Genomic DNA, 207,263 nt, shown 5'->3' with positions numbered 1-207,263 from the left:
TTAAAGCAAAAGGTGGTTCAACAAAATATTGACATTAGGGGGGTGATCCTTTTTCAATCTCAGTAATTCTTCTGACACTTTTTCTGGACTGTAATTGTGATGTTTTTCAGTTGGATGTTATAGGTTGCATTGGATAGGTACAGCTGGTGAAGGGAATTTTCTTTGTGTTTTCATTTCAGGATGTAAGGGAACCAGAATTTAAGGACTATCAAAGGGGGTGATTCTTTCCTATACCCACTGTATAGGGACACATAGGGATGACTCAAGGGCATAGTTTGTAATGATGCCATCCACCCTGAGTCAAGATGGCAGACACATGAATGTTTGGGGCACAACTTGATTTGGACCAAATTCAGTCTAGTTGTACAGATAGTGAAAGGAAGTAGGCAGATTAGTTCTTACTAGCACAACATGTTTCTCAATTAAAATCAGGGGCAACACTTCACTCTCAAGAATTGTCCCCTGCAGCAGCCAGGGCTGCTGAGAGTGGCTTTGGGCCCCGGTGAAAAAAAATTTTCAGGCCCCCACCATGAGGCAGTCTCCATCACTGCCCCGAGCCCCCCACCCCCGCCCCTGCCCCCACCACCATAAACCCGAACTGTCGATCTTCAAAATAATTATAGCCATGTGCGCAGCCGGGGGGTAGGCCACCACCGCCACAAGGTGGTGGTGCTTGGCTCACCTCCCCCACCCCCCCAGGTGCACACATGGTGGCTAGAATTATTTTAAAGCTTGGTGGTTCAGCCTCAGGGCGGGCACAGGGTGGTGGCAAGAGGCAAGATAAAAACATATGCAACATAGTTGGGCCCCGGGCCCCCTTCCAGACTGCTGGGCCCCAGTAATTTGTACCAGCTCCCCCTCCCCCAGAAGCTTATTCGGTGTGTTTCTGTACAAGTGATCGACCCCTTTGTTCCCCTTCCTAATATTCCCCATTAATAACTTGGTGGATTCTGTGCACATTTTCCTAGGAGTAAGTCCCACTGAACAGAATGTGATCTTACAAGTTCCCCTGCCCAAGTCTCTACATGAGTAACTGACCCATGCAAGTCTCATGACTGAAATGAGGAAAGCCATTCTCAGAGCAGTGGCTTAGGCAGCCTCTTCTAACCATGGGAAATTCTCCTGGACCTTTGTAGTGGGAGCAACTGACCAATTCAACTGCTTCCAGACCAGACCAGAAATACAGAAGAATCACCTGCTTTTGGCTTGACCAATGTAACAGCAACCGCCTCTTCAAAGGGTGGGTGCTTTTGTCACAAGAGAGGGCTAACAAGTGTCCAGGTTTTCGTGTGGCACACAGATTGGGAACTCTTATTCTCAATTTGAGGGGATTTCGTGTCATATGAACTTAAATGGATTTTTTTCCACCTATGAAACAAAAGTTTTACAAAAACAAAAAACTAATATTTACATTCCTATCTGTTCCTTTCTTAGCTCATTATCTTTAACCCCACCCCGTTAATCCCTTCAAAGGCCTCCTCCAGACAGTCCACGGGTTCTCAATCATGGGTCTGAAGATGTTGGATGACAACTTCCATAGTCCCCAGCCAGTTTTTATTGGACAAAAAATCCCCTCATCCCCAATCATAATTGGATGATGGGAGTTGCAGGCTAGCATCTGCAGGAGGGCTGTCATTTTAGACCCCTGAATTAGAGGCTTTGACTAGGTATCTGCATTCATTTTCAGCATGACTGAAAAATGTGTACCTATTTGCTGCTGTTCCAAAAAAGGGCAAAAGGCAACATAAAAATGTAGGAAATAAATAATAGATAAGAGATAAATACATGAATAAAATAGTATTGGAGTAGAAAACAACAGAGCTGGAACATGGCAGCCCCATTTCACCTTCTCTCCCCTCCCCCTGTAACATAATCTTCTGGTGGTTATGCCATGTGTTTTCCCACTCCATCTCCACTAGTGCTCTGGGCAGCGTTCAGCATAATGCTGACATAAAATAAAGTAAGCTGCAGTGTATGAACCTATGTCAGGACTGAACCACTTTAGAGTGGGGATGGGGGCTCACATAACTGAATAGTCCTCCACGTGTTCCCTCCACATAGAAAAGTAGCATGTTAAGGAAGAGATTTCTGGCCTAGCCTTCTCCCTAACATGTTCGCTTTCTTTGTGCAGGTTCCCCCACCACTGGCAACCTGAAACACATGGGCCAGACACAGGTTTGCTACCTCAGTGGGAAACTAGGCCTAAGAATGATGCCAATTTTACCACCTCTCTCTGTCACTCTAACCTGCACATTAATGTTTAACGACTGCATTTTATGTGCTTGTAAAAGTCTGCCTCCAGCTATTTCACTGGAGAGAAACTGTACCAAGACAGAATTTCAAGCATAGTAAAAACACACTACTATTATGACTGAACAGAAACTCCCCACTGCCCTTCCAGCTCCATATGTATAGCCTAAGAAACACAACCTGACACGCAGAGATTAATGCAAAAAAAAAAAAAAAAGTTTTAATGTAAAATCTACAAGTAATGCATATGCATAAATTAAAATTTAAGATAGTTTTAAATGCATTTACAACTACAGATTCACAAACAATCATAGGAAGGAAGCGGTGTTAATCTCTCTCCGTGCCTCTTCATGTGAGCAGACATGCATACACGTAGAGGGATACAAACAGTTGTGAAAAGGTGGACTTTAGTATACGTGAAGAGGCCAACGAAGGCTGGAAGAAGGCAGTGGGCAATTTTAAAAGATATACGGAGGCTCAGTACTGTCTGGAAGCACAGACAGATTCCAAACATAGCCACCCCTACACATGAGAGAGGCAGCCATTTTGTGATGCCTGCAGCTTCTTGTAGAAGTGTGCGGTGGCCTAATGACATGTTGAAATCCTGGCATGAGGGGAGCCTCACACCCTTCCAGGCACTCTCTTGTCACAGCACTGCAAAGCAAGCGTTAGGGATGGGGGAGACATGGGTTCGAATCTCCTCAGACCCACATGACTGAAGCCCTAGTCACACATTCTATTAAACACATTCAATATGCACAGAGTGTATGTACTTACAGATCTGTACACACAGTTATTCACACGCTATGTTCAACACATGTACAGTAGTACATTGCCTATCTGTACTCGGGTTCACTCTTCAAATTAAAGCATGCACAGTCATTCATACAAAAAACCAGGACCTTGTGTACAGATACCTGTATGCACGTACAATGCAATGTCTGAATAGGGCTTGAGAACAAAAGATGTGGTGAAGCAGCCATGTGTATCTACTCTGCTCACTTATGAAACAGAGATCAGTTGGGGCCTACCAGGGAAAAAACCACAGAGGAAAGCTAAACCCAACCTTCCCACCTTATCTCACTGTGCTCCTTTGCTTCAAGCAATTTTTTCATCTGGTATTGGAGCGAGTTTGGGAGAAAAATGCATCAAGAAACAGAGCATGGTGAGGGAAGGCACGGAAGAGGGGACAGGTTTCATACTCCTCCCCCCTTCCTTTTCATATAAAGAGTGGATCCCCTCCCCCACTTTATATATCAAAGAGGGCAGATGTGGATTTTTAAAATAAAACTGCTTATACCAAGCATGGCCCCGAGTGGCCACTCTCGGACTAGCCATCCCTCAGTCTAGCTTACCTTCACAGGGTTGTTGAGAGGAAAAAATGGGAACACCGCCCATTTTGTATGTTGCTCTGAGCTTTTTGGAGGAAGAAGGGGACGGAAATGGGATGAATATTGTAAATAGAGTGTGTGCGTGTGTGTATACATGCATCTCCTCTCTTTCACACTTAGCTTTGCACTTTCCAATTAGCGTTTTGAGTGCCCCACACCACTTGAACCTAGGTATGTGGATTGGGGGGAAAGGGATATATGCCAGGGGCATAGCTAGGGGAGAGGGGGGAGCCTGTGTTCACCCCTATCCCCGGTGGCCCCCCAGAGTGAGGGAGATAATGAAGAAAATAGGGAGGGGTGGATCTGGGGGGCCCTCAGGAACTTGGGGGTCCGGGTTCCTTGAACCCATCTGCTCAGTTATAGCTACACCCCTGGTCTCTGCCTTCTCAACTGCCACTCAGAGGCCCCACATACACGAGGGAAGCTTAAAACAGTCCCATTAGAGTTTATGGGGGTGGGATAAAGAGGGCCATTGTTGCCTCCAATCACCTGAATTCTGTGGCAGCAAGGTGTGTGTGTGTCTGTGCGCATGCACGCACACCCAGAACAGATTTCTTTCTTTTTTTAAGCTTCTAAATCTTCACTCCCATATATACCCAGTTGCCCTGGGCCTTTCCCTTTTGACTTTGTAAGAAGACTTGTCTGTCTTTGGGCACGAGGAAAAAGATTGAAGAGGGAAAATAAATGAATTCCCCCCTCCCCCAGCGCGCACACACACACACACACACACACACACACACACACACACACACACACACACACACACCTTCCTCCCCTCCCACCAAGTTTTAAAAAAAAGATTCCACCATGTTACCTACAAGCTCCCTTAAGAACAGCCCTGCTTGGTCAGGCCCAAGACTCATCTAGTCCAGCATCCTGTTTCACACAGTGGCCAACCAGGTGCCACTGGAAGTCTACAGAAAAGGAGTTGAGGACATGCCCTCTCTCCTGCCATTACTCCCCTGCAACTGGTACTCAGAGGCATCCTGCCTTTGAGGCTGGAGGTGGCCTATAGCCCTCCGAATAGTAGCCATTGATAGACCTCTCCTCCATGAAGTTATCCAAGCCCCTCTTAAAGCCATCCAGGTTGCTGGATGTCACCACACCTTGTGGCAGAGAATTCCACAAGCTGATTATGCACGGTGTGAAAAAGTACTTCCATATGTTGGTCCTAGATTTCCCGGCAATCCATTTCATGGGATGACCCCTGGCTCTAGTGTTATGTGAGAGGGAGAAGAATTTCTCTCTCTCCACTTTCTCCACTCCATGCATGATTTCATAGACCTCTATCATGTCTCCCCGCAGTTGTCTTTTTTCTAACCTAAATAGCCCCAGGTGTCGTAGCCTTGCCTCTTAAGGAAGGTGCTCTAGGCCCCTGATCATCTTGGTTGCCTACCCTGAACGCTGACAACAGAGCTCTTCCCTTTCCATGTCTCAACCTTTTCCCCTTGGGTGTGCCATGTTTTGTAGGACACACAAAACACACCCTTTCCTGCCCCTCTTTTTTGAGCAGCTCACAAATATGTGTCCGTCACTTAATACTTGCACAGGTGGATGGACCTAGCACAGCTCTACCTTTTGCATTTCCTCCTATCATTTCAAGGACCTTTGCAAAGGTCCTGATTCACATTCCATTGCCAGTCACCAAGGAGATGAAATAGGCATGCCTGAATCAGGTCTTAGTGTTTCCATTTCTCATCAGTATACACAACTAACCAAATTCTGTAATTCGTTCTCCTTCTGGCTTACACAAATTATTTGTTGCAGTTTGTTCTCTGATACACTCACTCACTAGCCATTATTCTCCACTAGATATTCTCTCTCTCTCTCTCTCTCTCTCTCTCTCTCTCTCTCTCTCACACACACACACACACACACACACACACACACACACACACACACACACACACAGGAATTTAAGATTCCTGTTGGATCAGATGCAGGGTCCATGTAGCTCAGCATCCTGCTTCCTACCATGACCAGTAAGATGCTTCTGGGAAGCTCACAAGCAAGGCATGAAGCCCCAGCTCTCCCAGCAACTGGTATTCCAAGATACCCTGCTTCTGAACATGGAGGTTCTATGGAACCGTCAGTGTGACCAGACCTATGAATACATTTAATCCCCTTTCAAATCAATTTAAGTTAGAGTCCACCACATCTTGTGCTAGCAAGTTAAAATAAAATATCTGTGTTGTGTGAAGTACTTTTTTTGTCTGTCCTGAATCCACCACCCAACACCTTAACTGGAGAACTCAAGTTCTAGTGTTATGACAGAAGGTGAAAATGTTTTCTCTGTCAACTGTCTCTGCACCATGCATTTATCAGCACAAGACACAAGTTTTGCTTAGGCCTGGTAAGTTTGGCCTATCAGTGGCTTGGTATTGTTGGCAATAGTGAAAAATGGACCATCCATATTCGGAGGCAGTATGCTTCTAGACACATCTACACTATAGCATTAAACTGTGTTCAAAACCAGTTTAGTAAATCATAATTTTGCCCCATGAACCTTGCAAACTGCAGTTTTATAAGGGTGCCAAGAATTAGTTTCCCTTAGCTGTTTGCAAATAACTACAACTCCCAGCCGAGAGCCACATTAGTCCAACAGCTCTGAAAGTGGCTTTAATCAGTAGTGCCCATTTTCAGAGGGGAAGCCCTGCTGGTCTATCGCAGCAAACGCACCACAGAGTCTTGTGGCACCTTAGAGACTAACCAGTTAATAGCAGCAGAAGCTTTCCGAGCTCATCTCATCAGCTGCATGAAGTGTTATTATCCTTGGTTGGCAGGTCTAGTCCGCAAAAGCGTATGCTACAATACGTGGAATTGTTCTGGTTCCATAAGACTCTTACTATTTTTAAACCAGTAATTTTTATACCATGCAGATTTGCCCTCTGATGACCAGATGCTGGCAAAAAACAGGCTGTTGGGCAGGACCCAGCATGGCAAGGCTAAGCAGCCTGGGGTGCGTACATAAGAAGCTGCCTTCTACTGAGTTAGACTATTGGTTCACCCAGCTGAGTACTGTCTACACTGGCTGGCAGCAACTCCAGGGTTTTAGGCAGGACTCTTTCCCTAGTCCACCTGGAGATGCCAGGGACCGAACCTGGGACCTTCTGCATGCAAAGAAGATGCTCTGTCACTGAGCTACAGTCCCATCTCTGATGTGTGAGCAACAGGAGCTCAACACTGCCATTGACTGGGACTAGCCAAGTTTTGGAGGTTGTTATCTAGCAGGTACCTCTCAGCTTGGGTCTTGCAAGGGGTTTGAGGATGATTATTTTGGTCTCTGGTTACTTGGAGGTGGGGGTAGGGAAAGAAAGTCACTTGCAGTTCCTCACTTGCAACATATGGGTGTCTTTCGGCCATCATCTGGGTACGGTTAGCCCTGGCATCACAGGAAGCATGCGAAGACACACAGGCACAGCTACTGTCTGAGCAGGAAAGGGAAGGATGGAGGTGAGCCCAACGCTTATGCATTCAACAAATTAGGATGCAGGAATATGGCCATCCTTCATGGGTGGGGTGGCAATGGAAGAGGAACTAGCTAACCAGTTCTCAGCCAGCTACAGGATTGCTTGCCTCTGTGAGTCTTTTGTGTTGGAGGCAGGGGGGTTATAACTATACAGGTCCGCCACCATTCCAAAAATACTTATTTCCTGCAAATCTACAGCCTGCCAGCTTTCCAGCAGGGCCTAATTTCAGCTGGAGAACCCCAGCAGTTTTCAAAACAGAGTCCCAGGGAACCTTGGGGTTCCTTGAGGAAAAGGTCAGTAATGTAGGAAGGGTGTCTCTGGAAGGCAGCTGGTGCACTGCTGCTGGCCTCCCACAACTCTTGAAATGCACGGCCATGTGTGAGAGTGCACACATTTTGTTTCTGTGAGGATACAGTGAAGCCTAGCTTGTGTAAAAAGTTCATGTGCCATCAAACGTGTCCCAGAATCCTCTGCAACATGCTGTGGCAGTTGCTCAGGGCTTCTTCGCTAGTGAGGCCTAACAGGCTCAGGACATCTCATACAGTGAGGCCCCATAGGCCCAGCCAGTGTGCCATGCAAACTATTGGTATGCCACAGATTTCCCAGAATCTTTTGCAACGGGCTGAAGTTCTGTGGCAGTTATTCAGGGCCTCCTCAGCCAATGTGGAATAGCTTCCCTGAAAGTAGGGGCTTTGAAAAACACTACCCTATTAAGAGCCCCAACAGTAGAAGGACTCATCTCCATGTCAAGTTCCCCTTGGCTATTTATGTACTGTATAAGGATTCTCACATCTTGGGGTTGGTTCATGGGTTCGCCAGCTGGGAAGTGTATACATGCAGCGGTCACAGAAGAACACAGGAAGCTGCCTCAAAATGAGTCAGCTCATTGGTTGTGCTAGCGCGCATACCTCCTTGCTATGGATTTGATAGGTGGTGCAGGTGTGGTAATCACATACACCCAATTTGTACTATCTCTCCTCCTGCCTTTTGGGGAAAGTGGGAGGAAATAAGATCACACAAATCAGGCTCATGCTCCCATGGATGTTGTCATGCTTGGCCTGCATCACACTGTATGCGCCATGGCAAGGGCACGTGCCCACTGGTGTACAATTCATATAGCCAGGATCAGCAACCTGCGGCCTGATCTGGCCCTCGGGGGAACTCTACCTGGCCTGGTCAAAAATGCTTTTGAAGTGTAAGAGCAATTCTAGTTATTAAAGTTACATCTGGAGAATGAAGTGGCCCTCGACATCACAGAAGCTGGTTATCCCTGCTATTCAGGATTCCCGGCCAGGGTATTCATGGGCCGGCCCTCAGAAGGGCAGCGGCAGGATAGAACTGTCTCCCAGCCTATGAGCACTTATAGGGCTCCTCTCCTGTGTGCACTCTTTTATGACTCAGAAGGTGGGAGCTGGAAATAAAGCATTTCCCACACTCTAAGCACTCGTAGGGCTTCTCTCCTGTGTGCACCCGTTTATGGCTGACGAGGCGGGAACTAGAAATGAAGCTTTTCCCGCACTCGGTGCACTCAAATGGTTTCTCTCCTGTGTGGGTTCTCTTGTGTGTAATGAGGGATGCTTTCTGCCTGAAGCTTTTACCACAACCTGAGCATATATATGGCTTCTCTCCTGTGTGGATCCTGCTATGTGCTGTGAGGTTGGAACTTCGACTAAAGTTCTTCCCGCAGTCAGGGCACTTGTACGGCTTTTCTCCCGTGTGGGTTCTTTTGTGATCTGTCAGGTGGGAGCTGCTCCCGAAGCGCTTCCCACACTCTAAGCATTCATAGGGTTTCTCCCCTGTGTGGACCCTGATATGATTGATAATCTGAGAGCAGGCGCTAAAACTTTTCCCGCACAGCGTGCACTCATAGGGCTTCTCCCCCGTGTGGGTTCTCTTGTGTGTGATCAGGGATGCTTTCTGGTTGAAGTTTTTGCCACAGTATGAGCAACTATACGGTTTCTCACCTGTGTGGACCCTCTTGTGTGTAATGAGCTGGGAGCTCGTACTGAAGCTCTTTCCACACTCAGAGCATTCGTATGGTTTCTCTCCTGTGTGGGTTCTCTCGTGGGTAATGAGGGATGCTTTCTGGTTGAAGCTTTTGCCACAGACTGCACACTTATGGGGTTTCTCAGGCATGTGGGTCTCCTCATGTCGCATAAGCTCAGAGGGGTGAGAGAACCATGTCTCACACACCGAGCATTTATATGGTTTCTCGCCTGTGTGGATTCTCTCATGGATGATCAAGTGTGTTCGCTCATAGAAGCTGGCCTCGCAAAAGGAGCATTTATGGGGTTTTTCAGGTGCTTGCACTTCCTGGTGGCCAAAGCTATGGCAGGAGCTTTCGCCTGAGTCAGCAGGCCTGTGGACTCCCTCTTGAAAGGTACTTTCGAGCAAGCCCCTCTCGCCCTCCTCAGAAAGCTTTGTTGACTTTCCAGGATGGTTTTCCTGGTGTCCTTCTGGTCCCTGACGACTTTCAGAAATCTCTATCTCAGGGCCTTGGGAACATTTCCCTTTGGATCTGTCCAACGACATCCCACCAATACCCACTTGCTCAGACCGGTCAGCCTGAAACGTCTCATCCTCCTCATCATCTTGCACTTGCTCATTGCCTGGGGGAACAAAAGCAGAACATCATAAGAAGAGCCCTCCTGGATCAGACGAAGAGTCCAGCTACTTGCAGTGGCTCACCGCATGCTTCTGAGAAACCATAGTCTCCTTCCACTATGTGCTCTTGATGCTCAAAGGAGTGTAGCCTTTGAAGATGCAAGTTGCACTTACCGTATTTTTGCACATAGTTCCCGCACCTGCCTAGTAGAGCCCACACCTCTAGGAACTGGACAGCCTGCACCCAGCTGCTCTCCGTGAGGATTTAGGGCTGCAGGGGACCATGCTGCTGGCTGGCATGGGCCCTCCTCTGCCTCCTGCTTGGGACAAGGCTCCTCAGCAGAGCCAGGCAGCAGCAGTGGCAAGAGGCACGGGAACCGCTGTTCGTGTCCAAGCCCCGGCGTCTCTCTCCCACAACCACCTGCCAGGCCAGCAACCAGGGAGGCAGGCTGGAGGGCGGTGGCCGCAGTGGTGGTGCACAGTTTCTTTTAAAAGCGCCCGTCTTCGCCCTTTCAGGCACCTGGCGTCAGCCTCTGTGAACCAGTGGAGGCTCAGGGCAGGCTTCATAGAGGCTGACGCCGGGTGCCTGAAAAGGCAAAAAGCAGTGCTTTAAAAAGAAACCACCTGCCACCACGCACGCCCCCCCCCCCCCCCGGGCTGTCTTTCTGGCAGCTGGCCTGGCGGGTGGTTGGGCGAAGAGAGACAGCGGGGCCAGGCCACGAACAATGTCTTCTGCGTCTCTCGCCCCTGCTGCTGCCTGGCTCCGCTATGGAGACTCCATTGCCCCCCTCCAAGCCTGCCTCACTGGCCACATGGTTGGCGGAGAGGGAGCGGGGCCTGGAGGAACACAGGGAGCAATGGAAGGCAGCGGGTGGGGAGAGAAATGCAGGCTTATGTTTAGGTAAACAGCCTGCACCCTTTTAAGTCCCACCCCCCATCCCCATTTGTAAAAAACCAATATTACCCGTGGGTTCTTGGTGCAAAAATACGGTAGCCAGCTTGTCTAATAGTTACTGATAGACATATGAACTTCTGAAGCTGCCTTATACCGTCAGACCATTGGCCCATTTGAGTCTTGTATACACTGACTGGCAGCAGCTCTCCAGAGTTTCATACTGGCTTTTACCAGCCCTACATGGAGATGCTGCCAGGGACTGAACCTGGAACCTTCAGCATGCAAAGCAGGTGCCCCACCACTGAGCTGCAGCTCATCCTGTACTTGTGCATTCATTCAATACATCTGTATACCGCCCACTACCGAAGTCCCACAGACCTCTTCTCCCACATGAAGATGTCTAACCCCCCTTATACAGCCATCTAAACATATCTTGAATGTTTTAAAACTGTAGTGGTTAGAGTGCTGGACTAGGACCGGGGAGATGCGAGTTCAAATCCCCATTCAGCCATGATACCAGCTGGGTGACTCTGGGCCAGTCACTTCTCTCTCAGCCTAACCTATTTCACAGGGTTGTTGTGAGGAACAACTTATGTATGTAGTACACCGCTCTGGGCTCCTTGGAGGAAGAGCAGGATATAAAATGTAAATAATAATAATAATAACAACAATAATAACAACAACAACTTTGTGAGCCACCCAGAGAACAACCACTACGGGCAGTCAACTAATAAAGTTGTTACTATTATTAATAATTCTCAGCTTTCAAATCTGGTTTTAACTGGGTACTGTGTTTTGTTATGTTACTTAGTTTATCAATGTTATATTGTTGTTTACTATCATTTTTGTCAGCCGCCCTAAGCAGTAATGCACTGGAGGAGCAAATTATAAATATTTTAAATAATATATTATGGCGGCCAATTCCATCCATTAAGTGCACACTGTAAGAAATGGGACTCCTTTTTGAATGTCCTGAATCTACTGAGGATCCGTGATTTTGCCTGTTCCTCTATACAAAAACGTTTCCTACAAACAGAAAACAAGCATGTCAGGGAGGAAGGTTCTAACCTAGTGTTCTCCTTGACATGCTTGTTTTCTGCATGTGTTCTACGTGCAGGAAATGTTTTGGCTTCCATAATGGAGAAGCTGCCAGTCATGTGAAGTGGCACATGCAGCCCAGAGAAAGTCTGATACTTCATTGAGAATAAGGCCCGGGAGAGAGAATCCAATCGAACTACCCTAGAAAGTATCAGACATCGAAGAATCCAAGTGTGTGAATAATGCTCACCAGACAAGGTGGCCTCCCAGTCAGCTTCCTGCTTATCATCCAAGGGGAGCTGCATCTTCAGGACAACTGGTGAAGAGTGATCTGACTTGGGGGAATTGAACACCTTCTCCAAGGATCCAGACATCTAAACAGAAAGAGGAATTGTTCAGGTACTTGACAAGCTCAGAAGACGGTTACTCTTGCAGCGACTATAAAATCCTCGAGCCACAGGCCTGTCCCCTGGTCCAACCAGCAGCCCCACTACTATCAGTCAGACAAGACTGTCTGTCTCTGGCATTTGGAAGTGAGATATACTGCCTCTGTACAGGAATGTTCCATTCTTGGCTCTGATGGCTGATAACTGCTGTCAGATGTGTGCGTGACATCAGCTTATCTAAACTTTTATGAAGGCTCTGCCTTGCTGGATCAGAGCAAAGGCTCAGCATTCAGTTTCCAACAGTGGTCAGTCAAATGCGTGCACTGCTTGCAGGTTTGCAAGCGACAACGACCCTTCCCTTCTGTTTATCCCCCAGATACTGGTATATTACCCTTTGAAGGTGGAGATTCCATTTAACAAAAGTCACTGCTACCTCTCATCCTCCCATGAATTTGTCATATTTCCTCTTAAAGCTATCCAAAACAGTGGGCATTAGTCCGAATCCTGGCTTGTTCAAAGTTTCTAACACTAATTAAACTGCAGTTTCCCAAATTCATATGTAACATGGAGCTGTAGGTTATTCTTAAAATGAAAGCAAAAGCTTTCACTCTCTACTACTATGAATATTTATATACTGCTTTTCAACCAAAGTTCTCAAAGCGGTTTACCCAGACAAATAAATAATACATAAATAAGTTAGTCCTCTGTTCCCAAAGGGCCCACAATCTAAAAGAAACATAAGGCAGACACCAGCAACAGCCACTAGAGGATGCTGTGCTGGGGATGGATAGGGGCAGTTGTTTCCCCCCTGCTAAATATAAGAGAAACCACTTTAAAAGATGTCTTTTTGCTCAGTTAGCAGGAATTAACTCCGTTAGCACTCTCCTCCTCTCATGTGTGGAGGAGGAGGGGGGACATGAAAGTCTGTGTATCTCTGAGGATAATTCCAGGAGTGGGAGACAATGGCTTCCTGTTAGGTTTAAACCCAGCCAGTATGCAACTTTTTCCGTAATGTCCCCAGTCCCATATATTTAAGAGAGAAATTTCTGGTCTCTTCAATTTAAAGCAGTTTCCCTAAGTGAGCAATACTCATTTTCACCAAGATTAATGCCTATTGTATAAAGCCCTACTCTTTCCTAGATATAAACTGCTGAATCTAGAAACATAGGAAGCTGCCTTATACCGAGTCAAAGCATTAGCCCATCTAGCTCATTACTGTCTACACCAGGGATTCTCAATGTTGGGTCCTCTGATGTTATTGGACTTCAGCTCCCATGATCCCCAACCAAAGGTCACTGGGGCTGGGGATTATGGGAGTTGAAGTCCAATAACATCTGGGGACCCAACGTTGAGAATCCCTGGTCTACACTGCCTGGCGGCTCTCTGGGGTTTCAGATGGGATTTCCCCAGCCCTCCTCGGAGATGCCAGGGATCGGACCCAGGGCCTTCTGCATGCAAAGCAGATGTCCTTCCACTGAACCAGGGCCCCATCTTCAAGCACCAGCCGCTTGCCTTTTGTTCCGGTTCCTCCGACTCTTGCAGGAAGCGCTCCGCCAGGGCTACAGCCCGAGTGCAGGTCTCTGGGTCCTGCTCCCTGACCCAGCTTTGCATTTCTGAGGGCAGGACAGTCAGGAACTGCTCCAGGATCAAAAACTCCAGGATCTGCTCTTTGGTGTGTGTCTCTGGCCTCAGCCACTGATGACAGAGTTCCCAGAGCTTGTTGCAAACCTCTCGGGGGCCCTCCGCCTCCTCATAGCAGAAGAGCCTGAAACGCTGCCGCCGCATCTCCAGGTTGACCGGATCCTCATCCAGAACCTCTTCCTTCACTTTCACAGGTGAGTCCTGGCTGCTGTCATAGGCCTCACTGCCCTCTCCGCCAAGGCCTGGCGTCGTATCGTCCATGCGCTCGACTTTCGGCCAGTGGCTGCCGTCGATACCTTTCCTGAAGGAGGCTTGGAAATACTTGGTGTCTTCCCCTGACATATAGTGGGGCGGGGGCGGATTTCTCCACCCTGACCGAGGCGGCTGCATGGTCTTCAAGAAGTCTTGCAACTGGCTTTCCCAACAGTGTTCTTCTGGCTCCTGTTTAAACTGCTGAGGTGGAGTCCCTTCCAGCAGCTCCCCGGTGGCCCCAATTTGGACAACACGAAGGTCTCTCGCGCCTCCCTCCAGACTCTTCTGCGGTTCAGGTCCAGCGGGCTCCTGTTCCTCCATTTTGCTTTCTGACTCTAGTTCCTGGGTCGGAAACAGAAAGTCAATTTTGCTTAAATAGGCAAGAGGCTTAAAAATGAGAGCACCCGTCATATTCAGGAGAGAGCTACTGGATGAGACTAATGGCCCACCCCGTTCAGCATCCCGTTTCCCACAACGGCCATGCAGATAATGACAGGAAGCCCACAAGCAGGGCATGAAGCTAACCGCTTTCCTTTGCTGTTTGTCTCGGCAATTAGAATCCAGAGGTACATTGCCTCTGAGCATGGAAGTTCCACTTGGCCATAATAGACCTATCTTCCTCCATGATTCTTTTTTTAAAATTTCCCATAATTCAGGGTTGCTTTGCTTACTTAGGAACATAGGAGGAACATAGGAAGCTGCCATATACCAAGTCAGACCATTGGTCTATCTAGCTTAGTATTGTCTTCACAGACTGGCAGCGGCTTCTCCAACGTTGCAGGCAGGAATCTCTCTCAGCCCTATCTTGGAGAAGCCAGGGAGGGAACTTGAAACCTTCTGCTCTTCCCAGAGCGGGTTCATCCCCTGAAGGGAATATCACAGTGCTCACACATCAAGTCTCCCATTCATATGCAACCAGGGTAGACCCTGCTTAACTAAGGGGACAAGTCATGCTTGCTACCACAAGATCAGCTCTCCTCTCTTAACTTGGGCTTAACTTGGGCTTCTGCCTGCCCTCCCCCTCTGTGATATTGTAGTAGCTTAGCCAATAGCTGCTGGAGAATTCACTAGCATCAAACCCATAGCCCCATTACAACACAAGCCTAGTTCCCAGGGAGGTGGCCAACATGTACCTGAGCTGTACCACTTCAGCCTGCAGGTGGGAGGCTCATGTGAAAGAATGTTCCTGCATAAAAAACGACAACAGTCTTACACATTGAAAATTAGCCTTTCAGGGGAGAGGGTTCTAACCTGGCCTAGCTGTGTAACAGTGACATGCTAGTTTCCTATGTGGAATTTTCACCAGCACAGGGTCTTGCTTCCTCAAAAGCATCATGCATTTGCTTGGCTCTTATGTAGCATTTGTTCCATATAGTACAGACTGAGCAAAATTGTGGGCCTGGAAAGGTGCCAGCTGGGTGAAAAAGGACCCACACAATCTACTGAAGCTGCTGCCAGTCTGTGTAGGCAATACTGAGCAAGATGGACCAATGGTCTGACTCGGGATAAAGCCACTTCCCATGTTCCTAACCTGGGTCCCTAGATGTTGCTGGACTACAACTCCCATCACCAACACAGAAGCCATGGTGTCTGGGGATGATAGGAGTTGTAGTCCAACATCTGGGGAACTAATTTTGAGAACCCTTAGTATACTCTATTGTGAAGAACCCTTGTTTAAAATCAAAAGGCAGGGGAAAGAAAATTATGACATGCACAAATCTAGGATTAACTCACTAGCCAGCCATTTTTTGTGGTTGCCACCAATTCTCTCTCTTCTCTCAGATCCTTTTCTGGCATACAGGCAGAGGTGTCTCTACCTTAGGAGACAGGCAGTGTTCTCTCTAATTTTTTTCATCTGTGTGCGGAATGAGTTTTGGTTCTGAGTGGCAGTATCAAGGCAATGTGTGCGCATGTGCATTCAGAGTGTAACCTTCCTGATTCTACCTGAGTGGGATCTAAAACTAGCTGAGCAGATATCAAAAACCATGTGAGCGCACGTACATGCGCACGCCTTAGAGGGAACACTGGAGACAGGTGGGTCTTCCATCTTTTGCACTGGGTTATGCAGATGGTAAGAAACAATGGGAGCCCTTTCCTACTCAGAAAGGATCCCTGCTGTTTTTTATCTTCCCAAAAATGGCAGTGGTAATGAGACTTCTGGGGAGGAGCTCTATTTATTAATTATTAATTATTAATATTATTTATAATAATATTTATATACCACCCCAAACTCGTATCTCTTGGTGGTTTACAAAAAAAACTACATAAATTAGAACAAGAATTAGAATATTAAACATTAAAACAAGAGATTCTATAAACCTTATTAAAAGCCTGGATAAATAAATGTGTCTTCACAGCCTTTTTAAAAGCTGTCAGAGATGGTGGGGCTCTTGTTTCTGCAGGTAGTACATTTCAAAGCCTCAGGGCAGCAACAGAGAAGGCCTGTGCCTGAGTAGCCACAAGACAAGCTGGTGGCAACTTCTGGCAGACCTCTCTGGATAATCTCAATAGGTGGTGGGGCTCGTAATGGAAAAGGTGTTCTCTTAAATATTCTGAGCCTAAGCTGTTTAGAGCTTTATAGATTATAACCAGCACTTTGTATTTTGCCCAGGAACATATTGGTAGCCAGTATCATTCTTTTAATATAGGTGTAATATGGTCTCTTTGAGATGACCTGGAGATCAACCTGGCTGCAGCATTTTGCGCCAGGTGCAGTTTCTGGGCTATATACAAAGGCAGCCCCACACAGAGCACATTGCAGTAGTCAAGTCTGGAAGTTACCAACATCTGCACTACTGTTCTGGGGTTATTTATGAGCTGCTGGATATCCAACTCCCTAGGGATGTGCCGAAACGCGATTTGGCATCCGATTCGCGGGTGCATCCCTTTTTAAAACGAAGGCTTACATAGCCCCTTTAAAGTAGAGGAGAGCAAGTCCATACCTGCTCCTCCTCCAGTCGCCACCAGTGCTGTAATGCCAGCACTCCCCCTAGTTTTGCCTGCACACCGGCAGGCCGCCTCCCAGCTGCCCCTGTGCGACACTGGCACACACATGGCCTCCACAGCAACCATTTGGTGTGCACACACGGAGGCCATGTGTGTGCCAGCGTTGCGCAGGGGCAGCTGGGAGATGCCCCGCCGGTGTGCAGGGAAAGTCGGGGGAGCGTTGGGATTATAACAGTGGGGGTGACCAGAGGAGGAGCAGGTATGGGGCTGTGTAAGCCCTCATCGTTAGGGATGCGCCTGCTATTTGGATGCTGAATTGCGTTTTGGCACATCCCTACTGCTCGCCAAAGGGCTGGGGCACTGCCATTGGCGAGTGGATTTGTGATGCCCAGTTCTCACACATTCACTCCCCTGCAGCCCCTTTGCATATTGTTTTTGTTATTTATTGCTTTGCTGCTTTATTGCTTTGCGATTTTCTTAACTGCCTTGAGGCACATTTATTTATTTAGTACATTTAACAACTGTCCTTGGGCACCAGATCTCTGCATAAAAACAACATAAGAACATCACCACAAATGGTAAAAGTATCACAATATCCAAGCCGCACCCATCAAGAGACAATAAAATCCAGCAGATCCATAAAATACTGTAATAATTATAACCAGCTATTTAACATGCTGGAAGGCCAGGTCAACGTTTTGGGGGGGGGGGGGTTGGCTTAATTGTTATTTTAATTGATTGATGATTTTATTGCAAACCACCTAGAGCTACCTTAATGGTGTGATGTTAACGACATACATAAACAAACAAACATAAAATAAATATAAAATTAAAATAAATATAAAAATAAAATAAAATAAAATAAAATAAATAAATTCAGAAGTGGCTCCCACACTGTTACCGGTGCTTGAGAGCCAGTTTATACCTACCACCTGGGCAAAGAGGCACCATTTAAGTGGCTCTCTTACATTTAGCAGGGAGAGCAACTGACCCTATTCAACCCAGCATAGCATCCTTCCAGCGGCTGCTGCTGGCATCTGCCTTGTGTTTCTCTTTAGGTTGTGAGCCCTTTGGCTATGGGGAACCATCTTCTCACTCCTTTTGCTAAGTAAACTACTGAGAATTTTAGTTATTGTTGAAAAGCAGTATAAAAATAATTATAATAATAAATTACATGTTCCAAGGCACAGATTATATACAGGGTAGAGAACTGTGGCTAATCCTGGCTTCTGAGCAGATGCAAATGTATTATTCATGCCTTATTCTCGGGGGAAACACAGCAAGATCTTGACGCCAAGTCAGACCATTGTCTTCCCAGCTCTATCAGCTGAGTACACACACAGAATTGAGTTTATTAAGAGCAGGTAGGGAGCGGCAACCAAATGTTGCAGCAGATTTCTGGTGTGGGAGGAAAAAGGTGAATGCTGTGAGTTTATTATGTGACTGTTTGTGCACACATACAACTATCAGCAGATTAACAGATTCAGTGCACAACTTTCCCCCCTGTTCCTCAGGAGAATTCACACACATACAATTGTTTTTATGTCATTTGAGGGTGGTTAACCCACCCACCCCCCATCCCCCACAGCAAGAGCTTAAATGTGTCAAACCTCATGTTCTTTCCTCCAAAACTCAAAGCTGTGAAATGGCTGGTGAGACAACAAGAGTTTTATGCATCTTTTCATGCTAGGAAACAGTAGGGATTGTGGAAGTCCTGAGGGAATAATCTTCAAACTGAGAAATTGTCCATTCTTTTTGTTCAAGCCTTCCTTCCCCCGCATTCCTTGCCACAGAGTTCCATTAGCTCAGGCCACCTGGTTGTCTGCTAACTGCACTCTGAGCCCATGAATATTCTGTCCCATTGACTACCATGGTGCCTGGGGGGGGGGGCTCCTGAGGTTGTTTTTCTACCCCTTCAGATTTTTATTTTTATTTATTTTTTAACACTGATGTCTCTGCGGGTCACTCTGAGCCTGATGGTACCTCCCAGTCACCTATAGGTGCTCCAGTTATTCATCCATAACGACCACAATGCTTCCAGTTTTTTTTCAGAAATAGATGTAAGATATTATATACTCTGTTTCATCATCAACAACACAAAGCAGTTTACATAGCAAAAGAAATGAGAAGATGGTTCCCTTTCCCCAAAGGGGCTCTAAATCTAAAAAATAAAATGGAAGGGAGACACCTGCAACAGCCACTGGGAGGGATGCTTTGCTGGGATGCTGAAGAGGGCCTGCCCTGCCAAATATGGGAGAGCCACGTCTTTCGAAGGTGCCCCTTTGCCTAGTTAGCAGGGATTATACAAAATTATAGAAACCCATAACTGCATTGCGGATGTAGCTATAGTCATTAGAGAGCAATAAACGGATACAATGGCTGACATCCTGACTAAATGTACTAGAGGAAGTCTTATTGAAATCGACTAGTCTTTTAGATTGCTCCCCAAGTCATACTATTCTGTAAGTTATTTATTATTTATTTATTCGATTTGATTTGTTAGTTAGTCTGGATGTCAGTCACCAATTTCTCCCCTTCCACTTTTCACGCCAGTGTGCCACTGTATACTTAAAACAACATCCATGAGTAATGAAATCCAGCCACAGAAGCAGTAAGCTGTGCAAGAGGAACCCTGCTGGATGAGACCAAAGATCCATCCAGGACAGCATCGTGTTTCACGCAACGGCCAGACAGAGGCCTCTGGGAGGCTCACAAGGGGGCCTGAAGGAAACAGCTCCTCTCCTGCTATTGTACCCCCAGCAACTGGCATTCAGAGGTAGGTAGACTGCTGCTGGATATGGAGGTTCCATATAGCCGTAAATGGCTAATATCAGTTGACAGACTTCTCCTGTGAATTTGTCTCATCCCTTCCAAAGCCATCTAAGCTAGTGCCCATCATAACATCTTGCGGCAGCAAATTAAATTATGTTGCAAAAAGAAGTCAGAAAAGAGCAGTCAGAATATCCCTCAAGATTAACAGGAAAGAGGTTGCCTTGGAGGCAGAAAGAACCACTAGGGGTAAATTAGGTTTGGTGGGGTTCCCAACAACGGGTACTAGTCACTGTTCCCGCTAAGGTGTGCGCATGTGCGCGCACTCAACACATTTTCTGATGTCCACTCAATTAATTTTAGATTCCACTCAAGTTGAATCAGGAAGGCCCCATTCTGAATGCACGTGCGCTCACACTGCCTTGATACTGCCACCCAGAACAAAACTCATTCCGCACACAGATGAAAAAAAAATTAGAGAGAACACTGGTACTAGTACCTCTAGGGGTATTTGGAGGGCTTCCAGGTGGTACTCAGACTGCCATGTCTCCCCACGCTGCAGTATTATCTGTTGTTGCCCTCTGGTTCTGGAATGCTCTCCTGTTGGGTTTCTGTTCTCTAGTGTCTGTGGCTGCTCTTAAAAAAACACGTTTCATTTGTTCAGGCTTTTAGGAGATCCTGTTCTCCTTCTGGCTGCTCTATTTTGTTTTTATTGATGTAGAGTTTTGTTTTGTTTTTTAGTCTTTTTATGGTTTTAATTGATTTTAATATTTGAATGTGATTTTATGGAATGTTATGGTATTAATTCTTGTAACCTGCCTTGGGATTAGTTTTATGAAAGGCGGTACATAAATCAAACAATGAATGAATGAATGAACTTGTTTCCCATCAGAGGCTCAAATGAATAAATGAACAACAAACATAACTCCAGGCCAGTCTCCAAACATCCATGGTTGGGTAAGATGATTGAGATGGTGTTGGCTGCCCAGCTGCAAGCGGTCTTGAAGGAAACTGATTATTTAGACCCATTTCAAATTTCAGGGTGGGCTATGGGGTTGAGACAGCCTTGGTCGGCCTGATAGATGACCTTTGACAGGGAACTGACAAAGGGAGTGTGACTCTGCTGGTTCTTTTGGATCTCTCAGCGGCTTTTGATACCATTGACCTGAGGGATTTGGGGGTAGGGGGCACTGTTTTACAGGTTCCACTCCTAAGTCTTGGGTAGATTTCAGATGGTGGCGCTTGATGACAGTTGCTCTTCTAAATGGGAGCTACTATATGAAGTCCCTCAAGGCTCCATTCTCTCACCAATGCTTTTTAACATCTACATGAAACCGCTGGGTGAGGTCATCGGGGGGGATTTGGTGCTGGGTGTTATCAACATGCTGATGACACCCAAATCTATTTTAGTGTTTTTATGGTTTTAACTGATTTTAATATGAGAATGTGATTTTATGGAATTTTATTGTATTAATTTTTGTAAGCTGTCTTGGGATTAGTTCAAGGTTGACTCAGCCTTCCATCCTTGAGAGGTCAGTAAAATGAGTACCCAGAATGTTGGGGGCAATATGCTAAAAACATTGTAAACCGCTTAGAGAGCTCTGGCTATAGAGCGGTATATAAATGTAAGTGCTATTGCTAAGTGCTAGTTTTATGCAAGGTAGCAGATAAATCAAACAATGAATGAATGAATTTGTTTCCCATCAGAGGCTCGCTGGCTAGTAACCGACACATCCTCAGCGATGTGTCCACCTCAGAAGGTGAGGGAGGAGGATGAAAACCTTCCTCTTCTGCTCCTGATTGGCTGGCTATGTGCTGAAACTCAATGTACCCCTCCCCTCAGCTTGACAGGCACCAGAAAATTAGCACTGAGTACTCTCATTGAAAGCAATGCAATAAGTAAACCTGCAAGTAAATTAACGCAACAAGTAAATTTCAGTGGGAGTACTCCAAGCCAGAGGTTGCCAGTTCGAATCCCTGCTGGTATGTTTCCCAGACTATGAGATACACCTATATTGGGCAGTAGCGATATAGGAAGATGCTGAAAGGCCACATCTCATAGTGCGCGGGAGGAGGCAATGGCAAACCCCTCCTGTATTCTACCAAAGACAACCACAGGGCTCTGTGGTCGCCAGGAGTCAATGGCACACTTTACCTTTACTCATGAGTAACTTCATTTAAACCATTTAAGCCCTGGATATCTGAAGGACCTGGATATCTGAAGGACCGTCTGCTCCCAAGGGTTTCTTCTTGCTTGACAAGATAACCGGAGGGGGCTCTGCTCCAAGTGCCAACGGTGAGAGGGGCTCGGCTGTCAAGCATGAGGGACAGGGTCCTCTCAGTCATTGCCCCCAGGCTTTGGAATGCTCTCCCGGCTGGCATCCGCTCCTCAGCCTCCATCACAGTTTTTAGAAAACAAGTAAAGACATGGCTCTTCACCCAGGCTTTTATATGAGACTTACGTTTTTACTACTGCTGCTTTGTGTTTTGTGTTACTGTTTTATATAGGTTTTAAAACTTTTAAATATATATATTTATATTTAATATCTGTATTTTTGTTTTTTTAATTATAGAAGCTCTTCTCATGATCAGTGAGAAGAGCTTTGGGGCTAACTGCGGGGAAGGAGGGTTAACCTTACCCGGACAATCCTCCATTGGTCTCTAGGCCAGCAGATCTCCTGCCCAGACGGGTAGAGTCTTCCCTGCAGTGCACCTGCACCTCGCTCAAGCGCTCCGGGGGTTGGGCGCAGGGAAGCGCTGCTATGCAGTGCCCCGCCCCTGGAGCCCCACGGTGCATTACTGGGAGCCCCCCCCCCCCCACCGAGTGTGCCCACTGTGGCTGCAAGTAGCCGCAGCAGACACATGATCAAAAAAAGAGGGTAAGGGAGTGCTTGCTCCCTTAACCTCATTTAACGAGGTGGCTACATAGCCGGGTTTGCCGCCATGTAGCTGCCGAGATCGGGCACGATCCCAGTGGTTCACACGAGCAAGCAAAACCAGGCTGGGCTCCCTTTACCCGGTTTTGCTTGCTCATGTGAATAGACTCATTTTGAAAACCACTTTGAGATTATTTTAATGATAAGTGGTATATAAATTGAATTTTTAAAAATTAGGAAATGGTTTTAGCCCCTGAAATGCCTGCCTACAGGCAGTAATGGGCTGAATGTTGGATAATAAACTGAAGCTGAATCCAAGCAAGATGGAGGTGCTCATTATTGGGGGTTGTAATCTGCAAGACAGGATAAAACTTCCTGCTCTGGATGAGATTACACTCCCCCAGAATGCACAGGTTCATAATTTGGGAGTTCTCTTGGACCCGGATCTTACCCTGGTGCCTCAGGCTGAGGCTGTGGCCAGGAACAGTTTTTACCAACTGCGATTGAGTCGACAACTCCGACTGTTCCTTGACGCGACTGTCCTGAAAACAGTGGTAGAACCAACTGGTAACCTCCAAGAACTGCAATGCGTTCTATGTAGGGTTGCCTTTGTACATAGTTTGGAAACTTCAGTTAGTTCAAAATGTGGCAGCCAGATTGTTCTTTGGGGTATCCCAGAGAGACCGCATTATGCCTGTTCTTAAGCAGTTGCACTGGTTACCAATATGTTTCCAGGCAAAGTAATAATTATTATTTGTAAAGCCCTGAATGGCTTAGGTCCGGGTTACCTGAGAGAGTGCCTTCCTCTACAAGATCCCCACCACTCATTTAGATCATCAGGAAGGGTCCATCTTCGGGTGTCACCGGTTTATCTGGTGGCAACCTGGGATCGGGCCTTCTCAGTTGCTGCCCCTAAGTTGTGGAACATGCTCCCTGTAGATATAAGAGGACTACCTTCCTTGGAGGCCTTCAGGAGAGCCTTAAATACCTGGCTTTTAATGGTATCTAGTTATAATTTTAATCTGGTTTAAACATTTTCTGATTTTAACTGTTTTATTATGTGTTTTTTATTTTAATGTAAACTGCCCTGGGTCACTTTAGGAAGGGCAGTACATAAATCAAATGAATGAATGAATGTGTAGAGAAGGCTCAAATGTCTCATAGTTTTCTGCCTCTAAGTTACGTTGCAACTCTGCCACCTCAGTTTCCTGAATGTGTAGATCAGGTAGATCAAGGCATTAGTCTGCCTCCCAATCCTCAACCAGAGGATAAGCAACAAGGGGAAACTTCGTCTACCTCCACTCCCCAAAAGAACTCTGCTTTGTGTTTAAACGCATGTTCATAACACACTTTTCACTAGGATGATGTCAAACCAATCACCTTTCTAATCTTTCCCCTCGGCTGTCTGGCACTTTTCAACCTTTATACCTTCCCACATTTCATTTATTACTTATATCCTACTTTGCATTCCGGAAAGAAGCTGCAAGCAGCCAGCACACAGAATACAGTAAAAATACATTAATAATAATAATAATAATAATAATAATAATAATAATAATAATAAAAAAAAAAACAGCAATGAACATCAACACAACATTTCACATTCTCTTTTCTACTGTGGAACCCCTTGCATGTATTCTGGGCAACATTCAAAGTAACACTGCATACTTTGACTTAAGCTATTCCTGGATAGTTTCCCAATATTTTTGCACAATCTCATGCCATAAAAATCTCCAGGATTGCTTTCAGTAGCCACCTGGGGGAACAATGCCAATCCCCAGAGATGCCAGGCCAATTCTGCAGGGTTGGCAACCCTATTTCTAGGAGGAGGAAGAGGCCCTGTACTCAGTTCATGCACAATACTGACCAGGCCTGTATGGGCACCTCTCTCCCCCTACCTCCTCCTCACCACAACACACACACACACACACACACACACACACACACACACACACACACACACACAGACCTGAGAGCGAGCCCTTGAGAACACACCCAACATCTTCAGGGAGCAGACTGGCGGCAATAGGTAGCTGTTTTTCAGGGAAGCTCATCCGCCATTACTGAGCGTCTCCCTGAGCAGGCTTCAGAGCAACTCCAAGATTCCCTGGAACACAATCAGACAAGCACCGACTTTCAGCCCTCAAAGCAGGGCCTGGGGCCTTGGCTGCACACACAGCTCTTGGTTATGTAGGCATTCTAGGAATAAATCATAACAAAACCTGCTCACCAGTGCATCAGTACCACTTGGCGTCTGGGAATACAACCGCCTGCAACCGACTAAATCTCCCATCAAATTGCACACTAAGTTTCCCCTCGGACCCTACTCCCTCCCCTCTAGCACTGGGTTCCCCCCTGCAGCTCTCCTGCTTTCCCCCAGACTTTTTACTCTGCATCCGGGTCCCTTCTTTCCTTGCTTTAACTCACCCGCTCCATGCAGCCTTTGTGTCTGCCGCAGCCCTCCAATTGCTCCCAGGCTAGGAAACAAAATGCAAGAGGCCGTTTCTCATGTCAGACCAGAGGCAGGAGGCGGGACGGGAAGGAGCCTTTCCTCCGTTGCAGCTCAGGAGTCAAGTTGCCAAGGCCGTTCTAGGAAGCCTGCGCTTTGTACGTTTAACTCCTTGGGCCTCTCGTTGGAAGGAGAGGAGGAGAAAAAGATTCCGGCGGGGTAGGAGCCACACTGGAGTCTGTTGCCGTAAACATCACAAAGAGTCTTGTGGCATCTTAAAGACTAACAAATTCATTGTGGCCAAAGTTTATGCGAAATACAGCCTGCTCTGTCAGGGGAGAGACTGAAGCTTAAAGCATATGCTTTGCATGCTTTCTTCTTCTTATCCATTCAGTTGTGTCCGACTCTCGGTCACTCTATGGATCAATGCACTCCATGCCAACCTATCTCATACAGCTTCTTTTAATCCCACCATGGTCATTCCGGTGTCATTCTTAATAATATCCAGCCACCAAGTACAAGGCCGTCCCAGTCTCTTTCTTCCACTGATCATTCCCAACATAACTGTCTTTTCAAGTGAATCGGCTCGCATGACATGACCAAAAGAGGAGAGGAGAGCTGGTCTTGTGGTAGCAAGCTGCTCTGGGAAGAGCATCTAGGTTTCAAGTTCCCTCCCTGGCATCTCCAAGATAGAGCTGAGAGAGATTCCTGCCTGCAACCTGGGAGAAGCCGCTGCCAGTCTGTGAAGACAATACTGAGCTAGATGGACCAATGGTCTGACTCAGTATATGGCAGCTTCCTGTATTCCTATGTTCTTAAAACATGTCAGTCTTTGCTTAGTAATCTTGGCTTCTAGTGATATTATTGGTTTAACCTGATCTAAAACTTTCTTATTCGTGATCCTCGTGAATCACACAGTCCCAAGTTCAATCCTTGGCATCTCCAGGTAGGGCTGCCAAAAAACCCGGACAGCTGCTGCCAACCACTGTAGGGCTGCACAACTTCAGCCCTCCAGGTGTTTTTGGACTACAGCTCCCATAATCCCCAGCCACAGTGGCTAATAGTCAAGTATGATGGGAGCTGCAGTAAACATCTGCAGGAGGGCCAAAGCTGTGTAGCTCCACTGTAGCCAATACTGAACTAGATGGGCCAGTGGTCTGACTTGGTATACTGCAGCTCACTATGTAACAAAATTCAGACACAGGAAGGGTTCCACTGTTGTCAGAAGATTTTTCTGTCAACATTCCATTTATCTTCTATGTAAAGTGTGCCGTCAACTCGGTGTCGACTCCTGGCGACCACAGAGCCCTGTGGTTGTCTTTGGTAGAATACAGGAGGGGTTTACCATGGCCATCTCCCGCGCAGAATGAGCTGATGCCTTTCAGCATCTTCCTGTATCGCTGCTGCCTGATATAGGTGTTTCCCATAGTCTGGGAAACATACCAGCAGGGATTCGAACCGGCAACCTCTGGCTTGCTGATCTAGTCACTTCCCCGCTGCACCATTGTAAGACTGCTTTATTTTTAGTGCTGGCTCCATGAAAAAGCCAATCAGACAAATTGATGGAAGAGAAGTCTGTCAATGGCTACTTCTCTTGATGGCTATAGGCTGCCACCAGGTTCAGAGACAGGATGCCCCTGGGCATTTCGAGATGTGGCTTTTCACTCACTTCTCCAGAATGGAGGGTGTGTACTCCCATATTGGCCAGATTTACCCCCAAAGTCCCTGCAAGCTATCTGGGAGCACTCCAGACAGGATTCAGGTTTTTCATTGCACATTAAAGCACAGCCTGATTTATATCCAAGTTTTAAAAATCCACTTTTTGCATCAGTTTTTTGGAGCAAATTCGAACTCACAGTATAGCCTCGCAATAAACCTGTGGTAAAACCAGCTGTCTGGAAATGCTCCTGCTTGAGTTGCAGGGAAGCAACAGCAGGAGAGGGGCCTGCCTTCATCTCCTGCTTGTGGGCTTCCCAGAGGCATCCAATGGACAGCTGTGGGAAACAGGATGTTGGACTAGATAGGCCTTGGGCCTGAGCCAGCAGGGCACTTTTTATATTCCAGCTTTTAATGCCTGCTTGCGCTCGCTCTCGCTCACTCTCCCTCTCTCTCTGTGCTGTTATTTAAAATATTTACATTCTTCAGAACATAGAAGAGTTGCAGCTGGGGATGATGGGAGTTGTAGTTCAACAGCAGCTGGAGAACTAAAGCTTGCTTCCCCCTGCTTTAGAACAAGTCCTCCCTCCCAGGGCAACTCACAAGAGTCTGATAAAAAGAAGAGCATACAGAAGCAAACAATCACAATATAGTTTGATCTTATATGCATTTGATTTTAGTGAATTTGTAAGCTGCCATGAACAGCAGAAAGGTAGGATTAGGTGAACCTGCCCAGCCCTTAAGAGCTGTTGCAGAGACCCTGCTCTTCCATTAACCAGCTGCTCTTCCATTAACCAGCTGCTGGAGACAGGGCCTTTTCAGTGGTGGCACCTCAAATGTTGAACTCGCTTCTTAGGTAGTTCAGGCTGAGTCCTCTCTTCATTTTTTAATGGATGCTGAAGACTTTCCTATTTCAAAAGTCTTTTAATATTGTGAAAAACTGAATTTATACTGGTTCTTATTTGTTCTCTGCTGCTTTTTTGCTTTTATTGTTTGAGTGGATGTATTTTATTTTATTTTTGTTTTGTAATTGCAAGCCACCTGCTTATTTTTGAAATGCAAAGCAAGATATAAATACAAAAATAAAGTGTATCTTTACAAACAAAACAAATGCATGTACATAGACAAGCAAGCCTATTTAAAAGAATATTTAAATATAGATAGATACAAGTACCTTATAAAAATTGGAGATGGCAAGGATCCTCCACTTTCATTTTTCATGGAGATGAGGATAAGTCTGGGGGAAAAGAGGACATATGATCGTCCTGGAAAGTGGGGCATGATTTGGCTAAAATTGGGGCAGGGAGTCAGAGGTAGAGTTTGTGGACTTCTTTAATGTCCTCCTAACCCCATAATTCAAGCAGTGACTTTACCCCACAGACATTTAACTCCATTTTATGCGCATTTGGGCCAGAGAATGTGTGACATACATACCTTATTTTCAGTACATTGGAGTTAAGGAGCGAGTTCCTCCAAGCATGTGCAGAATGTCCACCCCTCCAGTTCTTCAAGAACAAATATTCAAAGTACGGGATTACTTCTCCTAAACTCTGTTTATTATTGTACTGCAGTTTCTCTCTCTTTTTTGCAAGTTGGCTGCTTTTTAGGGATCTTGCTTTATTGCTTATTTTGTCTGTCTGGTTTGTGGGTTTTTTTTAAGTTTTGCTGTAATGTTTTTTATGCACTCTTCTTATTTTATAGTTGCTTTTGCTTTATTTGTATTAAATTTTTTTAAAAATTCGATTGATTAGGGTAATCTTAATCAGATTTTTAAACCGTGAGCTGCTCTGAAATCTTGGCAATGGAAAAGCAGTCTACAACAACTTTAAGTAATACATAAATAAGACTGAATCAGGGGGAGAAAATCAACACGTTCAGCTTCCTTCGCCCCACTCTGCATCACACCTACCAAATTTCTGCCCATTTCAAGCCCGATACAAGTACACAACCTTAGCCAGAATGACAGAGGACAAACCTAAGAACACTGTTACTGTTATTTGAATAATCTATAGCATTTATGTGGCTCTTCAGAGTGTCCAGAGAATTTCATAGATTTTCTCTCAGTAATTCGCATAACAATCCTGAAAGGGAGGTTAGTATTATGATCCAGAAATATGGGGTTAAAGGTTTTCTGTGCAACTTCCCCCCAAAACAGAAAACATTCTGAAAAAAATTCCCATACTTTATTTTTCTGTGGAAATTTCCCCATTACTAAAAATTCATTGTTCGCTAAAGTTAATTAGTAACAATAAATGGATGCCAATAAAATATGAAGCAAGCCTGGCAATTTCAAAGTTGTAATAAATGTTTTTCAAGAGAATACCCCCAGGAAGTGTGTGAGAGAGTACATTTATATTTTATTATTCCTACCACAATCAATATTTATACCACATTTCAACAAAAAATGTTCTCAAATGTAACCAATGGGCGGATAATCAATGTTAGATCCGCCTTCACCCACTAGAGCCACAGCTGAAGGGAGGACAGCTAGTCTTGTAGTAGCAAGCATGATTTGTCGCCTTAGCTAAGCAGGGTCCATCCTGGTTGCATAGGAAAGGGAGACTAAAAGAGTGAGCACTGTAAGATATTCCCCTTAGGGCAGGGATGGGGAACCTTGGCACTCCTGCAGATGTTGGCCTACAATTCCCATAATCCCTAGCTGTTGGCCTCTGTGGCTGGGGATTATGGGAGTTGTAGTCCAAAAACAGCTGGAGTGCCAAGGTTCCCCATCCCTGCCTTAGGGGATGGAGCCACTCTGAGAAGAGCATCTAGGTTCCAAATTCCATCCCTGGCAGCATCTCCAAGATAGGGCTGAGAGAGATTCCTGCCGGCAACCTTGTAGAAGCCACTGCCAGTCTGTGTAGACAATACCGAGCTAGATGGACCAATGGTCTGACTCGGTAAAAGGCAGCTTCCTCTGTTCCTATGAAGCACCTAGCTGAATCCGATAAAAACCACTCCTGGCTTCTACTGCTATGTATATACTACTTTCAACAAAAGAAAAGCTCTCAAAGCAGTTTACATAGAAAAAGAATAATAAAGAGAAGACGGCTGTCTGTTCCCAAAGGGCCCATAGTGTAAATAAAACAATTTTTAAAAAGAATTGTGGCTGGGGATGATGGGAGCGATAGCTCAACAACCAACTGGAGAGCCCAGGTTGCCTAGCCCTGCTGTAGAGGCTTGCCCCAGGATGTTCTCCTGCAGGCCAGTTTCAGTCATGCACCAGTCCTGCCATACCCGTGTGCAGGGCTGAAGAAATGCTGGCTCAGTTTATCAGCCAGACAAAATATTTTACTTGTCAAGCTATGTTGGTACATTGCTCATCAGGACTTTTTTCACTCGCCAGGCACCATTTTTCACTCGTCACAGACTAGCAGACTAGTAGGTTCCTGCAGCCCTACCTGTTTGTGTCTCACTCTTCTTGCACCCCCTCCCCCCCCATACTGAGCTTCTCTTTTTTATAGATCTGGAATCCGGGGCGGGGGGGGGGAGAGATTATTTTTCCCCAATGCCCTTCCCTTCCTGTTTCCTGCTTCTCTTCCCAACCTCTACTATCAGTGACATGCAAAGAGACTTGGAGAAAGCAGCTCAGCTGCTTTGCCTCCGACACTCTTTTTAAAAAATTGCTTTATTATTTTGCAATAACAACAACTGATGTGCGTTGGCAAGAAAGGCAGGGTACAAATGTTCCTCCTGAGGGCAGGACTAGAACCAGTGGGTTTAGGCTAGACATAAGGAGGCATTTCATAACTATAAGAGCTGTTTGACAGTGGAGCAGCCTGCCTTGTTGCAGAGGCGGAAATTTCCTTCCGTGGAGGTTTACAAACAGAGGCTGCATAGCCATCTCTCAAGGGTGCTGTCACAGATTCCTGCACTGAGTGGAGGGTTGGACTAGAAGACCTCCAAGGCCCCTTTCAGTTCTAAAATTCCATGAATGTTTTTGAATGAATGCATGAATAAAAATGCAGTGGCATCTGCAACACTTTTCTGTTCTGCATCCTTCCTCTATGGAGCAGACTGTAGTGTGTGTGTGTGGGGGGGGGGAGATGTGCTGCAGCTCAGTGCAGAGGCCGCCCAGGGTAGCATCTTCCAAAAGCATCTTCCATTCAATGTGAACTTGAACAGATGGAAGCAGGAGTCACAGATGAAGAGCTCCGTGTAAGCAGAAAGCTCGCTGCTAGAGTAACACAGTTGGGTCACAGTGAAACCTTAGGTATGTCTTCCAGGAAGCAAGTCCTATTAAGTTCCATGGGCTTTATTCCCAGGAAAGTGTGTATGGAACTGCAGCTCAAGTCTTATCTGAATCACTCTGCCACTTCCATAAAGGTAAAGTGTGCCATCAAGTCAATTTCGACTCCTGGCACCCACAGGACTCTGTGGTTGTCTTTGGTAGAATACAGGAGGAGTTTACCATGGCCTCTGCCCACACAGTATGAGATGATGTTTTCCAGCATCTTCCTATATCGCTGCTGCCCGATAAAAGAGTACCAGCGGGCTTCCATAGCTCCCTTAAAATACACTACTGTCTGAACTTCTTGTAAGAGGTTATCTTTGGGGTAGGGGGCCATAGCTCAGTGGCCAAACACCTGATTTGCATTCAGAAGGTCCCAGGTACTGTCCCTGGCATCAACAGGTAGGGCTGGGAAAGACCCTGGCCTGAAACCCTGGAGAGCCACTGCCCATCATTGTAGACAATACTGAGCAAAAGGGACCATGACCAGTGGTACAATGCAGTATAAGGCAGCTTTATCAGTGTCCCCTGCAATGGGGATTCCCAGATTTGTTGACTACAACTCCCATCATCCCCAGCTGCAACAGCCTTTGGCTGAGGATGACGGGAGCTGAATAGGGATTCCTGAACAACATCCAGGAATCTCTATTACAGGGCACACTCATTTTCAATACACTGAACTTCAAGATAACGTATCTCTGAAGATGTGTAGGGTGCCTAAGCTGTAGAACACCCTTCCCAGAAAGGTGTTTCCTAGAAACTGACCACCCACTTGCCATGCACATTTTAATCAGTAGCAAAAACATGGCTTCTCAAGAGTTTACTTGCATGTTTTTTATTGATCTTTTAGGAACATAGGAAGCTGCCATATACTGAGTCAGACCATTGGTCTATCTAGCTCCGTATTGTCTTCACAGACTGGCAGCGGCTTTTCCAAGGTTGCAGGCAGGAGTCTCTCTCAGGCCTAACTTGGAGATGCCAGAGAAGGAACTTGAAACCTTCTGCTCTTCCCAGAGCAGCTCCATCCCCTGAGGGGAATATCTTACAGTGCTCACACTTCGAGTCTCCCATTCCTATGCAACCAGGGTGGACCCTGCTTAGCTAAGGGGACAAGTCATGCTTGCTACCACAAGACCAGCTCTCCTCTTTTCTTAGCTACACCTGAATTTTCATTACGCTTTAAACCATTTCCTTTAGAAAAGTTTTCATCATTTACTTAACGTTGTCAGCTGATGAGGATAAACTGGGAGAAAGGCAGATAAACCAAATGGTTTAACAAAAATGGGGAGTTGCCATCAGTCATAATTAATCTTTATGGTTGCAGAGTGGCAATACTCTATCCTTTGACATCTCTATGGTGGACAACCTCTATAAAATTTGCAATGGGAGTTAGACTGGAAAACCAGATCGATTCCAGATCGGACGTGCTGACAAAGACTGCGACAGCATGCAGTTCTCCCTTGTTTCTATTCTCTCTACGTTTTTCTCCGGGAGGCTATAACTTAAGAGGAGCTCTGTGCATTGTCACCCTGGAGGCTGCTGTGTTGAAGCCAGCTCTCCTCCCCTGGCACTTATAAACCTTGACTAGGATTATATTTCTACACTGGCATCCAGGTCATTAAAAGCAGCCTCAGATTAAAACCAGATTCCATTCATATCTGTGTGTGCCTCAGAAGTGGGCTGGGGTGGGGTGGGGGTCTGTCTACCCAGCCGGTCCAAGCAGAGGCCCTTCCCATTTGGACCAGGGAGGCAAGAGGAAGGATTCTGCATTATTCTCGGCTCGCACAAAGCAACACGATGCTTTGCATTATGCGCCTGCCATTCTGGTTCTTTATTGGTGCGCTTAACCCCAGGCGGGAGACTGTTCTGCTTCTGTTCATATCATAAAAAGGATTTACAGAGCAGGTTTATGAAGCAAAGTGTGCTCCGCTCTTTTATGTTGCTCACCCCCACTGAAGCCCTACGAGTCAGAAACAGAGAAGAGATTTGCTGGCGTAGGAACCTAGCAACACAGGGAGCTGCCTTGTACAGCGTCAAAGCATGTGTTCATCGCGCTTGGTATTGTCAGGGCTGTGCAACTTTGGCAGCCCTCCTACAGCTCCCATCATCCCCACTCACAGTGGTCAAATAGTCAGGTATTATGGGAGCTGTAGTTCAACATCCACAGGCGGGCCAAAGTTGTGCAGCCATAGTCTACGCTGGCTGGCAGCGGCTTCTCCAAGGTTTTGGGCAGGAATCTCTCTCAGCCCTACCGGGAGAGGCCAGAGAGGGAACCTGGGACCTTCTGCATGCAAAGCAAGTGCTCTGCCACTGAGCTCTCGCCCCAACCCCTAAGGCAGCCCCACGCAACATGCCTGGGGGCCAGATCCGGCCCACGGGGACATTTTTGAGGGCCCAGGTAGCCATCAAAAGCAGGAGCCCCCAAATTTGGCACTTGTCGGGACCTGGAACAGTCAGGTGCTTTCTGAATGAGCAAAGACAGGGTTTATTTTCTGTCTACTACCCTTGGTTAAAATTGTGCTGGACAATTTTAGGAGACAACTAATTAGTAATTGCTTTCATATTTATCTTTATTATTAATTTGACTGCAATAATCAACGCACTGAAAATGGACTTCGGCTCCCCCATACATCGTCATAGTTGTTTCTGGCCCAATGGGACATTTCAGTTGTGCCCACCTGCCCGAAGGGGCACAGCAGACAGTGCTCCCATGTAGTCACCCATACAAATGCAAGCTAGGGCAGACCCACCGAGGGCAGACCTCACCTTCCAGGCACCTGGTACACGCTCTTCTGGGGCCGGTGCACTGTTGCCTGCTCTATTAGGCAGGCAGTGTGCATTTATCCAGGTCTACAGGCCCTGCTTCTCCCTTCCAGCACTGGGATTATGCCTGCCTAATTATGCCTACCTAATGCAGTGGCTGCCTCGGCCCCTGGCAGGGGCATAGTGTCGATTGGACAAGAGGGACAAATGTCCCTGGGCCCAATGGGTCAGGGAACCCCCAAGAAGACCACCCCGCCACCTCCCTTGTCCTGTCCTGCCCCAACGCCACTTCCTATCTTGGCCCCTGGCTCCAGGTGGTGGTGGTGATCGAACAGGGTCAATCGGCTCCGGGGTGTGTATGATCGAGCAGGAGAGGCGGAGGGCGCCACAGCAACAGGCCTCTCCACTCTGGCTGAACCGCACACCTGCACAGTTCGATTATGGACGTCGCATGACCGATACGTCCACATCCATAGTCCACAGGCATGCACCGTCCATATCCCTAGTTGAACTATGCAGGCATGCCGTTCGGCCAGAAAGGAGAGGACCGCCGCACCCACCGCCTGTCCCGCTCAGATCACCCCACCCTCAGAGCTGAAGGCCAAGGTATGTAGCAGTGGCAGGCTAGGAGCAGCGGCAGCGCGGCAGGGCAGGGGCGGCAGCGGGGAGATGTTGGTTGCCCTGCCCCTTGCGTCTGGCATCTGACACAAGCGGCGTGGCTGGGGGCACGCATGCCTTTGCGCGTGGAATGGGGACCCCGGATCAGGGTCCCCTGGCCCCTGGGGTCTTGCTATGCCCCGGGCAAGTGTGTGGGCCACCCAGAAGGTGAGTGGAAAGCTGGGTGGCGTTAGAGCTGGGTGTGGCCAGTTAAAGTGTGGCCATTCTGTGCCCCCTGACAAGGAGGCTGGGCTGAGGGAAGGTGGGAAATTGCTCCCTGCCTCCGGACTTTACTGGAGTCACCTCTGACTGGTGCCGATGGTAGAGCAGACAGAGGAGGGCTGTCGCCTTCACGTTGTGCTTGTGGGCTTCTCTGGCCATTATTGGAAACAGGATGCTGGACTTGTTTAAAAATAAAAATGAAAACATAAACAAGACTTTTATATCCTGCCTTTTACCACAGGCAACCCTAGGCAGTCGGGGCTGGCAACTCTCCAGGACTGTCCTGGAGCGGAGCTGTACAATTTTGGCTCTCCTGAAGATATGCGAATACAAAGACGATGACTACAACCCCCATAATCCCTGACTATTGGCCACCGTGGCTGGGAATGATGCGAGCTGTAGTCCAACAGCAGCTGGCGGATCAAAGTTGTGCAGCCCTGTCCTGGAGTCTACAGGAATAAGCATCATTCTCCAGGTCAGTATTAAAAACAATTCTGGTGATTTTTCTGGCTTGTTATTGTGAAAAATATTGCAGGGACGGGAAATGGGGAAACAACTTCAGGAATTGCTTCAGAAACAGCTGATAGCCCTAAAGGCAGCTAACAAGAAGAATAAAAACATAACCAATAATAATAATAAAATATATATCATTATAACCACACAGCAATAGGACCAAAACACAGCAACCAACAACCCCAAAACCCAGCAGCAACATTATCATAACATTATCACTTTCAGCCCCCTTAAAGTGCACAACACAAAAGCTATCTTTTAAACTTGCTAGCTAAAAGAGCATAGAGGGGAAACTTGTGCCTCCAGTGGGAGGCATTCTACAAAATCGGTGCCACCACGGAAAAGGCCCTGCTCCTAGTGAATGCCTTTGTAGCTCAGATAGCTTAAAGCAGAGGTTCCCAACCTTTTAAAACAAACGTACCTCTTCTGTCATAAACCTTCAGCTTACAGTAGGTACCGCATAGAGATTTGTATGTGTAAAAAAAAATCACAATACAGTCATCCCTTGCCAACCATGGTTTTACCAACCACAGTTTTGAGTCTATGCAAATGGGAAATTGTGACAGGTCTTGCCAACCGCAACCCGAGTATCCGTGGTTGGCGAGGTTTTTAAGTGATTTGGGGAGGGTTTCAGCTATTTGGGGGGGGGTTCAGAGGTTCGATCTGCTCATTCCTCTTGGTGACCCTTGCTTAGCCTTGCCAATTTAAAATGCCTTTGAGTGATTTTGGGAGGTTCAAAAAAATTCTAGAGGTTCGATCTGCTCATTTTTCTTGATGAGTCTTGGCGATATTACAGGATTTTAAAAGCAATTTGGGGGGTATTTTTATTTTTTAGGTCTTTTTGTGGTCGTGGTTCCCCTAACCTGTTTCCCATAGACTTTAATGCCTCGCCAACTGCAAATTTGCCAATGTTGAGGTTTTGCCAGAACAGAACCCTAGCAGTTGGCGAGGGATGACTGTTAATGTTTGTGTACACACACTCACACACACACTTACTTACATGTTACAGTTATGAGACTTCAGCCATCGACTTACATCCAGACTAAGTTTTGCTGGTCAATGACCGAATAAACTTATCTCTCTGGACCCAAGTACTCCTATTGAAATTAATGGGACAAGTTTACGTGGCCCATTAATTTCAATGGGAGTATGCAGTGCTAATTTTCTGAAGCCTGTCAGTCAGGCTGAGAGGAGGGAGACATTGAGCTTCAGCACACAGACAGCCAATCAGCAGCAGAGGAGGATGTTTTTACCCCCTCCCTCCCCCTCTGCTGCAGACACATCACTGAAGACATGTTGGCTTCAAGTTGATGATCCTCAGCTGGGGAACAAACAGTGCGGCTGCAACAAGGGGAAGCAGAAGGGTACCTGCTGGGAGCCTTTTAAGTACCCCTAGGGTTAACAATGCCTTTTGTTGTGAACCCCCAGCTTAAAGGCCCTTTGGTCTGATCCAGCAAGACTATTATATTCATAACACTGGTGGAAACAGAACCCAAGCAAGCTTTGTGTCCACTGGAACACACCAATTCCACTGGAATGGGGATGTGTAATCCCTCTGTGTTAAAGGGATGTGCTGCAATTCAATGTGCAAATCGCGTTCCATGCACATCTCTAATGTTTAGGGCAAACCAACCAACTTCATACCTTGGGTTTGAAGCTACTGCCACACTCAGCCATGAAGATCACAGGACGACCTTGGGCCAGCTATGCCCTCTCAACCTCACAGAGCTGTTGCTAGGATAAAGGGAAGAATCATGTACATTATCTGAATTCCTTGAAGGAATGGTAGAATAAGAGTGTAACAAACAAAATATTTTTAATACAGGTACCTAACAAAATTACAGATAGCAAACAACATCATGGAAGAAACATTCCCTCCTGCGACTCAGAGATGGACATTATAGGGGAAGGGCAAAGGGGTTTTTCTTTATCCCCCTTTGCAAGTAACTCACTTAGAACAGAAACAGAACTGCCTGTGACAAATAAAGATTTATTCAATAATTCTGCCTCTGAATATCCTAGTCTAGGTACCACAGTTAAATTTCTAGGTGCCATGGCTCCCAGAAATTTGTCACGCCCTATCTAAACTGATTGACTGTATGCATCTTTGCCAATTAATTGGATGGTTTAAGTCAAGTCTCCACAAATTTTCTTGAAGCCAGCCCAGAAATTTAGGAGCCAGACACACCTTTTGAGCCTTCAAGCTTTCAGATGTCTAGATAACCTCCTCCATAGTTCTTCTGTGTGTTTGCATTATGTTTCCATTAATTCTATGGGCATGGCCATACACACAGAGATAAAGCTGGATGATCTCATAACAATAGTTCTGAAATCAAAAGCATAATTCCTTGGAGATTGTTTTAGCCTACTTTCCAGTAGGCCTATGAGATCACCCAACAGTGTGTGTGTGTGTGTGTGTGTGTGTGTGTGTGTGTGTGCACGCATATGTGAGTGTGCATGCATGTATCCCCCATCAACTTCACAATGCCTGGACCAATATGAACCAAATTGGGTACAGTTGTAGGGATACATAGGGACACCTCAACAGCATAGTTTGTGATGATGTCATCCACCCCAATTCATGATGGCGGACGCATAAACTATTGAGGCACAAGTGGGCTAACTTGTGAACCACCTAACCAATTTGAACCAAATCTGGTAGTTGTAGTGAGGGACAAACAGGGACATCTCAACGGTATAGTTTGTGATTATGTCATACACACCAATTCAAGTTGGTAGATGAATGAATATTTGAGGTGCAAGTGGGAACTTGTCTGGACCAAATTTGGTATGGTTGTAGGGACACCTCAAACGCATAGTTTGTGTTGATGTCATCCACCCCAGTTCAAGATGGTGGATGCATGAATGTTTGAGGCACAAGTGGGCTAATTTGTGACCTGCTTAACCGATTTGGACCAAATTTAGTCCAGTTGTAGGGATAATGAGAGGAAAATAGGCAGATTAGTTCTTACTAGAACAACTTGTTTAGGTAATGCAGAGCTTGACAAATCCCAGGTGCCTAGAAATTTAACTATAGACTAGGATATTCAGCAGAGTTACTGAACAGAATTTTTATTTGACCCAGGCAGCCCGGTTTCTGTCCTACAGGTGAAACTCGGAAAATTAGAATATCGTGCAAAAGTCCATTAATTTCAGTAATGCAAATTAAAAGGTGAAACTGATATATGAGACAGACGCATTACATGCAAAGCGAGATAAGTCAAGCCTTAATTTGTTATAATTGTGAAGATCATGGCGTACAGCTCATGAAAACCCCAAATCCACAATCCCCAAAAATTAGAATATTACATGGAACCAAGAAGACAAGGATTGTAGAATAGAACAATATTGGACCTCTGAAAAGTATACAGTGTACTGTGCTTGACTGGCCAGCAAACTCGCCTGACCTGACCCCATAGAGAATCTATGGGGCATTGCCAAGAGAAGGTTGAGAGACATGAGACCAAACAATGCAGAAGAGCTGAAGGCCGCTAATGAAGCATCCTGGTCTTCCATAACACCTCATCAGTGCCACAGGCTGATAGCATCCATGCCACGCCGCACTGAGGCAGTAATTGCTGCAAAAGGGGCCCAAACCAAGAACTGAATACATATGCATGCTTATACTTTTCAGAGGTCCGATATTGTTCTATTCTACAATCCTTGTCTTCTTTGTTCCATGTAATATTCTAATTTTCTGGGATTGTGTGTTTTGGGTTTCCATGAGCTGTACGCCATGATCATCACAATTATAACAAATTAAGGCTTGACTTATCTCGCTTGTGTGTGTGCACGCATATGTGAGTGTGCATGCATGTATCCCCCATCAACTTCACAATGCCTGGACCAATATGAACCAAATTGGGTACAGTTGTAGGGATACACAGGGACACCTCAACAGCATAGTTTGTGATGATGTCATCCACCCCAATTCATGATGGCGGACGCATAAACTATTGAGGCACAAGTGGGCTAACTTGTGAACCACCTAACCAATTTGAACCAAATCTGGTAGTTGTAGTGAGGGACAAACAGGGACATCTCAACGGTATAGTTTGTGATTATGTCATACACACCAATTCAAGTTGGTAGATGAATGAATATTTGAGGTGCAAGTGGGAACTTGTCTGGACCAAATTTGGTATGGTTGTAGGGACACCTCAAACGCATAGTTTGTGTTGATGTCATCCACCCCAGTTCAAGATGGTGGATGCATGAATGTTTGAGGCACAAGTGGGCTAATTTGTGACCTGCTTAACCGATTTGGACCAAATTTAGTCCAGTTGTAGGGATAATGAGAGGAAAATAGGCAGATTAGTTCTTACTAGAACAACTTGTTTAGGTAATGCAGAGCTTGACAAATCCCAGGTGCCTAGAAATTTAACTATAGACTAGGATATTCAGCAGAGTTACTGAACAGAATTTTTATTTGACCCAGGCAGCCCGGTTTCTGTCCTACAGGTGAAACTCGGAAAATTAGAATATCGTGCAAAAGTCCATTAATTTCAGTAATGCAAATTAAAAGGTGAAACTGATATATGAGACAGACGCATTACATGCAAAGCGAGATAAGTCAAGCCTTAATTTGTTATAATTGTGAAGATCATGGCGTACAGCTCATGAAAACCCCAAATCCACAATCCCCAAAAATTAGAATATTACATGGAACCAAGAAGACAAGGATTGTAGAATAGAACAATATTGGACCTCTGAAAAGTATACAGTGTACTGTGCTTGACTGGCCAGCAAACTCGCCTGACCTGACCCCATAGAGAATCTATGGGGCATTGCCAAGAGAAGGTTGAGAGACATGAGACCAAACAATGCAGAAGAGCTGAAGGCCGCTAATGAAGCATCCTGGTCTTCCATAACACCTCATCAGTGCCACAGGCTGATAGCATCCATGCCACGCCGCACTGAGGCAGTAATTGCTGCAAAAGGGGCCCAAACCAAGAACTGAATACATATGCATGCTTATACTTTTCAGAGGTCCGATATTGTTCTATTCTACAATCCTTGTCTTCTTTGTTCCATGTAATATTCTAATTTTCTGGGATTGTGTGTTTTGGGTTTCCATGAGCTGTACGCCATGATCATCACAATTATAACAAATTAAGGCTTGACTTATCTCGCTTTGCATGTAATGCGTCTGTCTCATATATCAGTTTCACCTTTTAATTTGCATTACTGAAATTAATGGACTTTTGCACGATATTCTAATTTTCCGAGTTTCACCTGTATGCATATTACTTGTAAAGGGACTTAAGAACATAAGAACAACCCTGCTGGATCAGGCCCAAGGCCCATCTAGTCCAGCATCCTGTTTCACACAGTGGCCCACCAGATACCGCTGGGAGCCTACAGGCAGGAATTGAAAGGGGCATGCCCTCTCTCCTGCTGTTACTCCCCTGCAACTGGTATTCAGAGGCATCATGCCTCTGAGGCCGGAGGTGGCCTCTAGCCCATTTACCCTCCCTCTCCACAATGTCAGTCACTAAGTCTGGTAATTTTATCAAGAGTCCATTATCTGGCTCCAAAATGCAAAGAAAATTTATCAAGGTCTGGATTAAGCTTTCCTTAATCAGGAGACAAGCCTCACAGAACAACGAAAAGCCAGGACAACCAAGCCACAGTCCCAGAGCTGTTTGTCACTGTTGACAAAAGAGACCACACAGAGAGATAGATAGATCTGCAAATAACTATACCAGGAGAGAAGAGACAGAGGAGCTGCCACCATCCAGCTCCCAGTTCCAGTGGAGGTGGCCTCTCCTTGCCCCAACTGCCACCTCAGAACTACCTAAGAGCCACTGTGCTTTGAGGAGAGGAAAGACAAAACCTAAAGAGCACGACGTGGTGTAGTAGTTAGAGTGCTGGACTAGGACTGGGGAGACCCGAGTTCAAATCCCCATTCAGCCATGATCCTTGCTGGGTGACTCTGGGCCAGTCACTTCTCTCTCAGCCTAACCTACTTCACAAGGTTGTTGTGAGGAGGAACTTAAGTATGTAGTACACCGCTCTGGGCTCCTTGGAGGAAGAGCGGGATACAAAAAAAAGGTTAAACAAACAAACAAACAAACAAACAAACAAATATCTAGCTCTTAAAAGTCCTCTTGTTGGTTACTGTAGAGTTGTTTTTTAACAGATGCTTGCCCTTTCAGTGCAAACCACTTTGGGAGGTTTGGCTGAAAAGCAAGATATAAATCCCAATAAATAAATAAGTAAATTTGCCACATAATCTTCCTAGATCTTGATGCAAGGAGGGACTGGTTGCCAAGAGAAACACACGCAGTGTCCCCAGACAGCAATTTCCTGCCTCCTCTAGTCTCTTAGTTATTTATAGAATTTCTATGCTGCTTCACAACTTGCAGTCCCAAAGCAACCATCTTTGCCCTCCTCCCCCAAATCCTAGTATCCCCCCCCCCGCCCGCCTTGATCCCCAACACACCTTTAACCCACTCATCGCTGGGCATCAGCCTCCAGCATCTCCCAAAGGCAATTCAAAATCCCAGTTTGCAGAGGGGCTGGACAGGAAGTGGCTTCGCTCATGAGAGCCTATTAGCTCTCCCATCCCCCAACACACACACACGGCTTCCTTCCTCTCCAGCAATACCAGCTTTGTTGATTTAACCATTTTAAGGCCACACAGTTCCACCTCTGTCTGGATTATGAAAAGTGTCAGCACCAACGTATCACTAGGAAATTATCTCATATAAGCCTGTTGTGCTGGCTATTTACAGTATTTGGTTTTAATGTTTTAGATTTTGTTTTTTACTTCTACTTTTTTTTGGTAGAAGTTAAGTGTGCAGTTGAGTCAGTGTCGACTCAGCCCTGTGGTAGTCTTTGGTAGAACATAAAAGGTGTTTACCACTACCATTTCCCACAAAGTATGAGATTATGCCTTTCAGCATCTTTCCTATACTGCTGCTGCCCAATATAGGTGTTTCCCATAGTCTGGGAAACATACCAGCAGGGATTCGAACTGGCAATTTTTTTGGAAAATGGTACTAAATAAAATATAAATATACATACATACATACATACATACATACATAAAATAAAATAAGTGCTAGACCCCTGACCAACACAGGAAAGATCCTTTGGGATCCGTCCAAGGGCCCATCTAATCTAGCACCCTGTTGGAAAACCAACCAGATGTCTCTAGGAAGCCCAGATGTAAGGCTTGAAAACAGCTGCTCTTGCCCACTGTTTACCCTCACTCTAGGAGCAGTTGTTGAGAGGTACACTGCTCCTGGATATGGAGGTCCCATTCAGCTGTCACAGCCAATAAGAGTAGATCGACCAAATCCTCCTTAAACTTGTCTCATCCTTTTCAAGAGATCTAAACTAGCAGTAACCACTACATTTAAGCATTCCAAAAGTTAATTACCTCTGCCAACTGGGTCCCTTTTAAAGAGGTGGCTCTCATATTTAGCAGAGGGAGAGCAACAGTCCCTATTCAGCCCACCAGAGCATCCATCCCAATGGCTTTTGCTGGCATTTCCTTCCTGTTTCTTTTTAGATTGTGAGCCACTCTGACAGAATATCATCTTGTTTTCATCCCTTTTGCTGAGTAAACCACTTAGTGAACTTTGTTGTTGAAAAGCAGTACCTCAATATTATTATTAATATTAATATAATAATTACATGGTTGTGAAAAAGCTACTTCCTTTTGCCTGTCCCAAATCTAATGCTCATCAGTTTTGTTGAATGGCCCCACATTCTACTAGAGGGGGGGGGAAACAGTTATTTCTCCATTACTTTATCCTCTTTCTTTATGCATGAGTTTGTAATTGAAAACACATCTTTTTAAAGAGGCTTTTAAATGTTTCATCTCTGTTTATATCTGGTAGGTTCTTCAGTTTTTATAGTTCTGTTTCTAGCTTTCAAAATAACTTTTAATTAAAAACTCTATAAAAATGGAATTTTAAATGTCGTTTTAGCTTGGTCTTTTAACTTGTTTAACTTACATTTGGTGAACTAATAGTCTTATTTTACATCGTATCTTTTTATTAATGTTGTGAGCCGCCCCAAGTAGTAGTGTACTGGAGAGGCAGGGTATAAATATTTTAAATAAATAAATAAATTTTAATACTGTACATACTATCATGTCTTCACCCGTAATCATTTATTTCCTAAACTAAAAAGCCCCAAACATTCAGCCTGCTTTCAAAAGAAAGGACATTCAGCCCCTTGGTAGTTTCTGATATCAGAATACAATCACAGAACCAACTTTGCTTTCAGCTACAACTTTCTGTTCTCCAAGCACGTCCTTGCCTTCTTCCTGAAGTCCAAACGACGCCCAAATATCCCAGAGCAAGAGAGAGTTTTGTGGACATGGATTAGTGGTGCATGTGTGTATCTCTGTCTGAATGAATGTATAATATTGCACACTATTTCCTTGTGTGTATCAGTGCATGCTAAATTACCCTCTTTGATATTTCTGATGAGTTTCTTGTAGATAAAATCTCTTGTATTTGGGCCAACTTACACTCTGCAATAATTGTGGGGTCTAATGTGGAGGTGTCCAGCAACTCCTCTTTTCTGGTGAGGTTGGATCAGTTTCAGTTTGTGACTCATTATGATGTGGACAAGCTGCTTGAAACGGAGCGGCCTAGCACCTGTTCTCTTGACCCTTTTCTGACATGGCTTATACTATCGGGCAGCGGGGTTGTTGTAGAAGCCTGGTAAAGATTATGAACGCCTCTCTGAGGGAGGGCAGGATGCCTCCTTGTCTTAAGGAGGCATTATTAGACCACTTTTGAAGAAGCATGTATTGGCTACCTCAGAGTTAGCTAATTACAGACCTGTATCTAATCTTCTATGGTTGGGCAAAATAATTGAGAGGGTGGTGGCCTCCCAGCTCCAGGAAGTCTTGGAGGAAACTGATTATCTAGACCCATTTGATTTATTTATTATTATTATTATTATTATTATTATTATTATTATTAATTGTTTACACAGTCAGACAGGTGTTATTGACTGGTTTGTTTTATCCAGACATCGAGTCCTTCCCAAGAACCTTGGATGGCTGAATTTTATTATCAATGTTGTTGCTGTTAATATTATAGATATCGTCACAGAATATAGGCTGTTCCCAGTAATGTTACTTTTTATATCATATCATATCATAATATTATATATTATTATTAAAAATATTTATACCCCACCGTTCCAGTGCACTACTGCTCGGGGCGGCTCACAACAATAAGATAGACACAAGATACAATAAAAGTAATAAAATTAACTAAATTAAACAAGAAAAGAGATGAAAAAAGTTGTCAGATTAAAAACCACAATCATTAGGTTCAAATTAAAACTGAAAATTATAAAAAGCTAAAGAACCTACCAGATATAACAAAAAAGTAATAATGGAGCATTTAAAAGCCTCCTTAAAAAGGTGCGTTATAAGATACTTTTAAAAAAACACTGAGGGAGGGAGCATGGCAAAGCTCTTCAGGGAGGGCGTTCCAAAGCTGAGGGGCTACAACCGAAAAGGCCCTGTCTCTAGTCCCCGCCAACCAGATCTCTGTTAGTGGCGGGGTCATGAGCAGGCCTGAGATGATGAACAGAGGACCCTGGCAGATTCATATGGGCAAATGCGGTCCAACAAGATTATGGGAGTTGTAGTCCAAAAACAGCTGAGGGGCCTAAGTTTAGCAGGCCTGATCTAGACCCATTATCTACCACAAGAGTTGCTCTTGTGGTAGCAAGCATGACTTGTCCCCTTAGCTAAGCAGAGTCAGTCCTGGTTGCATATGAATGGGAGACTACATGCGTGAGCACTGTAAAATATTCCCCTTAAGGGGTGGAGCCGCTCTGGGAAGAGCATCTAGGTTCCAAGTACCCTCCCTGGCGTCTCCAAGATAGGGCTGAGAGAGATTCCTGCCTGCAACCCTTGGAGAAGCCACTGCCAGTCTGTATAGACAATACTGAGCTAGATAGACCAATGGTCTCAGTGTATGGCAGCTTCCTATATTCCATTTCAAACTGGTTTTTGAGAGGGCTATGGGGTGGAGACTGCTTTGGTCAGCCTGAAGGATGATCTCCAGTGGGGAATTGATGGAGAAAGTGTGACTCTGTTGGCTCTTTTGGATCTCTTGGAGACTTTTGATAGTATATATGCTAATAACCTTTAGACTTTACTACCGGAACATGCTCTACAGGGGGCTACCTTTGTATGTAGTCCGGAAAATGCAGTTGCTTGCAGAACGTGGCAGCCAGGTTTGTCTTTGGGTCATCTCAAGAAGACCATATTACTCCTGTATTGAAGGAGTTACACAGCCTACCAACACGTTTCTGGGAGAGGTGCTGGTTATAACCGGAAAAGCCCTAAACAGCTTAGACCCTGGGTATTTAATAGAACATCTTCTTCACCATGAGCCCCACTGCCCATTGAGATCATCCTGGGAGGTCTGTCTGCAGTTGTCACCAGCTCATCTGGTGGCTACACAGGGACAGGCCTTCTCCATTGCCACCCCGAGACCCTGGAATGTGCTCCCTGCTGAAATAAGAGTCTCACCATCTCTGACTATTTTTAAAAAGTCTTTATATACACATTTATCACCCAAACTTTTAAACTAGACTTGTGGTTTTTAATCATTTTAATTTGTTCTAGTCAGAATGGCTGGGATGGCTAAATGGAACATCCAGGTTCAGAGGCAGTGTGTACCTCTGACTATCAGTTGTATGGAGGGAGCAATCAAGAGGAAAGGGTTGTTGCCTTCATCTCCTGCTTAGGAACATAGGAAGCTGCCATATACGGAACTAGACCATTGGTCGTCTAGCTCAGCATTGTCTTCACAGACTAGGAGCAGCTTCTCCAAGATTACAGGCAGGAGTCTCTCTTAGCCCCATCTGGAGATGCCAGGGAGGGAGTTTTGTACCTTCCGCAAGCTTGTGAGATTCCCAGAGGTACCTGGCTGCCCATTGTTAGGAGAAGGATATTTGGCAAGATTTGTTACCCAGCAAAGGCAATTTTTACGTTCTTAAAAAGGACGTTATTGCATCCTTCAGTCCTCCTCCCCTCTCCCCGCGCACATATATAGACCTCTATTTTTAACTCACGGGCTTCAAGCATCAGCTTCTTCTTACAAAGGCAATTCAAAACTCCACTTTCGCAGCAAAGGCGAGCCAACTCCTAATGCACCTTCCTTCCTTCTGGACACTTCCAGGAAAAAAGTTTGCTACTTGCTCCCATGTAAGGTATAGAGCACTATCACCATCGAGGCGCCAGTGGATAGAGCGGCGCCCCCTTTCTGTTGGCCTATGGAGTATCCCTAGTGAGCACCCGCCCACCCAAGCCTTTGCACGGAAATTGGCTTATAAAAAACGCTGTTCAGTCCGGAAGCACAACTGCAACTGTCCGTACTACACCCACACTTCCGGTTTTTCGTTTTCCATTCTTCCCAATGAAGGATAACGGGCCGGGGTTACCACGGAGGAAATGAAGCCTAGAGCGACAGACAACACGCTACCAGAGATCTGAGAATCCTAGATCAGCGATTCCTTTGTCTGCAGATCAAAGGGCCTAGTTATGTTTAGGTTTATCCGTGAGCGGCTCACAACAGGAAACTGTAGCAGGTGGGATAGCAAGTGGCTTTATTGTTGCAATGGTATTTTCCAGTAGTATTTCCTTTTCCCCCCTTCCCACACACACCCAGAACAACAAAAGGAGCAAAGGCAGGAGGAGTTTGTGCTCTTTCAAAACCAAGCTTCCTGTTCTACAATTTTTTTTGAAACAAGTTGTTACCCCATTTTTAACATTGCAGATGCAAATGTAACCTATAGTTATTGCAGGTGGAACTGCAGAGTCGCTTACGACAAGGCTGAAATGGTAGAATACAGAATTTTATCTGTATAATAATATCTGTAATATTATTATATCCTTACCCATAAAAGCCTTGGGCGTGCGTCCGTGCCGCCCGTGTCTTTTTCGCCCGATCTGGGCATGCGCGGAGCGCATGCCCAGATCGGGCGAAAAAGATACGGCCGCCCAGAGACGGGCGGCCATGTTGGACCAGGCGGTGGCCGCGGCGGAGCGACTGGCTCCGATGGCGGCCGCCGCCGTTACGGCGAGAGGGCCGGGAGGAGCAGAAGCGGCGGGCCAAGGAGAAGCGGCCGCCGCCAACGGCAGGAGGAGAGTGTGGCCGAGGCGGCGACGGAGCCGCGGCCTCGGCCAAAGGTAGTTGTGGCCGCGGTGGGGCGACTGGCCCCGTTGGCGGCGGCTGCGACGCCACCGAGAGTGCGGGTGAGGCGGTGGCGGGGCGACTAGCCCCGATGGCGGCCGCGGCCTCAGCAAGAGGTGGCAGTAGCTCCCCTTAAGGCTAGCGCCCGTTATTACAACGGGCTAAAAATTACTAGTCTGTAATATTATACTGCTTTTCATCAGAAGAGTTCTCAAAGCAATTTACAAAGGAAAGAAATTTACAAAGGAAAGAAATGGACAAGTATTTTTCAGCTGTCTCGTTGCTTTTAGGAAGGCAGTACTCCTCAAACTTTGCCACCAGGGGCGTAACAAGGCTGGAGTGGGCCCAGAGACAAAATTTTAAAATGGGCCCCTCGCGGTTGCACACACACACGTCACAATATATAGTCATGTGACTTGCCTCTGGGGGGCCCCTCAAGGCGTGGGGGACCCCAGGCAGCCACCTCCCCTTGCCTAATGGTAGTTACGCCCCTGTTTGCCACTATAATCTCATAACTATCTCTTCTGCTGACCTCTCAAATGAATTTAAATTCAGAGCATCAAACCCTACCACATTCAGAAAAAATGCTATTTTCTGCAATTCTGGCTTATCTGCTGACTGAGTGGCTACTAGAAATGTGCAGTTCCTGATTAAATCTTTGCCAGTTCTTCACAGTCTCATGAGAGAAAGCAAGTGTGTGCATAATTCATAAGTGAATTTGATATTGCAGCCCTACTGAAGAATTTTGAATGCAGCATTATGCAGTTTTCTCACCTGGGTGATACTCTTAATTGTCTTTAATAGTGCCAATACGCTGATTTTTGATCATATGTTCTGACAGAATATTTTAAAAGTTCAATTTTTTTTAAACTTCATTTTTATTTAATTTTTTAATTTTTTGTTTTACAGTAGCCTTAATTAGGCTTTAACAAAATATACAGGAAGAAAAATAAATAAGAAAACAGATATATGTAAAGGGAGAAGTAAATAAGAGGCACAGCACAAATATTGTTATTTCTCCTCCTGACTTGCCTCAAAATCCTAATCTACCTCTGCCGTAATGAAGGATTTTGATAGTGTTCATATTCCTTTTGAATATTGATAAAAATTCTACTGCAGTTAGATTCATTAGGATTTTACTTCCCAAGTTCCCATCAGTGATGTATAATAATAAACCAACCAGATTTTAATATTAAACCCTGGAGACATTTGGAGTTGCCATTTGAGGATAACCTCAAAGAGCACTTCTGATTCAACAGCTCTGCCCTGCTGTTGTTCCTTCTCTCCCCGGCAACAGTATTAAGAGTAATCCTGCCTTAGAAGATGCAGCTTCCACTGAGCTAGCATGGCTATTAGTAGCCCTCTCCTCCATGCATTTGTTTAATTTGTTTAATTTGAAAGCCATCTAAGCTTGTGGACATGGTCATCACCACCTGGTGTCGGTGAGTTCCATCAGTTACACACTGTGTAAAAAAGTTATATCTTTTGTCCATCCTGAATTCTCTCCTCACCAGTTGCACTGCATGGCCCCAAATTCTAATGTTATGGTGAGTGTGTGGGCAAGGCGGGGGGAGTATCCACCTTCTCCACACCATGCATCATTTTAAAAACCTCTACCCCTCTTTATATTTTCTTCTAAGCTAAAAAGCCCCAAAGCATTAGCCAATTTTCAAAGAGAAGATGTGCCAATCTTCTTCAATATCCCATTAAAGATTTGCACACTTTTGTGGTTTACTTGCATGTTACCTTTTCTATGAATATCTTAGAAAGGTGAACATTTTTTAAAATTAACATTTCAAGCAAACTCCTTCTGCCTCTGGGCAGGGCAAGCTGTGGTCAGTACCAGTGGTGCGGCCTCTCTCATCTTAGCATCCTGATGGATTCACTGCTGCATGGATTTTCTCATGTCTACGAAGATCACTTCGATTCAGAAACCTTTGCTCACATGAGGAGCACTTATACGGTCTCTCTCCTGTATGAATCCTCCTGTGTATAAGGAGGTATCCTTTCTGAATGAAGCTTTTCCCACAATCTGCACATGTGTTTGGTTTCTCTCCCGTGTGAATTCTCTCATGTGTCAGGAGGGAGGAGCGCCGTGTGAAACATTTCCCACACTGAGCGCATCGGTATGGGGTCTCTCCCGTATGGGTCCTCCTGTGAATGACGAGCTGCAGCCTCCGACTGAAGCTCTGCCCGCAGTCAGAGCAAGTGTAGGGCTTTTCACCTGTGTGTATCCTTTCGTGATTGATAAGGTTGCACCGAATGCTGAAACGCCTTCCGCACTGGGCACACTCGTATGGTTTCTCTCCCGTGTGCATTCTCTTGTGCCTGACGAGGGTCGACTTCCGGTTGAAGCTTTTGCCACAGTCTAGGCACGCATATGGTTTCTCCCCAGTGTGAGTTCGCTCATGCACCACCAGGTTTGCTTTGCAATTAGAGGTCTTCCCACAGTACAAACATTTGTATGGCTTCTCAGCCATTTGCATGGCCTGACTGCTGCTAAGCAGCTCAAAGCCTATGTCATTGGTCTGCTCCTCCTTGATCTTAAACGTAATTATTCCCTTCTGAAAAGTGCTGTCGTGCAAGTCTGTTTCGTCTTCCTCATAAAGGAAGGCCTGTTTGGTTGCCTTCCCTGGATGGTTCCCCCAGTGGCCTCCTGGTGCCTGGGGACTCCCTGGCATCAGTCCCATATCATACTCCTGGAAAAATTCCCCTTTGGCTTGTTCCAGTGATAGTTCACAGATGCCCACTTGCTCAGGTCTTTCCCGCTGAAAGGTCTCCTCTTCGTTCTCTTGCACTTGCCCATCGCCTTCTAGAAACAGACAACCAAACAGAACATGAGAGAAGACATGAGAGAAGCTGCCTTTATCAGGCCAAAAGAAGCCATGGCTCTGAGAGGCCTGCTCTACACACCCAGCAGAACAAGGTGGTAGAATGAACTGAACCACTTTAAACTGTGCGGTGCTCCATTTTAAAATGTTCCCTGATGTTGAGAGAGAGAGAGAGAGAGAGTGAGTGTGTGTTCTGCAAGTAGAAAGCCAACAGAGAGAAAGGTTCTTCTTGGCCAGTGCCACTCCCTGCTATGCTACTTTTCTGTTTGTAGAAAGCTGAGGTAGGCGAGCATTCAAAAGCGTTATTTCCCACCAACAGTGGGAAATGATGTGGTTCATTATTACTTTTTAAAGCTTATATCCCACCTCTCCTAACAAGTATCTCATACTGATTTCAAGAAAAAAATGTCAAAGCAATAAATGCATCCCTTCCCAACAAGATAATAGTTATAGCCTTGTGGAGAAAAGCCTCCTTTTGACCTATTGCCAGAATCTTTTTTCAATCACAATCATGGTTTTAAAATTCCATTTTCTGTAAGCCTCCCATTCATGTAAAATGCTGCTCTGGATTTTTCACACTTGACCATTTGGGGGTAATGAATGATTGCCTGCTTGACAGACACTAGGAGTTATGGATGCAGATGGAGGAATGCTTATCATCCCTTTGTTTTCCTATTGCTTAATGATTTTATAATGGTTGAGGCTCTCTTAAGGATCTCAAGAGGACTTGCCACCCGCCACTTAGACAAATTCATGGGAGGACAAGTCTATCACTGGCTACTAGTCTGGAGGTTATAGGCTACCTTCAGCCTCAGAGGCAAGATGCCTCCAAATATCAGTTGCCAGGGAGTAACAACAAGAGAGGTGGCATGCCCTCACCTCTTGTCTGCGAGATTTTCAGAGGCATCTGGTAGGCCACTGTGTGAAACAAGATGCTGAACAAGATAGGCCTTGGGCCTGATCCAACAGGGCTGTTCCTTGTTCTTAATCCTCTTAGCTAGGGAAGGATTTCCCTATGTCTCCAAGGTGGTAGACAGCCATATAAACCAAATTCCTGTTTAATGTTTACTCTCCACGTAAGGGGGAAATGGAATAACCAGGAGTTCATTCCTTTTTTTCTAGTCCGCTGCTTGGGAGAAGGGATGGGGAAGCCTTGCTGGTCCTGACAATAGAACAGCTCCCTTTTTTCGTGGCAAGGGGCCCCCATCATGCTTCTAGGCTTGAGAGTCTGAATTCATCTTTTTTGCAACTAAGGAAATAGCCTCCTAGTCCCCTAACACCAGAAGTAGGTATGTATAATTTATGCTTTTTGCACATTTTATTTGACCTTCGTCTGTAAACTTTTATCGTAATTTAATAAACTAAACGTAAATTTTCTTTTTAACAATAGTATTGGACTGTGCTGGGTTTTATACCATGTTTGCCCTACTTGAGCACCACTCTGGCTACGCACTATGCAAAGGCTCTTGGATTTGGGGGGTTTCCCTTAGGCTTCAGGGAATATCCATATTTGTACTCCTGAACATTCCCATGAGTGTTTTGGAGGTTCAGGGTGGCCCAGATGGCCAACCTGCCTGTAAACAGTTGGAGGTGGCAGCCAAGAAGTCTTTTGCAAGTAATTGTGGGGTGTAGAAGCTTTAACAACCAGGGTCTTGCACCCTAGATTCTCCACAAGACAACAGTCTCAAAAAACAAGCCAGAAGAGAAGAAAAACACGCACACAGCAGCAAAAACAAATCTTGTGCATCATAAAGTCGTACGTTTGGGGCAGTATAAAAATAAATAAATAAATAGCAACAGGAAAGGAATCAATCCAATAAAGTTTCTCTAAATTAACCAAATCAAGCAGAAAGCAAAGCCCACTCTTTAAAAACCCAGCTCTTGGCCAGGCACCCAAAGCTGTAAAGATAGTCTGCTTCTAAACATGGAAGTTCTATTAAAAACACACAAAATATATAAATGTGAGAAACTGTCTTTCACAGAGTCAGGCCCTTGATACATCTAGTTCAGTAGTGACCAAAATCACTGACCGGTAACAGCTCTCCAGGGTTTCAGGCAAGGGTTTCCAATCCTTCCTGGAGATGCCACGGATTGAACATGCAACATTTTGCAGGCAAACCACTGAGCTAGGATTCCTCCCTATCTTTTTGTTTTCAAAAGGTAAAGCCTCTTTTCCCCACATTAAAAGATTTGTGTAGGTACACGTAGTTGTCCTCAAAGCAGCTGAGAGAAGCAATCTGTGCTGGAATCATCCTTGGATTTTCTATCACTCAAGAAATGTGTCATCTGTGACTATTTACCAAAGAAACTGGACTCCCCATCACCCTTCTGCTTGGCTTCCAAGGAAAGTTGCATCTTCACAGTGTCCAATGGATCCTGCTCTGAGCTGGAGGTATTCACCAATGACTCCACAAGCAGTCCCGGCTCCTGGAAAAAAGATGCAGACATACTGTAAGAGCATAATCAACGACTTGGGTCCAGGGTACTTAAGAGAGCACCTGCTCTGTCATGAACCCTGTCACCTATTAAGATCATCTGGAGAGGTCCGGTTGTGGCTGCCGCTGGCTCGTTTAGTGGCGACTCAGGACCACGCCTTCTCTGTGGCTGCCCTGGGGCTTTGGAATACACTCCCTGCTGAAATAAGAGTATCTCCTTCTTGGTTTGCTTTTAGGAGGATCCTGAAAACTTACCTGTTTCCCCAGGCTTTTAACTGAAATCTAAATTTTAATGTGTTTTTATTTATTGAGATTTTATCTGTTTTATGAATTTTTAAATATTGTTTTATATTATGTTTTAATTTGTACACCGCCTGGCGAATTCTATATTAAAATAAAATAAAGGAGTCTGAGGTTTGGAAAGCAGCACATAAAGAGTCCAAGGAGTGCCCTGCTCCTCCAAATCCAGCAGTGAGCAGCAGTGTTCTTTGCCTGGCTTTCCAGGGTTTTTAAATTCTAACCTGATTTTGGGGCTTTTAATTACTGTAACTGTTTAATTGTTGTTTTAAAATGTTTTAAAATTGTTAATTGTTGATATATTGTTTTTAATTTGTTTTAGCTTTTCATTGTCTTAGTGGCTTGTTTTAATTGTAAACCGCCCTGAGCCATTTTGGAAGGGTGGTATAGAAATCAAATAAATAAATAAATAAATAAATAAATAATAAATAAAGATTCCCAGACTACAACTCCCATCATTCCCAAGCTGCAATGGCCTTTGGTTGAGGATGGTTGTTGTAGTCAAGAACATCTGGAAATCCCTGTTACAGGGAACACTGGTGATCAGCCAGATACTTCTAGGAAGCTCCCAAGCAGGTGAGAAGACAAACCCTCTCTGCCATTTCTAATCCAACTCCTCTGCTCCGTTGCAGAAGATAGTATGTTATTTATTTACTTTTCCCACTTATAAACTGTTCTTCATTCTAAGACCCGAAGGAGGTATACAGAAGTCTAAAGACACCCAAATATAAAAAGTATACAGTACATGCAATACCAGTAAAAATAGCATAATTAACCCACCACTTTTCAAACGTTTGTTCTGGTGAATGCCAGTCAATCTTTGGTATGATCCCCATCACTCATTGAGGTCATCTGGAGGTCTGTCTCCAGTTACCACCAGTACTTCTGGTGGCGGCTCGGAACTGGGCCTTTTCTGTAGCTCCTCTTGACCTATGGGATGCGCTCCCGGCAGATATCCACAGTTTAGGCTCGCTGTTGGCCTTTAAGAAAGCCCTAAAAACTGACTTGTTTGGCCTGGCCTTCCAAGGTTTTTAAATTTTTTAAAAAGTATTTTAATTAGTTTTAAATAGTTTTTATTGTTTTTAGCACTGTGTCTTAAATGGTGCATGTTTTTATGTCTTTTTAAATTTGTTGTACACCGCCCAGAGCCTTTGGATGGGGCAGTTTATAAATGTAATAAAATAAATAAATAATCACAGAAAGTAAGATTTGGCCAGCAGGTGGGTGGCACTGTAGAAATCACGCTAGGAGCCTGTTTCCCGTGGTGGGACCTCCCCATCAGATTGTGTAGGGAAAGACAATGAGAATCTGCAGGAGTGTCTGGTTGCTCTGTAAGCTCTTGCCTTATACTTATTCACAAGCCCTTTTCAGAGTACTTTTTACTGCTATCTGGAAAAGCCCCAGATCTGCTTTTTCCAGTCCAGAAAGGGCCAGCACTCTGGCCATCATCTCTAGGGATTCAGGGTTACTTCAACACCAATACTCTCACCTTTCCTTTCCACTTTTCAGGCTCTTGTAGCCTCAGGAGAAAATCTTCAGCCAGGGCCACCGCCTGGGCACAAGACTCTGGGCCACTTTCCCTGACCCAACACTGCATTTCCCAGGGCAGGACAGCCAGGAACTGCTCCAGGATCAACAGCTCCACAATCTGATCCTTGGTATGTCTGTCTGGTTTCAACCACTGGTGGCAAAGTTTCCACAGCTGCTTGCAAACGTCTCGGGGCCCCTCAGCTTCCTGGTAACAAAAGTGCCTGAAGCGCTGGCGCTGTACCTCTAAGTTGACTGCATCCTCACCCACGGTCTCTTCCTTAACTTTCATGGAAGAATCTAGGCCCCTGTTGGGCTTATGGGCTCCCTTGAGGCCTGGCACGGTCTGAGTCACCCAATCTCCTCTAGGCCACTGGCTGGCACCAGCTATTTCCTTGAAAGGGGCCTGAAATTCCTTTGTATCTTCTTCAGACATTGGCTCAGGTAACTTTAGGTGCTTCCATCCCGACTGAGGAGACTCCACAGTCTTTAGGAAATCCTGCCACTGCGTTTCCCAGCACTGCTGCAGCTCCTCCTCTGGTTCCTGCTTAATCTGCGATGGGGACACCTCATTCAGGAACTCATTGATGGTCCCAACTTGGACAACATGAAGGTCTTTTTCTCCTTCCTCCAGTTTCTGTCTGGATTCAGATTTTGTTGCATTCTGCTCCTCCATTTTGATTTCTGGCAGCAGCTTCTGGGCTGAAAAGGAAATTTAGTTGTGATACATCATGCAAAGTGTTCGTGGCTGCAACATTTAGTCTTGACCAATCAAAGATAAATCCTTTTAATCAATTAAAAAGATGTTCTTTATTTTATATCTATATATTTAATTCTCTTAGCCGGCATGCATGTCCTCCTGGATTTGGTGGCAGAACTCTGGCGATACATTGTGAGAGTTTGGACCTTGGGCGAAAAAATGGAGGCAGTGGTGGCAGCAAGCTGCAAAATGGCCAGAGGAGGTGATGGTGGGATGGCCTGGCCTCGACTGGGCGCTGGAAGGCACTGGAGGCGGACAGCCTGGCCTTGCCAGGCCATCCCAAGTAAGGAGGCGGCAGCCTTGGCTGGGCGCTAGAAGTCCCCGGGGGTGGGACGGCCTGTCCTGGCCGTCCGGGGAGAGGAGGTGGTGGCGGCCTTGGCTGGGCGCTGGAAGGCACCGGGGGCAGGACGGCCTGACCCGTCCTGGGTGAGGAGGCGGCAGCGGCACGGCCTGGCCGCCAGGAGCAGGAGGCAGCGACGGGACGGTCAGGCGAGGGGAGAGAAGGAGAGCTGGCGGGAGAGCAAGGGGGCAGGGAAGCGAGTGGGGCAGCTGCCCTGTGGCGAGCATGGGGAAAGGGGGAGGGGAGGGAAGAGGGAAAGAGAGTGGGGCAGTGGGAGGGGAGGGGAGAGGGAAAGAGAGTGGGGCAGTGGGAGGGGAGGGGAGAGGGAAAGGGAGGGGGAAAGAGGGGAGCAGGGGGAGGGGGAATGAGAGAGGGAGGGGCAGGAGGGAGGGGGCAAGAGAGAGTGGGACAGGATGGCGGGGGAACAGCCAGCCCCAATGAGCGCACAGATGCTCTGTGAGGGTCTGCTAGTTTTATATTAACATATGAAGGAATAAACAAAACTGCTGAAGGGAAAAATAAACTTGTCTTAGAAAAGGTATTCTATATTTACCTAACACAGGAGGAAAGGCCTTTTCTAAGACAACACCTGCTGTGACTCCTAGGCCTGGAGTTGGTGTAGTGAGCCTCCACCACCCATCCCCAAGGCATGCAGGGTGCACTGTGCACCAGTTTCTTCTGCCTCACACCCAGTCTCTCCAGCTTCATCTGAGCTGTGCAGAGCATGTTGCACATCAATTCCTCTCACAATCAGATTCACCGCCCACCGCCACCAAACTTCTCTTCCCTGGCTGCGGCTGCTACCCTTCCTCCTGCTCATCCCCACTCCCTAGCTTTTCAAAACAGAGAGTGGAAGATAGAGCAGAAGGAAGTGTAAAGGAGTAGAGTAGTGACCTGCCAACCCCTCTACTCTTTCACACTTCTTTTGTCTCAGTTTCCTGTCCTCTGTCTTTTGAAAAGGAACAGCAGTGAAGATGGTACTACTGGAAGGCTAATGGAGCGGCAGGACCATTGTTTCCTTCAGTCCACTGCCTGAGGCAGCCACCTCACCACACTGGCTTAGTGGGCTCACACCTGGTTAGTGGCCTCAATGCTGTTGTTTTAGTCATTTGCAAAATATATGCAGACTTAATCAATTAAGGCTGCAAATTTATGCACATTTACTGACCGTGGGACTCACTTCCAAATAAACCTGCATAAATCTGGGCTGCATATTTAAATTAATTTGATTAACTACCTAATATTTCTTTAAATCGGGCTACAGCCCTATGTGACATACAAACACTGAACCCACAAACAAGGGATGTGCTCCTTTTCTTCAACACTGTTGTTTTAGTCACTGAAGATCAGCAAGTCCACTAGTCATCTAGCGCTGAAGGTCATTTAGTCCACTGTGCTGCTCAGTGCCTGATAGCCACAGGTAAAGCATTTTAAAGCATCTTGCATTTTTGCTAATTAAGAGGAAAAAATGGACAGGACACAGATTTGCGTTAGTACCCGAGTGATGTTGTGCATGGAGGTGGTGTGATATGGCACACAGCTGTGCTCTCCAAATTTGCACTGTGGTGATTACACATCCTCAGTGTTTTGCACAAAACTCAAGTCTTCCACAAGATGCTTGATCTTGCAGAAGTGAAGTTCTTCTCCTCTGCACCCCTGAATAACATTGTGATGAAGATCAGGATCACAATGAGAATTAGGCTAAAATGGGATGATTAATGGCATGTTTAATAAAAACTACAAACATCTAACACGACTACTACAGCAAAGTACAAACTTCACATCCCCACTGGCCTCGCACAGAAAAATGTTTTCCTAAAGACACAGTACAAATAAAGAAATGGTCCAGCCCCACTAAAGTTTGTCAAAGAGAAAAAGGACAGATCTGCCAAACTGCTGGCATCATTTGTCAAACTTTAAACTCCTATACATAAGCAATTTCTTCTCTTTTCTGCTACAAAACAGCATGGATCATCCTCAGGCTCACCTCTCCTGCACTGCCAAGTTTCAAAAGCCAGCCAGCCACTGAACCATTTTCTAACTATAAGCTGTAACACCCAGAGGCGTAACTAGGGAAAACAGCGCCTAGGGCAAGCACTGAAATTGCGCCCCTGTCCAAACAGGAATGATGGGACTTGTAGTCAACAATATCTGGAAATCCTTGTTAAAAGGAACACTGTACCATCTAGACATGGTTGTTGATCAAAACCTGAAAACATGAGCCATCTCTGTAAAAGACTTAGAACAACAGTCAGGAGTTATGCGAGGATTCCAAGTGTCATTTTCTCTGTCTCATCTCATTCTTTTTTTTAAAAATGACTTTGTCCTAGAGGATCACCTGCCCAAATAGCCACTAGCAAAATAGGGGAAGAAGGTGGTGGTGGTGGGGTCTATAAACCAGTGAATGATTCCTGCCAGGCTTTGTCTTATGATGACTGTTGGCTCATGATGGGGTATATGTGCATTCACCACACCAGTGCTTACTTTGACATCAAGAGGTAGGAGGATACATTAGTTTGCCACACTAGACAGAGGCATTTGCAACAGGAGCAGACAGCCAAGTTCTGCCAGGGCCAAAACCAGCCCCTGCCAGACTAAGAAATCATTGTAATTTGCCCCTTCCTGTCACAAGCCATGTGCTGTTCTTTTATTATTGACTCTAACTCTCAAATATCCCAGTCATGGATGGAAAATTCAGGGTCAATTTACAAGAGACACATTTTCTACATGGAAGTTTCTTCTGTGCAGGTGTTGTGCAGAAACCCATGTGTAGTGACCACCAGGGGCATAGCAAGGTTGGAATGGGCCAAGATGAGATTTTAAAATGGGCCCCCAGCCCCTCAAAGTCCAGGGCCTCCACACATCCCAGGCCCCCAAGGATTTAAGTCTGATATTTCAACATAAGTATGCTGCCTGGAAATACATTTCACTGAATACACACATGCACACTTCACAGTATATAGTGATATACATTGAGTACTATATATTTGTGCTACTTTTAATGCCTAGAACACACTAGCAACGCTAATCATTAAAATGGCCCCCTCGCTACAGATTAGCAAAGGAGACTTTCAACCATGCAGGGTGAGCGTATGTTTGTTTTCTCAGAATTCTGAACAAATTCAGTAAAGTTTGATTCCAGGAGATTTTTCACAGGTGGCTTTTAAAGCCCTTTAACACACATCTCCTCTGGAATGGAGGTGCTGCATTCACATGTTGGCCAGATTTACACTGAAGTCCCTGCAAGTTATTGGAGAGCAGTTCACACATAAGAAAAATAAAATAAAATAAAAGCACAACACATGCTTCACAGTTCTCACTCAGACCTTCTGGGTTGAAAAACAACTTGAACATAAGTGCATTTATAAATGAATGAATGAATGAATGAATAAATATTTGTTCCAGAAGTTTTTTTAATTTTCTGACATGAAACAAGCCACTTATAGGCCTTAGATAGTTTTTGTTTTTAAAGCCAGCACATTTTTCAGTCTGTTTTAAATTAAATATTCAGAGACTTCTCAGTCTCGCCCCGCCACCCATATCAAAGCCCTATGGCAAGCAGATCCCTATATAGGGGGGTAACCACAAAAAGGAATTCACAGCCTACCTTGCAAAAGCTGTGCTGGATGGTCTAGTCTGCTGCAGGGAGCTCGGGCAGCCTCCTTCCTGCCTCCCTTCAGGCCTGCCGAGTTCAGACTTCAGGGAGGTCTACTCGGAGGCCTCTCTGGAGGCCCCGCCCACCCGCCAATCAGCTGAGAGGCGGGGAGAGAAGAGCTCTGCAGTTTGCAGGCTGCTCCGATCTAGGCCTCGCAGATCCTAGGCTGGAGCTGGAGGCAAGTGGCTGAGGGGCCCTGGGGCTGGGCAGGTGGGCAATGGGGTGGGGGTGGCAGGAACTGGTGTGGCGCCCCCACCTCAATGGCGCCCGGGGCATGTGCCCTGCCTGCCCCCCCCCAGTTCCGCTTATGGTAACACCTACTGCTCCCTTGGTTTCTGGTTATGATAGGAGACTGTTATTTGTCTGACTAGTCCTTAACACAGGAATGCAGGTCCCCATCTATCATGCTACCAATCACCCCCAGTAAGAGTACAGAAGTTCTCTTCATCGACTGTAGCACAATCCACGTCCTAGTTAATACTTGCTCATTCAAACCTCTTCTGGAAGTCCTTCACAGAATGCCTCACCCTTGCCTTCAACAGCTTTTGCAAGTACAAATTTATTTGCAGCAACGCAAGTCGGATTGAGAACTTCATTTATGTTTGTTTTGCAAAGCTGAATGACACAGACATAATTGTCTTGACTGTGTGTGATACAAACAGCTTGAAGCATCCTTTTGCTTCCAGAAATATCTTGATTTAGTATTTCTCTTTGGAACGGTTCTCTTTGTTTTTGGAGTTTTCACATTTCTTATGGTCTTGTTCTTTGTAGGACAATTTTATCTGTGTGCTGTTCATTTTCCTTCCACTACTCTTGGAAACCTTAGGGGAAGGGGCCATAGCTCAGTGGTAGAGTATCTGCTTAGCCTGGAAAAACCCTGCTTGAATCACTGGAGAACTGCTGCCAGTCAGGGTAGACAACACTGATCTAGATGGATCAATGGTCTGACTTGGCAGACGTCAGCTTTCTATGTTCCTTTTCCTTGCATTTTCCCGAATATGAGTAGGAGATGTGCACTGTGTAGCATGTGCTTCTACAACCTTACCTTTTTTCTTCTGATACTGTAGGCGTCTTGCCTTACGTTGCTGTTGTGCACGTGTAGGCATAATTACAAACCCATTCTTTCTTCTCTACAAAGCAGAAATAAAAACATAAGAAACCACATCAAAGAGTTCAGTGCTGGCACCACATAAATAAATATGTATAGATTGCTGAAAACTGATTTGTTTTGAAGGAACAGTAAGGATATCACATTGGTACTAACTTTATAGCCAAGATATTATTTATTTTATTTTATTTATATGCCACCCCCCCAAAAAATGTCTCAGGGCAGTCTACATCAAAACAAAAACAAAACAATTAAAATCATTTAAAACCAACATTAAAAATCTAAAACCATAAATCTAGTTAAAAGCCTGTGTGAATAAATGTGTCTTCAGTGCCTTTTTAAAAATTGCCAGTGATGGGGAGACTCTTATTTCAACAAGGAGCACATTCCAAAGTCCAGGAGCAGCAACGGAGAAGGCCCGTCCCTGAGTAAGTCGCCAAACAAGTTGGTGGAACAGCAGACGAACCTCTCCAGATAATCTTAACAGGCGGTGGGGCTCATGGTGAAGAAAACATTTTCTTAAATACCCAGGGCCTAAGCAGTTTAGGGCTTTATAGGTTATAACCAGCACCTTGTATTTTGCCCGGAATCTTATCAGCAGCCTGTGTAGTTCTTTCAACACAGGAGTAATATGGTCTCTCCTAGATGACCCACAGACCAACCTGTCCAAAAATAATATTAGTCACCCTAAATCAAATGGAATTTTCCAGACCTAAAAAAATGAATTTCTTTGACCACTTTGGAAACTGAATGTTCAATACCAAATTTTTTAGTGCCACTTAGAAGTTGGTTACAGATTTTCAACAGCAAAAGAAGCACTGCATTTTGAGTCCATGCATAAGCCATTCCATAACAAGTGGAAGGAAAGTCAATTCAGTTCTTTTTAAAAGCATGCTATATCGTTCCATGCAAGCTCATAAAGCAGGTGAAATAGATTACTATAGTAAAAAAAAAAAAAATCAATGAATTTAAAAACCAAAATACAAACAAGTTTACATATGGGGCCAGTTCAGACGAACGGCAAATGACACAGATTCCCTACACTGAGCAAGGGTTGAACTAGAAGACCCTGAAGGCCCCTTCAAACTCTGAAATTCTATGTTTGTATAAATTTCCTTCCCTAAGAAGATGCTATTTTAATGCTCCACCCCCACCCCCTGCAAGTGAAAAACTATAGGGATAAATGTCACTTTTGAGCATTTAAAGCACTTCACACACACAATTTTGTAAATGTTAAAACAACTTTGTAGGGTAGGCAAGTATTACCAACATATAAGTGATGTGGCACGCCACATTTGCAACTGTTGCATGTTTAAAATAAATACATAAATTGCTCTGCCCAGACTGTTACTAAATTTACAACTGTTCAATAAGTAAAAGTATTCTCATGAAATTTACATGACTGAACTCACCACCAAGTCAGTTGGCAATATTTGAAATACAGTATTAAAAATTTATACGCATGCACACATGCGCGCACACACACTTTCCATAAGTTTCTGTTTCTCCCTCAATCTCACTTGAATTCTATAGAATACAATATGGTATGAGATTTAACACCGTTCTGTATCTATCTATCTATATAATTCTCTAAGGCATGCCCAAGGCTAATTCTGTGCATGGATCTCTCGAGAGTTTGAGAGCAGAAGCACCGTGGTGATTGGGCAGTGGAGATTCCGTATGCAGATATGGAGGAGGAGCCTCTAATGGTTAAGGTCAGTTGGAATGCAACTGTTACTGGTCAGAAGATGTACTTGATTGTAGAGGAGAGGAGAATCTCTCTATATAAAAGGATAGTGGGCAGGGGTCTGCGAAGAGAGAGGTTGTGAGGGAGGGAGCAAGGAGCCCTTTCAGGAGAAGGGAACTGCTGTTGTGTGAATTCGATGAGGAAACAAAATGAACAAGGTCTGTTAACTCAGGAAGGGGGAGGGGGACAGCAAGTGGAAGAGAGAGAAGGGAGGAGAAGAGAGAAAGAAGGAAGGGCGAGGAATGGGCCCAAGCCTGTCAGTGGCCTGAGGGGAGCGAGCAGCCATGGTGGTGGTGGCAGCAAGGAAGGGCCCGTCAACTGCTGCTGTTCCTGTGGGGAGGAGCAGGAGCGGGGTGAGGGTGGGGAGGTCTCTAGGGATAGGGGGTTTCAGCTTGGCCAATAGGCACCAGTAACACTGCAGCCGCGACCAAGAGGGGTGAGGGGAATGGAGTAAAGAGATGGAGGACTGACCAAGAGGAGTGAGTGGAAGCAACGGGATGGAGGAGGAGGAGTACGGCTCAGGTGAAGGTGGAGAGATCACTAAGGTGAGGGAGGCTGTGGCAGGGGGTGAGGGGAGCAATCAAATACTAGCGCGCAGATGCTCTGTGTGGGTTTTGCTAGTTATTACTTCAAAATCAGCATGGATTGGTGCTACATAAAAAGGCAGCCCCACGTAGAGCGCATTACAGTAGTCAAGCCTGGAGGTTACCAGCTGGTGCACCCCTGTTCTGAGGTCATCCTCCTCTAGGAATGGACGCAGCTGTCGAATCAGCCTAAGCTGATAAAAAACACTCCTGGCCACAGCCTCTACCTGAGATACCAGAGTGAGGCCTGCATCCAGGAGTACCCCCAAGCTGCGTACCTGCTCTTTCCGGGGGAGTGTAACCCCATCCAGCACAGGGAGATCTAACTCATCCCTCACATTCTGAGACCCTACAATGAGCACCTCCGTCTTGCTTGGATTCAGCTTCAATTTGTTATCCCTCATCCAGCCCATTACTGCCTGTAGGCAGGTATTTAGGGAATGAATGCCATTTCCTGATGAAGCAGATGAAAGAGAGAAGTAGATTTGGGTGTCATCAGCATACTGATAACACCCAGCACCAAATCTCCTGATGACCTCACCCAGCGGTTTCATGTAAATCAATGACATTATTATTTCATTATTCAATGAAATTGAATAATAATGATAATAATAATAAATAAATAAATATTGAAAAGCATTGGTGACAGAATGGAGCCCTGAGGGACTCCATATAACAGCTCTCGTTGAGAAGAGCAACTGTCAGCAAACTTCATCATCTGGGATCTGCAGAGCAGTGCCTCCTATCCCCAACTCCGCCAGGCGACCCAGAAGGATATCATGGTCGATGGTATTGAACACCACCAAGAAATCCAAGAGAACCAACAGTCACACTCCCTCTGTCGATTCCCCGGTATAGGTCATCCATCAGGCCGACCAAGGCTATCTCAACCCCATAGCCCTCTCTAAAGCCAGTTTGAAATGGGTCACTGGATAATCAGTTTCCTCCAAAACCGCCTGGAGCTGGTCGGCCACCACCCTCTGGATCACCTTGCCCAACCAAGGGAGATTAGAGATCTAATAGCAATAGCACTTACATTTATATACCGCACTATAGCCGGAGCTCTCTAAGCGGTTTACAATGATTTAGCATATTGCCCCCAACATTTCTGGGTACTCATTTTCCCGACCTCGGAAGGATGGAAGGCTGAGTCAACCTTGAGCCCCTGGTCAGGATCGAACTTGTAACCTTCTGGTGTTACAGGGCGGCAGTTTTACCACTGCGCCACCAGGGGCTCCTTGCGCCACCAGGGGCTCCTGGTGGCGCAATGCCAATTTACATGCTTTGAAAAGCTCCCCCAGCTGATTTCAATGGATGGAGCTGCTTTTCAAGGCAGAGTAGCAAAATCTGGCAACTCTGACTACACTACATCCTACCAATTAGCCCTTCTGAACTAGAAGGATACTACAGTTACTAACTGATCTGCTTGGTGAGGAAACCAACTATCTTTTTAGAGAGACATTTTAAATTTATCTGCCACTTAGCTGATGGGTTTTTAAAAAACTTTTTAGATCGGATTTTAATGGGTATCTGGTTTTAGTAATGTTACTAATTCTTTTTTATTATTATTATTTTATGAGCTTCCCAAGCAGTATTGCACTGGAGGGGTAGGGTATACACATTCCAAACAAACTATTTGCGATGCCCCCTTGAATTCCAGGTTTCACCCAGATTTTAAGCATCTCACTTGGATTGCTTAGCCCACCCTGATTTGCCCAGATTTCAAACTTTCATTTTAAAAAAGTGGTGGTGGGGAAGCTAAGCTTTAGCTCTTGTAGAAGTGGAGTTATGGAGCAAAACGTGCAGTCACTATTCTGCTCAACCACTGAACTTGGATTAAGAGAGGTAGCACAGGAGGCTTACTGAGAGGATTTCACTTTCACAAATTCAGTAATCCCCTGAGGAATGATGCCTTTGGTTTTTTTATCAGTAGAGGAACTCTTTCGGGCAGTTGAGAGGATAGTTTGCTCTTGATGTAAATCACTGCCAGGCAGTGTGTATTGTAATGTTCTAAGGACTTGGTTTCAATCAGATCTTCTCTCAAATAAGTGTGTACAGAATTGTAGCCTTAATTAAGGAGCTGTGCAATTTTTTGGTTCTATTGCTGTTACTATGTTGAAGAAAATGGTCAGGCAAAGACATCTTCCCCAACTGTTGTTGGTAGCTATCCAGAGCAAATACAAGTCACCTAGAAAGTGTAGGTGCTAATTTACATATGCAAAATTTTTGAAAAAATTTACATAATATGCAGATTAGGCACCCAGATTTGGAAAGCCAGAATATGGCAACCCTACAAGCAAACAAACAAAATCCTGACCAGCTCCTGTGTCTTTAACAAGTTCCTTCAATAGTAAACATTAACAAGTGAAGCTTTTCATGACATGAAGCTAAACATGACCACCTGCAGATGTCTGCATATTAAGCTGCCTTTCCAAACACAGATTCAGAAGGCAGATGAAATACTGGCAGCCCTAAATGGACCTGTCTGGTCGTCTCCCCCTACCTAGAATAATTGATTTCTGTCACCTCCTTTTTATTTGTTTCTCCTTTCCATCAATGACTTCTCTGTGGTTTAACTCACCTACTTCTTGCACTGCAACCTCTGGGAAGGATTCTGCAACCCCCAATGGCTCCATCTAAAAAGCAGCAGCACCCCCCTGAAGGAAGGAGGAAGGGGGTGGACCAGGAAGATGGCTTTGCTTAAGTCATTAATTTGCAGGCTTCTCTAGGCACTAGAGCTCTGTGTATTTAACCCCTTCAGGGCAAAGGCAGATTGACATTCTAGTGTGGTAGAAGTGAAGTTGCCAACTTCTTAAGCAGGTCCCATCATTGTCCCTTTAAACAGCAGTTTGATCTATAGTAATGAGCAATTGATCATGTTTATCTCTGAGCTCTGAAAAGCTTCACCTGCCAATTTCTGCACATCAGATGTTGTTAATAAAAGCACAGGAGCAGGACCTAGCTAGGTTTATTTCCCCAGCCACTTGGCAATCCTAATCTCCACACATCTGGGAGAAGACTTCTGGGAGAGTTTTGCTTTAGTTTACTATTCCCTATCCCTGAAAAATTGCTGAGTTTGATTTTTGCCATTGGTGAAAACTTCCCCAGAAAATATCTCCTGCTCCATTTCGGCTCAGCCCTAGAGCTTAGTTTCTCAAAAGAGATGTTCAGTGCCAGGCACTCAGGTAAAGTACCACACATTCAGGATTGACCTAGAAAGTCTAGGAAATGGACAGTCTCAAGATGTAGGGAAAAGTGTTGAACTCGATACAAAATGTCCAGGAATTTGAGTATAAAGATTGCTTTAATGATTGATTGATTGATTGATTGATTGATTAAGTGCCATCAAGTCAGTGTTGACTCTTAGCGACCACATAGATAGATTCTCTCCAGGATGATCTGTATTCAACTTGGCCTTTAAGGTCTCCCAGTGGTGCATTCATTGCTAATGTAATCGAGTCCATCCATCTTGCTGCTGGTCATCCTCTTCTTCTCTTTCCTTCAACTTTTCCCAGCATTATGGACTTCTCAAGGGAGCTGGATCTTCGCATAATGTGTCCGAAGTTGATAGTTTGAGCCCGGTTGTTTGTGCCTCGAGTGAAAATTCTGGATTGATTTGTTCTAGGGTCCATTTGTTTGTTTTAATGACTACCCCCCCCCCCGCCTTTTTTTTTTTTTTTGCTGCTTCTCTCCAAGTGTTTGAGACCACAAGGCAAAAAAACTGCTGTTAAACAAATCAACACAATACAATTTTCTTTCATTTCTCACATGCACTTGTGTTACTGTCATATTTATTTGGCACATTTAATTTCATTATTGAGGTGAAATGCTCTTAACCCTCTCCTATACAAATAACACCATATGGGGAAAATGTGTGTAACAGCCACCAGGCTTCACTGTCCAGCACTCTTTCCAAATCTTGGTCTAAAGCCACCAAGATTTAAATAAATCAATAAAATAAAATAAATAGTAGGATTTTAAAATTTGCACTTCCCTCCCCTTTTGACAGTAGTGTCCAGGAATTATCTCAGATGAAAGTGGCAATCCCCTCAGGCCTGCCTGGATGTCCATGTCCTTATCTGGAAGACCATCTCAAGGTGTGCGTGGAGGGCTAGGGTTGCCAATTTTTTGGATCTACTCCTATAGCTGTTTCTTTAATAGCCATTTGATCTGCAGCAATGAGTCAGTTATTATGGTTAGCTGCATCATACTAAAAGTTTCACCTGCCAATTTCTGCATGTCATATCCTATCTATCTATCTAAAAGCAGCTCAGGTCACTCTTCAAAATGGGAACAAAACAAATCTAAATATCAAAAGGTAAATGCATTGCACTAACCTCATCCCAGTTTAAATACCTGGCATCTTCGGGTAGGGCTGGGAAATACTTCTGCCTGAAGCCTTGGGGAGCTGCTGCCAATGTTGCAGACAATACTGAGCTAGATAGACCAATGACTATTTGTCTGACTCTGTATAATGCAGCCCTATGTTCCTAAGCTACCACAAACCAACCTGTGGGCTACAGGATAAATAATTAGATATTATAGGTACTTACTGGAAGACTGTGCAACTCAGTGTCACCATGTAGGGAAACGCCAGATTTCTGGCACACATCACACGTTGACACCTGTAAGGGTGAATACAAAGTCAGATTCCTTCTTCCACTGTGTTTCTTCTCCTCACGGACAATTTAATGTAGGAGTTGAACCAAATCTTCCCCCTGACTGCATGTCAGGTTATCATCAGCTATAGGTGCAATGGCATAGCGATGTTGGTGGCAGCCTTTGGCTAGATTTTTTGGCGGCCCCCTGCCGCTGGCCTCCTTAGCCTTTCCGTTCACCACCTTTATTTATTTATTTAACAAATCTGTATACTGCCCACTGCCAAAGTCTCTAGGCAGTTTACAACATAAACCAATAATTTAACAGTTTTTAAATGCCTATAAACACACACCAACTTATTGTTGCTGCCGGCTTCCCTCCCTTTGCCAGTCGCAACATGGTACAATGATGTCACCGCCCCTGCATGAGCCCATCCCCGAGATAATAGGTGCTGGGGCAGTGATATCATTATACCGGGTTGCAGCAAAGGGAGGGAAGTTGGCGACAGTGAGCAGGGGCCAGAGGCAGGTGTGCAGGGAACTGCTGAGGCCAACGGTAAACGGGCGGGGAACTGTGGAGACCAATGGCAGGTGAGCACAGTGGCTCTCCCTCCCCAGCAACCTCCATGCAGAGCGCACCGTCAATTAGGGATCCACCCCTGTATCGATGACTTCTTCACATGCTGCAGAAGTGTTAAATGCTGTGTTCTGTAGATAGTTACAGTACATACGATAATAGACTTGAATACAACGCATGTCAAAGATTGTTAGGAGTGCACACTCTGTGTTTTTTTTGTCCCTGTCAAGGGGGCATAAGGACACTCTTGATGAAGAAGGTTCTTCTTGCTAACTTGGAGAATACAGTGGAAATCTCACAGATCACATACCCATTGCAAAACATCCTTTGACATTCCTGGCCAGTAAAATCGTGCCCCAATGGCTGTCCGAGTTTTGCCAATGCCGCAGTGTCCTCCAGTGCAGCTCTTGTGAAATTGATTAAATATTTCCAATGCCTTCTTTAAGGTTAGGATAACTTCAAGCTTTTTATTTTTTTTTACATAGTAAAGTGTTCCATCTGTAGGATTAGAGAGTATGGAGAAGTTATAGCTATTGTCTCTGGGATACACAGCCTGTTTGTGCTCAGTTACTGAGACCCAACCAGTACATAGACTTTGTATAGAGAGGGCACAAGATAAGGGAAGGGAGCCATCCCTGGTCATGACACATTATAATGAGAAAGTGTGATTGGAGAAGCAGTCCAACATCTGCAGGAGCAAGCAGGTAGATGTTCCATTCCTTAGATTAATCCTATTCTGAGCTGCTTGGAACATATAAATATCAGCTGTTAGAAAGATGTTTGACAATTTTGCACTGCTACTATCAGTACATATTACAGATTCATTTAAAAATTATGTTCTGCCACAGTTTTAATATTATTGTTGTAGCTGTGCTGTGTATGATATGCTAAACTACTGCTCTTTTATTTAAAATCTAATTTTATTTCATTTAGCAAACTTACTTTCGAGACCATAGTTTTCTGCCACTTTCCGAAAACTTTGTCTTTGGGATTTCCTCATACTTTTGGGATATACTCGGGAGGTCTTATATGCCAGAATGCGTGAAACTTTGTCTTCAAAGGTTGAGGAAGGTGATATTACAGTTGAATCTGTATATATTTGTTTTATATGAAAACAAAACAGTATCAGTGGCTGAAAGTAGAGGTTATATATTCTAGAAGTGGAAATTACATTCATAGTAAGACCCTGGAAAGGTAGTTTGATACTTCTGGCAATGCTACATTGAGACATTTTCAAATTTGGGATGCTTTTCATCCGACTGTTAAGACACATTAATAGCAATGGGGTATGTAACACAACATAAGCCCAATTCAGATATTATGCTGTACGAGTGTACAGATGTCTGTACACCCATACATGCGTTTGTGTGAATGACTGTACCTGTGTTCATTTTAAAAGTGAGCTGGGATACAGAACCTTTAAATGCATGATACAGCTAGGATAGAAAGCGTACTTCTGTACCTGCATTCAACGTAACATGTGAAAGACTGTACACTCATTTTACGAGCGTTAAACGTAATGTGTGAATGGGCCTATAGAAAATTATTATCTCCAAGGAATACATGATTGTGACCACAGACAAAAAGGCCAGTTCCATGCTAGGGATCATTAGGAAGGGGATTGATAATAAAACTGCTAATATTATAATGCCCTTGCATTAAACTATGGTGCAGCCACACTTGGAGTACTGCGTACAATTCTGGTCACCACATCTAAAGGAGGACATTGTAGAACTAGAAAAGGTGCAGAAGAGGGCAACCAAGATGATCAGGGACCTAGAGCACCTTCCTTATGAGGCAAGACTACAACATTTGGGGCTTTTTAGTTTAGAAAAAAGACAACTGTGGGGAGACTTGATAGAGTCTATAAAATCTTGCATGGTGTGGAGAAAGTAGATAGAGAGAATTTTTTCTCCCTTTCACATCACACTAGAACTTGGGGTCATCTCATGAAATTGATTGCCAGGAAATTTAGGACCAACAAACGAAAGTACTTTTTCACACAATGCGTAATCAGCTTGTGGGATTCTCTGCCACAAGATGTAGTGACAGCCAACAACCTGGATGGCTTTAAGAGGAGTTTGGATAACTTCATGGAGGAGAGATCTATCAATAGCTACTAGTCTGAGGGCTATAGGCCACCTCTAGCCTCAGAGGCAGGATGCATCTGAATATCTGTTGCAGGGGAGTAACAGCAAAAGAGAGGGCTTGCCCTCAACTCCTGCCTGTAGACTCCCAGTGGCATCTGGTGAGTCACTGTGTGAAACAGGATGCTGGACTAGATGGGCCTTGGGTCTGACCCAGCAGGGCTGTTTTTATGAGAAAAAATAATTATCATCGACCTTTTATCATACCAGGGCTCCATTCTGTCACCAATGCTTTTCAATATCTACATGAAACCGCTGGGTGAGGTCATAAAGAGATTTGGTGCTGGGTGTTATCAGTATGCTGATGACACCCAAATCTACTTCTCCCTTTCATCTTCAGGAAATGGCACTCATTCTCTAAATGCCTGCCTACAGGCAGTAATGTGCTGGATGCGGGATAACAAATTGAAGCTGAATCCAAGCAAGACAGAGGTGCTCATTGTGGGGGCTCAGAATCTGATGGTTGAGTTAGATCTTCCTGTGCTGGATGGGGTTACACGCCCCCAGAAGGAGCAGGTGTGCAGCTTGAGCGTACTCCTGGACCCAGGCCTCATCCTGGTATTTCAGGTGGAGGGCATGGCCAGGAGTGCTTTCTATCAGCTTAGGCTGATTCGACAGCTGCGCCCATTCCTTGAAGAGGATGACCTCAGAACAGTGGTGCAGCAGCTGGTAACCTCCCGGCTCAACTACTGCAATGCGCTCTATGTGGGGCTGCCTTTGTACATAGTTCAGAAACTTCAATTAGTTCAGAATGCAGCAGCCAGATTGGTCTCTGGGGTAACCTGGAGAGACCATATTACACCTGTTTTGAAACAATTGCACTGGCTGCCGATATGTTTCCAGGCAAAATACAAAGTGCTGATTATTACCTTTAAAGTCCTGAACGGCTTAGGCCCGAGTTACCTCAGAGAGCGCCTTCTTCAGTGTGATCCCCACCGCACATTAAGGTCATCCGAGGAGGTTCGTCTCCAGTTACCACCAGCTTGTCTGGTGGCGACTCAGAGGCAAGCCTTCTCTACAGCTGCTCCAGGGCTGTGGAATGCGCTCCCTGCGGAAATCCGTAATTTGAATTCTCTATTAGCCTTCAGAAGAGCCCTTAAAACGTATCTGTTTGGCCTGGCTTTCCAGGGTTTTTAAATCGGTTTTAATATATTAACCCGGTTTCAGGGTTTTTAATTACTGCGACTGTTTAATTGTTGTTTTAAAATGTTTTTAGATTGTTAATTGCTGTTATTTTGTTTTTTAATTTTTGTTTTAGCTCTTTACTATTTTAATGGTTTGTTTTAATTGTAAGCTACCCTGAGCCATTTTGGAAGGGCGGTATAAAAATACAATAAATAAATAATAATAAAATAATACTATGACTGAGGTAAGAAACAGTGCCTTAACCAAACGGGCAGAGATTAACTAAGGCAAGTTACTGGGTACTAGAACTATGCATTCATCTACAATTTCATAGTTCCATACATTTTGTCAGTCTTTCCTTCTGTCCTCACAAAGGAGATTAATACCCAAAGCAGAGAAAGCAGAAAACGTTTACCAGACATATTTGAAAATCCACAGTCAGGCGATGACAGTTTTTATAGTTATGTGACCAATGCACCTGAAATATATAGAAAACAATTTGAACAATATTACTCATGTAGGGGGCAAATTTTATCAAAAAAATTTATCATTTATTTTATTAATGGAAGGGGGGAAATGGGATGCACAACATTCCTTCATTTAAAAACTGGCCTGAAAGCTGCATATTGGCTCACCATAACACACCCCTAAATAGTTACTTGACAAACAGGTGTGTATTGTAGGCTAGAGAACAGAACACCAAGGAAAGCATATAGTTACGTTATAATTAGGAGCATTCAAATGTAAGTAAATAAAATAATATTAAGGTTTCACTGTGGACAATGTGTCAGCGCATGACCTCTTTAGATATGTGTCAGAGCATTCAGTCACACACACTCTGAGGACTCATGCTATTGTTTGTGCTGCAACAGACCAACCTGCTCTAAAAGCTTTTAGCGAGCTTCTTAGGAGACTGAATGGGTTAAACACACTAAGCTGCCTTGCCTAGAGAGGCCTAGAAATGCAAATAAAGTGGTGTTTTTTTTAAACCCAGCATTGAGTTGCATTGAATTCCTTTTCCTGTCTCACCCTTTAATTAACCGGCCTTGGGGGCTGCCTTAACTTTGGGTTGTTTAATAATTCTGTAGAGGCTGCAACTGAGCCAGCAGTTTGGAGAGGTGAGTTAAAGAGGGATTTGGGAGAAGAAGATGGAGGTCAGAAGGAAGGAGAGGGAAGGAGAATAAGAAAAACCACAAACAACCCCCTTTTTGTTTTTCAAGTGAACGGAAATCAATTTCAGGGAAAGGAACCGAGTAGGGACATGGTCCAAGAACTCACCCTTCCCCAGTTTACCTGTACAGCTAAAACGCCAGCTGTGACTCCCCTTGTTCCTGTAGTGCTGTCTGTTTCGCCACAGCAAGCGATCACTGAAACCGGAAGCCCCAGTCTTAGAGGTTTTCCAGACAGCGATTTACAGCAGCTTGCTTGACTATGGTCACAGTTGGGTGTTCAGCTGGTGAAGGGCCCTTCAAATGCGTGGAATTACTATCTTAAAAGAGCAATACTTTTAAACTGTCCCCCAAACAGCGCTGTCTAATATGATAGGAGTAGAAACATAAGAAAAGCCCCAAAGGAGCAAGCCAAAAAGGCCCATCTAGTCCAGCACCTTGCTTGCATGCAGAAGGTTCCAAGTTCCCTCCCTGGTATCTCCAAGGTAGGACGGAGAGGGACTCCTGCCTGCAGCCTTGGAGAAGCCGCAGCCAGTCTGTGTAGGCAATACTGAGCTAGATAGACCAATGGCCTGACTTGGTAAATGGCAGCTTCCTATCTATAGGCAGTGGCCAACCAGGTGCATCTGAAAAGCCCACAAACAGGTACAAGAGGGCAACCATCCCCTCCTATTAACATTCCCTAACACCTGGTGCTTGGGGGCATGCACCACCGCCCCCATCCTGATGGAGATATGTAGCTATCAAGACTAATAGCCACTGAGAGCCCCATCCTCCATGAATTTGTCTAATCCCTTTTTAAAGCTGTTTGGATTGGTGGCCTTCACTACATCTGGCAGCAGCGAATTCCATAGTTTAAATACATGTTGTGTAAAGAGGTACATCCTTTTGTCTGTCAATCACCCAGCATTTAACTTCAACATATGACCCTGGGTTCTACTGTTATGAGAGAGGGAGAAAAACCTCTCTCTCTCTCTCTCTCTCTCTCTCTCTGGGGGGAGTATTCTTAATGTATAGCCACCTTAAATGGCGCAGCGGTGAAATGCTTGACTAACAAGCAGAAGGTTGCCAGTTCGAATCTGCGCTGGTATGTTTCCCAGACTATGGGAAACACCTATATCGGGCAGCAGCGATACAAGAAAATGCTGAAAGGCATCATCTCATACTGCGTGGGAGGAGGCAATGGTAAACCACTCCTGTATTCTACCAAAGACAACCACAGGGCTCTGTGGTCACCAGGAGTCGAGTACCTTTTATTCTTAATGTCTAGCATACATTGGCTTCCTTGTAATTGCTTGTAATTGATTAGGCTAGACATTAGGAATAATTTCCCAACTGGAAGAGATGTTGCATAGTAGACAACAACCTCACATGTGTCACCTCCAGATTCTTCCCCAAGCACATGTGCCTTGTATCTCCTCTCCCCCTTTAAAATATACAGTATTTTCCTCTGATTTGCATGGATGAACATTTGCAGAAGCTGGCAAACACACTTCACTTGCTGGGTATTCCAGCTTCTGTAGCCATAACATTTGTGGCCTTTACCTTTCTCTGGGAATCCTTTCCTCGGTTTTACTCTTACTGCCCACAAAATGGCGGGCAGAAGCAGGGGACGTCACCTGGTGCAGGAGACCTCAAAATAGCAATGTAGTACCTGTCCTCATGCCATGTTGAGAACCCCTTCCAGATATTAATGGTCTTCAAGCAAAAAGACCTGGGGGTGGGGTGGAAGGGTTGAAGCAAAAAGCAAGATCCCAAAACTGAGATGTTACTGCCACTGTGTGCTTTCCTGGAAAGGCAAAAAAGGAATGCACACATATTCCTTACATAAATAAATACAATCAAGAGACAGAAGCAGTAAAACAGATGAAGCACAGTCAGAAAGATGAAGCACAGTCAAAATCCTGAAAACAACTTTTACTGCTGCCATATGCTTTCCCAGGAAGGCAAAAGGGTGAATATGCACCGATATGAACTTCCAATCTTGACTACTGCAATGCACTCTATGTGGGGCTGCCTTTGTACATAGTTCGGAAACTTCAGTTAGTTCAAAATGCAGCAGCCAGATTGGTCTCTGGGGCAACCCGTAGAGACTATATTCTGTTTTGAAACAGTTGCACTGGCTGCCAGTATGTTTCTGGGCAAAATACAAAGTGCTGGTTATTACCTTTAAAGCCCTGAACAGCTTAGGTCCGAGTTACCTTAGAGAGCGCCTTCTTCTACATGATCCTCACTGCACGTTAAGGTCCTCTAAGGAGGTCCATCTTCACGTCTGGTGGTGGGCTCAGAGGCGGGCCTTCTCTGTAGCTGCTCCTGGGCTGTGGAATGAACTCCTGGCAGAAATCCGTAGTCTGAGTTCATTATTGGCCTTCAGGAGATCCCTTAAGACCTATCTGTTTGGCCTGCCCTTCCAGGGTTTTTTAATTGTTTTTAAACCATAAAGGTCTGGCCTAGTTTTCCAGGGTTTTAAAAACTGTTTTAATTGTTTTAATAATGGTTTTATGTTTGTACATTTTTCAGTTTTAACAGTTAATTGGTTTTAGTGGTTTTTTAATGTAAACCGCCCTGAGCCATTTTTGGAAGGGCGGTATAGAAATCAAATAAATAAATAAATAATGATACTTATAATGACAATAATATGCCTAAATAAAATAAAATAAAACCCCAAACCCCAAAAAGGACCTTCCCTCACCTCAAACACATTACACTATTTTATTTTAAATTATAGTTGCTTATGAAATATTTGTTTGCTTTAGAATCTGATTTCCAGCTAATTAATTTGTTAATTTTATCCTCACTGTATATAATGTGATGACTTTAGTTTTAAGCAACGAAATGATAATGTCAGAAAAACTTTTGCAGTGGCTTTGATGCCACAATAAAACTTATAAATAAAAGTGTGTGTAAAGTTTTTAAAAAGAGTATGCATGTGTGTTGTGGGGCAAAAGGGTTTGTGTGTCTTTAGCTGGGGAACAATATGCCTCAAACCTTTCCCTTTTCCTAAAAGTGTGCCTCAGGCTAAAAAAAGGCTGGGAAACAGGATATCCTATGGCATGGTTAGTTCCAGCTTCATTACTGCTTTGGAGCTGAACGACTGTCAGTGGCAGAGCGGTGGACCCAAGTCCCAGATTTGTCCATTCAGTGAAATAGGCAGGTGAAGTCTATGCAACTGAAGTTACCATTCCATGTTACAAGTACCCAACTGGCAACCAATACAGTCCACATAGAATGCCAGAGTTGAGAGGAACCTTTAAGGTCATCTAGTCCAACCCCCTACTCAGTGCAGGATGGCCACAGTGAACAGACACTCTGGACCTTACTTCCACCCCACTGCCACCGACAGTCATCCACCTCCATGGCAGTGGTGAAACTGGAATTAGCCGCCACATAGGATACAATACCATATCCACATTGCCCAAACACAATGTCTAGCCCTTAGCAGCTGCCGTTTCCTGGCATTTTGAAGCTTGAGTGAACATGGAAAGCCCTTAACACAACATATTAAACTGAAACTTTTTTGTTAATTGAATATTGTAATTGTTTGTGTTTGGTTGCTGAGTAGGCTAGAGGTTTGGACTTAGCAACAGTTGCTAAAGGAGGGAAGAATGTTCATGGTTTCAGTTCCTTCATAACAAATTAGTCTTCAGCTCTCCATACACATTCATTTCTGTAGTGGCAGCATTTAACTCTTTGATGCAGTTTCCTTTATATCTGCTTTTAGGAGGGCAATTATTTCACCCACCCACCCCGCACTGGCATTCTATGGTTTCTACAAATTAAGAAGATCACTCTCATTATTAGGTTCTAGATGCATTACATTCACACATTACAGTCAGCCAAGGGTATTCTATGAAATGTTTGTGGGATGAGATAAAGAGGGAGGGGAAACCTCATGGCTTAGCACAGAGTGGAGGAGAGGCAGAGGCATGCATTTTAATGTGTGTGCGTGCAGAGATAGAAGTTTCTGACCTTTGGACAGATAAATAGAGGCAATAATTTAAGATATTTATTTAAGAAAACATATTTAGGAGAATATGTTCTTTGTCATGAGCTCCACCGCCCATTGAGATCATCTGAAGAGGTTTGTCTGCAGTTGCCACCTTCTTGTCTGATGGCTGCGCAGGGACGGGCCTTCTCTGTTGCTGCCCCAAGACTCTGGAATGCGCTCCCTGCTGAAATAAGAGCCTCCCCATCTCTGGCAACTTTTTAAAAGTCCCTAAAGACTTTTTCCTCCACCCAAGCTTTTTAACTGGACTGTAGTTTTAAATTGTTTCTAGGACTTAATTTTTAATCTGTTTTATGTTGTTGTAAACTGCCCAGAGACATAAGTTTGGGGCAGTTTACAAATCTGAAAAATAAATAAATAATAGGTACGAGTGTGGATGAGGAAAATGATCGCTAGATCCAATAGAGAAGGAACCACTGCCATGGGGGAGACAGAAACCATTGTATCTGAGTGGTGGAGAATGGCTGACGAATCTCTTGGCTTAGCTGTGTAAAGAGCTACGTAAGCTACCTCACAGGGTTGTTGCTGGGGTTAAGCAGGGAGTCATTTTTGTTGCTTTTTTTTTTTTAATAGGCCGAGTGCATGCAAGCAGTTACACGTTCTGTTATTGGCCTACAGTCCTTATAGTGTTATCACAGTTATTTTGACTGATTTGTGTGTTTAGTTGTAAACTGCCCAGGGCTATAAATTTAGACTGGGCAGTATAGATAACAAAAGTATTTATTAGAAGAAACGCAACCAGAACACAGCCATCATACAATGTGGAATGGACATTATCCATCAATAAGAAAAAAATATATAAGCATATACCACAAGGTAAGGAAGCACAGAACAATCGTTAATGTACTCTTGGACCATATTTTCACAAATGTGTAGGTACTGAAACATTTCCTCCTTCCTTCCACCAAGCCCTCTCATACAATGATTTTACACACGGAGGTTTACCTTTAACAAATGTACAATGAACTTATGTATTTTTCTCTTCACAACCGTAAAGTTATAATCCTGCACCAGAGAATGGGACAACTACAGTACATTGTAAACTTTTTACAATATTTACCTGAATCCAAGACTAGGTTTTTGCCAATTTGGTATTAGAAATCAGGAGGGTCATCTTAAATTCAGAGTCCTTTTCAATTTGGATAAATACACATGTAACTTGTATTTAACCTGTATTTCTAAGGGGGTATTCTTACATTCCAAGTTGTATTTTATTTGGGTAAATATGGTCTTTGTTTAACTAGAGACAAACAGTGATTGGTCAGCATTATGCATCACTAATATGGCTGTATGCCTGGAGGAATTGAATAATATGGAATGTCACAATTTTTTAAAAAAATGCTTTGGTACAGCCTAAAACTTGGTTGGTTTAAGACTTGAGTTTATAGATTCTGGTAGTGTGGGTCTGTATACAGAGTACATTTGATTAGGTTTGTATTTCAAATTCCCCAAGAAAGCAGAATGTTTTTATTTTAAACACACACACACACCCCTCTATTGGAAATTAAAGGACAGCAGATAGCTGTCCATCAAATCATGTTGGTATTTTATTGGACAAACACTACAAGACCACTATATATATCTATATCTCTATATATGTATGAGCTACAGTTTACCTTTATACTGCCAGAAAAGCCTCCTCCCACCCAACCCCCACCCCTGAAAAGATTAGCCAATTGATGTGAGTATATGAAGGTTAATGGAAGATTCATTTTTTAGGACAATTGTCAGTTACTAGGTTACTATGTTAAACACTGCCTTGTGTACAGTGCTATCCTAATGAGGCAGTATTTTTTCTGAGAGGTACAGTGAAGCAGTGGGGAAATGACTTGCCTAGCAAGCCAGAGGTTGCCGGTTCGAATCCCTGCTGGTATGTTTCCCAGACTATGGGAAGCACCTATATCCGGCAGCAGCGATATAGGAAGGTGCTGAAAGGCATCATCATCTCATACTGCACAAGAGGAGGCAATGGTAAATCCTTCTGTATTCTACCAAAAGACAACCACAGAGCTCTGTAAGCACCAAGAGTCTACATTGACTCGAGGGCAAAACTTTTAAAGGTGAAAGGTGAAAGCTAGAGAAGCAAATTTCTTTTTAGTCACATAAAAAAGCCTTGATGTGCTCTAGCCCGCCTTGTAGAGACAAGCAGAGTGGGGGTGGGGGTGGGGAGCAATTTTGCTGAAGCTCTTCTTTAAAAAAAACACAAAATCAAGAATAGCAGACCATCTTTTGTCTTCCCCCATTGTCTCATAATATTGTCTAGTAGCCAAACCTTGCAAGGCTGCGATAGGGATTACATCCACATACTTTATTTGCATCATAGCAAGCTTTATGGTGCAAGTCCCTCTTTATTCCTGTGCTGTTGTATAGTCATATGAACTGCCACCTACTTGCATGGCTGTTAGAATCTACACCCACAAATTTCATAGTAAGAACTTCGATCAGGTTACATAGCATGTAAATGCTATGTAGCAACTGTTTAGATAATATGCAGCTCAACACTTCAAAAGAGGGGGAAATACCTTTCATGTTTTTAAGCAGTTTGAAACCTGTAAAGCTCTTAGGGGAAAGATCCTTAAATTAATTTTAAAAACCTACTACTGGTGACAGATACTAGTGCTGCAAGAGCAGAGAAAAAGTTGGGATGCCTAATGTTATTACTATTTCTGGATTTTTTACCTGCATAAAATGATTATTCCATTCTATTCTATTATACACAACTACAAATATTTATAGACTGATCTTCAACCAAAGTTCTCAAAGCGGTTAACATAGAAAAATAAATAATACATAAATAAGATGGTTCTCTGTTCCCAAAGGGCTCACAAACTAAAAAGAAACATAAGGCAGATACCAGCAACAGCCACTGGAGGGGTGCTGTGCTGGGGTTGGATAGGGTCAGTTGCTCTCCTCCTGCTAAATATAAGAGTTCTTTTTATTTTAAAAAAGATGTGTTACCCCCAAATCATCCATATTGTATGGTTGTATGTCACACACACATACACCTACCTACACCTACCTAGTGGGGTTATGTGAAATAATATTGTTAACTATTGCTTAATAGTCAATCATTTGGACAATTATTATTTTTATTGTCAGAGACAATAGAAACATTCTATAACATGCAGTAGATACTTTCCATAACCTATCCTTTTGCACAGGGCCAGCTCTATGATTTTGGAGCCCTTTGCAAAATTTGATTTCCCCCACCCTGCAAAGTGAGGAGCCCTGACTTTAAATTGAGCCATGTGGGCTTCTCATTCACCTGTTCGAATAACCAGCATGCACAGATAACCAGCAAATAACTAGACTGCACTGAACATAAGAACATAAGAACAGCCCTGCTGGATCAGGCCCAAGGAGACCCATCTAGTCCAGCATCCTGTTTCGCACAGTGGCCCACCAGATGCCGCTGGAAGCCACAGGCAGGAGTTGAGGGCATGCCCTCTCTTCTGCCGTTACTCCCCTGCAACTGGTACTCAGAGGCATCCTGCCTTTGAGGCTGGAGGTGGCCCACAGCCCTCCGACTGGTAGCCATTGACAGATCTCTCCTCCATGAAGTCATCCAAACCCCTCTTAAAGCCATCCAGGCTGTTGGCTATCACCACATCCTGTGGCAGAGAGTTTCACAGGTGGATCACGCGTTGTGAGAAAAAGTACTTCCATTTGTTGGTCCTAGACCTCCTGGCAACTAATTTCATGGAGTGACCCCTGGTTCTAGTGTTGTGTGAGAGGGAAAAGAATTTCTCTCTATCCACTTTCTCCACACCATGCATGATTTTATAGACCTCTATCATGTCTTCCCGCAGTCGTCTTTTTTTCTAAACTAAAAAGCCCCAGGTGTAGTCTTGCCAGGTGCTCCAGGCCCCTGATCATCTTGGTTGCCCTCTTCTGTACCTTTTCCAGTTCGACAATGTCCTTTTTTAGATGTGGTGACCAGAATTGTACGCAGTACTCCAAGTGTGGTCGCACCATAGTTTTATATAAGGGCATTATAATATTAGCCGTTTTATTTTCAATCCCCTTCCTAATGATCCCTAGCATGGAATTGGCCTTTTTCACAGCTGCCGCACATTGAGTTGACACTTTCAACGAGCTGTCCACCACCACCCCAAGATCCCTCTCCTGGTCAGTCACTGACAGCTCAGATCCCATCAGCATATACTTGAAGTTGGGGTTTTTCATCCCAATGTGCATCACCTAACACTTGCTAACATTGAACCGCATTTGCCACTTTGTCACCCACTCCCCCAGTCTGGAGAAATCCTTTTGGAGCTCCTCACAATCCATTTTGGATTTCAATACCCGAAAGAGTTTGGTATCATCTACAAATTTGGCCACCTCACTGCTTACCCCTGCTTCTAGTTCATTTATGAATAAATTAAAAAGCACCGGTCCCAGTGCAGATCCCTGGGGGACCTCACTTCTTACTTCCCTCCATTGTGAAAACTCTCCATTTATACCTACCCTCTGTTTCCTGTCTTTCAACCAGTTAGCAATCCACACATGTACTTGTCCCCTTATCCCATGACTGCTAAGTTTCCTCAGGAGTCTTTGACGAGGAACTTTGTCAAAAGCTTTTTGGAAGTCCAGGTATACTATGTCAACTGGATCACCTTGATCCACACACTTGTTGACACTCTCAAAGAACTCCAAAGGGTTTGTGAGGCAAGATTTACCTTTGCGGAAGCCATGCTGGTTCACTCCCAGCAGGGCCTGTTCTTCTAGGTGCTTTACAATTTTATCCTTGAGGATGCTTTCCATCAATTTGCCCAGAACGGACGTTAAGCAAACTGGCCTGTAATTTCCCAGATCGCCCCTGGATCCCTTTTTGAAACTCGGTGTTACATTTGCTACTCTCCAGTCTTCTGGTACAGAGCCCGATTTCAGGGATAAGTGATATATTTTGGCAAAGAGGTCGGCAATTTGACATTTGAGTTCTTTGAGGACTCTTAAAGCCTGGTTCAGGAACAGGTATATACTCAGTATCCTCTGCCATGAAGACAGATGCAAAGAACTCATTCAGCTTCTCTGCAACCTCTATATCCTCCTTAATCCCTTTCACTCCCTCATTGTCTAATGGTCCAACCGCCTCCCTGGCAGGTTTCCTGCTTCTGATGTATTTAAAGAAGTTTTTGTTATTCCCCTTGATACTTTTGGCTAAATGTTCCTCAAACTCTTTTTTTGCCTCCCTTATTGTCACCTTGCATTTCTTTTGCCAGAGTTTGTGTTCCTTTCTGTTCTCTTCATTTGGACAGGTCTTCCAATTTCAGAAGGAAGTCTTCTTCCCTTTTATGGCTTCCTTGACGGTACCCGTTAGCCAGGCTGGCATCCTCCTGGACATAGTGGTACCTTTCCTCCTTTTGGGTATACAATCTAACTGGGCTTCTAGTATTGTGGTTTTGAGTAAACTCCATGCATTCTGAAGCGAAGTAACTCTCCTGATTTTCCCTTTCAGCTTTCTTTTCACCATACTCCTCATTTTAAAGAAGTTTCCTCTTCTGAAATTCAAAATGTCCATGTTAGACGTCCTTGGTGATTCTCTCCCCGCATGTATGCTGAATTTGATGGCACTATGGTCACTGTTTCGCTGCAGCCCCCCCAAAATTAGTTAAATAAATAAATAAATAAATAAATATGTAGCCCAGAATTCTGCATGTTGATTTTGAAGTAAGACCCACTGAGAACAATGTCAATAAGGGTGCATAGAACTGCAACCTTAATTCACTAAGTCTACACACATTTTGCATATTTTATTTTATTTATTTATAGTATTTATAGATGGCTTGATGTTTAAAATACAACCTAGGTTTAAAAATACAACCATAAACCACATGGTTTAAAAATACAACCATAAACCCAGAACACAATGGAAACAAATTTACAGAATAAAAACAATTAAAACGGTTTAAAAATATTTTAACAATAAACCTCAGAAAATGGGTGTGTCTTAAGAGTCTTTCTGAAGGCAGCCAGAGATGGTCAAGCTTTTATTTTGACATGGAGCACATTCCAAAGCCCTGGGGCAAGTGTAGAGAAGGCCCAGTCCCAAGTCATCACCAAATGAGCCAGCGGCAACCATATCTGGACCTTGTTTATGACTGAACAACAGTGTTGAAGAAAAAGAGCACTTCCCTTTTTTGTAGGTCCAGTGCTAATGCACCACACCAGGCTGGCCCACCGACCAGGTGTGGTGTTGTAGCTGCCTCAGGCAGTGGACTGGTGGAAGCAATGGTCTCATGGCTCCATTAGCCATCCATCTTGCCTTTACCCTACTCATCAGGGGTGGGGCCACTACCACTGTTCCTTGTCCTGCTCGCCCGCTCTCTGCCTTCTCATAGTGCAAAGGGTGGGGGACAGTTCCAAAGGAAGGAGAGTGCAGAGTGGACAGTAGTCCATTGCTTCACTCCTCCACACTTGCTTCTGCTCCATCTCCCACTTCCAGCCGAAAAGCCAGGTAGTCAGATCAGCAGGATAAGGGGCAGGAGCAGCAGTGGTAGCCAGGGAAGGGGAGATAGGATGGGGGAGATCTGGTTGTGGTGGGATCTGTATGCAACATGCTCTCCAGGTCACTGGTGAGGCTGGGAGTATTGGATGTTTAGGATAAAAACACAGGGATGGGTAGTGGCAGCTTGCAAAATGAAAAGTGCTGGTTATTAAAAGCCCTTCAAAGCCATGAACTGATTATGTCTGGGTTACCTTCAACAGTGCCTTCTTCTGCATGTTCCCCATTGCACAGTAAAGCGCATTAAGATCCTTTGGGGAGGTCCATCTCCAGCTACCACAGGTTTGTCAGGTGGCAACTCTGGATCGGGCCTTCTCTGCAGCTGCTCCTAGGCTGTGGAATGTACTCCCTGCAGAAATCCAAGGCTTAACAGCATTACTGGCCTTTGAGAGAACTGACCCTTGCAAGGCTGCTAGGACTGCCTCTTTTCACACTCCTTGCAAAGATTGCAAGAAGCAGGACGAAGAGAGAAGAGGAGGCTGCTGGAGGCTTTCAGAGCTTTCAAGGGTTGGCTATGATAGGTGGCTGGCCCTCCCTGGGGCATGGGGCAAGGTAGCATTTGGCCCCTTGCTTCAGGCCTTGCAAGACCTTCACATTTTTGAATGCTCCCCTTCGAGAACCTTTCTTTCTGCTAATGTTTCTACTTGTGTCTGCCTTTATCTAACATCAGAGACCAGTTAAAAAAAGAACCCCCCCAGTCTGAAGTGGTTCATTCCATTCTACCACCTTGTTCCGTTGTGGGTGTAGAGCAGGGCTCAGAGCTGTGGCTTCTTTTTCATTTATTCATTTATCATATTTCTGTGCCACCTGATATGTACATCTCTAGGCGGTGTACAAAATTTAAAATATTTAGAAGTTACAAATTAAAATACATGACAGTAAATAGAATAAAATCGATATTAAAACGAGGTTTTAAAATTATTAAAATTAATTCTAAATTAAAGCCTGCAAAAACAGGAGAGTCTTGCGGTTCGTCCTGAAAACAAACAGAAAAGGAGATGCTCTTATTTCAGAAGGAAGCGTATTCCGAAGCTCTGGGGAAGCCGCAGAGAAAACCCGCTCATGGGTCGCCACCAAACAAGCTGGAGGCATCCATAAGTGGATGCCACCTGATACACAGCCCCTCCCCTCCCCATGTCACAATTCTCTGCTTGTTTATTTCTAGAAGGCACTGGGCAAGTGCAGGAGAACAAAGAGGAGACCTTTCAGCTGGAAAGACCCGAGCAAGTGGTCATCTGTAAACTATCACTGGAACGAGCCAAAGGGGGATTTTTCCAGTGCTATGAGATGGGACTGACGTCAGGGGGTCTCCAAACACCAGGAGGCCATTGTGAAAACCAGCCAGGAAAGGCAAGCAAACAGGCCTTCCTTTATGAGGAAGGCAACACTGACTTACATAACAGCACCTTTCAGAATGACTTCACCACATTTAAGATGAATGAGGAGCAGACAAAGAATGGGGGCTTTGAACAGCTTAACAACAGTCATGCCATGCAAATAGCTATTAAGCCATACAGATGCTTGTACTGCGGGAAGACTTCCAATTGCAAAGCTAACTTCATCAAGCATGAGCAGCGCCATACTGGGAAGAAACCCCATGCGTGCCTAGACTGTGGCAAAAGCTTCAGCCGGAAGTCGGCCCTCATCAGGCACAGGAGGATGCACACGGGAGAGAAACCATACGAGTGTGGTCAGTGTGGGAGGCGCTTCAGCCTCCGGTTCAACTTTAACACTCACAAAAGAATACACACAGGGGAAAAGCCCTACAATTGCTCTGACTGTGGGAAGAGCTTCACCCGGAGGCAGCAGCTCAATGTTCTCAGGAGGACCCATACGGGAGTGACCCCATACCAATGCTCCCAGTGCAGGAAATACTTCACACGGTGCTCTTCCCTCCGGATACACGAGAGAATCCACACAGGAGAGAAAACACACAGGTGTACTGATTGCGGGAAAAGCTTCACTTATCAAGGATCCCTTCGTGTACACAAAAGGATTCATACAGGAGAGGGAAATTATAAGTGCTTGTCATGTGAGCAAAGGTTTCTTAATTGGAGTGATCTTCATAGACATGAGAAAATCCATGCAGGGGTGAATCCATCAGAATACTAAGATGATGAGAGAGCCCGCACCTTTGGTACCGATTGCAGCTCTCCTGCCCAGAGGTAGAGGGAGGTTGCTCGAAAAGCTAATATTTTGTTTAAATGTTCGCTTTTCTAAAATATTCATAGAAAGGTTAACATGCAAGTAAACCACAGATGTGAAACCACAAAAATGTGTAAAATTGTTATGAGATATTGAAGATGGTTGGTGCACCTCCTCTCTGAAGATATGCTAAAGCTTTGGGCTAGGCTAAAAAAAGGCAACTTAAGGAGGGCAACATGGCAGAGATTTTTAAGTGATGCATGGTATGGAAAAGTTTAATAAAGAGGTGGTTTATTCTTCATCTCCCTCTCTCATAATATTAGAACTGGGCCATCCAGTGAAATTGAGAGAAAACTTTTTCTCACAGTCTAACTGATGGAACTCACTGCTACAAGGTGGTGTTGGCCATGCTCACTAGCTTAGATGGCTAGTGAGCATGGCCATCACCACCTTGTAGCTGAAATTCATAGAGAAGAGGTCTACCAACAGCCATCCTAGCTCAATGGAAGCTCCATTGCCAGGGACAAGAGGAGGAGCAGAAGGGAAGAGCTGTTGCTTTCGTGCCCTGCTTATGGCTTCCCGGAAGCATCTTGCTGATCACTGTTAGAAACAGGATGGTCCAGCAGGGCTCTTTTTCCATCCTCCTGATGCATTTTAAATCAAAAGTGCTTTTCTTTGAGGTTATACTAAAATGGCAACTCCAAATGAATCTATACTATTGATGGAAGTAAAATCCACATACATTTGTGTTAAAAAAAAAAATATCTAAGTTTGGCAATGTCCCAAAACTGCCCCCATGAAAGTCAATGAGATAGAATGTTCATATGCTCAGACTGAAGACAAGCAGGTGGGCAGAGTCAGGGGCATAGCTATAATTGAGCAGATGGGTTCAAAGAACCCCAGGCCCCTCAGCTCCTGTGGGCCCCCCAGATCCACCCCTCTCTATTTTCTTCATTATCTCCCTCACTCTGAGGGGCTGCTGGGGAGAGGGACAAACACAGGACCCCTCTCCCCTAGCTATGCCCCCGGGTGGAGTTTATGGAGAGGAAGGCTTGAGCAAGAAAAGCAGGAAATGTTCATCTTGAAGAATACTCCCTTAAGACAGTCACAACCCCTTCTGCTTCTGAGGTGGAAAGGCATCCAATACTATCTACAGCAGAAAAAGCTGAAACACTGTGGCTTCCTTGCCAATCAGGCAACCCTGTTTGTGATGGGAAAGAAGGAGCTTTACACAGTTTATCTCTTGGTGTTAAGTTCTGCCCGCCCAGATGCTGCTGGGCAAGCTTTGAGGAAACTTCTTTCATCTTGGTTGGCCACAGGCTCAGGTAATACATTCACACTAAGTAAATAGTGCAACATTTTGTTGCAGGTCCATATTTGGACATTTTGGAAAACAAATATACCCATTTTACAGATGGGAAACACTAAGGCCAAGAGTTTCTACTCCAAAAATAATTGGAGAATGCATGAGAACACAAAACCCATGCAAAACAGTACTAGCAAAAGTATAAATCTGGGCCCATGTTTTTAAAAGTGCAAATAATACATGTTAAAAGTTTTTCCTAAAACTTACAAGATGGATAACTTACATAAAATGATCCGACTCAGTATAAGGCTGCTTCATTTATATCTTTACACAGTCCATGATCTACACATCTTAAGACTCTCCTACTAAAATTTTACTCCAAATTAAATGTACCTTTACAGGCTCCTCAGGTGTGACTCTTGCATGGGATCTCTTTTATTAATTATTTTTATTAATTTTAATACTTTTATTAAATTAAATTAAATTAAAATTAAAACATTCAGAGAGTACTAAAAACCTGGCTGAAAGAAGTGTGTCTTAAGGGCTCTTTTGAAGGCTGGCAAAGATGTTAAACCCCAGATGTCTATAGGGAGTTGTAGTGATCAGGCTCACCTCCCTCCAAAGAGTTAACCAGAAGTGAACTCTGTTTTGACTGACAGGCTGGTGAACTCTAGGGCTCAGCCAATCAGCACACCAGGTGGGTGGGACCTAGAGAGCTGTTGCCAGGATGAAGTGAGTTCTTTGTTAGAAGAAGCTAGCCTGGAGATGCACAGGAGGACATGTGGCCATGGAAGTTGGCTGCAGAAGGAGAATAACACTGCAGATCCTTGAAAGACAGGAAGCTTGAATTCTCATCAGACGTTTGGTGAGTTCAAGGCAAGGAGCCAGGGCTTATGGCTTCGGGAAGTTTAGTCTAAGGAAAAGTTTGTTCAGTCAGACTTTGCATGAGGGATGTTTTATTTGTTTGGTGTGTGTGCATTTGCACATTCCTGATACGGTTCTATTATTGTTTACCTGTAACGTAATTAAAATAAGAAACACTAGCCTATGCCCACCATACCTAGGGCATTGCAAAAGACTCTATAAACATTTAAGCATGCATTAAGACAACCTATTTTTGTAACCCTACTAAGTATTATTAACTGTATTTAAAGCTGAGAAAGCCTCAGACAGAAGCAATCTATAGTAACTGCATAGAGTGTTTTTTTTAGTTTTTTTCTTTTTACAGGCCTATCTGAGTTGGTTTTTAACTCAGAAAAGTGGGGGCCGAAGGGGGCGTTTCTCTGGTACAGACCTGTCCTCAAATGGTCAGAAGCTATCAGTTTTCTCACCATGTGTAGGCTTGCATGTGGAAGATTTTTGTATTTCTAAGAGTCAAATTAAAAGAGTTTTTTCCTGGGTTATCTCACCCCAAGCCCAGAGAGTTGCTGTAGACAAAAGGGGTGCTAGTGGCAGCATTTTTAACCTACCGATAATACCGAATAGTTTTAGGAGAAGCCTAACCAGGCAGCTCAACAGGGATGATTCAGCATTTATTTCCCTCATGAGCTTGCTCTGAAACAAAGGCTTTAACCCGCTACAGAAGTGCATACCACAGCCCAGGAGTGGCCCGTTCCCGAGAGAAGGCCTGCTCCCGAGACACTGCCAGACAAGCCAGAGATGGACCTCTCTTGGTGATCTCAATATGTGGTGGGGATCATGCAAAAGAAGGTGCTCTCCTAGGTAACTTGGTCCTAAGCCATGTAGGACTTTAAAAAGGTAATCAACAACACTATATATTTTGCCCAGAAACCTATTGGTAGCCAATGCAATTGCTTCCAAACAGGCATAATATGGTCTCTCCGATACATCCCGGAGACCAATCTAGCCGCTGCATTTTGAACCAGCTGAAATTTCCAAACTACTTACAAAGGCAGCCCCACATAGAATTCATTGCAGAAGTCAAGCCTAGCAGTTACCAGAGAGTGCACCACAGTTCCAAGATCACAATCTTAAAGGAACGGACGCAGCTGTCATATCAACCAAAGTTGATAGAAAGCACTCCTGGCCATAGCCTCAGCCTGAGAAACCAGAGTGAGGCCTGGGTCCAGAAGCACTCTCAAGCTACATACGTGTTCCTTCAGGGGGAGTGCAACCCCATCCAGAACTGGAAGATCTGTTGTGTCCCTCGAAGTATGACCCCATCTTGCTTGGATTCAGCTTCAATTTGTTATTCCTCATCCAGTCCATTACTGCCTGTAGGCAGGCATTGGGCGGGGGGTATGCCATTTCTTGATGATGATGTCATGGAGAAATAGATTTGGGTGTCATCAGCATATTGATAACACCCTGCTCCAAATCTCCTGATGATCTCACCCAGGGTTTCATGTAGATGTTAAAAAGCATCAGAGATAGGATGGAGCCCTGAGAGATACTATACAATAGCTCTCATTTCAGAAAGCAGCTATCTCCGAGAGACACCATCTGAAATCCACTGGAGAGATAGGAACGGAACCACTGCAAAGCAGTGCCACCTATTTCCAAATCTCCCAAACAATCCAGGATACCATGGTTGATAGTACTGAATGCCACAGAAAAGTCCAAAAGAACCAACAAAGTAACATTCCCCCTGTCCATTCCCCGGTAGAGATCATCAGGTTGACCAAGACTGTCTCCACCCCATTGTAAAATAAAGTTCTGCCTTAGAGTCAGTTTCAACTCCTGGCAACCACAGAGCCATGTGGTTTTCTTTGGTAGGAATACAGGTGGATTGTACCATTGCCATCTCCTGCACAGTATGAGATGATGCCTTTCAGCTAAAGCCTGCAGTGGAGATCCACCTGTAACGACATATTTCACCAATAAAGGCTGCATCTGTGACAGCTTTTAAAAGTGTCTAGCCTTTATCAGTTTCAGCCTTCATCTGAAATGCAAAGCTCCTAATTCAGGGTTGTTGTCAGCCTCTGTCTCAGATTTATATCCCCACCTTCTGTCAAGCTGTTATATGGGGATATTAATCATGATTTAAAATCTAAAAAACAACGTTTTGCCACACACAAGAAAATACAAGTTTGAAAGAGCATGAATTTCTCTTGTCTTTGCTTTTTACTATCTCTTAGGTGTCGGAAGGAGAGAAAAGGAAATACTACTGCCAAGTACTATTGCAACAATAGAGTCAGGGTTCTCCCCCCGGCCCCAATTAGTCTCCTATGAGCCACTGTTCCTTTTCACGGCTGCAACCGAACCTGAAAATTACTAGGCTTGCAGAGAAAGCAATCGCTAGTCTAGGATTGTTGGGTCTATAGCAGAGTTTTGTCGCTCTAGGCTTTGGTAACGCCATGGTAAACCCACCTTATCCTTTGCATTGAGAAGATAGAGTGGAAAACCGAAGATCGGAAGTGCCGAGAACTGCCGTAGCGATAGAATAAGAGTACCGCTGCAATTGCTCTCACGGTCGGAGCAGGGCTTTCCCCCACCCAGCGTCCTTTGAAAAACTTATGGGGGACTGCAACATAGATTTGCTGAGAGACAGAGAGATGCGACTCAACGTCTAGGGTTTCTATTTCTACCGGAAGTTCAAGCCTGTGTGTCACTCTAGGTTTTTTTAATCTCTCTGGAGACTGGAACCGGATTGAAGATTTTCCAGGCCAATAGAAACGGGTGCCACTTTATTCACTGGTACCTCAATGGTGAAAGTCTTCGGTGTATTACATTTTCTTGCATGGGAGCATGTAGCAAACTTTTATCCTGGAAGTTCCAAAAAGGAAGGCGTGAAGATGTGTTAGGACTGGACTCCCCTTCGCTTCAAGACAGTGGTTTTGAATTACCTTTGCGAGAAACTGATGTTTGAAATCGGTGAGTTAAAAGTAGGAGTAGATATGTGTGCGGGGACAGGGGTGGAAGACTAGAGAAGGGTGGAAATAACCTCTTTCTAGGAACATAGAAATTTCCTTTGCTGGATGAGACGTTTGCCCAAGTATCCTGCTTCCATTAGTGGCCAGCCAGATGCCTCTGGGAATCCTACAGTCGGGAAATGAAGACAACAACCCTGTCCTGCTGATTGGTCCTTTTAAGCAAGCAACTGATGTTTGGGGGTACAGTGCACTGCCACTGAACATGGAGGTTCCAATTAGCCATTCTGGCCATTAACTGTTGATAACTCTCTCCTCCGTGAACTCTTCCATAACTCCCTTTTAAGAACATAAGTAGAGTCTTGCTGAATCAGGCCAAAGATCCAGCATGCTGTTTCTAGCATAGGCCAGCCATATGCTTTTGGGAAGCCCACAAGCAGCATTGTAGCTCCTCCCGCCAGCCCCTGGTATACTACTTCTGAAACTGGAGGTGCCACATAGCTGGCATTCATATGTTTGTCTAATCCCCCTTTTAAGCCATCCAACTTGACTACTAACATTAGTGTCAAGAAAGAACATTAACTGCTTAATATAAAATCCAAGTAGCTGGTAGGGTGCCTCCCTCTTTGATTTATAACTCTTCAAAGAACATTTGTGGGTGCTCTCTCTGTAATCGGTTGAAAATGTGTTACTGGGCAGAATTGATCTATATGTCTTTACTTCTGGATGTCTGAAGAAAGTCTGGTTTAACAAAAACCAAGCCTCTTAATAATAATGCTGTGATTTCTGAATGGATCTGTTGCTGCTGTTTTGCCTAAAGCTACTCTAGATGGGAGTGGGAGATTGTACCAGTGGGAGTGGGGTCACTCCCATGAGGTACCAGTGGGAGTGGAGAAGCTACTCCTGTGGGAGGAGAGCTGGTCTTGTAGTAGCAAGCATGACTTGTCCCCTTAGCTAAGCAGGGTCTGCCTTGGTTGCATATGAAAGGGAGACTAGAAGTGTGAGCCCTGTAAGATATTCCCTTCAGGGGATGGTGCCGCTCTGGGAAGAGCAAAAGGTTCCAAGTTCCCTCCCTGGCAGCATCTCCAAGATAGGGCTGAGAGAGATTCCTGCCTGCAACCTTGGAGAAGGTGCTGCCAGTCTGTGAAGACAATACTGACTCAGGTTTGACTCAGTATATGACAGCTTCCTATGTTCCTATTTGATACAAAAGAGACATAATGGTCATTTAGTGGCTATGGCTGTTTCCCCAAATAGGCAATTCTCCTGCAAGGCCCCAGGGTTCCAAAATGAGTGTTTGGCATATTGTAGATGGAAGACAGTCATTTGGAGTCTTGAATAGAGGCTGGGAAAGAACCGAGAGTTTATTGTAAATTTTTCGTTGTAACCACAAGTCATAACACACATTAAAGCATAATAAAAAATAAAACAAAAGCTAATGCATCATGCTTAAAGAAAATCAGATGATAAATAAGACAGTGAAAAACATAACTAGCTGAACAACATGCATGAAAATAAAAAGAGATATAATCCTAAATACTTAACTGTAGTTACAACTCTGATGAGTACAACTTGCATAAGAGCTTGTCCTGGAACTACAACTTAGCCAGATGTACAGCAGGGCTAGTAGATACAGTTCTCTTCCTAATTTTAAAAGACAATAAAGCAAAAGTGGCCACTTGATAACTAACATAAGGAAACATATCCACCAGCAAGTAATTAGCACATTCTATTTCGGAACCCGTGAATTTATCAATAATCTGACCCAGTGGGTTAGACAGTCTTGGAGGAAACTGATTATTTAGACCCATTTCAAACTGGCTTTCGGGCAGGCTATGGGGTGGAGACTGCCTTGGTCAGCCTGATGGATGATCTCCAATTGGGAATTGACAGAGGAAGTGTGACTCTTCTAAGAGGGGTTTGGATAACTTCAGGGAGGAGAGGTCTATCAACGGCTACTAGTTGGAAGGCTATAGGCCACCTCCAGCCTCAGAGGCAGGATGCCTCTGAGTACCAGTTGCAGGGGAGTAATAGCAGGAGAGAGGGCATGTCCTCAACTCCTGCTGTAGGCTTCCAGTGGCATCTGGGGGGCCACACTCAGTCTGGATCCCCCCAGACTATCTGGAGCTGGGAGGCCACCACCCTCTCAGTTAACTTGCCCAGCCACAGAAGTTTGGAAACAGGTCTGCAGTTGCTCAGCTCTGAGGGTTCCAAGGTAGGCTTCTTCAAAAGTGGTCTAATAATTGCCTCCTTAAGACAAGGAGGCATCCTGCCTTCCCTCAGAGATGTATTTATAATCTAGGAACATAGGAAACTGCCATATACTGAGTCAGACCATAGGTCCATCTAGCTCTGTACTGTCTACACAGACTGGCAGCAGCTTCTCCAAGGTTGCAGGCAGGAATCTCTCTCAGCCCTGTCTTGGAGATGCTGCCAGGGAGGGAACTTGGAACCTTCTGCTCTTCCCAGAGTGGCTCCATCCCCTAAGGGAATATCTTACAGTGCTCACACATCAAGTCTCCCATTCATATGCATCCAGGGCAGACTCTGCTTAGCTTAGGGGACAAGTCATGCTTGCTACCACAAGACCAGCTCTCCTCTCCCACCCATAAGAACATAAGAAAGCCCTGCTGGATCAGGCCCAAGGATGCCCATCTAGTCCAGCATCCTGTTTCACACAGAGGCCCACCAGATGCCGCTGGAAGCCTACAGGCAGGAGTTGAGGGTATGCCCTCTCCTGCTGTTATTCCCCTGCAACTAGTATTCAGAGGCATCCTGCCTTTGAGGCTAGAGGTAGCCTATAGCCCTCGGACTAGTAGCAGTTGATAGACTTCTCCTCCATGAAGTTATGCAAACCCCTCTTAAAGCCATGCGGGTTGTTGGCTGTCACCACATCTTGTGGCAGAGAATTCCACAAGTGGATTATGCGTTGTGTGAAAAAATACTTCCATTTGCTGGTCCTAAATTTTGTGGCAAACAATTTCATGGGATGATCCCTGGTTCTAGTGCTATGTGAGGAGGAGAATTTATTTCTGTCCACTTTCTCCACACCATGCATAATTTTATAGACCTCTATCATGTCTCCCCGCAGTCGTCTTTTTTCTAAACTAAGTAGCCCCAGGTGTTGTAGCTTTGCCTCATAAGAAAGGTGCTCTAGGCCCCTGATCATCTTGGTGGCCCTCTTCTGCACCTTTTCCAGCTCTACAATGTCCTTATTTAGATGTGGTGACCAGAATTGTATGCAGTACTCCAGTACGCAGTACTCCACAGTACACCCAGCAGTAAGAAGCCATCATTCTGGTGTAGACTGCTCTTGAATATGGAGGTTATAAATCAGAACCAAACTGCCTGTGAATATGGAAGTTTCACTTGACCATTGGAGCTTTCTGGAAGCATGTACCTGAGCAGTGTAAGAAAGAGGATGCTGGGTTGGAGTACACATGACTTTTCCAGCAGTATTTTGATAGCGGAACCTGCAATTCTATGTGCACACCTAGAAGGAAGTAAACTCCATTAAACGCAGTGGGACTTGCACTCATATAATGAGGGAACAGTTAAACAATCCCTGAGAAATTGTGTTGGGAGAAGGGAGAATAATTGAAAAGTCCCTTTTAAAATGTGAGTGGAAAACAGTGTAAAAATCCTGTGAGCTAAATCCATCACCACTCCACCCAGCACAAAGATTGTTCGCAGAGAATCTGACATTAGCCACAGCATTCCAAAGGGCATGAGATCTGTTAGTATATTTAAAACAAAAATGCCTATAATGCCTCCTCTTCTACTTTGTAGAGAATACAGCGAGAGAGAGAGAGCAACTGACAAAATGAGGAACATTATTCAAAATCCTACTGAAATTAAAAGCACATGTTAAGGAATGCCTAATGTACTTTTAATTTCAATGATACTGCTTTGAGTAAGTCATTATCCTGTTGGGCATTAAGTGGAGGCCTGAGGCTTAAAGCGGGGATATCTATCCCCCTTTAGATATTCCCATAGATGGGAATATCTATCCCATCTGTGCTCAGAGGCTACATCACTTGTGTACAACTTTTAAAATGTACTACAGGAGAACCTTGCTATCCGCGGATTCACCACCTGTAGATTTGTGTATCTGCGGTTGAGTGATAGACATCTGACCACTGCATACGGGGGGGGGGGGAAGGGGGGGGTTAAACTTGCAAATATATGTGGGTCAGGGGTGAGTGGCTGGAAATGATCTTGGAGGTCATTTCCAGCTGTCTTTTTATGGAGAAGAGCCATTTTGTGGCTCTGTTAAACACAAAACCCCGCAATTTTTCATGGAATGTTGAGACTTTGGGACTTGGGTGGGGAGAATCGCTAGACTGCAGAAGGCCTGCAGAGCACTTTATTTGGCCCGTTTTTGTGGGGTTTTGAAACTTTAAAGTGCTATTTTCAAAGTCTGGGAACCTAACCCCCCGCCCCCGGTGGTCTCATTGACAGCAATGATGAACCCCTGCAGATAATGAGGCCCACCTGTACTTTCTAGACAGAAGGGAAAGTGACAGAGACTAATAAGTATCATTAAAACATGCCAGACCTTTATTAAAAGAAGTAGAGCCAAGGCCAGAGAAGCTCATATCAGTGCCTCAGGACCAAGTATATTATTTCTTGTTTACACAGTCAGACAGGTGTTATTGACTGGTTTGTTTTATCCAGACATCGAGTCCTTCCCAAGGACCTGGGATGCCAGAATTTTATCATCAATACTGTTGGTTATTATAGATATCGTCGCAAAATATAGGCTGTTCCCAGTAAAGCTGCTTTTTGTAATTGGCTGATGGTGATTTCTGTGGCCCCTATGGTGTTGAGGAGCTCTTCAAGGTCTTTTGGGACTGCACCCAGGGCGCCAATTACCACTGGGATTATTTGGGTCTTTTTCTGCCACAGCCTTTCAATTTCAATTTGTAGATCTTTGTATTTGTTGATTTTTTCTATTTCTTTTTCTTCTATTCTGCTATCCCCTGGTATTGCTATGTCGATTATTTTGACTTGTTTTTCTTTCTTCTCGACTACAAGTTATATCTGGTGTATTGTGTGGCAGATGTTTGTCTGTTTGTAGTCGGAAGTCCCATAATATTTTTTTACATCTTCATTTTCTTCAACTTTTTCAATTTTATGGTCCCACCAATTCTTGGCTACAGGTAGCTTGTATTTTTTGCAGATGTTCCAGTGTATCATCCCTGCTACCTTGTCTTGCCTTTGTTTGTAGTCAGTCTGTGCGATCTTCTTACAACAGCTGATCAGGTGGTCCACTGTTTCATCTGCTTCTTTACAAAGGTGGCACTTGCTGTTTGTTGTGGATTTTTTGACTTTTGCTCTTATTGCATTTGTTCTTAGTGCCTGTTCTTGTGCAGCCAGTATTAAACCCTCTGTTTCTTTCTTCAAGTTGCCATTCTTAAGCCATTGCCAGGTCTTGGTGATGTCTGATTTTCCACTTATATTGTGCAAATATTGACCATACAGGGGCTTATTTCTCCATTTTTCTGCTCGGTTCTTGACTTGTTCTTTCTTGTAGGCCTGCTTTGTTTCATTGGTGTTGAATAGTTTCTCGTTCTTGACCATTTGAAGTGCACCTTCTTAACTGTCCTTGATATATTCTTCAAGGCCTCTTTTCTCCTCCTCTACTGTTTGATGGACTTACAGCATTCCTCTTCCACCTGAGCTGTGAGGGAGGTATAGCCTATCGACATCACTGCGGGGGTGCAGAGCATGATTGATGGTCATGATTTTCCTGGCCTTACGATCCAGCGTCTCTAGCTCTGCCTGGGTCCAGTCTATTATTCCTGCAGTGTATCTGATAACAGGTATAGCCCAGGTGTTTATGGCTTGTATGGTGTTCCCGCCATTGAGTTTGGACTTGAGGATTTTTCTAACTCTCCTGATATATTCACTTCCATTTTTTCTTTTAACTTCAGTGTGTGTGATGTTATCAGCCTGGAGAATGCCCAAGTATTTGTAACGTTCTTTCTCTTCCAGGTTCTTGATGTTGCTTCCATTGGGCAGTTCTATTCCTTCTGTTTTTCTTATTTTCCCTCTGTTCATTATTAATGCAGCACACTTGTCTAGTCCAAACTCCATTGCTATATCGCTACTGAATATACGGACAGTGTTTAGCAGTGATTCGATTTCTGACTGGGACTTTCCATACAACTTCAGATCTTCCATGTACAGCAGATGGTTGATTTTACTTGATGTTTTAGATGTTTGGTACCCGAGGCCGGTTTTGTTTAGTATTTGTGAAAGTGGGGTCATGGCGATTACAAACAGAGGGGATAGTGAGTCCCCTTGGAAAATGCCTCTTCTAATGCTAACCTGTCCAAGTGTCTTGCCATTGATTGTTAACTGTGTACTCCACATGCTCATTGCTTTTTAAATAAATATCTGAATGTTTTTGCTGACACCAGTTGTTTCTAAACATTTTAGTATCCATGTGTGAGGCAATGAATCGAAGGCTTTCTTGTAGTCAATCCATGCAACACTTAGATTGGTTTTTCTTCTCTTGCAGTTTTCTAAAATCATTTTGTCAATCAGCAGCTGGTCTTTTGTGCCTCTGGTGTTCGGGCAATTTCCTTTCTGTTCAACTGGAAGCTGTTTGTTAGTTAATAATTGTTGCATGACTTCATCTGCTATTATTCCAGTTAATAATTTGAACATGGTTGGCAGGCAGGTTATCGGTCTATAATTACTTGGAACTGCACCTTTTGCTGGGTCTTTCATGATGAGATGAGTTTTCCCAGTTGTTAGCCATTGTTCAATATCACCTCCTTGCAAAGTGTGATTGAACTGTTTTGATAGTTGTTTATGAAGGCTTGTTAGGTGTTTAAGCCAAAAGCCATGCAGTTCATCGTTGCCTGGAGCAGTCCAATTTTTAATTTTCTTTGCTCTTTCACTTATTAATTCTGGTGTTATTATTAGATCTTGCATTTGCTGGTTACATTTTTTGACCTCTTTCATCCAGCCTGCTTTTTTATTATAATCTATTGGATTGTCCCATAATTTCCCCCAGAATTGCACTGTTTCTTCTTTATTTGGTGTTTCTACGTTTCTTGCAGTTTCTCCTTCTATGCTTTGGTAGAAACATCTCTGATTCGACTGGAATTGGAGATTCTGCCTGTGTTGTGTAGTTCTGGCTTCATATCTGCTAATCTTCTTTGACACTGCTGTTATTTGCTGCTTTATTATTTCCAGGACTTCTCTAATTTTCCTTGAATCTAGGTGGTATTTTTGGTGTTTTCATTCTTCAGCTTCTTGTCTTTCATATCTTTCAATTTACTAGCATCTGATCTAAGCCTGGAGATTTTATTTTCTAATATAATCTTCCATTTAGGTGATGTACTGCTTTCTTTTTTTACAGGTTCACTGATCTTATATCCGAGCTCTTGTGTTGTTATTGTTGCTGCACTGTACATTAGTTGGTTTGTTTCTTGCAAATTATTGGTTGTTATTTCTGCAAGTGCAGCATTGACATCTTTTAATGCCTGAGGAAGTTGTTTTTTGGCAACTGTTTTTAGAGCTAGAAGTCGAACCCTGGTGGTTGTTTGGTTCATGTGCTCAGTTATTTTGTGCTTTAGTTCTTGTTGCTTTTTTGTTAAACGGCATTTGGGTTTTTGAGGTGAAGGCAAAGGGGAGGTTGCCTGGTTTTGATTTTGAAACAGTTCAGCAACAGTGGCATCCTCGATTTCCAACACCTCCTCCACCTGCGCCTGAGCAACTTCTTCAATTGGTGATAATTCTTCTTCCATATCTTGAGCCTGTGTTGCTCTTTGCAGTTCTTCCAGCTCAACTCCTGTGAATACTTTATTTCTTATTATGAATCTTCTCTGGTCTGCTAGCCTTTGTTCTGTTATTTCTGTGTCTGGATGCTTCTCTTTCCAAATTTGGTACATTCTTTTTAAATAACCTCTTCTAGTTGGACTAGACTTGTAATAGCAGATCATTATTTCCTTGTTGGCATTTTTCGTATATTTTTTTCGGTTAAGCGACGTTTCTTCCAGTAACTTTGCTGTCTCCAGCCCTGGTTGCTCAACTGAAGATCCTGAGTCCTGTTGCCCACTTGCCACCAGATGTCGAGGGACTATAGCATCTGGCATGGTCCTTGTTGACCCGGGCGACGACCGATCCGGTATAGATTTATTAAAGTTACGTCTCACCATTATTATTATTATTAGTTTACATAGTCAGACAGGTGCTATTGACTGGTTTGTTTTATCCAGACATCGAGTCCTTCCCAAGGACCTGGGATGGCTGAATTTTAGTATCAATATTATTGTTGTTGTTGTTATAGAAATCATCGCAGAATATAGGCTGTTCCCAGTAAAGTTGCTTTTTATAACTGGCTGATTGTGATTTCTGTGGCCCCTGTGGTGTTAAGGTGCTCTTCAAGATGTTTTGGAATTGCACCTAGGGTGCCAATTACTATTGGGATTATTTTGGTCTTCTTCTGCCACAGCCTTTCAATTTCAATTTGTAGATCTTTGTATTTTGTTATTTTTTTCTATTTCTTTTTCTTCTATTCTGCTATCCCCTGGTATTGCTATGTCAATATTTTGACTTGTTTTTCTTTCTTCTCAAGTAATATCTGGTGTATTGTGTGGCAGATGTTGTTTGTAGTTTATTTATTTACTTACTTACTTACTTACTTACTTTTTATATCCCGCTCTTCCTCCAAGGAACCCAGAGCGGTGTACTACATACTTAGGTTTCTCCTCACAACAATCCTGTGAAGTAGGTTAGGCGGAGAGAGACGTATCACCAAAGAACAGGCCCTGGAAAGGTGGGGGAAGGGCCGCCTGTGTGTCCTGAGTGAAAGGAGGAGAAAAAGAAGATATAGGGCACATATAGGTTTCCATCCCTTAAGAGTTGGGGTTTTAAGGAGGGGGGGAGCTTTTGTTCTCTCGGGGGCTCATAAAGCCGATTACGAGTCACTATGTGCAAATCAGAGGGTTGAGGCCCACTATTTTCGTCAGATTGGCCTAAGGCAGGCCTGCACAACATAAGGCCCCGGGGGCCAGATCTGGCCTGCAGAGACCTTTTCGCTGGCATGTAGGGATATCGTGCAGCAAGAGCCATGAAGAACTCTTGGCCTGTCCCTCTCACAAGCAGCAGCATGCAATGCAGTTGGCCACTTGAGAACCGATGCCCCCTGTCCACCTTGCTGTCCCCCCCACCCCCGCCGGTCTGAAGGCGAACTAAGACCACCCCCATCCCTCTTCCCCCCCCTCTGTTACCCTCGGGGGGGGCATCTGTTCTCAGGTGGCCCTCTGCCCCTCCCTGTGCTCTGCCCACTTGCTACTGCTGTGGCTGTAGCAGCGACTCCCTCACCCACCCCTCCTCGCAGCAACCCACCACCGCAGCTTTCTTCCAGGAACACATTTGTCCGACTTAATCGCCATCCACACCACCCACCAGGCCTTTTCTGAGGGGTGCTTGGATAGAAGAGACTAAGCCCGAAAGGTGCACTGCTGGGGAGGCAGCAAAAGTATCTGCCACAGAGCAGAGCTTGGCAAAGCCTTGGTCGGAGGCCAGCATGTACTTCAGGTACCTCACTGGGTCTATTTTCTAATCCGTTATCCTTGGTTAAAATTGTGAGTCCCTTGACAGGGGGGGAGAGATCCACCAGTATCTGGTAATTGCATTCATTAATATTTTAAAGAGTTAATTGTAATGTAGTAGGCTTAAAATTGACTTTGACCCATGAATATCAAGTCATGATTGGTTCTGGCCCACCGGAGCATTTCAGTCTGCACCCTTGGCTCAAGGCCTGCCACTGTTTCAGGAGACGGCATTGCTGATCACACCACACTGAAGGGGATTAAATCAAGCAGAACTGTGAGGTTTGTGGGAAGTTTCTGGGAAGAAAACCTGTAGTTTAAGATGTGGAGTCTGAAGCAGTTTTTATTTGTGTGTGTGTGTGTGTTTTGAGAAGAAAAAAGTAGTGCAGATTTAAAGTGAACACAAATTACCTGCTGCTTGTTGTCATTCACTACTAAATAACGAGGTGGGATCATGCTGCTATTACTGAGTCCACTAAATTCATTTAATTGTGTTTTTCCAGGGGGGCAGGTGGTGGGGAGGAGTGTGACTTTGTCTTAGCTGCAGGTGTTACAACATTTTTGGTGTTCAACATCAGGAAGTTCTACCTTGTGATTTGAACTCACATGATTTTATTATCTGGTAGATAATTTATAGAACTTCATTTCAGAAAAGAACTTTGAAAGCTTTACAATTTGAATCCTGATCACCCTGCTGGGTTGAGTGGAGTGTTGCCAAGTGTACAGACTTAATATCTCTCTTAATAACGATGTATTGTCAAAAAAAAAAAGAAAGAGACATGGGTGCTGCCAAAGTGGGGGTGGTATTCTGTGAATCTGAAGATCAGTTCAGTGCCCAGCCCAATTATTGAGGCTTACATTGCTATTAGTCTGGAGAGGCATGGGTAGTAATTTCTGTCAAACAAGGCTTAAGATACTACAAGGACTTTCAAAGACTACTGATCAAAATCGTGAGTTTTTCAATAGAAAGGAAATTTTATCCTCCAATTGCAGCAGGAGCTTCTATGGTGAAGAAAACTTCTACCAAAGAACATTCCTTATGCTACAGTTCTGCTGATATAATTAAGATGGGAGAGTTGTTTCAGCAATCTAACATCATAAGCCCTGAATATTTTCTTGGTGATAAAATCTAAATTGTCTTCCCATTCTGCCTCAAAGTTTGCATACATCAACTAGGGGACACCAACCCTTCAGATCTGGTACAGAAGGTGACTAAGACGCAGCAAGTGTTGGCTGCTATGGCTGTTCGTTGGGCGTTGCAGTCTCAATGAGTCTATAGCATCCCCCTGATGCCGTTTCCACTGTGGCCATCAGTTCATTATATTCCTGGTTCTGGGAGGGCCTCTTCTGCAGGAAGCAGAGCCCATGGGGCTGAGAATTCTCCCAGGGACACTGGGAAAGCACATGAGGACATCTGGAAAGTGTACTTCCTCCCAGCACTACCTCCATGGTTGTGGCGGAGTGTTGTATGAACTTGTGAGAGAATGCAAAGAGGTAGCAATGTGTTGGGAAGAGAATTCAAGATAAGGTGAATGCATATGAGGAAGCACAAGCTGGTGGCAAGGTAACAGGGGTCCGTACAAGCTATATGGGAGCAAGGTGGTGAATAGACTTGTGAAGGCATGTATGGCAGCAATGAGGTGGCAATTGTACTTACCAGGGAATGCAAGGCAGAAGTGAGATGATTGGGGCCTTGTGGCAGCATTTAAGGTGGTGGCAGGCTGCCTTTGAACACAGAGGTTCTACATCGGAAGTATACTGCATAAGAATGGGAAGATTCTGCTTAACCAGCATGGGTAAACTCTTCCCCATATTGGCTAATCAGATTTTCCTTTTTAAAACACCTGGGAATTCAATAATCTGAAAACCTTCAGCTTAAGATGCGAGTTAAGATGCTCTACATTTTCAGTTGTGTTCTAAAAAGAATGGAAAGAACCTCCTAGGAAAGAAGGTTGTAGGAGTGGAATTGTGGCTGTGTAGGCCCGCCCTGCTCTGAGGGGTATAGAGTGGTGGATGCATCTGATGTGGTGACTTAATTCTTCAAGGCAACTTGGGAAATACCTCTTCTTTAGGTTCACTCTGATTTCTCTCTCTCTTACAGGGAGAACTCTCTTTCACTGTCCCAAACTGCTCCTTCAGCCTTGAAGTTTAGGCATAACACTGAACAGGGTTTAAAAATGGGCAAGCAAAACCCAACAGGCCCCAAGGTCCAGAACAGAGCAGGGAAAGGTGGTTGTGGATTCCAAGTGGAGTGGAGCAGAAAATTCTGGGAAAGAACTTGGCAACTCCTGGAAGAAGACACTCGCTGCTCAGACGCGTTGTGCCAGCGCTTCAGACAGTTCTCCTACCAAGAGGCCGACGGCCCCCAAGAGGCTTACTGTCAACTCCGGGAGCTTTGCCACCAGTGGCTAAAACCAGAGAGACGCACTAAGGAGCAGATCCTGGAAATGCTAATCCTGGAGCAGTTCCTGAGCATCCTGCCCCATGAAATGCAGAGCTGGGTCAGGGAATGTAACCCAGACACCTGTGCCCAAGTGGTGGCCCTGGCAGAAGGTTTCACAGTGAGCCATTCAAAGGATGAGAAGCAGCAAGATCAGGTGGAAATATTTTTTGTTCTTGATGGTTACAAGGAGTTATGAATGTTGGTGAGATTATCCTGGTTTCCCACCCCCCACCCCCGAAACAATCTGGATTAGAATTCTTGATTACTATTGGGCAGTTTTACCTGCTTTCTAGTCCTGAGGTTGCTGATTCAGATCCTGATGGGAACAGAGCCTGTAGTCCAGGGGTTGTTAACCCTGGGTCCCCAAATGGAGCTGGACTACAACTATCATCCCCCACCCACAATGACCAAAGGTTGTGGGAGGTCTACTAGCAGCGCTGCGGCCTCTCTCCATTCACCAACTTCTTTCATTCTGTTTCTTTCCCTGTGCAGTTTTAGGGAGGGCTCATAGCTCTGTAGAAGAGCACCTGCTTTGCAAGCAGATGTCTCAAGCTCAATCTCTGATATTGCCAGAGAAAGTAAGGAAAGCGCCCCTTCCAGCCCCCACATAAAATCCTGGAGAGCTGCTTTCAATGAGTGTAGACCAGGGGTGCACAACCCAAATGCCTTTATGGGCCAGAATCAACAATGACTTGGTGTGTTGGGGCCGAAGTTAATCTTCAGCACACTGATTATCACACTAAACTTAATTATTAAAAATATCAATGAAAGTGAAAGGGCAGAGGGTTGGAGTCAGGGCTAAAAGTGAGGGGAAAGAGGGTGGTTTCAATAGTAGGCTCCAGTCCAGAGGTGGAGGACATTTGTTCTCAAGTGGCCAATTGCTTGGAGCTGCTGCTGCTCATCAGCAGGACAGACCAAGAGTTCTTCATAGCTCCTGCTGTTACTATAGGATATTCCTACCTGGGGGCAGCCAAAAGGTCCCTGCAGGGCAGATCCGGTCCCCAGGCTTTATGTTGTACAGGCCTGATGCTGGAGATCAAACCATGTAGGAGGTTTGCTGCCTCCGTCCTATGTGCCTTACTTATAGACATTCCAAAGCATCCAGGTGGCCCCTCTTGCAAACAGGAAGCTGAACCCTTGGTCTGATCTACTAGGGCTCTTGAATGTCATAAGGTTCTGGTTCAGTTCTTTGAATGGCTAATTAACAGGATCTCGAGCAGGAAAGCACATCTCTCAGATACCCTGGAGAGCTGCTGCCAGTCAAAGTAGACAGTATATAGCTTAAGCCCTGCTGAGCAAAGAGACCTCTTTTAAAAGTGGTGATTGTCTTATATTTAGCAGGGGGAGAGCAACTGGCCCTGTCCAACACCTGCACAACATCCCTCCAGTGGTTGCTGCTGGTATCTCTACCTTATGTTCCTTTGTAGATTGTGAGCCCTTTGGGGACAGGGGACCATCTTATTTATGTATTATTTATTTTTCTATGTGAGCCAGCGTGGTGTAGTAGTTAGAGTGCTAGACTTGAACCAGGGAGACCCGAGTTCAAATCCCCATTCAGCCACGATACTTGCTGGGTGACTCTGGGCCAGTCACTTCTCTCTCAGCCTAACCTACTTTACAGGGTGGTTGTGAGGAGAAATTTAAGTATGTAGTACACCGGATATAAAATGTAAACATTTTAAATGTAAATTAAACCGCTTTGAGAACTTTGTTGAAGAGTGGTATAACAGTATTTGTTGTAGTAGTAGTAATGGAGCAATGACAGGAGTCTGTTGGTAGAAGTCAGGTTCATAGGAATGTTTTCTTCTTTAACAGGGGCCTGTGACATTTGACGAGGTGGCTGTGTATTTCACTGAGGAGGAATGGGCTTTGCTGAACCCAAGCCAGAGAACTCTTTACAGAGAAGTCATGGCAGAGAACTGTAGGACTGTAGCCTCTCTATGTAAGAATCTCTTTGCTCTGTGTTGAGGTGGTGCTAAAAGGCCTGATCCATTCCACACACACACACCCCAGCTGCCCCGGGTGGCATTTACTGTATATGTTGCTTGCTGCCTAGGGCATCATCTGGTTGGAAGGATGGTGTATAAAACAATACCCGATAACGATAGAAGCCAATAAATTCAGCTTCCATCTACAAGAGGGTCTTATTGCCATGTGGTGCTCTCCAGAGGGAGCAGATCTCCCACATCCCAGCATTCTGCTCCAGGTGCAGAACCCTGCAAAATCCAGAAAACAAAATGGAAGAACGGCAGGTTCCTAATGCAAGAGGGCTGCTCTGCCAACAAGACAATGAACTCACTTCGGTGGTTTTACTAGGCAAGCCACTCCCTCTCAGCCTCCCCATCTATATTATTATTATCATCACCTCAGGGTAATAATAGTTGCCTTAAAGCAAACATTCTCAAATTTGGGTCCCCAGATATTGTTGGATACAGCTCCCATTATCCCCAGCCACAGAGGCCAAATACCGTTGTAACTGGGGATGGTGGAAGATGTAGTCCAACAGCACCTGGAGACCCAAATGTGAGAATCCCTACCTTACAGGGTTGTTGTAAGGATTACAAGATAATGCAAATGAAGCACTTCGAACATTCAGAAAGACCATTTGAAAAGTCCTTATGCAAATATTTATCATCACCATCATCAATAACAATATTACCACCAGCTCCAGGTAATCAGAACTTTAAAAACTAAATAGAAAATCAGGTGGTGAGAATTTTGCAAATCTGAGTATTTTGCACATAGGAAGGGACACCAGAGAGCAAAAAGCATCATCTGAAGTGGCCCTAAGACTTGATCTTTTTCTCTCAGTAGTGTCTGTCTCAGAACTAGTTCACACATACAGCAAATGAGATGGCATAATTATTCTTAGGCTGTGCTACTTGGGATTGCTGGAGAGAGGATCATATGACTGATTGCCCCCCTATATACAAAAAGCGTCCTGCAGGTGGAAAACTAGCAGGTTAAGGAGAAGAGTGCTAGCCTAGCTTACTTCCCAAAATGATTGTTTTCTATGTGCAGGGTTTTTCCCTGCACTGGGGGAAAAATACAACTGATTCCTGCAATTTCCCCCACCCACAGTCTGAAACAGTACAAGTTGTCCCCTGCTAACTGAGCAAAGAAACACCTTTCTAAAGTGGTGATTCTCTTTATTTAGCAGAGGGAGAGCAAGTGGCCCTATCCATCAGCATAGCATGCCTTCAGTGGCTGTTACTGGAGTCTATCTTATATTTCTTTTTTAGATTGTGTGCCCTTTTGAAGACAGGGAGGCATTTTCTTTATTTATATCTATGTAAACTGCTGTGGGAACTTTTGTTGAAAAGCAGTTTATAAATTATTCATCATATTTGTATTAACCCAGGCACAGGTTTTCCATCTTGTCTACTGTTTTGTGCAAACTAGGTCTCGAGATTCCTACAGTAGCTTGTACTCCTCAGTAGCATTGTGATTGTTTTGGTGATACTGCTGTTCAACTTGGCATTGCTTTCCTTTCCAGCTGAGGTGGTGCAGCCAGGAATAAAGATGGAGGAACAGGACCCAGCTGCTCACAAACCCAGGGAGAGACCAGAGACTCCTGTTGTCCAAGTTGGAACCAGCAAGAAGCTTCTGACTGGAGTGGCTCTGCAACAGGTTGACCAAGATCCAGCTGCTGGGTCACAACGGGAATGGGAGGATCAATTCCTGAACTTCCTGAAAACAGTGGAGTCCCCTCTCTCAGGATGGACAGTCCCTCAGTCCTCATTGGAATATGATGTGATGGAATTCCAGGCCACTTTGAAGGGTATAGCTAATGTCAGCCAGTGGCCTATCAGTAAGGGTGTGAACCACACTCTACCAGGCCTTAGTGGTGAAGCCCACAGATGCCTGGATTCTGTTGTGAAAGTGAAAGAAGATATTTTTGATGAGGAGACCATCAGCATGGAGATGCAAGAGACACCAGAAGCGAAAGTGAGATTATCTGAACCTAGTTTATTTGAAAAGACCCAGAACTCTGATTTTTTTCAGCATGGAAAAACAGAGTGGGCCATCAGGGGATGTCCATGAGGGCTACTTCCTGCCTCTCCTGTATAATAGATGAGATCAACAGGAAGTCCAGCCCATATTCCTAGTACTTTGGCGCCAGTGGCCATTTGCAGGGTGTATGAAGGCAACTTAGGGGAGGGCGGCAGAGAGTAGTCCTGTCAAACCCTTTCCTAGTTATGCCCTGAACTGAGTTCTCACTTCTGTTTCAGGTATCAGAGCCTTTGGAAGCCATGGCTGCAAATTTCCTCATGTCAAACTCCATGAAGATACAGGTGTCCACAAAGACCACGCCAGAGGATAATGGGAAGGCCAGGCTTCTGGGTGAGGGTTATTGGGCATGAGTTCCAAGAAGACAGAACATTTGATACTACCTTCTGTTGAGTCAGATCCTTGGTCCATTTGTTCAGTACTGTCTTCACTGACTGGCAGCAGCTCTCCAGGGTTTCAGGCAGAGGGCTTTCATAGCCCTACCTAGAGATGCCAGGGAATGAACTTGGATCTTTCACATGCACATACATACGTGTGTGTGTGTGTGTGTGTGTGTGTGTGTGTGTGTGTGTGAGTGCTTTGGAAAAGCAGCCCAGAAATGTTTCAGTATTGCTCTTGCCCAGTTAGAGAGATCTTAGTTGATGGTTCATATCAATTTTGATTGATTAAATCATTCAACACTGGTGTGCAAATAAACATAGTTTTGGAGAAAAATATGTTTTCTTTTCTTTTTTTTTAAATGATGCATGTACATGTCATAACAGATGGCTATCCAACCTTTTTTTGAATATCTCTAGAGAAGGAAAGCTCATCACTGCATGAGGCAGACTAGCCTGAACCTGCTCCCTTAGACTTTCAACCCATGAATTCTAGTCCTGCCCACAGAACAACAGAAAACAATTCTGCTTGTTCTTCTGTGTGAAGAAGTACTGCATTTACCCGAATTGAAGATGCCTCTGAATTTAAGACAAATCTCTTAACAAGTAGAGGTTAACTACAAGTTATACCTGCATTTACTCAAAAGGAACAGGACTCTGAATTTAAAACGACCTCCTGATTTCTAATATCAAAAAACTTGGGGAAAAGCCTGGTCTTGGATTCAGGTAAATACAGTACTTTTATAAGTAGATGTGTAAAAAGTAGCTACTTTAAAAGAAACAAACTGCTGCCTGATTAATTTGGGGAAATACATTTTTAATAGTTCAAAGGGACTTTCAGCAATTAAACTGTAAAAATTGCAGCCCTGGATCTGAGCAAATGGAGAGAAAGGCATCCATTTAAAGCTCCTTCCTAATATGACAGTATAAGTCCTGACATGATTTTTTCATTTCAGGAACCAGGAATCTGTTGCCAGAACCTAAGGGGTCCTTCCAGCTGCAAAGAACTGAGCAAAGGGGATCCAGTGGGATGTGGCTGAAAAAAGCTGGAAGACGGTGTTTCCAGGACCCTGAAGAGACTTCTGGAATGCAGCAGGAGGCAGACAGCTTCCAGAACAATCCAGAGTGTCAACCCAACCTAGAATTGCTTTGTAGGGATGGTGCTGATTGTTTCCAGGCAGAGACTTTCAACAAGGGTCTCTTGAGGCATGGAAGAAAGACAGGGCAGGACTGTGAAAGAAGCCTCCCTGACCTTGTTAAGAATAAAACAGAAGGGGGGAAAACATACAACTGTTCATATTGTGGGGAGAGTTTTGGAGAGAGTTCAGACTTGGTTACCCATGAGAGAACCCATATTGGAGAGAAATTATATAAATGCTCGCAGTGTGAGAAACAGTTCTCTCACCATGATGACCTCTTCATGCACAAGAAGAGCCACCATGAAAAGGCACCACATCAATGTGATTTGGACTCTAGTAAGTGCCTCCAACAGAGGACCACTTCAGACAAGAGGGGGGTTCAGTAAAATGAGGGGGGAAATCCTCATTTTAGGGGGATATGTACTCCTGATTCTACTCATTCTTCTGTGTGAAGATGTATTTTTATAAGTATTTGTGTGAAAAGTAGCTACTTTAAAAAAATCTACTGCCCAATTTGGGGAAACACATTTTAGCAATAGCAATAGCACTTCCATTTAAATACTGCTTTATAGCCAGAGCTCTCTAAGCGGTTTACAATGATTTAGCATATTGCCCCCAACATTCTGGGTACTCATTTTACCAACCTCGGAAGGATGGAAGGCTGAGTCAACCTTGAGCCCCTGGTCAGGATTGAACTTGTAACCTTCTGGTTACAGGGCAGCAGTTTTACCACTACACCACCAGGGGCTCTTATTTTAGCCTCCTTTCCTTAAGGAAAATAAGCTTATGTGATTGCCCAGCTTTCTGTGTGTGGGTGTTTGTGTTTATACAAACTTCACAATGCCTGGACCAATTTGAACCAAATTTGGTACAGCTGTAGGGACACCTCAGCAGCATATTTGTGATGATATCATCCATCCCAATTCAAGATGGTGGATGCATTATAATGAAAGGAAAAGTGGGCAGACTAGTTCTTGCCATAACTTCTTTAAAATTTCTGTTCTTTCTATTCTTTAAATTTTTAATGTTTTAATTCATGGCTGATTTTTAAATTGTTTTAAGTTTTTGTATATATTTTTAACTTGTTTTATACTATTGTAAACCGCCCAGAGACGAAAGTTTGGGGCAGTGTACAAATGTAATAAATAAATAAAATAAATAATAAACTTCATGTTAATAGTTCAAAAGGACTTTAAGCAATTAAACAGTAAAAACTACAGCCCAAGTTTTAAACAAATAGCAAAGAAATAAATGTATTTGGCAGCTCCTTCCTGATATAATATGTCACAATTTCTCTGTTTCAGGAAAGAGGAATCAGTTGCCAGAATTGAAGGAGACCTTTTGGAAGGAAAGATCTGAGCAAAGAAAAATAAGCCAGGACTGTGAAAGAAGCCTCCCTCAGAGTTTTGACCTTGTTGAGAACCAAACAGGAGGAGAAAAAACATACAAATGCTCATATTGTGGGGAGGGTTTTGGTGAGAGTTCAGACTTGGTTACCCATGAGAGATCCCACATTGGAGAGAGCATATACAAATGCTCACAGTGTGAGAAACGGTTCTCTCACCACACTAACTTATTGGCACACAAGAAAAGCCACCAGGGTGAGATGGCACATCCATGGGATTTGGGTCCTGGCAAATGCCTCCCACAGAGAAGTTCTTCAGTTACACATCAGAAAGCCTGCTCCAGAGAGAAAATGTTCCAGTGTTCCGAGTGCGGGGAAAGCTTCAATGCCAGATTGCATCTTGCTAAGCACAAAACAACCCACAGGGGTAAGAAACCCTATCAGTGCTCTGAATGTGGCAAAAGATACACACGGATGTTGAACTTCATCAAACACAAGAGAATCCATGTGGTAGAGGAACTTTCCACCAGCTTTCCACCAACAAGCACAAGCTCTTGTGTGGAATCTTGAAGTAGAAGGACCAAACTGGACATGATGTGAGAGGTTCATGAAGGGAAGATCTTTGCCTTTTGCTCAAAGCAGCTGTGTGTGTGCATGTGCATGATATCATTTGGGGATGAGGGAGGTGGTTAAACCTTTCCCAATTGACCCCCTGGAGCGGCTGTTAGCTGGAGAGAGGAAAACATGCTGGCACATGTTAGTGCCTAGGTTTCTTCATGTGATTACTAGAATAGGAGGCACCTTCTACCCTAATTTGGGAACTATGCACACTCCCAATATTGAATAATCTGTGAGGGGAAAATGAGGTTGGAGACTCATTCCATGATCGTGTGGTAAGAAGTAGGTGGGTTAGAGGGCTCCCTCCTACCCAGCTACTGAATGAGGTAGGAGGAAAAGCTTCTGACCCAGCTGCTGCTTACCACACATAGAAGGAGCATCTGGCCTTGGATTTCCCCTTACAGATGATCAGATATCAGGAGTGCGCACAGCTCCTGGATTAGGGTAAGTGATGTTTCCTACCCTAGTAATCATTGTGCCTTGATATGTGTTTTGCTTTCCTGGCTAATAGCAGCTTAGGAAGTGTGATTTGCCTCAGGGAATGTGCACAGGGGGAGGGTTGAGGATTAACCCTCTCTCCCTTCCCATACTGTGGCTCTGATCCAAATGGCACTCAGGTATTCCATGGGCCCACAGCTTTGACCCATGGGCACAATGGAAAGAAAACAGTGTTAGTTTTGTCAAGGTCTTTACTTTTTTCATATGTACTAGGCAAAACCTCATGTAGAAATCTGATAGGCAATACCAATCAATTTTTAAAATATTGATTCCATTCTTGTGCCAGGTGAATGGCCAATAATTTGTAGCTGGTTTAGAAATTGCTGATGTAGAAGTTTGAAATACTTGTTTCTAGTAATACATGCAATAAACTGCATTGCACTGGTGTTAGGGTATCTCACAGTATTCAGACTTAGGACAATTCCATTTTTCCACAGGAGTGGAATATTTGAGCAATTGTCAGGTATTGCTGGTGGATTTTTAAAAAATTACTTTGCATTTAAATCTATTTTCAACTGTTGTTAAACTACCAAGAGTTGAAGGGTAAAATTTAGATAAAGTTTTACATGAAGAATAAATTTGAATATAAATTATCTATATCTGGTGCTTGTAAACTATGTATATACAAATTTGCAATGGCGGCGAGTGGAGGAGCAGAGATGGACCTGCTCTCCTCCATGTTAAAGGGGCTATGGAAGTCCTCTGTTTTAAAGGGATTGTACTGTGATTTGAAAGCCTAATCGTGTTTGGGCACAGCCTTAGTCTGGATGTCAGCCACTGGCTGGAATTGAAGGAGATGTCTACTAGTCAGTACACAACAGTAAAAATTCAGTTACAGTGTGTGTCTGACTTGAGTACCACAAGGATCTTCCCATAAGAGATTTTTATACTTGGCGGTATATAAATTCAATTTAATAACAACAACAACAACAACAAACAACAATCATCTAATCAATCTGACTGGGAGAAGACTCGGGACAAATGAGAGAGAACAAGAAAGATAACTTCTGTAAACTGTGCATCATTAACTTCTGCTAACTGGGCAAAGAGGCACCTTTTAAAGCGGTGGCACTCAATTTTAAGCAGGCAACTGTCACTCTTCAATCCAGAATAGTGTCCTTCGTAGTGGCTGTTGCCGATGTCTAACTTGTCTTTGATTTTTAGATTGTGAGCCCTTTTGGGGACAGAATAATCTGATTCCTCTTGCTATGTAAACTACTTCGGGAACTTTCTTGTTGAATAGAAGTTTCTTAATAATAATAATAATAATAATAATAATAATAATAATAATAATGGCTGACATGAGGAAATTTATTCAAAGTAATCTCATTGAAATTAAAGAACAACTTCTTTTAATTTCAATGGGACTACTTTGAGTAATTGCTCATATCAGCCAAAAATCCTAGTAATATTGAGGTTCCTGCCACAAAATGTGGTAACTGCCAAAGCCTTAGAAGTCTTGAAAAAGGTTTCCCCTCTTCACTCTGTTGAGAACCTGATGAGAGTGCAGGTCCCTCACTACAAGACCAGGAGGCACAAAGCAGAAAAGGCAGCTTCTGCCACCTAGTTTCCCACAGAAAATCTGCAGGGTGCAGCACAGGTGGGGCCTCTCTCTTCTCACCACCGCTTGCCTGGGCCTTCTTGCATTGGAAATGGAAAGCATATTCCTGAATCAACAATTCTCTTCTAGGGAAAACTGCACATCTGCCCTGCTTGACAGAATGCAGGCCTGAGTCACCCTGACACTGGAGGTGGAGACTAAAAAGCAGAGATTTGAATTCAGGAGCTTCAGATTATAAGACTGACACAGTGGACCGGGTCTCACGATCCGTGAGACCCGGTTTGGGGCAGTGAGCGGGAAGAGTGGGCTAAGCCCACTCTCTCTGCTCACAAGCGGGGAGGGAGCCCTGGGCAGCCAGATTGGCTGCCCACATGATTGCCGGCTCCGAGATGGAGCTGGCGGGGGCTGGGGAGCTTGGGGGCCGTGCGGCGCCCGCAAGCCTCAGTATTGCCTGCGCGAGCGCTCAGGGCATACTGGGGAGACCCCCGGAGCCAGGAGGCAGCTTTTCGCCTCCCCTCTGGGGGTCTACTCATGAGTAGGTGCAACATGAAGCCACACCACGGCTACTCACAATACAAAAATCCAGGTTTGCGGAGCGCTTGCTCTGCAAACCTGGTTTTTGACCAGGGGTTCTTGAGCAGTTTACCCGCTCTAGAGCCACTGGGCTTGCAGCCGAGCCGGGTGGTTCTTACGATTAACAAAAATCGGGCTAGGCTCTACTAGCCTGATTTTTGTTAAGTGTGAGAATCAGAGGCGTAGCTATAATTGAGCGAAAGGGTTCAAAGAACATGGGCCCCCAGCTCCTGAGGACCCTCCAGCTCCATCCCTCCTTATTTTCTTCATTGTCTCCCTCATTCTGGGGGGCTGCCAGAGAGAGGGATGAACACAAGCCCCCTCTCCCCTAGCTACACCCCTCGTGAGAATAGCCCCAGTGCCTACAACAGCAAGAAGGGTAGTTCCAGGAAAGGCATGGGTATCTTTTCCATGACGATCCTTTCAATGCCCTGACAGAAGGAGGAACCTAAGTGAGATTTGTGTGTGTTCATGTTGGCATGCATAGAATGAATGAGCAGAAACCTTCCCTGGCCAGGAATTGAACCGGGCTGCAGTATTGAGAGCTCGGAATACTGCCACTAGACAACCAGGGACAGAGGTGGTGAAATAGCCTCTGCCACCTAGCTTCTTAGTGAATCACTTGAAGCTAGAAAGCACAGGAAAATCAGGGGTGACACCCCACACTTCCTTGACAGGTTTCCCTGACTGGGAATTGAATGTGGGCCATGAGGCTGACCCTTTCAAGATGAACAATTGGACAGGCCTGAAAGTTATACTCCAAGAAACTATTTAGAAAAACAAAGTTAAGATCTGACAAGTGATGAACCAACAAATGTCAGAAGTAACCAAGTCAGCCAAAACAGGCACCATCAGAGAAGGACTCAGGAGGCCTCTGGGGCATCACAGCCATGTTTCTAGAAGTTCTTACACTGTGGTGGAGCAAGAATCCCCCCCCCAAAAAAGGTGCAGCCCCCTTTTTCCAAGGAATTTTCTGAGATGTCAACCAGGGTCCTTGTTTCCTTGGTCCTGTCTCCGGAGCCTGGTCAAAACAGGGCCAAAACCACTGTTCTCTGGGGCTCACACTCGGTCAGGTTCTTCAAATTATGAGCCCACATGGTGCCTTCTCCTTCTGCAGAAGATTGCCCTCCCGATGCCAAAGGAGGAGAAGCTTTTGTCTGGGCTCCATCTTCTGTCAGGGTGTCAGGGATTGCCATGGGAAATTAATCTGACTCTGGAAGATTAAAAATGTCTTTTTGTCTTTCTTGAGGGCTGTCTTTCTGCCTCTCAGAAGACTCCCTTTTGGGTTGGCCGGCCTCTGCTTCCCAAAGGGGGAGGAAAAGCCATGTTTCTGCCTGGTTTCTATCCAGGGACCTTTTGCATGTTAGGTTAACGTGATAACCACTACACTACAGAAACTACTATAGCCATCTGTAGAGGGCTGCCCAAACCAACTCATTTTTAGCACTGTGAGTCAGAGTGATGCCCTCACCCAGCTCAGAGGAGGATCCAGTGTCTCCTTTGATAGCCCGATTGGTGGAACAGAGGACTGTAAGATATTCTGGAAGGCATCCTTAGGCTGCCAGTTCAACTCTGGCTGGAAGGAGCTGCTCATTGTGTCCAAGGCTTCCACAATGAACTGCCCCCTTCTTATTCGAGCCCCCAAAAGGCAGCCAGTTTGACAAAAAGTGCTCCCCAAAAAATCCCCCTCCCAGTACTTTGCCAAAGCCCAGTATTAAACCAAAGATCTTTAGCTCTTCAGTCGAACAATCTCCCAGCTGAGCTGCTGCCAGTCTGTGTGAAAACAATACTGAGCAAGATAGACCAATGGTCTGACTCAGTATATAGCAGCTTCCTATGCTTGGACTAGAAAGGAGTCCCCCTTTGCCCCCAATCCATCTGAGTAACAGGGAGCAAACTGGACAAAGCCAGACTCTGTAAAAGGAGTGTTTCTGCCGGGTTTCAAACCAGGGACCTTTCACGTGTGAGGTGAATGTGATAATCACTATACTACAGAGAATAGATCTGCTCCTTGGCCTCTTTGTCCTGGCTGACCTGGCCCGGCCGTCTGCTGGGAGGAGGTAGCTGGCTGTCTTTCCTGCCCACCTGCAAGCCATAAAGCGTGGGGTGGGGGGAAGATGAAGTGAGCCGGCCAGCCAGCCTGTCAGAAAGCATGGGGAGGTGGGGTGAGAAGCGGGCATGGCAGGGGAGCAGCCAGCCAGAAAGCTAGGAATGCCACCGTGGAGGAGGAAAACTGGTGGTGGCTGGATCGGCCGGAGGCGCAGATGCTCTGCGCCCAGCCATGCTAGTATCTATATACTTATTTCTCCAAGATGTGCTGGTTCTAATCTACTGCAAGGCAGAAATTTTGCGAGAGTTTGCGAGCAGGACAGAAAATAGCAATGGCAGCTGGTGGAGCTGCACCAGCAGGAGGAGGCGGCCGGCGGGAGGAGGAGGCTGGCGGTGGAGCCACACCAGCGGGAGGAGGTGGCCAACTAGTGGAGCCGAGCCAGCGGGAGCAGGCGGCCAGCTGGTGGAGCCTCACCAGTCAACTGCAGGAGGAGGTAGGCAAGCAGGAGAAAATGGGCCGGTGGGAGGAGGCAGCCGGCCAGCAGAGCCTAGCCGGCGGGAGGAGGCAGCAGGCGAGCAGGAGAAAATGGGCTGGCAGGAGGAGGTGGCCGGCCAGCAGAGCCGAGCCAGCGGGAGGAGGCAGCGGGCGGCCGGGGAGCAGCTGACAGCTAGGCAAGAGGGAGAAAACAGCTGGGCCGAACTAGGGGCACAGATGCCCTGTGCCCAGGCTCATTAGGGTGTGTGTGTGTGTGTGTGTGTGTGTGTGTGTGTATGGCTCAGGTGGTCCATGGCAAAAGGTGTGTGGCAAGCCCCACCCACACAGTGCTTTACCAATCCGTGGTAACACACCACGAGCACCGTGGTGATTGGGCTGTGGAAATTCCATATGCAGGTAGGGAAGAGGAGCCTGTGATGGTTAAGATCAGTTGGAATGCAGCTGTTAGTGGTGGGGAGATTGTAGAGGAGAGAAGAATCTATCTATATATAAAAGAACTAGCTGGGCTAGGCACAGTGCTTCTGTCCCTCCGGCCAGCCCACCTACTACCACTGCCCTTTTCTCCCCGGCCCCCTGCCGGCCGGCCTGACTTTCTGGCCAGCCAGCCGGCCTGCCTCTCTTCCCGCCCCGCGGTTTCTGGCCGACAAGCTGGCCCGCCACTTCCTTCTGCTCCACCTGCCAACTCCCAGCAGCAGCCACCTCCTCCCGCCAGCTGGGCCAGCCCATGGGCGCCTCCTGCTCCCACCAGCCAGGCCAGCCCGCCACCACCACCTGCTCCTGCCAGCCAGGCCAGCCCGCTGCCTCCTGCTCCTGCCGGCTGGGCCGCCGGCTGGCATCCCTATTTTCTCCCGCGTCCCCCTTGCTATCCTATCTGCAGCTGCTTGCAAACTCTTGTGAGAGCTGCCACGCATGGGATTAGCGACAGGTACGTCTAGGAGAATTAAATATATAGATAGTGGGCAAGGGTCTGCAAAGAGAGGGGTTGTGAGGGAGGAAAGAGCCACCTCAGGAGAAGGAGTCTGCCTGCCACTGTGCAAATTAGATCAAGAAACAGGATGAACAAGATCTGTTAACTCAGGAAGGAACACAGAGAGCGAAATAAGGGTAGGGAAGAAAGAGGGGAAGAGCGAGCGGAGGAGAGAGAGAAAGAAAGGAGGCAAAAAGTGAAAGAAGGGAGGGCGAGAGGCGGTCTTGGGCCTGTCAGTGGTCTGAGGGGAACAAGTGGCCACGGTGGCAGCGAGAAAGGGCCCAGTCCAGGGCCGTGACGAGGCTGGAGTGGGCCCAGAGACAAAATTTTAAAATGGGCCCCTCGCTGATACACACACACTCACTTCACATGTGACTTGCCTCTGGGGGGCCCCTCAAGGCGTGGGGGCCCCCAGGCAGCCGCCTCCCCTTGCCTAATAGTAGTTACGCCCCTGGCCCAGTCAACTGTTGCCGCTGCTCAGAGCTACAGAGGCCATTGGCGGAGGCAGGCAGGCAAGGGATGGGCCTGAGCCTGTCAGCGCCTTGAGGGGAATGAACAGCCATGAACAGCCATGGTGGCAGTGGCACTGAGGAAGGGCTTGGTCAACTGCTGCTGCTACTCCTGTGGGGAGGAGCAGGAGCGGGGCTCGGATGAGGAGGTCTCTGGGGTTAAGGGGCTGTGGCATGGCCAATCGGTGCCGGCTACACTGCAGCTGTGACCAAGAGGGTGAGAGGGATGGAGGAGCAACCAAGAAGGGTGAGGGGATGAGGGGGATGGAAGCAATGGGATGGAGAAGGAGGAGCACAGCTCAGGTGAGGGTGGAGAGATCTCTGAGGTGAGGGGGATGTGGAGGGGGGTGAGGGCAGCAATCAAGTAGTAGCATGCAGATGCTCTGCGTGGGTTGAACTAGTTATTGATTTTGCTATGGAAACCACTTAGAGAATACTCGTAAATAAGTGGTATATAAATATGTACAGTAGCAGTTTATTATTCATTCATTCATTCGGTTTCTATACTGCCCTTCCCCCGCTCCCTGCCCCCCAAAAGGCTCAGGGAGGTTTACATTAAAAGAAAACAATTAAAATCAATTAACAATTAAAAACAGAAACTATAAAACACCATAAAACAATTAACAGTTAAAACATTCAAAAAAGTTTGGGGGAAACCATTTTACAATAAGTTAAAAACATTTACAATAAATTAAAAACCCTGGAAGGCCAGGCCAAACAGATAGGTTTTGAGGGCTCTCCCGAACACCAATAAGAATTCAAATTACAGATTTCTGCCGGGAGTGCATTCCACAGCCCAGGAACAGCTACAGAGAAGGCCCACCTCTGAGTCGCTACTACATGTACCAGTGGTAACTGGAGACAGGTCTCCTCAGTTGACCTTAAGGTGCAATGGGGATCATGCAGAAGGCTCTCTCTATGCTAACCTCAGCAGCCATTTTAATTTTTTTTTTTAAATTTTAGAAAAATGGCACCCCCCTTCAAGTGGCGCCCGGGGCACGTGCCCTGCCTGCCCTACCCTAGATACGCCCCAGGTATCGGAAGGATAAGAGGATGGGGCTTAGGAGACGGGTCTGCTTTGGGAAGAGCACCTGCATGCTTGGCTCAGTATTTCAGCTTCCAAGCCTGAGAAACTCAGTTCCGGAGTGGGGATATGGGCAGTATCCTTTGCCATGAAGATAGATGCAAAAAACTCATTCAGCTTCTCTGCAATCTCCTTAGCCTCCTTAATAATCCCTTTCAAGCCATCATCATCTGGGCCTCCCTGGAAGGTTTTTTATTTTGATATATTTAAAGATGTTTTTGTTATTTTCCCCTTGAAGAGCATAGCTATATGCTCCCCAAACTCTCTTTTTGCATCCCTTATTGTCTGCTTGCAATTCTCCCCCCCCCCCCGAGTTTATGTTCCTTTCCTCTTCCTCAAACATTTCCAGGGGCATGGCTAAAGGAAAGCTGGGCTTGACCAAGCCCTTTGGTGGGGCAGATAGGAAACTGCATGGTGGAAACAGCAGTCTCAGTTAGAGGCCAGGCCAAAGAGCAGATCTAGTTTCTGTAGTGTAGTGGTTATCACGTTCGCCTCACACGCGAAAGGTCCCTGGTTCGAAACCAGGCAGAAACATTCCTTTTGCAGAGTCTGGCTTTGTCCAATTTGCTCCCTGTTACTCAGATGGATTGGGGGCAAAGGGGGGCTCCTTTCTAGTCCAAGCATAGAAAGCTGCCATCTACTGAGTCAGACCATTGGTCTATCTAGCTCAGTATTGTCTTCACACAGACTGGCAGACTGGCTCAGCTGGGAGATTGTTTGACTGAAGAGCTAAAGGTCTTTGGTTCAATACTGGGCTTTGGCAAAGTATTGGGAGGGGGATTGTTTTGGGGAGCACTTTTTGTCAAAACTGGCTGCCTTTTAGGGGCTTGAATAAGAAGGGACGGTTCATTGTGGAAGCCTTGGACAGAATGAGCAGCTCCTTCCAGCCAGAGTTGAACTGGCAGCCTAAGGATGCCTTCCAGAATATCCTACAGTCCTCTGCTCCACCAATCGGGCTATCAAAGGAGACACTGGATCCTCCTCTGAGCTGGGTGAGGGCATCACTCTGACTCACAGTGCTAAAAATGAGTTGGTTTGGGCGGCCCTCTACAGACGGCTATAGTAGTTTCTGTAGTGTAATGGTTATCACATTTACCTAACATGCAAAAGGTCCCTCGATAGCAACCAGGCAGAAACATGGCTTTTCCTCCCCCTTTGGGAAGCAGAGGCCGGCCAACCCAAAAGGGAGTCTTCTGAGAGGCAGAAAGACAGCCCTCAAGAAAGACAAAAAGACATTTTTAATCTTCCAGACTTACTTACTTACTTGATTACTTTTGTTTTCATTACAATCATGTTGCATCTCCAAAGAGAGCACCTTTCCCATGGCAATCCCTATAACATGGGAGCCCAGAAGAAAGCTTCTCCTCTCTTAGCATCAGGAGGGACATGCGACAGGTGGGGGGGTGGGGTCTTCTGCAAAATGGAAAGAGCAGGCACCATGTAGGTCTCATAATTTGAAGAACCTGTGTTTGTGATTCTAAATATTTCCTTGGAATATAAATTTTAGGCCTGTCCAGTTGTTCAGCTTGAAAGAGTCAGCCCCATGGCCCACATTCAGTTTCCAGTAAGGGAAGTGTGGGGTGTGTCAACTCTTGGTTTCCAATGCTTTCTAGCTTCAAGTGATTCACAAAGAATTTAGGTGGTAGGGGCTTTTTCAGCTCCTCTGTCCCTGGTAGTCTAGTGGCAGGATTCGGTGCTCTCACCTCCGTGGCCCAAGTTCAATTCCCGGCCAGGGAGGCAGAGGGTGGCTGACATTTTTAATCAACCCAAGAAGTCTTGAATTTTTGCTTTCATGAAAATTATTTTGCTGCTCCCATGGAAAATATAGCACCTTTCCTATAGCAATCCTCTCAACATGCTGACAGAAGACAGAGACCAAGTTAAGGCTTCTGTTCCCTCAGTATGGGGAGGATTGAGGAAGCAAAAGGTTTCCACTGTTGGGAATTGAACCCGATCCTTGGCAGTGAAGGTCCAAGGTTAGGGGTTCAATTCCCAGCCATTAATTGAAGGACAACTAGATCAGCAGGGACAGAGCTGAGCCTTTTCCACCTGGCTTCCCAATGAATCCACTGAATCTGCCAAGTACATACAGCACAGCTGAGTCTGCAGTCCCACCTCCCCTCTGGCTAAAAGATTCCCTGGCCAGAATTCTTCACCACCTCTGTCCGTGGTGGCCTAGTGGCAGGATCTGGTGTTCTCACTAATGGTGTGCATGGACCGGTCCGGGGCCATTCAAAAAGGCCTCCGGACCGGTCCGGAATTCGGCTGGTCCGACCCTGGGGGGGGGGAGTGTCGCTTTAGCACTCCCCCCCCGCCACTCTTCCCCCTCCAGTGCTGGACTTTGTTAAAACATTTTTGGGGTGGCAGAGTTCCTCCCTGCCGCCCCTGCCCCTGTCGTTGCCTGAAGAGCTTCCCAAAGTTCCAAGGAGTAGAAGCCGGCGACGGGCTCCGCATACGTCACAATGATGTATGCGGCGCGCGCGCTGGCAGTGGCAACGGGTGCATGCGTGCCGCGGTGGGCGCATGCGTCCACTGCCAGCTTCTACTCCTTGGAACTTTGGGAAGTTCTTCAGGCAACTACGGGGGCAGGGGTGGCAGGGAGGAACTCTGCCACCCCAAAAATGTTTTAACAAAGTCCAGCACTGGAGGGGGAAGAGTAGCGGGGGGGTAAGTACTACCCCCCGCTCTTAAAGCGACGACACTCCACCCAGTGCCGGACCACACCTCCATGGTTCCGTGCACATCCCTAGCAATCACTGCTGCAGCCCGGTTTCAATTCTCAGCTAGGGAAGGTTTTTGCTCATTCATTCTCCCCATGTGTCTATGCACACCACACACACACAAACTCACTTAGGCTCCATCTTCTGTCAGGGCATTGAAGAGATCACCATGGGAATGGTATCCATGCCTTTCCTGGAACTACCCTTCTTACTGTAGTAGCCACTGTGTCAGTCTCATAATCTGCAGCTCCTGCTTCTGCCTTTTATTTATCATTTATTAATTTTATTATTTAACATATTTTTATACCGGCCAAAACTTACGTCTCTGGGCGGTTTACAACAAGAAAAAAACAAAAGTAAAACATTAGTTAAAAACAAAACAAAACAAAATTAAAACAACATTAAAAAAATGTCAAGGAGGACAGAGGTGCAGTTTTTTCTGTGCAATGATTGTTGATTCAGGGATATGCTTTCAACTTCCAATACAAGGGATGGGGGAATATATATATATATATATATATATATATATATATATATATATTCCCCCCCACCCCGCCCTCACTCCCACTGCAGTGTACAGGCTTCAGGAAAAGTGGTTGTAACACCCCAGGGGCCTGCATGCACCTTTCCCTGGTGGTCTAGTGGTCAGGATTCAGCGCAGCCTGGGTTCGATTCCCGGTCAGGGAATATTTTTGCCAGAGGGGAGGTGGGTCGGCAGGCCCCACCGCTACTGTATTCTCTGTGCACACTCTCTGTGGAAAGCCAGGTGGCAGAAGCTCCCTTTTCTGCTTTGTGCCTCCTGGTCTCTCCTGACCTGCTCTCTCACCACTATGACCTCAGTTCATTTCCCAGCCTTTTGCTCCCTAGAGTAAACCTCCCCACACTGATGGAGCAGAAGCTCTTGTCTGGATTCTATCAGGCTGTCAAGAGGCTTCCCACAGGAACAATTCTGTATTTTCCTTCGGAGCAGCAATACAGTTGTAATGAAAGCAAAAACGTAATCCAACTCTTCTTTTGGGTGCTTTAAAATGTCATTTTGTCTTTCTGTTTCACAGCAGGCTCCCTGTCCAGTTAGCCATCTTCTGGGTGGAGAAAAAGCCACATTACTGCCCAGTTTTAATCTGGGGACCTTTAATTTAATTTATTCAATATGTATATCTCTAGGCGGTGTACACAATCCTAAGCAACAAATATAACACAAAGAATTAAAACAATTTCACAGGATAAACAAGTTAAAAACAATTTCATAGAATAAATACAATTAAACAGTTTAAAATTAATTTCATTTAAAAGCCTGAGAGAACAGGTGTGTCTTGAGGGTCTTCCTAAGAGCAATTGGAGATGGAGATGCTCTTATTTTGACAGGGAACTTATTCCAAGAGAAGGCCTAGTCCTGAGTCGCCACCAAACAAGCTGAGGGCAACTGCTACCAGACCTCTCCGGATGATCTCAATAGGTGACAGTGTTCATGACAACGCTGGCCCCAAGCTTTTACATGTTAGGCAAACATGATAGCTGCTAAGCTACAGAAACTCCAAATGCCTCCAGAGGGCTGCCCAAGCCAGCTCATTTCCAGCACTGTCGCCCACAGTGGAACCCTCACACAGCTTGCAGCTTTTCACACAGTTTCCACCACATGGCTTCATATCTGATCGCCCCTTAAGATCATCTGGAGTCTGGAGAGGTTCGTCTGGCAGTTACTCAGGGACGGGCCTTCTCTGTTGCTGCCCCTGGACTTTGGAATGTGCTCCCTGCTGAAAGAAGAGCCTCCCCATCTCTGGCAACTTTTTAAAAGGCACTGAAGACACATTTATTCACCCAGGCTTTTAATTAGATTTATGGTTTAAATTTTTAATGCTGGTTTGAAATGATTCGAATGCTAATGTTTTTAATGTTTGAATAATTCTACTTGTTTAGCTGATTTAGTTTTGATTTTAACTGTTAATTGATGTTAATTTTGTTTGTTGTAAACTGCCCTGAGCCATTTTTGGTGGGGCGGTATATAAATCAAACAAACAAACAAAATATCTGCCCCTCAAAAAAGATGGGCAATCCCAGCCCCTAGGGTAACATGCTTCTGGGAAGATTTGGGAAAGGTTGGCAGCTTGGTAGTTCTTGATGTTTTGCAAGGGTGAAGTAAGCTTGGAGTGGCCCTGGGATAAGGAATGAACCCCCCCACACACACTTCCTCTGCCCCCTACCCCGCTTGTCTTTACTGCAGAAGAACTGTAAGCACTGTCCCTGGTTCCAATTTCACCTTAGTGAACTCAATAGTGCCCTAAATCCAGAGATGGCTCATCAGTAAGGGCAGGAGGGTCTGTGCCCCCCTCCCACCATACAGACAAAACAAAACATACCAGCTACTAGAGAAACTCAAATTTACCAGTACAGGCAGCCAGCAAACCCTCCAAAACTCAGAGCCTCCTCCTGGCCTCTTGCTCCCTTCCTTGGTCTTATTGGCCGGCAGAGCCTGCTAATCAAGCTGTTCCAGCCAGTTTGATTCCTAAGGGACAGGAACTTTAAAAATATGGGTAAAAAATACACTTCCTGGTGGCTTCAGGGGCTGTATTTTCAACCTATTGTTTAGTTCCTGGAGTGGTCTATGCCAGGCCAGCGCCCACTAGGAATCAGACTGGCTGGAAGAGCTTGATTAGCAGGCTGTTCCAGCCAATAAGACCAAGGAAGAAAGCAACAGGCAAGGAGGAGAGGCTGGAGGAAGCTCCGTGCTTTGGAGGATTTGCAGGATTCTTGTAAGTTTGAGTTTCTCTGGTAGCTTGTTTGTTTTGTTAGGTGGGGGGGATGCAAGTCCTTGGTTTCTCCCCCTTGAGTTCTCTTTTCTGCCCCATCTTTCTCTTTTCCACCTGCCCCTCTTTTTCTGCTGTCTGCTTTTTTGCCTTTGGCCCCTGCCTTCTCCACCCATTCCCTGCACATTTTCTGCCTTTTGGCCCCTGCCTTCTCTCCCCTGCCTCCTTTCTGGTTTCTGCTGCCTCTCCACTTTCTGGTTTCTTCCTCTTGCCCTGCTTTCTGCTTCCCTCTTTCTGGTTTATTCTTTTTGCCTCTGCTTTTCTGCCTCCCTTTCCTCAATGTCGGCAGGCTCCGCCCCCCCCGCCCCAGCATGGAGGAAAGTAGGTGGGGAGCTCCTGCCTCCTGAAAGTAGGTGTGGGCTCTCCTCCACCCCCCCTAGCCCCAGTGCCCACCCGCCACCCCGCCTTAAGTGGACACCATTCTGTCACTGCAAAGGGTAAAAGAGATGAGCCAGGAAGAGCTCATAGCTGGGCAAAGATAACACCTTTTGAAGTGGTGGCTCTCTCGGAGATTTAGCAGGGGAAGAATACCTGTCCCTCTTCAGCCCAGTGTAGCATCTCTCCAGTAGCTCTTGCTGATTTCTCCTGGGTGTGTGCTTGAGACTGCCGCCCCATTTTGGACAGGGACTCATTTTATTGTATCTTTTGCTATTAGCAAACAGGGTAAAGTTGAACTCAACAAAAGAGGGTGTGTGTGTGTGTGTGTGTGTGTGTGTGTTTCCCTGGTGATCCAGTGGTCAGGATTTGGTACTTTCATCTCCACGACCTGGATTCAATTCCTGGTCAGAATTTTTAAAAAAAAATTGCCAGAGGAGAAGTGTGGGTGCTGATCTACCTGTGCTTTGCTCTGAGGGTTACCACACCTGTGCTGTGCCCACACCCACTGAGATTCTGGGTGGCAGAGGTTCCCACATCAGCTTTGTCCCTGGTGATCTAGCAGTTCCGTGGCCAGCCTAAAAGTCTTGGTGGGGGAATCACAAGAGTGTGTGTATGTGCGGGGGGGGGGCAGGTTATATGGCAACAGCTGAAGAGCCAAGGCCGCCTGCCTGCCCCCTTTGCCAAGCACCAGCCATGCCATTTGTTCTGCCATGTACATTCTCCCTCTCTCTCTCTCTCTCTCTCTCATATATATATATATATATATATATATATATATATATATATATTAGCATTTGTAAGCCCGTTATAATAACGGGCGCTAGCCTTTTATTTTCGTCTTTAAGTGTTTCTTATTTATGGTTTGTTTGTTTTTTACCTGTCTCTCTGTTTCTCTCTCTGTGTCTCTTTCTCTTTTGCTATTTGTCTTCCTTCTTTTTATCTCCTTCTTCCACTTTTATTTTTCCTTTTAACCTCTCTTTTGCTCCGTTGTCTCTCCGCCCTCCCAGCTGCCGAGACCTCTTCTGCCCGAGGCCACGTCCTTTAAACGATTGCATTAGCAACGTAGAGAAGGAGAGAGGAGCTTGCATACAGAGCTCCTCACTCCTTGCAGCCTCTTCCCGTACTGATGGCCGCCCGTGTCTGGGGCCAGTTTTCTCGGTGGCGGCCGCCGCCAGCAGGACCAGGCTTCTCGGCCGCCACCAGCGGGGCCAGGCTTCTCGGCCGCCGCCAGCGGGGCCAGGCTTCTCGGCCGCCGCCAGCGGGGCCAGGCTTCTCGGCCTCCGCCAGCGGGGCCAGGCTTCTCAGCCTCCGCCAGCGGGGCCAGTGTTCTCGGCTCCGCGCATGCCCAGAACGGCCCAAAAAGACACGGGCAGCACGGCCGCACAATGAAGGGTTTTATGGTATAGTGTGTGTGTGTGTGTGTGTGTGTGTGTGTGTGTATATATATATATATATATATATATATATATATATATATATATATATATATATATATATCAGGACAAAGATTACACTGATGAATTGGGGGAGGGAACCATTTACTGCTTACTGACAGTCATTTCCCAATATTTAAATACATATAAATAAAAGCCAGCACCCACCTCTTTTCACGCCTATGGATATATCATTCAGCTTTATCCAAAATCCAAGAGTGCCAAAATCCAATAGGCAAAATCCAAGAGGGCCAGTGTAATAGCATCATGTCATTATATGGACAAGAAAATTAGTGGAGCATACTTTTCTCTGCCATGCACGTGCCATCCCTAAATCCAATTTAAGGGCAACATCAGGAAAGAATGAAAATACAAGCTAGGAAAACTTGGAACTCTCCATGGAAACTGTTTGCTAGAGGCAAAAATGCACACTGAGTTTACCAGGTAAAAAACTCATTGTAACGTTTATTGCAGGGGTCCTCAAACTGGGTGTGACAGCTTTTGATTGTTTTCCCTATCTCCAAGAGGAAGATTGTAATCTCTAGTTAGCTAAATTTGCAAACCTTTCTCTATAAAGAATACAGCCAGGTAAGGAAGAGGGAGGTGACTCAGTCATTGGAGGGACTCCTGAGGTTCCTGGTTTTCAACAGGTTACTTTTGAGTTAGTTTGATTTTAACCCTCCTTGTCTTGACTCTGCCAGCAGTAGCTTTCCCGGGCTTATCAGGGCAGTGTAGCATACAAATGGTCTTCACTTCTGCAGTGAAAACACCTTTTGCTTCTGCTGGACGCTTTCCAGTCTAGCTGCTCAACAGCAGCAAAATGCTTCCGTTCAGGCAAATCACATTTGAAACGTAAACAGCAGGGGGAGCAGTCTCATGGAAACTAACAACCCGAAAAAACAGCAACTTCTTTACGTCGGATAGACAATGTCCTAAATTCGAAACGAGGCATTGGAAATGTGAACAGCACCCTGCTGTCCACGTAGGGACTGCGGTGTCACAACACAGGAAGTGTGGAAGCATACTTCCCAGATACGACCCCATTTCAGGGTCTAATCTGGAAAGTAGCCTTCCTTTTGCTTCTACAGTGGAACGCTGTAACATGCAGGGGCAGAAGGCATTTCTTGCTTTCTATGAAAATGTTCAGCTAGGGAGAAGCACTGAAAGCAGGTCAGCCCAGGCTGGTTTTTTGTTTGTTTGTTTGTTTGTTTGTTTGTTTGTTTGTTTGTTGAGGGGGGGGAGTACACCTCATGCTCCCCCCCCCACTCAACTCGATTTCTTTCAAGGAAATGTTTGCCTCCTAGCCTCTCCACACTGAGGGACTCTTGTCTAGCTTCCACCTTCTGTCAGGGCATTGTGAGGATTGCCACAAGAAATGTGCTAATATTTTTCTTTGGATCAGCAATACAATTACAATGACAGCAAAAATAATAATCCAACTCTTCTTTGGATTATTAAAAAGCTCTTTTTGTCTTTCCTGAGGGCTGCCTTTCTGTGTCACAGCAGGCTTCCTTTTTGAGTCAGTCACTCTCTAGCTCCTAGGGGGCCACACAAAAATGGTTTCTGACCAGTTTTGATCCAGGAGCCTTTTGCATGTGAGGCAAATGTGATAGCCACTACACTACAGAAATGCTTGGTGACTGCAAAGGGCTGCCCAAGCCAACTCATTTCCAGAACTATGGGTGTTTGTGGAGTCTTCATGCAGCTCAGAGGGAGGTACAAAAGAGTCTGGTGTGCGCTTTGATAATTCAGAAAGAGAACTATAATAGTGCAGGAAGACATCTCTAGGCTGCCGCCTTTGCCCAAGGCTCATGCAAGGAGCTTCCTTGTCTCTTTCTTTTGGGCTCCCAAAAAGCTGGCAAAAGGTACTTCATAAAACAGTGACCTGCCAAAGCCCAGGACTGAACCAGGGACTTTTAGAGCTTCAGTCTAATCCTCTCCCAGCTGAGCTACTTTGGCTGGCTGCATGAAATGGGCTTGCTCCATCCATCCACATAACAGGGGGCAAAGGGGACAAAGCCAGACTCCACAAAAAGAGTGTTTCTGCCTGTTTTCAAACTAGGGACTTTTCATGTGTGAGGCAAACATTATAATAGCTGCACTACAGAAACCAGGCCTGATCTAAGACTGTTTGTTCCATCTTCTGGCTGACAGTGCTCTTTCTGGCATCCGGCATCCTCTCTGCCCCTCCAAGAGCCTCGGGCAAGTTGACCGCAGAACTTGTGACACCCCTGGAAATTTCTGATGAAAGCAGGCACTTTGGTTGTTTTAGCTGTCTTGTCTGTGCCTCTCGAGTCCTCAGATAACTGGTTTCATTCCTGCCAGAGGAGTGATAGAGGCTGTGCTCTTTAGATGTTTCTTGCCAGGTGGAGGCAGAGTAGCCCTTTCTGTCTGTCTTGAAGGCAGCCTTTTTGTGTCTCGGTAGACAAAACTGAAGGCCTGTCAACTAAAAGAGAACTTGCTATCTACTGACTCAGAGACGGGGGCGCTGCTAGGTACTGGAACAAATCCAGGGCTCAGGCCCACCAATGCCCTTTTGATAATTAAACTCTATTGTGCCCTGCCCCACTCAGAATAATTATGTCTGGGTTTTTTAAAAGTCTCTAACATTATAAAACAGCATCTATGAAGATGGAAGAAGCAGAGAGCTAGGAGCTCTCTCCCATGCTCTGAGCAGGTGCCTCCACTGTTGTGCTTGCTTTCTGGAAGCAAAATCACAAGGGGCCTCTGCCCCATGGACCACTCGCTGAATGAGGCTGCAAGGAGGAACGATGCAGCCGCACACCCATGCTTTTTGGGAGAGTGCCAGTGGGGGGAAAGCAGCAGGGCAGGGATGGGCAGGAAGGAGGCACCCTCCCTGCCCCTTAAAGTAACCCCTCACCCTCCCAGGAGTACAGGGAATTGGCTCTGTGCACATCCCTAGTGCCAACTAACACCCAAGTTGCAAGGCTGAGCAACCTGGTGGTTTTGGGGGGAATTTTTATGTATTTTAGATTCTCCGGTGTTAACTAAATTTTTCTCATAATGAATCCCAATGTAGAATAATGTAACATCCAAGAGTCTAAACACATTCGATTCTCAGATGTTATATTGCTTCTTCATAGGGATTCACTATGAGAAAAAGTTAGTTAATGCCAGAGAATCGAAAATACATAAAAATTTCCAAAAAATATCACCAGGGTGCCCCACTGCTTTGCAGCTTGGGTGGTAGGTGGCACTCGTGGTGCTCTATCCCTATACCCACTTTAGAGCACCTAGGCACTACCCACAGGAAATAATGGGGCTGCTTTAAATCCCCATTATTCCCTATGGCAGAAAAACACAAAATCACTTAAAACTAACAAAATCCTAAAAAATCAACCATTTGCCCAATCACTTTGCAGTTTGGGTGGTAGGCAGCACACATGGTGCCCTGCCACCCAACCCAACTTGCTGTCTCCTAGCCCATTAAATTCAAATTCAAATTTGAATCAAATCTACTCTGATTTGAGGGCAGCAGATTCAAGTTCATTTCAAATCAGGCTGATTCAATTCAAACTCATATTGAATCACAAAAATCATTTCATGCACATCCCTAGATTTGAACTAAGGAGTTTCATATTATGTGACTGACATAGTGCCTATTACACTAAGAAGAGTGGTTCCAAGAAAGGAATGAGTGCCTTTCCCATGGTGATCCTTCCAATGCCCTGACAGAAGAAGGAACCAAAGTGAGATATGTGTGTGTGTAATGAATGAGCAAAAACCTTCCCTGGCCGGGAATTGAACCCGGGCCGCGGTGGTGAGAGCACCGAATCCTGCCACTAGACCACCAGGGACAGAGGTAGTAAAGATGTCTTTGCTGCCTAGCTTCTTGGTGAACTGCTTGAAGCTACAGAGCACAGGAAAATCAGGGCTGACACCCCACACTTTCCTGACTGGTTTCCCTGACTGGAAATTGAATGTGGGCATGGGGCTGACCCTTTGAAACCGAACAATTGGACAGGCCTAAAATTTATACTCCAAGGAACTACTTAGAAACACAACGTTAAGATCTGACAAGTGATGATCTGACAAAAGTCAGAAGTGACCAAGTTAGCCAAAATAAGCACCACCAGGGAAGGACTCAGAATGCCTCTGGGGCATCACAGCCAGATTTCTAGAAGCCCTTATGCTGTGGTGGAGCAAGAATCCCCCCCCACAAAAATCTATGGCCCCCTTTTCGTAAAGGATTCTCAGGGATTTCAACCATGGTCTCTGTTCCCTCTGCCTTGGCTCTGGAGCTTGTGGCCAAAACAGGGCACTTCCTTCTCTGGGACTCTCATGTTCTTAAATAATTATATATTGTTTTAACCATTTTAAATTGTTGCAATGTTTTAACTTTTTCTGTTGTCATTTTGTTTTAACTAATGTTTTAACTTTTTCTGTTTTTGCTTTGTTGTAAACCACCCAGAGACGTAAGATTTGGCCGGTATAAAAATATGTTAGACTTTCTTGTATCAATGGACTATGGAGGCTATATTAAGGATTAAACAGCAAGTGGATCATGGAATGGCAAATAGAATTGAGCCACGTGACCAAGTTTGTGGTGTTGGGCACCCAGGTTTTTAACATCAAGCCTGTCAGGTACCTTGGTAAATTACTGTCCCCAAATACTGTAAAGCTTTTTCGTACACCCGTTTAGATGCATTGTGTACAACTGTGCTTGAGGGAAGAATTAAGAAGGTTCCATATGCAGAGTGTCTATGTCCACATAACACAGGAAGTATTGAAAAAACAGCACATTTTTTGTTATACAGAAATTTTTATAATGACATTCATAGTTATTATTTGCTGCCATTTAAAAAAAAATATCCAGAGTGTTCTGATAAGTTTTATGTAAGTTAATATTTATCTCCTACAAATGATGTGCTATGTTATCTTTAAGTGTAGCAAACTTTTGTTTTACAGCAGGGAAGATTCAATAGAAGATAATTTGATTGGAATGTTTGTTATATTTTAAATGTGCTGTTGTTATACTTTGATTAGTATTATGCTGGTATTATTTAGTCTTTCTTCCTTTCCCTGGTCTGTGTAACCCTTGCTAACTGGGCAAAGAAGCACCTATTTAATGTGGTGATTCTCTTTATTTAGCAGGGGGAGAGTAACTGGCCCTCTCCACCCCCAGCACAGTACCTCCAGTGACTGTTGCTGGTGTCTATCTTATGTTTCTTTTTAGATTGTGAGCCCCTTAGGGACAGGGAACCATCTTACTTATTTGTTATTTCTCTGTGTAAACCACCCTGAGCCATTTTTGGAAGGGCGGTATAGAAATCGAATAAATAAATAAATAAAATTCTTCGGCTTCAAAGAGTCACATCCACAGCCACATTCAGTTCCCAGTCAAGGAAACCTTTTGCTCGCAGGGAAGTGTGGGGCGCTGGCCCTGCTTGTCCATGTGCTGCTGCTTCAAGTAATTCACCAAGAAACCAGGTGGCAGAGGCTTCTTCATCACCTCTATCCCTGGTGGTCTAGTGGTCAGGATTCGGCGCTATCACCGCTGCGGCCCAGGTTCAATTCCCGGCCAGGGAAGTTTTTGCTCATTAGTTCCCCCGTGTCCACATACATACATTACTCCTACTCCATCTTCTGACAGGCCATCGGAAGGATCACCATGGGAAAGGCATCCATCCGTTTCTTGGAATCATCCTTCTTAGTGTAGTGGGCACTGCATCAGTCTCATCATCTGAAGGTCTTGAGTTCGAATCTCATATAAGGCAGCTCTGCTTTTTAGTCCCCATTTCCAGTGGCAGAGCGAGAAATGCCTGTGTTCCGTCAGAGTGCAGAGGTGCAGTTTCATCTGGAATAGGATTATTGGTTCGGGAACATGATTTCCACTTCCAGTGTGAGAGAGCCCAGATTCAAATCCCTGACAAGCCCATGTGATAGATAGATATCTTTTCTCTCTCACTCCCACTGCAGTGTATGGGCTGCAGGGAAAGTGGCTCTAGCACCCCAGGGGCCTGCATGCACCTTTCCATGATGGTCTAGTGCTCAGGATTCGGCACTTTCACCACTGAGGCCCCGGTTCAATGCCCAGTCAGGGAATCTTTTTGCCATAAGTTTTGATAGTTGTTTTAATAGAATTGATAGAATTTTTGATTTTTGATAGAATTGTTCTGATAGAATTTTGATAGAATTGTTAGAATTGTTGATAGGTTTTGATAGAATTGTTTTGATAGTTTAATTGTTTTTTAAGTTGTTTTAAATTGGTATTTATATTTGTATCTCTGTTTTGTCTTTAATGTTTCCTGTTTTAATTGTAAACCGCCCTGAGCCATTTCGGAAGGGCGGTATATAAATCAAATAAATAAATAAATAAGGGGGGGGGGTCTAAAGGCCCCACCGGTGCTGATTCTCTGTGGGAAGCCTGGAGGCTCCCTCTTCTGCTTTGTGCCTCGTGGTCCCGTAGTCTGGAACTTGCACTCTCAGCACTACAACCTGAGTTTATTTCCCAGCCATGGAAGCCTTTTGCTCCCTAGAGAAAAGCTCCCCATGTTAACCAACGGGTTATTATCTACTTGGTAGACGACTGCCAATTCTCGCTTTACCAAGAAGGAGAAAACTTTATAGTTCAAAGAAACTTTATTTGACTCTGCAGAATAACAAAGTGGCCGTCTAGAGGATATTTCCCAAAGACAAGACGGACCCCGGGGGGGAGTCCGCCCACAGCTTTTATACATAGTAAAGAAAAAACATCAAAGCATTCTTGATACAGATTGGTACATGCAAGCAAACCACCAATCCCATCACAGGAGGTGATCCATCATCATATAGAACCTTGAAGCTCACAGCAGGACCATTGTAAGGGCCCTAAAATGTATCTACATTGGCAATAGTTTATCAGCTCATCTCCCCCTAGCGAGAGCACCAGAGCCTAGTAATAGGGAGTGAAAGCAATAAACAGCTAAAGAGATAGTGTCAGCTAGCCTAGTGGGCTGACATGACAAAGAACAGAGCATCCTGTTGTTAACAAAGCAAAGCTAGCTTGATTAGGTGCTGCCCTGATTCCCACAGTATACTCAGAGTCAGGCTAACAGGACTCCAAGATGGAGTCCCTATGGTTCAGACATGATCGCAGGTCTGACCATAGGCCCATGGTCTAGGCTCACAGGTATCACCCACACTGAAGGAGTAGAAGGTCTTGTCTGGGTTCTCTCTTCTATCAGAAGGCTTCCCACAGGAAACATTATATATTTTCCTTTGGAGCAGCAATACAATTATTATGAAAAGCAAAAAATTAATCCAACTCTTCTTTGAGTGCTTCAAAATGTCATTTTGTCTTTCTTGAGGGCTTTCAATTGTTATGGAGTCTTTATTTGAGACGGTCTGTACACTCCGTTGACACTTTTATAGAAATGTCCAATATGGTTTGGCCTGTGTTTGAGAGAGTCCAGGAAAAAGAACAGTTTAACACTTGCACTAAGAGTAGCTTAGGAATGTGAGCAAGGAAGAAAGCATAACTATCACGTTCTGTCCTTTTGTCATGGCCCAGACCTCTGAGTCAGAGACCTCAAGAGTCAGAGGAAGAGCGGGAGGACTTGGGTGGGAGTACAGGCTCAGAGGCACAGCAGCAGGATTTGGCTGTGACTCTGGAGCTGAGCTGGGATGGCAGCAGACAGAGGAATCTGAACAGCTGGCAGAGATGAGGGCTAAGGAGACTGATCAGGAGGAAGCTGGAATTTCACCTGTGTTAAGAAGATGTCTCAAGAGAAAGGCTCAGTGGGAGACACGCAGACGCAAGATCTCACAGGAGAGGCAATAGAAATGCTGAGTCAGGAAAGCCAGATTGGCTGCCGGTTATCTCGAGCCCTATATCAAGCCGACGCGGTTTCTAAGTCAGCACTGTCAGCAACGTTGCCTATTGCAAACAGTGTCCGTACTTAAGAATTATTCAGCCTTTCATGTTTCAGCCTGTCCTTGTTCTGTTCATTCCTTGTTCCATTATTTTCAGTTATTACTCAGTTATCATAGAGGGGAGTACCTAGTTTAGTTCAAGGGGCTTTATTTTATTTATGCTACTTTTCTTTGTGAGTCATTTTTCGCTTTCGTTTTCGTTTTCTTGCAGCTAAGCTGCTATTCTTATCTCCAGACTTTCTATTTAACTCACAGAAGTAGAGCTGAAGGGATTGTAAATCCCTTGGGTCAGCCGAGCCAACAGATTTATGACACCTTTAGGGGTCTGGGGGGGAAAACTCCCCAACATCCCAAATTAGGCTTTCCACACAGCCCCTGAAGCATTTTCTGAGACCCCTAACCAGGCATGACTGGTTGCTTTTTATGACTCAAATTGTTTTCCAGCACATCTTCATTTTTGGTTTGCATTTTCAAATCCTGGAGAAGCCCTTGTGACAATGGTGGATGAGATGCAGATGCAGAGTAACTGATTCTTGGAGGTGCCACTGATGCTTGAGGAAGAGAAGTGGCAGGGCTGGTGGAAGGAGAAAAGCTTGTGGCTTACCAGTTCACCACTGCCCACATTCTCAGACCAGGGAAGGCAGATATTCTCCACTATTATGTACTGCCTCTTTACAGAGCCAGCTTTGAAGACCTCAGATGGAGAAGGCCATGTAAGAGAATTGTTTTGGTTTTTGCAGCAGAAGCCTGTAGGCCTTACGGGTCTGAATTGTCCTGATGGTTGTGATATGGTTCAGTTACATAAAAGGTCCTAGGCTGAGATGGACTAGAAACTAGAGACAGCTGTGCTTGGTCTTTTTTTCACCAGCTTAAGCCCTGATTTTTTCCAGTGAGTTGTAAGCAATAAATACTTGATTTATTATAAGAGATCTGCTGGGTGAGAACTGTTCTCACATATCTAATGTCTACCATACAGGGGCATAGCAAGGTTGGAGTGGGCCCAGAGACAAGATCTTAAAATGGACCGCCCTCACTGAAGCTCAGCTCATGAAGTAAAGAAATCTTAAATGAGGCTGAATAGTGGTAACAAAAAGCATTGTAAATAAATATACATACATACATACATACATACCATACACCTATGTGCCACAATAGAACATCATCCTAAATTATTTTTTAATTTCGAAGGATGAATTACAACTGAAGGAAGCTTGGGCAGGTGGGCCAGCACAAAGGTTTAGGAGAGCCACCAAAAAAGTTGATGGGGAACAGTTTATCTGGCCTCTTAAAGATAGGAACATAGGAAGCTGCCATATACTGAGTCAGACCATTGGTCTATCTAGCTCAGTATTGTCTTCACAGACACGCAGCAGCTTCTCCAAGGTTGTAGGCAGGAATCTCTCTCAGCCCTATCTGGGAGAAGCTGCCAGGGAGGGAACTTGGGACCTTCTGCTCTTCCCAGAGCGGCTCCATCACATGAGGGGAATATCTTACAGGGCTCACACTTCTTGTCTCCCTTTCATATGCAACCAGGATGGACCCTGCTTAGCTAAGGGGATAAGTCTTGCTTGCTACCACAAGACCAGCTCTCCTCTTAAAGAGAGCTGGAGATAGGTTTCAGCAGCTCTGTTCATTGGAGGTGGTGATGTTGTCAGTCCTTCTCTGCTCTGAATCAAGCATAGACAGACGAGATAAAAAAAGATAGGTTGCATTTTTAAAATTATTTATTTAAAATATTTATACCCACCCCTCCAGTACACTACTGCTTGGGGCAGTTCACAAGATTAATAAAAAGATACAATGCAAAATAAGACTAATAAAATTAACAAACTTAAGTTAAACAAGTTAAAAACCAGGCTAAAACTATTTTTAAAAAATACATTTTTGTTTAGTTCAAAATTTAAAAAGCTGAAAACTAAGAACTATAAAAACTAAAGAACCTACCAGATATAAACAAAGATGAAATGTTTAAAAGCCTCTTTAAAAGATGTGTTTTCAATTGTTTTTTAAAAATAATGAGGGAGGGAGCATGGCGAAGCTCTTCAGGGAGGGCTTTCCAAAGCTGAGGGGCTATAACCAAAAAGGCCCTGTCTCTAGTCCCCGCCAACCAGATCTCTGTTAGTGGCAGGGCCATGAGCAGTGCCTGAGATAATGAGCGAAGGGACCTGGTAGGTTTGTATGGGCAAATGTGGCCCAACAGGTCCAACAATTACTTCGGCTCTAAGCCGAGTAGAACTTTAAAAGTCAAAACCAGCACCTTGAATCTAGCCCAGAAGCGGACCCGTAGCCGTTGCAATGAAGCTGCCGTGTGATACTCATGAAGTGACTTGCACCCACGAGCATCCTTGCAGCAGCATTCTGTACCAGCTGAAGCTTCCAAACCGTCTTCAAGGGCAGTCCCACATACAGCACATTGCAGCAGTCCAATCTGGACGTTACCAAAGCATGAGTGGCTGAGGTCAGGTCCGACTTCTCCAAGTAGGGTCGCAGCTGGTGTACCAGCCGTAGATGGTAAAAGGCACTTCTGCACACTGCCGCCACCTGTGTGTCCAAGAACAGCGTTGGGTCCAGAAACACCTCCAAGCTGCAGACTTTTTCAGAGGGAGTGTGACCCTGTCCAAGACCAGATTTACCTTACTACTCAGACAATCAACCTACAAATCTAGAGCACTTCCTTTTTGTCTGGATTAAGTTTCAGTTTGTTTGTCCCCACTCCATCCAGTCCAGAACAGCCTCCAAGTCCCAGTTCAGAGCATACACTGCCTCCCTGGTATTTGCTGATTTAAAAATAAGATAGAGCTAGGTGTCATCAGCATATTGATGGCACCTCCTCAGCCCATACCCATGGATGACCTCTCCCAGAGGTTTCATGTAGATCAGGGGTGGGGAACCTTGGCCCTCCAGCTGTTGTTGAACTACAACTCCCATCATTCCCAGTCACAATTGTGGCTGGGGATGGTGGGAGTTGTAGTTCAATAACAGCTGGAGGGCCAAGGTTCCCCACCCCTGATATAGATGGTAAACAGCACAGGGGGCAGAATAGATCCCTGTGGCACCCCATAAGCCAAAGGCCAAAGGGTGGAGCAAGCAACCCCCAGCACTAGGGGTGTGCACGGAACCGTTTGGCCCAGTTTGGTTCGAGGCCGGAACGGCCTCAAACTGAACCAGGCCGGTTCGGTCCGGCCCCCATCGAACCCCCCCGGTCCGGTCTGGTCTGGTCCCGGTCCACGAATTTTTTTTTAAAAAATTAAACATTAAGCAAGTACCTGTAGCCTCTTCGGGGGGCTTGCTGTAGCCGCGGGAGGGGGGGTCCGTGTGGGTTCCCTCTCCCCCTGCCGGCCTTCCTCATCACTGCCACGGCTGGGTAAGTGAAGCCTTTTTGGCCCTTCCGGGCCTCCGTAAGAGCAAGTGGCCGCCATTTTGGTGGCTGCCGCGCATGTGCAAATGCCCTCTGTGAGGCGAGGCCCCAAAATGGTGGCCGCTCGCTCTTACGGAGGCCCAGAAGGGCCAAAAAGGCTTCGCTTAACCGGCTGCGGCGGTGATGAGGAAGGCCGGCGGGGGGAGAGGGAACCCACACGGACACACACACACCCCGGTGGCTACAGCAAGCCCCCCGAAGGGGCTAAAGGTACTTACTTAATGTTAAATTTTTTTAAAAAAATTCGTGGACCTGCCGGACCAGACCCGGTGGTCAGGTTCTGGTCCGATGGAACCAGGTGGTGGTGGTTCAGTTCGACCACGAACCCCCGGACCAAACCGCCGAACCGGTTCCACACATCCCTACCTAGCACTACCTTCTGAGTACGACCCTCCAGGTAGAAGCGAAGCCACCATATAACCATGCTCCCAAGTCCTGTCCCAGAAAGATATCATGGTCAATGGTATCAAAAGCCACTGAAAAGTCCAGGAGAATGAGCAGAGTCACATTCCCTCTATTTATCTTCCGGCGTAGGTTAACCAGCAGGGTGACTGTTTCCGTCCCGTATCTAGGTCAGAAGCCAAACTGGAGCTGACACATTCTCCAACCCCTTGCCCAACAAAGGCAGGTTAGTTACCTGTCGGAAGTTATTCAAATCATTTGGGTCCAAAGAGTGGAGTTTGTTGATGATTGATTAAGTGCCATCAAGTCAGTGTCGACTCTTAGTGATCACTTAGATTCTCTCCAGGATGATCTGTCTTCAGCTTGGCTTTTAAGGTCTCCCAGTGGTGCATTCATTGCTGTTGTAATTGAGTCCATCCACCTTGCTGCCGGTTGTCCTCTTCTTTCTTTTCCTTCCACTTTCCCCAGCATTATGAACTTCTCAAGGGAGCTGGATCTTCACATAATGTGTCCGAAGTATGATAGTTTGAGCCTGGTCATTTGTGCCTTGAGTGAAAATTCTGGATTGATTTATTCTATGATCCATTTGTTTGGTTTCCTGGCTGCCCATGGTATCCTTAAAAGTCTTCTCCAGCACCAGAGTTCAAAAGCATCAATACTTTTTCTATCTTGCTTCTTCCAAGTCCAGTTTTTGCATGCATAGAGTGTCATGGGGGAAACCATTTTTTAGGAGGGGCCTAATGACTGCCTTCTTCAGCTGAGAGAGCACCACCCCCTGCTTTAGAGAAGCATTCACCACCCCCGCCACCCATGGACCCAATCCTTCCCTAGCAGCCTTCACCAAGCATGGAGGGCAAGGGTCAAGCATCCACATGGTAGGCTACATTTCACTAGGCTACCCTGCCTATAATGCAGTAAGAGGAAGTACAGTCAGAAAAGGAAACTAGCAGGCTCCTTTGTTCTCACTGAAGCACTTGGGGGCACATGTGGGGTGAGCAGAACCTCAGCCTTAGTCTTCTCTGATATACCCTGAACCTTTGGGAAGAGGCAGGCCCTGGGGTCTAGGACAAGAGGCAGTCTTGAAATGCAACTATGACTGAATGACTGAATGTGATCTCACAGGGGAACTCTCTGGTAGCTAAAAGAAACCAATCTTTCTCCCATCACGACAACTGAACAATGGATCTTCCTCATGTAGGTGGCCACTCAGCAGGCCAGAATGGCTTCAGCCCAAAAATGGAGCTGGAATTGCTAACTTAGCAAAGAGACACCTTTTAACATGGTGATTCTCTTTATTTAGCAGGGGGAGAGTAACTGGCCCTATCCACCTCCAGCACAGAATCTCTCCAGTGACTGTTGCTGGTGTCTATCTGATGTTTCCTTTTAGATTGTGAGCCCTTTGGGGACAGGGAGGCATCTCATTTATTTATTATTTCTCTGTGTAAACTCCCCTGAGCCATTTTTGGAAAGGCGGTATAAAACCTGAATAAATAAATAAATAATAAAATAAATAGCAGATGCTTGGAACTGTACAGAAATGAAGCAGATGGCCATTCCATCACCATCTTCACTTTGCTTTCCTTGCCCTCTTTCTTTGGGGTAAAGGCTGAGGTGGGTTACAAATTGAGCCACACTCAGGTGACAGTGGAATTTGTGGTGCAGTAAACTCACACATGCCACATGGGAGAAAAAAACTTTTATTAAAAGCGAAGACTGAATAAATAAGAAAACACCCAGGCCTTCTTTCTGTGGCCAGTACAAGCCACAACCCGCTTGGACATGGGAGAAAGAAAAAACCCAAAGTCAAACTTTTATCAAAGAAAAGAAAGAAAGAATAGTAAATTAAAGCAAACAGCTAAAATTCTCCTAAACAATTGACCCTCCCTTTCCACTTCACAATATATCACTAATTTAGATAACAGGGATTTTGTTCATTGCTGCAGTGTTACCCATACCAGGTGGCCTGACAAGTTGAAGTTCCCACCACGCTTGTCTACATTGCAGGCTCCTAGATCTCACAGTCATTCTGTCCCACGAAGTGGAGGTTCTCTCCTCTTCTGTCTTCAACTCTCTGCTCCTTGCTTTTAGCCAGCAGTGCATGGCTCCATCCATTTGTCAAAGTCTCAGTTCTACTATCTCTTTTCCGTCACTCATTTTACATTTCATCCCTCCTTTCTTCTCTCCCCAACCATCCTTTCTGAACTGCCCCTTTCTACCCCAACATTGTAGTTCCCGTAGCAACTGTTGCCAGGAGCTCTTTCAATTCTGGGCCCCTCCCCTTCACTGCCTCCAGATGTATCTGCTACACTTCCTTGTTGTGGTGGCTATGGAATTGTAAGACAGAAATGAGGAATGTATCTTAACAGGTGTGCTAAAGAAAAAGCATTATTTCTAAAACACACACATGTGCACCATGCTTCTGTCTAGTGAAAGGCAAAGAGAACAGAAGGAAGTAACTTCTTCATATAACACATAATTAGCTTACAGAACTCAGTGCCACAAGATGTGGTGGTGACCACTGCCTTCAATGGCTTTAAGCAAGGACTGGACAGATTCACATAGGCTAGACCTAGCCATGTTCAGGAACAGTATAACTTTGAATACAAACTGCTGGGGCACAACAGCAGAAGAGGGGTATTGCCTTCATGCTCTGCTAGTGAGCTTCCTCGAGGCATCTGATTGCTTCTGGAAAAAACTGGATGCTGGACAAAATTATTGTTTGGTCTGGTCCAATAGGACTCATCAACAAAGGCCATTGCAGCTGGGGATGATGGGAGTTGTAGTTACAGAGAACACTGCTCATCGTGTTCTATAATAGTCACCCAGTTCAAATGGTACTAGAGATATATAGAACCTGATTCCCTGATAATGAATTCTGTCAGATTCCAGGGGACATTCTAGGGTACAAGCTCAATTCATTCAAAGCTCTGGGAAGACCTCTTGGGCCTCACTGTTGTCTCCTCCTGCTCATGAACCAGGAAAAAAAAAACCCCAAACACTCTCCTGTACCTACATGTTGCAGGGAGAGATTAGTGGGGCGGCCCTTTCGTGAGGCAAGATGAGGCAGTTGCCTCAGGCAGATCATTGGGGCACCATCAGGGAGGTCAGATGTTCCCTCTCCCGCCACCACCATCAGAGCAGTTCTTTGGGACCAATCTTACCCTTGCAACCTTTGCAAAGAGCACCTCTCCTCACATTCCTTGCAAAGCTTACGAGAGAAGAGGAGGCTGCTGGCAACCATCCTTGGTTCGCATGCACTTCCAAAGCTTGTGAGGGATGCTTTTGAAAGGGGGCTGCTCCGCATTGGGGAAAGAGCATTTTGTGTCTCGCCTCAAGCACCACAATAACTTGGGTTGGAGATTAACAACAGATTGGAGATTAACAACAGATAATCTGTTGGAGATTAACAACAGTGGACACATTCTCTTTCAGGGAAGCTTGTCTGCAGCGGCTGATTTTCTCATTGAGGATCCTGGAAAAGCTTCTGAAGTACTCAGAATTCCTTGCAACACCGTGGGAAACTATATCTGATCCATACAACTGCAGCTTACCTCCCACCCCGCTCTGATCTTGATCACCCCAGTTTTGACCCCAGTTTTGTCCTTTTCCCTCTCGAGTGGGTTCTCTCATGTGAAGTGAGGCTGCCCTTCTGACTGAATCTTTTCCCGCAGTCTGTACATTGGTAGGGCTTCTCTCCCGTGTGGATTCGCATGTGGATCATCAGGTTTCCCTTCTGACGGAAGCGTTTCCCACAGTGAGAGCACGGATAAGGATTCTCATCTGTGTGGATCCTCTCATGTATCACCAGGTTGGACTTCTGGGAGAAACTTTTCCCACAATGTGAGCACTTATAGGGGTCTTCCTCGGTGTGGATTCTCTCATGCGCAATGAGGTCACATTTCCGGCTGAAGCTCCTCCCACAGTTGGGACACTGAAAAGGTCTCTCTCCCGTGTGGGTCTTCTCGTGGATGAGAAGATTGCATCTCTGAGAGAAACTTTTCCCACAGTCTGAGCACTTGAATGGTTTCTCTCCTGTGTGGATTCTCACATGTTTCCTGAAGACTGAGCTACGGGTGAAGACTTTCTCACAGTGCGGGCATCTGTGCACATTCTCCCCTGTGTGGATTCTCTCGTGCGCTGTCAAGCTGGAGCTGTGATAGAAGGTCTGCCCACAGACTGCACATATGTATGGCTTGGCTCCTGAGTGGATTTTCTCATGTGCCCTAAGGTTGGAGCTGTGCGTGAAGCTTCTCCCACAGTCGGAGCACTCGTAGGGTTTCTCTCCCGTGTGGGTTCTTTCATGGACCAAAAGGTTGGTGCTTCGGCTAAAGCTTTTCCCACACTCAGAACACTTATACAGCTTCTCTCCTGTATGCACCATGTGGCGTTTAAGACAATCCGAGCCATGTTGGAAGCTTCTTTTGACGTCTGAATCCCTTTTTGATTCTCCACCAGCATTATCTTTGGCTTCTTCTGTATCCAAAGCACCTTCGCAACAGAAAGCAGCTTCCTCTGTACACTTCCCTAGACCATTTCCCTTCCTGCGATCCAATGCCTTCTGATCCTCCAGCCTTGCTTCCTTCTGGTAATACTGGAGAGTGTTGCTGCTTTTTGCTTCCACTTGCTCAGCACTTTCCTCTGGAAGGTCCATCCTCTTATTCTCATGTGCATGCACATCACCTGCAGAGCAAAAGAGAGGACAGGAATGTGAGTTGCTTCCTGCTCTGGCGAAGCCTCCGAACAGGGACATCCTGAGTAGGGATGTGCACGAACCAGTTCGGCGCCTCCTTTGGGGAGGGCTGAACTGGCTTGGGCATCTGCAGCCAAACCGGTTCAGTGGGATGGGGAGCGGTTCCCTTAAGAAGCAGGCAAGCAAGTCCTGACCTGCTCCGCTGCCACCCCGCTGCTTTTCCAGATGCGGTGCTCACTAGCAAAGGCCATGTGCGGCTGCATCCAACACCACACACAGAGACTACAGGGAACAGTATGGCTGCCATGTGTGGTCTTTGCCAGAGAGAGTGCCACACCCAGGAAAGTGGTGGGGTGGCAGCAGAGCAGGTAAGGACCTGCTGACCTGCTTCTTAAGGGAATCACGCCCCACCTGTGCCTGCACGACCTATTTGTGCACATCCCAAATCCTGAGGGAGAAGATGCCTCAAAACCCTAAAAGCATCTGAGAATGCGGACACAACAAATCCTTACCCACAGAACTCACATCTTCCTCCAGCTTGCTCTTGACTGCCCTGACAAATTCCCCATTCCAAGAGTCAGATGACACCTGGCCTGCCTGGGAGGAATTCACAGCCTCCTTCTCCAGAGTCCCCAGCACCTGAGAGGCCAGACAGAAAAACATTCAGAGATAGGCAGCCGTACAACTGAGGGTCAGATCCTGCCCCAGAATTTAGGCTTGTGTTAATTCTCAAGGCTCGCTTGATGGATTTCTTCTGAAATTATCATGTGTCTTTCATCATTGCTATGATGTTCAGGCTGATAATGTAAATTGTAGAAAGAGAGTTTAGCAATATTAAAAATAGTAAAATATATAGACTTTGCCAGCTGTCTCCACAGCACTAATAGGGTCCAAATAAGGAAGTAAATTATTTTCCATTTTGGTTTGGAAGAATACAAATTATAATACAAAATTAATTATAGCTACAAAGCCACCTAATGGCGCAGCAGGGGGAGATAGACACACACACACACACATATAAAATTTTTAACATTTTAAAAATATATTATTTTAATTCAAGCACTACAAAAACAGTAGGTTGCAGGTGTCTTTTAGACACCGCTTCTCTTTTATAAAGGAGGGGAAAACACTTCTGAGATGGTGCTTGATCTGAGACATGTGTATATCATCTAAAAACATTCCTACAGCCTGAGATGGGCAGAGCTCGCTCAGAGCAGATTTCATCAGCCTACATTGCCAGAGACAAGAATCCAATCCAGTAGAGCTAGCAGGCTCTTTGAAGAGGTCCTACATACAACAAGGTCTACTGTCAGGCAGACCACTTGGCTGCTGGTCTCTGCGGTCAACATCTCCAAAATCTGTCCTTTTATATACAGGTTTGGACTTGGCAACTAATGTCAAAGTCCCCAGCATTGCCGAGGGGCCCCTCATCTTCCAGGGCCCGTCAGCTGCCTATTGTAAGGCACCAGAGGCCTCAAACTAGGTACCTCACTTACGGTGCCACTGTGGCAGTTTGCAAGCAGGGGAGACGGGTCACTTGCAGTGTCACCTCTGCAGATGGCTGGAGGCCATAGGGCAGTTTTCAGACCAGAGAAGGTCAGGTGACGTGATGAGCCAATCGGGTCTGAGAAGGCCCTGCCAAACTGCTGACTGTGGCCTCACTCTGAGCTGCTTCCTGGATGGTGCCCATTCTCAGCCCACTGATGCTGTGTCTCAAAACTGACTTTAGTTTGTTGTTGTTGTTATTATTATCATTTATTAATAAAATAAACAGCCAACTTTATTTATTGGTTGCTCCAGAACAATTTTTCTCTGGGTGGCTCACAAAGTAAAACAAGAAAACAGTAGAAGAAAACATATAATTAAAAGCTTTCCCAGAGTGCTCCTAGTGGCACTCGGAGTCTCCACGAAGACCTAGCATTGTTTTAATGGTCTGTCTCCCGTAGGCTGCTGTCTGGCATTAGTCACTTCGCCCTTGAAGGAGGCCTGATGATACCCTGTAGGGTGGGTCTCACCCTGACATGCTGGCATGGACTGAGGCAGCTCAAGTGTGGGTTTCTGCATCCTGCACTGCTGCAGCCTCTCTCCTGTGACTATAAACCTCTGATGGAGACTCTCTAAGCAGATGGTCTGGGAGTGCTGTCAGCAGCATTGACTTACCTGAGGGCTCCTCTTTTTCACCTCCCATGCTTTGGATCCTAGGGGGTTCTGCTTCTTCATTTCCAGACTTGGGAGTCCCACTGCCCTCTCCTCTTCAGCCATTTTCTCTTCTTCTCTGGTTCTCAAATCCACCATATCTCAGCTCAAGATTGTCCCATCTCTAGCTAGGTCAGTAGAAGAGGCTGATCCTATCAAGGTTCTCTCTCTATAGAGCAGAGAAAGAGAGTCTCTAGTCAAATTTCCAGTTAGCGCCTTTCCTTCACTCTTCTAGCTCCATCAGCCTCATGCCTCCCAAAGGTCTCTTCTTGATCCCTAAATAATGCCACTGGTTCTCCCCCCACTGTCCTTTATGACTGAAATGGCCTCCCAGAAGAACTCCATGATGATCCCACCTCTCCAACTTCCTTCAAATCCCTCCTCAAAACCCATCTTTTCCATGCAGCCTTGGTACCACCCCCTTGTCCTCATCCCCCACTGAAACTAGACTAAGTGTGCTGCCCTGAACACATCTTCTTCCCCTGCCTACCCCTCTCTCCACCTCCCTCTATTGCTTTCCCTGATTCAACTTGTAGATTGTAAGCTACTTGGAGCAGAGACCTGTCTCCTTGAATTTTGCAAAGCAGCATGCACATTGATGAGGCAATATCATTACTATCATCCTTAGGAACATAGGAAGCTGCCATATACTGAGTCAGACCATAGGTCCATCTTGCTCTGTACTGTCTACACAGACTGGCAGCAGCTTCTCCAAGGCTGCAGGCAGGAATCTCTCTCAGCCCCATCTTGGAGATGGTGCCAGGGAGGGAACTTGGAACCTAGATGCTCTTCCCAGAGCGGCTCCATCCCCTGAGGGGAATATCTTCCAGTGCTCACACTTCTAGTCTCCCATTCATATGCAACCAGGGTAGACCCTGCTTAGCAAAGGGGACAAGACATGCTTGCTACCACAAGACCAGCTCTTAACAATGTCTCTCCCTACATTCCACGTTCCTGAAAGGCACTTTCCCATACTGTACACAGTATGGATTCCTTAAAAAGCTTTGGCTGCATTAACAGAAGCATCGTGTCCAGATCACAAGAAGTAACCATTCCACTATATTTCACACTGGTCCATTGTCACTTGGAACATTGGCTGCCATAGAGCACAACACAAGTCGTTAGCCTAGTAATACTGAGTCCACACAATTTGTGCAAATGTAAAATGCAAATTGCATGACATAAACGTAATCCCATTATTTTTGTAGGAATCTCCTGCACTGAGCAGGGGTTGGACTAGAAGACCTCCAAGCTCCCTTCCAACTCTGAACATTCAGTGAGGCCATTAACACGACCGGGTGGGCAGGTTGGGGGAAGGTTTTGCTTCACTCATCTTGTCCTCAGACAATTGGGGAAAGTGTTGGTAGGACCACCATGTGTGTGCTCTCACACAATACATTTTTGGAGAACTCCGGGTATCCCACAATGCACTGTCGCTGAGCGCAGTGTATTGGGGGGATTCCCCCAGGAGATGTGCACTCTAGGCACCTGTCTGTGTGTGTGGTTGGGCTGGAAGCAGCCCAGCTTGCACACAGCAGGAGGCCCAGGTTAAGAGAGTGCTGGCTCCCCCAACCTCAGCTAAAAACCAAGCTAAGAAGCAAGGCTAGGTGGCGCTGCCCCACTGGGAATGCGTCCAATCCTGACGGTTCTGACACTCAACCTGACCCAGGCTTGGCTTCCCTAGCCTGGGTTAGGCTGCTCATGAGAACAGCCTCTATGGTTGATACTGTAACATCCTATCCTGCAGTCAATTTTAAACCATGTGTTAGTAACTGACCATATCAATTTCTTAAAAAAAAAAAAAAGAATCTTTTTATTTATGTTTCAAATTGACTGCTTTTAAAATTATGTCGTGTTTGTTGTTGTAGACCACCCAGAGATATAAGTTTGGGGCAGTATGCAAATATTAATTAATTAAATGTTCTGCTCGAGCTTGCCTGGAGGGATTCAAGTCCTTTTTGAAACTTACAAAGGTTTGGACAGAAAGTGGAATCTCAGTGGATCTGGTTGCTCTAATTACGGTAAACACTTTCAGCAACATTTACTCTCAAGATAAGTTACGGTGAGGAGAGGGAACGATGGAGGAAGGGAAACTAGTTCACTTTAGTACACATGTGTGTGCCTACAAAAAACAGACGCCCGCTAAAGCTCTTGCCAAAGCAGACCAGGGACCAGAAAACGAGACTGTCCTTTGTCAATCTGCATGCCGGTGCCTTGTTTCTCTGGAATCTGCCCAATCTGTGTCAGGTCTCTTCCAGCCAGCTCCTTCCTGTCTTTCCAGCTGTTTCTGTGCTTTCTGTGCCCTGCAACTCAGCCATTTTCCACTCACCTCTCCTCCCAGGTTTAGCGATGCAACCACCCCCTGGTTTGGGGAAGCTGCCAAAGGCTGCAAGCCCTTCTCCCTCCCCGCTTTTGTTTCTCTGAGGGCTGGGGAAGGAACAACAAAGATCACCAGCCCGTTTCCCATCAGGGCTGGAGAAGGGTATGGAGAGGAAGGGGCTTCTCCATTCATCTCTCTCCTCAAATCCCCCCCCGCCCCGCCCTAGCCTTTCTAGGAATTCGATTGGAACTCAGTGGATTTATTAACCACTCCGCGGATTTAACCTTTTGGGGAAACTCTGGGCTGCACTTTATCTGGCTTTGGTGAGAGACAACTGTGCCTGGTCGAGCCCCAGGTCCAGCAGAAGATCTCCAGGTCCATTACCTGGCAGCAGCCAGGGCTGGTGGTGGGGGAAAGACCCCTGCCTAAGATCCTAGAAAGCCACTGCCAGTCAGTATACACTGACTGGCATTGGTTCCCCTGAGCTGGGAACCCCTGGGATAGACAATACTGAGCTGAGTGCATGGATTATTCGTATGAAAGGTAAAGTGTGCTGTCAAGTCGATTTCGACTCCTGGTGACCACAGCGCCCTGTGGTTTTCTTTGGTAGAATACAGGAGGGGTTTATCATTGCCATCTCCCCTGCAGTATGATATGATGCCTTTCAGCATCTTCCTATATCGCTGCTGCCCGATATAGTACCATTGGGGATTTGAACCGGCAACCTTCTGCTTGTTAGTCAAGCATTTCCCTGCTGCACCACTTAGTTTCATATGTACTTCTTAGGACTTGCAATCACCAAATCGAATAAAAAATGATGATGATGGAACCAGGATTCGTTCATGGTGGGAAGAAAAGAGTGTGACACAAGCATGGAGACTGTCACATCTCTCTCTCTCTCTCTCTCTCTCTCTCTCTCTCTCACACACACACACACACACACACACACACACACACACACACACACCTGCAGAGAATATGCTATGTCCAGAAACTGAGAAGCAGTGTCATATGAGAAGCAGTATCATGTGAAGACCAATTGATCTATCTAGCTTGAGTACTGTCTGCTTCGATTGGTAGCAGCAGATCTGTCTCAGCTCTGTTCCCTAAGATCCTTTTAAAATGGAGATGGGACCTTCAGCATGGCAAGTGTACGGCTTGCTGGTTTAGGGGTGTGATTAAAAAAAAATTGCTTTGAGTGCAAGAGTGCCTGGGTTCATATTCCAGGACAAACACGGGGGTGGGGGAGCTTAGCACTCCACCTCATGCTGATGTGTTTTAGAAAACCAAAGTAACTCCATTTTACTTAGAATACCTCACTCTAACTTAAAGTAACCCCAGCCCAGCTCAGGCCAGCTCAGGGACATCACGGCCTCACATGATCAACGTCATTATCTCTCTCCACTAAATTGTATCTAAGAAACTTGGTTCTCACAGGACTCTCGCTGTTCTTTGCTGACAGTTTAGAAAACAGGATGTAACCAAATAAGGAGTAATCACCAGATGAACAATGAATCATTCGCATGCGTACTAGATACTTAGTCCACCATTTTATTGCCACGTATACTATGTTTAGGGTGTCAGCATCATTCAGATTGTTTGTATAAATGTAAGATGCACCTGTAACCAAACTGTAATCAGTTTGAGAGCGTAAAGCCCACTGATACCTGTTGCAACTGCAGTGCAATAAATTGCCTCAAAAGAGATTCCCACTGTGTCTGTTTGATTGGCAAAAAGGCGGACCCAGGGACGAACTTAATTCACATCAATGCTGCAGTTTATTCTCCTTCCCGCAACTGCTGGACCTCCTACAATTACTTTGTCAAAACATTTTCAGTTTTTCCCCACCTCCAAAAATTAACTTTGCTTTTCCTCTGCCCCCTATTTCGCCCCCCCCAATGCAGACATCCCCTTGCATGTTGGGAGAAGAGGTCTGTACTTTTGGGGAGGGAGGGGTCATAGCCCAGTGATAGAGCACATGCTTTCCATGCAGAAAATCTCTGGTTCTATCTCCAGCTACCAAGGATCTCAGTTGGTAAGTGATGGGAAGTTTTCTCTGATTGAGGTCTTCGCAAGCTATTGCCAGTCAGAGTTTTCTCTGCCCAAGACCTTGGTGAGATGCTGTCAGTCAGAGTAGACAATACTGGGCTAGACGGACCAATTGTCTGACCTAGGACTTCACTTAGCAGTAGAACATTTGCTTTGTATACAGAAGTTCCCAGGTTCAATCCCTGGTACCCTCTGAGGCTGGGAAACACCTGTCTAAACTTTTGGGACACATTCTAACCATACTGAATGTATAAATTAAAAGCATTGGCACTTATTGAGGGATATCCCTAGATGCAGGAAACCTCCAATATTTGTGCACAAACGAGGCAAAAACATAAAGGCAGCTTCCTATGTTCCTGTGTACCCTAACTAAAGTCTGTCTTTCTTTGCAACAGAGTCACAGTACAGCTTGCTGGATTTATTACATTGTTGGGTCTCATGTTCCAAAGATCTTAATTTTTTAAAAACAATAATTTATTAGTGTTTACAATATAAATAGGGACAGTCTAACAAAATAAATAGATATGAGGACACATATCAATGAGCTCAAAAGAGCCTATGCGATTCACTATATGACCATTCAAATAAAGCCAAACACTTTTTCTAGCTCTAGTCTAGACCATATGAGAGAGAGAGAGAGGTCAACATAATGTTGCAAAATGTTCAGAATATAAGCAGTTCTGCTGAGACAAAGACCCTTCAATGGCAACACTGAATTAAAGTGAATAAATAAATAATAACATGACACTTTTCAGCAGCTAGATTGGTTGGCTGGGAGTTCTGGCTCACATTTCTGTCAGAGTCTTTCTAGGATGCATTTTATGATTATGGAGGGCCAAATTATGTATTTAATTATTATATTTATATCCCACCCTAATGAGCATGGTTCTGCCCTACACATTTGAGCCTCACAACAACCCTGTGAGGTAGGTTAGGCCACAAGAGAACAACTGGCCAAGGTTACCCAGTGAATGCTATGGCTGAGTGGGGATTCATACCCAGCTCTTCCAGGTCCTAGTCTGACCACAGGTAGGCAGACTTAAGGCTTCTGAGAACTACCAATACAAAATAGCAGCAAGAGGAGTTAGAATCAATTAAAAAATTGTAGCTTTGGGAAGCAGAACCAGTCACAAAATGGCAGCTTGGAGAGGTGAAGACAGTCACAGAATGGCAGCTTATACTAAATGACGGCTGAATCTAGTTGGTGTAAACTATGCTAGGCAAGCACAGATTCTCTCCTCAATTTTTAATGCCTCTGGGTCCTAATGCTGCCAAAGGGCTTATAAAACAATATATAGCAGACATTGAAAAGCAAAGCAATTTGGCATGAATCTCTGCAAGAAACTTCCTTGGTAATTTTACAAACTACCCTAAACCAGCCCATTACTTAATGAGTTTAACTACTCTATCCCAGAGAAAGGCCTGCTCCCTTGCACGCTTTAATGCACTGCCATTGGCTGTATTGAAGGGTAGGTATCACAAAATCCCTATCACTCACCGGATCTGTCCTTGTGGCCAGATGTGGCTGGATCTGTCCTTGTGGTCATATTGAGACGGTGACGCACATCCTTTTATATTGTTCATTTTATAGGGATATTTGTATCTCCCTTATCCCCCCCACTCTTATTAAATATCTCTGTTAGAACAGATAATAGGTATGCATCCTTTTTACTAGCTGATTGTTGTGTACCCATAACAATGTGTGTGGCCAAATTCTGTGCAGCCAAATGTAAGATTAGGTCTGAGCTGGTCTGAGTTATTGGTATTATGAAGACCCTAACATATTTTGTATTACTTGCATTATCTTTACTGTGATTTGTACTGTTTTTTCTTCTGTGTTGTTGGGTCATAAAGTAATAAAGTATATCGATCCTAAAATTTACATCAACAAAAAATGGGATTTTAATACCAAAACCCCTGAATTCCCAGGGAATGTTGTTGCAGGACAGGAAAGGAGCAACAAAGGCAGCTTTGTGGGATTAAAAACTGGACAGAACGAATGGGAGAAAAAGTAAAAGCAACCCTGATCACTTGAAGAGAGAGATTAAAAACGAGCATGACTGTGTACTCAGCCAGCCAGCCAGCCAGCCTGGAAGGGAAGGGAGGGAGGGAGGGAGAAAGCAAGCCCAAATTCCCAGAGAGCTACTTCAGAGAAGCCCGGAAACTACCAGTAGCTCCTGAGCTACCTAATGCCCCTCCTTGCACCACACCATACTAGTTCTATAGTTCTAGGGTGTCCACGTGTATGATCAGGGCAGAGTCAGTGGAAGTTTCCCTCTTGTTACTAATAGAAATTTCAGGTGGTGGTGGTGGTGGTGGGGATTTTCATTGTGATCATGAAGCAAAGGAAAGTGTTAAATGCCACCCCACACAAAAGCTGCAGTCTTGATCCTGATTTCACCCCTCTGCAGCTGCTATTTAAGCTTTTAATGACACACACTATACCAAAATACATGTTATGTGACATATAGATTGGCCCCAAGAGCAAGCTTTCACAGTGATTTCTTTTTCTCCTTAAACACATTTTAGGGTTTTCTCTCTCTCTTGCATGAATGTTTGCAGCTTCGAACACACTGTTTTTAAGTGGAAGCCTATCAGTAGGATTGTGTTGGACTGCTCTTGCTGGGTTACAGATGTTTGATTTCTCTCTGAGATGCTTAAGAAAAAATGGGGGTGGGAGGAGTCCCTTTTCCACATAGAAAGATAGCATGTAAAGAAAAAGGCTATGCTAAAACTCCGACACGCTACTTCTCTATGGGCAGAGAGGTTTTCTAGGGGGAATAGTTCAAATGTGCAGATATACCCCATTTGCAGTGGGTACAGTCCAGCAAGAGTTACAACATATGATTCTGCTACAACTTGTAACTTGCAGGTAACATTCCAAGCTTTTATCAGGTTCCTGGCCTCTGTGGATTTGTTTGGAGGTTTCTTCACAGTCAGAGCTTTTCCACAGTTCTCCCTCCTGAATGAATTCTCCTATGTACCCGAAGGCCTGAGCTATGCCCAAAGTTTTTCCCACAGTCGGAGCATGTATATGACTTCTCTCCCTTGTGACTTATCTCGTGGGCCAGGAGACATGACTTCTGGATGAAGCTTCTCCCACAGTCTGAACACTTGTAGGGTTTTTCTCCAGTGTGAATCCGCTCGTGCGTCAGGAGGCCTGATCTTGTGGTGAACCTTTTTCCACAGGTCGAGCACATATATGGTTTCTCTCCTGTGTGAGTCCGCACGTGTGCCCGGAGTGTTGAACGCTTCCCGAAACTTCTCCCACAATCTGAACACTTGTGTGGTTTCTCACCTGTGTGGGTTCGCTCATGCGCTTTGAGGTTACAGCGGTGCTTAAAGCTCCTGCCACAGTGGCAGTGGTGGAGTCTCTGGTGGGCTTTGCTCTCCTCCCACCCAGAGTTACTGACCCGACTGGGGAGAACTCCATCCACTCTCTTCTCTGGCTTGCTTCCCTGCTGACCACCAACCCTCGTCCCCTCTTCATAATACCAAGAAATCTCGCCTTGTCTCAGTGATGCATCTCTTAGCTCCAGTTGTTCCAGTCTTTCCTGCTGAAGGTTATACCCCTCCTTCTCAAGCACTCCTGCATGAATAAAACAGAGAAACTTAAGAGTATGTTTAGACATCACATAGAACCCTGGTTTATTTAATCTAACTCTGATTTGTTTGTATGTCTGAATCCAGACGAGTTGACAAACTTGTTTTATTTCGGACAGTCAAACCACAGTCTGAAGCAAAAGTCTGCAGTTGGTTGGCTTGTCCTAACCATGGTCTCACATTATGTCTGAACTTACAATCATGGTTTGATCTTGATTTGTTTCGGTAACATCACCCTTGCAGGGCTCTCTCATAGAGAGCGGTGAGCCTAGATCATGAGAGGTAAGGAAAAGATCGAACTGGAACAAAACATGATATGGCAAAACAAACTTAGATTTGGTGACTGTTTGTAGAGCCAAACCAAGTTTGTTAACTTGGTTAACAAAACGTGGTCGGAATTGGGGTGGATCATACCCCATTTGAGAAGGAAAAAAGACATAAAAATTTGTGTTCAGCATTCTGCAACTCCATATTCCAGACGAGGTTCAACCTTAGTAAGGATAAATGTCCACTATGGTGTTTTATCCAGCCTTCCCTCGTAATATTGTTTTAAAATGCAGTTTTTATGGATACAGGGTTATCAACAACCCCTACTGGATTGCATGGGAAAATTCAAGTACTTATGGCACTAGAATTCAAAAAGTGTGCTCATCACCCACCTGCACAAGGGGTGGAGTGGTGCCATATTGTTCTTCACCTCAGACAGCAAAATATCTTGGACCACTCCCTGAACCACTATTCTGTACCTAGATCTAATTGCTTGACCTCAGAGTTCTAGTTTAAAGAGAAGGAGAAGGAGAAGATGATCCTGCCAGCCTGCCACCCAAAGCTATTCCAGCTGGCAACATTCTTGAGAAGGAGAAGCTGGAGGCTGAACCTGGGACCATGCATTCCAGGTCTCTGCCACTGAGTGTGGAGCCCTCCTTCAAACAGGACTGATATTGATCTATCTAGTCAGCACTGTCTACTTTGGGTGGCAATGGCTCTCAGGCAGGGGTCTTTTTCAGCTCTGCTACTCAAGATCCTTTTAACTCAGGGGCATTGTGGCTGGACATGTTGGGAATTGTAGTCCAACATCATTTGGGAACCCAAGTTGGAGAAGCCCTGTTTTAACTAGAAATGCTGAGGATTGAAAATAAGAACTTTTACAGGCCAATCTACAGACTCAGTGCTTCAACCGCTGGGCCCTCCTGCAAAGCAGCCTCCCTCTCTTATCTCCAGAAATACCATAAATTATCTTGTTCAACACACACAGCTCAGCACTGAGTGGGGGCCTGATATTTGCACAGTTTCTCACCTGTGTGGATTCTCTCGTGTGCTGTAAGGCCTGAGCTATGGTAGAAGCTTCTCCCACAATAGGAGCATTGATATGGTTTCTCTCCCAATTGATTCCTTTCATTTGCCACAAGGCATTTGCTGGGAGTTTCCTCTCGATACAGTGATGCCTGTGGTTTCTTGAGAGTGTGGGTTATCTGATGGCCTGAGTGCCACCTGGAGTGTCCTCTGGGGTCCCTACATGGTATTTCTCCTTCGCCCTGCAGGGACTTCTTCTGCTGAGCTGTGGTACCTTCCCTCTGAGAGCCACTTTCCCAATAGGAAAGAGTTCCAGCTGCACTCTTCCCCGGATCCTTTCCTGGTTTCTTCTCTGATCTTTGCTGAGCCCGAAGACTGGTTGCCTCCTCATAATACTGGAAGATGTCGCCTCTTTCCACTGTCTCCTCTTTTGGTGCCACCTGCTCAGAACTTTCCGGATGAAGATCCTCCATCTCATTCTCATGTACCTTCCCATCCCCTGCAGGAACAAGCAAGAGCGTCATATCCTCGCCTTTTCTATCCCCTCACACTTCATGTTCCCAGTGGAAGTATCTGAACAGCCTGTGACTGTGCAGGAGGAGTTCATAGGAGTGGAACAAACGTGCCTATGCAGCTGTGTGGGGAGCTGTTTTTTACATCCTTGCAAACAGCTGTGAGGTATGTAAGCCATTATATTTAAACATCAAAAAAATACCCAGCATAAGACAGTAGATCAATAGAAAAAGCAAGATTAAAAGATTGCCCAACAGAATAACACACCCACCATCGTTTGAAAAGAAAACAACAAGTAGTTCTAAGTATGACTAATGGAGCCTAATTTCCTCTTCTTTTGACATGGTGACTCTTACCCAAAAAAACCCTCCTATGTGCAGTAAATTTTCTTTGTATCCAACTGTACTAAATTTTTCTACTCATGGTGGACAATAAAGCCTAGTGCGGAGAGAATGAATAGGAATTTTTCTCCCTCACTCACAATACCAGGACCAGCAGTCATCTCATGAAACTGATGGCCAGGAAATTTAGAATCAACAAAAGGAAGCAATTTAGAATCAACAAAAGGAAGCAATTTTTCACTCAGCGCATAATTAGCCTATGGAATTCTCTGCCACAGGATGTGGTGATGATGGCCACCAACCTGGATGGTTTTTAAAGTGGCTTAGACAAATTCACAGAGGACAGATCTATCAATGGCTACTAGTCTGATGGCTATAGGATACCTCCAACCTCAGGCAAGGTGCCTCCAAATATCAATTGCAGGGGAGCAGCTCAGAAGAGAGGGCATGCCCTCACCTCTTGCCTGTGGGATTCTCAGAGGCATCTGGTGGGCCACTGTGCAAGACAGGATGCTGGACTAGATGGGGCTAGGGTCCGATCCAGAAGGGCTGTTCTTATGTTCTTATGACAAAGACAGTACAGGAGGGTTGGCCAACCTGAGGACCTGCAGCTGTTGCCAGACTTCAACACCCATCATCCCTTACTATTGGCCACTGTGGCTGGGCATAGGAGTTGTAGTCTAATAGCTACGCACCTCAGGTTGGCCATCCTGCAATACAGGACTAAGAAGAACAGGAACACAAGTGATTGCATTCACTGGAAATGAGATCAGTGTAAACAATGGAAAGCACCAGAGGGAAAAGGGAGGGGAATACATTCTTAATGGCCGAGAAGAAACAAGACTAATTTTAAAACTGGAGAATTTTAAATAATAATTTTAAATAATTTAAATAATGGAGAATTAAAATTCCATACGACCCAGTAATTCTGGTGCAATGAATCCTTACCCAGAGAGTCTGCACCTCCTTTCCTCTCCTGCTTGGCCTCCGTGAAGAGCTGCCTTTCCCATGTGCTTGATGACAGAAGCTGGCCTGCCTTGGAGGAACTCATAGCTGCTGCCACCATCCCCACAGTCTGCGACACCTGAAACTGGATAAGATAATCAGTCAGGGCAAGCAGTGCTCCCACCCTTGCTGATACATGGTACTCTTTCCAAACTGATAATCCACACCTCAAGATGTCTTTAGAACAGGGCTTCTCAACGTTGGGTCCCCAGATGCTATTGGACTTCAGCTCCCATAATCACCAGCCCCAGTGGCCTTTGGCTGGGGATTATGGGAGTTGAAGTCCAATAACATCTGAGGACTCAACGTTGAGAATCCCTGCTTTAGACCATCCAGCTTTACTCGGGACAACCTATATGCATCTAGGTTGAAACGGTGGTGGCAACTGAGATGTTTGCCCATTGGCTCCCTTCAAACAACCTCGCACAGGCCTTGACACATTTTCTTTGGATTTAGGAGCCAGCCCAAAAATGTAGGAGCCAGACAATGGAGACTTGACCAAATTACCAGATTTATTTTATTTTATTTATTTTATTTTTATACCGCCTCACCCAGATAGCTCTAGGCAGTTCACAAATATAAAAATAGATTTTAAAAAGAAATCAATAACTCAGTCAAACAAAATTCAAACCAATTTAAAATCATTTCAGTCATCACTAAAGGCCAGGCTAAAAAGATATGTTTTTAGGGCTCTTTTAATGGCCGCTAAAACTTTTACACCTCTAATATCCATAGGGAGCACATTCCAGAACTCACGAGCAGCTACAGAGAAGGCCTGATCCCAAGTCGCTGTCAGACAAGCTGGCAGCAGCCGGAGACAGACCTCTCTCGATGACCTTAAAGTGCTGTGGGGATCATACTGAAGAAGGCACTCTCCCAGGTAACTCGATCCTAAGTCATTTAGGGCTTTAAAGGTAATTACCAGCACTTTGTATTTTGCCCAGAAATATATCGGCAGCTAGTGCAGCTGTTTTAAAACAGGCATACTATGATATTTCCGAGAAACCCCGGAGGCCAATCAGGCTGCTGCATTTTGAACTAACTGAAGTTTCCGATGGACATGCAAAGGCAGCCCCACATACAGCTCATTGCAATACAGCTCATTACCAGTGAGCATACCACAGTTTTGATATCATTATCTTCAAGGACTGGACACAGCTGTTGTACCAACCAAAGTTGATAGAAACCAGAGCCTGACCAGAGCCTCCACTTGAGACACCAGCATGAGGCCTGGGTCCAGAAGCACTCCCAAGCTACATACCTGTTCCTTTAGGAGGAGTGCAACCCCATACAGAACAGGAAGTTCTATCACATCCCTTGAATTATTTTTTATTTTTTATTTATTTTACATTTTTTATATCCCACTCTTCCTTCAAGGAGCCCAGAGTGGTGTACTACATACTTCAGTTTCTCCTCACAACAACCCTGTGAAGTAGGTTAGGCTGAGAGAGAAGTGACTGGCCCAGAGTCACCCAGCTAGTTTCATGGCTGAATGGGGATTTGAACTCAGGTCTCCCTAGTCCTAGTCCAGCACTCTAACCACTACACTATGCTGGCTCAGCCTCATCATTATGACCCCTCATCATTAGTCCCTCTGTCTTGTTTGGATCTAGCTTCAATTTATATCCCTCATCCATCTCCAGACTGCCTGAGGCAGGCATTTAGGGGAGCCATGCCATTTCCTGATGATGATGTGATGGAGAAATAGATTTGTGTCTCATCAGCATATTGATAATACCCTGCTCCAAATCTCCTGATGATCTCATTCAGTGGTTTCATGTAGACGTTAAAAACCATCAGGGACACCATACAATAGCTCTCATTTCACAGAGTAATTATCCCCAGGTGACACCATCTGAAATCTGCCTGACAGATAGGAATGGAACCACTGCAAAGCACTACCCCAAATTCCCAAATCCCTGAGATGATTCAGAAGGATGCCATGGTCAATGGTAACAAATCCACAGAGAGATGCAAGAGAACCAGCAGAGTCACACTGTCGATTCCTTCCTTGGTATAGATCATCCATCAGGCCGATCAAGGCTGTCTCAAACCTGCTCTAAAGCCAGTTTGAAATGGGTCTAGGTTATCAGTGTGCTCCAAAACTACCTGGAGTTGATCAGCCACCACCCTCTCAATCACCTTGCCTAACCAAGGGAGGTTGGAGATCAGCCTGTAATTATCCATCACTGAGGGCTCTAGTAAAGTTTCTGAAGTAAAGGCCTCACAATTGCCTCCTTCAAACATGGAGGCATCCTGCCCTCCCCCAGTGAGGCATTTATGATGTCAACTAGGCCATCTCTAACAGCTCCCCTACTATAAGCGATTTGGGGCATGGATCCAGAGGACAGGTGGTAGGCTAAACACCTCCAAGAATCTTGTCCACATCTTTATTTGGTGACGGACATTGTGGAGATGGAGGGTAAATGACCTTCTCTTTATCCCCTTTACTAAAAAACAGAAATAGGGTTGTCTGGGATAAATAAAGATGTTATTAAGAGTTAAAAACTCTGTCTCTGAATATCCTAGTCTCTAGGCCAATGTTCTTTCTAATTTTTTTCATCTGTGTGCGGAATGAGTTTTTTCCTGGGTGGCAGTATCAAGGCAATGTGTGCACACATGCATTCAGAGTGGGGCCTTCCTGATTCAACCTGAGTGGGATCTGGAATTAACTGAGGGGACATTAAAAAACTTGTGAGTGCGTGCACATGCAGGTCAAGCCCTGACCTAGCAATGCAGATTTCCCCACAACTCAAGGAGTGCAAAAGTTGGGGGTGGGGTGCAATGGTTGTGAGAATCTACCTTCTGACCCCGATGAAGGAAGAACTGGTCCCATTTGACCTACCCACTTCAAATATTCTCACCTCTCCTTCCCATTTCACGGTGCCCTGCTTCAAGAGGAAATCTTCTGCCAAGACCACGGCCTGAGAGCAGGTTTCTGGGCCACCATTCCTGACCCAGCTCTGCATTTCCTGAGGTAAGACAGTCAGGAACTGCTCCAGAATCAGCAGCTCCAGAATCTCATCTTTCGTGTGTCTCTCTGCTTTTAGCCACTGGCAGCAAAGTTCCCGGAGTCTACCATAAACCGCTCTTGGACCCTCCACTTCTTGGTAGCAGAACTGCCGGAAGTGCTGGCGCTGCCTCTCCCTCATGAGGGCCTCCCCTTGCAAGATGGCGGCCTTCACCTTCCCGAAGTCTCCCCTGTCGCGGGCACTGAGGCTGCTGAAGGCCTGCTTGGCCTCTCCACTGAGGGCTGGCAGGAGGAGGGCCACCCACTTGTCCCGAGGCCACCAACATGCTGAGGCCACTTGCTCAAAGGAGGCCAGAAAAGTCTTAGCATCCTCCCACGGTGTGGGTTCCTTGGACATCTGTGGGTTTGCCAGTCCTGAGTAAGGGGCCTGAAGTGTCCTCAGGAATTCCTGCCACTGAGCTTCCCAGAGCTCTTGAAGCTCTTCCTCTGGCTCCTTTTTAATACATTCTGAAGATGCCACCATCTGTAACTCCTCCATACTCCCTACATGTACAACCTGTGGGGATTTTGCTCCCTCCAGGTCTGCCCACAATCTGCAGCTGGGCATGTTCTGTTCTGCCTTTTTCAGCTCTGGGGGTGTTGCTGCCCCCTCCTCCACAGACATGTTCACCTCCACGCTCAAGGTCTCCATCACTCAGTTCGAATACCACAAGTAACATCCAGCCTGTGACGGCCTTTTTTCAAGTCAAGTTACTCCACACTGTCTGTCCTGGTCTATCTTGCGAACTGATGATCCTCTAGGAAAGAGCAGGAGGCAGAGGGGTTCCCAGTGAGAGAAATTGGATTTTTCTGAGGGGGGTGGGGGAGAGAAAGCGATATAGGAGAGAATAGTCAGAAGGGAACATTTCCTCTTAGTTAAGAAGCTGTTCTTCCTGCCATCATAAAAAGTTTGGAGTTTCCTGATATGCTAGCTTTCCAAGTGCAGGGAAATTTTGATGCAAAGGAGCATTTGAACAGAAGATTTCCCTATTCCACACTTTGATCGGTACAGTTCCAAGAGGAAGTTCTTTGTTTATAAACTTACAGAGTGCTTTTCCAGAGTGCAAAGTGGTTCATATAGGTTATTTAAGGAATCCTTACAACAATCCTGTTTTATTATTAATAAAGTTTTTGTAGTAATAATAATATTTATACCACACTGCAGAAGGGTGAGTAGGAGTGGGAAGTTGGGAGACATGGCATGTACACCAACTATTTCCCACTGCATAAAGAGTGCATATTATTATAACTGATTATTATAACTTATTTGCTAACTGAGCAAAGAGCCATCTTTCAAAATGGTGATTCTCTTATTATTTAGCAGGGGGAGAGCAACTTGCCCTATCTAGCCCCAGCACAGCATCCCACCAGTGGCTGCTGCTGGCGTCTACTTTGTTTCTTTTTAGACTGTGAGCCCTTTGGGGACAGGGATCCATCTTATTACTTTATTATTGTTTTTTCTGTGTAAACTGCTTTGGAAACTTTTGTCGAAAAGCAGTATATAAATATTTGTATGTTATGTTATGTTATGAGCCCTGTTCTCACGCAATTTTCAGCACACGTACCATCCGTATGCAGTATATCCATGTACAGCTCTGTGCACATGCACAGTGATTCACACATTATGTGGAATGCATGTACACTAATATCCTTCCTATCTTTACCCTGCATTTGAGATGGTCTCTGTACCCAGGTGCACGTTTAAAATAAATGCAAGTACAGTACAACCATTCACACAAAATCATGTACGTGTGTACAGACATCTGAATTGTTATTTATTATTATTTAAAATTTTGGTATCCCACCCCTCCAGCACAACACTGCTCAGGGCACCTGTAGGCATGTCCAACATAATGTTTGAATAAGGCTATAATCTGTGGATTTACAAAGATAAAAAAGCATAGCTAGGACATAGGTTCTCAAATTTGGGTCCCCAGATGTTGATGTTGTTTGTTTGATTTATGTACCGCCCTTCCTAAAATGGCTCAGGGCAGTACATAATAATGGACTGCAACTCCCATCACTGCACATAGACAGAGGCCATTGTGGATGGGGATATGGGGAGTTGTAGTCCAACAGCATCTGGGGACTAAAGTCTGGGGAAAAAAAGAGTTATGGTCATCGATGGATTATGATATGCTGAGGCCCTAAGCTATGTCGAGCCTAAATAGCCCCATAGCACTACAAAACAGGTTCGGAGTCCCACCCCAGCAAATCACTCATCCCCCCTTGAAGAGGCTAACACTGCCTGTATGTACCGTGATGACGGGTGTTGGTCTAAACTGGGCTCTGGTCTAATAAAATGTTAATATAACTTAACAGTTATTCCTGCACAGATTTAAAAACTCAATATGATAAATAAATGTGTAGCCATATAAATATAATTTTGCCTTATCAGAAGAATAATGTCTGTTTTTCTTTCTCCTTTATGTCGCAACATTTTCTTTCTAAAATATGATATTTAGTCATTTTTTTGTATTCAGAGGCCCCCATAATATGAGGCCCAAAACTGTACCTTCCTTAGCTTCTGCCAAAATCCAGCACTGGTTATGGTATAATTTGCAGACCTGTGTTTGTGCAGAAAAAAACCCTTACAGAGATTAGTGCTATTAATCCTTCCATTTTTTTTACCAGTAGATTTCACGGTCTAATAAAATGATTCTAACAATATAAACAACAGAAAATTACATAATTCATTAAAAACAAAACAGCAGCTTAAGCTCAAGGTTCAAAAACCTGGAGAAATAGCAAGGCCTTCACTACCGTCATAAAAGGGTCACTTACATGGAAGGCAGAGGCGTAACTATAGGGGGGGCAGGGGGGGCACGTGCCCTGGGCGCCATCTTTTCTGGTCACGTGGGGGGCACCGCCATGACAAAATTTTTTTTTTAAAATTTTTTAATTTTTTTTTGGTTAATACAAATGTTTCCTGCTCAGTGCAGCAGCGCTGCAGCAGTCAAGGGAGCGCGTCGGCACCCCCTCCCCCACGAGCGGTCCCTTCCGCGCTGCCCGTGCCCCCCCCCCATTGCTTTGCTGGCGCCTGGCGGCCAGTCAGTGGCCTGGCTTGGCGGCGGCGGCGGGCGCTTGTGAGGAAAAACCTAAGTATAATGTAGTATGGAAGGTGGCAGCTTCCTGTTGGGAAGCAATTTGTATTCAAACAAGGCCACCACTGAAAAAGGGCAGACCCTGGCCTCTTGGCCTCTGAGAATACTTGGCCTCTGAGAATGGCAGAAACTGTAATAATTAGGCCTCTGAATGTAATCTCATTTCCCAGAACTATACAGCAAAACACATTCCCTCAGATATTAGATCCTCCTTTCAGTGCCAAACCTTCCTCTAAAACTTATCCAAAGTTGCCAGTATTTCTTTAAGCTAGCTGCCTGCACCTTTAACAGCCATGTGACAAGCAGACATTTAACCATGTCAGGTTCATCTGCTGTGCAATTATTGAACACACAGCAGCCCTGTGGGTAACATTAAAAGGCCAGGAAATAAATCAGAAAAGAAAAACAATAAGCTACGTGGGCAGCTTTTCAGGACATAGAGATCAACACGATCATCTGCTTATTGCTGCTGCTGAAGCCACTGTTAAAGGCACAGCTGTGGGGTGGTCCAAAAGTTGGCAACTTTATACATATAGAACTGGGATATCTGCCGGATTTTGTATAAGAATTCCCCTTCTCAAACTTGGGTCCCCAGATGTTAGGAACATAGGAAGCTGCCTTATATATTACCGAGTCAGACCATTGGTCCGTTTAGCTCAGTATTGTCACAACAGCTTCTCCAAGCTTGCAGGCAGGAGTCTCTCTCAGCCCAATCTTGGAGATGCCAGGGAGGGAACTTGGGAACCTTCTGCATGCAAGCAGGCAGGTGGTCTTCCCAGGGTGGCCCCATCCCCTAAGGGGAATCTCTTACAGTGCTCACACATGTCTCCCATTCAAATGCAAACCAGGGCAGACCCTACTTAACAAAGGGGACAATTCATGCTCGCTACCACAAGGCCAGTTGTTGGACTGCAACCCCCTATGCCAAAAGCCATTGTACCTAAAGATAATGGGAGCTGTAGTCCAACAACATCCGAGGACCCAAGTTTGAGAACGCTTGCATTTCATCATGTCTGAACTGATTTAAAATGCAGAAAATTCTGCTTGGAACAGCATGCTGCCTTCTTATTCTCCCCTCACTTGGCAACGGAGAGGAGAACTGGTGGAGAGGAGAGCTGGTCTTGTGGTAGCGAGCATGACTTGTCCCCTTATCTAAGCAGGGTCTGCCCTGGTTGCATCTGAAAGGGAGACTAGAAATGTGAGCACTGTAAGATATTCCCCTCAGGGGATGGAGCCGCCACTCTGGGAAAAGCATCTAGGTTCCAAGTTCCCTCCCTACGAGACCGGGCTGAGAGAGATTCCTGCCTGCAACCTTGGAGAAGCTGCTGCCAGTCTGTGAAGACAATACTGAGCTAGAAAGACCGATGGTCTGACTCAGTATATATGGCAGCTTCCTATGTTCCTAACCCTGGACCACCAGTCCAACCACCCACCGCTTCTCCTGCTGCTAAATCTTCCCTGCAACTGCCTCTCCCCCTCTTAAAAATGCCCCTTTAACTCACCTCTTCTTGTGGCCTGATAGGGCAGTATCCCCCTGGGCATGAGAACTGGCACCTAGTGCCGCTCTAGTTCCTCCTAATGCTAAAGAAAGAAATTCAAAAGCCAGTTTCCCACCAGGGGTGAAGGAGAGGGAGCCAGGAAGCCGGTTCTCTAGTCTGTTGACAGCAAAGAGGTGTGCTGGAAAACGAAGAGCCTTAATTTCTGGTTCCCATTAGAATGCTCCATCTGCAGGGCAAAAGTGGTCCGTCTGCATAGGAATCCATGTCTAAACATTTAAACAATAGAGGTGTGTGTTGTTAGAGGGTTCCTTCATTGCATTGCTTTGAAATAATTATGTTCTCTGTTCCTCCCCTCCTACACACACACATGCACACGTACATGGACGCACGCGCGCACACACACACACACACACACACCCCACTACTTTTGTTCACTGGATGAGCTTGATTATCTCAGTAGCCTCTGGAACAGAAAAGAAAGCAAGCCACAGGTTGTTATCAAGTATGGGAGGCAGCAAAGAAATCCAACTCTGGCATTATAACCCCTGCTAACGTTATTGATTTGATTTGATTTGACAAAGAAGCACCTTTTAACGTGGTGATTCTTTTTATTTAGCAGGGGGAGAGTACCTGGCCCTATCCACCCCCAGCACAGTACCTCCAGTGACTGTTGCTGGTGTCTATCTTATGTTTCTTTTTAGACTGTGAGCCCTTTGGGGACAGGGATCCATCTTATTTATTTATTATTTCTCTGTGTAAACCGCCCTGAGCCATTTTTGGAATGGCAGTATAGAAATCAATCAGTCAATCAATCATAAGAACATAAGAACAGCCCTGCTGGATCAGGCCCAAGGCCCATCTAGGCCAGCATCCTGTTTCGCACAGTGGCCCACCAGATGCCACTGGAAGCCACAGGCAGAGGCAGGAGTTGAGGGCATGCCCTCTCTCCTGCTGTTACTCCCCTGCAACTGGTACTCAGAGGCATCCTGCCTCTGAATCAATCAGTCAGTCAGTCAGTCAATCAAATAAATAAACAAGAAAGCAGAGTTACAAAGAAAAAGCCGTTTGGAAACTCAGAGCTGCTCTCAGTCCAAGCAAACTTCAATCCAGCTGTCGGAGCTGAAAGCAACATTTCATTAGCCCTATTCACAGGTTATGCTCAATAGTTGCGCAACAAGTATACAGTGTGCACAGGTACAGATCTGTACACAGGTACAGTGATTTACAATGTTATGTTGAACACAAGAGATGTGGCCATAGCTCAGCGACAGAGAATCTGTTTTGCATGCAGAAGGTCTCAGGTTCAATCTCTGGCAGTATCTCCAGATAGGCCTGAGAAAGACTGCTGTCGGAAACCTTGGAGAACTGCTACCAGTCAGTGTTAGACAATACTGAACTAGATGGACCAATGGTCTGACTGGGTATAAGGCAGCTTCCTATGTTCCTATGTATGTGCCTACAGCAGTACACTTCCTGCATTTGAGGGACTTGTACCCAGGTTCACTTTTTAAAGAAACACAGGTACGATCATTCACACAAAATATACTGTATTTATGAGTGCACAGACATCTGAACACTCACGTAACAGTTTTTGAATAGGACTATTCCCCACCCAGAACATGTGATTGACTAGAGAGATCCAAAAGAGAGACTGCAATTGAGTGCTTGAAAGGACAGCAGAAAGAGGAGGATGGACATGAAAACAGGACTTCTGAGCAGGACCTTCCGACAATGTGGTGCATGTCTATGCTGTCAGAACCGAAGCAGTTTTATATGAGAGTCTACCATGAGTGTATTGAACTATGCTTCAACCTTAAGAACATAAGACCACCCTTGCTGGATCAGAGCCAAGGCCTATCTAGTCCAGCATCCTGTTTTCCAGAGTGGCGGCCTGCCAGATGCCTCTGGGAAACATCACAAGCAGAGCATGAAGGCAACACATTGTTTGCCCTCCAGGAACTGGGAATCAGAGATACACTGCCTCTGAATATGGAGGTTCCATTTCAGCCATCAGACCTATTCACATGTTATGTTCAACACTCGCAAAATCTGCGTACAATGTATGCAGGTACCATTTTTATGCAGGTAGTTGATCACGCGTTATGTTGAACGTAGGTACAGCAATACACTTTCTATCGGTATCACACATTTGGGGATTCTGCACCCAGGTTCACTTTTAAAACGTACAGTCATTCACACAAAAACATATACATGTGTACAGACTTCTAAATGCAGGTACAACATAATGTCTGAATAAGGCTATCGTATTGGGACTACAATAATGGTGGGGGAAAGACAGAACTTCGGCAGAGGCAACCCCACCACAGAGTTATAGCAGTGGAGAAAAGCTGCACTTACTGAAAACCTGCCTCTTGTGTCTGCTGCTGTCACGCTATGATGGGGAGCGACTGTACTTGCTGAATGTTCTTGCACTTGCTGAATGTACTTACTGAATTTCTGCCTGCCACACAGCCTTTGAAAACCCAGGAGCCCTGTCTCCCTCCAGAAAAAGAAGTCATGTCAACCCTACACAGGTTGTTTTCTACCGTTTGGGGTGGAGGACACTGTGCTTTCAATTGTCTGTGAGGAATAAGAGCCTGTAAAATTCCTGTGACTTCAGCATCTGGATGATGCATAGAAAAGAAACCAACAGGTGAAGCCTGTCTAATCCTCCCACCTCCATCTGTTGAATTTCTGCTTGTCATGCATTTAAGAGCACATGCCGGGGGGAAATGGTATGATGCATGGCACTGAAACAGAGCTTCTTACCTTGTCTAAATTGATGTTTTACTTCAATTATCTTGTATTTCCTCCTATATTAACAGCAATTGGGACATCGGAAGTGTCGCTAGAGAACCATGGAAACTGCAACTCTTTGCGGTACATCCCCCTTCCTCACATGTCTGGGCCCCTCTAGGAATCAGAGCAAAACTCAGTGGATTTAACTGTTACTGACACCTCTGAGCTAGTATCTTTCAGGAGGGTGGGATTTGCTGGAGTGCTGCTGGGGAGCTTGTGTCAGAGAGTTGCGCATGATGGGCTTAGCTGCTAATGTCTTCAAAGCACGTCCTGTAACTTGTACTGGAAACTGTCTGCCTGCTTATGTGAACTGCACACACCACTAATACTTTTAGGGTCATTTGCCTCAAATAAAACAGGGGTGGCCCATCTGAGTCTCTCCAGCTATTGCTAGATCACAGCGCCCATCACCCCCAACTTCAATAAATTGCAGCTGGGGACCCGGGAACCAAGACCCAGCCCCTGCGGCACAACCACCGACACCGGCCTCCGACCCTTAGAGCGCCGTCCTGATCAAGTCGTCCGCCCAGGCCCAGGCCCAACAGCAGCAGAGATGGCAGAGCGCGTTTGGGGCTTCTTTGGGAGTGTCATTTGGCTGCGGTGGGGGAGGTCCAGATTTCCCTCCCCCAAACCTGACATTTCTAAACGTTTGTTTGTTTGTTTGATTTTTATACTGCCCTTCCAAAATGGCTCAGGGAGGTTTACAATTAAAACAAAACCATTAAGATCAGTTAACAATTAAAAGCAAAAATTATAAAACAGTATAAAACAACAATTAACAATTAAATCCTCATAAAACAGCAAGTGAACAATCACAACAATTAAAAAACCCTGAAAACCAGGTTACAACATTAAAACCAGTTACAACTATTTACAAACCCTGGAAGGCCAGGCCAAACAGAGAGGTTTTAAGGGCTCTCCTGAAGGCCAGTAAAGAATTAAAATTGTGGATGCCTTGTGGCCCCTCAGTTTCAACACCCCCAAATGCCCCCCACCCCTTAATGGGAACGTGCAGAGACTCTGTGTCTATCTGCACTCTCTTGTAGCGGTTAGCAATAATGTATTTCTGTAGAATCTTATATTTTGTTTTGTTTTTTAATCATTTATATCCCACTCTACCTCCAAAGATCCCAGAGCAGTGTGCATGGTTATGTTTATCCTCACAACAACCCTGCGAGGTAAGTTAGGCTGAGAGACACATGATTGGCCCAGAATCACCCAGTGAGCTTCATGGCTATATGGGGATTTGAACTCTGGTCTTCCTGGTCCTAGTCTAACATTTTAAGCACACCCCATGATGGTGTTGAGAGTCTTTTGCAGATACTAATCAATCAATCAATCAATCAATCAATCAATTCATTACAGCCATAGGACATACAGAGAACATACAAACATTAAAACAAGATTAAAAACACAATATGCCAACAGTAATATAATACATAATAATCAGGACAAAACAATAGCTCCTATGAATTAGACCTTAAACAAGATCTTAGTCTAATAGTAATATAGAACAAATTCGCCACCACCTTAGTAACCTCATTATTTTGATCCTCAAGACAGGATGTTGTAAGTAAGAATTAGTACTATTTTTTGCAGATAGTACTAATCAGAGGCGTATCTAGGGAAAATAGCGCCTAGGGCAAGCACTAAAATTGTGCCCCCTGTCCAAATATCTGACACCCATCTTTCAGATAACTTTACCATAATATCAGCTCAAAAATACAAGTCAAGCTCATTAATCTTTTAAAATTTCAAAAACTATTTAGCAGGGGATGTAGCCAGTCCCAAAAATGCTGAAAACTACAAATTTCAGTATGCTGGGGCTCATGAAATACCCAAATACTATGTGGAGGTGTACTTGGAAAATTAAACAGAAGTGCCTGTCTAATTCTCTTCTATGCATTGTAGCACCACTATTACATAAGTTTTAAAAATAAATGGAGAATTTGACTTTTCCCAGATACTCTGAAAATAATTAAAGGATATGCAGAGTAAACTGTGTCACTGCTTGGAATATATTCTAGTATTTCAGAAAGACAGTTAAAATGAGAGCAAGAGCAAGAAACTCCCAGTGGGCCTTAATACTAAGGATTTCACACTGATTCAAAGACAAACTCACCATTAATAGCCATATTATTAAGACATCACATTTAACTCAGTTATCACAAGTTGTTGTTATTTCCCTTCTTTTTCCTGTATTTATGCTGGCCTTGGGCCGAAATAAACCAATACATACATACACACTTATCACAAGAAGCAAAGTAAGAACAAATGAATACAATCCTAGATCATAAGCTTAAGCTCAGTATTCACAAGCCCTGATTCTCTGTACATAGTGCCAAACTGAATATGTGTACAGTGACTTATATTAAAATTTAAAAATATTTTTTACCTGTAGCCCCTTCGGGGCGCTCCTATAGGCCGTGGGTGGGGGGGAGTCTGCAAAGGTTACCCCTTCCTCCACAGGCCTCTAGGGCCTCACAGGAACCATTTGAGCATGTGCAGTGGCCATTTTAAAAAAATAATTGTTTTTTTAAAAAAATGGCCACTGAAAACAAAATGGCCACTGCACATGCTCAAATGGCCTCTGCAAGGCCTGAAATGGCCTAGGGCCTCATAGAGGCCATTTGAGCATGCACGGTGGCCACTTTGTTTTTGGCGGCCATTTTTTATTTTATTTTTTAATTTTAAGAAATTGCACCCCCCTTCAAGTGGCGCCCGGGGCACGTGCCCTGCCTGCCCTACCCCTAGATACGCCCCTGCTTACAACATCCTTATCCCCATTTTGCAGATTTTAGGACTGAGGCTGAGAGAAAGTAGCTTGCTGAATTTACCATGGGATATGACATTTGAACCAGAGGTTTTCCAGTTCATACTCCTAGCCACACCTCTACCACCAGCTGCTATACAGAGAGGCAATGAAGAAACTTTCAGGTGAACATCAAGAAAGGTGTCGGGTCACAACATGCTTGTCATACTTGTTAGACATTTAGATACTAGCTCAAACTAGTAGTTGGTTAACATGTAGAGTGGCAGTTTAGACAAACTACCTTCCTTCCCTCCCAATAAAGCAATGCAGCCAGGCATTTGGGCTAGATATCAGGGCACGCTCTGGGCATGTCCCCTTTCTTAATGTGGACTAGTTTAGGGGCAGGGAGTATCTTCCAAATCATTTTCCTGTTTTGGCCTTATTATGACAGGTATTGTGCTTTAAAACATGTTGTTAAGGTACAGATTACCAGATTTCCCAATGCCTTTCTCAAGTTTCTAGAAGTTATATCTCCCTGCTTGTGTGCATCTTGATTCTAGTACACACATCACACTCAGAAATGGACTCCTGATTCCAGTATACTTCTTGGGGTGACAAATGTCCCTGGCCAGGATCTCTGAGGTGAGGGCACCTGCTTGGTCTTTGTTCTCCCCTCTGAAGAAGAAGGTGGGGGCAGTGAACAGAAGCCCATCTTCACTTTTTATCTCAGGGCCCATAATAATAATAATAATAATAATAATAATAATAATAATAATAGTAATTTGATTTCTATACCGCCCTTCCAAAAATGGCTCAGGGCGGTTTACAAAGAGAAATAATAAACAAATAAGATTGTAATCTTGCTAAACCCCTGCCAGCATTGACTCTCCAAAGTGGAGGAGTGTGTGGTGTGTGTGTGTGTGTGTGTGTGTGTAAAGCAGTGAAGTTGTTGCAAATCCAGTAGTGCAGGCACTCTCCATGACAGCCTGGCTCTCAGAGCCACACCCACCCTTACAGTCATGCCCCATGGTCACACCTACCCCAATGCCACACCCCTAACTTAGATAAATGCAATAATTTGGGGGTTCTGTTACAAAAAGTCAAGGATCATGCCAATTCCAGTGAATATACTAGAATGATTGAATGACAGGGAATGTCCATTGAAATGCACTGGTTCCTTCCAAATGCATAGGAATGCACGGAATTTCCAAGTGGCCATGAATGCATTCCATGGCCATTTGGAAGGAACCAGTTAAACGGGTGTGACTATAACAGGGCAAGGGGAGAGAGTTGTCTGGGGGCCCACTGCCTTGGGGGCCCCCCCAGAGGCAAGTCACATGACGGACTCTCCCAGCCATGCACACGCCCGGGTTTCCTTCAGTTGTATTCATCCTCCAAAACTGATGTGAGTGTTAAGACCTGGAGCTACCAGAACAGCATGTCTTTCTCTAGTACAGGGCTGCTCAGCTTCGGCCCTTCTGCAGATGTTGGCCTACAGCTCCCATAATCCTTGGCTATTGGCCATTGTCACTGGGAATTATGGGAGTTAACAGCTGGAGGGCCCAAGTTGAGCAGGCCTGCTCTAGTACCATTAAATGACTTGCATCGTCCACAATTTACAAAACCTTTAAAAAAATAATTTAGGATGATGTTCTGTTGTGGCACATAGGTTCTCTCTCTCTCTCTCTCTCTCTCTCTCTCTCTCTCTCTCTCTCTCTTTCAATTTTTCAATGCTTTTTGTTACCACTATTCAGCCTCATTTAAGATTTCTTTACTTCATGAGCTGAGCTTCAGTGTGTGGGGGGGCATTTTAAAATCTCGTCTCTGGGCCCACTCCAACCTTGCTACACCCCTGAACTAGTACATTTCAGTGGGCTTTCCTTGTCATTCTTCTTAGGATGTCCTGACACTAATCCACTATAGGACTTGCATGCTGCTGGTCCCAGGTTCAATCCCTCCCTGGCAGCATCTCCAGGAAGGGCTGGGAAAGACTCCTGCTTGAACCATGAAGAGCTACTGCCAGTCAGTGTAGTAGACAATGCTAAGCTAGATGGACCAGGGGTCCGACTCAGTATCAGGCAGCTTTCTATGTTCCTAAGACAGGAAGGATGGTGATAAACAGTTGGAATAGCAAGAGCACCACATTATTTCCATGTAGAAGGCCAGTACCGAGACAGTTGTGTGATTGTGATTCAGGTATGAGAATCCTCAGGTGTTTCTTTGGTATTCATTCATTCATTGCAAGATACTCTACATGGGGCTGCCCTCTTAAGAAATGGCTGGAAACTGCGATTGGTGTGGTGGAGTGTTGCAGCCAGGTTGCTGTAGGTGGCTAACCTTTCCCAGTGTGGCTTCCTGAGGTGGCTCCATTGAAGAAGAGCATTATATTCATTGACTAGAAGTGGAGTTGAAGTGGAGTCAGCAGGAAATGTCTGGCAGTGGGGAGACAAATAGGGATGTTTGGTCAGGGTCTGGATTCTAGAGGAGCCTGGACTACTCACTAAACTTTGCTCATGGTTATTGGTCATTTTTACAACATCTAACATAATCCAGCTTTTGCATGACTTGAATTTTTGAGCTGCACAAATGTTATTTTAGAACTACTTAAAAAAAAGAAAGAAAGAAACACCTGCATATTTTGTGGCTGGTTGCACACGGCACAGAGAAAAGGCCTGCTAGCGATAGCATCACCATAGCAATGGCAACTATCCCTTCAGCCCACTGCTTGCTACACTGTTCCTTTCTCTGAGATTATCTAGGGGTTAAATCAACAGAGTTTGGAATCCTAGAGGGGCCCAAGAGCAGTGCATCCAGCTGGCCACCTTCCTGTTCCGCCTCCCCCCCCCCCTTTCAGTGGTGGGAATTTGCTTTTTTGGAGTGCTCAGGAGTCTTTGCTGATGCTGAGGGAACTTGCTGCCCATTTCTTGAAGGAGATCAATGCAGAAACAGTGTGGAGCTGCAGGTGAGTCAAAGCAGTAAGAAGGGAGAGAAGACCTGGCTTCAGGAGAAAGAACAACCCACAGTGACCTAATCCAGAGGAGCAGCTCAGTTAGCCTGTAGCAGGCAGACAAAGAAGACCTTTGTGACACCTATGAAGCTGCTCTCTCCTTAATCGAATCCTTGGCTCCATCTAGCTCCTTGTTTTCTACACGGATTGGCAGCTGCTCTCCAGAGTTTCAGACAGGTGTCTTTCCCAGTCCTATCTGGAGATGCTACCAAGAGCTGGACCTTGGACCTTTTGCATGCAAAACATGTGCTCCCTCTGATGAACATAGGATGCTGCTCTATACTGAGTCAGACCCTTGGTCCATGAAGCTCAGTATTGTCTACACTAACTGGCAGCAGCTGCCCATGGTTCCAGAAAGGAGTCTTTCCCTGTCCTACCGGGAGCTACCTGGGACTGAAATGAGGATATTCTTCGTGGAAAGAAGATGCACTTCCACCTAGCTATGGTCCTCCCTGCCTCCCACCCCCCAATAATATAAGGAGGAGTCACATGGGAAGCTGCTCGGCATTGAGCCATCTAGCTCGGTATTGCCTACGCTGACCCGGCAAGCAGCACTCCAGGTCTTTCCCAGCCCTACCTGGAGATGCCAGGGACTGAATGTAGGACTTTCTGCATGCAGTGCAGTGCCTGCAACACTGAACAATAGATGCTCCTGATGACCTTGTCAAGCTGCCTGACACTGAGTCAGACCCTTGGTCCAGCTAGCTCAGTTTGTTGACACTGACTGGCAGCAGCTCTCAAGGGATTTCCCCTTGCCGAGCCTTTTCTTGAAGCTGGTAAGGAATGAACCCAGGACCTTCTGCATCTGCATGCAAAGCAGTGCTTGCAAGCAGCTGCTTCTCCTCTGAACTACAGCCCCATCCCCATAAAGCAGTGAAAGGACTGAATAGCCCGTTGATGGTGGCATAACAAGCTTTTCTAGGCAACAGCCTATTGTATAGGAAACAGGTAAGGTAGATGCTGGTAATGAGAGTTAACGTTTGCCAAACTGCTTTGCACCCACAATAATACTCATGACATACAGTACCTGTATGGTACTGCCCCCCACCCACCCCCCACTAACTGGCCAAACAGGCACCTTTTGAGTGGCAGCTCTCCTATATTTAGTAAAGAGAGAGCAACTGTCCCTCTTCAGCCCAGCATAGCATCCCTCTCTCCCAGGTGCTGTTGATGGTGTTGTGTGTGTGTGCGCGCACACAGACACGCGCAAATGGATTGCGAGCCCTTTTGGGACAGAGAACTATCTTTCTATTGCTATGTAAATTGTTCTGATAACTTTTTGTTGTTGAAAAGTGATTTATAAATCATTCTAAATAGTGATGATTTTATTTATTTATTGTTAAATGTATATACCACCACGTCATTAAAAAGTATCCCAAGGCAACCAGCTTAATCATCATCATCATCATCTTCTTCTTCTTCTTCTTCTTCTTCTTTGCACTGTAGGTGGGAGCATAACTGGGGTGGGTGAGCTTGGCTAAGGGATTTTGCCACTGGGCCATTTTGGACAATACTGTGTTTGCTGGCCCATTGACATGTGATAAGAGCATGTGTGTGCCCCGCCCCCCGCCGGCACACTGGGCACCTTTCCCTGTGTGGAGGTGCGGTTTGTCTGAACTGCTTCTCTACATGTTCTGCAATATTTACAGTTCACACAAACCATTTGGGTACAAATCCCATAGTGTGGCTTGAGGGCATTCTGTTTCTATAACATGTTTAGGGGTGGGTTGTTGAATATTGTTTTACCACCTTTTTTTACTACTTTTAGGCTCAGTATTCATATTTCTGTCATTGTTTGAATATGCTGGAGCCCTATATTTCCTACCATTGTGAAAAAACGATTAAAAAAAAATTCTGTTCTTTGCTCCAGGTGACCAAGTACAGAACAACAAAGAAGAAAACCATCAGCCAGAAAGGTGTGAGCAAGAGAACTCTGATAGATTAGCATCCAAAAAAAGACAAAGGGAGATTTTTTCCATGTCCTGGGTGGGAAGAGATGCCAGGAAATCCACAGGGCCGAGAGGAACATCCCGAGAAGGCGACAGAAGAAGCTCTTCTTCCCAAAGAAGGTGATAGCAGCTTAAATGAAAGTACCTTCCAAGAGGAACTTCTTGGGAGTAAGGTAGACAGCACAGGTGCTGACTTTGGAGAGGCCAGTGACGTGCCAGCAGAGGGAAATCCTTATCAATGCTCACATTGTTGGGAAACATTTCCCCAGAGACTCCACTTGGTCGCACATGAGAAAACCCACATTGGAGATAAACCATACAAATGCGCAGATTGTGGGAAAAGCTTTAGCAATAGTTATGAGTTTCTTGATCATATAAGGGTGCATACAGCAGAGAAACCATATACATGTTCTGACTGTGGCCAAAGCTTCCATTTGAAATCCAACCTTACTGCCCATAAGAGAATCCACACAGCAGAGAACCCCTATGGATGCTCCGAATGCGGGCAGAGCTTCAGTAAGAAGTCTCACCTGGTGACGCACGAGAGGACCCACACTGGAGAGAAACCATATCAGTGCACCGACTGTGGGAAGAGCTTTAGCCAGAAAGGAAACCTTGTTTCTCACATGCGGATTCACACTGGGGAGAAGCCCTACAAATGCTCCCAGTGCGGCAAAAGCTTTTCTCACTGCACTTCCCTGATGATGCACGTGAGAACCCACACGGGAGAAAAGCCATACAGGTGCTCAGTCTGTAGCAAAAGTTTTGTAAATAAGGGAAACCTGGTCTCACATGTGAGAACCCACACAGGAGAAAAACCGTACGAATGTACCGATTGTGGGAAGAGCTTTAGCACCAGCTTTCAGTTTATAGAACATAAGCGCTTACACACAGGGGAGAAACCATATACATGCTCCGACTGTGGCCAAAGCTTCAATTCGAAATCCAACCTTATTACACATAAGAGAACCCACACCGGGGAGAAACCCTACCAGTGCAGCGTCTGTGGGAAAGGCTTCCGGGTTAAATCGTCCCTAACTAAACACATGAGAACCCACACAGGAGAAAAACCTTACAAATGTTCTGAGTGTGGGAAAAGCTTCAATACTAGCTCTCTGCTCGTCAATCATAAGAGGGTTCATACTGGAGAGAAACCATACAAATGCTCAGGCTGTGGGAAAAGCTTCCGCCAGAAAGGGAACCTCGTTTCTCACATGAGAATCCACACCGGGGAGAAACCATATCAGTGCTCCGTGTGCGACAAAAGCTTCATTGATAAAAAGTCCCTTGTTAAACACAACAGAACGCACACAGGGGAGAAAGCCTTTGAATGCTTGGATGCAGGACAAAGTTTCAGATACAGCCCAATGCTTACGTAGTGCATCAGAATGTGCACAGGAAATCTTTGGGGTGTGAGAAAAGATGCCATCCTTGCACTAAATTCTTTGTATGCATCAGAAGATTCACACAGAGATGCAAATTGTAGATAGTTGGATTTTAGGCAAGAATGAGAAGCCTATTCTACTTCTTGAGATTGGAAAAACTTGGATTAGCTTTGATGGTTGAGGAATGCATAGTGCTTATGTCTAGAAAGATCCACACCATAGTCAGAGTGCTCATTCCCACAACTGAAAACTGTGTTCTATTCAGGGTTGGGAGTTGTGTGTGCTCCCAGTTTTTGGTTGTGTGAAAGCAAGGTAGGAGGAAAACCTGGGTAGAAGTGATTGTGTGGAAGCAAAGTAGGAGGAAAAGCTACCTAGGTTTTCCTCTGCCTTGCTTCCACACAATCACTTCTGCCCAGGTTTTCCTCTTACCTTGCTTCCACACATCCAAATATTTGAGCACACACAGCTCCCAAACCCGGATAGAACACAATTTTTGATTGTGGAAATGACCTCAGAGTCTTGAAATAGCTTGTCTTTGGACCAGATGTTCCATGCCAGCTTCTAGCACACTAGTGGTCAGAAAACTTGATGAGGCCCAAACTAGATTTTACACAAAAGGTGCACCCAGTGTCAAAACAGCGGCTATACACTCCTCTGTCTATTAGGACTTGCCCATCTTCTGAAGGGCCACCTTTCTACAGGTGGCATCACACATTATGCGGCAAGTATGGTTGCCATGAACCACCGGTTCTTGAAGCATGCACGGGAGCCCGACTTCCAGTGTCGGGAGGACTATGCCAGTATTGGGTATGTCATTTGAACCCTCCAATGGCTGTATATTCTACCCTAGTTACTATTCTGAACTCATCATCTGTAACCTACATATGAAGTCGGATACCAATGTTGGGTTCAGGACTGTAAGTAGGGTAGAATATGCAAACACTGGCAGGTTTGGATGACATGTCCAGTGTTGACATAGTCCTTCCAAAACCAAAGGTTGGGCTCCCGCACGTGCTCCAGGAGCCAGTGGTTGGTGACAGCCATACCTGCCACGTTACAGTGACACCACTCATTGTATCCTCACAACCCCTCTCCACATTGGGGGCTGCCCATGATGAGAATCAGAGAAAAGCCAGAATATGATGATGACACCACACAAAGCATGTCCCATTGCATGTAAGAGGAGAGGAGACAGGAGCTAGCTGTTTCACTGCTGTTTCCAGCATCGTTCAAGATGATGTCTCATTTTTCACCCAAAAGTTGCTTTAGTTCATTCATCCTTTTCTTCTTTTAAACACCGTGTTGGAAACCTCGGGTGAGTCACAGGCATGAGCGGTTCTGAAATGTAATGACAGGCATTTGAAATGTTTCTTCAGCAGCTTTTGCACATGGTTGGTACCCAAGATTGGGATGGCATTTCTTCAACAGAACATTGCTCATACTTAAGAATATGAAATATTTTTCTACCTTTTTTGCTCACTCTTGATTTTCAAAAATAACTTTAGAACCCACTGCATTACAATGGAGTGGAATATTTGACTGTAGCATGTCCCCCCCCCCAAAAAAACAAACCCAAACGTTCGACATACCTTGCTTTTAACATACTTATCATTCCCAAGTGAGTGGGGCTGGCTAGAAATTTAAAATGTATTGGTACATAGAATTTAAATGTAATGTCTACATATGGATTAAACTGTAGATTTGATGTTAAAATAGCCTGTATTCCGCATTACAACCTACTTTTCAAGAGAATGTGTCCTAACAGCTATCTGTTTTCCACGTGTAGACAAATTGGGAATTCTTGCTGCTATCTCACTTGATGGTTCTGGAGGATCACTCCGTGGGGTGCAGAAGATCTGGGCTCAGGATCACCCACATTTGAGTGAAGGGATGTTTGGTTTGTGTTGTTTATTTTTACCCTGCCCTCCAGAGGTCAAGGCTCTTAGAGCGGCTTCCATAAAACCAATCAATAGCAAATTGTCACCACAATTAGGAGAGGAGAGCTGGTCTTGTGGTAGCAAGCATGACTTGTCCCCTTAGCTAAGCAGGGTCCACCCTGGTTGCATATGAAAGGGAGACTAGGTGTGAGCACTATAAGATATTCCCCTCAGGGGATGGAGCAGCTCTGGGAAGAGCATCTAGGTTCCAAGTTCCCTCCCTGGCAGCATCTCCAAGATAGGGCCGAGAGAGATTCCTGCCTGCAACTTTGGAGAAGCCGCTGCCAGCCTGTGAAGACAAAAAACTGAGCTAGATAGACCAATGGTCTGACTCAGTATATGGCAGCTTCCTATGTTCCTATAATGTGAGTTGGGAGGGGCCAGTTCCAGCTGACACAGGTAGATAGGAAGTTGTCTTCTACTCGGTCAGACTATTGGTCCATTTAACTCAGTATTGTCTCCTCTGATTGAGAATAGTTTTGCAGGGTTTCAGGCTGGGATCTTGTCCAGTCCTATCTCCACCTTGAAAAGCAGTGGAGGTGGTGATGGTGACTCTGCGCCTCTGGTTTTTCCTTCTCTTCCTCTTCACTGGCTGTTATTATTATCACAAATATGTAGATTGAATTTCCCCATTAAGGACATGGAGACTTAGCAAGTTGGCTGAGCCAGTTGCCATCAGCTAATATAAAGAAGAAAAAGCACTTTTATGCATGCACTGGACGGTCCCCCAGCCCTCAGGAGTGGTGGGGAGTGATGCAAATGGGGTGCAGAATGAAAGGGGAGCCCCTCCCCCCATGTGCTTCCGCTCATATGGAGTAGGGCTATGCATCAAGACGCCCCAATGCCAATGAATCGAAGGCACACTCCACCACCCTGGCTGCAACCTGGAAGTGGCAGTTCCCAGCATGGGCATTTCCGTGCAGTTCCTCAAGGCATGGTGTGTGTGTGTGTGGGGGGGGAGTATTCTCCTGTAAAGAAAGTATGGGGAGATCCCCAGAAGGGGCATGGAGACGTCCGGGAAGTTAGGGTTCCACCATGGAGGAAGTGCTGGGAGGAACTTTGCTTCCCAGATGTCCCCTCCCCCTTCCTGCCCCACCCTCCTTGTGCTTCTGTTTCCAGTAGAAGAGCCTGCCCAACCCCACCCTGTGCCAGAAATGTGAGCAGTGCCTGCAGGGAAAGTGGCTGCCACTGCACAACCACGTGGGGGATTTGGTGTGGGTGGGTGCTGCAAATTCATCTGCATTGGGGCATCTGATACACAGTACGAATATACAGGGATATTTACGAGTTGAGCAAGTCCAAGCAAACTCTGGGATTTCCCATCACTCCAGGAAAAAAGGTTGCTCCCTTCATAGGGAAGGACCAAAGCAAAAGAGCAGCGATGAGTGAGTGGGTTGAATTTTAAAACCATCTTTTCTACCTAGTCAGAGCATTGGTTCACCTAGCTCAGCTATGCCCTATAATGGGCAATGGCTGTCCAAGGATTTGTGGCCTCTTTGCCAGCGCCTGCTACTGCAGATCCTTTTAAGGGATGGGACACACCTTCTAGAAAGCCTCAGTCAAAGCGCTTTGTGCTGCCACAAGGGTAGGCAGTCGTGATCTCTCAGGATGGGCCAATCTTCAAAGTGCACGGCCAGGAAGCTGCATGGGGATTCTACCAAAAGCATGAGATGGATCAGGTTTCAAAATAAATACAATTTTTTAAACAGATTTAGGCGCTCATATTTCTGGCCCATCTGTCAGCTCTGGACAAGCAACAAGGGCTGAAATAAAAGACACGTATAAGATAAATTAAGAGTGGCCCAGACCTGACGAAAGACACTGCACTACCTCACTGCAGTACAATCAAAGGGAGCTTTCCCTATGGCTTGCTGCATACATTCTTTAACAGGGCTGGGAAAATATTCTGTACAAGCCCAGGCGACCCAGAGCCTGGCATTTTATTTAGCCGCCCCCATCATCCATATTTTTTCTAGCACAACGTTAGAAGTAGAAAGGCCAAGCGAACAGAAGCTACTTTCAGCCACCTCCCCAGCGTCTCCAATGGAATTAACCCAGGCTGGGCGCCATCACAAATATTCTGTCCCAGTCAAGGTATCGCAAGAATCTTGCGGCAGTGCAGCTTTGGGGGGACATTTCCTTTTTTGCAGCTTTCTCTGGGCATCCTTTTGCCTCCGTTGTGCGGCTTGTTCAGGGGTTTCGTTGGCCCTGCGCTGCGCGTTCCTTTCGGCTTCGATGCGCCTCCGCTGCAGCCGTTGCTCTGGAGTTTGGCGAGCTCGGTGGCGCCTCTGCCGTTGCCTGGCCAGGAGCCTTTTCCGCAGCTCTCGAGTTTCCACGTTGAAGCACACATTCATCTGGAGATATTTATCTGTAAAGGATCAAATCATCGTGGGTAAGAGAGGGAAGAAGAAGGGGAAACACCACACACACACACACACACACACACTTTATTTATTTGTGTATTTTTCAAATTTGTAGACTGCCCCAAAGTTCCATCTCTGGGCAGTCTACAACAACATAAAACAGATAAACAATGAAAACCTTAAAACAATTCAAAACCACAGTCCAGTTAAAAAGCTTGGGTGGAAAAATGAATCTTTAGGGACTTTTAAAAAGTTGCCAAGGAGGTTCTTTTTTCAGCAGAGAGCACATTCCAGAGTCTCGGGGCAGCAACAGAGAAGGCCCAACCCTGCGTAGCCACCAGCCGAGCCGGTGGCAACTGAACTCTAGTAAAGGGCTTGAGTTTGCAGGCTGGCCTTCAGGGGGCGTCTGCGGATAAGAATACAAAGAATATTTATGTACTGCTTTTCAACAGATGTTCCCAAAGTGGTTTACATAGATATAAATAAATAAAGAAGGATCCCTGTCCCCAAAGGGCTCACAGACTAAAGAGGAAACATAAGTTTCCTTTTTACACCAGCAACAGCCACTGGAGGGATGGTGTGCTGGGGATGGATAGGGCCAGTTGCTCTCCCCCTGCTCAATAAAGAGAATCACCACATTAAAAGATGCCTCTTTGCTCCGTTAGCAGGAGTCTATGTAACTCAATGAGAGCCCATTCCCCATTGTTTCCAATGAAAGAGTTTGTCAACTTTTTCTGAGAAAGTGATGAAATTTTATGGGGTTTTGATTGGGGGGGTGGTAGTTTGAATGGGGCCTGGATCCTACCTGCAAAAACAGCATGTTTCTATCTTTTGTGGTTTGGTCTGGGAGTTTCACATCCATGAGTGAGTGAATGAGTGAGCCCAAGCAGCTTTATATTATATATGTAAGACTCTTGCATGTCACATTATATCTTGCAACAATCTTCTCGTCTCAAGCACAATGAATCGGGTAACAAAGCTTCCTTCCCCGCTCTTTGGAAGGTGCCTCTGAAACACCGGAAACTGCCTTCGATAGAGGCAAGCCAATCCTCCACCTGGTTTGATGTGTGTCTACATTGACAAGGGTTCTCCAAGGCTTCAAACAGGGAGTTTCCCTTAAAGGCGGACACTCTCTAGAAGGCAGTAAAACACCCTATGAACAGACCTTGTGGATAAATATGAGGTGAGAGGTTACAGAGAATCTAGACTAGGGATGTGCATAAAGCATTTTGGCGCCTCTGTTTCAAGGTGCCAAAATGCTTCAAGCCGCTCCAGCCAAATCTCTGCAGCAGGGGCAAGCGGTCGCTTTAACAGGAGGGAGGCAGGTCTTACCTGTCCCTCCCTTGCTCCTCCTCTGCCCCCTGCTGCCCCAGCACAGTGCTGTCCGTATTAAGCAGCCCCATGCTGTCCGTATTCCCAGCAGCCTATGGCAGTGTTGGCCTGGTAATGGCATCTGAGCATGTGCAGACGCCATCTTGAAGTGGTCAGCAATGGCCAACGCTGCCACAGGCTGCTGCAAACAGAGAACTTCCTTTTCCCAAGCAAGAAGCAGCCCCAGCATGGCTTTCAAGAACAGACTATGGGGCTGCTTAATATGGACAGCGCCGTTCTGGGGCAGTGGAAGAGCAACGGAGGGACAGGTAAGATCTGCCTCCCTCCTGTTAAAGCGACTGCTCTCTGCCCCTCCAAATGTGCATCAAATGCTTCGTGCACATCTCTCATCTAGACCAGGGATTCTCAACGTGTGGGTCCCCAGATGTAATTGGACTTCAGCTCCCATAATTCCTAACCAAAGGCCACTGGGGCTGGGGATGATGGGAGTTGAAGTCCAACAACATCTGGGGACCCGCACGTTGAGAAACCCTGATCTAGACCCTCCTGCATATTGCCACTGTCTTTGCTTCTGGGATCTGATGGGGAGGTTACCTAAGAAGAAAGCTCCTGGTGTGATTTCCAATTCACCCCCTGCTGGCCAGCTTTTGCCTTTCATTATTAACCTATTCCTTTTCAAATTTCATTTCTGGCAAATGTGAATTAATGGAAAACAGGAGCTGGCCAGCAGGGGGTGTACTAGAAACCACACCACGAGCCTTCCTCCTAGGTAACCTACGTGCGGGATCCTAGAAGAAAAGAGAGTGGCAACCTGCAGGAGGGTCTTGATTCTCAGTAAGCTCTCATCTTATACTTAGTCGCCAACTTTATTCATAGCATGCTTTACTGCCATCTAGAGAACCTTGTACAGTTATCCCTCTTCAACCGCAGGTTTGCCAATTGCTGATTTGTGTATCTGCCAGTCGCAAACTGTCACTCCCCCTTGCTTGAGTATTTGCAGTTGGCACCATTTAAAACATTTTTGTCCTTTTTTGGCGATTTCCAGGGTCACAGTGTCAATCCGAGGGACACAGGGTCATTTATGGGGGGCAGGGTGATTTTGGAGGGTTCAGAGCAGATTTTGGGGGGTTCAGGAGGCTCATTTCTCGGGGTCAGGGGATCTGTCCTGGTGGTAAGGGGACCTTTTCCAGGAGTCAGCGGGGATTTTTAAAAACAATTTTTGTGGATTTTAGCCACTTCGGCATTCAGGATTCCCCTAACCCCCTGTTTATAATGTAATCCTATGCCTCGCCAACCGCAGATTCGCCAACCGCAAGGGTTTCCAGGAACAGAACCCTTGCGTTGGCAAAGGACAACTGTACTACAGTCACAAAAACCTTCATTCTCAGCATGGACCGGCAGCAAATCACCAGCAGATGGCACTACACAATTGTGCAATGGTTGAGGACATCCTCTGGATGCCACGTAGAAAAGCAGTAAGAACTTCTCTTTTAAAATGGAGTGGTTTTCCACCTGGAAACCCCCTAACACTTTCCCCTTTCGGAAATGTTTGCCCCACAGAATGCATTCACCAGATAGAGAGGAGCTGCAGCTCAGTGGTAGAGCACTGGCTTTGTGATGTCATAGGGTAGTGAGAACAGCAACCTATCTATTTTTTGCCTACATTACATAAGATGCCATACAAACAAATATATTTAAATGATAAAAGAATCAGCGCACAAGAATCATTACTTAATAAGCTGATGTCCTCCTCCTCTTTGGTTTCCAGAGGCTGCTGTGCCATTCTCAGGGTGTCTGATGGAAATTGTCCAGACTTCAGAAGATTCAACTCGGCCTCTGGTGATTCCAGAATCTGGAAGACAAAAAAAGACGTAATTTTCAGGAATCACTGACAAGTCTGGGAAAGAGAATGCATGAGTACACTGCACAGGTACAATGGCAGAACCCTCCCTGGCCCAGGGACAAAAGTCAAGAGTCAGGATTCAACCACCAGTGCCAGTGCAATCCATGCAGCAAGAACTAGGGCTGGGCTTCCTTCAGTGAAGGGAGATACAGAGTAAGCTGCCTCATGGCAGCTTATTTCAGTCAGACTATTTGTCTATTTAATATGTAATAGTCTGACTATGTAATAGTCAGACTATTTGTCCATCTAGACCAGTATTGTCTACACTGACTGGCAGTGGTTCTCCACAATTTCAGGCAGGAACCTTTTTCAGCCCTCCTGGCAGATGTTAGGGTTTGATTCTGTGATCTTCTGCATGTCAAGCAGATGCTCTTCCACTAAGCTACAATCCTTCCAAGTCAGCTGTGTTTACATTTCAATTCTACAAGAATGCCTCTATAAAGTACAGAATGGGGCACTGGGCACGAGATACCAGAGGCTCTTCCAATAAAGAGTGCTTTGAAAAGAGCTTCCTCAGCACCCACACACTCTCGCAGACCTCTGTCGGCTTTTCCAGTGGGATCTCACACACGCCACACAGCCAGCAGGGACCCTGTGCGATTTTCACAATGCCTCCTGTTGGACAGCTCTTGCTTTTGGTGATTAAGCCACCCTTTCTCCTATTCATCAGAGAAGTAACATTGAAAGTAGTACTTACAATAGTAAGTACTGTTATTCTACCTTCTCTGTAATCAATAAGTAAGGTCCATTTTAAACAACTTAAGGTGTTCTGACATTTGTTTTCCTACAGGCTGGAAGCAAAATAAATCTCCTGAGACAGAGAGTTCCACATCCTCCATGGGCCAATCCTGGAAAAAGAAAGAAATGGCACCCGTTAGAATGTCTCTCTTTTCCCAGAGAGAATCTCTCTCTTGCCCCTGTAGGATATGGAACTCCCTGCTTCAGAAGATTCATTTTGCACCCAGTCTGGCTGACTTTTGTGCCTACCTGGATGTATCACCAGGCCTCTATTTTGCATTTTAGGTACTTGTATTGGCTGCCTTTTGGTTGCTTCTTCTTATTTTTTATGATTACTTTATTATTATTATTGCTTTTCATAATAAATTTGTGGTTCCTTTTTTGATGTAGTTGATTTATATTTTATTTACAGTTTTATGTGTGCAATCACTTTATGACTAGAAGAATGGAATAAACAAAAAAACAAACAAACCAGAGACTTGCTTTTTCATACCAGTTGAACATGCTGAGGGAGGGGTCTGCACAGACTACTAGGACTCTAGCATGGAGCTAAGATCTCTCCAGAGGTCAGCCTTCCTACCTTTGGCTCCTGTCTCATAGGCTCTTGAGGTCTCAGGAGGAAAACTTCTGCCAGGGCTGCTGCCTGGGCACAGGTCACTGGTCCCCGTTCCCTCACCCAGCTCTCCATTTTGACAGGGAGAATAATCAGGAACTGCTCCAGGATCAGCAAATCCAGGATCTGCTCCTTGGTGTGTCTCTCTGGCCTCAACCACTGATGGCAAAGTTCCCAAAGCTTCTTGCAAACATCCCGGGGCCTCTCAGCCTCCGGGTAGCAGAACTGTCTGAAGCATTGGCGCTGCATCTCCATGTTGCCCGTGTCCTCCTCCAGAGTCACCTCCTTCCCTTTCTCAGAGGAGTCTGGATTAGCAGAAGCTGGCCTGGCCTCCCCACTAAGGCCTGTCAGGGTTTGGGTCACATGTGCTCCTTTAGGCCACTGGCTGGCATCAGCCGTCCCTTTCAAGGAGACATGAACATCCTTCAAGGGCTCTCCTGGTACAGGTTGAGGCAGCTGTGAGGTTCTCCATCCTGAGTGAGGCGACTGTGTGGTCTTCAGTAATTCTTGCAACTGGGTTTCCCAACGCTGGTGGAACCCTTCTGCTGGTTCCGGTTTAATCAGCTGTGGTGCTGTCTCATCCAGAAACTCTCCAGAAGTCCCAACCTGGACAATGTTAAGGTCTCCTTCTTCCACTGCCAACCGTTCCCCAGATTTGAGGCTTGTTTTGTGCGGCTTCTTTTTTTTCATTTCTGGACACCCCTGAGCTTTTCAGAGAGTGAAGATTTGATTAAAGCAAAATGATGCCCCTGAGAGAACCTTGTCCCTCAAATATTATTATTATTATTATTATTATTATTATTATTATTATTATTATTAACAACAACAACAAACAGACAAACATCTGCCACACAATACACCAGATATAACTGTAATCGAGAAGAAAGAAAAACAAGTCAAAATAATCAACATAGCAATACCAGGGGATAGCAGAATAGAAGAAAAAGAAATAGAAAAAATCACCAAATACAAAGATCTACAAATGGAAATGGAAAGGCTGTGGCAGAAGAAGACCCAAATAATCCCAGTGGTAACTTGCGCCCTGGGTGCAGTTCCAAAAGACCTTGAAGAGCCCCTCAACAGCATAGGGGCCACAGAAATCACCATCAGCCAATTACAAAAAGCAGCTTTACTGGGAACAGCCTATATTCTGCGACGATATCTATAACAACAACAACAACATTGACAATAAAATTCTGGCATCCCAGGTCCTTGGGAAGGACTCGATGTCTGGATAAAACAAACCAGTCAATAACACCTGTCTGACTGTGTAAACAAGAAATAATAATAATAATAATTATTATTATTATTATTAAAAATAAGTTTAGTTCAATGCTCCAGTGCACTACTACTAGAGGCAGCTTACAACATTAACAAAACAGATACAATATAGAACAATAAAAAATTAATAAAATTTAGAAAGTTGAAACACCAGACTAAAACCCCAATTAAAATGACAAACTTTGAAGTTTTGAAATTAAAAGTTATCAAAAAAAAGCTAAATGATAAGAATATTACAAGCTATTTCTTTTTCATTAGCTCCCACAAAACTTCAGTAGAATTCACAGCCTGTATCATAAAGGTCTACGTCAGATGGGAAACCTGTATCTGGATTGTACCTGTTCAACTTGCAGGCACGGGCTCCATGACAGAACAGTCCTTCACTTAAAAACAAAACAAAACCATCCTTGCACAAAGAAAACTACCAAACCAGAAAGAAGGGTTCCAGATGAGTCTTCTATCAGACATGCCAGTTTTCAAGGATTTTGTTTATTGATTTGTACAGAAGAGTATTCGGTCACGCGAGACCCAACCTGCAATCTGAAGTGGCATAGCCCAGCGAAGTGGTATAGCCCAGCAAAAACTCACCAAAGATACATGGATTCTTAGGGAATCTTTGGACAATACAATAATTCAAGCGAGGTAGATCCTTACCCAGCATGCTGACTTTCCTTCTGCCCTTCTGCAAAGCCTCTGTGCAGAACTGTGCCTCGCCCATATCGGATGGATCTTGTTCTCCCTCAGACACAGTAGCAACTGCTTCCTCAGACATCCCTGGGCCCTGAAACGGGAAGTACCATCATAGGAACATAGGGAGGTGCTGATTTGTACGGAGTCAGAACAATGGTCCATCTAGCTCAGTCTTGTCTGTTCTTGCTAGCAGTGAGTCTCCAGGGTTTCAGGCAGGAATCTTTCCTAGCCCTAATCTGGAGGTGCCAGGGATTAGATCTGGGATGTTCTGCATGCAAAGCAAATATTCTACCACTGAGCTAGGACCCCCATCAAAATGCCTTGTTTTCGAGTTCAGGGAGGTGCAAGGAGGCCAATCTGCCTAGAAACGGTTGTGGGCAGCAGCAGAATCTCAAGGGGAACAATCAGGTAGGTGTGTGTGTCTGTGTGTGTCTTTGTGTGGTCCTGCACCCCTAGATCTCCACAGTCCCCACCCAAGCTGCAAAGATGAGGCTTCACTTCCTCTGGGCCCAGCCAAACCATCAGGAAGAAACTGCCTCACCTGCTGCTTCTGTCTCTCAGGTTCTTGCAACCTTAGCAGAAAATCCTCTGCCAAAATCACCACCTGGGCGCAAGTCTCTGGATTACGGTCCCTGACCCACATCTGCATTTCCCGGGGGAGGATGGCCAGGAACTGCTCCAGGATCACCAGCTCCAAGATCTGCTCTTTGGTGTGTTTTTCTGGCATCAGCCACCGATGGCAAAGCCCTTGAAGCTGCCGCCATGATTCCCTGGGCCCTCTGGCCTGCTGGTAGCAGAAGTGCCTGAAGTCGTGGCAGCGCATCTCCAAGCTCACAGGGTCCTTGGCCGGGATTTCTTCTTTCACTGTCACTGCACAGTCCAGGCCATTCTCAATGGCCACAAGGCCTTCTCTCACAAGGCGTGGAAAGGTCTGAGTCACATGCCCTCCTCTGGGCCACTGGCTGGCACTGGCTACTCCATTGGAGGAGGCCTGGAAATCCTTAGAGTGCTCCCCTGATGTATGCTCAAGCAGCTGTGGGCTCTTCCCTTCTACAAGAAGTGACTGCACTGGCTTCAGGAAGTCCAGCCACGGGGCTTTCCAGTGCCGCTGTAGCCTTTCCTCCAGTTCCTGTTTTACTGGGGACAGGGAGGCCCCTGTCAAAACCTTTCCAGTTGCCTCAGCTTGGACAACATGGGGATCTCTTCTTCCTGCCTCTGATATCTCCTCTGCTCTGGGTCCTTCTTGGTCCGGTTCCTCCATTTTTATTCCTAGTGGTCTCAACTGTCCTGTAAATAACAAGCATCTTCGATAATCGCAAAAGAATGAACACTGTGGTGTTGAGGGTAGGATTTAGACTGTGGAGTCCTGCCTTCAAACCCTTCCTCAGTCCTGAAGCTCCCAGAGTTACCACTATGCTAATTTAACACAAATCCTGGGAGAGAAACCCCCTTGTGTTGACTGAGCCCTAAATCAGTGGCAGTTTACTGTATAACATAATCTGATTTCTCACTAGCCCTACTGACACATTTTGTCCAACATATGTACAGCTGTGCACAGTGTATGCACATATAGATCTGTATGCATGTAGTTATTCCCATTTAGTTATTGACATGTTATGTCAACACACGTACAGCTGTACACTTCCTATCCATACTTATGTATTTGAGGGGAGCTGCACCCAGGCTCACTTCAAAAATGAATGCAGGAACAGCCATTCACACAAAAACGTGTCCATATGTACAGATACCTGCATGCATGTGCAACATAATGTCTGCTGAGGGCTCCTGTCATGATCTTATCTGAGATTGTAAGAGCCATACCCTATCAAACTAAAGGTCCACAGGTTAAAACCAGGAAGCTGCCTTTTACTGAGCCAGACCGCTGGTCCATCTAGCTCACTACTGTCTGCTGCTCTGACAGGAAGTGGCTGTCCAGGGTTTCAAGCAAGGGTCTTTCCCGGCCCTACCTAGCGATACCAGGGATTGAACATGGGGCCATCCACTTTCAAAGCAGATACTCTTCCAGGGAGTCCCTCCCCATTTAGTATGCCAGCTTAAAATACATTATGTTGCTCTTCCACCTTTGCCCCAAGGAACTCCAGGTAGTGTAAGGACTTCCTCTCTTCCATTTTATCCCCGTAGCAACCTTGTGAGGTAGGTTACGTTGAGGCATGGTGACTGGCCCAGCTTCACCCAGTGGGAGCCTTTCCAAGGTTGTGCTAAATGTGCTGACTGAATTTGTGGTGAATTGGAACCTGGGACTCCCCATTCCTTGCCCAGCACTCCTAACCACTAAACCACACTGTCTCTCCTGTTTCAAAGCCATCTAAGCCCTTCACTTAAACACTGGAGTATTGGAGTCCTGCACATCGGCTGCCGCTCTGTTTGGAATGGGGTGAAAGAGACCCTGCTGGGATCACCAACAGCACAGACACCTTCTTAAACAAAGGTTTGGGGGCAGTTTGGATGTTGCTAATTGATTCAGGTTAACGAAGTGCAAATGAGATCAAGGCTTCTTACCCCTTTCGTAGTTGTCTGGAGGAAGAGGAATTCTGATAGGTGCAGTATGTCCTACAACGGGGGTGGGTGGGAGAAAAGCTGCACCTACCAACATTCCCTTCTTCCATGTACAACTATTAAAAGGAAGGTGCCCTCTCCTGCTTTGCAGCTGGGCAGTGGGCACTCGATCTGCAGCCCTGTGCTTTCCTTTCCCCCAGCAATGGGTTTCTATGCAGCCAAGGCTTCCCTTCTCTTCCCTGAACTCACCCTCTTCTTGCAGGCTTTCCATTGAAAAACCTCCCGCCTTGCAACCTGCAAGGCACAATTGCTCGCAGGTTGGAAAATGCAAAAGGAAGTTTTTCAACAAGAGGGAGGCGGGACAGGAACGTGGAGAGCATTCCCCTCCGTTCACCTTTCTGGACCTCTCTAGGCACGAGCTCTCTGTTCATTTAACCCATTCAGCCTCTCTTGAAAAACTAGTTTGTCGTTGCAGGGGGACGGCGGCAGCAGACACACGCACAAAACTCCTGTTGTTGTTTTCCCCTTCTCTCTTTTAAAATATTCCCATTCACCTTCTGTCCTCCTCCGCAAGAAGCACTCCTGTGCCTTTAATAGTGCATGGCAGGTACAAATTCAACAGATGTAGATTCCCTATGGCATCTTTATGCTAGAAATAAGCTTCGCTGACTAGGTTCCTGCCAGTGCCAGCCAGTTAAAGGCCCCGCAGCCTAATTTCAGGACTGTTTTTTTCCTTAAGAGCAAGGGTGGCCAACCTGATGGACTACAACTCCCATCATTCCCAGCCACAACTGCAGCTGGGGATGAGGGAGAATCTCAGGTGGGCCACCCCTGCTTTAGAGGGGTAATCGGGTTTGTCTGCAGCTGCACCAAAAACAACCAAACCTCTTGTGGCACCTAAAAGACAAATACATGTCTAGTATATGCTTTTGTGGATTGCTCCTGCAAGTCATTGACTGTGGTGTGTGGCCAGCCTGGGGCTCTCTAGCCATTACTGGCCTATTGCTCCTATCATTCCCAATCCCAGCTGTTGTGGCTGCTCAGGATGATGGGAATGGTAGTCCCACAGCAGCTAGAAAGCCCCATGCTGGCTTTCCTTGCTCTGGGGAATAGTTAGGGGCGGGGGCAAAAGGTAGATGGGGATCTGCTTGTAGGCGGTTTCTGGGTGATGCACAGTTTTGACTCCCGCCTTTCTTCTTAACATGATTTATTTTGTTTCAAGAACTTGATGGCCCTCCCCTCTGCTCTCTCCCCTCCCGCTTTTGCTTCTGCAGCAGCAACCACAACAGCTTACAAACAAACATAAGCACACAATTAAAAGTCACAATGGAACAAACCATCATGAAGTGTAAATCAGTTGTGAGGGATCTTATTCCTTTTGCTATGTAAACTATTTTGAGAACCTTTTGGTTGGAAAGTAGTATAATATAAATATATACCCTGCTTACTTGGCAAAGAGGCACCTTTTACCGTGGTGATTCTCTTTATTTAGCAGGGGGAGAGTAACTGGCCCTCTCCACCCCCAGCACAGTACTTCCAGTGACTGTTGCTGGTGTCTATCTTATGTTTCTTTTTAGATTGTGAGCCCTTTGGGGACAGGGAGCCATCTTATTTTTTTATTATTTCTCTATGTAAACCGCCCTGAGCCATTTTTGGAAGGGCGGTATAGAAATTGAATGATGATGATGATGATGATGATGATTATTATTATTATTGCAATAGCAATAGCACTTACATTTATATACCGCTTTATAGCCGGAGCTCTCTAAGCGGTTTACAATGATTTTAGCATATTGCCCCCCAACATTCTGGTTACTCATTATTATTATTATTATATGTTCTAAATAAGAACAATGCTGGCTGCTAAGGGTAATGGGATGGAACAAGTGATTGTGGAGTAGAGTGAGGCAATGGAAGGCTTGGGAACATTGTGCAAGCATCTGTGGATGGAAATAACATAAAAACAGGCCGTGGTTTCTGCCCATAATTCCATATCCATGGTGATGCCAGCAAACACAGTTTTTAATTGATTTGATGATACTGGCAGAGAGATTGGCAAGGGAGAGGGGTTGTCCATTGGCCACCTCCACTAGCCCAGTGCCTCCTGGTTATAATTCCAGTTATAACCTTATAACTGTAACAACTGCACAGGCCGGACTGCGACCCTGGCATCTCAAGCCATTTCAAGAAATTGTAGCCACTCATCCCAATTGAGCGAGACAGATTATTTTAGTTCTGTTACTCTTGTAGTGTGACCATCTTTCCATTCCTGGACAGAGGAGACAGATCACCTGTGCACTGCTGGGGTTTATACAGTCTGGGTGCTGTATAACTCATCAGTTAGCCCACTAGAGCAAATAAAGGATCTAATTTTCACCCGGCAGCTTAATTATTAATGTAATTCAATAGCATGATTATTCATATAATTCAGTCACTTATACATCCCTGATATTCAGGCTCTTGATTACTCTTGCGTATATCTCCCAGACCCATCCCCTCCTCCAGACCCCACCCACACCCCCAGGCCCCACACCCCAGCCCCAAACTTGTGTCCCTCATTCTGGCAATGAAATGTTGGCAATCCTATAAGAAAGACAGGAGGTGGGCAGGGAGACAAGAGCTGACAACTATCTGGCTTCTCCATCATTCACAAGCCCAGGGCTGGCACAGCAGAGAGGCTTCTTTGGCCAATGGGCTGGAGGAGAGCTCCCACTCTGACACACAAGCACATTGTTCTTGACTGTTCCTGGGCCTCAGAGATATGGCTGAGACCCCTGCCACCCAGCATTTTCCTCCTGACGTCTAACACCCTCTTTAAAGTGACTTGCCATAAAAAGACCATAAAAAGTCATTAGGGGGCTGGAGCAACTCTCCTACAATGAATGGCTATAACATTTGGGCCTTTTTATCTTAGAAAAAAGGAGGGTAAGGGTGGGGGCATGTAGTAGGGTATAAAATTATGCATCATCATGTGGATCAAGTGGATCAATGGTTTTTTTTTCTTTCTCTCATAATATTAGAACCCAGGGTAATCCATTGAAGCCAAATGCTCTAAAATTCAGGACAAACAAAAGGAAGTACTTCTTCACACAATATACAACATGTAGTTAAACTATGGAATTCACTGCTGACAGATATGGTGACAGACACCAATCTAGGTGGTATTAAGAAGGGATTAGATAAATTCATGGCTTTCAATGGCTATTAGCCTGTAAATTGCCATCAGGATCAGAGGTGGCAAGCCATAGGAACAGCCCTGCTGGATCAGGCCCAAGGCACATCTAGTCCAGCATCCTGTTTCACACAGTGGCCCACCAGATGCCACTGGAAGCCTACAGGCAGGAGTTGAGGGCATGCCCTCTCTCCTGTTGTTACTCCCCTGCAAATGGTACTAAGAGACATCCTGCCTTTGAGGCTGGAGGTGGCCTTTAGCCCTCCAACTAGTAGCCGATGATAGACCTCTCCTCCATGAAGTTATCTAAACTCCTCTTAAAGCCATCCAGGTTGTTGGTTGTCACCACACCTTGTGGCAGAGAATTCCACAAGTTGATTATGTGTTGTATGAAAAAGTACTTCTGTTTGTTGGTCCTAGATTTCCTGGCAATCAGTTTCATGGGATGACCCCTGGTTCTTCTGTTATGTGAGAAGGAGAATTTCTCTCTATCCACTTTCTCCACACCATGCATGATTTTATAGACCTCTATCATGTCTTCCCGCAGTCGTCTTTTTTCTAAACTAAATAGCCCAGGTGTTGTTGTAGCCTTGCCTCATAAGAAAGGTGCTCTAGGCCCCTGATAATCTTGGTTGCCCTCTTCTGCACCTTTCCCAGTTCTACAATGTCCTTTTTTAGATGTGGTGACCAGAATTGTATGCAGTACTCCTGGTGTGGCCTCACCATCATTTTATATAAGGGCATTATAATATTAGCAGTTTTTTTCAATCCCCTTCCTAATAATCCCTAGCATGGAAGTGACTCTCCTTTTTCCCCCTTTCAACTTTCTTTTCACCATACTCCTCATTTTGGAGAAGTTTCCTCTTCTGAAATTCAAAGTGTCTGTGTTAGACTTCTTTGGTGATTCTCTCCCCACATGTATGCTGAATTTGATTGCATTATGGTCACTGTTCCCTAAAGGGTCAATGGCACTGACATCACGCACCAGGTCCTGGGTGCCACTCAGGATTAAGTCCAAGGTGGCCTTCTCTCTGGTTGGTTCCAAGACCAACTGTTCTAGGGCATAGTCATTCAGCGTATCTAGAAATTTGACCTCTCTGTCATTACCGGACTGTGAATTTACCCAGTCTATGTGTGGGTAATTTAAGTTACCCATTATTACTGCCCTGCCTCTCCTTGACACCTTCCTGATTTCCTCCTGCAACTCCCAGTCACTGTCAGTGTTTTGATCCGGAGGGCAATAGCACATCCCCAGTAGCACATTTCCTTTCAGGCCTTGTATTGTCACCCACAGGGTTTATGTGGGGGACTCCAGTCCTCCTCCTTTAACATACAGTGCTACTCCACCTCCAAAGTTCCTCTCCCTGTCCTTTCTATAGAGTTTATATCCAGGGATAACAGTGTCCCACTGGTTCTCACTGTTCCACCATGTTTCTGTTATGCCCACTAGATCTATTTCTGCGTTAGCAACCAAGCACTCCAGCTCACCCATCTTGGCTTGGAGGCTTCTGGCATTGGCATATAAGCACCTATACATTGAATCTCTTACCTGGTGTCTGCTATCTTTCTTTTGACTCTTGGACCAGCTTTGGCACAGCCTTCTGTCTGCTCTTTATGTGGTTCTGCTCTGTCTCGTTCTGTTTTTATCTTAATCCTTTGCACCCTTGCACTTTAAAGGATGGCTTTTGCCGAATGGGATACTGCCCAGCTCCTGTCGGTTATTTCCCATGCGTCATTTTAAAAGCTGCTCTGCAACCTTTTTGATTGTAAGTGCCAGCCATCTGGTCCCATCTTGGTTCAGGTGCAACCCGTCCCTTTTGTACAGGCCTTGCTTGCCCCAAAATGTATCCCAGTGCCTAACAAATCTAAACCCCTCCTTCCTAACTCATCTCACTGTGACATGAGTTAACCAGGGATTCCCAACCTTGGGTCCCCAGCTGTTGTACTAAAGTAAAGTTGCGCTGTCGAGTTGGTGTCGACTCCTGGCTACCACAGAGCCATGTGGTTCTCTTTGGAAGAATACAGGAGGGGTTTACCATTGCCATCTCCTACGCAGTTTGAGATGATGCCTTTCAGCATCTTCCTATATCGCTGCTGCCCAATATAGGTGTCCCCAATTATTTATGCAAATATTTTTGCTGCTCCTCCATGCACAACATTCCCTGCTCCCTGAAAACCAGATCCCTCTTCACACACTGCGTTCAACACAACATTCAACATAATGTCTGAATAGGGCTCAGACATCAGGGAGAAAGGTTTGAGTCAAGCTGCTTCCCTGACACTCTAGCTTTCTATGTGCAGGTATTTAATACCTGCAGAAGCATTGAGTCATGTGTCACCCAGACCCACCCCGCTCCATCTGCCCTAACACGTGGACTACCTCAGTTAGAGAACCTAGTCCAAGCGGGGAAGCAAAGTATTTGGGTGCGAGGAAAGAGCCAATGCCTAGGAAAGCTGGGACAAATTTTCAAAACCAAGGAGTGCTTAGTAGCTGTGCCAAACCTGCCACCTGTACTCTGCATTGCATCAGGCAGAAATTTAACGGGTGTAGCTTGTCCTAGCATGGACAAGGGGCGGGTGGGGGAAAGGGATACGTCCTGTGGCTGTGCCCAAGGCCCCATTGCCCCGGGGTGGGGGGCGAGAACAGGGAAGGGCTGAGATGTGCCTACGCCCCTTGGCTGCCTTGCTAATAGCTGAGGCTGAGAGGGGTTAAATGCACCGAGCTCTGCCTTCTAGACAGGCTCCGAAAAGGGGAGGACGGAGGTTCCCGCCCCGCCCCGCCTCCTTTCCCAAGAAAATTGCCTTTCCCCCTCTGCAGAAATCGGGGAGAAGAAATCTGTGCAGAGTTGCAGCGCGCGTGCAATGCAGCGACCCGGTGAGTGAAAGCAAGCGGGGAGGGCTGATGGTTGCGAGGGAGGGGGAAATAAAGACGGCGGAAGGAACTCCTTGGCCAGAGACGGGAGGAGCAGCCCTCCTGCAAAGAGAGAGAGACCGGAGCGTGTACGGGCAGCTGAAAAGGAAGGTCTGTGTAGCTTATTCCCGCCAGGGACGGCTCTCGTGTCAGGGAAGGTGGGAAGGCAGGATCAGGAGTAGGACAATACGACAAGGTAACAGCTCGGAGAATGGGACGTATTTTAAAAAGGACAACAAATGGCCATTTAAGAGGTTCTGGTTTCCCTAGAAAAGCTCAGACAAAATCTGTTAAGAGCCCCGCGCTGGTCTTGTTTCTAGAAGCTGCCACTGCAAAACCCCGAGCAAGACTTCAGGGCAATAGCCTTCTCTCATTGTTCCCCTCACCCTGGCCTCTAGGTCAGAGGTATACTGCCTTTGACCATGGAAGTTCTATTTGGCTGTCAAAGCTTGTAGGCACTGGTCGAGCTTACTTCCACTACCGGTTCGGGCCATCCCCTGATAAAGCCATCCCAGCAGAAATGAATTGCATTTCATGTTAAGATAATCCAAAGGGATAGAGAAAAATATGTTGCTAGGTATAATGAAAATGTCCTAGTTGGTAAGTGTCTCAGGATGGATGGTTTTTGTGCAGACCTAATTAAGTCAGATGTGAGAATTACATGAGACCGCTGACTGAGGTGTGAAGACTCTGAATAATCCCTCTTTTAAAAAAAGTAAAATTCAGTGTTAGACTAGCTGTTGTGCCATTTTGGATGCACTTCACAGGCACCCCGCCCCCCTTTACAATGCAAAATAAGGAACTCGTGTTGAAGATTAATATCAGCATGCACTGATTAATATCAGAGCATCATCTTAAGCCTTATTAAAATATTAGGCCTCTGAAGAGAGTGTTAGTGTAATGCCATAAACATATACCTGCCAGGTTTGTACACTTAGTATATTATGTCGACCTGGTTAATAAAAATGTGTTCCTTCACAGTTCTCTGTTGCAGGGTAGGTTTTTTAAGCACTGGGCATATTGGAATAATGCAGTGTTTCCCAGCCTTTTTCATCCTGAAGAATCCTTAAATTTAAGCAGGGGCACACTGCCCACACAACGTCAGTCACAATTTTTTGTGTGTGGTGGGAAAACCGCACACAATGAGGCTGTTCACACAAGCAGCCCTACCCAGGCATGGTAGGACTTGCTCGTGAAGCGCCGAGATCGAAGCCGATCCTAGTGCTGCCCTCCCTGGTAGCTTGGGATTTTTACTCGACCGTTTTCCTAGGTAAAAGTGTGTGCTTGTGCCCTTTTACCCAGGTATAGGCTCATGTGAATGTTCAGGCTGCATGCAGCTGAAGCAGCCACAGAGCTGGGCACCTAGAGCGCCCAACTCACAGGGGAATCCCTCAATGCATCACACTCATTGCACGGTGCATTGTGGGATATCTGGAGGCTAGGATGCATTTTCCCAGCCTCCAGAACACCACACAGTTCACAAAAGCACTGGTTGTGTGGGCGTACAAGTCGCATGGCCTGGGACCATGGCGGATCATCTGGGGGGAAGGTTGGTGCTATCCTGCCTTCCCACCTTCCCTGACACTCAAATGTCATGTGTGAATGACCTCAATGTTTTATTTTTATTTTATTTGTTTAATGTGAACACCTTCCCAGTGCATTATGGGGCAAATCTGTTGCAGAAACAGAGAATTTGAAATGCCCCACTTTTGGAACTGGCTTGCTCCCTTTTGCTTTGGGAGGGATGCGTTCATTATGCACTTCCTGGTGTATTATGGGGCAAGTCAGCTCCCAAAACAGAGAGTTTAAAGTCCCCACTTTCGGAGCTGACAGAGTGAGTCAACACGACACACTGGCCAGTGTCGCATGGCCAGTGCCCTGTGCTTGTGGGCTTCGCAGAAGCATCTGGTGGGCCACTGAAGGAAAAAGGATGCCGGGCTAGATAGGCCTTGGGTTGGATCCAGCAAAGCTGCTCTTATGTTCTTATGCCCTGGTACACTGGTTGGGAAACACTGGAATAGTGTGCAACTGGGGAAGCAAAGGAAAATGGGTACAAGTAGCAAAGGAACCCTGAGGTCTCATAGGCTTTGTTTAGTCTCACTCCTGTTATCAAGTGCAGCTAACAGTCAATGTTACCGTGTTGATGTACTCCCTGACCATTGGACAACCCTGTGTTCCATCCTTGTCTTTAGAGGTCTGGCCATCTTGTATCTGTGGATACAAGGGTGAGGGGTGTGGCTAGGTGGCATGTTCCCATTGGCCTAATGTCTGAATAATCTTATTGTACACCACCCAGAGCCTTGGGATGGGGTGGTGGTTATACATGAAACAAACAAACAAACAAACAAACAAACAATAATCTTGTCACTGCTTGAGCTGGTGCACCTTGGTGGCCATTCCAGATAGTGCTATCTCACCCAAGCCCTATTCAGACATTATGCTGCACAAGTGTACAGATGTCTGAACACTTGTACATGTTGCTGTGTGAATGACTGTACTGAATTCATTTAAAAAGTGAACCTACAGGCCCCTGAAATACATGGTACAGACAAGAAGCATACTGCTGTACCTGTCTTCAATGGAATGTATGAATACCCATACCTGTGTACAGATCTGTATTTGTGCACACTGTTGAACACAGTGTGTACGAGTATTGAACATAATGTGTGAATAGGGCTCCACTCAACTCCCAAACCCTCAATACCAAATTTTAACATACTTGTTCTCTGCCTTTTGTGATTTTGGAAATTCCCCTTTGTGAAAATCCCCTTGCCTTTTTCTTTTGTCTGGAACCCAGTAACTGACCCAGTCTCCCAGACCTCAGGGTGCTTCCAGGAGTGAGATTGCTGGCGGATACTCTGCCTGGTATTCTCCTGGACTCTCCCAGCTGAGCACCTGCTCCCTGGAACAGGCTTGTAGCACATGCTGCACATAAGCTCTGCCTGGAATCCCGTGCAAGCCGGACACCCTGATGCCTTGGAGCCCCTTTGGAAGAGCTGCCCGCACAGCAGCCTTGGAAATCTCCCTTCCTCTGCAGTGAAGGTTTTACTGGAGTGTAGAAGCTAGGTTTCTAGCTTGACTTCCATCTCTCCCTTGCAGCTCCCCCAGAAGAGCAGGAGAGGTATAAGCCTGCACTCTCTCTCCCACCTACCTTCACATCACAGTCTGCCTTCTTTTTATTTTTACTTTTTTCACAAGCAGCTTGACTTCAGTCAATCCTCCCCTCCCCTTGCTGAACAGCTTTTAAGACCTGCCATAGCAGAGATTATTCAATCCTGTTTTGTTTTCCTCTTTTAATAAAATTTGTCTCTTCCCACCCCCCTTTTTGAAAAGCTTCCTGATTCTGTTTGACACCCAGTGGTACTTTATGGTGATGTTTCACAGCCCAAACCTGACCTGAAGTTATGTAAGCTTGTTGCCTTGCCTTACTTAATGAGGGCATACTCTACCAGATAGAAAGCTGCCTCCTTTCTTCGCTGCTCAGAGTTGGCTGAGTGGGGAAAGGGTTCCCTGAATAATTCCTCCGATTCAAAGAATAATTCCATCAGAATCTATTCAGTCCTTGCCCTAGGCATGCAAGTAGGTGTACACATGTCTAGGTCCAACAAAGTGCCATAACAGATTTGCTGATGTACCAGAGAGACTAGTCCCAGTCTATTAAAAGATCTGGTTCTCTGACAAGTATGGCTTTTTTCTTTTCAATGCTGATTTATATTTCCAGCACTAGGCGTGAAAATGGAGGAGCATGACTCAGCAGAACCTGATATTGTGGAGACTTTGGAAGAAGGTGGGAAAGACCTTGATGCTATCCAAGTTGGACTCATCAGGCATCTCCAGACAGGGGCAATTCCACAGGTGACAGAGGGACTAGGGAAGAGGCCGAAACAGTGCTGGGAAGGCCCTTGGCAGGAATCCCGGAAGACAATGCAGGATCCTCATTTGCGACAGAGAAATCCACAGCTTACCAAAGCCTCGCAGTTGGACTGCATGCAAGCACCACAGTCTCCCTTCCAGGGGCCAGCTGATGCCAGCGAGTGGCCTAAAGGAGACAGCATAGCCCCAATCCTGCCAGGGCTCTGTAAAGAATCCCCTGAGGCCTACAGAAGCTTGGACTTCTCTGGAAAAGTCAAGGAAGAGATTCTGGATGAGGAGGACACTGTCAGCTTGGAGATGCAATGCCAGCGCTTCAGGCAGTTCCAGTACCAAGAGGATGAGGGAGCGCAAGAAAATGGCAGGCTGCTCTGTGAGCTTTGCCACCGATGGCTAAAGCCGGAGAAGCACACCAAGGAGGAGATCCTGGAGCTGGTGGTCCTGGAGCAGTTCCTGAGTATCTTGCCAGAAGATATGTCCTGCTGGGTGAGGGACTGTGGCCCAGAGACCATGGCCCAGGCGGTGTCCCTGGCAAAAGACTTTGCCCATTTGCAAGACCCTGACAGTTGTGAGGAAAAGGTGAGAGCTTTATATCCTCCAGAGGCCGAGAGAAAGGGCTGGAAGCTCTGGCTGCCTTATACTACAGAAACATGGGTTGGAATTCCATGTTTACTAATATCTTGCTTTCTCTTGGATGGGAAGTTCAGTCAGTCCCTGTTTCTCCCTTGGTGAGCTTTTCTAGCCCTGCAAACTGTCCTAATATTAATCCTTCTCTTTTAGGTGCCCGGACTTTTGAAGGGGGTTTCTGTTGCTTGCACCACGTCGGAGCGGGATCTATTGGATCCTTTGAGGATGGAATTCCATGTGGAGGCCAAGCAAGAGGCTGACGGAGAGGCCTGTTTGCTGGGTAAGGGTTCTGGGCCAGGATTATTGGGTGGTAGAGATTAGCTGGAGCTGTACTGTGCTCTTTGTTACATAGAAAGCAGCCTTCTACTGAGTTAAGCCAATGGTCCATCTAGCTCAGTATTGTCTACACCAGGGCTGCACAGTGTTGGTCCTCTGGCCGATGCTGGACTACAACTCCAGAACTCCCATCACCCCTGACTGATCACTGTGCCTGGAGGTACTTGGAGTTGTAGACCAACACCAGCTGGAGGGCCAAAGTTGTGCACCCCCTGATCTACGCTGACTAGCAGTGGCTCAAATCCAGGTGGGTTTTTCTGTCCTATCTTCTTCTGCTGAGATAGACCATTGGTGCATCAGAGATTCTCACTGTTGGGTCCTCGGATGTTATTGGAGTTCAACTCCCAAAATCCCCAACCAAAGGCCACTGGGGCTGGGGATTATGGGAGTTGAAGTCCAATAACATCTGGGGACCCAACTTTGAGAATTCCTGGTCTAGCTCATTACTGTCTAAACTAACTCAGCAGCTCTCTCGTAGCAGCTCTCTAGGGCAGTGGTTCCCAACTAGGGTTCCATCAAATATTGCTGAACTACAGCTCCCATCAACCCCAGCTACAGTTTATTGTGGCTAGGGATACTGGGAGTTGTAGTTCAGCAACATCTGGAGGAACCCTGGTTGGGAACCACTGCTCCAGGGTTTCCGATAGGGGTCTTTCCCAGCCCTAGCTGGAGCTGATGCCAGGGATTTAACTTGGGACCTTCTGCATGCAAACCAGGTACTCTACCACTGAGCTACTCTCCTTCCCTGCCTCTCTGCTGCTTGTAACTCATATCAATATTTGAGCCTCTGCTCTTGCCATCTGAGGTGCTGTGGGTGGTGGCCATGCAGGACAGGGCCTTTTTAGTTGTGGTGCCACAGGAGTGGAATGGCTTCCAAGGAGGGTCCACCTGGCTCCATCACTGCTCACCTTCTGGCAGGCACTGAAAATGTGGTTATTTCAGATGCCTTTGGGGGCAAAATGCTTTCTGACCAATTTACTGAGACCCATGCTGTTGTACTTTGGTATTGCAGGAGCTGCGGTGGGGTTTTGGTTGTTCTGTTGAATGAAGGTACATGATTTCTTTTTAAAAAAGTGGTATACCCTGAATCAACACATGGTACCCTCTGGCAGCCACCAGGGCCTTGGTATGATTCTCTCTGACTCGAGCTCTGAGGCCCCCTGAGGAAGATTGTGCATGGCTACTGGTAGCTGCCATTTCCCCACCCCTTCAGGGTCTGCCCTGGTTGCATATGAATGGGAGACTTGATGTGTGAGCACTGCAAGATATTCCCCTCAGGGGATGGAGCTGCTCTCGGAAGGGCAGAAGGTTCCAAGTTCCCTCCCTGGCTTCTCCAAGATAGGGCTGAGAGAGATTCCTGCCTGCAACCTTGGAGAAGCCACTGCCAGTCTGTGAAGACAATACTGAGCTAGATGGACCAAGGGTCTGACTCAGTATATGGCAGCTTCTTATGTTCACAGGCCAATGGGGGTGCTCACCTCAATTCAGAGGTAGCACCAACAGTTAAAATGAAATACTAAAAAAGATGAGATCAATACACCACAAAATGAGAGAGTGCCTCTTTTCCTCAGTAATGCTTGATTAAGTAATGATTCTTTTTTTATTCTGGAAGGTGACTGGCAAGTGAGTGCAGATGAGAAACTTCAGCTGGAAGGACCAGAAGAAACAAAACTGAGTGGGGAATTGTGGGATGGAACAAAAGGAACCAGTACCCATGGAGATAACATAAAACAAGAATTTAGAAGTCAGCAGGGGCAAGAAAGTTGTGAAGAATTCCATCCAGTGACAAAAGACACTGTTATCAGCAATGGGAGTTTAACAGACGTAGCTGTATGTGAGATAGAAATGGAAGACCCCAACTGTGGGAGGAAAGGAAAGCAGGGCTCAGAGCTGCCCAAGAATCAACCAGGCCGAAGGAGAAAGAAAATGCATGTATGTTCTGAGTGTGGGAAAAGCTTTGGCCGGAAATCGGTCCTTGTTGACCACTTGACCACACATACGGGAGAGAAGCCCTATCAGTGCTTAGAGTGTGGGAAGCGCTTTGGTTATAGGTCCCTTCTTACAAGTCACGAAAAAAGCCACCTAGCGGAGAAGCCCTACAAATGCTTAGAATGTGGGAAAACGTTTGGGAACAGCACCCTCCTTTCAGATCACGAGAGAATTCACACAGGGGAGAAGCCGTATACTTGTGTAGACTGTGGCAAAAGCTTCACTAGGAAGGGCCATCTTGTCACTCATCAACGGACGCACACAGGGGAGAAGCGGCATACCTGTCTGGAGTGTGGCAAGAGCTTCAGTGAGAAATCGAACCTGACTATCCATGAGAGAAGCCACACAGGAGAGAAACCATACAAATGCTCCGAATGTGGGAAAAGCTTCAGTCAGGGCTCGCACCTTGCCACCCACAAGCGCACGCACACTGGAGAAAAGCCACATACGTGTCCAGACTGTGGGAAAAGCTTCAGCCGCCGATGTGACCTTCTTACACACGAGAGGACACACACGGGAGAGAGACCCTACCAGTGTCCAGAATGTGGGAAAAGCTTCCGTCAGAGCTCGCAACTTTTTGTCCATGGGAAGACCCACCGGGGGGAGAGACCGTACCGATGCTCAGAGTGTGGGAAGAGCTTCCGTTGGGAAAGTGGGATGAAAATGCACATGAAGAATCATGTGGCAGATAGGCCATATGCCTGCTCAGCCTGTGGCAAAACATATGGGAGCTCGTCCCATCTTATGAGGCACATGGTAACCCACCTGGGAGAGAAACCATACAAGTGTCCAGCATGTGGAAAGAGCTTCACTCAGAGTTCGCAGCTTTATTTACATGAAAGGGTCCATACAGGAGAGAAGCCGCACCAATGTTTAATATGTGGGAAGAGCTTTCGTTGGAAAAGCACACTGACAGCGCATGTTAAAAACCATACCAGAAAGAGACCTTATGGATGCTCAGAGTGTAGTGAAAGTTTTGACAAGGAGTCTCAGCTTATTAAGCACAAGAGAAGCCACACAGGAGAGAAACCACACAAGTGCAAGGAGTGTGGCCTCTGCTTTGACTGTATCTCTGCCCTGACAGTCCATAAAAGGACCCACAGGGGGCAGAGACCATATAAATGCTCAGTCTGTAACAGAAGCTACAATGAGGAGTCGGATCTTATTAGGCACAAGAAGACCCATGCGCCAGAGAACCCGTACAGGTGCCCAGACTGCGGGAAAAGCTTTGCATTTAGCTCCTCAGTGAGAGTCCATCAAAGGATACACACAGGAGAGAAACCGTATAAATGCTCTGAATGTGGGAAGAGCTTCAGCCAGAGTTCAAACCTTAGGACACACATGAGAATCCATACAGGAGAGAATGTATGAGATGTACATAAAATGCCACCTTATGCTGAATCAGACCACTCATCCACCTAGATCAGTATTGTCTACACTGACTGGCAGCATCTTTTCGGGCTTTCCAGCAGGGGTCTTTCCCAGCCCTATTTGGAGATGACAGATATTGAACCTGGGGCCTTTTGCATGCAAGAAGGATGCTCTACCACAGAGCTGTGGTTCTTCTGCATGAGAAGTTGCCTTATACGGAGTCAGACTATTGGTCCATCTAGCTCAGTATTATCTACACTAGCTGGCATTGTTCCTTCATGGTTTCAGACAGATATTTCCTAGCCCGACCTGCAGGCACAAATGACCAGGCTCAAACTGTCATACTTCAGACACATTATGTGAAAACCCAGCTCCCTTGAGAAGTCGATAATGCTGGGAAAAGTTGAAGGAAAGAGAAGAACACAGGAAACTGCCATATACTGAGTCAAACCATTGGTCTATCTAGCTCAGTATTGTCTTCACAGACTGGCAGCGGCTTCTCCAAGGTTGCAGGCAGGAATCTCTCTCAGCCCTATCTTGGAGATGCTGCCAGAGAGGGAACTTGGAACCTTCTGCTCTTCCCAGAGCGGCTCCATCCCTTGAGGGGAATATCTTGCAGTGCTCACACATCAAGTCTCCCATTCATATGCAACCAGGGCAGACCCTGCTTAGCTAAGGGGACAAGTCATGCTTGCTACCACAAGACCAACTCTCCTCCTTGAAGAGGAGAGGACGACCAGCAGCAAGGTGGATGGACTCGATTATGACAGCAATGAATGCACCACTGAGAGACCTTAAAGGCCAAGTTGAAGACAGATCATCCTGGAGAGAATTCATCTATGTGGTCGCTAAGCGTCGATGCTGACTTGACAGTACTTAATCAATCAATCAATCAGCTGGAGATGCCAGGGATTGTATTTGGGACCTTCTGCATGCAAAGCAGATGCTCTACCACTAAGCTATTGTTCCATTCAGGAGAGGAGAGCTGGTCTTGTGGTGGCAAGCTTGACTTGTCGTCATAGCTAAGCAGGGTCTGCCCTGGTTGCATATGAATGGGAGACTTGATGTGTGAGCACTGCAAGATATTACCCTCAGGGGATGGAGCCGCTCTGGGAAGAGCAGAAGGTTTCAAGTTCCCTCTCTGGCTTCTCCAAGATAGGGCTAAGAGAGATTCCTGCCTGCAACCTTGGAGAAGCCGCTGCCAGTCTGTGAAGACAATACTGAGCTAGATAGACCAATGGTCTGACTCAGTATATGGCAGTTTCCTATGTTCCTATTCCCCCGAATTGAACTGTACAGAGCTTCAGAGAGCTCTGTAAAAGTAATGTAAGAGGAAAGACCATTTAAGGGGCCTGGCAGGTTGCAAGACCTAGATTGCATCTGCTAAATGGTATGTACTGTATGTAGCTAGTTAACATTTCTGGGTTTTCCACCCAGTTTCTTCTATGAGCCTGATGTTCACCCCCTTTCATTTCTTGAAGGAAGGAAGATATTTAATGGGGATGTGCATGGAACCAGGCGGGGGAAGTTCAAAGGCGGGGTGGGTGGGTTGATCTTAAGGGTGGGGGAGGGTGCACTTATCCCTCCTTCGTCTTTCCCCCACTGGCGCTTCATTTGCCAAGGGTCCGTCAGGGTGGCAGCCTACCTCCCTGCCGCCCCGTTGCCTTGCCAGACCCTACGTCAGCAGAAGTACCCGATGTGGCTGCGCCTCCCCCGCCCTTAAAGTCAACCCTCCCCCGTCTTCAAACTCGCGGAACAGCTGTTTGTTCGAACCGGTTCAGAGGCCTCCGAACCAGTTCCGTGCGCATCCCTAATATTTAACAGGAAAGAACTGGGTGAGTGTTTGTTTTTAAGTTTCATACAATAAGGAAAATGGGAGAACAGGGAAAGGAGAGCAAAGAAATACATGTATGAATTAAGCAAGAAAATACAAAAGAGTAGCTGAGGGAGCATGAATCTCTACAGCATCTGGACACCAGATAGGAGATAGGAAATCGTGACAACTTATTACACTGGTGCTCAAATATTTCTGGGAACTAAAGAGAGGGAAGGCTCCCCACCTTCACAGGCCAGACTTAAGCCATTTCTACGGGTGAATGCAGAACTGGTGCTTTACCACTGAGCTACAATCCCTCCCCTGATTGTTTACATTTGGAAGGGTGTTTTTATTTATCCTTTTTGGTCAGTATATGGTTCTCAGTTTTAAGTTGCATTCTATGTTTGGCGTGTATACATTCTAGGGAAAATGTCAGGATTTAAGAACCTGGGAAGCTACCTTATACCGAATCAGACCATTGGTCTGCAGTACTGAGAAGCGGTATCTGCTAATTGCCGTCAAAAGTGGTACAGTCTATTCCTCTACCACAAGATTCTACCACTTCATTCTGCAGCATGTGTATACCAAGCCAGAGTCTTTTGCAAGATAAACAGCAAAGGGTCTTGTGGCATCTAGAAGCCTAACTAATTTCCTGTGTGGGTCAGTTCAGTTAAGTGTTGCCTGGTGCACGCGATAAGCTTTGGGACACTCCAAGAGTGCACCAGCTCTGATATCACAGTAGGACACCCTGACATGACCTTGGGGTACCCCTTAATCAATGGGGGGATGTTTTCCTGAATCACCCCTATACATACAATCTAAACCCTGTTTAAACAGGAGTTTGTAGAGGTGCAGATTTTATTTTTATTTTATTTTTTATTTTTTGCATTTATATACCGCCTTTCATTAAAAAGTTACAAAAGTTAAAAACATACAATAAAAACATCATGTTAAAAGTACAAAAACATATAAAAACAGGAATAAAAACAACACAACAAATACAACAAATAGAAACACAGAGAAGCCGCAGTAGAAAACAATCATGTAAAAGCCTGGGTAAAAAGCCAAGTCTTTAAAAGCTTTCTAAAAGCCGTGATGGAGTCCGAGGAACGAATGGCCACTGGGAGAGCATTCCAGAGTCTGGGGGCAGCAACAGAGAAGGCCCTGTCCCGAGTGCACGACAACCGGGCCTCCCTCATTGTCGGCACCCGGAGCAGGGCCCCCTCAGATGTCCTCGTCCAGCGGGCAGCAACCCTTGGGAGCAGGCGGTCCCTCAAATACCCTGGGCCCAAACCGTTTAGGGCTTTAAAGGTCAAAACCAGCACCTTGAATTGGACCCGGAAACGAACCGGCAGCCAGTGCAGCTCTTTCAAAATGGGAGTGATATGTTCCCAACGGGCAGCTCTGGATAAAACCCTCGCTGCCGCGTTTTGCACTAGCTGCAGTTTCCGGATATTCTTCAAGGGCAGCCCCACGTAGAGTGCGTTACAGTAATCCAGCCGCGACGTGACTAAGGCGTGGGTAACCGTGGCCAGATCTGCCTTCTCGAGAAAGGGACGCAGCTGGCGCACCAGCCGAAGCCGTGCAAAGGCACCCCTGGCCACCGCCTCCACCTGAGCCTCCAAAAGCAGAGCCGGGTCCAGTAGTACCCCCAAGCTGCGTACTTGCTCCTTCAAGGGGAGTGCAACCCCATCCAGAACCGGTAAAATCTCCTCATCCCGATTGGCTCTCCTACTGACCAACAGTACCTCCGTCTTATCCGGATTCAGTTTCAGTTTGTTAGCCCACATCCAACCCATCACGGCCTCCAACCCCCGATTCAGGACATCCACCGCCTCCCTAGGATCAGATTAAAGCCACCTTTAAGGGACACCCTTACAGCACATTGGGGTAGGTGTGCTCCTGCTGTGACCCTGACCTGTTCACATGTTGTGGGCACCGGTTGTCTGAACCGGCCCAATATATAACTTTTTGTGGACTGCAGTACATGTATCTTAGGGAGTGGGCTGAGTCACCAAAGCTCATGCACAGTCAGCTTCTTACAGCCTCCTAGGTAAGAATCTTTATTGTTTTTACATAGATAGGATATGTTTTTACATAGATAGATAGGCAGAACTCTAAAAGGATTGAGAATGTTAGTCATCAAGAAATCTGTTGATGGTTGCTGAGATGGCTTGATCTGATTAGGTGGTGTCAATCTTTTAACTGCTTTACTAAAATATTGATACCAGAACCCCTAAGAAAAACTCCATTTCTCCTTTCTGTAAACATTTGCTGGGATGGACTAATCCTCTTTATGTACTGAATTTTAAATTTATCACAATTCAGACAGTTCACAGCTGGATGTGGTGGAACCTCCACATTCAGGGATAGTCTACCCTGGAATAGTGGTTGTTGGCTGGGGGGCAGCAGTAGGGAGAGGTGCAGTCATGGGTTAAAAGTGGGGGATGTTGACCAGTTGTTCCTATGCCTCAATAAATGTTATTGATCACTTGGTTTTTGTTGCCTCTTCTGATTGTGATAGGAGGAAGGGTTGCTGGTATGGTGCAAAAGGATTCATATCCTGAGCAAGTTGCTTCCGCCCACGCACCCCCATCTGCTGGGAGTGGAGAGAGAGAAGCGGGTCCATTATCATAAGATCTGGGAGGGAAGAGGGCTCCACCTTTAACAATACTAGTGGGGAGGTAGATAGAAGTGGAAATATATGACTATGTGGACAGCGGCAGCAATTGGATTCTTTCCCTAAGACCCTCTGAGCAGCAGCACTCTGCCTCAGCAGTAAGAACATGGGATTTCAGAAGAAATAACCTTCAGCAGCATTCCTAAGAGTCATTCGGTTCTGCTGAGACAACTGAACGACGATTCCACAAACTCTTCTCCCCAGTTAACCAAAATAAGTGGCGGGCATCCAGATTAAGTTGCTCATCATTGGCACTGAGGATTTACTCTGAAGGGCTACTTAGTTTCAGTAGGACTTTTGCCCAGTAATGGAGTCAATATGTCAGCCAGCGTGCTTAGGTACACAGTGTGAAACATTGACAGAAACTCATAGGTGGATTCACGTGTTGCCGTGAGCTGCTGGTTCAGCCAAACAGCCAGAACCAATATTGGGAAGGGTATACCAAGGTTAGTCATGACATTCTGTTGGCCATGACATAACATGACATGATATTCTGGTTGGCCATGACATGCTACAGAAATATGAATTCGGACATATTTAGGAGAGGGAATGATTGACTGATTAAGTGTCATTAAGTCGGTGTTGACTCTTAGCGACCACATAGGTAGATCTGTCCAGCTTGGCCTTTAAGGTCTCAGTGGTGCATTCATTGCTGTTGTAATCGAGTCCATCCACCTTGCTGCTGGTCGTCCTCTTCCCTTTCCTTCAACTTTCCCCAGCATTATGGACTTCTCAAGGGATCTGGATTTTTGCATAATGTGTCCGAAGTATGATAGTTTGAGCCCGGTTGTTTGTGCCTCGAGTGCAAATTCTGGATTGATCTGTTCTATGATCCATTTGTTTGTTTTCCTGGCTGTCTATGGTATCCTCAAAAGTCTTCTCCAACACCAAAGTTCAAAAGTGTCAATGCTTTTTCTATCTTGCTTCTTCAAAGTCCAGCTTTCGCATCCATAGAGTGTCATGGGGAAAACCATTGTCTGAACGATTCCAATGTTTGTAGGTGTAGACACATCACGGCATCTAAATATCCTTTCCAAGGCCTTCATTACTACCCTTCCAAGTGCTTGTCTGCAGCATATTTCTGTACTGCTGGATCCTTTACTGTTGACAGTCAGTCCTCAAAGGCAGAAGCTATCCACCACTTCAGTGTCTTCATTGTCAATTCTGAGGCTGGTTGCTGTACCCATTGTCATTAGTTTAGTCTTCTTTACATTTAGTCGTAGTCCCATTTTTTTCCACTGTGCTCCTTGACTTTCATTACTAGAGCTTGCAGATCATCTGCATTCTCAGCTATCCGAGTGGTGTCATCAGCATAGCGCAGGTTATTGATGTTTCTTCCTCCAACTTTATAACCACACTCATCTGCTTCCAATCCAGCTTCTCTCAGTATATGTTCAACATATTAATTGAATAAAGAAGGAGAAAGTATACAGCCTTGTCTTAC

The 207,263-nt window shown here is 45.5% G+C and overlaps 10 protein-coding genes and 3 non-coding genes across 60 annotated transcripts; 6 read left to right on the top strand and 7 right to left on the bottom strand.

Moving 5' to 3' along the window:
- Window positions 1-2,444: 2,444 nt before the first annotated feature.
- Window positions 2,445-46,437, bottom strand: LOC128343050 (zinc finger protein 436-like). 21 transcript variants are annotated; one of them, XM_053291453.1, is made up of 7 exons: window positions 46,074-46,437; window positions 36,654-36,737; window positions 27,798-27,860; window positions 24,488-24,625; window positions 13,547-14,269; window positions 11,899-12,022; window positions 6,929-9,720 (listed from the first exon to the last, which is right to left on the bottom strand). In XM_053291453.1, exons 4-7 carry the CDS (start codon window positions 24,518-24,520, stop codon window positions 8,462-8,464), a joined length of 2,139 nt encoding a protein of 712 aa, XP_053147428.1. In that variant the 5' UTR covers window positions 24,521-24,625; window positions 27,798-27,860; window positions 36,654-36,737; window positions 46,074-46,437; the 3' UTR covers window positions 6,929-8,461. The 21 variants fall into 21 exon arrangements, with proteins under 21 accessions (XP_053147445.1, XP_053147428.1, XP_053147435.1 ...); XM_053291460.1 differs by lacking the exon at window positions 24,488-24,625 and adding an exon at window positions 15,061-15,113; XM_053291454.1 differs by lacking the exon at window positions 46,074-46,437 and adding an exon at window positions 41,455-41,637 and having other exon boundaries at window positions 36,654-36,743.
- LOC128343042 (zinc finger protein 287-like) lies at window positions 46,435-110,484 on the top strand. 6 transcript variants are annotated; one of them, XM_053291409.1, is made up of 10 exons: window positions 46,435-46,589; window positions 51,148-51,310; window positions 61,743-61,862; window positions 89,155-89,890; window positions 101,560-102,055; window positions 103,717-103,843; window positions 105,398-105,849; window positions 106,134-106,245; window positions 107,246-107,764; window positions 108,733-110,484. In XM_053291409.1, exons 5-10 carry the CDS (start codon window positions 101,636-101,638, stop codon window positions 109,341-109,343), a joined length of 2,241 nt encoding a protein of 746 aa, XP_053147384.1. In that variant the 5' UTR covers window positions 46,435-46,589; window positions 51,148-51,310; window positions 61,743-61,862; window positions 89,155-89,890; window positions 101,560-101,635; the 3' UTR covers window positions 109,344-110,484. The 6 variants fall into 6 exon arrangements, with proteins under 6 accessions (XP_053147384.1, XP_053147383.1, XP_053147385.1 ...); XM_053291408.1 differs by having other exon boundaries at window positions 51,148-51,314; XM_053291410.1 differs by lacking the exon at window positions 61,743-61,862 and having other exon boundaries at window positions 51,148-51,314.
- LOC128343044 (zinc finger protein 397-like) lies at window positions 48,054-90,822 on the bottom strand. Of its 10 annotated transcripts, none has more exons than XM_053291419.1 (10): window positions 72,204-72,354; window positions 71,341-71,403; window positions 70,670-70,848; window positions 68,596-68,742; window positions 67,964-68,151; window positions 67,032-67,103; window positions 60,085-60,169; window positions 54,247-54,986; window positions 52,326-52,452; window positions 48,054-50,006 (listed from the first exon to the last, which is right to left on the bottom strand). In XM_053291419.1, the coding sequence occupies exons 4-10, from the start codon at window positions 68,651-68,653 to the stop codon at window positions 49,060-49,062; spliced, it is 2,217 nt and encodes a 738-aa protein (XP_053147394.1). In that variant the 5' UTR covers window positions 68,654-68,742; window positions 70,670-70,848; window positions 71,341-71,403; window positions 72,204-72,354; the 3' UTR covers window positions 48,054-49,059. The 10 variants fall into 10 exon arrangements, with proteins under 10 accessions (XP_053147394.1, XP_053147395.1, XP_053147393.1 ...); XM_053291420.1 differs by having other exon boundaries at window positions 72,219-72,251; XM_053291418.1 differs by lacking the exons at window positions 70,670-70,848; window positions 72,204-72,354 and adding an exon at window positions 89,387-89,405.
- Window positions 62,366-85,041, top strand: LOC128343123 (gastrula zinc finger protein XlCGF49.1-like). Its single transcript, XM_053291672.1, has 2 exons — window positions 62,366-62,439; window positions 83,771-85,041. Exon 2 carries the CDS (start codon window positions 83,893-83,895, stop codon window positions 84,715-84,717), a length of 825 nt encoding a protein of 274 aa, XP_053147647.1. The 5' UTR covers window positions 62,366-62,439; window positions 83,771-83,892; the 3' UTR covers window positions 84,718-85,041.
- On the bottom strand, window positions 91,226-98,554 carry LOC128343119 (uncharacterized). The gene is made up of 2 exons (XM_053291664.1): window positions 93,287-98,554; window positions 91,226-91,530 (listed from the first exon to the last, which is right to left on the bottom strand). The coding sequence occupies exon 1, from the start codon at window positions 98,058-98,060 to the stop codon at window positions 97,119-97,121; it is 942 nt and encodes a 313-aa protein (XP_053147639.1). The 5' UTR covers window positions 98,061-98,554; the 3' UTR covers window positions 91,226-91,530; window positions 93,287-97,118.
- Window positions 110,485-117,589: 7,105 nt separating the features above from the next.
- Window positions 117,590-117,662, top strand: TRNAV-CAC (transfer RNA valine (anticodon CAC)). Its single transcript has one exon. It is a non-coding gene; the product is annotated as a tRNA-Val (tRNA).
- Window positions 117,663-128,210: 10,548 nt separating this feature from the next.
- On the bottom strand, window positions 128,211-128,281 carry TRNAE-CUC (transfer RNA glutamic acid (anticodon CUC)). The gene has a single exon. It is a non-coding gene; the product is annotated as a tRNA-Glu (tRNA).
- A 1,660-nt stretch (window positions 128,282-129,941) lies between these two features.
- On the top strand, window positions 129,942-130,013 carry TRNAD-AUC (transfer RNA aspartic acid (anticodon AUC)). Its single transcript has one exon. It is a non-coding gene; the product is annotated as a tRNA-Asp (tRNA).
- Window positions 130,014-135,837: 5,824 nt separating this feature from the next.
- On the top strand, window positions 135,838-175,386 carry LOC128343108 (zinc finger protein OZF-like). 3 transcript variants are annotated; one of them, XM_053291632.1, is made up of 2 exons: window positions 135,838-135,966; window positions 172,210-175,386. In XM_053291632.1, exon 2 carries the CDS (start codon window positions 172,336-172,338, stop codon window positions 173,665-173,667), a length of 1,332 nt encoding a protein of 443 aa, XP_053147607.1. In that variant the 5' UTR covers window positions 135,838-135,966; window positions 172,210-172,335; the 3' UTR covers window positions 173,668-175,386. The 3 variants fall into 3 exon arrangements, with proteins under 3 accessions (XP_053147607.1, XP_053147606.1, XP_053147605.1); XM_053291631.1 differs by lacking the exon at window positions 135,838-135,966 and adding an exon at window positions 170,160-170,294; XM_053291630.1 differs by lacking the exon at window positions 135,838-135,966 and adding an exon at window positions 170,170-171,287.
- On the bottom strand, window positions 137,840-145,549 carry LOC128343106 (zinc finger protein OZF-like). Of its 2 annotated transcripts, none has more exons than XM_053291627.1 (4): window positions 145,374-145,549; window positions 143,009-143,213; window positions 141,361-141,487; window positions 137,840-140,838 (listed from the first exon to the last, which is right to left on the bottom strand). In XM_053291627.1, the coding sequence occupies exons 2-4, from the start codon at window positions 143,141-143,143 to the stop codon at window positions 139,733-139,735; spliced, it is 1,368 nt and encodes a 455-aa protein (XP_053147602.1). In that variant the 5' UTR covers window positions 143,144-143,213; window positions 145,374-145,549; the 3' UTR covers window positions 137,840-139,732. The 2 variants fall into 2 exon arrangements, with proteins under 2 accessions (XP_053147602.1, XP_053147603.1); XM_053291628.1 differs by lacking the exon at window positions 145,374-145,549 and adding an exon at window positions 145,014-145,326.
- On the bottom strand, window positions 147,866-167,464 carry LOC128343054 (zinc finger protein 397-like). 9 transcript variants are annotated; one of them, XM_053291498.1, is made up of 7 exons: window positions 166,976-167,057; window positions 161,785-162,047; window positions 159,694-159,745; window positions 157,033-157,988; window positions 154,112-154,253; window positions 152,314-152,808; window positions 147,866-151,002 (listed from the first exon to the last, which is right to left on the bottom strand). In XM_053291498.1, exons 4-7 carry the CDS (start codon window positions 157,828-157,830, stop codon window positions 150,350-150,352), a joined length of 2,088 nt encoding a protein of 695 aa, XP_053147473.1. In that variant the 5' UTR covers window positions 157,831-157,988; window positions 159,694-159,745; window positions 161,785-162,047; window positions 166,976-167,057; the 3' UTR covers window positions 147,866-150,349. The 9 variants fall into 9 exon arrangements, with proteins under 9 accessions (XP_053147473.1, XP_053147474.1, XP_053147477.1 ...); XM_053291499.1 differs by having other exon boundaries at window positions 157,033-157,936; XM_053291502.1 differs by having other exon boundaries at window positions 161,897-162,047.
- Window positions 175,387-177,290: 1,904 nt separating the features above from the next.
- Window positions 177,291-192,479, bottom strand: LOC128343055 (uncharacterized). 2 transcript variants are annotated; one of them, XM_053291505.1, is made up of 6 exons: window positions 191,769-192,479; window positions 185,072-185,817; window positions 184,495-184,621; window positions 182,527-183,266; window positions 181,037-181,157; window positions 177,291-177,978 (listed from the first exon to the last, which is right to left on the bottom strand). In XM_053291505.1, exons 2-6 carry the CDS (start codon window positions 185,789-185,791, stop codon window positions 177,680-177,682), a joined length of 2,007 nt encoding a protein of 668 aa, XP_053147480.1. In that variant the 5' UTR covers window positions 185,792-185,817; window positions 191,769-192,479; the 3' UTR covers window positions 177,291-177,679. The 2 variants fall into 2 exon arrangements, with proteins under 2 accessions (XP_053147480.1, XP_053147479.1); XM_053291504.1 differs by lacking the exon at window positions 191,769-192,479 and adding an exon at window positions 187,297-187,426.
- Window positions 192,480-192,975: 496 nt separating this feature from the next.
- Window positions 192,976-201,353, top strand: LOC128343037 (zinc finger and SCAN domain-containing protein 2-like). Of its 2 annotated transcripts, none has more exons than XM_053291395.1 (4): window positions 192,976-193,094; window positions 196,852-197,579; window positions 197,781-197,907; window positions 199,576-201,353. In XM_053291395.1, the coding sequence occupies exons 1-4, from the start codon at window positions 193,082-193,084 to the stop codon at window positions 201,321-201,323; spliced, it is 2,616 nt and encodes an 871-aa protein (XP_053147370.1). In that variant the 5' UTR covers window positions 192,976-193,081; the 3' UTR covers window positions 201,324-201,353. The 2 variants fall into 2 exon arrangements, with proteins under 2 accessions (XP_053147370.1, XP_053147371.1); XM_053291396.1 differs by having other exon boundaries at window positions 193,023-193,094; window positions 196,858-197,579.
- The last annotated feature ends 5,910 nt before the right edge of the window (window positions 201,354-207,263 follow it).

Source organism: Hemicordylus capensis, chromosome 2 (assembly GCF_027244095.1).
Source record: "Hemicordylus capensis ecotype Gifberg chromosome 2, rHemCap1.1.pri, whole genome shotgun sequence".
In the NCBI taxonomy this organism is placed as follows: Eukaryota; Metazoa; Chordata; class Lepidosauria; order Squamata; family Cordylidae; genus Hemicordylus; species Hemicordylus capensis.
The sequence above is the reverse complement of the archived record's forward strand: the minus strand, read 5'-3'. Positions and strand labels throughout refer to the sequence as shown.

Bases quoted from the DNA above. Each gene is read 5' to 3' on its own strand.
- LOC128343050 (XM_053291448.1), bottom strand. From the start codon at position 24,811: ATGGGAGATTTAGTCGGTTGCAGGCGGTTGTATTCCCAGACGCCAAGT. The intron at 14,270-24,748 runs GTGAGCAGGTTT...TTTCCGACCCAG, and splicing joins CAAGTGGTACTGATGCACTG to GAACTAGAGTCAGAAAGCAA. The intron at 12,023-13,546 runs GCAAGCGGCTGG...CTTTCTGTTTAG, and splicing joins CGGAGGAACCGGAACAAAAG to ATGTCTGGATCCTTGGAGAA.
- LOC128343044 (XM_053291418.1), bottom strand. The intron at 60,170-67,031 runs GTAAGTACCTAT...TCTGCTTTGTAG, and splicing joins CTGAGTTGCACAGTCTTCCA to AGAAGAAAGAATGGGTTTGT. The intron at 54,987-60,084 runs GTAAGGTTGTAG...TTTCCTTTTCAG, and splicing joins ACAGTATCAGAAGAAAAAAG to CCCAGAAGCTGCTGCCAGAA.
- LOC128343123 (XM_053291672.1), top strand. From the start codon at position 83,893: ATGGGACTGACGTCAGGGGGTCTCCAAACACCAGGAGGCCATTGTGAA.
- LOC128343119 (XM_053291664.1), bottom strand. From the start codon at position 98,060: ATGGTGAGACGTAACTTTAATAAATCTATACCGGATCGGTCGTCGCCC.
- LOC128343042 (XM_053291407.1), top strand. The intron at 102,056-103,716 runs GTGGAAATATTT...CTTCTTTAACAG, and splicing joins ATGAGAAGCAGCAAGATCAG to GGGCCTGTGACATTTGACGA. The intron at 105,850-106,133 runs GTGAGATTATCT...CTTCTGTTTCAG, and splicing joins AAGAGACACCAGAAGCGAAA to GTATCAGAGCCTTTGGAAGC.
- LOC128343106 (XM_053291627.1), bottom strand. From the start codon at position 143,143: ATGGTGGATTTGAGAACCAGAGAAGAAGAGAAAATGGCTGAAGAGGAG. The intron at 141,488-143,008 runs GTAAGTCAATGC...CTGGCCTCTCAG, and splicing joins TGAAAAAGAGGAGCCCTCAG to GTGCTGGGGACTCTGGAGAA. The intron at 140,839-141,360 runs GTAAGGATTTGT...TTTGCTCTGCAG, and splicing joins GGAAGATGTGAGTTCTGTGG to GTGATGTGCATGCACATGAG.
- LOC128343054 (XM_053291496.1), bottom strand. From the start codon at position 157,830: ATGGAGACCTTGAGCGTGGAGGTGAACATGTCTGTGGAGGAGGGGGCA. The intron at 152,809-154,111 runs GTAAGGATTCAT...TTGTTCCTGCAG, and splicing joins AGGAGGTGCAGACTCTCTGG to GGGATGGGAAGGTACATGAG. The intron at 151,003-152,313 runs GTGAGAAACTGT...TTATTCATGCAG, and splicing joins ACACGAGAGAATCCACACAG to GAGTGCTTGAGAAGGAGGGG.
- LOC128343108 (XM_053291632.1), top strand. From the start codon at position 172,336: ATGCCAGGAAATCCACAGGGCCGAGAGGAACATCCCGAGAAGGCGACA.
- LOC128343055 (XM_053291504.1), bottom strand. From the start codon at position 187,318: ATGGAAAGCCTGCAAGAAGAGG. The intron at 184,622-185,071 runs GTGAGGCAGTTT...TTCCCGTTTCAG, and splicing joins CTGAGAGACAGAAGCAGCAG to GGCCCAGGGATGTCTGAGGA. The intron at 177,979-181,036 runs GTAATGATTCTT...GATCCTTTACAG, and splicing joins GGAGGACATCAGCTTATTAA to ATAAATATCTCCAGATGAAT.
- LOC128343037 (XM_053291395.1), top strand. The intron at 197,580-197,780 runs GTGAGAGCTTTA...CTTCTCTTTTAG, and splicing joins CTGACAGTTGTGAGGAAAAG to GTGCCCGGACTTTTGAAGGG. The intron at 197,908-199,575 runs GTAAGGGTTCTG...TTATTCTGGAAG, and splicing joins CGGAGAGGCCTGTTTGCTGG to GTGACTGGCAAGTGAGTGCA.